This window comes from Tursiops truncatus, chromosome X (assembly GCF_011762595.2).
Source record: "Tursiops truncatus isolate mTurTru1 chromosome X, mTurTru1.mat.Y, whole genome shotgun sequence".
NCBI lineage: Eukaryota > Metazoa > Chordata > Mammalia > Artiodactyla > Delphinidae > Tursiops > Tursiops truncatus.
This window is the reverse complement of record NC_047055.1, coordinates 88,412,271-88,700,628: the sequence shown is the minus strand read 5'-3', so window position 1 is coordinate 88,700,628 and position 288,358 is coordinate 88,412,271. Positions and strand designations below refer to the sequence as shown.

General features: G+C 41.2%; 4 protein-coding genes across 20 annotated transcripts in view; 2 read left to right on the top strand and 2 right to left on the bottom strand.

Moving 5' to 3' along the window:
- KRBOX4 (KRAB box domain containing 4) overlaps positions 1-18,676 on the top strand; it is a 22,901-nt gene extending 4,225 nt beyond the window's left edge. For 2 of the 10 annotated variants that reach the window (XM_073798941.1, XM_033850107.2), the window contains exons 4-10: positions 12,603-12,765; positions 13,083-13,181; positions 14,586-14,654; positions 15,249-15,292; positions 16,807-16,929; positions 17,251-17,349; positions 18,540-18,676. In XM_073798941.1, coding sequence (XP_073655042.1) covers positions 12,603-12,765; positions 13,083-13,181; positions 14,586-14,654; positions 15,249-15,292; positions 16,807-16,929; positions 17,251-17,349; positions 18,540-18,644 — 702 coding nt within the window. In that variant the 3' untranslated portion in view covers positions 18,645-18,676. Of the gene's footprint in view, positions 1-12,602; positions 12,766-13,082; positions 14,655-15,248; positions 15,293-16,778; positions 16,934-17,250; positions 17,350-18,539 lie in introns of those variants that run through there. The other 8 variants (XR_012329187.1, XM_073798944.1, XM_073798943.1 and 5 more) reach the window with 8 other exon arrangements.
- Positions 18,677-20,756: 2,080 nt separating this feature from the next.
- ZNF674 (zinc finger protein 674) lies at positions 20,757-56,956 on the bottom strand. Its single transcript, XM_033850113.2, has 4 exons — positions 54,222-56,956; positions 52,578-52,704; positions 52,147-52,260; positions 20,757-22,249 (listed from the first exon to the last, which is right to left on the bottom strand). Exons 1-4 carry the CDS (start codon positions 54,309-54,311, stop codon positions 20,757-20,759), a joined length of 1,824 nt encoding a protein of 607 aa, XP_033706004.1. The 5' UTR covers positions 54,312-56,956.
- Positions 56,957-100,746: 43,790 nt separating this feature from the next.
- Positions 100,747-172,329, top strand: CHST7 (carbohydrate sulfotransferase 7). Of its 5 annotated transcripts, none has more exons than XM_073798939.1 (2): positions 100,747-102,419; positions 171,036-172,195. In XM_073798939.1, exon 1 carries the CDS (start codon positions 100,925-100,927, stop codon positions 102,386-102,388), a length of 1,464 nt encoding a protein of 487 aa, XP_073655040.1. In that variant the 5' UTR covers positions 100,747-100,924; the 3' UTR covers positions 102,389-102,419; positions 171,036-172,195. The 5 variants fall into 5 exon arrangements, 4 of the variants coding, with proteins under 4 accessions (XP_073655040.1, XP_073655041.1, XP_019799019.2 ...); XM_073798940.1 differs by lacking the exon at positions 171,036-172,195 and adding an exon at positions 138,166-141,480; XM_019943460.3 differs by lacking the exon at positions 171,036-172,195 and adding an exon at positions 103,964-108,032.
- On the bottom strand, positions 123,387-275,259 carry SLC9A7 (solute carrier family 9 member A7). Of its 4 annotated transcripts, XM_019943449.3 has the most exons (18): positions 274,611-275,257; positions 202,463-202,662; positions 200,439-200,516; positions 194,550-194,626; positions 191,543-191,655; positions 175,386-175,491; positions 174,912-175,053; positions 173,850-173,955; positions 172,504-172,592; positions 172,298-172,411; positions 169,970-170,081; positions 166,919-167,072; positions 158,838-158,897; positions 151,870-151,933; positions 142,783-142,865; positions 134,651-134,756; positions 130,673-130,922; positions 123,387-123,920 (listed from the first exon to the last, which is right to left on the bottom strand). In XM_019943449.3, exons 1-17 carry the CDS (start codon positions 274,936-274,938, stop codon positions 130,701-130,703), a joined length of 2,154 nt encoding a protein of 717 aa, XP_019799008.1. In that variant the 5' UTR covers positions 274,939-275,257; the 3' UTR covers positions 123,387-123,920; positions 130,673-130,700. The 4 variants fall into 4 exon arrangements, with proteins under 4 accessions (XP_019799008.1, XP_073655034.1, XP_073655033.1 ...); XM_073798933.1 differs by lacking the exon at positions 174,912-175,053 and having other exon boundaries at positions 130,656-130,922; positions 173,850-173,974; positions 274,611-275,258; XM_073798932.1 differs by lacking the exon at positions 174,912-175,053 and having other exon boundaries at positions 173,850-173,974; positions 274,611-275,258.
- Between the last annotated feature and the right edge of the window lie 13,099 nt (positions 275,260-288,358).

Sequence of the window (288,358 nt, the reverse complement as noted above, 5' to 3'; positions counted from 1 at the left end):
ATTTTTTGATGATGGCCATTCTGACCGGTGTGAGATGATATCTCATTGTAGTTTTGATTTCAGTTTCTCTAATGATTAATGAAGTTCAGCATTCTTTCATGTGTTTGTTGGCAGTCTGTATATCTTCTTTGGAGAAATGTCTATTTAGGTCTTCTGCCCATTTTTGGATTGGGTTGTTTGTTTTTTTGTTATTGAGCTGCATGAGCTGCTTATAAATTTTGGAGATCAATCCTTTGTCAGTTGCTTCATTTGCAAATATTTTCTCCCATTCTGAGGGTTGTCTTTTGGTCTTGTTTATGGTTTCCTTTGCTGTGCAAAAGCTTTGAAGTTTCATTAGGTCCCATTTGTTTATTTTTGTTTTCATTTCCATTCCTCTGGGAGGTGGGTCAGAAAGGATCTTGCTGTGATTTATGTCCTAGAGTGTTCTGCCTATGTTTTCCTCTAAGAGTTTGATAGTTTCTGGCCTTACATTTAGGTCTTTAATCCATTTTGAGCTTATTTTTGTGTATGGTGTTAGGGAGTGATCTAATCTCATACTTTTACATGTACCTGTCCAGTTTTCCCAGCACCACTTATTGAAGAGGCTGTCCTTTCTCCACTGTACATTCCTGCCTCCTTTATCAAATCTAAGGTGACCATATGTGCGTGGGTTTATCTCTGGGCTTTCTATCCTGTTCCATTGATCTATCTTTCTGTTTTTGTGCCAGTACCATACTGTCTTGATTACTGTAGCTTTGTAGTATAGTCTGAATTCAGGAAGCCTGATTCCTCCAGCTCCGTTTTTCGTTCTCAAAATTGCTTTGGCTATTCGGGGTCTTTTGTGTTTCCATACAAGTTGTGAAATTTTTTGTTCTACTTCTGTGAAAAATGCCAGTGGTAGTTTGATAGGGATTGCATTGAATCTGTAGATTGCTTTGGGTAGTAGAGTCATTTTCACAATGTTGATTCTTCCAATCCAAGAACATGGTATATCTCTCCATCTCTTTGTATCATCTTTAATTTCTTTCATCAGTGTCTTATAATTTTCTGCATACAGGTCTTTTGTCTCCTTAGGTAGGTTTATTCCTAGCTATTGTATTCTTTTCCTTGCAGTGGTAAATGGGAGTATTTTCTTGATTTCATTTTCAGATTTTTCATCATTAGTGTATAGGAATGCCAGAGATTTCTGTGCATTAATTTTGTATCCTGCTAGTTTACCAAATTCATTGATTAGCTCTAGTAGTTTTCTGGTAGCATCTTTAGGATTCTCTATGTATAGTATTATGTCATCTGCAAAGAGTGACAGCTTTACTTCTTTTCCGATTTGGATTCCTTTTATTTCCTTTTCTTCTCTGATTGCTGTGGCTAAAACTTCCAAAACTATGTTGAATAACAGTGGTGAGCATGGGAAACCTTGTCTTGTTCCTGATCTTAGTGGAAATGCTTTCAGTTTTTCACAATTGAGGACGATGTTGGCTGTGGGTTTGTCATATATGGCCTTTCTTTTGTTGAGAAGAGTTCCCTCTATGCCTACTTTCTGGAGGGTTTTTATCGTAAATGGGTGTTGAATTTCGTCAAAAGCTTTTTCTGCATCTGTTGAGATGATCATATGGTTTTACTCCTTCAATTTGTTAATATGGTTTATCACATTAATTGTTTTGCGTATATTAAAGAATACTTGCATTCCTGGAATAAACCCCACTTGATCATGGTGTATAATCCTTTTAATGTGCTGTTAGATTCTGTTTGCTAGTATTTTGTTGAGGATTTTTGCATCTATGTTCATCAGTGATATTGGCCTGTAGTTTTCTTTCTTTGTGACATCCTTGTCTGATTTTGGTATCAAGGTGATGGTGGCCTTGTAGAATGAGTTTGAGAGTGTTCCTCCCTCTGCTATATTTTGGACGAGTTTGAGAAGGATATGTGTTAGCTCTTCTCTAAATGCTTGATAGAATTCGCCTGTGAAGCCATCTGGTCCTGGGCTTTTGTTTGTTGGAAGATTTTTAATCACAGTTTCAATTTCAGTGCTTGTGATTGGTCTGTTCATATTTTCTATTTCTTCCTGGTTCAGTCTCGGCAGGTTGTGCATTTCTAAGAATTTGTCCATTTCCTCCAGGTTGTCCATTTTATTGGCATAGAGTTGCTTGTAGTAATCTCTCATGATCTCTTTTATTTCTGCAGTGTCAGTTGTTACTTCTCCTTTTTCATTTCTAATTCTATTGATTTGAGTCTTCTCCCTTTTTTTCTTGATGAGTCTGGCTAATGGTTTATCAATTTTGTTTATCTTCACGAAGAACCAGCTTTTAGTTTTATTGATCCTTTCTATTGTATCCTTCATTTCTTTTTCATTTATTTCTGATCTGATTTTTATGATTTCTTTCCTTCTGCTAACTTTGGGGTTTTTTTGTTCTTCTTTCTCTAATTGCTTTAGGTGCAAGGTTAGGTTGTTTATTCGAGATGTTTCCTGTTTCTTAAGGTAGGATTGTATTGCTATAAACTTCCCTCTAAGAACTGCTTTTGCTGCATCCCGTATATTTTGGGTCGTTGTGTCTCCATTGTCATTTGTTTCTAGGTATTTTTTTATTTCCTCTTTGATTTCTTCAGTGATCACTTCATTATTAAGTAGTGTATTGTTTAGCCTCCATGTGTTTGTATTTTTTATAGATCTTTTCCTGTAATTGGTATCTAGTTTCATAGCGTTGTGGTCGGAAAAGATACTTGAAACAATTTCAGTTTTCTTAAATTTACCAAGGCTTGACTTGTGACCCAAGATATGATCTATCCTGGAGAATGTTCCATGAGCACTTGAGAAAAATGTGTATTCTGTTGTTTTTGGATGGAGTGTCCTATAAATATCAATTAAGTCCATCTTGTTTAATGTATCATTTAAAGCTTGTGTTTCCTTATTTATTTTCATTTTGGATGATCTGTCCATTGGTGAAAGTGGGGTGTTAAAGTTCCCTAGTATGAATGTGTTACTGTTGATTTCCCCTTTTATGGCTGTTAGTATTTGCCTTATGTATTGAGCTGCTCCTATGTTGGGTGCATAAATAGTTACAATTGTTATATCTTCTTCTTGGATCGATCCCTTGATCATTATGTAGTGTCCTTCTTTGTCTCTTCTAATACTCTTTATTTTAAAGTCTATTTTGTCGCATATGAGAATTGCTACTCCAGCTTTCTTTTGGTTTCCGTTTGCATGGAATATCTTTTTCCATCCCCTTACTTTCAGTCTGTATGTGTCTCTAGGTCTGAAGTCGGTGTCTTGTAGACAGCAAATATATGCGCCTTGTTTTTGCATCCGTTCAGCCAATCTGTGTCTTTTGGTGGGAGCATTTAGTCCATTTACATTTAAGGTAATTATCAATGTGTATGTTCCTATTCCCATTTTCTTAATTGTTTTGGGTTCGTTATTGTAGGTCTTTTCCTTCTCTTGTGTTTCTTGCCTACATAAGTTCCTTTAGCAGTTGTTGTAAAGCTGGTTTGGTGGTGCTAAACTCTCAGCTTTTGCTTGTCTGTTAAGGTTTTAATTTCTCCATCACATCTGAATGAGATCCTTGCTGGGTAGAGTAATCTTGGTTGCAGGTTTTCTCCTTCATCACTTTAAATATGTCCTGCCAGTTCCTTCTGGCTTGCAGAGTTTCTGCTGAAAGGTCAGCTGTTAACCTTATGGGGATTCCCTTGTGTGTTATTTGTTGTTTTTCCCTTGCTGCTTTTAATATGTTTTCTTTGTATTTAATTTTTGACAGTTTCATTAATATGTGTCTTGGCATATTTCTCCTTAGATTTATCCTGTATGGGAGTCTCTGTGCTTCCTGGACTTGATTAACTCTTTCCTTTCCCATATTAGGGAAGTTTTCAACTATAATCTCTTCAAATATTTTCTCAGTCCCTTTCTTTTTCTCTTCTTCTTCTGGAACCCCATAATTCGAATGTTGGTGCGTTTAATGTTGTCCCAGAGGTCTCTGAGACTGTCCTCAGTTCTTTTTATTCTTTTTTCTTTATTCTGCTCTGCAGTAGTTATTTCCACTATTTTATCTTCCAGGTCACTTATCCGTTCTTCTGCCTCAGTTATTCTGCTATTGATCCCATCTAGAGTATTTTTCATTTCATTTATTGTGTTGTTCATCATTGTTTGTTTCTTCTTTAGTTCTTCTAGGTCTTTGTTAAATGTTTCCTGCATTTTGTCCATTCTATTTCCAAGATTTTGGATCATCTTTACTATCATTATTCTGAATTCTTTTTCAGGTAGACTGCCTATTTCCTCTTCATTTGTTACATCATGTGGGTTTTTATCTTGCTCCTTCATGTGCTGTGTGTTTTTCTGTCTTCTCATTTTGCTTATCTTACTGTGTTTGGGGTCTCCTTTTTGCAGGCTGCATGTTCGTAGTTCCCGTTGTTTTTGGTGTCTGTCCCCAGTGGCTAAGGTTGGTTCAGTGGGTTGTGTAGGCTTCCTGGTGGAGGGGACTAGTGCCTGTGTTCTGGTGGATGAAGCTGGATCTTGTCTTCTGGTGGGCAGGTCCACATCTGGTGGTGTGTTTTGGGGTGTCTGTGGACTTATTATTTTAGGCAGCCTCTCTGCTAATGGGTGGGGTTGTGTTCCTGTCTTGCTAGTTGTTTGGCATAGGATGTCCAGCACTGTAACTTGCTGGTCATTGAGTGAAGCTGAGTGCTGGTGTTGAGATGGAGATCTTTGGGAGATTTTCGCCGTTTGATATTATGTGGAGCTGGGAGGTCTCTTGTGGACCAGTGACCTGAAGTTGGCTCTCCCAACTCAGAGGCACAGCACTGACTCCTGACTGCAGCACCAAGAGCCTTTCATCCACCCGGCTCAGAATAAAAGGGAGTAAAAGTAGAAGGAAAGAATTAGTAGAAGAAGAAAGAAAGAAAGAAAGGAGGGAGGGAGGGAGGGAGGAAGGAAGGGAGGAAGGAGGGAAGGAAGGAAAAAAAGAAAAAAAGAAAGAAGATAAAGTAAAATAAAAGTAAGATAAAATATAATAAAGTTATTAAAATAAAATAATTGTTAAAAAAAAATGGACGGATAGAACCCTAGGACAAATGGTGGAAGCAGAGCTATACAGACATAATCTCACACAGAAGCATACACATACACACTCACAAAAAGAGGAAAAGGGGAAAAAATCATAAATCTTGCTCTCAAAGTCCACCTCCTCAATTTGGGATGATTCGTTGTGTATTCATGTATTCCACAGATGCAGGGTATATCAAGTTGATTGTGGAGCTTTAATCCGCTGCTTCTGAGGCTGCTGGGAGAGATTTCCCTTTCTCTTCTTTGTTCTCACAGCTCCCAGGGGCTCAGCTTTGGATTTGGCCCTGCCTCTGCGTGTAGGTCGCTGGAGGGCATCTGTTCTTCGCTCAGACAGGATGGGGTTAAAGGAGACGCTGATTCGGGGGCTCTGGCTCACTCAGGCCGGGGGGGAGGAAGGGGCACGGAGTGTGGGGCGAGCCTGCGACAGCAGAGGCCGGCATGACATTGCACCAGCTTGAGGCGAGCTGTGCGTTCTCCCGGGGGAGTTGTCCCTGGATCCCGGGACCCTGGCAGTGGCGGGCTGCACAGGCTCCCCCGAAAGGGGGTGTGGATAGTAACCTGAGCCCGCACACAGGCTTTGTGGTGGCGGCAGCAGCAGCCTTAGCGTCTCATGCCCGTCCCTGGGGTCCGCGCTTTTAGCCGCGGCTCGCTCCCGTCTCTGGAGTTCCTTTAAGCAGTGCTCTTAATCCCCTCTCCTGGCGCACCAGGAAACAAAGAGGGAAGAAAAAGTCTCTTGCCTCTTCGGCAGCTCCAGACTTTTCCCTGGACTCCCTCCCGGCTAGCCGTGGTGCACTAACCCCCTGCAGGCTGTGTTCATGCCGCCAACCCCAGCCCTCTCCCTGCGCTCCGACCGAAGCCCGAGCCTCAACTCCCAGCCCCACCTGCCCCGGCGGGTGAGTAGACAAGCCTCTCGGGCTGATGAGTGCCGGTGGGCCCTGATCCTCTGTGCGGAAATCTCTCTGCTTTGCCCTCCGCACCCCTGTGGCTGCGCTCTCCACCACGGCTCCGAAGCCTTCCCCCTCCGCCACCCACAGTCTCCGCCCGCGAAGGGGCTTCCTAGTGTGTGGAAAGCCTTCCTCCTTCACAGCTCCCTCCCACTGGTCCAGGGCCCGTCCCTATCCTTTTGTCTCTGTTTATTCTTTTTCTTTTGCCCTACCCAGGTACGTGGGGGGTTTCCTGACTTTTGGGAGGTCTGAGGTCTTCTGCAGCGTTCAGTAGGTGTTCTGTAGGAGATGTTCCACGTGTAGATGTATTTCTGGTGTATCTGTGGGGAGGAAGGTGATCTCCGCGTCTTACTCTTCCGCCATCTTCCCAGAAGCCCCAACTACTTCCCTTTTGGAACTGCACTTCATCTTTTCCTCTTTTCCTTCTAAGAGAAGATTGTTTACATACATAGACTTACCTTTCTTCCAGTTCACTTTTTTCTTTTTAATTAGGGAAAATAATGAAAGTAAATTGATGCTTAATGTTTTAAAATGCATATAAAAATAATAGCCCAATCATCCGTATTTCTTCTCCCCCCAGTACCTCAATTTTCCTCATAGATGCCCACTGTTAACATTTTGGTGATAAGGCACTGTAGATGCATTTACATCAGTGTAATTAAGTGAAAATAGACGTATGTGTAACATGTTTTTGCACAAATGCCATCACATTCCCATACCCATCTTGCTTTCCCCACATGATTATATCCTGGGTGTTGTTTCTCATCAATACATAAAGATTATTTCAGTTCCTATTTCGTGGTATGGATGTATCATTTAACTATTTCTCTATTCGTAGATATTGGGGTTTTTATTCATTTTTTTTTACTATTATAAACAGTGCCTCATGAACAGCTTTCTATATACCTATAAGCTCAGTAGTATAAGTGTTGTGGAGTGTTCACATGGAAATCAGATTGCTGAATAAAAGCCTGGAAAATTGGATCACAGAAATTATCTGGTCTTCGAAAATTAATGAAAGTAGTAATTATGAAGGATTTGGGAGTACAAATTTAAATGTAAGATGAAAAGGCACCCAATTCATTTTATGAAGCCACTTAAATTTGATGAAGAGGGCTTCCCTGGTGGCGCAGTGGTTGAGAGTCTGCCTGCCGATGCAGGGGACACGGGTTCGTGCCCCGGTCCGGGAAGATCCCACATGCCGCGGAGCAGCTGGGCCCGTGAGCCATGGCCACTGAGCCTGCGCGTCCGGAGCCTGTGCTCCACAACAGGAGAGGCCACAACAGTGAGAGGCCCGCATACTGCCAAAAAAAAAAATTTGATGAAGATACTACAAAAAAGAAAATTATAGACCAGCTTTGCTTAAGAATATGAATTCCCAAAATTTAAAAATATTCTGCATAGAACAGTAATAAATTGAATTACACATTTTTTAAAGTAATGCATGCACAGGGTAAAAATTTCAAGCAAAAGCTTTGTTCAAGAAAAGGTAAAAAGTAATTCTCCCTCTCACTCTGTCCCCATGTCTCCTTCAGTGTTTCATACATTCTTCCAGAGATAATGTATGCATCTCTATCTAGATATATGAATCTCTTAAAAAATTTGTTTTGCAAATTAAACATTGTGGTCCTTGTCTTAATGATCATTCCATTGCAGTTGTACATAGCTTATCCCAGGGATTCTGAACTGTGGCACTCTTGCCATTTTGGGCCAGATTATTCTTTGTTGTTTGGGACGGTCCTGTGCATTTTACCATGTATAGCAGCATCCCTGGCCTCTATCCGCTAGATGCCAGTAGCACTCCCTCCCCCAGTTTTGACAACCAGAATGTCTCCCGACATTGCCAAGTGTCTCCTGGGGGACAAAATTACACAAGGTTTCAAACCAGTGGTCTACCTTATTTACAAAAATAGCCACTTGATATTCTACTGGATGGAAATGCCATTTATTATTTACCTTTCTACTAGTGATGTATATTTAGGATATTTCTAGGCTTTTGCTACCATAAACAACATAGCAGTGAATATCCATGTACATTCCAGTTGTATGCATATGAGTATATCTTTCTAGAAGTGACATTTCTAGGTCAGTGGTTACAGACATTTTGAATTTTGATTTAAGATTGTCAAATTGCCCTCCAAATAGCACGTAGCAGTTTGTACTCCTAGCAGCAGTATGATGCCTTTTCCCATAAACAGGCAATCACAGTGATTTTTGCCATTGTGAGGGGAAAAAAGAGTGGTGCATTTTAATTTGCATTTCTTGAATTGAGTGTCTGTTCATATTTTTAAATGTCATTTGCACTTTTTCCTTTCAGATGATTATTCTAAGTTGTTTGCACATTTTTCTCTTGGGTGTGGAATTACTTTGATTGCTGATTGCTAGCTCTTTATGTTAACTTAATAAGTAAATTAGACCTCTATCATGTATGTTGTAAATATTTTTTCATGGTTTCTCATTTGACTGGGTTTACATATCTTGGAGAGTAGACACTTAAATTTTTAAAATGTGATCTAATTTCACAATCTTTAGTGGCTTCCAGATTTCATGTATTGCTTCAAAAGGCTTTTGTGAGTCAAGATTATAAAAATGTCATTTCAGTTATGGGAAAAGGAGTGGTTAATGAATGCTGGTGGCACAACTGAGTTTCCATCTGGATGGAAACAAAGCTAGACTCTTCTACATCATAGGAAAGTAAAATGCCAGATTGATTAAAGAACTACATATATATTTGAGAAATTAGATGAAAATTTAAGAGGATATTTCTGTAACCTTGCTCAATGCAAGAAATATTTTTAATGAAATACAAAACCCAGAAACCATACAGAGAAAGACTGTCAGATTAGACTGCATTAAAATGTTAAAATCTGTACAGTCAAAAGACATTTGAGGCTGAAAGGCGGTGCATATGGTACACAGAGGATTTATATACAGAAAATGCAAACTGATGATACAAAAAAGACCAAAAATGTGATAGAAAAATAGAAAGATAGTACAGACAATCCAAAAAAAAAAGTGGGTGATGCCATAAGGGAAGATGTTTACCTTTTCCTTATGGCTCATTTTTATTCCTCCTTTTCTGTTGCATTCCAACAAATGAAACCAGTCTTGGCCCTTCTACTAACTGTTTGCCTTCCAGGTGGAAGTGTGTGTGTGTGTGTGTGTGTGTGTGTGTGTGTGTACAAAAAAACCCAAAATTTTTGCACGGGTTATTTTTAATGAAAATATGCTACTACTATGCATACTTTGCTTTTTTTCATTTAACAAAAATATATCAGACATCCTTTCATGTCAGCCAATTTTTATAATGGCCGTTTTAGAGTATAGCCATAACAATTTATTTAACCACTCTGTCATCCACCAGTCCAGATGCAGCTTGTTGACTATCAGGGTTCATTCTTATCAGAATCAATGTTGCCTGGTGATATAGCTGTCATGCCACCATTATTAGATTCCCAGGAACACAGGACATTGAGGGTCATCTCCCCTTATTTTTTGCTAATACAAATAATGCTGCCTTGACCATCCTTATGCCCATATAAATATTTCAGTAGGATAGAGTCCTGGTTAAAATATGAGAAAAAATGTAATAGGTACTGTCAAACTACCTGTCAACCAGCCTTCTATGAGAGTATTCATGTTCCTATATGAGGAACAGTAGCTCATGAACAGTGAGCCGCTCGTGAACAGTGGCTCTTCTCTATCATTTGAATGTTTACCAACCTTATAGGTAAAAGACAGTATCTTACTGTTTAATTAGCATGTATTTGAACTTTAATGAGGTTTATAATCTATTTGTATGTTTATGCTTATATTTTTGTTGCTATGAATCTTTTGTCTATTTTATTGAGTTGTCTTTTCTTAACTGACATCAAAAAGTCTAGGGTAACAATCCTAGAAAGGGCACTGCTGCATTAAAGAGTATTTGCAACATACATTTTGATGTATATTAACCTGTTGCTCCACCCCCTCCCCCCGAAGGCAATAAATAGTTTATAACTTCTTTGGTGTTTTTCTACACACTTGACTGCAGTAGGTATTATCAACCTGTTGAATGTTTAAGAAGCTGAAGGGTATAAATAAATCCTGGAGATCTAATGCCCAGCATAGTGATTATAGTCAACAGTACTGTATTATAAACTTCAAAGTTGCCGAGAGACTAGATCTTAATTGTTCTCACTACAAAAAAGAAATGATAATTGTGTGACGTGATAGAGGTGTTAGCTAATGCTACTGGACTGTTGGTAATCATACTGCAAAATATAAATGTATCAAATCAACACATTGTACATCTTAAACTTACACAATGTTATATGTTAATTATATCTCAAGAAGAAAAAGAATCTGAAGGGTGATAAATGGTATACTATTATAAATTTATTCCACATTCCTCCAGTTATACTGTATTAGGTTGTGGTCTCTTTCTTAAAGATTTGTTAGAATTTTAGTGTATGAAGGAAATTAGATCATTGTTATGTAGCTTACAAATATTTTTACCACTTTGATACTGATGTTTGAGAATTTAAAAAATTATTTTCTTTCTGCTATTTAGAAATTTCTAATGTCTAGGTAATCAAGTTTGCCAGTCTTTAGCTATATGTCTTCTGAATTTGGGGATGGCTTAGAAAGACTTTCGCCACTCTAGAATTATAAAAACTTTCAACTAGTAATTTTATGGTCATCCTGCACACATTTAAATCTCTGACATATCTGTAATTTATTTTGGAGTTCGGAGTGAGATAGCTAATGCAGCTTTATGGTATGCTTTTTCCCTGCATAAATACCTAGCCAGATTTTGCTAATGACTTCTTTTCTACAGCGATTTGAGATACTTTCATTCTGAACTAAATTCTGACCCTGTGTGTGTAGGATCTGTTAGGGGTTTTTAACTTTCTTCATTGTCATTACTGAAGCATAACACTAAGTATAGCATGAATAAAATTCTTCCTCCTCATTAGGGAAATCTGACCTTGAGTTAACCTGGTTTTAGCTTTGTGTCCCTGGAAACCCAATAATGGTGGAATGACAGCTGTATTACCAGGCGTTGTTACTTAGGATCAAAATGACTCTTTTCTTTTTAATCTGTACAAATCAAGCATTTTATTTATATAGCAAGGAAGCACTCATTTATTCTCCATTTAAATACCACACTTGAGATTTAAGATCACGTTTAGCAGTGTACTGCAGGATGCTAAATAAGACTTCACTCATATCGCTTTGGATTTCTTGATACCTTGTTACAGTTTCCATCATCCACTGGAACAATTAGTTCAGCTTCCTTAACCTAAACTCGAAGCTTCCCGGATGTAAAAGCCACAATGACTCTTGATTGGTAAACAAACTGCACCTGGACTGGGAGGACTGTGAATAACTGAAAATTGCTGATAGGAAGCCACCGATTTGGGTTTTCCTGAGTCCAGTGTAACTCTCATAACTGGGCATGTCCTTTGCCAGGACCTTGGAAGATGTGCTCAGGGGCCTGTTACAAGAGATACTGGTACATGGAGCAGCTTCTGGCTTCCAAGCCAGATACTGCCTGCACTTGCCAGTGTGGCCCTGTTCCCGGGCGCCTCAGGTGGGCAGGGGCAGGTTGAGCTACTGGATTGTACTGAGAACTCCTCTTGCTGGCGTCACTGCCCTTTGGCCCACTGTTTCCTGTCTCCCTCTGCAAAGCTGAGTAAACTGGTGCCACATATGGCCCATGGGGGCCTTGTGGGTGCAAAATGTCTCCTTGAATTTAAGGCCACCAAGTGTGGGTGGGACAGGATGGAATCCAGAATGTAAATAGGTGGATTATTGCTCTCTGATAGGAATCCAGGCACTTAGAGAAGTAAATTCTTATTTGGTGGTGATAAGATCAAGTACAGACCTTTCCTTTTTTACCTCAATCTGCTGACCAGGCCAGATATAGTCCTGTTCTTTGACTCATGATTGATTGGATAATCAGCACTGTTGGTCATGATTGAGTAGCTGTGTTTCGAACTGTTTCTTCTAGATCTACATCCCCTTCAAAGCCTTCTCTGTCAGCCCTAAGCAGAACTGACTTCTTCCTCTTCTGGGTTCCCTGCCCTACCTCTGCCATTGCCTCCTTCCTTTCCTCCCACCCTTTCATGTATGAGTTTGTAAGTGTTGTTTTTCTCCCTCTACTAGACTGTATGTAGCTCCTTCAGTTCAGGAGGTGTTTGTTTTTATTAACCTTTACATCCTTAGAACTTATCAGCTTGCTCTCCAGTCAATAAATATGTGTTGGAAGAATGAATTTCCAGGGTAAAATATTTCTAACACTCGATCTCTTTCCCCATAGAGTTTAAAATAATTTTAGTTACATAAGCACCCTATATACTATACTGTGTCAAATTGTGGATGGTGAATAGCATAAGAACAATTACGTAGAGAAAGGCAATGCAGTGTCTAAAAAGTGCATGCGGAAACCAGACTGAATGGACTTTAATCCTTAATTCCTACCTGTGTGATCCTGAGCAGGTGACCTCACACTCTGTGAGCCTTCCTGTCCTCATCTGTCAGGGTTCTCCTGGGTGGTGGGGAGGACTGAAATCTTTCTACGTGTGAAGGACATAGGATGGGCACACAGTGGGCACTTGATGTAACATACTGTCTCCGTCTGCAAGCCCATCACTAGGCTAAAGAAGAGTGTGCTGTTGCAGGAAACGTTGACCTTCAGGGATGTGTTTGTGGACTTCACCCTGGAGGAGTGGCAGCAGCTGGACGCCACTCAGAGGAACCTCTGCAAGGATGTCATGCTGGAGAACTACAGCCACCTTGTCTCCGTGGGTGAGGGACCCTTCACAGGGTGACTGGAACGCACCCCCCGGGGCTCCCTCTCTGTTGGCTGCTGCAGCTCAGGGGCGTCTGGGCCCTGAATGAATCGGGCCTCAGGCTCAGGGTCAAGAATCCATAATGGCGTTTGCACCCTGCACGGGATGTCTGTGCTCTCACCTTCTCTGTGGATGGTCTTCACTGAGGGCCCACTAGCTGGGCTCACGGGGCAGTCACTGAGGCCAGACCATCTCTGCCCTGCAAGGATGGGCCTCGGTTCCGGAATGCCTCATGTGTCAATTAGAAAGTCCTCTGTCATTTCCCCTTAACAGGATTCCTCGTGGCCCAACCAGGTAGGACCTTCAGGTTGGGACAAGGAGAAGAGGAGGCCAGGATGGCAGCTGGAGAAAGCCCAACACAGAGGTGTCCAGGTGAGCCCGTGCCGGGCCAGTTGGGCCAGGGCAAGGGGACCTGGTGGGTCAGGGAGAGCTTGGCCTCGGGGGCGCGCCCAGGAGTTCTTCTCAGAAACCCCAGACTTGGGGACACAATTCGGGTCTGATGGAACGAGCTGCTGTGATAGCCACACGATGCCCCACCTGCTGCCCCTCTGCAGCCCCTTGTTCTTGGGGTTCAGACAGAGGCAGCCACTGCTGTTCTGTAGATCCCGTCTCCACCGTCCAGCATCTGGGTGGCTAGGGAGACGTGCCCAGCCTTGTCTCCTTCCTCCTCCCTCTCCTTTCTGGAAGCTGTTGGGACTTTCCCATCTCTTGGGCATTTGTGTGTTCATCAGAAGACAAGCAGATGGAGGGGTGATGTTTCCTCTTTACTTGGCATACTGTGGGCCCTCGAAGTCTGAAACGCAGAGTCTTTAACCTCAGGGAAATTATCCTACCTGGTTTACTGGAGTTGGGATGGACAAAAAAAAAAGGCTTTGCTAGTGGCCTTCAGCTCCACCAGGCCAAGTACCACCATGCCCTTGTCTGCCCTCACTTTGTGGTTAAACAGTGTCCATTTCACACAGGTTTCTGTTTTCTTATTTCTCTGAGGCTCTTCCAAATCTGACTTTTTCCGCCTGTTGTTAGATTCCTCCTCTTGTCAATACTTCCCGCCCACTCAATTATTTTGTCTTTTGTGTTATCTCTATGTATTAAAAAAATAAATAAACTTCAGAGCATATTACTCGCACGATGGCATGTTCTGGATAGAGCTGCTTCTTTCCTTTTCTGTTGAATCTCCTCTACCCTGACTAGATGACCCAAGAGGTGTCTTTGGTTTCTGTGTGTCTGTGACCTTTCAGCGTGGTCTCTAGGTAGGCCATCACCTAGCTCTGCTGCCTCTCATTTTGATGCTAGTAACTGGGTCTGGGAAGTGACTCATTAAGCTGCATCTTGCTGAGCCCTGTTGTCCTGATCCTAAGGCAAGGATTGCTACAGTAGCAATGGTTAACAAAAGCTCCTTGCTGAAACTGTGTTTTGAACACCGCCAAATAAGGGAGAGCATGGCGATCAAATGGACATAATGGGAAATAAGGAAGTATTGGGGCGGGAACAGGGTGGCGGTGGCCCACTGTAGGTCCGAAGGAGCCTGGCGCAAGGTCAGTGGTTTCCAGCTCCATGTGGAAGTGACCAATGCCTGGCCCTTAACCTCCCTCTACCCCCCGCCTCTCCTCCCTCCTCGCCCCTCCCTTCTGCCCTGCGCTCAGCTCTGGTTTGTCTCCTTCCTCCAAACCACAGCAAGCTGTCCCTGTCCTCCAGACTTTGCTCAGGGTCTATCACCTCCAGGGCTCAGTGTGATAAGAGGTGATTTGTAATAATTTCTCCTTTCTATTTTACTAGTAAATGATATTGTGAAAAATGAAAAAATGCAAGTAAATAAAAGAGGAAAGGTGGAATTACCACTGGAATGTAAGCACTCTCAACGTTTTCATAAATGCTCTTCTGGACTGCTCTTCCTCAATAAATACATATTGCTTAACAAAGGGGATCGCACTACACTTGCTTTCTGGTAACCTACTTTTAAATACGTTAAGAAATGAGAACAGGATTGCATTGCATTTTTAAAGCCCATGCGGTATTTCCCATGTTGTGTGTCTAATTTTTGATCTGAGTCCCCTTTGCTGGAGGTTTAGTTGCTTCCAAATTGTTGAATGGTGGAAACACCTACAGTTAACATCCTTGTAGCCTGTGCTTATTTATGATTGCCTTTTTACGATAAATTTCCAGGCATAGAATTCCTGAGAGAAAGGAGATGTCAGGTTGTTAATGGCTTCCGAGGAGATGTCTTTAAACACAAGTCATAAATCTGTCCAGGAAGAGAAAATAAATTGACGTGGAAAACCCACAGGATCTTAGCCGTGTCCCAGGGGAACAGGCTGGAGCTACCAGGCCACGTGTCCAGATCATCCCCGCTATGGGGCAAGAGTGATTGTTATTAAGCTGGTGATGGTGGTCTCATGGCTGTATGCACTGATCTCGACCCTCCTAATTCTGCCTTCCTAGATCTCCATCCTTTGTCAGGGCAGAGCCAGATGGCCGTGTCCCAGGTGAGTTCCTAATTTACCCCCTACTTTGTTTCCAGTGAATTTGAGGCAGCAATTAGGAAATTATATTGCAGCCTTGAAAAATCTATTAGTCCACTTAGCTCTGGCTGTTTTCTGTTCAACCTGTCATCCACCTCAGATTCTCCAATCCTTCCCCTCCCCACCAAAAAAACAGAGAAAAAAAAAAAAAGGAACAAGATAGAAAGGAAAAGACTTTTAAAATCTACTTCTTACTCTTGGGACTGCTCTTCTTTTTTTTCTTTTCCTTCTCAGAGAAGATTGTTTAAATACATAGACTCATCTTGCTTTTTCTATTTCTTCACTTTCAGTTCACTTTTTGCTTTTTCATTATGTTTGAAATAATGAAAGTAAATCCATGTCTCATGTTCCAATATGCATAAAAACAGTATCCAAAAGATCCCTACTTCTTCTCTCCCCAGTACCACATCTTCCTCGCAGATGCCCACTGTTAACAATTTGGTGATAAGGTGCTGTAGATGCATTTACATCAATTTAACTAAAAATAGACATATGTGTAACATGTGTTTTTGCACAAGTGCCATCACACTCCCATACCCATCTTGCTTTTCCCACCTGATTATATTCTGGGTTTTGTTCCTCATCAGTACATAAAGATTATTTCAGTTCCTATTTCGTGGTATAGAAGTATCATTTAACTATTTCTCTACAAATGGACACTTAGATTTTTAATTTTCTTTTCTATTATATACAGTGCCTCATGAACAACTTTCTATGTATCTCTTGGCCCATTAGTACAGGTATTTATGGAGAATACACCTGGAAGTAGGATTTTTGAATCAAAGGTGTTCACACTTTAAATTTGCTCTTCCAAATCCTGGACTAATTGCTGCTTTCACAAAATTTTAAAGAGTAGATAATTTCTGTGTTCAACTTTTCCAGGCTGTTAAAAGGTGAAAAGGAATCCAGTACATGTTATGATGCCAGTTAACTTAAATTCAAGGAAGGTACTACAAGAAAGCAAAAAGTGAAAGACCACTTTCACTTAAGAATATGGATGCCAAAATTCTAAAAGCATGTTCTGAATAGAGCATTAATAAATTGAATTGAGTCTTTTAAAAAGTACTCTGTGCATATGGCAAAAAATTCAAACAAAACTTTGTTCATCAAAAGGTGAAAAATAATTTTCCCTCTCACCCTGTCTTTGTGTCTCCTTCATTTTTTCATGCATTCTTCCGAAAATCATGTGTGCCTATTTATCTATCTTGATATGAATCCCTTTTTCTTTTCTTCTTTTCACATATTACAGCACATTCTAGTCCTTTTCATGATCATTCCATTTCATTGCTCAACCCCGGGTTTTCTCACCCCTGCCCTCTTGACCTTTGGGCAAGATAATGCTGTGTTGTGGAGGGCTGCCATGTGCATTGGAGGATATTTAGCAACATCGATGGCCTCTACCCTCTAGATGCCAGTGCCCCCCCCCCCACTGCCCACCTTGTTTTGACAGTGGGCTAAGGAGGAGTGTGCTGTTGCAGGAAATGTTGACCTTCAGGGATGTGTTTGTGGACTTCACCCTGGAGGAGTGGCAGCAGCTGGACGCCACTCAGAAGAACCTCTGCAAGGATGTCATGCTGGAGAACTACAGCCACCTTGTCTCCGTGGGTGAGGGACCCTTCACAGGGTGACTGGAACGCACCCCCCGGGGCTCCCTCTCTGTCGGCTGCTGCAGCTCAGGGGTGTCTGGGCCCTGAATGAATCGGGCCTCAGGCTCAGGGTCAAGAATCCATAATGGCGTTTGCACCCTGCACGGGATGTCTGTGCTCTCACCTTCTTTGTAGATGGTCTGCACTGAGGGCCCACTAGCTGGGCTCACGGGGCAGTCACCGAGGCAAGACCATCTCTGCCCTGCAAGGATGGGCCTCGGTTCCGGAATGCCTCATGTGTCAATTAGAAAGTCCTCTGTCATTTCCCCTTAACAGGATTCCTCGTGGCCCAACCAGGTAGGACCTTCAGGTTGGGACAAGGAGAAGAGGAGGCCAGGATGGCAGCTGGAGAAAGCCCAACACGGAGGTGTCCAGGTGAGCCCGTGCCGGGCCAGTTGGGCCAGGGCAAGGGGACCTGGTGGGTCAGGGAGAGCTTGGCCTCGGGGGCGCACCCAGGAGTTCTTCTCAGAAACCCCAGACTTGGGGACACAATTCGGGTCTGATGGAACGAGCTGCTGTGATAGCCACATGATGCCCCACCTGCTGCCCCTCTGCAGCCCCTTGTCCTTGGGGTTTAGACAGAGGCAGCCACTGCTGTTCTGTAGATCCCGTCTCCACCGTCCAGCATCTGGGTGGCTAGGGAGACGTGCCCAGCCTTGTCTCCTTCCTCCTCCCTCTCCTTTCTGGAAGCTGTTGGGACTTTCCCCATCTCTTGGGCATTTGTGTGTTCATCAGAAGACAAGCAGATGGAGGGGTGATGTTTCCTCTTTACTTGGCATACTGTGGGCCCTCGAAGTCTGAAACGCAGAGTCTTTAACCTCAGGGAAGTTATCCTACCTGGTTTACTGGAGTTGGGATGGACAAAAAAAAAAGCTTGCTAGTGGCCTTCAGCTCTACCAGGCAAGTGAGAATGGTCTCATGGAGATTGTCCTCCAATATTTATAATGATATAATATCAATCCTATACAAACCCTTTAGGAAAATAAGGAGGAAATAATTCCCAGCAAGTTTTTTAGACCAGCATTACCCTGACACCTGACCAAGAAATTAAAGGGAAAGAAAAGTACAGACCAATAAATCTCATGAATATTGATGTACAAACCCTTGACAAAATATTTAGCCAATGGAATCCAATAATATTTGAAAATGAATGCAAGGTTAACATTCAGAATTCAATTTAATTAAATATATTAACAGAATAAAGGCAAAAGCATATGATCATCTCAATGGTTACAGGAAAATAATATGGCAAAATTAATATATGTTCATGATTTTAAAAAATCCCTTAATAAACTAGGAATAGAAAGGAACTTCCTCAGTCTGTTAAAGGGCATTTATAAAACGCCAACACCATATTGAATGGTACAAGCCTAAACACTTTCTCTCAAGCTCATTAATTCTTTCCTTGGTTGTAATGAATCTATGATGAGCCTGGCATCCCTAGGAGTAAGATTGATGGGCACCAACAGAATTGCAGTTTAATATTACAATCAGAAAAGGGCAAGATTTGGGAATTCCCTGGCCTAACCAGGGACTAACCACTGGACTCCGCGTTTCCATTGCAGGGGGCTCGAGTTCGATCCCTGGTCAGAGAACTAAGATCCTGCAAGCCAGCTGGTACGGCGAAAAATAAAAAAAAAAAAAGGCAAGATTCAAAGAGAGAAGTCTGAGGGCAAATGCTTCATTAAAAAGTGAGGGTCCCTTGCTGAGTTCCCAGACCTGAGCCAAATTTTAGATCTGGAACCAATTGTCTAGAGAGGTGCCCATGTCCCTTATAGGAAGAACCCTACAACATTGTAGCAAACATAAAATACTTACCTTAGTCCCTTTCCGAGGGAACCTATGGCCATTTATCTGGGTGACTATGGTCATTGGGGAAAAGGGAATATTTTTAGGACTATTGGACACAGCTTTCTGAGTTGACATTAATACCCAGATATGCAAAGCATCACCATGGCCCTCCTGTTAAGAGTGGGGGCTTACTGGGTACAGGTGTTACACTGAGTCCTCGCTTAAACCTGATTCACAGTGGCCCACTGCACATGCAGACCCATCCAGTGGTGATTTCCTCAGTCTTCTAGTGTATAATTGGAATTCATATACTTATCAGTTGGACCATTTACTACCTCTCTCCTCACCTGTAATGTTTGTTAGCTGATAATTTATGTAACAGTATTCAGTGGTTACAGTGTAAAGAACTATGGAGATAACTTATTTTTACCCAAAAAAATCACACACAGATATTACAATCACAGGATACCCATTTTTAAGATGCAAAACATATACTCAAAACCATACACTCAGACAACCACATGGAAAAGGAATAGGGAATATATAGACATATGTGAAAATGGGGTCATTTTAAGAAGAGAATTGTGTCACATATTAAAGACAAAGCTGAATGGGAAAATGGATTGGAAGACAGAATCTACTATGCACAAGATCATTTTATGGGTAGTTTCTGCAGACGACATTTAAAAAATTAAAAACTCAATAATCCTACCACCCAAACGATAATCTGGATAATCTGCTTAATAATTTGTTGTATTTCCTTCCGAGCTTTTTGTTCTGTGTCTACCTATACACACACACCTACAACAGATACAAATATAAAACAAATATATTTGTATACATATATATGTGCAAATAATTTTACTCAGCATAAAACTGCTACTTTTCTGCCATCCAGAGTCACTGATATAATGGTGCATTATCCATCCTTGATGTATTTTTTTATAATGTAAACTATGTGGTACATTGTTTTATGTTTTTTCACTTAGCCAGTTACCATGAACATTTCCCCAAATCCTCAAACATGAAAAAATTTTTCATTAGTGCATACTATTCTATCTTATTGATATGTCAGTTTTTAATCAATTGACTATTGGATATTCAATTTATTTTTTTTCTATTTTAAATAGTATTATGTTAAGGTAGATAAGCTGAAAATTAAAGAACTTTTACTGACTAATAAAATGAGGCATAAATGTAACCATAAAATGATTACCCTTAAATATTAAGTTATAAGCACTGTTCCTAAGTGAGGTGTGTCAAAGCTTAATATATGCCTTTTCTGTAAGGGGTTTGCATTTCTGCACTGAAAGTGTTGATGAATATGTGTGAGATCTCCTGTTTGAGCTCCTTTGTTTCAGGGATCATGATGACTCATCCTCTGTCACACCACTTAAGGAAGCAATTTTTCTATTTTGTTTAAGAAGTAAACTGGGAGTTTGCCCTAGCTAGGATTAACAATTTTTGCTTTATATTTTTCTTTCAAAAATGTCATCCTCTACTCCACAGTGAACATATCTTAATTATTGAGTGCTTGTTTGCAACCTCTGCACCTTTCACACAAAATGTGTGGTATAGACTATGGAACATATTTCTCTCATAATTTCTAACACAGTTTTCTAAACTCATTAAATTCTTTGTTTTTCCTCAGCATAAATACTCTGATAGGTCAGCATAAATACTCTGATAGGCAAGGATATTTAAATTCTTTCTAAAGTCTTTTCCACATCAATATATTCACAGTTTTGCCACTTTTGAATTCTCTGGTATACAGTTCTCCACTTGTGTAAGAATTCTGCGTGAAAAATTGATCACATTTATTATATCCTTCTGGAATTATACTTTTGTGCCTTTTATTAAGTTAAATGAACATTAAATAATATATGAAGAGTTTTTGACATTTTTTGATATTTATAAGGTTACTCCCCAGGATGAATTGATATATAATATAATGAGGTGTAACTAGTGAAATTATCTCACAGTAAAGTATCTTAATAGGTTTTCTCTCCTGTATGACTTTTCTGATGTTTAATGAGTGTTGACTTCCCACTGAAGGCTTTGCCACATTCTCTGCATTCATAAGGTTTCTCTCCTGTATGAGTTCTGTGATGTACAATGAGAGTTGATTTCACACTGAAGGCTTTGCCACATTCACTACATTCATAGGGTTTTTCTCCTGTATGAATTCTCTGATATTTAATGAGAGTTGATTTCCTACTGAATGCTTTCCTACAGTCACTGCATTCATAGGGTCTCTCTCCTGTATGAATTCTCTGATGTTTAGTCAGTGGTGACTTTTCACTGAAGGCTTTCCCACATTCGTTGCATTTATAGGGTTTTTCTCCTGTATGAGTTCTCTGATGTACAATAAGGGTTGACTTCTCACCAAATGCTTTCCCACATCTTCTGCATTCATAAGGTTTCTCTCCTGTATGAGTTCTCTGATGGACAGAGAGGTGTGATTTTCCACTGAAAGTCTTCCCACATATGCTGCATTCATAGGGTTTCTCTCCTGTATGAACTCTCTGATGAACAGAAAGGTGTGACTTTCCCCTGAAGACTTTTCCGCATTTACTGCACTCATAAGGTTTCTCTTTTGTATGAGTTCCTTGATGTTTAATGGGGGTGGGCGTCTCATCAAAGGCTTTCCCATGTTCATTGCACTCAGGTTTCTCACCTGTATGAGTCCTTTGGTGTGTAAGGCTGGACTTCCCACATTTGATAGCTTCATAAAATGCTTGTCTAATGTGTGTTTTTTCATGTCTAATAAGGTGATATGAACTCTTAAAAGCTTTTGCACATTCACCACATACAAATGGTTTCTCTCCTGTATGAGTTCGCTGATGTTTAATCAGAGTTGACTTCTGGATAAATGTTTTCCCACATTCACTGCATTCATACGGCTTCTCCCCTGTATGAGTTCTCTGGTGTGCAATGAGGGTTGACTTTTGGCTGAAGGTTTTTGCACATTCACAGCATTCGTAAGGTTTCTCTCTGGTGTGAGTTCTCTGATGTACAACAAGGTTTGCTTTCTGGATAAATACTTTTCCACATTCAGAACATTTATAGAGTTTCTCCCCAGTTTGAATTCTTGGACTTTTATTAAGGGATTGCTTATGGTGGAAGGCTTTTCCATGTTCATTAAGCTCAAAGAATTTCTCTCCAGGTTGAGCTTTATCAAGATTAGAATGGAAGCATAATTTCCAATATGCCTTACATTCATCATCTTTCTTTCTTACATAGCTTCTACTTTGACTAAGAAAATTTAAATTATGTTTTGAACACTTTCCCCATGAATCATATTTAGGGAGTCTTTGTCTTATAGAAACAAAGTTTGTGCTTGGATAAATGATTTTTCTGTATGTTCTGAATTTTGGGCCACTTCCATCCTTCAGTGTTTCCTTATCAACGGATGCAGCTTGCCACAGAGGTTTGTCTTGGCTTTCCTTATGATTATCTGTTGGGTCACCAACTTGCCAGAATTCTAGGGGAAAAAATGCAATGAATCATCAAACTTGTAAATATTTCTACTATAATGTTATGGCATAAAATTCATTCATAAATGCCCTGCTGTTAACTCCTATTAATGGACCTGAGCTGACGTGGATGAAACCTCCCTATGCTCCACCACCACCACCTCCCTCAACTGTAAATACAAACAAATGCTGGCCCACATTTAACAGAAAATAATTTAATACCCAGTCAAGCTCAAAACCAAGAAAAGAAAGTTTTTAGGTGTCAAAACTGAAGTGAGAGTTTAAAGGGATGGGGTGAACAGAAACTGAAGGTTGAAGATTTGCAGGGGAATCCAGACCACAGGGCACAAATGTTCAGGAAACTAGAATATAATTTGCACTAAAAGTAGGAGCCACAAAGGGCATCCATGTGTGTTAAACAGGAACTAGAAAGATTCCCCACTGGTCAAGGAAACTGGAAAGAAGGATGTTATATATAAGAAATCAAAAGCCTGATATGATACTATATATAGAAATCCCTAAAGACTCCACACAAAAACTACTAGAACTGATAAATTCAGCATGGTAGCAGGATACAAGATTAACATCCAGAAATCAGTTACATTTCTTTACACTAACAGTGAAATATCAGAAAGGGAAAGTAAATAAACAACCCCTTTTAAAATCACATCAAAGGGGAAGGCGGAAGATGGCGGAAGAGTAAGACGCGGAGATCACCTTCCTCCCCACAGATACACCAGAAATACATCTACACGTGGAACAACTCCTACAGAACACCTACTGAAGGCTGGCAGAAGACCTCAGACCTCCCAAAAGGCAAGAAACTCCCCACGTACCTGGGTAGGGCAAAAGTAAAAAAGAAAAAACAGAGACAAAAGAATAGGGACGGCACCTGCACCAGTGGGAGGGAGCTGTGAAGGAGGAAAAGTTTCCACACACTAGGAAGCCCCTTCGCGGGCGGAGACTGCGGGAGGCGGAGGGGGGAGCTTCGAAGCCGCGGAGGAGTGCACAGCAACGGGTGCGGAGGGCAAAGCGGGGAGATTCCCGCACAGAGGATCGGTGCCGACCGGCACTCACCAGCCCGAGAGGCTTGTCTGCTCACCCGCCGGGGTGGGCGGGGCTGCGAGCTGAGGCTCTGAGGCTCGGGTTCCGGTTTCGGACGGAGCGCAGGGAGAGGACTGGGGTTGGCGGCTTGAACATAGCCTGAAGGGGTTAGTGCACCACGGCTAGCCGGGAGGGAGTCCGGGGAAAAGTCTGCACCTGCCGAAGAGGCAGGAGACTTTTCCTTCCCTCTTTGTTTCCTGGGGCGTGAGGAGAGGGGTTTAAGAATGCTGCTTAAAGGAACTCCAGAGACTGGAGTGAGCCGCGGCTAAAAGCGCGAACCCCAGAGACGGGCGCGAGCCGCAGCTAAAAGCGCGGACCCCAGAGACGGGCGGGAGACGTTAAGGCTGCTGCTGCCGCCACCAAGGGGCCTGTGTGCGAGCACAGGTCACCCTCCACACCCCTCTTCTGCGGAGCCTGTGCAGCCCGCCACTGCCAGGTTCCCGGGATCCAGGGACAACTTCCCCGGGAGAACGCACAGCGCGCCTCAGGCTGGTGCAAAGTCATGCCGGCCTTTGCCACCGCAGGCCCGCCCCGCACTCCGTGCCCCTCCCTCCCCGCCGGCCTGAGTGCGCCAGAGCCCCCGAATCAGCGGCTCTTTTAACCCCATCCTGTCTGAGCAAAAAACAGACGCCCTCCAGCGACCTACACGCAGTGGCAGGGCCAAATCCAAAGCTGAGCCCTGGGAGCTGTGAGAACAAAGAAGAGAAAGGGAAATCTCTCCCAGCAGCCTCAGAAGCAGCGGATTAAAGCTCCACAATCAACTTGATATACCCTGCGTCTGTGGAATACCTGAATAGACAACCAAACATCCCAAATTAAGGAAGTGGACTTTAGGAGCAAGATCTATGATTTTTTCCCTTTTCCTCTTCTTGTGAATGTGTATGTGTATGCTTCTGTGTGAGATCTTGTCTGTATAGTCTTGCTTCCACCATTTGTCCTAGGGTTCTATCCGTCCATGTTTTTTTTTTTAATTTTTTTTCTTAATAATTAATTTTAATAACGTAATTATACTTTACCTTCGTTCTTTCTTTCTTTCTTTCTTTCTTTCCTTCCTTCCTTCCCTCCTTTAGACAACGAATCATCCCAAATTGAGGAGGTGGTCTCTGACAGCAAGATTTATGATTTTTCCCCATTTACCTCTTTTAGTGAGGGTGTATGTGTATGCTTCTGTGTAAGATTTTGTCTGTATAGCTTTGCTTACAACATTTGTCCTAAGGTTCTATCCGTCCCTTTTTTTTTTCTAAATAAGAATTTTTTAATTCAATAACTTTATTATACTTTATTTTATTTTTACTGTATCTTCTTTCTTTCTGTCTTTTTTCCTTCTTTCCCTCCTTCCTTCCTTCCTCCCTCCCTCCCTCCCTCCTTTCTTTCCTTCTTGCCTTCTTTGCTTCTTTCTTTCTTTCTTCCTTCCTTCCTACCCTCCTTTCCTTCTTTCTTTCCTCATACTTCTACTAATTCCCTCTACTTTTTCTCCCTTTTATCCTGAGCCGTGTGGATGAAAAGCTCTTGGTGCTCCAGTCAGGAGGCAGGGCTCTGCCTCTGAGGTAGGAGAGCCAACTTCAGGACACTGGTCCACAAGAGACCTCCCAGCTCCACATAATATCAAACGGCGAAAATCTCCCAGAGACCTCCATCTTAACACCAGCACCCAGCTTCACTCAATGACCAGCAAGCCACAGTGCTGGAAAACCTATGCCAAACAACTAGCAAAACAGGAACACAACCCCACCCATTAGCAGAGAGGCTGCCTAAAATCATAAGGCCACAGACACCCCAAAACACACCACCAGACGTGAACCTGCCCACTAGAGAGACAAGATCCAGCCTCATCCACCACAACACAGGCACTAGTCCCCTCCACCAGGAAGCCTACACAACCCACTGAACCAACCTTAGCCACTGGAGACAGACATCAAAAACAGGAGGAACTACAAACCTGCAGCCTGCAAAAAGGAGACCCCAAACACAGCAAGATAAGCAAAATGAGAAGACAGAAAAACACACAGCAGACAAAGGAGCAAGATAAAAATGCACAAGACCTAACAAATGAAGAGGAAATAGGCAGTCTACCTGAAAAAGAATTCAGAATAATGATAGTAAGGTTGATCCGAAATCTTGGAGATAGAATGGACAATAGAATGGACAAAATGCAAGAATCAGTTAACAAGGACCTAGAAGAACTAAAGATGAAACAAGCAACGATGAACAACACAATAGATGAAATTAAAAGTACTCTAGATGGGATCAATAGCAGAATAACTGAGGCAGAAGAACGGATAAGTGACCTGGAAGATAAAATAGTGGAAATAACTACTGCAGAGCAGAATAAAGAAAAAAGAATGAAAAGAACTGAGGACAGTCTCAGAGACCTCTGGGACAACATTAAATGCACCAATATTCGAATTATAGGGGTTCCAGAAGAAGAAGAGAAAAAGAAAGGGACTGAGAAAATATTTGAAGAGAATATAGTTGAAAACTTCCCTAATATGGGAAAGGAAATAGTTAATCAAGTCCAGGAAGCACGGAGAGTCCCATGCAGGATAAATACAAGGAGAAATACGCCAAGACACATATTAATCAAACTGTCAAAAATTAAATACAAAGAAAGCATATTAAAAGCAGCAAGGGAAAAACAACAAATAACACATAAGGGAATCCCCATAAGGTTAACAGCTGATCTCTCAGCAGAAACCCTACAAGCCAGAAGGGAGTGGCAGGACATACTGAAAGTGATGAAGGATAAAAACCTGTAGCCAAGACTACTCTACCCAGCAAGGATCTCATTCAGATTTGATGGAGAAATTAAAACCTTTACAGACAAGCAAAAGCTGAGAGAGTTCAGCACCACCAAACCAGCTTTACAACAAATGCTAAAGGATCTTCTCTAGGCAAGAAACACAAGAGAAGGAAAAGACCTATAATAACGAATCCAAAACAATTTAGAAAATGGGAATAGGAACATACACATTGATAATTACCTTAAATGTAAATGGACTAAATGCTCCCACCAAAAGACACAGATTAGCTGAATGGATACAAAAACAAGACCCTTATATATGCTGTCCACAAGACACCCACTTCAGACCTAGAGACACATACAGACTGAAAGTAAGGGGATGGAAAAAGATATTCCATGCAAACGGAATCCAAAAGAAAGCTGGAGTAGCAATTCTCATATGTGACAAAATAGACTTTAAAATAAAGAGTATTAGAAGAGACAAAGAAGGACACTACATAATGATCAAGGGATCGATCCAAGAAGAAGATATAACAATTGTAACTATTTATGCACCCAACATAGGAGCACCTCAATACATAAGGCAAATACTAACAGCCATAAAAGGGGAAATCGACAGTAACACATTCATAGTAGGGGACTTAAACACCCCACTTTCACCCATGGACAGATCATCCAAAATGAAAATAAATAAGGAAACACAAGCTTTAAATGATACATTAAACAAGATGGACTTAATCGATATTTATAGGACACTCCATCCAAAAACAACAGAATACACATTTTTCTCAAGTGCTCATGGAACATTCTCCAGGATAGATCATATCTTAGGTCACAAATCAAGCCTTGGTAAATTTAAGAAAATTGAAATTGTATCAAGTATCTTTTCTGACCACAACGCCATGAGACTACATATCAATTACAGGAAAAGATCTGTAAAAAATACAAACACATGGAGGCTAAACAATACACTACTTAATAATGAAGTGATCACTGAAGAAATCAAAGAGGAAATAAAAAAATACCTAGAAACAAATGACAATGGAGACACAACGACCCAAAACCTGTGGGATGCAGCAAAAGCAGTTCTAAGGGGGAAGTTTATAGCAACACAAGCCCACCTTAAGAAGCAGGAAACATCTCGAATAAACAACCTAACCTTGCACCTCAAGCAATTAGAGAAAGAAGAACAAAAAAACCCCAAAGCTAGCAGAAGGAAAGAAATCATAAAAATCAGATCAGAAATAAATGAAAAAGAAATGAAGGAAACAATAGCAAAGATCAATAAAACTAAAAGCTGGTTCTTTGAGAAGATAAAGAAAATAGATAAACCACTAGCCACACTCATCAAGAAAAAAAGGGAGAAGACTCAAATCAATAGAATTAGAAATGAAAAAGGAGAGGTAACAACTGACACTGCAGAAATAAAAGAGATCATGAGAGATTACTACAAGCAACCCTATGCCAATAAAATGGACAATCTGGAAGAAATGGACAAATTCTTAGAAATGCACAACCTGCCAAGACTGAATCAGGAAGAAATAGAAAATATGAACAGACCAATCACAAGCACTGAAATTGAAACTGTGATTAAAAATCTTCCAACAAACAAAAGCCCAGGACCAGATGGCTTCACAGGCGAATTCCATCAAACATTTAGAGAAGAGCTAACACCTATCCTTCTCAAACTCTTCCAAAATATATCAGAGGGAGAAACCCTCCCAAACTCCTTCTACGAGGCCACCATCACCTTGATACCAAAACCAGACAAGGATGTCACAAAGAAAGAAAACTACAGGCCAATATCACTGATGAACATAGATGCAAAAATCCTCAACAAATTACTAGCAAACAGAATCCAACAGCACATTAAAAGGATCATACACCATGATCAAGTGGGGTTTATTCCAGGAATGCAAGGATTCTTCAATATACGCAAATCTATCAATGTGATAAACCATATTAACAAACTGAAGGAGAAAAACCATATGATCATCTCAATAGATGCAGAGAAAGCTTTTGACAAAATTCAACACCCATTTATGATAAAAACCCTGCAGAAAGTAGGCACAGAGGGAACTTTCCTCAACATAATAAAGGCCATATATGACAAGCCCACAGCAAACATCATCCTCAATGGTGAAAAACTGAAAGCATTTCCACTAAGATCAGGAACAAGACAAGGTTGCCCACTCTCACCACTCTTATTCAACATAGTTTTGGAAGTTTTAGCCACAGCAATCAGAGAAGAAAAGGAAATAAAAGGAATCCAAATCGGAAAAGAAGAAGTAAAGCTGTCACTTTTTGCAGATGACATGATCCTATACATAGAGAATCCTAAAGATGCTACCAGAAAACTACTAGAGCTAATCAATGAATTTGGTAAACTAGCAGGATACAAAATTAATGCACAGAAATCTCTGGCATTCCTATATACTAATGATGAAAAATCTGAAAGTGAAATCAAGAAAACACCCCCTTTTACCATTGCAACAAAAAGAATAAAATATCTAGGAATAAACCTACACAAGGAGACAAAAGACCTGTATGCAGAAAATTATAAGACACTGATGAAAGAAATTAAAGATGATACAAATAGATGGAGAGATATACCATGTTCTTGGATTGGAAGAATCAACACTGTGAAAATGACTCTACTACCCAAAGCAATCTATAGATTCAATGCAATCCCTATCAAACTACCACTGGCATTTTTACAGAACTAGAACAAAAAATTTTGCAATTTGTACGGAAACACAAAAGACCCCGAATAGCCAAAGCAATCTTGAGAACGAAAAAAGGAACTGGAGGAATCAGGCTCCCTGACTTCAGACTATACTACAAAGCTACAGTTATCAAGACGGTATGGTACTGGCACAAAAACAGAAAGATAGATCAATGGAACAGGATAGAAAGCCCAGAGATAAACCCATGCACATATGGTCACCTTAGATTTGATAAAGGAGGCAGTAATGTACAGTGGAGAAAGGACAGCCTCTTCAATAAGTGGTGCTGGGAAAACTGGACAGGTACATGTAAAAGTATGAGATTAGATCACTCCCTAACACCATACACAAAAATAAGCTCAAAATGGATTAAAGACCTAAATGTAAGGCCAGAAACTATCAAACTCTTAGAGGAAAACATAGGCAGAACACTCTATGACATAAATCACAGCAAGATCCTTTCTGACCCACCTCCTAGAGTAATGGAAATAAAAACTAAAATAAACAAATGGGACCTAATGAAACTTCAAAGCTTTTGCACAGCAAAGGAAACCATAAACAAGACCAAAAGACAACCCTCAGAATGGGAGAAAATATTTGCAAATGAAGCAACCGACAAAGGATTAATCTCCAAAATTTACAAGCAGCTCATGCAGCTCAATAACAAGAAAACAAACAACCCAATCCAAAAATGAGCAGAAGACCTAAATAGACATTTCTCCAAAGAAGATATACAGACTGCCAACAAACACATGAAAGAATGCTCAACATCATTAATCATTAGAGAAATGCAAATCAAAACTACAATGAGATATCATCTCACACCAGTCAGAATGGCCATCATCAAAAAATCTAGAATCAATAAATGCTGGAGAGGGTGTGGAGAAAAGCGAACACTCTTCAACTGCTGGTGGGAATGTGAATTGGTTCAGCCACTATGGAGAACAGTATGGAGGTTCCTTAAAAAACTACAAATAGAACTACCATATGACCCAGCAATCCCACTACTGGGCATATACCCTGAGAAAACCATAATTCAAAAAGAGTCATGTACCAAAATGTTCATTGCAGCTCTATTTACAATAGCCCGGAGATGGAAACAACCTAAGTGCCCATCATCGGATGAATGGATAAAGAAGATGTGGCACATATATACAATGGAATATTACTCAGCCATAAAAAGAAACGAAATTGACCTATTTGTAATGAGGTGGATAGACCTAGAGTCTGTCATACAGAGTGAAGTAAGTCAGAAAGAGAAAGACAAATACTGTATCCTAACACATATATATGGAATTTAAGAAAAAATGTCATGAAGAACCTAGGGGTAAGACAGGAATAAAGACACAGACCTACTGGAGAATGGACTTAAGGATATGGGGAGGGGGAAGGGTGAGCCATGACAAAGCGAGAGAGAGGCATGGACATATATACACTAACAAACGTAAGGTAGATAGCTAGTGGGAAGCAGCCGCATAGCACAGGTATATCAGCTCCGTGCTTTGTGACCGCCTGGAGGGGTGGGATAGGGAGGGTGGGAGGGAGGGAGACGCAAGAGGGAAGAGATATGGGAACATATGTATATGTATAACTGATTCACTTTGTTATAAAGCAGAAACTAACACACCATTGTAAAGCAATTATACCCCAATAAAGATGTTAAAAAAAAAAGCATGATATTGGCACAAAAACAGATATATGAATCAATGGAACAGAATAGAGAGCCCAGAAATAAACCCACACACCTACAGTCAATTAATATTTGACAAAGCAGCCAAGAATATACAGTGGAGAAAAGACAGTCTCTTCAGCAAGGTGTTTTGGCAAAGTTGGGCAGCTGCATGTAAATCAATGAAGTTAGAACACACCCTCACACCACACACAAAAATAAACTCAAAATAGCTTGAAGACTTAAATATAAAACAGGACACCATAAAACTCCTAGAAGAGAACATTCTCTGACATAAATCCTACCAATGTTTTCTTAGGTCAGTCTACCAAGGCAATAGAAATGAAAGCAGAAATAAACAAATGGAACCTAATCAAACATTAGCTTTTGCACAGCAAAGGAAACCATAAACAAAATGAAAAGACAACCTATGAAATGGGAGAAAATATTTACAAGTGATGTGACCGACAAGGGCTTAATTTCCAAAATATACAAAGAGCTCATACAACTCAATAACAAAAAAACAAACGGCCTAATAAAAAAAATGGGCAGACCTAAATAGACATTTCTCCAAAGAAGACATACAGATGGCCAATAGGCACATGAAAAGATGCTCAACATCGCTAATTATTAGAGAAATGCAAATCAAAACTACAATGAGGTACCACCTCGCACCGGTCAGAATGGCCATCATTAAAAAGTCTACAAATAACAAAAGCTGCATTAGGATGTGGAAAAAAGGGAACCCTTCTATACTGTTGGTGGGAATGTAACTTGGTGCAGCCACTATGGAGAACAGTATGGAGGTTCCTCTAAAAACTAAAAATAGAGTTGCTATATGATCCAGCAATCCCACTCCTGGGCATATATCTGGACAAAACTATAATTCGAAAAGATATATGCACACCTATGTTCATAGCAGCACTATTAATAATAGCTAAGATATGGAAGCAACCTAAATGTCCATTGACAGATGAATGGATAAAGAAGATGTTGCATACACACACACACACACACACACACACACACACACACACTGAAATATTACTCAGCCATAAAAAGAATGAAATAATGCCATTTGAAGCAACATGGATGGACCTAGAGATTATCATACTAAGTGAAGTCACAAAGAGAAAGACAAATGCCATATGATATCACTTATATGTGGAATCTAAAATATGACACAAATGAACCTATCTATGAAACAGAAACAGACTCACAGACATAGAGAACAGACTTGTGGTCTGTTCCAGGGTCTCTGTGCCAAGGTGGAGGGGGCACGGGGGAGGGATGGATTGGGAGTTTGGGACTAGCAGATGCAAACTATTATGTATAGAATGGATAAACAACAAGGTCCTACTGTATATCACAGGGAACTATATTCAATATCCTGTCATAAACCATAATGGAAAAGAATATATATGTATAACTGAGTTACTTTGCTGTACAGAAGAAATTAAACACAACATTGTAAATCACCTATACTTAAATAAAATTTAAAAAAATCAAAAGCCTAGTTCTATAACTCAATCCAAATGATTATAAGTGTAGTACAGAGCCCATAAGCTGAAAAATTAAACTAAAAATTGGTCCTGTATTAGTAGGTTCCTAGTAGTGGCAAGCTTTCCAAAAGGTATATTATGTTTTTATAGCTTAGGAATCACAGGATATCTATGGAATACCAATTTTCACTGAAGAGTTCACAGTAAAAAATTAACAACTTCACAAGGAAATGACCCGTCATGAAAGAGAATCAGCAGATACATTTAAAGATACTCACATTCCTAGAACTGTAGCTAGTAGAACCATGTGAACTTCAAAATAAATATATTTCAACTATTCAAAGAAATAAGGTAAGAACTAGACTATGGGGGAAAAAAACTAGGAAAATTATATACAGGCATTATTTTAAAAACTCTAAATAAAGAGGTTGAACAGTAGATAGAAGTTGAACTTCTAACTACTACTTCTATCTAGTCACAGATAAAGACAGATTTAACAAATTAGATGACAGATCTTGAGAAATCACCCAAAATGCAGCATGAAGAGCTAACAATGGAAATATGGTAAGAGAAATAGAGAAATGATAAGTTCCAAAATAGGTTTAATACCAAATCCAAATGGAAGACTAGAGAAAAAGGGAGAGGGGGCAATATGCCAAGAAACGGGTTAACAGAGCAACCCTGAGACTGCTATACTTAGACAGGGAAGCTTGCAAGGTTGGCCCTTGGCTGCCATCTGGGAATCTGGAGTTCAGGAATGTCCCCACCACTGCCTAACGGATATGGCTGCTTGTACAAACAATGTGATTTAAGCAGAACATTTCCTTTCCTTCTGGGGGTCTGGAATTTTGGTATGTGCTAGGCAGTCTGTGATGTGAGGACGCTGACCGAGTCTCTAATGGGCTTCCCTGGGCATAAACATCACACACATGTTGCTGCACTTTCACTGCTGGGAGAAGTGTGCCCTGTGTGACCCTAGGTGGGAGGGATAGAGCATAAGGAACCCTGTACATGGAGTCCTCCAGATTCTGCTAATGTCTTTTTCCCTTATGCTCTAGTTGTATATCCTTACTATATCACTGTAATAAATTTTAGCTGTAAATACAACTAGATGCCAAGTCCTGGGAGTCCCTCTCGAGAATCTCTGAATGTGGTAGTGGTCTTGGGGGATCCCCAATCTAGGCAATATTTGAAGAAACAATGACTGGCAGTTTTCTGGTATGGAAGAAAGGCATGTATCCTACTCTTAAATGTCCAGAGTCCTGAGTGTGGTAAATAAAAGCAAATCTGTACCTAGACACAGTTCTGTGTAACTGTAAGACTTTAAGAAAGTACGTATTGAAAGCTACCATGAAGAAATTTTAAAAATCACCTATAAAGAAACAATTAGGTCAGCAATAGATTTCATCAGATAAAAAAGAAGCCAAAAGATTACATATTTTCAAAGTCCTAAGAGAAGATGTCACCTTAGAACTCTATCCCCAGATAAATTATTGCAATGAAAGATGACAAAATAAAGATGTTTTTGGACAAGAAAAGACAGAGAATTTGCCACAAACAAAGCCTGCTAAGAATAATGCTTAATATTGAATTATTCAGGAGGAAAATGACCAAAGGGGAAAAAGGCAGGGGGGAAGGTAAAGAAAATCCAGCAAAGGCAGGAAAAAAGAGGTAAAGGAAAAGCAGGATATCTAGAAAATACAATAAAATAAGAAATACAAATAAAGTAGTAGCACAATAAATATTAATCCCATTAATTATAGGCCAACCATATTAAATTGTACTTTTAAAAATCAGCTATAAGTTTTCAAAAGACAATTAGAGCAAAAAGAAAGAAATGTTGAAAATAAAATCATAGAAATATACTTGGCACTTAACCAAAGGAAAATTGGTAAAACAATGCTTATGTTATACAAAACAGAATGACCTGGATGCCAAAAGCAAGTAAGGACAGAATATGACAATATTATAAAGCAATTTCACTTACATAGATGCAAAACTCTTAAACATACAAGGCAAATTGATTCTATTTATGACAGAAAAAAAGGTTATACATCTAGTAATGTTGAAAATGTATATACCCTACTATGTATTCCACTTATAGTTATACCAGAGAGAAATTCTGCAAATATGTACATGTACAAGAATGGCAACAAGATATTAGAAACAACCAAATGTCCAGCAATAGAGGCTTGGATTGATGGACTGTGATACTCAGATGTTGGAATGCTATGCAGGAGTGAAAAATGAATGAACTAAATCTAACATATCAGCATAGCTAAACTCAAAGGGTAACACTGAATACTGAAAGAAAGCTGTAGAAAGACCCCTATGGTTCTAGAGCACTAATCTGGTAAATTTACAAAAAAGAATGCTATATTGATTACAGATGCAAATTTATGTAGTAAAAGTTTAAAAACATGGGTTAGAAAGATAATGCACCAAATTCACGATATTGTTTGCCTGGGGTGGGAATGAAGGGAGCAGGATTCAGGAGAGGAAAAGGGAGGCTTCACCTTTAACTGTAAACCTCTATTTCTTTTATAAACACAAAACCACCGCCACCAAATGACAAAATCTTAGCACTTGCTAATTCTGGGAGGTAACTACAAGGGTATTTGTTATGACTATGATTTTCTATACTTTTCTGCAGTTTTAAGAGAAATGCCTTAAGGCAGGGCTTCTGGAACAGTGGAGTGAGGACCTTAGTAAATCCTCTTCCCCATAAAAGCAATGAAAATACTGGCAAAATTATCAAAATCTGTCATTTCAGGACTTTGGAAATTAACCAAAGGCACACAACAGATTAAAAATCATTTATTCAAGAAGAACCAGTGAACCTCACTAAGAGCAGCCAAGTGTGTGGTTTTCCACTTGGTGCTACTTTCCCCCACCCCCACCTCCACCCCAAACCCCTGGCTCCTCAGCTCTGTGGTCCGGAAGCAGTGAAAACTGGCATTGTTACAGCAACTGAAGGGAGTTCCACCAAAAGCCTCATCTCCAGAGTGCTGTCATTACTTGACCTAACTTGGAGCTCAGCTCCAAGAAAGAAGGGAGAGTATATGGTAACACCAATCCCCATGAAGAAATAAACAGCACCAGTAAAGGTAATGTGCAGCAAAGTGTTAACATGTCAGGCCTGGCTCCTGCCTGAAGTTTGGGAATGCAGATTGTGGAATGTTCCCTATGATGATAAGATGATTTTTTGCCTGCCTGGGGTACTGAACACCTGATTTTCTTCTGGGTGACTAGATGCCTGGCGGTGCCTATTTTTAGTGGGTCAATTTGGAATCTCCCACAGACAAAGTGAAAAGGGCTTTCTATAAAGCCTTACTTGCCGCTTGGACTTGAATTGCAGCTGTCTAGCCCTGTAGCATCTTGGCTTTGCACGAGAAAGGAGCAACTATCCCTGCGGGGATTTGTCTCCTCTACCAAGTGCCCGGCAATGCTGGTGAAAATGAACCCCTATTAGGACACATGAAGAAATGTCAGCAAGCATTGAAATAAAGGGGAAAAAATCTTACAAGCTTACAGATAGAAAAAAAATGATACCAAGTATCAATAATCAGAATAGGCTTCAGAGTTCTCAAAAGGAAAATTACAATCAGAAGACAATGGAACAATGCCTTCAAAAGTCTAAGGGAAAGAAATGTCCATCCTAGAACTCTACCCCAACCAAGCTCAACTCTCCATCTTGGATGAGGATTCAACACTTTCAGATATTCAAAAATCTCAAAAAATTTACCTCCCATGGACCTACATTCTTTCTTAGGAAAGTACTGGAAGAATGTGCTCCAGTGAAATGTGGAAAAAGGCATGGCATAAAGCAAACGAAGGAATCCAACAATGCAGAAAGTGGAGGGAATTACCAGAATGATGGTGAAGAGATGTCAGGATAGTAGCTGAGCAAACAGGAATGAGGATAATCCACCCAGAAGGAAGTGATCAGAGGCCTCCAGAGAAACTCAGGGGTATGACATTGATGGGACACTTGAAGCTCTGAAAGCATTCAGAATCACTCTAGACAACTGGTCATGTTTAAGTTAAACTGGTGATAAGTACATAGCGAAAGAAGCAAATGAAAGAAACAAGACAATTTTTAACCAAAGGAAACTAAAAGTTATGCAGAAAAGGTAAATTAATCATAGATGACTACATGGCTAAGCTGTCTATAGTGTTTATATGGTCATTATATTATAAACAGTAGTACTGATGTAAACCAAATTTATGGTATAATCATATTGGGAACATGGGAGAACAAGAAGTTTTTGTGTTCCAAAGAAGACATAGAGATGGCCAACAGGCACGTGAAAAGATATTCAACATCACTAATCATCAGGGAAATGCAAATCAAAATCACAATGAGATACCACCTCACACCTGTCAGAATGGCTACCATCAGAAAGAACACAAATAACAAATGTTGGTGAGGATGTGGAGAAAAGGGGACCCTTGTACACTGTTGGCAGGAATGCAAACTGGTGCAGCCACTATGGAAGACACTATGGAGGTTCCTCAAAAAGTCAAAAATAGAAACTACCATATGATCCAGTAATTCCACTCCTGGGTATACATCTGAAGAAAACGAAAACACTAATTTGAAAAGATACATGCATGTCAATGTTCATAACAGCATTATTTACAATAGCCAAGACATGGAAGCAACCTAAGTGTCCATCAAGAGATGAATGGATAAGGAAGATACACACACACACACATACATACATACACACACACACATATACATGCAATGGAATATTACTTAGCTATAAAAAGGAATGAAATTTTGCCATCTGTAAGAACATGGATGGGCCTGGAGGGTATTATGCTTAGTGAAATAAGTCAGACAGGGAAAGACAAATACCGTGTTTTTGCTTAAATGTGGAATCTAAAAACTAAAACAAATGAATATAACAAAACAGAAACAGACTGACAGATACTGAGAACAATTTAGTTGTTACCAATTGGGAGAGGGAATGGGGAGGGGCCAGATAGGAGCAGGGGATTAAGAGATAAAAACTACAAGGTATAAAATAAATACGACACAAGGATGTAATGTACACACAGGGAATATAGTCAATATTTTATAATAACTTTAAATGGAGTATTCTATAAAAATATCAAATCACTGTGTTGTACACCTAAAACTAATATAATATTGTAAATCAACTATACTTCAATAAAAAAGAAAAAAAAACATCCAAAAAAGAAGTCTTTGTGTGTTTGTATGTGTATGAGTGGCAAAAACAATGAAGTGAGCTAAATCTTCATCTTCCATAGCAGAAAATTTTAAATAATTTTTGTAAGATATATGTAAATTATAAAGAACAGAGATACCAAAAAGTATCTGCACATCCACCACTCATTAAAAAACAAATTATTTTTACCTTTGAAGTTCTTCATATGCCCATTTCATTCTCTTCTCAGATAATCACTATTCTGAATTTTTATGTTTGTCATGCCCTGACTGCTTCTCAGCCTTTTGGCTAAGACCAAGTACACTATCATGCCCTTGACATTCATTATAGTTTTAGCACATTTATTTTATTCTTTAAACCTCGGGCATGATTTAATTTGATAAAAATTAAACTTTTTTTTAATCAAAAGAGACTACTGCCTTGGGTCAGTAAATTTGAAATCTCAGATGAAACATAATTGTCTAAAAAAATGACCAGAATTGACAGAAGATACAGAAAACATGAATAAATCAGTAATTATTTTAAATAACTATACAATTCACTAGGTAATCAAAAGTCTTGCCCTAAAATGGGGCCTCTTATCCAGATGTTGTTGTAGATGACTGCTATCAAACTCTTAAGAACAGGTATACTTCAGTCAGTGCAGTTTCAGAAACTAGGAAAAAAAAAAAAAGGGAAGATTACGCAGTCTCTTTTATGCAGCTAGGATAACCATAGACCAGAGTAAGAGTAGAGTACAAGAAAAGAAAATCTAAGATCTGTCTCACTTCTGAACATTAACGGAAAACTCTGAAATTAAATATGAGTAAACTGAATTCAATTTATTAAAAAAATGTTTTACAACTAAGTAGAGTTTAGTGCAGGAATGCAAGAACAGTTCAACATGAGAAAATCTATTAATATAATCCACCACATTAATAGATTAAAGGACAAAAAAATTATCTTCCCAATAGATGCAGAAAATAAGCATTTGAGAAAATATAACACACACTCATGATTTTTTTTCTTATTTATTTTTAATTGTGGTAAAATAAATATAACATTTATCATTTTAATCATTTTTAAGTGTATATAGTTCAGTGGCATTAAATACACTTACATTGTTGTGCAACAATCACCACTATCCATCACCATAGCTTTTTTTATCTTATAAAACCAAAACTCTGTACCCATTAAACAACAACTCTTCATTCCTTGCTTCCCCTAACCCCTGGAAACCACCATTCTACTTTCTGTCTCTATTAACTACTCCAGGTACCTCATATAAGTGGAATCATATAGCATTTACCCTCTCATGACTGTCTTATTTCACTTAGCATAATGTTTTCAAGGTTCACCCATGTTGTAGCTTGTGTCAGAATGTCCTTCCTTTTTAAAGCAGAAACATATTCCACTGTGCATATATGCCACATTTTGTTTATTCATCTGTTGACAAATACATGGTTGTATATCAATTATATCTCTATAAAGCTGAAAAAAAATTAAATAACCAGAAATAAGACAAAATAATTTAGACTTAATATAATTTTCATCTTCTAGATCTTTGGCAAAAACTTTGTGTATATTCATAGACATTCTTTCTCAGGAAAATCAATATTATATTACTCCTTATTTTAAGGTAATAAAATGAAACTCTGAATGAAAACTATTTTCTTACAGGAACTAATGTTTTTGTTTTTTGTTTTTTTACATCTTTATTGGAGTATAATTGCTTTACAATGGTGTGTTAGTTTCTGCTTTATAACAAAGTGAATCAGTTATACATATACATATGTTCCCACACCTCTTCCCTCTTGCATCTCCCTCCCTCCCACCCTCCCTATCCCACCCCTCCAGGTGGTCACAAAACACCAAGCTGATCTCCCTGTGCTATGCGGCTGCTTCCCACTAGCTATCTACCTTACGTTTGGTAGTGTATATATGTTCATGCCTCTCTCTTGCTTTGTCACAGCTTACCCTTCCCCCTCCCCACATCCTCAAGTCCATGCTCTAGTAGGTCTGTGTCTTTATTCCCGTCTTACCCCTAGGTTCTTCATGACCTTTTCTTTTTTCTTAGATTCCATATATATGTGTTAGCATATGGTATTTGTTTTTCTCTTTCTGACTTACTTCACTCTGTATGACAGACTCTAGGTCCATCTACCTCACTACAAATAACTCAATTTCATTTCTTTTTATGGCTGAGTAATATTCCATTGTCTACCAAATGTAAAATAGATAGCTAGTGGGAAGCAGCCGCATAGCACACGTATATCAGCTCGGTGCTTTGTGACCGCCTGGAGGGGTGGGATAGGGAGGGTGGGAGGGAGGGAGACGCAAGAGGGAAGAGATATGGGAACATATGTATATGTATAACTGATTCACTTTGTTATAAAGCAGAAACTAACACACCATTGTAAAGCAATTATACTCCAATAAAGATGTTAAAAAAAAAAGTCTTAGTCAACTAGGGATATAAAAGGAGCTTTTGATGAAAGGTATCTTTCAAAAAACCACAGCAAATATACTTAATGGTGAAAGTTTTAGAAGTTACATTTTCTCTCTGTGCCTCAGTTTCTCATCTATAAAATAAGGATAACAACCAGTCTCCTTTACAGGGTCATTTGGAGGATTAAACTCTGTAATGTGTACAAAGCACACAGAATGCTGCACTTGTGGCACACAGCAAGTGCTCACACATTGACTATCATTACATTTCTAGCATTGTCCTCATCATTATTTCCATTAGAATCAGAAACAAACAAGGAATTCGCTATCACCGTATCTAAAACACTGTAATACAGGCCCTGACTAATAGAATGGGAGAAGAAAAAGAAAATGTATAATTGGACAGGAAAATACAAAATTTTTTTTATGAAGATAATTGTTTACACAGAAGACCCAAGAGAATCTAAAAACTATTAGTATTAATAAAAGCATTCAGAGAGGTTTCTGTACACAAGTTGAATATATAAATATCACTGCATTGTCATACATTAGTATTAACTAATTAGGAACCATAATAGGAAAAAAGATCCCAAACACAATTGCAATCATACCTAAGAGGTATCTAGGAATAAATTTAATAAAACATGTGCAAGCACTTCCTGAAGACAAGTTCAAACCATTACTAAATGGCAGAAAACACAGGCTGAATAAGAGTTCACTGATGGTAAAATTCAATAGAGTAAAGATACCAAACCCCAACGTACTTCCAACTCATCTCCAAACACAGTGCAATTGCAATTGAAATTCCTACTAGTTTTCCATGGAACTTCACAAGTGAATCCTATGATTCCTATTTGAAGACCAAAGAGTCCAAAGAGATAAGGAGAATCATCCTACCAACTATTTACAACATCAGTAACAGTAAGAATGGTGTGTGTAACAGTTGACATTTATATAGCATTCACTCAGTATCAGGCACTTGTAAGTGCTTTACATACTTTAACTCATTAGAATAAAGTTATAAAAACATGCAAATGGAAAAGGGACAAACAGACCAATGGAACAACATAGCCTGGGAACAGACCCACATGGATATGGAATTTGACCTGTAGCTGAAGGGGCATCGCAACTCACTGTTGAAAGGGTTCAGTATGCAGCATGATACAAGTGTATGTCCACGTGGGGAAATAAGGTGATGTAATAGTTTCCTTCCTCACGAGTTATATAAAAATAAATTCCAGGCAGATTTTAAGAAAATAAAAAGCAAAATTTGAAACTTTTAGAAGAAAATTATATGACATCTTTATGAGCTCAGTCAGAAAAAAGTTACATAAAATTATACAAAAAGCACAGAGTAAAAAGTTGATCGATCTAATTACAATGAAAACTTCTATTAAAAAGACACCAGCAAAAAAAAAAAAAAGACACCAGCACACCAGCAATAACCAAGATAAAGAAAAGATATTGACTACACACGAACACTCTATGACATAAATCACAGCAAGATCCTTTTTGACCCACCTCCTAGAGAAAGGGAAATAAAAACAAAAATAAACAAATGGGACCTAATGAAACTTCAAAGCTTTTGCACGGCAAAGGAAACCATAAACAAGACCAAAAGACAACCCTCAGAATGAGAGAAAATATTTGCAAATGAAGCAACTGACAAAGGATTACTCTCCAAAATTTGCAAGCAGCTCATGCAGCTCAATAACAAAAGAACAAACAACCCAATCCAAAAATGGGCAGAAGACCTAAATAGACATTTCTCCAAAGAAGATATATAGACTGCCAACAAACACATGAAAGAATGCTCAACATCATTAATCATTAGAGAAATGCAAATCAAAACTACAATGAGATATCATGTCACACCGGTCAGAATGGCCATCATCAAAAAATCTAGAAACAATAAATGCTGGAGAGGGTGTGGAGAAAAGGGAACCCTCTTGCACTGTTGGTGGGAATGTAAATTGATACAGCCACTATGGAGAACAGTATGGAGGTTTCTTAAAAAACTACGAATAGAACTACCATATGACCCAGCAATCCCACTACTGGGCATATACCCTGAGAAAACCATAATTCAAAGAGTCATATACCCAAAATGTTCATTGCAGCTCTATTTACAATAGCCAGGACATGGAAGCAACCTAAGTGTCCATCAACAGATGAATGGATAAAGAAGATGTGGCACATATATACAATGGAATATTACTTAGCCATAAAAAGAAACGAAATTGAGTTATTTGTGGTGAGGTGGATGGACCTAGAGTCTGTCATACAGAGCGAAGTAAGTCAGAAAGAGAAAAACAAATACCGTATGCTAACACATATATATGGAATCTAAGAAAGAAAGAATAAAAAAGGTCATGAAGAACCTAGGGGTAAGACGGGAATGAAGACACAGACCTACTAGAGCATGGACTTGAGGATATGCGGAGGGGGAGGGGGAGGCTATGACGAGGTGAGAGAGTGGCATGGACATATATACACTACCAAGCATGAAGTGGATAGCTGGTGGGAAACAGCCGCGTAGCACAGGGAGATCAGCTAGGTGGTTTGTGACCGCCTAGAGACGTGGGATAGGGAGGGTGGGAGGGAGGGAGATGCAGGAGGGAAGAGATATGGGAACATGTGTTATGTATAACTGATTCACTTTGTTATAAAGCAGAAACTAACACACCATTGTAAAGCAATTATACTCTAATAAAGATGTTAAAAAAAGAATCTATATAAATCCAAAAAGACAAACACCCCAAGAAAAACACAAATATAGGGTATGCACAGGTTAAGTCACAGAAGAGGAAATCCAAACAGTCAACACCAAATATGAAATGACAAATACTTTTACTCATAATCAGGGAAACGAAAATTATAATAAGATACCAACTCATACTTAGCAGATTACCAAAATGTAAAGAGTGTGCCCATACTACAATTCTAGAGAGAAAGAACAGTGCCATCACTGCAGAATGTTCTATTGGGTAGCACTGGTCTGAGTCATACATTGTCTGTATCATCAGTATGGCTGCATAAGGTTACAGAGCTTTGCATTTTTACATTGACACTTCCTGTTCAAAAGCTGAAGTTTCAGATATTTGAGAAGCTACATCTGCCAACCCAGCTGCAATCCATGCTCTTAGGGAATTGGTTTAACATGATATTTATTAAAACCCATATAACATCATGGTGACTATAGTTAATAATACTGTATTGCATACCTGAAAGTTGCTAAGACAGTGAATCTCAAAAGTTCTCATCACATGGATAAAGAAGTATGTATATTGTACATACATACAATGGAATACTACTCAGCCATAAAAAAGAATGAAATAATGCCATTTGCAGCAACATGGATGGACCCAGAGATTATCATACTAAGTGAAGTAGGTTCAGAAAGAGAAAGACAAATACCATATGGTACCACGTATATGTGGAATCTCAAATATGACACAAATGAACCTATCTACGAAACAGAAGCAGACTCACAGACATAGAGGACAGACCTGTGGTTGCCAAGGGGGAAGCGGGGTGAGGGAGGGATGGAGTGGGAGTTTGGGGTTAGCGGATGCAAACCATTATATATAGAATGGATAAACAACAAGGTCCTACTGTATAGCACAGGGAACTATATTCAATATCCTGTGATAAACCATAATGGAAAAGAATATAAAAGAGGATGCGTATATGTATGTATATATGTACCTCTGAATCACAACATCGTAAATCAACTATACCTCAATTAAAAAATCTATTATGAAATTGTTTTATAAATAATTTTTTAAATGTTCTCATCACAAGAAAATAAAAACATTTTTAAAACCCCACTCTTTTTGTTTCAAAGGCTGGTAATAAAATACTACCAAGTGCTTCCCCAGTCCAGAGGCCTTTGCAGGACTTAAAATGAGTAGGCCAAAACCACTTAATGTCCCTCAGCAGTAACAGACACCTTAAAACTATGAGTATTAAGGTTGAAGAAGCTGAGGAAGAAACTTTCTTCAGAGAGAGCTGTTGGAAAGCTGTGGCGTTTTCTCTAACAATAGGGGCAGGAGGAGTACGTTCGCCTCAGCCCTAATCTAGTAAGAAAAACTTCAAGGAGACAACCTGCTTGATATACGCCCAGTAGAGTTTTGGGGATGCAGGGGACTTGGCACCCGATTTGCACCTAGAAAACCTCTACAGGTGACAGGCAGGGTTAGGCAGTCTGTGACCGCAGAAAAGAGGTTGCATGGGGGGTGAAGAGATCAAGGTGCAGATCCCACCACACACACATACTCCACAAGCCAGATGTGGACCCTCTGGATAGGAACAGGATTGGGTTACTTTGGAGAGAGAGCTTTCTGCTAGTATCAAGGTGACCTCAGCAAAAAGAGATTGGAAGTATACAATGGTGCTGCAGGGTGAGGGTGGGGAGGAGATATATTAAATAACTTGCTGGAAAAGAGGCACTGTCTATATTGAGGAAACTGCAGTCAAGGTTCCTAGCTGGGACGTCTCCAAGGAAACCATAAACATGCCAGGGACAGGAAGAATCAGTCTTTGGAAATCTGCCACATGCAGAGAGCATCGATATCAGATGACATCTTTATCAGTTAGGGCAAACTGTTTTTGTCCTTTGTATGTCCTTCCCTCCTCACTTGCTTCACCCAAGGAGCCAGAGATGGCCTAGTTGTTGCGTAGGGGAGTGAGGGGGAGTAAAGAAAGAAAAAGCTGAGCATGCTTCCTTTGCTACTAAAAACTCCAGCCTGAAGCACTGAAGCAGGCATTAGCTGGGGGAGAGATTTCCCTTTAAATGAAGTTCATAGTTTTCACTTCTACATGTGATTAGACTTTTTTTTTTTAACTAAAATGAGACTACCACACACCCTCAGAAATTAAAAGGATAATAAGGAAATATTGTAAACAAATTTATGCCAATAAATTTGACAACTTAGGTGAAATGGACAAACTCCTTGAAAGACAAGTTACCAAAGTTTTTGTTCATGAAGAAATAATCTGAATAACCCAATATCTATTAAAGAAATTGACCTTGTAGTTTAATGCTTTCCCACAAAGAAAACTCCAGGCCCAGATGAGTTCGCTGGGGAATTCTATCAAACTTTTAAGGAAGAAATAACACCAATTCCATACAAATTCTTCCAAAGAACTAAAGAGGGGATGGAATACTTCCTAGCTCACTCTATGACTTCACTGTCTTGATTGTGGTGATGGATTCTTGGGTGTGTGCATGTCAAAACTTATCCAGTTATGCACTTTAAATATATGCAGTTTGTTGTATGTCAGTTATACCACAAATACAGAGGCTAAAACAGCTAAATCAGTACTTAGAGGCAGTCATAGCATTCACAATGCTTACATTAGAAAGGGAAGCTATCAAATCAGTGATCTAAGCTTCTACCTTATGAAACTAGGAAAAGAGAAAATTAAATTCAAACTAGCAGAAGAACAGAAATAATAAAGATAAAAGCAAGAACGAATGAAATCAAGGTTTCCATTTCTAGCCACAGTGGAGTATGTCTACTACAGCCCCTGTCTCCTGCTGATTATTGCAGCTAAAAACTCTGGACAAAATATATAAAGCAGCTACTTAGGACTCTTGACAAGTTAAAAAAAAAAAAGCAGGTAGACTCTGAAGGTGAGTCAAAAAGTGGAGAAGCAGCCCATACACCAGTGAGTTTCTTTTTTGTCCCTGCTCTTTTTTCACAAGACTCTGTCCCAATGGCATACAAAACTCCAGAAGTCCTGAGCTCATCCAAGAGCTGTGTGTACAAGGGAAAGCAAAGCCTCACACCAAAGCTTTAAGAACTGAACAAAACTAAGATTTCAACCACAGCTCAAGTCTAACACCTGAGTGAGAAATGCATGGAGACAACCGTAAAACAGGAGAGCAAAGGCTCTGAAAACTGCACAAAGACTTAAACCACCACACAAGACTAAAGTCTCAAATTAACCCCCAAATGGTGCACACACAACACAGATGCAAACAAGCACAACAAAGGCTTTGAACACCGAACTAACCAGAATCAACACCCACAGAAGGCAAGACAAAACTAGTGGTTTGAATCTAACTAGGTTTATTACATGATAAACAAAGATTAAAAGGAACAAAACAATCACCCCTATCTAAGATAGAATCCAAAATCATTCAACATAACTAACAACTAGCAAAATGTGACCAATTCTCAAGGGAAAAGATAATCAACAGATGCCAGATGCTGGAAATACCAAAGACATTTAAGCAGCTGTTGAAACTAAGCTCTATGAGGCAAACACACTTGAAATGAATGGATAAACAGAAGTTCTCAACAGAGATACAGAAACTGTAAAAAAAAAAAAGAAATGGAAACTTTAGAACTAAAAAAGACAATATCTGAAATTAAAAACAAACAAACAAAAACAACACATGGGATGAACTGAGCAGAACAGAGATGACAGGGGCAAGAGTCAATGAACTTGGAGTTAAACTGACAGAAATGATCCAACCTGCCAAGGTGAGGAGTAGAGACAAAAAAATTGGGAAAAATAAAAGAAAGAAATACAGCATCAGGTATTCCTAGGACAATATCAAAAGGTCCAACATTCATGTCATTGGAGTCCTCAAAGGAAAAGAGACTAGTGCAGAAAAAAATGTCTGAAGAAATAATGGCCAAAAAACTTCCCAAATTTGGAGAAAGACGTAAATTGACAGATTCAAGAAGCTCAGCATACCAGAAACAACGTAAACTCAAAGAAACACCCAGAAGTATGACAATCAAATATCTGGAATGCAAAGTTAAAGAAAACATCTTGAATATAGCCAGGAAAAAAAAAAGCACACTGCATATGAGGAAACAATGATTCAAATGACTGTGAGGTTCTCATCAGAAACAATGGAGGCCAGAAGATAATGGAACACCTTAAAAATACTAAAGGAAAAGAAATGTCAACCCAGAATTCTACACTGATGCAAAAATATTCTTCAAGAACGAAGACAAAATTTTAAATTCTCAGGAGAACAAAAAGTAAGAGATCTTGTCACCAGCAGACCTGTTCTAAGAGAAATGATACAGGATCTTCTTCAGGGTGAAGGGAAATCATATCAGAAGGAAACGTGGAACTTCAGGAATAAATAAAGATCAACAGAAATGGTAAAATATCTGGTAAATATAGAGACTATTTTTCTCCTTTTGAATTCTTTAAGGTATGTATGACAGTTGAAAGCAAACATTATAACATCGTCTGAGGGGTTTAAAATATGAAAACCTATAACATAAAGGAGGGAAGGTAAGAGACCTATATTACTGTAAACCTTCTACATATGACTTGAAAAGTTAAAATATAACTACAGGTGGTGAAAGGGTTAAGTACGTATATCTTAATCCCCAGAGCAACCACTAAAGTAAAAAAAAAAAAAAGGAGATATTGACAAAAAGCAAATAGATACGTTTAAAATGAAATATTTAAATTGCAGTTGCATTCCCTATGCAAGACCTATGCATTCAAAACTACCAAATATTACTGAGATGAATTTTTATAGACCTAAATAAATTCAGAGATACACTATGTTTGTGAATCGGAACACTCAATATTGTTAGTATTTCAATGACCCACAGATTCAAAGTAATCCCAAACAAAATCCCTGTAGGCGTTTGTGCAGAAATTGGCAAGCTGATTCTAAAATTTATATGAAAATATCAAGGACCAAAACATTATGAAAAGGAAGAACAAAGTTGGAAGTCACAGTACCTGATGTGAACACTTAATGTAGGCTACAGTAATTAAGACACTGCGGTATTGGCAGGTAGACCAACGCTTATGTGCTCAACTGTTTTTGACAAGGGTGCCCAGGTAAATCAGTGGAGAAGAGACAGTCTTTACAAAAATGCTGCTTGAACAATTAAATATGCATATGCCAAAAAAAGAAGAAAAACAATGACCATTGCCTAATACCAGGTAAAAATATCCATCTCATTATTGGCCATAGGCCTAAATATAAGAGCTAAAATTATAAATCCTCTGAAATAAAACATATGAGAAAATCTTTGTTACCTTGGGTTACAGAATTATTATATAGGGCACAAAAAGCATGAACCATAAAAGAAAAACTTGATAAACTGGACTTTATCAAAATTAAAAATGTCTTTTTATGGAAAGACACTGTTAAGATAAAATCAAGCCACAGCATGGGGGTAAAAACCTGGAAAACACATAGCTGATAGAGGGCTTGCATCCGGAATATATAAAGAACTCTCACAACTTAATAATAACAAAAATGGCAACAGATTACAAGAAACAGTTCACCAAAGATGTAGAGATGGCAAATAAACACATGAAAAGATGCCGAACATCAGTTACTGGAGAAATGCAAATTAATATCACAATGAGATACTCTTATACAGCTACTAGAAAGAAAGACTAACAATATTAATAATACCAAGTGCCGGCAAAGTAGCAAAACACCAGAACTCTCATATGCTGCTGCTGGGCATCCAAAATGGTACAGTTACACTGGAAAGCAGTTTGGTAGCGTCTTGTGCAGTTGAACATACACTTACCACATGACCAAGCAATCCCACTCTAGATATTTACCTAAGAAATAAGAAAATATATGTCCACACAAAGACCTGAACATGAATGTTCATACCAGCTTCTTTCATAATAACCAAAAGTTGGAAAAAATTCAAAAGTGCATACCCTGGTCTATGGATAAGCAAATGGAGTATCATTCAGCTACAAATAGGAACAAACTGCTGATACATGTCACAACATGGATGAACCTAAAAAGCATTAAGGTAAATGAAAGAAGCAAGATACATAAGGCTGCATACTATAAGATTCATTTATATGACATTCTAGAAGAAACAAAACTAGAAGAAGAAACAAGATCAGGTGTGGGAGTAGGGGAGAAGTTTAATTGTAAAGGGGAACAAGGGAGTGTTTTAGGGGGAATGAAAATGTCCAATATCTTGATTGTGATGGTGTTTAAATGACTATATATTTGTTAAACCTATAGAACTGTACACTTGAGAGGTGAACTTCATGGTATATAAATTATACCTCAATAAACCTCATTTTAAAGAAAAGAATGCAGTTACATCAGAATAAATATATCATGACAATACATGGAAAATGCATATGGAAATTACGTTAAAACATTACCATATAGGGGCTTCCCTGGTGGTGCAGTGGTTGAGAGTCCACCTGCCGATGCAGGGGACATGGGTTCGTGCCCCAGTCCGGGAAGATCCCACATGCCGCGGAGTGGCTAGGCCCGTGAGCCAGGGCCGCTGAGCCTGCGCGTCCGGAGCCTGTGCTCCGCAATGGGAGAGGCCACAGCAGTGAGAGGCCTGCGTACCACAAAAAAAAAAAAAAAAAAAAAATTACCATATACAACCCACTATCATATTGTGCTATTTATGCATTTCCTTTTATTAAACTACATGTTAAGTATTAAGGATAGAAAAAATACTAACAAATATTTAATTCTAGTTAATGATATGCCTGTGGGAATATTTAGGTGTGAAGTGTACTGATCTCCACAACTTACTTTGAAATGCATCCCACACAAAAAATAAGGGAGACTGATGGAACAACAGAGGAATTAGTACACAAATAGGAGATAAAGAAAATATGGCAAAACATTCATTGTAGAATCTAGGTGGTATTATATGGATGTTCAAACCATAATTCTTTTGCTTGTTTTGTCTGAAAATTTTCATAATAAAATGTTGGGGGAAAAAGGAGCTGATAAAGAACAGCAAAGTAAGCTCAAAGAAGTAGAAGTAGAAATAAAAGTAAAAGGAAAATGGAAAACACACAATAGAGAAAATTAACAAAGGTAAAAGTTCTTTCTGTGAAAAGCTCAACAAACTTAAAATAATAAATACGACAGTGAGGCTACTCTTGATACTTGGATCTTGATAGAAGATTTTTATTATCTCAGAATGACCAGAGAATTTATGAGACCTGTCAGAGATTTCATCCAGGGGCCAGAGGAGAATACAGGCCCTGAAGTAGCTTAAAGAATGGAGGAATGGGGGAAGAGAACCAAGCTGTTGCGCTCCTGTTTTCCATCCCACCTGACCTGTGCTCCTAGGTGATGGCCTTGCTAAGTCTCCTAGTCCTTTGAACCCTTTGCAGCGGACATTTAAAGCAATGAATCTGAACTAGACATGGGCTTCACAACTATCTGGGGTGTTATTCACAACGTGCATAACTAGGCCTACCCCAGATTTCTGAAACAATTTCTAGAGGGTGGGGCCTACTCATGAGTATCCCAAGGGTTCCACAGGTCACTATGTGATACACCTCCAGTTGACGACCACTATGTTTAAAAAAATATTCCGTATGGCTAATAACAATAATAAAAAGCGTGATAATATATACTGAGAACTTCCCTTATTCCAAGCACCCTTTTTGGTGCTTTACATTCATCAACTCATTAAATTCCGACAATCCTGTAAATTCTAGCATTAGCCCCATTCTACAAACAGGCAGAGAAAGGCTAAGCCATGCGTGCAAAGCGACAGCTTGTGAGTGAAGAAGCCAGAATCTGAATCCAGGCTGTGAGCTCCAAAGCCCAAGCTCTTCACCACTGGGCTGTAGAAGAATAACAAACCTCCTTCCTCTGCTCCGGTCCAAAACAATGAAAGCAATATTTATCCAGTGCTTCTACCAGCCCCCCGCCTGGATGAATGAGAATAAGATGCAGGCTCTCGCCTCTAGGGGTTTGTGTTCCAGGCAGAGAAAAAAGCCACAGGCACTTGGCTAGGTTTTAAAAAAGTTACCAAATGGAATGCAAACCTAGAAGTTTAGCTATGTTATTTAAAGTTACAAATGTAGCTAACAAAACAACAAAAAATAAAAATTTAATAAACATTGAGAAGAACGGGAGCAGAAGGCCGTGTAATTGAGGTAAATCCTTATTTTTTCATAGAGGGGAGAGAAAACTGAGAGCTCCAGAAATGCAGGTGTGTAGGTATACGCTGGACCTACGGAGATGCACATGAGAGGAATTAAAAACAAAAACCTTGAAAACAAGCTGTGCTTGGAGGTGTGACTGGGAATGCACCGCCGAGATTACTTTGTACTCCATAATGTTCTGCAGACTTAGACTGAACATGCGCATGTGACACTTCTAATATAATACAGCTTGTAATATAAGTGAAATGTGACTCAAAGGGTGGAAGGTGCCTCTGAGTTTGCTTCCTCCTTCCTGTAAACACTGGAAGCATGTTAAGGCATGCCATTACCAGACAAGAAACCCTGATGAATCTCTACAGGGCAGCAGATATGGGATTGACGGAGCAATAAAGAGGGAATTGTAGCCCAAAAAGTCCCTGGGAGAAGGTACAGGGAGGTGGGTGCACACGCCAGCAAAACTGTGGAGGCTCTGAGCGAGAGGGTGCATCTGCCAGGCAGGAGTGGGCTCTGGGAAAGACAGCTGGGGAGTCACCTGGGATCAGCTGGGCCCGCGTCTGACTATAGCTGCAGCTGTGAAACTAAACTCTAAACAGCTGTTGAAAAGCAGATTCAGATTCAGTCAATCTGAGGTGGCTCCCAAGAGTCTTCACTTCTACTCTGAGGCCGGGCCATGCCCAGGCTGCTGGTCCACGAACCACAGTGAATAGTTACAGCGCTCCAGACAGACTTCTTCGGGAGGGGCCACTGAGTGGCCACTGTGAGTGGGAGAGAAAAGGAGGAAGACCAATGTCTGAAGACTTTCTGGATAAGGGGCCCTGAGAAAAAAAACAAAGAAACAACAGAAAAGGAAAGAAGCAGCTCTGTCCAGAACTGAGACACTGCTCACTGAAGCATGCCATCGTGGGAGTAATATGCTCTCAAGTTTATTTATTTTTTAATAAATAGAGATAACACAAAAGACAAAATAATTGAGTGGGAGGGAAGTATTGACAAGAGGAGGAATCTAACAACAGGCGGAATCAAGTCAGATTTGGAAGAGCCTCAGAGAAATAAGAAAACAGAAACCTGTGTGAACTGGACAGTTTAACCACAATGTGAGGGCAGACAAGGGCATGGTGGTACTTGGCCTGGTGGAGCTGAAGGCCACTAGCAAAGCTTTTTTGTCCATCCCAACACCAGTAAACCAGGTAGGATAATTTCCCTGAGGTTAAAGACTCTGCATTTCAGACTTCGAGGGCCCACAGTATGCCAAGTAAAGAGGAAACATCACCCCTCCATCTGCTTGTCTTCTGATGAACACACAAATGCCCAAGAGATGGGGAAAGTCCCAACAGCTTCCAGAAAGGAGAGGGAGGAGGAAGGAGACAAGGCTGGGCACGTCTCCCTAGCCACCCAGATGCTGGACGGTGGAGACGGGATCTACAGAACAGCAGTGGCTGCCTCTGTCTAAACCCCAAGGACAAGGGGCTGCAGAGGGGCAGCAGGTGGGGCATCATGTGGCTATCACAGCAGCTCGTTCCATCAGACCCGAATTGTGTCCCCAAGTCTGGGGTTTCTGAGAAGAACTCCTGGGCGTGCCCCCGAGGCCAAGCTCTCCCTGACCCACCAGGTCCCCTTGCCCTGGCCCAACTGGCCCGGCACGGGCTCACCTGGACACCTCCGTGTTGGGCTTTCTCCAGCTGCCATCCTGGCCTCCTCTTCTCCTTGTCCCAACCTGAAGGTCCTACCTGGTTGGGCCACGAGGAATCCTGTTAAGGGGAAATGACAGAGGACTTTCTAATTGACACATGAGGCATTCCGGAACCGAGGCCCATCCTTGCAGGGCAGAGATGGTCTGGCCTCGGTGACTGCCCCGTGAGCCCAGCTAGTGGGCCCTCAGTGCAGACCATCCACAGAGAAGGTGAGAGCACAGACATCCCGTGCAGGGTGCAAACGCCATTATGGATTCTTGACCCTGAGCCTGAGGCCCGATTCATTCAGGGCCCAGACGCCCCTGAGCTGCAGCAGCCGACAGAGAGGGAGCCCCGGGGGGTGCGTTCCAGTCACCCTGTGAAGGGTCCCTCACCCACGGAGACAAGGTGGCTGTAGTTCTCCAGCATGACATCCTTGCAGAGGTTCTTCTGAGTGGCGTCCAGCTGCTGCCACTCCTCCAGGGTGAAGTCCACAAACACATCCCTGAAGGTCAACATTTCCTGCAACAGCACACTCCTCCTTAGCCCACTGTCAAAACAAGGTGGGCAGTGGGGGGGGGCACTGGCATCTAGAGGGTAGAGGCCATCGATGTTGCTAAATATCCTCCAATGCACATGGCAGCCCTCCACAACACAGCATTATCTTGCCCAAAGGTCAAGAGGGCAGAGGTGAGAAAATCTGGGGTTGAGCAGTGAAATGGAATGATCATGAAAAGGACTAGAATGTGCTGTAATATGCGAAAAGAAGAACATAAAAATAAAAAGGGATTCATATCAAGATAGATAAATAGGCACACATGATTTTCGGAAGAATGCATGAAAAAATGAAGGAGACACAAAGACAGGGTGAGAGGGAAAATTATTTTTCACCTTTTGATGAACAAAGTTTTGTTTGAATTTTTTGCCATATGCACAGAGTACTTTTTAAAAGACTCAATTCAATTTATTAATGCTCTATTCAGAACATGCTTTTAGAATTTTGGCATCCATATTCTTAAGTGAAAGTGGTCTTTCACTTTTTGCTTTCTTGTAGTACCTTCCTTGAATTTAAGTTAACTGGCATCATAACATGTACTGGATCCCTTTTCACCTTTTAACAGCCTGGAAAAGTTGAACACAGAAATTATCTGCTCTTTAAAATTTTGTGAAAGCAGCAATTAGTCCAGGATTTGGCAGAGCAAATTTGAAGTGTGAACACCTTTGATTCAAAAATCCTACTTCCAGGTGTATTCTCCATAAATACCTGTACTAATGGGCCAAGAGATACATAGAAAGTTGTTCATGAGGCACTGTATATAATAGAAAAGAAAATTAAAAATCTAAGTGTCCATTCGTAGAGAAATAGTTAAATGATACCTCTATACCACGAAATAGGAACTGAAATAATCTTTATGTACTGATGAGGAACAAAACCCAGAATATAATCAGGTGGGAAAAGCAAGATGGGTATGGGAGTGTGATGGCACTTGTGCAAAAACACATGTTACACATATGTCTATTTTTAGTTAAATTGATGTAAATGCATCTACAGCACCTTATCACCAAATTGTTAACAGTGGGCATCTGCGAGGAAGATGTGGTACTGGGGAGAGAAGAAGTAGGGATCTTTTGGATACTGTTTTTATGCATATTGGAACATGAGACATGGATTTACTTTCATTATTTCAAACATAATGAAAAAGCAAAAAGTGAACTGAAAGTGAAGAAATAGAAAAAGCAAGATGAGTCTATGTATTTAAACAATCTTCTCTGAGAAGGAAAAGAAAAAAAAGAAGAGCAGTCCCAAGAGTAAGAAGTAGATTTTAAAAGTCTTTTCCTTTCTATCTTGTTCCTTTTTTTTTCTCTCTTTTTTTTTTGCTGGGGAGGGGAAGGATTGGAGAATCTGAGGTGGATGACAGGTTGAACAGAAAACAGCCAGAGCTAAGAGGACTAATAGATTTTTCAAGGCTGCAATGTAATTTCCTAATTGCTGCCTCAAATTCACTGGAAACAAAGTAGGGGGTAAATTAGGAACTCACCTGGGACACGGCCATCTGGCTCTGCCCTGACAAAGGATGGAGATCTAGGAAGGCAGAATTAGGAGGGTCGAGATCAGTGCATACAGCCATGAGACCACCATCACCAGCTTAATAACAATCACTCTTGCCGCACACAGGGGATGATCTGGACACGTGGCCTGGTAGCTCCAGCCTGTTCCCCTGGGACACGGCTAAGGTCCTGTGGGTTTTCCACGTCAATTTATTTTCTCTTCCTGGACACATTTATGACTTGTGTTTAAAGACATCTCCTCGGAAGCCATTAACAACCTGACATCTCCTTTCTCTCAGGAATTCTATGCCTGGAAATTTATCGTAAAAAGGCAATCATAAATAAGCACAGGCTACAAGGATGTTAACTGTAGGTGTTTCCACCATTCAACAATTTGGAAGCAACTAAACCTCCAGCAAAGGGGACTCAGATCAAAAATTAGACACACAACATGGGAAATACCACATGGGCTTTAAAAATGCAATGCAATCCTGTTCTCATTTCTTAACATATTTAAAAGTAGGTTACCAGAAAGCAAGTGTAGTGCGATCTCCTTTGTTAAGCAATATGTATTTATTGAGGAAGAGCAGTCCAGAAGAGCATTTATGAAAACGTTGACACTGCTTACATTCCAGTGGTAATTCCACCTTTCCTCTTTTATTTACTTGCATTTTTTCATTTTTCACAATATCATTTACTAGTAAAATAGAAAGGAGAAATTATTACAAATCACCTCTTATCACACTGAGCCCTGGAGGTGATAGACCCTGAGCAAAGTCTGGAGGACAGGGACAGCTTGCTGTGGTTTGGAGGAAGGAGACAAACCAGAGCTGAGTGCAGGGCAGAAGGGAGGGGCGAGGAGGGAGGAGAGGTGGGGGGTAGAGGGAGGTTAAGGGCCAGGCATTGGTCACTTCCACATGGAGCTGGAAACCACTGACCTTGCGCCAGGCTCCTTCGGACCTACAGTGGGCCACCGCCACCCTGTTCCCGCCCCAATACTTCCTTATTTCCCATTATGTCCATTTGATCGCCATGCTCTCCCTTATTTGGCGGTGTTCAAAACACAGTTTCAGCAAGGAGCTTTTGTTAACCATTGCTACTGTAGCAATCCCTGCCTTAGGATCAGGACAACAGGGCTCAGCAAGATGCAGCTTAATGAGTCACTTCCCAGACCCAGTTACTAGCATCAAAATGAGAGGCAGCAGAGCTAGGTGATGGCCTACCTAGAGACCACGCTGAAAGGTCACAGACACACAGAAACCAAAGACACCTCTTTGGTCATCTAGTCAGGGTAGAGGAGATTCAACATTTCTGCTACAGGTAAGTGGGTTGTGTATACTATGGGACTGACTCAAATCCAAAAATAGCCCAGGGGACTTCCCTGGCCGAACAGTGGGTAAGACTCTGTGCTTCCACCGCAGGGGGCGCGGGTTCCATCCCTGGTTGGGGAACTAAGATCCCGCATGCCGCGCGGGGCGGTCAAAAACAAAAAACAAACAAACAAAACAAAAATAGCCCATGGCACAAGAGGGAAATATAATGATGTGTGCACAAATGTGTCAGGAGTGGAGAAAGTCCCGTGAGGCAGGTGGTCAATCTTTCCAGCCTGATCCTGCCTTTGCAGGCACTACCGCAGGGCAGCGTCCCTCCATCCGTCTATAACTTTCATCCCTCTCCTCCAATAGGGGTTCAACTGACCACCATCACACAGCTCTTGATGGTGGCTAGAAGTTGAGTCACCGAGTCAGCCTTGCTCTCTCTCAGCTGAAGGAAGGGACAGAGGGCACTGCAGGTCCAGTTCTTCTAGGACCTGCTATCTTGTGAGCCCCCTCCCTCTAACCAGAGCATCTGGGTCTGTCCTGTGAGCCTTCCCCCTCTGCCCCTGGGGTCTGGGCTGGCGCTCCTCTTCCAACTCCCCTCAGAGGAGCTATTTTATTTCTAAGGAGGCAGGACCCAAGGATTCAAAGACAAAGGTACCTTTGCTGGGACCATCACTTCAGGACTATGTCTCTGCCTCTGACCCGAGGAGCTCACCTCCTTCTGAGGCCTCAGACTGGGTCTTCTGTAGTCTAACTAAGGAAGCCCATGGCAGATCAGCTGGTGTCTGAAGCTGCTGAGCCGTGGGCTCACTTATGAACCCTGACCCTGGAAAGGCAATGACCACACAGGCGATGCAATTAGCAACCTCCATGATGGAGCGAAGTTGAGGAAAACCCCAAAGTTTTCCTTGCCATCAGAAGGCACAGTGCCTCACTGTAGTTTTAAGAATTGACATTCAGTAAGAGCTCAATTACCGCCCGAAAAGGTCTGGGCTCTGGAACGAAACTGACTGCCTGCTCTGCCGCTTTTATTCGTTTCATAAGAGGTCAGGGCCTACTGTGTGCCTGTTCTACGGGTTCTACTGTTCTACGTGAACAAAACTTCAGAGTTCCGCCATCTTGCGGAGCCATACTCTTAGCAGGGGAGATACAGACAGTGAGCCAGCAAAGTGATAAATTTAGGGTGCGTTTGTCGGAAAGGCATAAGCGTTATGCCGAAAAAACGAAAAAAGAAAAAGGATCCCTCCACTTTACTGTGTGACTTTGGTTAGGTTTCCCAGCCTTTCTGTTCTTGCTTTCTCTCTGTAAAACAAAGAGCATCGTAGTACATACTCACAGGGCTATTGTGAACAGACTACTGTGAAACACAGGGGTGCCCGGCATTTACTAGGCACTGAGGAAATGGTCGCTGAATGAATCAAGCAATGAACCAATCACTCGCTGACCCCCGTAGCCCCCCCTCCCCTCACCACCGCGGCCCTGTCACTCAACCCCCCAGGGGCGCGACCTCATTGCCCAAGGCTCCTCCGACCTCCCCATCCAGCCCATCCCCAACTCCGCCTCCCCTTACTCCACCGCTAGGAACCTGAGGTCTCAGGGCAGGTAACAACCGGAAACGTCAACTGGCACCGCCCTCGGGGTCAGCAGGGCACTTCCGCTCGCCGTCGCCCCGGGAGCCCGAGCGCTGTGCACGCGCAGGAGCGGGCTTTGGGGGCGGGGGGAGGCAACACAGCCAATGGGCAACACGGCGCCTTTCGGGGACAAAGGATTCTGACGTGGTTCCCTCTGAGGTTAGATGGAGCGACGAGAGCGTGCGAGCATTTTCCGCGACGAGTCGTATGAGAGGCTGGGGAGGCGAGCGGGCTCCGCGCGGACTGTCGTGGCGATCCGAGTCCGCCGCCTCCGAGGCCGAGGCCCGCTCTCCCAGTCCGTTCTCCCGCGCGGCCGGGCCTCCTTGTTGCTGTGCTCCCTGGGGAGTTCCCGCCCCTCCATCTTCCAAAGCCACGCTCTCCTCTTTCTTTAGATCCTCAGAATAAAAAACCGGTAGTCGTGCCTGCTGCCTCCACTGCGGCACATGGGCGCGGCCATCTTGGGCGCGGGGTGGAACCGTCGGAGCCAGGCCCTGGTCTCAGGCCAGGGGTCGGGGAGTAGGGTTCAAGCTCAGTCGGGGAAGCAGCATGCAGGAGGGGCTGGGAGTTGTGCTGCAGGGCAGGCAGCATGCACAAATGAGGAAACCATGATGCCTGATTCTCCTGAAATAAATCGAGGAACTCCGATTTCTGGGACCTTGGGGATCCTTGGAGAATCTGGGCTTTGCCGGTTGGAAAGCACAGCATAAAGTGGAGGGAGAGCTGTTTCTCTGACGATGTCAGCCAGTGGCAACGTGGCCTGCTAAAAGTCCTGTAGTGCCCTAGAGGAACGTTTTCTGTTCCCTGTCGGGGTCTGGGGAAAGAGACCAAGGGTGTGCCGTGTGCTTGTGGTACCTGCCTGGTCACCAAGCAGAACTCCTTGGGCTGGTCAAGGCAGGATCTGGGCTCAGTACACCCAATTCCTTCTGTGCTACAGCCAACAGGTGCCAGGCACTGTTGAGAGAAGCAAGTGACGAAAGCAGTCATGGAAGCCAACATACACTTATTTACTCTTCCATCTGAACATACTGCTTTCTCCCTGTCTTTCCCTTTCGCCTCTGAGGAGGTGGTGGCATGTGTGATATTCCCAGGTTGGTTGGATGAATCATTGCCCAGATCTACAACCTGGAGGTCTCCTGGGAAGTGACTCTGTCCCAGTCTTGTGTAGAAGTCCCGGGAGAAGAGTGTGTTTTCTGTCAGGCACGTGACTGGGGACTTGCCCCCCACTGTGATTCTTTGTACCTTTTTAAATGTTGGCCAGGTTTAGGGATGCTAACCTATTTATTTCCAGAAGAGAGGTGACCTGATAAGTTTTTCTGACACCACTGTCAGGAGGCAGGAGAAAGTTAATAGAATTAGTATGACAGTGTCCTGAGGACAGTAGAGAAACCCCCAGCCTCAGAAAGACCTGGTCATTGGCCCTGGTCAGACGCTCCCCATATCCTGACTGCAGGAATGAGTGCTTTCTCAGAAAGAGAAGGGGCTGGCGAAGGGCGTGCAGTTGTTGCTCATGCCGTGCCAGCATGTCCTAGTGTGACTTGGGCATCCAGGAACCAAGAAACATGCCAAGGTGTTCTTCCAGCCCACACTCTGCCCAGCTGTTGGGATCTACCGATCCGTAGAAGAGAAGGCTTGCCTCCACCACCTACCGGCCCTTTGGGCCTCTTGTACATCATAGCTAAAGACCGCACATCCCAACGGGCTGTCAGGATTGTTTAAAGGAACATCTCTAGCGCCCCCAGCCCAGAATGTGTCCTAAGGCAGGCACCTGGTAAGTGGTGGTATTACCAAAGCAAGCTTGGGTCCACTCACCCACACCCCATAAAACTTATGTACTGACACCAGGTCGTGGTGAAGGAAAGTACAGCGTGTACTGCAGGGCACCAAGCAAGGAGTCCAGGCAACTAGTGCTCAAAAGGCCTGAACTCCCCGATGGCTTTCAGGGAAGGGTTTTTAAAGACAGAGTGAGGCAGGAGGTTGTGGGATGTGTGATCAGCTGATGGCCATTCTTCTGATTGGTTGCTGGTGAGGTAATCGGGGAGTCAACCTCATCAACCTTCTGCTTCCAACCAGTCTGGGGTCTAAGTGCTTGTGGTCAGCATGCAGTTAAGGTCTTCCACCTGATGGGGATTTCAGTATCTGCAAAACAGCTCACAGGGTATGGCTCCGGATATTATCTATAGCCCTTGGGGAGGAACTAAAGGTCCTTGACTTTGTTTAATGGCTAAACTATTATTTTGTCTTGCTTGACTGTTTTCCTTTGTTTCTGCATTTTCTCACTTCTCTGATTAAATTATTCTTTGAAACTTGGGGAAGACCAAGGAGGCTAGAGTTTTTCTACAGATGAGAAGCAGGTGGAGGACATGGGAGGGGTCTGTCCCGGGAAGGCCTCTAGGGTCCTGCTTGGTTACCGTGGCAGTTTCTGCTGTCCTCTCCCCAACACTAGGGGGCGTGCTGGTGCCAATGCTGCTCCTTCCTGCCCTGTGTGCTTCCCTCCCCTTCGCCACCAACCTTGCCCAGGGTCACCACTGAAAACGTCTTTTTTTTTTTTTTTTTTTTTTTTTTGCCCAGGGCCCAGGAGTGAACTCGGGCCCTTGGCGGTGAGAGCACAGAGTCCTAACCACTGGACCTCCAGGAATTCCCTGAAAACATGTTTTTAAATGGCAATTAGGCCTCTAAGTTAAAATTCATTGTAAAGTGTAACCCCAGCAGGCCCAGGTTACTCAAGCCCTTACGTTCCAGGAAAAGCCTGTCTCGGGAAGACTGGTCCTTGCCCCACTCCTGGGAGAGCACCACAAAGAGCCTGGCGTGTTCTGCCTAGTAGGGTATTTCTGTAATCCAGGCACCTCTGTTCCATCTGACCAGGTGCTTCATGCTAATGGTGTGACGTATGGTGAGGGTCTGTTTTGTATGTCTGAGGCCCTCGGCTGTGCTGTATTAGTTTGACATCTGGGGGCTGTAGACCGAGTAGCTAAAGTGAGTGACGTGGAAGCTGCATGCCTGCACGACTGACCTCCAGTCAAATCTCTGGACCCCTAGGCATGGGTGAGCTTCCCTGACTGGCAACACTTTGCATGTGTTGTCACACATCATTTCTGGGAGAATTAAGCATTGTCCATGTGACTCCTTTGGGAGAGGACAACTGGATCTCACCACTGGTTTCCACTGGACTTCACCCCTGCACCTTTTGCCTTTGCTGATTTTACTTTCACTGTCATAAATCCTAACTATGTGTATGGGACTTCCCTGGTGGTCCAGTGCTTAAGACTCCATGCTCCGAATGCAGGGGGCCTGGGTTCGATCCCTGGTCAGGGAACTAGAGCCCGCATGCCACAACTAAAGAGCCCGCATGCCGCAACTGAGACCTGGTGCAGCCAAATAAATAAATTTCTTTTAAAAATAATAATAATTCTGTATATAACAGCTCAGCTGGACTCACAGACTCTGAAAAGAACTAACAGCTTTTCTGAGTTCCGAGTCCTTCTAGGGAATCTTCAAGCCTGAGGGTGGTCCTGGGGAACCCGAACATACTGTTCCTGTAGATTCTGAGGTTGGTTAGTTTCAACCATCCCAGTGGGTGGACCTCATGAACACAGTGTGACTCCGCCCCCAGCAGTACACTTGCTTGGTGTTTGTGCGGAGGTTGCAGACCTGAGGAGCAGCAGCCGGAGGGCACTGCTGTGATTTTCCCGCCTCCGAGGAGCAGAGGTCCTGAGCACTTGCAGTGGGCGGCAGCTGAGGGAGCTTGCTGTCTTGCTGTGGTGCAGGGTTCTGCTGAGGGTCCCTGGTACCTGCCTCTTCCTGGAAGTCTTCCCTGCAGTGACTGAGGTGACAGGTCCATCAAGCAATGTCTTGATGGCGTTCTGCTCTTTGAACTGCGTGAGTTCCTGTAGGAAAGGGAAGGCCAGTTGCAAGTGTTCATCTCCTGCTGCACTGCATCGCTGTGTGTGCCACTGCCTCTGCAGATTTCCCACAGGCAGGAGAGTGTGCAGAGTGAATGGGGCTGGAATAGACAAAATGGGAATCCACCCCAGGGAACTGGTTGATGGCTCCAATATGTTGGCATGAAGCCAATCACATGACTGTCAGGTGGCACAGAGTTTAGAGCATTAGTCTTTGGATGACTGTGTCTGTTAGTTGAGAAGTGTGTGTACCACAATAAACCCCAAAGGAGGAAGACTTCAGCTAGCTGATGACGATTCTACTTTCAAGGTCTCTTTCTGTTATTGAAAGATGTTGTAATAAGCCAGTGTGTAATAATATGTACTGTGGGAAACAGGCAGGAGAGTATGTAGAATGTGTAGAGCTGCTGTTTTCAGAAGTGAAGGCCCTTTCCTCTTGTGCCCCTCTCTTCAGTCATTTTGCTGTACTCGTCATGTCCTATGTTGATGTCACTATCTCATCTGAATTTAACAGTGGTTTTTGCCAGATGTCTTACCACTGGTTAATATATTAAAATTATTGCCTGTAGCCAAATGTATTTTTATACTTCTGCTTGCTTCAGTTATTTTTGTACGAGTTTCCTGTTGATCTGTAATGTAGTAGCACAAAACTAATTCTTAATGTCCATCTCCAGTGTGAATTTCACATGCTAAACCAAGAAAAACCTATAGGGCTTCCCTGGTAGTGCAGTGGTTAAGAATCCCCCTGCCAATGCAGGGGACATGAGTTCGAGCCCTGGTCCGGGAAGATCCCACATGCCGCGGAGCAACTAAGCCTGTGCTCTAGAGCCTGCGAGTCACAACTACTGAGTCCGTGTGCCACAACTACTGAAGCCTGCACGCCTAGAGCCCGTGCTCCACAACAGGAGAAGCCACCGCAATGAGAAGCCTGTGCACCGCAACGAAGAGTAGCCCCCACTCACTGCAACTAGAGAAAGCCTGTGTGCAACAACAACAGCCCAACGCAGCCAAAATTAAAATAATTTTTTAAAATAATAATAATAAGATGGGGGAGTTCCCTTAAAAATGCTTGATTCTTTAAGAAAAAAAAGGACAACCTATGAATTACAATTATTTAGATTTTATTAAATTATCTGTTGGTGAATAAAGTATGAGGTATGCTTAAAAGAGTATAGAGGAGATTCATATTTTATTTTATATGAGTTTTCTAAGAACACATCCCTCCCATCCACGTTCACTATATTCACAGGGTTTCTGAAGTATGAATTCTCTCATGCTTGGTAATGGCAACAGTGCAGCCACATCTAAAGGATTTCCCAGATTTAATACATTTGTAGGATTCTCTCCTGCAAGAATTCTCATATCTCAGCAACACAGAGGTCATATCTGTAGGCCTTCCCTCATTCATGTCATTTAGAGTTTCACTTCAGTATGAATGCTACGATGTTGAGTAAGATATGAGGATTGGCTAATTCAACACATTTGCAGGATTTCTCTCTGATATGAATTCTCTAATGTTGAGTAAGAAGTGAGTATTGGCTAAGGTCTTTCCATGTTCCTTACTTTAATAAGTTTTCTATTCAGTAGAAAGTTTATAATGCTGAATAAGTTGTGATCCAGAACTAAATGCATTTGCAAATTGCTTTGAATCGTACGTTTTCTCTACACCATGTTTTCTCTGATGTTTACGCTGAGCATTAACTAAAAGTCTTTGCCATTTCTCAAGCTTATAGGATTTTACTCAAAATAAATCTTTGTCCTTGAGCACAAGAGTAGAATTCTCTCTTTTTTTAAAACATGCTGGGTTCTTTTTTAAAATTATTCATTTATTTATTTTTGGCCACACCACGTGGGCATGTGAGATCTTAGTTCCCTGACTGGAGATGGAAGCCAGGCCCATAGCTGTGGAAATGCAGAGCCCTAACCATTGGACTGCCAGGGAATTCCCAAGAGTAGAATTCTCTTCACGCTCATTATATTTCAAGGGTTTTTCTTTAGCATAAGCAACTTTGTTTTATTGGGAGTAAATTTATTTGGGTATAAATTAATACAGTGTTAATATATAATACTGATATATATCATATATATCACATATATAATATTGTTTAATTGGGAGTAAATTTATATGGGAATTTTTTATCATATATATAATACTGAGTTTCTCTAATTCCTTTTGTGAAAATGCTCTTGAACCACTGGCTTCAAATGGAAACCTTTACCAGGTTTGTTACATTTGCCTCTTTTTTCCCCAGTTTTTTCTTTAGCATAGATAACTTTTACCTGAAATGCCTCCCATTTCCCCTCTGCATCTCAAATTAACCTTTGCATTGTCACTTTTTTCTGAAATGAAAATTGTATCATTGTTAATATGCACAGATATCCTAGCTAGATGCCAACTAGGGACTCTGTAGAATCAAGATTAGCCATCATGTACATGTCAATGATAACTAGTAAAATATATATACTAGGAAGAATAATGCACATCAAAAAGCAAGAATTCAACTATAAATAAACCTAAGAAGATTGTATGTCATCTATATAAAAGAGAATAAATAAACTGTATTCATGAATGAAGACTCAATACTGTAAAACCCCAGTTGTCCATAAACCTAATCCATGAATTTCAGGCAATTTGAATCAATATTCTAAATAGGATCAGGGGCCTTTGGTACAATTCTTCATTTTAATTGGCAGGAAAAAACATATATGAAAACAGCCAAGGGTATTTTGAGGATAGTTATAATAAGGGAAGACATATAAGATATTATACTCCATTATAAACTACAGTAAATAAAACACGTGGCATAGAGCAGAATTAAAGAAATCACTGAAACAGAATAAAAAATCCAGAATCAGTGTCAAGTATACGAAATACTAAATGAAGTTTAGCTAACAATAGTGTGAAAAAACTAAGAAATTGAGAGGGGAATTTGCCTTACTGTATATAAAGTTATAAATCTACTTAAACTAGGTTATGATGGTTGATGAAAAAGTCAGTGGAAGGCAGAGGTCCAATGCATAGCCATGCATATATGGAAAATAACATGACAAATGTGTTGTTCCAAGTTTGTGGAAACTGATAGTGCTGATATGATGTAAATCTTTTTGTAAGGGAAAAAAATTCTGGACCTCTAAATCATATCGTATACAATGACAAACTCCAGATGGATTAAAATTAAATATGACAAAATAATAAAATGTCATAATGAAATATAGGAAAATATCATATAACATTGTGATGGAGGATAAATAAGAACAACTCAGAAGCCATGAAGTAAATCCTAGACCTCATTAAAACATCTTTAAAATAAAAACAAAATCAAAAGGTAAGATGTACATTGGGGGGACTTCCCTCATGGCGCAGTGGTTAAGAATCTGCCTACCAATGCAGGGGACACGGCCCTGGCCTGGGAAGATCCTACATGCCGCAGGGCAACTAAGCCCGTGTGGCGCAACTACTGAGCCTGCGCTCTAAAGCCAGTGAGCCACAACTACTGAAGCCCACACGCCTAAAGCCTGTGCTCTGCAACAAGAGAAGCCACCACAATGAGAAGCCCCCGCTTGCCACAACTAGAGAAACCCCAGGTGCAGCAACGAACACCCAATGCACCCAAAAATAATAAATAAATAAATAAATAATAAATTAAAAAAAAAGATGTACATTGGGGAAAATATTTGCAACACTTACAACAGAGCTACTATTCCTAATAAAAATATCCCCACAAACTGCTGTAAGAGAGAATAGAAAAATGGACAAAGAATACGAAGAAGCTAGTCACAGAATAAGAAAAAGTTGTAACTATTTTGAACTGGTTTTTCTTTTGGATGGTATACCATGTGGATATAGTCTTCAAAGGAATAAAGGAAGTTCATATTTATGAGGGGGAGGTGTGCTCAATCTCATATTTGCATCTCTGACTCTGAATTTTTTCTAAACTATAATCTTACATTTCCATACACTACCAAACGTAAAATAGATAGCTAGTGGGAAGCAGCCGCATAACACAGGGAGATCAGCTCGGTGCTTTGTGACCACCTAGAGGGGTGGGATAGGGAGGGTGGGAGGGAGGGAGACGCAAGAGGGAAGAGATATGGGAACATATGTATATGTATAACTGATTCACTTTGTTATAAAGCAGAAACTAACACACCATTGTAAAGCAATTATACTCCAATAAAGATGTAAAAAAAAAATCTTACATTTCCTACTGCACATAATGCTTGGGAATCTAATTCACACCTCAAACCTATTAAAAGCCAAACAAACTCATCATATTTTTAACCAGAGTAACATGCAATCATTGTATTAAAATTAATGAGAAGAAACTGGAGCTCTCCTACTTTTCTGGTGGGAATGTATTGAATAAAAAGATACAGCCACTTGGGAAGACAGTTTGGCAGTCCCTCAAAAGATTAAACAGTTACCATATGGCCCAGCAATTTCACTCCTAGGTGTATACCCAAGGAAATTGAAAAACATGTTCACCAAAAAAACTTGTTGTACATAAATGTTCAGAGCAACATCATTCCTAATAACTAAAAAGTGGAAACAAACCAAATGTCAATCAACTGATAAATGGATAAAAAAATGTGTATCTATACAATGAAATATTACTTAACCATAAAAAGGAATGAAGTACTGATACAATGTGCAATGTGTATGAACCATTATAAGTTAAAGAAGTCAAATACTACTCAGCCATGAAAAAGAATGAAATTTTGCCATTTGCAACAACATGGATGGACTTGGAGGGTATTATGCTAAGTGCAATAAATCAGAGAAAGATAAATACTATATGAAATCACTTATATGTGGATTCTAAAAAATTAATGACTATAACAAAACAGAAACAGATATAGACAACAAAATACCAGTGGGGAAAGCGAATGGGGTAGGGGCAAGATAAGGGTAGAGGATTAAGAGGTATAAGCTACTATGTATAAAATCAATAAGCTACAAGGATGTATGGTACATCACAGGAAATATAGCCAACATTTTATAATAACTATACATGAAATATAACCTTTAAAAATCGAATCACTATGTTGTATACCTGAAACATATACTATTGTACATCAACTATACCTCAGTTAAAAAAAGAAAGAAGCCAGACACAAAAAGCCACCTATTCTATGATTCCATTGATATGAAATATCCAGAATAGACAAATACCTAGAAACAAAAGTAGATTAGTTTCCAGTGGCTGAGGGGAGGGGGAAGTGGAGAGTGGCTATTAATGGTTTATTAATTTACTAGGGCTGCCATAACAAAGTACCACAACTGGGTGGCTTAAACAACAGAAATTCATTGTCTCATAATTCTGGAAACTAAAGGTCTGAGATCAAGGTGTTAGCAGTGCCCATGTTCCCCCTGGAGGCACTAGAGAAGTGTCTGCCCCAGGCCTTTCTCCCAGCTTCTGGTAGTTCCTTGGCTTGTGGCAGCATAATACTAATCTTCACATGGTGTTCTCCCTGTGTGTGTGTGTCTGTTTTTGTGTCCAAATTTCCCCTTTTTATAAGGACATCAGTCACATTGGATTAGGGACCCACCCTACTCCAGTATGATTTCATATTAACTAATTCCATCTGCAATTACCCTATTTCCAAATAAGGACACTTTCTGAAGTAGGGCTTCAACATGAAATTTGGGGAACAAACACAATTCAACCTGTAACAAATGGGTATGGAGTTTCTTTTGGGGGTGATGGAACTGTTCTGGGAATTAGTGAGTGGTGGTGGGTGCACAACATTGTGAATATACTATAAACCACTGAATTGAACATTGTAATGGTGAATTTTGTGTTATGTGAATTAAATTTCAATTAAAAATTACCCCCCCAAAAAACCTTAACCCTCTGGCAAGGTTGTCTTTTTCAAGCCTGGGTGCAATGTTATTCCTCACAATTTACGTAGAATATAAGCTCCCATGAGGACAAGGATTTTTGTGTAATCTGTATCTTAGTGCCTAGTATACTGCTGGAAACATCATAGATGATGAATAAATATTTGTTGAATTAATAGATAAATAAATGAGAGTTTTATACCATGTCTTAAAATTGTGCATCCGAGAGGTAAAATATCTTAAATATGTAACCTTTAAAATTAATCTGGTTTTAAATACTACAGTCAAACAGTGCCTTAATAGTCTTCTCATTGCAGAAATCTTGTTGCAGCCTTAGTAGAGAGGGATGGCAAAGTCTAATTCAGGGTCATCACTGCTCAAAGAGCTCTTTAGCTGAAAATAGAGAAAAGTAGCAAAACTCATCATCTCTAAAAAATTTCTCTCAAATGGATCATCTCCCATGTTCCTACTCTGTTAATACTTGCTTTGTGGGACTTCCCTGGTGGTGCAGTGGATAAGACTCCACGCTCCCAGTGCAGAGGGCTCAGGTTCAATCCCTGGTCAGGGAACTAGACCCCACATGCATGCCGCAACTAAGAGTTCACATGCCACTACTAAGGAGCCCACATACTGCAACTAAGGAGCCCACAAGCCACAACTAAGGAGCCCGCCTGCCGCAACTAAGACCCTAGATAAAATATTTTTTAAAAAGACTTGCTTTGTGATTCCCATTTTCTCAGCTAGAAGCCAGAAGGCTAGGGAGCCTGGTGGATGCAGAGGAGAGGCTCCTAAGACACACAAAGCAGGGTAGAGAAGGTTGGTGAGTGAAACTGTAGAAGAAAAGGGGATTATTCAGCACAGACATGATTTGGTAGAGTTGTTAACATTTGGAACCCTATGTTGATTGGTGAATTGTAATAAGTCTTCATGGAGTTGGAAAGGCCCTTCAGTGTTATCCCTAATTGAAGCAAAGGTGCCAGGCATTGAAACAGTTGTTGGATGTGGAGATGGGGCATGACTTTCCATTAGATGACTTTCTTGAGCCAAGGGCAAGTCCTGAGAGAGACTCAGCTGAGAGTTATTGGCTGCCGGATCTCTAAGCAGCTGAGAGAATGAATAACTTAGTCCTAAAGGGGGAGACATCTGAGAGGCACACTACTGCATACACTACAGTTTATTACATTTCCTATCAAGGCCATGTGATTCTTCTGAAATGGAGGGAGTAAATGATGGTTGGAAGTAATGAAACTGGAGCCCGAATGAGAGCCAAGGAATGATAGAAAGGGAAGGCAAGGATAATTAAAGACTGAAGAACAAGTGATTGGTTCTTTAGATTTTCAGTGATTGATGAGATCTTTCCCTTACAGTGGCCTCCTATGAGTGAAAATGGGTGACTTCGTATCCTCCATCGGAGTTCTGCTGTGAGCCCAGATAGGCAGACAAGAAGAAAAGCCTGTCAAAAGAATCTGGAGGAGGAAAATTTTCCTAAGGCAGATTTTGTTTGGTTTGGTTTTGTTCTCATCAGTCCCTATTATGCCATTGTCAAATGCCTACTTCGTCTAACACAAGTCAAACCCTGGTCAAAAGGATGAATTCCTAGTTTGCTAAGGATTTTTGTTGTGAATGGGTGTCAAATATTTTTCAAATTGTTTTTCTTCAATTGATCTTATCAGGTCATCTTTTTGTTTAAATTGTTAATATGACACATTACATTGATTTTCAAATGTCAAACCTTCCTTGCATACCTGGAATAAACCCATACAGTCATGGTAATTATTTTTTTTTTATATATTGCTGGATTCAATTTGTTAGTATTATGTTGGGGATTTTTGCATCCCTTGCTCATGAGAGGTATTGGTATATACTTTATTTATAATTGATTCAGTTGCCTGGGTTAGAGCACTCAAGTCCTATATTTCCTTTCCAGGAGCTTCCAACATCCTTGCGGTCTAACCTTAAAGTGACTGCGTATCTCTTGCCCTATTCCAAAGCTCTTACATCAACACACTGTACCTATCACTAGATTTACATAGCAGCTAGACTCTTGAAAAGGGAATACTAATCAAATGCTTTACTCAAAATGAATTTTTTTCAAAACCAATACATAAGAAGTAATAAACACTTTCGACTGTATAAAAAAGAGCTAAGTGACCTACACCCTGTTTTCTCCCCATCACATTTATATAATCAGTAAATAAAGCATTTATAAGGAAATGTGAACATATTAACAATGCTTAGTCATGACACTGACAATGCCTAGTCCAACTATCAGCCTCACAGGCATATAGCCTATGGTTGTATTCATCTTCTTCTCCTTGGCATCACAATCTCTGTATTTCTCAGACCCGGGGCCATTCTTCCATCTTGGTGACCTGGTCCTGTCTTGGTCAGACTGCAGTGAGTCCCTTGTCTTCCCAAGAGTCACCATGGAACAGTGATTGAAAGCATGTTCTGTGGAGCCAAACTGCCTGAGTTTGAAGCCTGGCTCGGCCACTTACTAGCAACATGGTCTTAGGCAGGTTACTTAAACTCTCTGTGCCTCAGTTTTCTCATCTATATTATTATGACAATAATAAGTGTACCTACTTCTTAGGGCTATTGTGGAAACTAAATGGAGTTAATATCCATAAAGTATTTAGAACAGTGTCTGATATACAGCAAACACCATTATAAGTGTTAGCTATTAATGTCATTATTTCAGTGTATCTGAGATCCTCTTGAATTCAGTGTTGATGGCCCTTGCCAGCCTCTTCACATGCTTGTGATGTTTGCTGACATTTTCTAGTCCTGGTTTCTCTTCATAGTAAACCTTTCTTCTGCCTTCCCAGGCCCTATCAAAAACAAAAGTTTGGGGGACAGGCAATATTATCAGGCAGTCTTTTGACCCCCATTTGGCCATATAAGAATGGGCCTTGGGCTTGGAACACTTCCTGACCAAGAGATAAAGAGCCCACACAACCTCTGCTTGAGTGAATATCTTTCCCTGTTGCCAGCTCAATGTATGCTCCTTTGTGCCACTTAAGCATGTGTGTCATATGGCACCTGGCCAACCCCACTGCTGTATCTGTCCAATGAGGGGAGGGGACAGGGCCTTTTACTAAGGTACAAGAGAGGTGTGCAAAGGCAAACTGCCCTGAGTCAGCTGTGGAGAGAGACCCAGTGGCCACGGGGGACCAACACACACTACTGAAGCTGATCTTGCTGTCTCTTCTCTATGTAAGTAAAGTACTGTTGCATTCAGTACTTGACTGCATTGTATTTTCCTTGGTGACTCCAATATCAAGATGCAATGGGCAGAAGTGTTTGGAATCCTCACCTAGGACTGGCAACCAGTACACAGTGTTCCGCTCGACAAAACAAAACAAAACAAAAAATTCTACTCAGGGGAATTCCCTGGTGATCCAATGGTTAGGTCTCTGTGCTTTCACTGCCGAGGGTGCGGGTTCAATCCCTGGTCAGGGAACTAAGATCCCACAAGCCAGGGCGGCCAAAAAAAAAATTCCACTCAGGAAGTCCATTTGCAAGAATGACAGGTAAGCCTGGGAGGCTCTAGTGTCATGAACTCCTGGCTTCAGTTCTAGCTCAAGCCAGTAAGAACTAAGTCACCCTGACTCGGCCACTGACTCCTCACAAGGTGTCTCCCCAGCATGAGAAAACGAAATGAGCAAGGGTATGAATGCATGTCTCAAGGCCTGAACAAATGTTAACTCAAAAAACAAGCAAAGAGCCTCACACCCATGTCCTTTCTGAGAATGTTCCTTTGGTAATGAGGCTTTTCTGCAGAGTTGTTGAGAGTCCCCTGTCTGGTATCTTGAATCCAGCCAGAGTCCTAGTAGGATTGACACTCACAAGTGCAGTAGGAAGAGGGGAATTTTGCTGTATTTTTTTGGTGGGTAGTTCAGGGTAATGAATTAATATTTGTTGAGTGAGCATCCACCTCTACTACACTACTGTGTGAGGTCCTATAACAGGTATAAAACAGACAATGAGTTGTTAAACATAAGATAATTGAGCATAAGACAAAGCTCTTGGCATGGAGAGTCTTCCAGTAGGGCTGAAACCTGTCTAACAATGCTACATCTATAGGAGAATAATAAATGCATTAAGGGGGACTTTGGAAGAACAAAAGAGCTTCAACAGAAAATTGGGGAAGCCTCCATAGAAGAAGTGACATTTGAGCAGGGCCTTGAAGAATGGCCAGGGTTTAGCATGCAGAGATGTGAATGGGAGTGAGAGGAAAGAAGGGTATTGCAGGCAAAGGAAAGATTGGGTTGGCCAAGAAGTTCGTTCAGGTTTTTCCATACCATGTTATGGAAAAACAAGAACTTGTTGGCCAACCCAATAGCTTGAATAAACTACAGAGGTGAAAATGAGTAAAGGGCATTTGTGTAGGAAACCCAGATTTGGTATGAAAGGAATGGGGAGAGTTAGGCTGAAAAGATGGCTTTGACCAGACTTGATAGTACTTAAATGCTGGACTAAGTTAGATTTGGGGTTTTAGACATTGGATACAACTGAAGGATTAAGAGAGATGGCAGGCCTGGATGAGAGTTACACTTTAAAAAGTTAACCTGCTGAGGGGGACCTTCAAGATGGCAGAGGAGTAAGACATGGAGACAACCTTCCTCCCCACAAATACATCAAAAATACATCTACGTGTGGAACAACTTCTACAGAACACCTACTGAATGCTAGCAAAAGACCTCAGACTTCCCCAAAGACAAGAAAATCACGACACCCCGGGTAGAGCAAAAGAAAAAAGAAAAAACAAAGACAAAAGAATAGGGATGGGACCTGCACCTTTGGGAGGGAGCTGTGAGGGAGGAAAAGTTTCCACACTCTAGGAAGACTCTTCACTGGTGGAGATGGGGGGTGGGTAGGGGGGAAACTTCAGAGCCACAGAGGAGAGCACAGCAATAGGGGTGCAGAGGGCAAAGCGGAGAGATTCCCACAGAGAGGATCTGTGCCAACCAGCACTCACCAGCTTCGGAGGTCAGATCCCAGGGAGAGGACTGGGGTTGGCTGCGTGAACACAGCCTGAAGGGGGCTAGTGTACCACAGCTAGCTGGGAGGGAGTCCAGGAAAAAGTCTGGAACTGCCTAAGAGGCAAGAGACCATTGTTTTGGGGTGCATGAGGAGAGGGGATTCCTTCCCTGTGTGCCCACAGAAGGCAGAGCACCACTTAAGCAAGCTCCAGAGATGGTGGCGAGCCACGGCTATCACCTCAGACCCCAGAGACAGGCACGAAGTGCTATGGCTGCTGCTGCAGCCACCAAGAAGGCTGTGCACAAGCACAGGTCAGTATCCACACCAACCCCCTAGAAGCCTGCTCAGCCTGCCACTGCCAGGGTCCTGAGGTACAGGGACAACTGCCCCAGGAGAACCCATGGCACGCCTCGGGCTGTTGCAATGTCATGCTGGCCTCTGCTGCTGCACGCTTGCCCTGCATTCAAATTATGACTACCATACCCCTTCCTCTCCCTGGCCTGAGAGAGCAACAGAGCCCTAATCAGCCACTGCTTTAACCCCGTCCTGTCTGGGCAGGGAACAGACACCTGAGGGCACCTACACAGAGAGGCAGGGCCAAAACCAAAGCTGAACCCCAGGAGGCGTGCAAACAAAAAAGAGAAAGGGCAAGTGCTCCATGAAGCCTCAGGAGCAGTGGATGAAATCCCCAAAATCAAGTTGATGAACCCGGCATCTGTGGAATACCTGATTAGACAACAAATGTTCCCAAAACTGAGGCAGTGGAGTTTGGGAGCAACTGTAGATTTGGGGTTTGTTATCTGTGACTGATTTGTTTCTGATTTTTATGTTTCTCTTAGTTTAGTTTTTAGTGCTTGTTATCAATGATGGATTTGTTTATTGGTTTGGTTGCTCTCTTCCTTTTTTATTTTATTTCTTTATTTTTATTTTATTATTATTTTTATTTTATTAATTAAACATTTTTTAATTTAATTTTAGTTTTTTTTCTTTTGAGCTGTGTGGCTAATGGGGTCTTGGTGCTCCAGCCAGGTGTCAGGCCTGAGCATCCAAGGTGGGAGAGCCGAGTCCAGGACACGCGACAAACAGAGACCTCCCGGCCCCATGTAATATCAATCAGCAAGAGCTCTCCCAGAGATCTCCGTCTCAACACTAAGACCCAGGTCCACCCAATGGCCAGCAAGTTCCAGTGCTGGACGCCCCATGCCAAACAACTAGCAACACAGGAACATGACACCACCATTAGCAGAGAGGCTGCCTAAAATCATAATAAGGTCACAGACACCCCAAAACACACCACCAGAGAAGGTCCTGCTCACCAGAAAGACAAGATCCGGTCCAAATCACCAGAACACCGGCACCTGTCCCCTCCATCAGGAAGCTTACACAAGCCACTAAACCAACCTCACCCACTGGGGGCAGACACAAAACAATGGGAACTACGAACCTGCAGCCTGTGAAAAGGAGACCCCAAACACAGCAAGATAAGCAAAATGAGAAGACAGAAAAACACAGCAGATGAAGGAGAAAGATAAAAACCCACCAGACCTAACAAATGAAGAGGAAATAGGCAGTCTACCTGAAAAAGAATTCAAAATAATGATAGTAAAGATGATCCAAAATCTTGGAAATAGAATAGACAAAATGCAAGAAACATTTAACAAGGACCTAGAAGAACTAAAGATGAAACAAGCAACGATGAACAACACAATAAATGAAATTAAAAATTCTCTAGAAGGAATCAATAGGGGAATAACTGAGGCAGAGAAACGGATAAGTGACCTGGAAGATAAAAGACTGGAAATAACTACTGCAGAGAAGAATAAAGAAAAAACAATAAAAAGACTTGAGGACAGTCTCAGAGACCTCTGGGACAACATTAAACACACCAACATTCAAATTATAGGGGTCCCAGAAGAAGGAGAGAAAAAGAAAGGCACTGAAAAAATATTTGAAGAGATTATAGTTGAAAACTTCCCTAATATGGGAAAGGAAATAGTCACTCAAGTCCAGGAAGCGCAGAGAGTCCCATACAGGATAAATCCAAGGAGAAACATGCCAAGACACATATTAATCAAACTATCAAAAATTAAATACAAAGAAAAAACATTAAAAGCAGCAAGAGAAAAACAACAAATAACACACAAGGGAATCCCCATAATGTTAACAGCTGATCTTTCAGCAGAAACTCTGCAAGCCAGAAGGGAGTGACAGGACATATTTAAAATGATGAAAGGGAAAAACCTACAACCAAGATTACTCTACCCAGCAAGGATCTCATTCAGATTCGATGGAGAAATTAAAACCTTTACAGACAACCAAAGCTAAGAGAATTCAGCACCACCAAACCAGCTTTACAACAAATGCTAAAGGAACTTCTCTAGGCAGGAAACACAAGAGAAGGAAAACACCTACAATAACAAACCCACAACAATTAAGAAAATGGTAATAGGAACATACATATCGATTTATCTTAAATGTAAATGGATTAAATATTCCAACCAAAAGAAACAGACTGGCTGAATGGATACAAAAACAAGACGCGTATATATGCTGTCTACAAGAGACCGACCTCAGACCTAGGGACACATACAGACTGAAAGTGAGGGGATGGAAAAAGATATTCCATGCAAATGGAAATCAAAAGAAAGCTGGAGTAACAATTCTCATATCAGACAAAATAGAGTTTAAAATAAAGACTAGTACAAGAGACAAAGAAGGACACTACATAATGATCAAGGGATCAATCCAAGAAGATATAACAGTTGTAAATATTTATGCAGCCGATATACAAGCACCTTGATACATAAAGCAAATGCTAACGGCCATAAAAAGGGAAATCAACAGTAACACAATCATAGTAGAGGACTTTAACACCCCATTTTCAGCAATGGACAGATCATCCAAGATGAAAATAAATATGGCAACAGAAGTTTTAAATGATACATTAAACAAGATGGACTTAATTGATATTTATAGGACATTCCATCCAAAAACAACAGAATACACTTTCATGTCAAGTGCTCATGGAACATTCTCCAGGATAGATCATATCTTGGGTCACAAACCAAGCCTTGGTAAATTTAAGAAAATTGAAATCATGTCAAGTACCTTCTCCAACCACGACGCTATGAGATTAGATATCAATTACAGGAAAAATTCTGTAAAAAATACAAAAACATGGAAGCTAAACAATACACTACTCAATAACCAAGTGATCACTGAAGAAATCAAAGCGGACATCACAAAATATCTAGAAACAAATGACAAAGAAAACATGATGACCCAAAACCTATGGGATGCAGCAAAAGCAGTTCTAACAGGGAAGTTTATAGCAATACAATCCTACCTCAAGAAACAAGAAATATCTCAAATAAACAACCTAACCTTACACCTAAAACAATTAGAGAAATAAGAACAAAAAAAAACCCCTAGGTTAGCAGAAGGAAAGAAATCATAAAGATCAGATCAGAAATAAATGAAAAAGAAATGAAGAAAACAATAGCAAAGATCAATAAAACTAAAAGCTGGTTCTTTGAGAAGATAAACAAAATTGAGAAAACATTAGCCAGACTCATCAAGAAAAAAAGGGAGAAGACTCAAATCAATAAAATTAGCAATGAAAAAGGAGAAGTAACAACTGACACTGCAGAAATACAAAGGATCATAAGAGATTACTACAAGCAACTATATGCCAATAAACTGGAAACCTGGAAGAAATGGAAAAATTCTTTAAAAGCACAACATTCCAAGACTGAACCAGGAAGAAATAGAAAATATAAACAGACCAAACACAAGCACTGAAATTGAGACTGTGATTAAAATCTTCCAACCAACAAAAGCCCAGGACCAGATGGCTTCACAGGCAAATTCTATCAAACATTTAGAGAAGAGCTAACACCTTTCCTTCTTAAACTCTTCCAAAATATAGCATAGGGAGGAACACTCCCAAACTCATTCTACAAGGTTACCATCACCCTGACACCAAAACCAAAGAAAAATGTCATAAAGAAAGATAACTACAGGCAAATATTACTGATGAACATAGATGCAAAAATCCTCAACAAAATACTAGCAAACAGAATCCAACAGCACATTAAAAGGATCATACACCATGATCAAGTGGGGTTTATCCCAGGAATGCAAGGATTCTTCAAAAGACACAAAGCAAGCAATGTGATACACCATATTAACAAATTGAAGGAGAAAAACCATATGATCATGTCAATAGATGCAGAAAAAGCTTTTGACAAAATTCAACACCCATTTATGATAAAAACCCTCCAGAAAGTAGGCATAGAGGGAACTTACCTCAACATAATAAAGGCCATATATGACAAACCCACAGCCGACATTATTCTCAACGGTGAAAAACTGAAACCATTTCCTCTAAGATCAGGAACAAGAGAAGGTTGTCCACTCTCACCACTATTATTCAAAATTGTTTTGTAAGTTTTAGCCACAGCAATCAGAGAAGAAAAAGAAATAAAAGGAATCCAAATCGGAAAAGAAGAAGTAAAGCTGTCACTGTTTGCAGATGACATGATACTATACGTACAGAATCCTAAAGATGCTACCAGAAAACTACTAGAGCTAATCAATGAATTTGGTAAAGTAGCAGGATACAAAATTAATGCACAGAAATCTTTTGCATCCCTATACACTGATGAAAAATCTGAAAGAGAAATTAAGGAAACACTTCCCTTTACCATTGCAACAAAAAGAATAAAATACCTAGGAACAAACCTACCTAAGGAGACAAAAGACCTGTATGCAGAAAACTAAGACACTGATGAAAGAAATTAAAGACCATACAAACAGATGGAGATATATACCATGTTCTTGGATTAGAAGAATCAACACTGTGAAAATGACTACACTACACAAAGCAAACTACAGATTCATTGCAGTCCCTATCAAACTACCACTGACATTTTTCACAGAACTGGAACAAAGAATTTCACAGTTTGTATGGAAACACAAAAGACCCTGAATAGCCAAAGCAACCTTGAGAAAGAAAAACGGAGCTGGGGAAATCAGGCTCCCTGACTTCAGACTATAGTACAAAGCTACAGTAATCAAGGCAATAATGTACTGACACAAAAACAGAAATATAGATCATGGGAACAGGATAGAAAGCCCAGAGATAAGCCCAAGCACATATGGTCTCCTTATCTTTGATAAAGGAGGCAAGAATATACAATGGAGAAAAGACAGCCTCTTTAATAAGTGGTGCTGGAAAAACTGGACAGCTACATGTAAAAGAATGAAATTAGAACACTTCCAAATACCATACACAAAAATAAACTCAAAATGGCTTAAATACCTAAATGTAAGGCCAGACACTATAAAACTCTTGGAGGAAAATATAGGCAGAACACTCTATGACATACATCACAGCAAGATCCTTTTTGACCCACCTCCTAGAGAAATGGAAATAAAAACAAAAATAAACAAATGGGACGTAATGAAACTTAACAGCTTTTGCACAGCAAAGGAAACCATAAACAAGATGAAAAGATAACCCTCAGAATGGGAGAAAATATTTGCAAATGAAGCAACTGACAAAGGATTAATCTCCAAATTATACAAGCAGCTCATGCAGCTCAATATCAAAAAACCAAAAAACCCAGTCCAAAAATGGGCAGAAGACCTAAACAAACATTTCTCCAAAGAAGATATACAGATCTGCCCCTTTCTTTCTTCTCCTTCTGGCCAACTTCCAGAGTCCTGAAGAAGTTGGTGGGTTTTATCGTTTGTTTGTTTTTGTTTTTGTTTTTCTGCAGTTTTGTCAGTTTTATCATCTCTTTTTGAGGAACGGATTTGTTGAGCTTCTCACTAACCTATTTTGGAAGTCCCACCTCTACAGTAGCTTATTTTAATACCTAATACTTCCATGTCAAGTGGAAGTCAAACAGCTGAAAACAGAAGGCAAGTGGTCCTGAGAAATAGCTGCTTGTTAAAACATTTTAAAGGATACTTGAATTGAATTGCCCATTGAAGAAAACCTATCTTCAAACAAACCAGAGTGTTGAGTAATATTTATTAATACTTGTGTGATTTGGTAATTATTCACCAGCTGAACTAGTGTAATCATCTTACTAAAAGTTCTATAGTTCAAAGTAATCATGTTGACTAGAAATAACACTTCACACAACAAAGTTGAATTGACATATTTTCTTCCTCCAGCAGATGGTGACATTTTATAGATTATGGATAAATTGTCCAGAAGGACCAGCAAGCTAAGTGACTAAAATAGACTTGTATGTTTCATTTCTTCTTTATCTACATCCTGAATTCATTTACAAAAAAGCATTCATCAAGAAGCTACATCTATCAAAGTAGTCTAAGAACAATAAAAAATCATGACTAATATATACAGTAAAAATTTCAACTTCTTCAGTGCTGAGTTACATTGTGTTTTTAATCAGCTATTTTCTCCTTTGGCATCAGGGCACATCAGCCTGCCCATATACAAAAATAGAACAGCAAGGACAAGTGGGTAAATTTGTCTTTAAATAATGTCCACCTCTGATTTATCTTTGTTTCTTTCTTCCATGGAGGTCCCTCATTCCTCTCAGTCTCCCAAATTAGTTCTTTAGAATCAATTCTCCCTTCCTTTAAACTCAACACATTAATGTTTACTTCCCTAGTTTCTAACCTACAGTATAGAATCTAATTAAAATTCATTCTTAGGTGTATGTAATTAGTTGTCACAGCTTAATGTGCTAACTATACCGAGGATATTAAATACACTAGTTCAAACCAAACATCAATTGAACATATATTTCAAGGTTTCTTGTGGAGTTCAGAGTCCATCTAGTAAGGGAAACAAACTCAAACAGTAGGTAAGAGGTATTTTAATGCACGTGTGCACAAGATTCTATGGGAACCCAGAATGTGAATCGTTAATTCTGTTGAAGGAACTTTATATGTGAGTTTCAAACCTCAGTGCCATATCATAGACTGAGATGGGCAAAGGTCATTTCAGGCAGAGGGAACAACTTGAGCTCAGATTTAGAAGCATCAAACTACTCGGCATTTTTGCTAAACCCAGAACAGTCTTGTTCGAATACACAGCATAAAACACAGTGTGCCAACAGAACTGGAATGGTGGATGGGAGAGGAAGAGGAAGGAAATGGAAGAAAGTGAGACTGTAGAGGTAGGTTGGTGCCAGACTGTGAAACCCTTAGAAGGCATGCTAAAGAGTAACGACAGCTCTATGAAAAACCTTATGAGGTGTACTAAGGAGTGTGGACTTGATCTTGTGAGCCTCAAAGAGCTGTATTTTAAAAGCAGTGAGGGATGGAAACAGAGAGACCAATTGAAAGGTGACAAATCGCACAAAGCCTGAGAGAAATAACACAGTGTGGATTGATGAGTGGTGACGTCTTGCAGGGAAAAGTGTCAATGATGAAGGCAAGTGTAAGAGACATTAACATGGTAGACTTCTGGGCTGAGGCAAATGGCTGGATGTGGTGCCTGAGAAAAGGGGAGGCACGCCCAAAGATGACTGTGAGGTTTCTAATTCTGCCATCTTGGTGTCTAATGATAGCATTATTCAAAACAGGAAATTCATGAAGAGTAGCAGATTCGTAGAGGGCTGCAGAGGATTTGGTTGGGGACAAAATGAATTTGAGATGCTTGCAGGCATCCAGGTGGAGGTGCTGAGACAGAAGCAGAAATATGAGTCTCATTGGAGTTCAAGAGAGAAACCTGGAAATGGCATTTGAGTGAACACTGTAAATTTGCTGGGAGAGGCCATGGTAATGGAGTCTCAGGTGGTTGAGTGCAATGAGAAGAGGGGTCCAAGGATGGGATTCCCAGTATTTTAGGTTAGGTGGAGACTATGAAGGAGATTAAGAAGGAGGAGCTTGAGTGGTAGCAAGGAATAGAGTCGTGTTTGAAGAGGAAAGATGGTAACTAACCTTCCTCTCACAGTGTAACCTCCATATTTGTGGGAGATGGAGTGGTATACAATGATATCCTAACAATATTTCTAGAATAATCCCTGCCTCACTTTGGCCAGAGCTTGGAAGACTGTCCATGCCAGAAAGTCAACATCATAAGAATGTGAAGTGAGAGTATTATGAAAGATGCCCTGACCTACACTGTGTACTTAATTAATTTTTCTTTTCTGATGAGAAAAAAATTAACAAACTTAACTAAGTTCCATTAAAATCTGTTTTCATCCTCACAAGATAAATTATACATATTACAACAAGGAAGGAAAATGTGTAAAATTGGAAAAATTCCTGTGAGAAGACACTCTTTGCCCAGAAAATACATTTATTTGCTGATTTAAGTTTCTATCAGAACATACAGAGGGACCTCGGAAATGAGTTGTAATTGGATTTCAACAGGAATCCACCCTTTCTGCCTTTGTCGATGACAGAGCGTGTGGTGGATGCTGTCCAGATTCTCCTTCGGGAATAAAGAAAATATTCCCCAGCTGCTGGGAGTGGTGCCCATGGAGAGCCCTCAGCCGCCGGCCTCTTCAGAGATTGCCTTGGCTGAAGAGAGCTGCCTCACCCAAAGTCACAGCCTTCTATGGATTGGCCTGAAACTAATAACCGAATGACAGGGGGCCTGTCCCCTCAACTTGGGACAACTCTCAATAGCCATTCCATCTTCAAAGGTCACCACGTGGTACGCCAAAAGAGCCGTTGGGCTCCTATTGTAAGCCAGCTTCTCCCTGTTTCCAATCCTGCACCCTTCCATTCCCTTCAATAGACGTTGATGCCTCTGATAAATCTCCTGCATGCTAATCTCTATCTCAGAGTCTGCTTCAACAGAAGACTCAACCTATAACAGGGGTGAACTCATAGAGCATAGACATGGGTTGCACGCAAACCCTAGGCCCACCTTTTCATCCATTTGAGCTTGGTCATTGGAAGAATGCAGGGCTAGAAATATCTGGATTTCTTAATTTTATTTTTAAATTAACCTACAGTAAAACTCACTCTTTGGGGCATACAGTTTTATGAGTTTTCACAAATGCACCAAGTCATGTAACCACAACCACAGGCAAGATACAGAATAGTTATAATTACCACCACTCCCCAAACTCCCTCATTCTGTCACTTTATAATCAGTTCCTCTACTCTGTCCTTAATCCCTGACAACCACTAATCTCTTCTATCAATATACTTATGCATATTCCAGAATGTAATATAAATGGAATCATACAGAATGTAGACTTTTGAGCCTGGTTTCTTTCACATAGAATAATGCATTTGAGATTCATCCATGTTGCGTATTATCAACAGTGTGTTCTTTTTTATTGTTGAGTAGTATTTCATTGTATAGATAACCAGTTTGTTTCTCCATTCACCAACTGAAGGACATTTATGTTGTTTCCAATTTTTAGCAATTATTTTAAAAACTGCTATATTCACATAGAGGGTTTGGTTTGAACATCAGTTTTCATTTCTTTTGGGTAAATATGTTGCCATGGAATTGATGGGTCATGTAGTAAGTGTATTTTTAACTTTATAAGAAACTGCCAAACTGTTTTTCCAAACTGTTTGAACCACTTTTACACTCCTGCCAGCAATGTGTTAGAGTTCTAATTGTGCTACAACCTTGCCAGCTGCCGTTATTGCCAGGTTTTTTAAAGCCATTATAATAGGCGTTCAGTGGTATCTCATTGTGGTTTTAATTTGCATTTTACTATTGATGTTGAGCATCTTTTCTCACAGGAAATGCAGTGGAATATCTTCCTTGGTGTAGTGTCTGTTCAAATCTTTTGTGCATTTTCATATTGGGCTTTCTGTTTCCTTATCGTTGAATTTTGAGAGTTCTTTCTATATTCTAGTTATGTCTTTTGTCAAACATGTTATTTATAAATATTTTCTCCCAATATATAGCTTTTAGTTTTACCCTCTTAACAGCATCTTTTGTTGAGCAAAAATTTTTACTTTTCATGAAGTCCAACTTATCAAATTTTAATTTTATAGATGGTGCTTTTGGTGTCATATCTAAGAATTCTTGTGCCCAGGGCACAAAGATTTTTTTCTATGTTTTCTTCTAAAAGTTTTACATCTTACATTTAGGTCTATGATTGATTTTGAGTGAATTTTTGTAAAAAGTGTGAGGTATGTGTTGAGGTTCATTTATTACATATGGATGCCCAATTGTTCCAGTACCATTTTTTAAAAAGTTTTATTGAAGTATAGTTGAGTTACAATGTTTTGTTAATCTCTTCTGTACAGCAAAGTGACTCAGTTATATATATATATATATTTCTTTTTCATATTTTTTTCATATTCTTTTCCATTATGGTTTGTCAAAGGATATTGAATATAGTTCCCTGTGCTATACAGTAGGACCTTGTTTTTTATTCATCCTATATATAATAGTTTTTCTCTGGTAATCCCAAACTCCCAATCCTTCCCTCCCCTACCGGCCCTCCCCCTTGGCAACCACAAGTCTATTCTCTATATCTGTGAGTCTGTTTTTGTTTTGTAGATATGTTGTTTTGTATCATATTTTAGATTCCACATATAAGTGATATCATATGGTATTTGTCTTTCCCTTTCTGACTTACTTCTCTTAGTATGATAATCTCTAGGTCCATCCATGTTGCTGAAAATGACATTATTTCATTCTTTTTATGCCTGAGTAATATTCCATTGTATATATATACCACATCTTCTTTATCCATTCATCTGTCAATGGACATTTAGGTTGTTTCCATATCTTGGCTATTGTAAGGAGTGCTGCTATGAACATGGGGGTGCACATATCTTTTCGAATTATAGTTTTGTCTAGGTATATGCCCAGGAGTGGGATTGTAGGATCATATGGTAACTCTATTTTTAGTTTTTTGAGGAACCTCCAAACTGTTTTCCATAGTGGATGCACCAATTTACATTCCCACCAACAGTATAGAAGGGTTCCCTTTTCTCCACACCCTCTGCAGCATTTATTATTTGTAGGCTTTTTAATGATGGCCATTCTGACTTGTGTGAGGTGGTACCTCATTATAGTTTTGATTTGCATTTCTCTAATAATTAGTGATGTTCAGCATCTTTTCATGTGCCTATTGGCCATCTGTATGTCTTCTTTCGGAAAATATCTATTTAGGTCTTCTGCCCGTTTTTCAATTGGGTTGTTTGTTTTTTTATTATTGATTTGTATGAGCTGATTGTATATTTTGGAAATTAAGCCCTTGTCAGTTGCATTGTTTGCAAATATTTTCTCCCATTTCATAGGTTGTCTTTTCGTTTTGTTTATGGTTTCCTTTACTGTGCAAAAGCTTGTAAGTTTGATTGGGTCCCATTTGTTTATTTTTGTTTTTATTTCTAGTGCCTTGGGAGACTGACCTAAGAAAACATTGGTACAATTTATGTCAGAGAATATTTTACCTATGATCTCTTCTAGGAGTTTTATGGTGTGATAGCTTATGTTTAAGTCTTTAAGCCATTTTGAGTTTATTTTTGTACATGGTGTGAGGGTGTGTTCTAACTTCATTGATTTATATGCAGCTGTCCAACTTTCCCAGCACCACTTGCTGAAGAGACTTTTCCCCATTTTATATTCTTGCCTCTTTTATCAAAGATTAATTGTATGTGTATGGGTATTTTCCTGGGCTCTTTATTCTGTTCCACTGATCCGTATGTTTTTATGCCAATACCACACTGTTTTGATTACTGTAGCTTTGTAGTATTGTCTGAAGTCTGGGAGGGTTATGCTTCCTGCTTTGTTCTTTTTCCTCAAGATTGCTTTGGCAATTCTGGGTCTTTTATGTTTTCATGTAAATTTTATGATTCTCTGGCTTTGCTAACCAGAAATTCTACCTGGAAATTTTTAAATGTTCTATTAAATAATTCTTGAGAGGAAGGGAAATAAAAAAATGAAATAATAGAACTAATTTAAAAATAATGCTAATAAAAACACTACATATCAGAAATTATTGGATATAATTTTTTAAATGATTGGATGAAACTCCATACCCTTAAACAATATCAATAAATAACAACAAATGAATAATATCCATATTAATAACATGAAAAAATGAAAACATGAAAATATATGAATTAAATTCCCAACTCGGGGACTTACCTGGTGGTCCAGTGGTTAAGACTCCACACTTCCAGTGAAGAGGGCATGGGTCTGATCCCTGGTCACAGAACTAAGATCCCACATGCTGCGTGGCCAAAAAAAAGAAAAAAAAAAGAATATATATACATATATATATATATATATATATATATATATATATACACACACATATATATAAATTCCCAACTCGAAACACTAGAAAAAGAGCAACAAAGTAAACAAAGTAAAAGCACAGGGAGGAAAGAATAAAGATAAAAGCAGAAATTAATGAGATTAAAAAACAGAAAAACTATATTTTTACATCTAATTAGTAAATCAAAAGCCTTTTTTTCTTGAATAAATTAGTAAAATAGACAAACCACTATTGTACTGATAGTTCCAGTTTAATGTTAAATATTTGTGGAGATAATGGGTATCCTTACCTTGTTCCTGATCTTAGCAGAAATTTCTCTAGTGTTCCAAGGAAAAAAAAAAGAGGTGGCAGACGTATACAAGGTTAGAAATGACATGAGGGAAATAATCATTGAAATAGAAGAAATTTTTTTTAATCATGAGGACTTTCATAGACCTCTATGCAAATAAATTTGAAAACAGATGAAATAGATAAGTTTTTAGGAAAATACAGTTGCTAAAATCGACCCCTTTAGAGAGACAAAGCTTAAACATATCAATTTCTTTAAAGTTATAAAAGAACTCTTCCACAAAAGAGCAGTTGGCCCAGATGGTTTCACAGTAGAATTCTGCCAAACATCCATAGACAAGATTGCTCAAATAGTACATAGATTATTCCATAGCATGGAAAATGAAGGAGAAACTTTACTTTCTTTTTATGAAGCAAGTATAATCTTGATACCTAAACCTTATAAAGACAGCATAAAAAAATCACAAATTAAATCACTTTTATGAATATTGGTGCAAAAATACTAAATAAAAAATAAGCAAACATGATCCAACATGACATTAGTAAGTAATACTCCATGTCTAACTGGGATTTAATCCTGAAGTGAAAGGTTGGTTCAATATTATGAAATTCATTAATATAACATATTAACACATCTGAGAAGAAAAATTATTTGATTATCTCCATTGATGTGAAAAAGCCTTTGACAGAATTTAACTTTATTTCCTAATTTTAAAAACACTCAAGAAAATAGAAATTTATGGATACTTCCTTTACATACTTCCTAGCATCTCAGGAATTTCTGTTAAGATCAGGAACAAGGTAAGGATACCCATTATCTCCACGACTATTTAACACTAAAGTGAAGGAATTAGCCAATAGAATTAGACAAGAGAAATTAATTAGAGGCATAAGAGTTTGAAAAACAGAAATAATTTTCTATTTGCAGATGACATGATAGTAAACCTGGAGGCCCCTACAGAATCAATAATAAAAACTAACTCAAACAATGAAAGAATTCAGTAAGTTAGCAGGATATAAAATTAACATAAAGGAATCAGCTGCTTCATGTGCACAATAACCTGTTAGTAAATGTAATCTTAGAGAAAAATCCATTTACAATAGCAACAAAGAAGGTAAAATACTTGAGAATAAGTTGAACAGGGAATATGCTAATCTATACAATGAAAACCTTAAAACATTCCTGAATGACACAAAAGTAGTCTTGAGCAAATGGAAAGACATTCCTTTATCTTGGATAGGACAAGTAAATATCATAAAGACAATTCTCCTCCCTAAGTTATTTGAAAAATTTACCACACTCTCAATAAAAATACCAATAAGTTTTATTCTGGACCTAGACAAGTTGACCCTAAAATGTATATGGAAAAACAAATTTGTGAGAATAGCAAAATGGTCTAAGTTTTTTGAACTGACCAGGTTCTCTTCTGCTACTCCATTGCCACCTCATTTAATTGGGCTCTTCTGCATCTTCAGATCTCAGCTCGAGTGTCCCTTCTGGGAAGCCTTTACTGCACACACACACACACACACACACACACACACACACACATACACACACAGTCTAAGGCAGGCATTTTGTTATACCCTGTCACAGAACTGTGTTACTCTCCTTCATAGCACCTTGGCTCAATTTGGAGTTATTTACACACTGGGGGATTTATTTGGTTAAAGCTGGTCTCCTCTCCTAGGCTGGAAAGGACAAGAGAGGAGAGACAGGGACTGTTTTCCTCACCATGTATCTCCTCAGCCCAGCACAAACCCAGGTGTAAATGCATGATTGCATTTGGTAAATATTTTTGAATAAATATCAAGACATGAAAAAAATACAAAGGAAAGTTCCAGCCATTTTTGAGGAGGCTTGGTCTCCAGTCCAGGGTTTTTAAAGGATTAAAGATGTGATTTTAGCACCCCTGTTTATAATGTTTGGAACCTCATGAAAAAGAGAAAAGGTAACAGAATAAATGAATCAAAAGGAATCATTTTTTTTCTTTTTCCCACCTCAACCATTGGCCTCATTTTTCCTCAGCCAGGCCTGCGGATTCTGCTTTCCCAGGCTCTCTCCATCCTTTCCTTTCCTACTGCCATCTACTTCAAATCCTCCTCCCCTTCCCGCCCAGTACATCTTCTTGCCTCCATCTCAATCCACTGGACTCCAGCAAGACTATTTTTGGAAAGTCATTTCTGCTAATATTACTTACTCCCTCAATAAAAATAGTCAGTGATTTGCTTTCAAAGACCAAATGCAAAAGCGCTTCCTGCAGCAGTCACCTATGTGCTTGACACCATGATAAGCTCTGGTATTCAACACCCCTAACCACACAATTTACAAGCTTTAATGATTTGAGTCTTTATCCAAAGGCCCATTGGAAGCCATGACAGACTCCAAGCCCAGGAGTGACAGGACTGGAATAAATCACTGATTCAAAATCAGAGGGGACTTCCCTGGCGGCCCAGTGGTTAAGACTGCGCTTCCACTGCAGGGGTCGCGGGTTCCATCCCTGGTTGGGGAACTAAGATCCCGCATGCTGCAAGGCTCGGCCAAACTACGATTCAAAAAAAAAAACAGGGCTTCCCTGTTGGCGCAGTGGTTGAGAGTCCGCCTGCCGATGCAGGGGACACGGGTTCGTGCCCAGGTCCGGGAGGATCCCACATGCCGCGGAGCAGCTGGGCCCGTGAGCCATGGCCACTGAGCCTGCGCGTCCGGAGCCTGTGCTCTGCAACGGGAGAGGCCACAACAGCGAGAGGCCCGAGTACCGCAAAAAAAAAAAAAGGAGGAGAGCAGAGTGGAGACAGAGACCAGCTAAGCAGTTTTTACAGTGCTCCAGGGGACAGAGGTGCTCACCTGGGCTAGGCTGGTGGTAGTGGCAATGAAGAGACGTAAACAAATTAAAGGGATATGAGGAGGTAAAACCAACCTGCCTTGGTGATGGATTGGATTGAAGAAGGTGGGGCTGAGAAAGAGGGAGGTGCCAAGACCAACTCCTACATTTCTGACTGCATAATAAAATAGATGGTTTTCCCATTCACATATTAAACTTGAGATGACCAAGAGGGATTGTCAAGTAGGCAACTAGATTTCTAGGTCTGGAGCTCCAAGGAGGAATCTGGGCCAGAAATGTCGATCTGGGGTTATTGAAGAAACCACAGAGAAGAAAAAGGGCCTAGGGCTGAGCCTGAAGGAATTCTAAACATTCTAACATTGAATGACCAGGCAGAGGAGGGTGAGCTTCTCACAACAACGACAGTAACATAATCCTTGAATCTCACTCCACGTCATGCTCTGGGGTTCTATTTATATCTAGCTAGCTAGCTATCTGTATTATAAGATTTAATTCTTACAATAACCCTACAGGGTAGATACTATTAGGGTCACTATTTTACAGAGCCCGGTCTCCCAAGCACTGTGCTGTGAAGGTGCAGCTATGAAACGGGAGGAGAGCTGAGCAAAGGGCATGTTGCCAAAGTTGAAAGAAGAGAGAGTTTGTAGGTGGGAGCTGTCAACAGTGTAAATGCTACTGCAAGGTCAAATAGGCGAGGCATTGAAAATGTCCTCTGGATTCAATAACACAGAAGCTATTAATAAGCTTAGAAAGAGCTGTTTGGGTAGCAATATGGGGTCAGAATCCAGACTGGACTGTGCTGAGAATGAGTAGGAGATGACAGCAGGGAGGGAACAAGTATAGACAACTCCACCGAGAAGCTGGGCTGTAAGGAGCGGGCAGAGAAACTGGTGACAGCAGGTCGAGGGTGTGGCGAGGATGCCGGGCAGGAGGATGCAAGTGCAGGCTGGAATCCAGCCAGGCTCTGCATCCAGCTGTCAACTTGGACCTGGGGCTGTGGCCTGAAGGCAGGGGTGCTTTTCTCACTGTGGTCAGTCCTCCTTTCTGCAATTCCTCTGTCTGGAGGGGGCACCTTCTGATCCCCATAAAGGTGCTGAATGTGTTAGCAGCAGCTGTGCTACATGAAACCGTGAATCAATGGGATTTTAAAAAGAAAAAGAAAGACATTTAACTATGTTGCATTCTCACATTGGTGAGAATAATCTGGTTGAGAGAATGTGGTTGAATTAACAGGAGGGAGAAGTGTTGACTCATGGGGAGAGGGGCCTACTCTATTATACCAGAAAGAAGAAAAAAGGGGTGGCAGGTTCACTAACTTAGGTGTGATAGAAGTCACTTTGTAGAAAACAACTTTATGGGTTTGTTAATTGACTGTTGGGGTGACAGACAAGTGACCTTGATGATTCCTAGTGTTTCTCTACTCTTAGGGCTGTACAGTTAATCTGGGGTCTTAGGATCACTGGGTTTTGGTTCACATGATTGCCCCTGAGATGTCACCATCACTCTCTCTGTGACCCTTCTGCTGCCTCCCATCTGTAGCTGTCAAGATGAACCATGCAGCCACTCCTCCTTGAGTACTGCTCTTCCCTGATGCGTGGCCAGGAAGAAGAGCTCAGGTACTCTCTGCTCTGGGGGCGTAGACTTTCCTCTCTCCCTTCCCCCACCCCCAGCCTAGGGGAGGGGCCCATGGAGCGCTGCTCTTTCCTCTGCTTCTCCAAGATATTTTATCTAAGCCCTCACACCTTCTCTGTATCAGCTAGTTTTTGCTGTGTAACAACCCCCTAAAACTTAGTATCTTAAAATCCACAGCTGTTATTTCTCACAACTCTGTGGGTCAGCTTGGTGATTCTCCTGGTTTGGTTCAACTTGAATGGGGCTGGACAGTGTCACATCTTTTCAAAGCATGCTTCTCAGACCAGCAGTACCCAGGAGCTTATTAGAAATGTAGACTCTCTAGCCCCACCCTAGGCCTAATGAATCAGTTTTGGCATTTGGCAAAATCCCCAGGTGGGTTACGTATAAAGTTTGAGAAGCACTGATCTAAGATATCCTCCCTCACTTGTCAGGTGGTTGGCATGCTGGTTTGTCTGGGGGCCTCAGCTCGGATGGCTTACTCTTTGATCCATGCGGCTACCCAGGCTTCTTCACACGGTAATCTCAGGGTTCCCAAGAGCAGCAAGAGGGCAACCCCCAAAGTGGAAGCATTTTTCAAGCCTCTGCTCGTTTCATGTTTGCTACTGTCCTATTGGCCAATGCAAGTCACAAGGCAATCCTAGAGTCAGTGGAGGAAGGCACTACCAAAGGACATGGAGAGAGGAGGGGAAAACTTTGTGGTTATTTTAAAAACCTACCTACCACACTCTCTAGTACTGGAGTTTACGCTTTTGGAAAGAAACACCAGCGACCTTCTGCATTCTGCCCAGCCACATCCCTCCCTACAGGTGAGCACAGAGTCACTTACTTGCTTAAAAAAGGAGAGAAGGGAAAAGTGAAAACATAAGGAAGGAAAAAGTTATAGATTAATATTGGAAAATAATATCCTTGCAAAGGAGAAGATGGGTACAGAAGTAAGTGGATATATGGATCTGATAGTGGACAAGTGAGATTCTCCAACCATTTCATATTCTCTATGAAGTAAGAGGTAAGGTCACCTGTTGAGAATGGGGGGGGGTGGAGGGCAAAGAGGGAAAACAGAGTAGACCTCTCCTCAGAGAAGAGGTTTGAAATAGTCACAGTTGAACTTGAGACTAGGAACTGACGTGAAAAGCACAGGACTGGGACTTCCCTGGTGGTGCAGTGGTTAAGAATCCACCTGCAAATGCAGGGGACATGGGTTTGATCCCTGGTCTAGGAAGATCCCACATGCTGCGGGGCCACTAAGGCCATGCGCCACAACTACTGAGCCTGTACTCTAGGGCCTGTGAGCCACAACTACTGAACCTGCGTGCCACAACTACTGAAGCCCACACGCCAAGAGCCCATGCTCCGCAACAAAGAGAAGCCACCGCAATGAGAAGCCCTCGCACCGCAACAAAGAGTAGCCCCCCCTTGTCACAACTAGAGAAAGCTCCCACTCACCGCAACTAGAGAAAGCCCCCGCGCAGCAATGAAGACCCAATGAGGCCAAAAATAAATAAATTTATTTATTAAAAAAAGAAAGAAAAGCACAGGATTTCAGGGACCATTTAGGTTGATGCTTATGACTTTATCTTGATGCCAATCTGTCCTGTGGGGAAACTTTTTGCAACAGCGTTGGCAGGCACAGAGAAAGCCAAAAGCAGGGATTGGGGGATGTTGCTAAGTGAGTAATAAAAAGACAGAGGGTCAGGGAGCTCAGGTTATTGGTAGAAGCGTTACTAAAAATAATGGTCTGGAGCATGGGAGACCTTCAAGATGGCAGAGGAGTAAGACGCGGAGATCACCTTCCTCCCCACAAATACATCATTAATACATCTACATGTGGAACAACAACTACAGAACACCCACTGAACGCTGGCAGAAGACCTCAGACCTCCCAAAAGGCAAGAAACTCCCCACGTACCTGGGGAAAGCAAAAGAAAAAAGAAACAACAGAGACAAAAGAATAGGGACGGGACCTGCACCAGTGGGAGGGAACTGTGAAGGAGGAAAGGTTTCCACACACTAGGAAGCCCCTTCGTGGGCGGAGACTGTGGGTGGCGGAGGGGGGAAGCTTCAGAGCCACGGAGGAGAGCGCAGCCACAGGGGTGTAGAGGGCAAAGCAGAGAGATTCCCGCACACAGGATCGGGGCCGACCAGCACTCACCAGTCCGAGAGGCTTGTCTGCTCACCCGCCGGCGTGGGTGGGGCTGGGAGTTGAGGCTCGGGCTTCGGTCGGAGCAGCGGGAGAGGACTGGCGTGGAGAACACAGCCTGAAGGGGTTAGTGCACCACGGCTAGCCGGGAGGGAGTCCGGGGAAAAGTCTGGAGCTGCCGAAGAGGCAAGAGACTTTTTCTTCCCTCTTTGCTTCCTGGTGCATGAGGAGAGGTGATTAAGAGCGCTGCTTAAAGGGGCTCCAGAGACGGGCGCAAGCCGCGGGTAACAGCGCAGACCCCAGAGATGGGCATGAGACGCTAAGGCTGCTGCTGCCGCCACCAAGAAGCCTGTGTGCAAGCACAGCTCACTATCCACACCTCCCCTCCAGGGAGCCTGTGCAGCCCGCCACTGCCAGGGTCCCGGGATCCAGGGACAACTTGCCCAGGAGAACACATGGTGCGCCTCAGGCTGGTGCAACGTCACACCAGCCTCTGCCGCCGTAGGCTCGTCCCGCATCCGCACCCCTCCCTCCCCCTGGCCTGAGTGAGCCAGAGCCCCCGAATCAGCTGCTCCTTTAATCCCGACCTGTCTGAGCGAAGAACAGACGCCCTCAGGCGACGTACACGCAGAGGCGGGGCCAATCCAAAGCTGAACCCCAGGAGCTGTGCGAACAAAGAAGACAAAGGGAAATCCCTCCCAGGAGCCTCAGGAGCAGAGGATTAAATCTCCACAATCAATTTGATGTACCCTGCAACTGTGGAATACCTGAATAGACAACGAACCATCCCAAAATTGAGGCAGTAGAGTTTGGGAGCAACTTTTGCTATATGCGACTGACTAGTTTCTGGTTTTATGTTTATCTCAGTTTAGTATTTAGTTTATTATCATTGGTAGATTTGTTTATTGATTTGGTTGATCTCTTCCTTATTTATATATATATATATATTTTCCTTTTTCTCTTTTTGTGAGGGTGTATGTGTATGCTTCTTTGTGTGATTTTGTCTACATAGCTTTGCTTTTACCATTTGTCCTAGGGTTTGTCTGTCCGTTTTTTTTTGTTTTTTTTTTTAAGTATACTTTTTAGCGCTTGTTATCATTGGTGGATTTGTTTTTTGGTTTGGTTGTTCTCTTCTTTCTTTCTTTCTTTTTTCTTGATTACTTTTTAATTTTTTTATTTTTAATAATTTTTTAAATTTTTTATTTTAATAACTATTTCTTTTTATTTTCTTTCTTTCTTTCTTTCTTTCTTTCTTTCTTTCTTTCTTTCTTTCTTTCTTCCTTCCTTCCTTTCTTCCTTGCTTTCTTTCTCCCTCCCTTTTCTTCTGAGCTGTGTGGCTGACAGGGTCTTGGTGCTCCATCCAGGTGTCAGACCTGTGCCTCTGAGGTGGGAGAGCAGAATTCAGGACACTGGTCCACCAGAGACCTCCCAGCTCCACATAATATCAAACAGTGAAAGCTTTCGCAGAGATCTCCATCTCAACGCTAAGACCCAGCTCCACTCAACAGCCAGCAAGCTACAATGCTGGACACCCGATGCCAAACAACTAGGAAGACAGGAACACAAGACAGGAACACAATACCACCCATTAGCAGAGAGGCTGCCTAAAATCAAAAGGTCACAGACACCCCAAAACACACCACCGGACATGGTCCTGCCCAGAAGAAAGACAAGATCCAGCCTCATCCACCAGAACACAGGCATGAGTCCCTTCCACCAGGAAGCCTACACAACCCACTAAACCAACCTTAGCCACTGGGGGCAGAAACCAAAAACAACAGGAGCTACGAACCTGCAGCCTGTAAAAAGGAGACCCCAAACACAGTAAGATAAGCAAAATGAGAAGACAGAGAAACACACAGCAGATGAAGGAGCAAAGTAAAAACCCACCAAACCAAACAAATGAAGAGGAAATAGGCAGTCTACCTGAAAAAGATTTCAGAGTAATGATAGTAAAGATGATACAAAATCTTGGAAATAGAATGGAGAAAATACAAGAAACATTTAACAAGGACCTAGAAGAACTAAAGAGCAAACAAACAATGATGAACAACACAATAAATGAAATTATAAATTCTCTAGAGGGAATCAATTGTAGAATAACTGAGGCAGAAGAATGGATAAGTGACCTGAAAGATAAAATAGTGGAAATAACTACTGCAGAGCAAAATAAAGAAAAAACAATGAAAAGAATTGAGGACAGTCTCAGAGACCTCTGGGACAACATTAAACAAACCAACATTCAAATTATAGGGGTCCCACAGAAGAAGAGAAACAGAAAGGGACTGAGAAAATATTTGAAGAGATTATAGTTGAAAACTTCCCTAATATGGGAAAGGAAATAGTTGATAAAGTCCAGGAAGCACAGAGAGTCCCATACAGGATAAATCCAAAGAGAAACATGCGACGACACATACTAATCAAACTATCAATAATTGAATACAAAGAAAACATATTAAAAGCAGCAAGGGAAAAACAACAAATAACGTACAAGAGAATCCCCATCAGGTTAAGAGCTGAAATGTCAGCAGAAACTCTGCAAGCGAGAAAGGAGTGGCAGGACATATTTAAAGTGAGGAAAGGGAAAAACCTACAACCAAAATTACTCTACCTAGCAAGGATCTCATTCAGATTCAATGGAGAAATTAAAACCTTTACAGACAAGCAAAAGCTAAGAGAATTCAGCACCACCAAACCAGATTTACAACAAATGCTAAAGGAACTTCTCTAGGCAGGAAACACAGAGAAGGAAAAGACCTATAATAACGAACCCAAAACAATTAAGAAAATGGGAATAGGAACATACATATTGATAATTACCTTAAATGTAAATGGATTAAAAGCTCCAACCAAAAGACATAGACTGGCTGAATGGATACAAAAACAAGACCCGTATATATGCTGTCTACAAGAGACCCACTTCAGAAATAGGGACACATACAGACAGAAAGTGAGGGGATGGAAAAAGGTATTCCATGCAAATGGAAATCAAAAGAAAGCTGGAGTAGCAATTCTCATATCAGATAAAATAGACCTTAACATAAAGGCTAGTACAAGAGACAAAGAAGGACACTACATAATGATCAACGGATCAAACCAAGAAAAAGATATAACAATTATAAATATTTATGCAACCAACAGAGGAGCATCTCGATACATAAGGCAAATGCTAACAGCCATAAAAGGGGAAATCGACAGTAACACAATCATAGTAGGGGACTTTAACACCCCACTTTCGCCAATGGACAGATCATCCAAAACGAAAATAAATAAGGAAACACAAGCTTTAAATGATAAATTAAACAAGATGGAGTTAATTGATATTTATAGGACATTCCATCGAAAAACAACAGAATACATATTTTTCTCAAGTGCTCATGGAATATTCTCCAGGATAGATCATATCTTGGGTCACAAATCAAGCCTTGGTAAATTTAAGAAAATTGAAATCATATCAAGTATCTTTTCTGACCACAATGCTATGAGACTACATATCAATTACAGGAAAAATTCTGTAAAAAATATAAAAACAAAGAGGCTAAACAATACTCTACTTAATAACCATGAGCTCACTGAAGAAATCAAAGGGGACATCAAAAAATATCTAGAAACAAATAACAATAAACACACGATGACCCAAAACCTATAGGATGCAGCAAAAGCAGTTCTAAGAGGGAAGTTTATAGCAATACAATCCTACCTCAAGAAACAAGAAACATCTCAAATAAACAACCTAACCTTATACCTAAAGCAATTAGAGAAAGAAGAACAAAAAAACCCCAAAGTTAGAAGAAGGAAAGAAATCATAAAGATCAGATCAGAAATAAATGAAAAAGAAATGAAGCAAACAATAGCAAAGATAAACAAAACTAAAAGCTGGTTCTTTGAGAAGATAAACAAAATTGAGAAAAAATTAGCCAGACTCATCAAGAAAAAAGGGAGAAGACTCAAATCAATAAAATTAGAAATGAAAAAGGAGAGGTAACAACTGACACTGCAGAAATACAAAGGATCATGAGAGATTACTACAAGCAACTATATGCCAATAAAATGGAAACCTGGAAGAAATGGAAAAATTCTTTAAAAGCACAACATTCCAAGACCGAACGAGGAAGAAATAGAAAACATAAACATACCAATCACAAGCACTGAAATTGAGACTGTGATTAAAAATCTGCCAAGAAACAGAAGCCCAGGACCAGATGGCTTCTCGGGAAAATTCTATCAAACATTTAGAGAAGAGCTAACACCTATCCTTCTCAAACTCTTCCAAAATATAGCAGAGGGAGGAACACTCCCAAACTTGTTCTACAAGGTCACCATCACCATGACACCAAAACCAAAGGAAGATGTCACAAAGAAAGATAACTACAGGCCAAAATCACTGATGAATATAGATGCAAAAATCCTCAACAAAATACTAGCAAACAGACTCCAACAGCACATTAGAAGGATCATACACCATGATCAAGTGGGGTTTATCCCAGGAATGCAAGGATTCTTCAATATACGCAAAGCAAGCAATGTGATACACCATATTAACAAATTGAAGGAGAAAAACCACATAATCATCTCAATAGATGCAGAAAAAGCTTTTGACAAAATTCAACACCCATTTATGATAAAAACCCTCCAGAAAGTAGGCATAGAGGGAACTTACCTCAACATAATAAAGGCCATATATGACAAACCCACAGCCAACATTATTCTCAACGGTGAAAAACTGAAACCATTTCCTCTAAGATCAGGAACAAGAGAAGGTTGTCCACTCTCACCACGATTATTCAACATAGTTTTGGAAGTTTTAGCCACAGTAATCAGAGAAGAAAAGGAAATGAAAGGAATCCAAATCGGAAAAGAAGTAAAGCTGTCACTGTTTGCAGATGACCTGATACTATACGTACAGAATCCTAAAGATGCTACCAGAAAACTACTAGAGCTAATCAATGAATTTGGTAAACTAGCAGGATACAAAATTAATGCACAGAAATCTCTTGCATTCCTATACACTAATGATGAAAAATCTGAAAGAGAAATTAAGGAAACACTCCCATTTACCACTGCAACAAAAAGAATGAAATACCTAGGAATAAACCTACCTAAGGAGACAAAAGACCTGTATGCAGAAAACTATAAGACACTAATGAAAGAAATTAAAGATGAAACAAACAGATGGAGATATATACCATGTTGTTGGATTGGAAGAATCAACATTCTGAAAATTACTATACTACCCAAAGCAATCTACAGATTCAATGCAATCCCTATCAAACTACCACTGGCATTTTTCACAGAACTAGAACAGAAAAATTCACAATTTGTATGGAAACACAAAAGACCCCGAGTAGCCAAAGCAACCTTGAGAAAGAAAAACGGAGCTGGAGGAATCAGGCTCCCAGACTTCAGACTATACTACAAACTATAGTAATCAAGACAGTATGGTACTGGCACAGAAACAGAAATATAGATCAATGTAACAGGACAGAAAGCCCAGAGATAAACCCACGTACATATGGTCACCTTACTTCTGATAAAGGGGGCAAGAATATACAATGGAGAAAAGACAGCCTCTTCAGTAAGTGGTGCTGGGAAAACTGGACAGCTACATGTAAAAGAATGAAATTAGAAGACTCCAAAACACCATACAAAAAATAAACTCAAGGGCTTCCCTTGTGGCACAGTAGTTGAGAGTCTGCCTGCTGATGCAGGGGCACGGGTTTGTGCCCCAGTCCGGGACGATCCCACATGCCACGAAGCGGCTAGGCCTATGAGCCATGGCCACTGAGCCTGCGCGTACGGAGCCTGTGTTCCACAACGGGAGAGGCCACAACAGTGGGAGGCCCGTGTACCGCAAAAAAACAAAACAAAACATAATAATAATAAACTCAAAATGGCTTAAAGACCTTAATGTAAGGCCAGATACCATAAAACTCTTGGAGGAAAACATGGGCAGAACACTCTATGACATAAACCACAGGAAGATCCTCTTTGACCCACCTCCTACAGAAATGGAAATAAAAACAAAATAAACAAATGGGACCTAATGAAACTTAACAACTTTTGCACAGCAAAGGAAACCATAAACAAGATGAAAAGATAACCCTCAGAATGGGAGAAAATATTTGCAAATGAAGCAACTCACAGAGGATTAATCTCCAAAATTAACAAGCAGCTCATGCAGCTCAAAATGCAAAAAACAAACAACCCAATCCAAAAATGGGCAGAATACCCAAAGAGACATTTCTCCAAAGAAGATATACAGATTGCCAACAAACATGAAAGGATGCTCAACATCACTAATCATCAGAGGAATGCAAATCAAAACTACAGTGCAATACCATCTCACACCGGCCAGAATGGCCAGCATCAAAAAATCTACAAACAATAAATGCTGGAGAGGGTGTGGAGAAAAGGGAACCCTCATACACTGTTGGTGGGAATGTAGGATGGAGGTTCCTTAAAAAACTACAAATAGAACTACCATATGACCCAGCAATCCCACTACTGGGCATATACCCTGAGAAAACCATAATTCAAAAAGAGTCATGTACCCCAATGTGCATTGCAGCTCTACTTACAACATCCAGGACATGGAAGCAACCTAAGTGTCCATCAACAGATGAATGGATAAAGAAGATCTATACAGATATATATATCTTTATATATAAAGATATATACAATGGAATATTACTCAGCCATAAAAAGAAACGAAATTGAGTTATTTGTAGTGAGGTGGATGGACCTAGAGTCTGCCATACAGTGAAGTAAGTCAGAAAGAGGAAAACAAATACCGTATGCTAACACATATATATGGAAACTAAAAAAAAAAAAAAAGGTCATGAAGAACCTAGGGTCAAGACGGGAATAAAGACTCAGACTTAGTAGAGAATGGACTTGAGGATATGGGGAGGGGGAAAGGAAAGCTGGGACGAAGTGAGAGAGTGGCATGGACATATATACACTACCAAATGTAAACTAGATAGCTAGTGGGAAGCAGCCGCGTAGCACAGGGAGATCAGCTCGGTGCTTTGTGTCCACCTAGCGGGTGGGATAGGGAGGGTGGGAGGGAGACGCAAGAGGGAGGGGATATGGGGATATATGTATACGTATAGCTGATTCACTTTGTTACACAGCAGAAACTAACACAGCATTGTAAAGCAATTATACTCCAATAAAAACGTTAAAAAAAAACCCCACAAAACTAAAAATAGAACTACTGTACAACCCATCAATCCCCCTACTGGGCATACACCCTGAGAAAACCATAATTCAAAAAGAGTCATGTACCACAATGTTCACTGCAGTCTATTTACAATAGCCAGGACATGGAAGCAACCTAAGTGTCCATCGACAGATGAATTGCTAAAGATGATGTGGCACATATAAACAATGGAATATTACTCAGCCATAAAAGGAAACAAAATTGAGTTATTTGTAGTGAGGTGGATAGACCTAGAGACTGTCATACAGAGTGAAGTAAGTCAGAAAGAGAAAAATAAATACCGTATGCTAACACATATATATGGAATGTAAAAAAAAAGTTTGAAGAACCTAGGGGCAGGACTGGAATAAAGACGCAGACATAGAGAATGGACTCGAGGACACGGGGATGGGGCAGGGCAAGCTGGGACGAAGTGAGAGAGTGGCATGGACATATATACACTACCAAATATAAAATAGGTAGCTAGTGGGAAGCAGCCGCGTAGCACAGGGAGATCAGCTCAGTGCTTTGTGACCACCTAGAGGGGTGGGATAGGGAGGGTGGGAGGGAGATGCAAGAGGGAGGAGATATGGGGATATATGTATATGTATAGCTGATTCACTTTGTTATAAAGCAGAAACTAACACACCATTGTAAAGCAATTATATTCTAATAAAGGTGTTAAGAAAAATATAATGGTCTGGGGGCTTCCCTGGTGGCGCAGTGGTTAAGAATCTGCCTGCCAGTGCAGGAGACACGGGTTCAATCCCTGGTCCAGGAAATCCCCCATGCCGCAGAGCAACTAAGCCCATGTGCCACAACTACTGAGCCTGCACTCTAAAGCCTGGGAGCCACAACTACTGAAGCCTGTGCACCCTAGAGCCCACGTGCCACAACTACTGAGCACACGTGCCACAACTACTGAAGCCCACACTCTCTAGGGCCCACGTGCTGCAAGTACTGAGCTGCACGCTGCAACTACTGAAGCCCGCGCACCTAGAGCCGCCCTCTGCAGCAAAAGAAGCCACCACAATAAGCCTGTGCACCACAGCGAAGAGTAGCCCCTGCTCGCTGCAATTAGAGAAAAGCCCGTGCACAGCAACGAAAACCCAACGCAGCCAAAAAAATTAATTGATTAATAAAATAAAAGTAATGGTCTGGGGTTTCTTAGCTGAATATGAAAAATTGAGAAGTAAGTGGGGGTAGTGGTCAATGAGGTTGGAAAATAGAGAGGATTTGAACCAGTGGCTGAAAGGAGAGGGAACTGTGGACAAAAAGTAGAATGCCTGAGCTAGTGATTTCAGAGGTGGAGTCGTTGCTGTGATGAAAAAGACTAGAGGAGAAGATCTTTGGAGATATTTCCACTTTTGCAGTTTGAACACCTTCCCCTGGTGGAGATGAGTACATTTGCTTTCTATCGTCATTAACCTTACAACACCTTCCCCAAGGGGGTGTTCATTATCCTCCCGAAACAGAGCAAAAATTAGCGTTTTTAGTTCTCTTGGATTTCAGGCACTCTGATCTGCCTCTTGGACTTCCTGTCACTTTTTCATCCACCCTTGAGTACATGTTCCTCCTTATGGGTCCTTTTATTTTTTTTAACTTTTTATTTTATATTGGAGTATAGCCGATTAACTATGTTGTGATAGTTTCAGGTGCACAGCAGAGGGACTCAGCCATACATACACGTGTATCCATTCTCCTTATGGGTCCTTGTAAACACTGAGCTCCTGAGAAATTCCACCATCCTACCACTCTGAGTCTGTAAATGTCTTTTGCTCATGTGTGTCATAATAGGCTAGGTTATTCTGTGCTAACAAAGGACCCCAAAATCTCAGGCTGGAAGGTATGGAGGCACTAAAACTTATCTGCATTTTACAAATGAGTAAACTGATCTTCAGGGTGTCTGTAAAACGTGCATGGCCCTCAGCGGGCAAAATCCTAGGAAGACGACACTTATATTTCCGCAAAGGCTACACCTAAACAATTAAATGCTCTGAGTGAACGCAGTTGTGCTTCCAATTCCTCTGGACCACGATGCACTATGCAATCTGCGTCTTTATGCTAGTGGAGAAGTGCTCCCATCCAGAACTCAGTAACACCCACCCCGGGGCTGACGGGGGCGCTGGATGTAGATAGTGACCAGGGGCCCCATTCTAAATAGTGTGGAGGCGAGTCTGCTTACGACAGAGATGGCCAAGCAGGGGACATAAAACAGGAGAGACAGTGGAGTTCTCCGGGTGGGGTCCACGTTCTGTCACTGGGTACATTCTGTACACACGAGTCCCTCCCTTGCCTGCACTCAATTCATGAAGACTTGACTTCATCACGGAGGGGTTGGGGAAAGGTGGGGTCTGGCTCCGTGCGCCCCAGCCGGCGTCCCCCGCCCCGCGGCAACCCCTCCCAGATCAGGCAGAGCCCTGGACGAACCCCAGCGGGTAGAGAGGCGGGGAGAAGCTGCGGGGTGGAAGGCGGGGCGGGCCGCTGCCTAGCCGGCCAATAGGCGGCTCTCCAGCGCGGAGCCTGGAGAGGGCAGGGCATTCGCCACTAGCACCACCGCCTCCAGAGTTTCCCTTGTGGATGCACAGCCCTAGTGACTCCGCTCCTCCCGGCGCAGAGGGGCTCCAAGAGGCCGGAGGAGCGCACTCGGGACGGGATTTCCGAGGAAAGGGAGAGGAAGGGCGCCCCACCCGCTCTGGAGGGGTTCAGTGAACGATGAAGGGCCGGCGGCGGCGGCGCCGCCGAGAGTACTGCAAGTTCGCGCTGCTGTTGGTGCTGTACACGCTGGTGCTGCTGCTCGTCCCCTCTGTCCTGGACGGCGGCCGCGACGGGGACAAGGGCGCTGGGCACTGCCCGGGCCTGCAGCGCAGCCTGGGAGTGTGGAGCCTGGAGGCGGCGGCGGCGGGCGAGCGCGAGCAGGGCGCCGAGGAGCGGCCCGCCACGGAGGAGGACGCGGGCCGGTACCCCAGGTCCCGGGGCAACCTCAACGGCGCCGTCGGGGAGGCGGCGTCTCGCGAAAAGCAACACATCTATGTGCACGCCACCTGGCGCACGGGCTCGTCGTTCCTGGGCGAGCTCTTTAACCAGCACCCGGACGTTTTCTACTTGTATGAGCCCATGTGGCATCTGTGGCAGGCGCTGTATCCGGGAGACGCCGAGAGCCTGCAGGGCGCGCTGCGCGACATGCTGCGCTCGCTCTTCCGCTGCGACTTCTCGGTGCTGCAGCTGTACGCGCCGCCGGGGGATTCCGCCGCGCGCGCCCCAGACGCGGCCAATCTCACCACGGCCGCCCTCTTTCGCTGGCGGACCAACAAGGTCATCTGCTCGCCGCCGCTGTGCCCCGGCGCGCCCCGGGCCCGCGCCGAGGTCGGCCTCGTCGAGGACGCCGCCTGCGAGCGCAGCTGCCCACCCGTGGCTCTCCGCGCCCTAGAGGCCGAGTGCCGCAAGTATCCGGTGGTGGTCATCAAGGACGTGCGCCTCCTCGACCTGGGCGTGCTGGTGCCCCTGCTGCGCGACCCCGGCCTCAACCTGAAGGTGGTGCAGCTTTTCCGCGACCCGCGGGCCGTGCACAACTCGCGCCTCAAGTCTCGGCAGGGGCTGCTGCGCGAGAGCATCCAAGTGCTGCGCACCCGCCAGAGGGGCGACCGCTTCCACCGCGTGCTGCTGGCGCACGGCATGGGCGCTCGACCCGGGGGCCCGTCCCGCGCACTACCCGCCGCCCCGCGCGCCGACTTCTTCCTGACCGGCGCGCTCGAGGTAATCTGCGAAGCCTGGTTGCGCGACCTGCTGTTCGCGCGCGGCGCGCCAGCCTGGCTACGGCGCCGCTACCTGAGGCTGCGCTACGAGGACCTGGTGCGGCAGCCGCGCGCCCAGCTGCGCCGCCTGCAGCGCTTCGCCGGGCTGCGCGCGCTCGCCGCGCTCGACGCCTTCGCGCTCAACATGACGCGCGGCGCGGCCTACGGCGCGGACCGGCCCTTCCACCTGTCGGCGCGCGATGCCCGCGAGGCCGTGCACGCCTGGCGCGAGCGCCTGAGCCGAGAGCAGGTGCGCCAGGTGGAGGCCGCATGCGCCCCAGCCATGCGCCTGCTGGCTTACCCTCGCAGCTGGGAAGACGGCAACGCCGAGCCGTCCGAGGACGAGGAGACGCCGCCGGAGACGGGGGCCGAAGGCGCCACGTAGCCCCGCTCCCGCGCGCCCGGGACGGATCCGGGTAAGGTGGCCCCCGGCAGGGTAGGGTCAGGAAAGGGTCTTGGGGAACTTGGATCAGCCTTCAGGGGGAGGGGAGGGATGCCGTCTCAGATCGATCTCACCCGATGAAAATAGATCCGAGCGGAAGGGGAAGTCCAGCTGGGAGCATTTGGGAGAGTCATTGGGTCTCTAGCATAGCCCCCTGCCTTCTCAGAGGAAGACCCAGAGAAGCGAGAGGTTAATTATGGCTAAGGCGGAACGCAGGTCTCCACACTACCAGTTTCCCCTATGAAGTAAAAGGTAGGATCGTCTGTGGAGAATGAGGAATGGGGGAAGGAGAGGGAAGAGGGATATCACGGGTCTGAGCAGAGTAGAGAAGGTTTGAAAGTCACAATGAAACTTGAGACTGGGAATTGACATGAAAAGTACAGGATTTCGGGGACCATATGAGGTCCATGATTATGACTTTATCTTGATGCCACTAGGTCCTGTGGGGAAACCTTTTGCAGCAGTGTTTGCAGGCACAGGGAAAACCAAAAGCAAAATTTGGGGGAAAGTTATTGACTCTTATCCTACCTACCCCTAATCTGTTTCATATTTCTCTGCCTCTGCCTCTCTGACGTGTGCAGACTCCGAGGCGTTCTTTCAGATTTACCAAACATACAGTCATAGGCCTCTCTTGCAACAGCTTTTGCACATGTGTGTGCCTCAGGCTCTGGTATACTGGCGTGGAATGGACTTTGCTTTCCCCTGGCTCGAGGGGTGGCTCCCCCCACCTCCCACCTCCGCCCCCAATGGCTGGCGCTCCCAGGATATTTGACCATATTCCGTTCACATCAGGTCACAAAAGCTGCCTGGTCTGCTTCCTCTAGTGCAGACAGAACCTCAGGGCTGGGCTTCCCTCACTCTGCCCGATCCACTTGAGAGATGAAACCTTGGATCGGCAGTAGCAGCTTTGGCTGTGACTGCTGAAGGAGCTTTGTGAAAAGACATTCCCTTTCTGCCTCCCTCCCATTTTTTTCTTTCTCTGTAAAGCATATATCCTAAGGTATCCTAAGATGCCAAAATGGGGCTTAAATGATCTCAAAATGTGTTCAGTGTCTGGGTCGGTCTATGGCCTGTTCATTGGGATGAGGGAAGTTTGTTCTACGTGATGTTGACCTCAGGAGTCTAGTTAGTGGCATGGGAATGCGATTTCCCAAACTTTGTGTGAGCTGGAAGAGTGCAGCCCAGAGGAGGAAAAGCAGTGCCGGGTGGGCGGAAATGACTTAAGTTTCCATTCATTAGTTTATAGTGTAATTCAGTATTCCTCTGGGATGAAGCCCTGAGGACAATAGTCGAAGACGTTAATGAAGATGGATTTTGTTGTTGTGAATAGAGCCAGGGTTTCAGAGTGATTTCGGAAGCTGATTTTCCTCCTAGTGATCAAGTCGTTTTCTTAAGTTTCTGTAATTGCTTAGGAAGTCTGTGTTCTTTCCTGATTTCCAGAGTGAAGGTAAAAGGAACAGGGTGACTTGTCACATTTTAACAAAAACATCCTTTCATCTGCTAATCCTGTATTTACAGATGTAACATAATGGGTCTCCAATCCTCCTTCACCGGTCTGAGGGAACGCCTCTCGAGGACAAATGGCTGCAGCATTTTATGGTTTTAAGAATTGACAATCTCCCAGAAACTCTGACTCTTTTTTTTTTTCATTTTTACTAACATTTGGCACTGACTGGGGTGAGGTAAGAAAGTGAATAGAGAGGAGGGTTAGAGGACACAGTCTTCATCCTCTAGGAGGTTAGAGTCTGTGCACGTGACAGTGACTATGGGGCCAGACATCGGTGCTGCTGTTTGGAAGAGCCAATGGGGCTTCCTTTGCAGGGCTGCAGGGACATCTGGGAACAAGCTTTAGGCTCTTTCATACTCTGGTGACTGAGCTCTTCCTCCCACATTTCTGCTGGAATTATCGGCCATTTACCATGTCACCACCAACTAGTGGATTTATCAAAATGCTGGTTCTGAGAAAGGTAATGTTACCAACCAACTGATGAGTTTCCAAAAGTCTGTCACACTCCACTCTAGGAATGGGAAGGGGATGGATCCTCAGGTGCGATGTGTTGAGTTAGGCATTGTGGATATATCATTACTGTGACTGTCGATGAAAATAAGCAATAAACAATCTATAATAAGAATAGGAAAGAGTTTCATTTGAGCCAAACTGAAGACTATAGCCCCGAAGACCGGAAGACAGTCAGATAACTCTGAGGAACTGCTCCAGAGAAGCTTGGTTTTCAGACCAGTTTTACATCTTGTCAGAACAAAGAACACTAAGCAACTCAGGGATCCGTTCCTTCAAGGTTTCCAAAAACAAACAGACAAACAAAACAAAACAAAACAGATCAGCACATACACCGCGAGCCAGTATGTCCTCAGCACCTGGGAAGGGAGTCTTATCATTGAAGGAGTACCAGCATGAGCGTCCCAGGAAGGAAGGCATTTAATCTTTATTTTTAACACAGACATTCTTTACTTCTGGTCAATGCGCCCTTTTCTTTAATAATTAAAGTAGAAGTACCGTGTACGTTTGATAGGCCACAAACAGGCTGTTTTAGTTAGCATCACATTCGGGTTAAATCAGGTATAAGCCAGAATGACTTCCCCATACCTCCACATGTGAACATTTCTTTCATCATGACATACTATCAGTTTTACAGATGAGAAATCAGAGATTCAGAGAAGTCAGGTACCTTGCCCAAAGTCACACCTGGGCTGCTGGGCTGCTGAGCCGAGTGTTAGACCCCAGAGCTCAGAATCTCTCCATTATAACACACCCTCACCTGCCCCCCCCCCCCCTTTACCGTCCCCTGGCACCCTTTTGGCACTGCAGCCAGGCATAGTGGCTACTCTAGGGTGAGAACCACACTTAGCTTTATTACTAACAAACACTGAACAAACCAATAAAATATCTCTGAGCGCTGCCAACAGCACCTACACGGGAGAGCCCCTGACTCTATAGCCGTCCTCCTCATGGCTGTCCTTCGCTCGGGGCACCTGAGCACCCTTGGGGCACCCTTGGCTCAGCAGTGAAGAGGGACTGCACGTGAATTAACCTGAGCGACTTCTGGATGCTCCAGACCTGACAGCCAGGATTTGGCAGGGAGGGAGTCAGTGCGCTTTTTTCAGGGCTGGGTGGGGACCGCAGCACCAAACCAAGTCACCGAGGACCCCAGGCCCTTTCCATCTTCTTGGCTTTCGTTCACCAACTTATCTTCCCACTGTCACAAGATGGTAGCCTCAACAAGAAGCATCGCTTCCTCACCCAACCACACAGGGTTGTGAAAATGAAGAAAGGAAGGAAGGTGGTTACTAAGGGGTAGCGTTTTCCCTCATGTATCTCTCTTTCCTCCAATCTGGTTATAAAGCCATCCCCAGAAACCCCTACCCCAGTCGACTTCCTTTTATGTCTCACCGGCTAGAACTGGGTCACGTGTTCTGCCCTAGCCCAGTAATTGGTGAAAGGGAAGGGGGTTGTCATGATTGGCTTAGACCAGTGCGTTCTCGGCCCTGGCTGAACATTACAGTCACCTGAGGAGCTTTTTTTTTCTTATGTCAATATTAAAAATACTCCATCCTCAGAGATTCTGATTTAATTGGTCTGGGGTGGGATCCAGTTATATAATTACTGTATAATCCCCCAGTGCAGCCAAAGTTGAGAGCCACCTACCTGGACCCGTCATGCTTCATCCCCTGGGCTGAGCCCTTGCCACTGGAACAGGATGAGGATGCAGACTAAAGTTGATGAGCAGCGAACTGTCTGCCATAGTCATTTATGTGAAAGAACTTGGAGCTGTGAAATACCAAGCAGCTGTAGGGTGTTAATATGGAAACGTCTTAAATTATTCACGGCTCCATTTATCACCCTCTCACATTCCTTCAAATGCTTCGTTGTCTGTATCTCCTTATCTCTAATCCATCATGGTACACTATCCACTACCATTCTGAACAGACTCATGTGCTGTCCTATCCTTTTCAGCAGGTATCCGTTTGACCTCTGCCCTTGGTAGGACCCAAGATTTCATTTCATTAGGCATTTAAGACATCTTGGTCTTTGTTCTTCACAAGATAGATGGACCCTCTGATTGAAATTAGGAAGGGAGGTAAGTGCGTAACCGAAACCCCAACAATCAGAAAGTGTTCTTTCTAAGGAAACCATCCAAACAAAAAGAAATGAGCAGCCATCACCAAATCCCTAACAAAGCATTTTGAAAGTCATTCGATTTTAGTAAAGCCAAATGGCTTATGTATAAAAATCACTGAAAGGGAAATCTCTTGCTTAAACAGTAGTCTGTACTGCTAAAGAATAGGCATTTGTTAAACATTGTTCCTACCTAGAATTTCTCATTCAACAAAATTTGTTCAAATCCCTAATTGTAGTAAAAGAATGAAGCTAGAACACTCCCTAACACCATGCACAGAAATAAACTCCCAATGGATTAAAGACCTAAATGTAAGGCCAGACACTATCAAACTCTTGGAGGAAGACATAGGCAGAACACTCTATGACATAAATCACAGCAAGATCCTTTTTGACCCACCTCCTAGAGAAATGGAAATAAAAACAAAAATAAACAAATGGGACCTAATGAAACTTCAAAGCTTTTGCACTGCAAAGGAAACCATAAACAAGACGAAAAGACAACCCTCAGAATGGGAGAAAATATTTGCAAATGAAGCAACTGACAAAGGATTAATCTTCAAAATTTACAAGCAGCTTATGCAGCTCAATATCAAAAAACAAACAACCCAATCCAAAAATGGGCAGAAGACCTAAATAGACATTTCTCCAAAGAAGATATACAGATTGCCAAAAAACACATGAAAGAATGCTCAACATCATCATTAGAGAAATGCAAATCAAAACTACACTGAGGTATCACCTCACACCAGTCAGAATGGCCATCATCAAAAAATCTAGAAACAATAAATGCTGGAGAGGGTGTGGAGAAAAGGGAACCCTCTCGCACTGTTGGTGGGAATGTAAATTGATACAGCCACTATGGAGAACTGTATGGAGGTTCCTTAAAAAACTAAAAATAGAACTACCATATGACCCGGCAATCCCCCTACTGGGCATATACCCTGAGAAAACCATAATTCAAAAAGAGTCATGTACCAAAATGTTCATTGCAGCTCTATTTACAATAGCCTGGAGATGGAAACAACCTAAGTGCCCAGCATCGGATGAATGGATAAAGAAGATGTGGCACATATATACAATGGAATATTACTCAGCCATAAAAAGAAACGAAATTGAGTTATTTGTCGTGAGGTGGATGGACCTAGAGTCTGTCATACAGAGTGAAGTAAGTCAGAAAGAGAAAAACAAATACCATATGCTAACACATAATATATGGAATCTTAAAAAAAAAAAGGTTCTGAAGAACCTAGGGTAAGGACAGGAATAAAGACACAGACGTAGAGAATGGACTTGAGAACACGGGGAGGGGGAAGGGTAAGCTGGGACGAAGTGAGAGAGTGGCATGGACTTATATACACTACCAAATGTAAAATAGATAGCTAGTGGGAAGCAGCCGCATAGCACAGGGAGATCAGCCCGGTGCTTTGTGACCACCTAGAGGGGTGGAATAGGGAGGGTGGGAGGGAGACGCAAGAGGGAGGAGATATGGGGATGTATGTATATGTATAGTTGCTTCACTTTGTTATAAAGCAGAAACTAACACACCATTGTAAAGCAGTTATACTCCAATAAAGATGTTAAAAAAATTCCTAATTGTAAATTAATGTAGGTACTGTGTTCGAGCCAGAGGGCTAGAAGTTAGGATGGGGCGTGTGTGTGTGTGTGTGTGTGTGTGTGTGTGTGTGTGTGTGTGTGTGTGTGTGGCAGGGATGCAGTAAGGTGCGAGCAATTTTTAAAAACACATCCACATCCAAATTATTATTGCCCCCTTGTGAGGCTAGTGCTGCCTTTGACCAAGACATTCTTGGAGCTCCCCCTTGGGGCTGCCTTCCCAGGCAGGACCCCCTCAGTTGATGGTGGATTTAGTGTTTAGGAAAAATCACAGCTCATCAAATGTGGTGAGTGAAGCAGGGGAGGAGGCTGGTCCTGCGAACTGAGGTGTGGCCATAGAGTAGTAGCAGAGTCATTCCTTGGCTCATATGAAATCAGGTTTTATATTAGGGTACAGGAACCCAGGCATCAGAGCCTGGCTTTCCTGGTTACTGCATGATTGACCTTGGCAAGTCCCTAAACCATTTTGGCTTTAGTGTTCTACCAGTAAGAAGATGAGGTTGAATTAAGAGGATTTACGAGTTTTCTTGGCACTAAGTGGGGGTGTGTGTGACATTTATCGAGTGCCTATTTTGTGTACTGTGTTACTAGCTTAGTGCATGTTGTCTGAGTTAGTCCTCATCTTAGCTTTATGAGGTACGTAGTATCCCCATTGTATGGATGGTGAAACAAGCTCAGAGAGGTTGGGTAATTGCTAAGGATAACACAGCCAGAGGATTAAAATCAGGTGCTCTCTATTTTGAAACTAGTGTTAAAAAATTTTTAGGAATAATATAAGCACATGGCGAAAAAAGAGTTCAATAGTTTAGGAGGATATAAAATACCTGCCAGGCTCACTTCATAGAAGTAACCACTACGTTTCTTGTGATATATGTCTAGAAATACTTTATGCAAATTCAAACAGAAGTATGTAGGCTTTTGGTACTTAAATCTTTTTAATTCCTTAAAATTTAAAAATTGAGATCTGACATAACATTATATTAGTTTCAGGTGTACAACGTAATGGTTCACTCTTTGTATATATTGCAGTAGATCTCCACAGTTAGTCTAGTTACTATCCATCACCACACAAAGTTACGTAGTTGTTTTCCTTATGATGAGAAATTTTAAGATCCCCTTTCTTAATAACTTTAAAATATATGGGAATTCCCTGGCGGTCTAGTGGTTAGGACTCCGTGCTCTCACTGCTGAGGGCCCGGGTTTGATCCCTGGTTGAGGAACTGAGATTCCACAAGCCGTGCGGCACGGCCAAAAAAATAATAATAATACACACACACACACACAGCATTATTAACTGTAGTCACCATGCTGTATATTACATATCCCTGACGTATTTATTTTATACCTGGGATTTTATACCTTTTGACCCCTTCACCCAGTGCCTCTGGCAACTACCAGTCTGTTCTTTGCATCTGCAAGTTCATGGGCTTTGGGGTGGGAGGCGGAGGGCTAGATTCCACATATAAGTGACAGCATACAGTATTTGTCTTTCTCTTTCTGACTTATTTCACTTAGCATAATGTCCTCAAGGTCCATCCATGTTGTCACAAGTGGTGATATTTCATTCTTTTTTTATGGCTGAATAATAGTCCCTTGTACACGTATATACCACATTTGCTTTATCCATTCATCCACTGATGAACACATAGGGCATTTCCATATCTTGGCTATTGTAAATAATGCTGCAGTGACCATGGGGGTACAGGTATCTTTTTGAGTTAGTGTTTTCATTTCCGTTGGGTAAATACCCAGCAGTGGAATTGCTAGATCATATGATGGCTCTATGTTTAACTTTTTGAGGCGCTTCCATCCCATCTTCCATAGTGGCTGCACCAATTCACATTCCCACAATTCTTGGGTGACAGGGAGGGGCACTTTGTTGTACTGGATTTCTGCTGTCATCTACTTAAAGTCCAGAAACATGATGGCAAAGATGAAGTTATGAAAACTGTGCCTTTGAGGAAGATGGTGGAGAGAATTCGAATTCGCAAGTCCCAGATTCTAAATGATGAGGTAATCACTATCTTGGATAAGTACTTGAAGTTGTGCTATGGAGAGAACATGGCCATGGGGCACGTTCACCGCTCTCAGCCACCCATCTACCAGTCCCTGGCCAGCAGCTGGGGGCACGTATATCACCTGGTTTTTTTTAATAAGTAAATAAATAAATTTATTTATTTTTGGCTAAGTTGGGTCTTTGTTGCTGCGCGCGGGCTTTCTCTAGTTGCGGCGAGCGGGGGTCTACTCTTCATTAGGTGCGCGGGCTTCTTGTTGCGGTGGCTTCTCTTGTTGCGCAGCACAGGCTCTAGGCCCGCGGGCTTCAGTAGTTGTGGCTCGTGGGCTCGAGAACCCAGGCTCAGTAGTTGTGGTGCACGGGCTTCGTTGCTCCTCGGCATGTGGGATCTTCCCAGACCAGGGCTCGAACCCGTGTCCCCTACATTGGCAGGCGGACTCCCAAACACTGTGCCACCAGGGAAACCCTATCACCTGTTTTTGAAAAGTCCCAATACTGACTACATTTAATAACTAAGGGCATATTTTTTGTTCTATAAATTTAGTGAGAATTTTAGGGACTATTTTTCAGTATCTTTGTGCCAGTTAAAGTGGGATGCTTTTTTTTTTTTTTTGGCTGTATGGCTTGCGGAATCTTAGTTCCCCCACCGAGGATCGAACCTGGGCCCCCTGCAGTGGAAGCGCAGAGTCCTAACCACTGGACCACCGGGGAATTCCCTAAAGCGGCATGCTCTTCAATCTAAAAAGCTTAATTTTATAAAATTGACTTACTTTTCTAGACTAAAATTGTATATGCTTTTGGTAATTGGAAACTGAGAATATTGGCTGCTGATTGTTGCCGTCATGTTCTTACAAAATTATTTTCCATTTTTTATAGAATGTTCCCACAGCTAGCTGTGTCATAAGGTACTGCTCAGTTCATCCATTTATCCTTTGGCAAAGGGTCAGTAATGTTTAGAGAAAGATTTGTGGGCTTAAACAAGAAACTTAATGCCAGCGAATTGATTTAAAATCCTTTACCGATTAGCATTAAACTTAATGATTAAGTATTTCACTTTTGTTTAGGGATTTTTCTGAGGGTCTTTTGTGAAGAATCTTTTCTAAGTAATTCTTTCCTTTCCTTTTCTGTGTCAGTGTTTCAGAAAATAGTGAACTCGAGTCCTCTGCTTTCTCTAAATCCACTTGTGACAAAAGCTAATTTGTGAGGTATGATTTAAAGGTTACAGAGATGAAACTAATGAAACCTTAAAAAGACAAAAAGTTCCTATATCTTCTTTTCAGTGACTGTCTAGTATTTCATTGTAGGAATGTATTGTAACATATTTAACCAGTTCCTAGTCCCAACATTTCATTGCTGCATTTTTAATAGCATCTTTTGCATACATGTAAGTACATCTGTAAGAAAAATTTCTGTAGTAGGGTGATGGTATAGAGCAAAAGGTATACAGGCTTTTTTACGTTTTGAGAGGTTAAGTTGTTCAACGTTGCACCAACATCTGCCCCCACCGGCTGTTTCTTGGAGTGTCTGCTTCCTAGACTTTCAACAACAAGCATTTTATCTATTTATTTTTTCAGCATGGCTAGTGTGATAGGTGGAAAACCCTTTCTCCCAGTGCCCTGGCCCTCTCTGACCCTACAGTTCATCTCAGGCGGTGAATAAATGCCTCCCACCTCAGGTTGTGATAACCAGATGCCAAGATGAAATTCATTCCTTAGTCCTCGCACCTGGGTTTGCAAAGTGTCACTTCTGTGGTTCTTTTGAAGGACTGGACACATCTTGAAATCAAAGTGATCATCCCTTTATAAAACCACACTTACACAGGACATCAGATTGTAGCAAGCTTCTTATTAAGCTGAACTTCTCCTACTGCTGCTGCAGGGGATTGTACCTAGTGACTTGAACTTCAGCTATTTCGGGACACTATCAGTGGGGAACTGAGGCTGATTTTAAATGAGGTTGAACTCTATACATTTTCTCTCTAGTCCTGAGAGCCCTCTTTATTGGGGGCGGGTGGAGGGCAGAAGTGCCCATTTACAGTTGTTGAGGCAGGATTCAGAGGATTTTCAAAGAGGCTTTTTTAGTCTGGGCAGGGATTTGTTTCCCATGAATATTAATGTAATATAAATAATTGGGAGTGATGCTTTTAAAAAACATTTATAAGCAGCTGGCTTAAAATTCCTCAGTCCAAACAGTACAGAAAAGACTGAAACTGAAAAAAAGCCTGGCCCCTCATCCTCTCACTTCGTAATGGAACCTGAGGAACTTGCTCTATTGAAAGAACCATTTCTGCTCAGGTGCAGTATAAAATAAGAACAGTAGGGACTAAGAAACAGCCCTGGCCCAAGTTCAAGAACACAGGGAAGTGGAGAACTACTGGGGAGTTGAACAGGAAGCAGTTTCAGTCGGAGCAAAGTTGCTGAGCTCAGTGATGTCTGCATGGGAATGGGAAGACTTCAGCTCTGCCCCAGCCCACAGGCGCCAAGCCAGAGCCCGTCAGTCCACTGGATGCTGAGAAGACATTGGAACGGCAGCTAGCAGTGAATGTTTTGAAATCTGGGGGGTTAAGGGGTGGTGGAAGACGACCACCACGTTTGACTTCAATGATGACCGCAGTGAGCAAATTTCTCCTCCCCTGAAATGGGTGCAGCAGGGGGCTTGGCTATAGAGTCACATTCTAAAAATAGCCACTGAGGTAGTAGACTTGTGTTCTTCTTTTTTCTTTGTCATTATTTTTTTTACATCTTTATTAGAGTATAATTGCTTTACAATTGTGTGTTAGTTTCTGCATTATAACAAAGTGAATCAGTTATACATATACATATATCCCCATATCTCTTCCCTCTTGCGTCTCCCTCCCTCCCTCCCACCCTCCCTATCCCACCCCTCCAGGCGGTCACAAAGCACGGAGCTGATCTCCCTGTGCTATGCGGCTGCTTCCCACTAGCTATCTACCTTACGTTTGGTAGTGTATATATGTCCATGCCTCTCTCTCGCTTTGTCACAGCTCACCCTTCCCCCTCCCCGTGTCCTCAAGTCCATTCTCGTAGGTCTGTGTCTTTATTCCTGTCTTACCCCTAGGTTCTTCATGACATTTTTTTCCCTTAAATTCCATATATATGTGTTAGCATACGGTATTTGTCTTTCTCTTTCTGACTTAATTCACTCTGTATGACAGACTCTAGGTCTATCCACCTCATTACAAATAGCTCTTGTGTTTTTCACTCGTGGAATGGAAGCCCTTTCTTTTAAGTGTTACCTTCAGGCAGAGGTGTTAGAAGGAGCCCCGAAGGCACAGGGAGAGTTGTCAGAATGCGGGGCAGTCTCTGGGCCCTGCCAGCAAGAAGCCTCAAATGTGGCCTGAAATCCAAACGCTTAGAGGGCCAGCTTGGACAGATTAATCTTGTGTGATTAAGATGGTTTGGTCACAGTAACCAGCAGGCTGGAAACAGCAGCCTAACTGAAAGGCTGAAGTCGAACATTACAGAAGCGTTTGTAAGCTATGGGGAGCGGGTGGGGACTCGAGACTCTGAGTTCTTTTGTAAAGATGATGAACTGGGGAAAGTTAGGAACAGCACAACTGGGAGGCTGGCTGAAGCAGTCCTGACATACATACAGATCAAGTGAACATCAAGGAAAAAATGTCCCAGGGCTTTGAGGGTCACTTTCCCCATGACTGAGACCAGACATTACCAAAAAGGACTCATTACTGCCTCGGAGAGCTTATGGGAACAGTAAGCCAAAAATACTAAAACCAAGATAATGTTTTAAAAATAGGACTTCCTTTCAAACAGCCTAGAGCTGGCGTATGTTAAATATACAGATTTTAGAAGCAATAAAATAGATGCTGTCTCTTCCTGTTAAATAAAGGATATTGCTAACAGGGATGTGAGAAGGGAAAACAATACATTTTTCAGGTTCTGCAAACAACAAAAAAGTTAAACTTTGTTGCCTTTCTGTGCACTCCCCTCCCCCACCCCATCCCCCCAGCTGGGAATTGCCAAGGAGACTATTTTACAAAAAGGAGATGGTTGGCTAAAAATAAACACACAGCCCTACCAAAGACCAACAAAACTCCCAGCATTATGGAATGCCTTTTAGATTTATTTTTATTTCTCAGCAGTCAAAGAGAAGGAGAAATCATTCTGAGCTCAGGAAAAATCCATGTCCTGCTCCTAAGTATGGCAATCTCTGGCAATCCTACAGGCCCAGGAGAAGACTGGTGTACGGCTCGCCAGTGTCCTGTGAGAACGTGAACCTGCTGTTGGCCATGGGGCCATTTCATCCCTGCCAGACTGTGCACAGTGCTAGGAAAGGGTGGCACAGACACAGTGCCTCGCTCCGCAGGGAGAGAAAACCGGAAGTGATGGGCTAGACTTGGGGTGACACACAAACTCTGTAACCTGACTAGCCATCCTAACCTGTGAATCCTGAAGCTGATCGGGAGTGGCCCTAGTGCCCCCCACTCCATTTGGCCCCCTGTAGAGGCCAAAGGGCTGCCTGAATGGTAGGTCCAAGCTTCCCAACCCTGTGCCCTCACTAACCTCTGCCAACCCCACTTGGTAGTTGGCAAACATCTACAAGTGGGCGGTCAAATATATATTATAAAATACTGACTCCGTTCCTTTATTTGAGTTGGGAACGACTTTACTCACAAAAGCAAGTAGGTACACCAATTAAAATTGTATCTTGGAGCAGCTCAATGAAAGGAAAAAACAAAAGTCAACTAGCCAAACTCACGTCTTTCCAAGTTTTATTAACACTGGTTTGGAGCGCATTCCTTTTGTTCTGAAGTGAGCTCAAAAATTTAGGAAAGTTTTAGCTGGGCGTGGGTATGATAAAATTGGAAACGTGTTATTATTTTATTCTCTTCTATTGGGGAAATGTAATGGCCATTCCGTTTTTGCACTGGCTGACTCTGGGTCTTGACTAATGAGTCCCATGGAATGAGGTTTTATTCTGAATTCCGGAGCAGAGAAGTGAGTCCTCTTCTCCCACTGGAGGCAGGGAGGGATGGAGATGCAGCTCAGCTCTGGACATGGGCTGCCCAGGGTCAGGCAAGTGGCTTCTCCCCTAGTTTCCCCGTTTACCCCCCAGGCAAGAGTTTTGTTTGTTAGTGGGTTTTTTTTTAAAGATTTCTTTGAATGTGGACCATTTTTAAAGTCTTTATTAAATTTGTGACAATATTGCTTCTGTTTTATGTTTTCGTTTTTGGGCGGCAAGGCACGTGGGATCTTAGCTCCCGGACCAGGGATCGAACCCACATGCCCTGCATTGGAAGGCGAAGTCTTAACCACTGGACGGCCAGGGAAGTTCCTTATTTTTCTTTTAAACTCAGTCTCTGTTTTCACCTAAAGGGAGAGTTGTTTCATGTATTAAATAGGACTGAAACTAGTATTGACTAATGCAAAGATACTGGTGCCCCCTGCCACTGCTACTTAATTTTTCAGATTGAAAGTCTGGAAATGATTTATAACATGTATGCTGCTTCAAGTACATTTCTAGGCTGTTTGGGGTGTGTGGTTGTATTAGCAAACTCCATGTTTCCTGTTCCATTTTGCTTTAGAGTCACAGGGAGGGAACGCTTGCACTTTGACATTTCTGGTATTTCAAGTATTATTTTAACATTATCCCTAGGCAGCTCCCTTAAAAAAAAAAAAAGACAACTTAATGGCTCTATTGTCACAAACTTTGTCAGTTATTTCCGTTTTCCTTGGCACTGCATTTCACTAATTTGAGGTGAAAACAGGAAGGTGAAGAAAGCTTAACCAAGGTTAACATAAACTTAGATGGTAACATCACTCACAAGGGGGCTGTTCCAGAGTAGGATATTGGGAGATGACCCCCCGCCACACACACACAAAACACGTCGCCCTTGAAAAGGAGGCTAATGCCTGTCCTCGGCCCATTTGTTCTGCAGCGGGTCCGAGAGGAAGGCTGTTACAATAGGCTGGAAAGTAATTCCCCCATGATAACGGGACCCACTGAATACCCGGAAACCTCAGCTCCCGCAGCCAAGATGCCAGGTCCCTGCACCAACTTTTAGCATCTGTGAAGTGGCTTCTGGTGGAGAACCTGGGGCACCTCACCTGGCACAAGTGTGTGCGCAGGGACAGGTGAAACCAAGAAAACTGGAAGGAAAGAGGGTCTAGTAGAAATCTACAAGTGCAATTCAAGGAGGGGAGGGAGGTGCCCATGCCGGTTCGCAGAGCCACCGGGGACGCCCAGGGATCGGTATCTGACTTGAAACGGGCCAGGAAGGCCACTGAAAGAGGCAAGTTCATTTGGCCGAATCTTCTGTTCTCCACCTTGAAAGCCGGCAAGAAGTTGATTCTTCCTCGTCCCCCATCCCAGCTTCAAACGTTGAAAAAAGTTTGATTAAAATGCTAAGAGTGTGTCTTCCTGGGTTATTCCGCCCGGAGAGCCGCAGCCAAGCCAACTGCAGGCAATCACAGCCTGGAATGACGTTTCCCTTTGATGGCAATGAGGCTATTAGTAGGTCAACCAGCTGCAGTTAGGGCCCGGCTGGTCATTTAAGTACTCAGGGGAACTGTAGCAAAGGAGATAAAATACACCCAACTCATGGGAGTATGACTTTGAATCTTTAAGTAAACAATCCATTTTTTAAAAGTGCAAGTGAATTTGTGAATTAATTTGAGTATTAATTAAGCCATTAAGGAATGACTTCACACTTCAATGCCACATATTAAAAAAAAGCCTTTTATACATGCTTCACAAAACAATATACAGAAATCTCTGTAATTAATTGCACCAAGACAGTTTTTAAAATTATCTATTCTCTATTATCATACAGGATAGGTCTTGAAATAGTTTTGACTTCAGAATGACCAGAAGGGTCTACACCATTTCAGGTGGTTCAGGCAGTAGTAAACATTCTCCCCAGACGCTGGACAAGCGGAAACAATTTTAACCAAGAAGTTTAGTAGCTTAAAATTTACTTCTACATTGTTAAACATCTAGCAGTTGTAAAAGGGCAAAGCTGGCTACTTGGTAACTGTAGCTGGCTGATAACCTGAGCGTTCACTTTTAAACTATGCATGCAAACTTGAACACTTCATTGCTCCAAATGAATCAGGCCACATAGTATTAAGAAGAGTGGGGTCTGGAGTTAAATTCTTAATCCTATATCTAAGGAGCTTAAGAATTTGGGGGATCATCACACTAAGAATTCATGGACATGTTAGTGTTTTAAACACAACCAGAAGTAATTAAAATGGGAGGAAATTAACTGATAGTTTTTGTAGGGTCTACTTGGAGGTGAAGTGAGAACTGGAAGGTATTTGAGCATCCCTGCCCTGGTGCGGTGACATTCAGGAACTGAGACCAAACCAGAAGAACAGGAATCCATTTCTGATGTGAAGAAAGGGCCTTGTGGGGTTGCTGCCTGGGCCCAGCCTGGCTTAGCAGGACTTCAGAATTGTTCTTCAAATACCCCAGAAGCAGTAATAGATCTTTGAGGGCACCTGTTTCTCCTCTCCTCCCACCTTGTACTGCTGGGTGATTTGATAAAAAGAAAATTTGGACTTACAAAAAGCAGCTTTTCAGGTAGATTTTTAAAAATTTTTTAAAGAAGGTTTTTAATAAAAGGACTTAAAGAGTGCTTATGGGTCCACAGGTTGGGCTGATAGTATCTCCATAAACATCTGTCAGGACATAGGATATGATCAGGCAACATTTAGCACTTGGTTAGTTTTTGACAGAAAGCCACCCTGAGTTACTGCCAAGTGTTCTCAGTCTTTAAAATGACCCAAATGGAGAGCTGAATGCATTGTACAAAGAAAGAGTGACAGAGGAAAACTTTTTATTTTGAAATAACTATAGACTCATGGGAGGTTGCAAAAATAGTACAAAGAGGTCCAGTGTACCCTTCACCCAGCTTCTCCCAAAGGTAACATGTTACACATCTTACACATAGATCAATATCAACACCATGAAATTGACATTGGTACAATCTACAGGCCTTATTCAGTTTTTAACAGTTTTTACGTACACTCATTTTGTGTGTATGTGTGTGCATAGATCTGTGTGATTTTATCACATATACGTAAACATCACCACAATCGAGATACAGAACTGTTCCATCAGCAAAAAGAAACTCTTGTGCTATCCCTTTATAGTCGCATACCCTACCTCATCCCACCCCTTTCCCTGGCAAACACCAATCTGTACCCCATCTCTGTAACTGTGTTATTTCAAGATTGTTATACAAATGGAATCATACAATATATAACCTTTTGAGATTGTCTGTTTTCATTGAGCGTAATTCTCTGGATATCCATCCAGGTTGTTGCATGTATCAATAATTCATTCCTTTTCATTGCTGAGTAGTTTTCCATGGTATGGATGTACCACAGTTTGTTTAACCATTAACCCATTTGAAGGGCATTCGGATTGTTTCCAGTTTTGGACTATTACAAATAAAGCTGCAATGCATATTTGGGTATAGGTTTTTGTGTGGATGTAAACTTTCATTTCTCTGAGATGAATGCCCAGGAGTGGAATTGCTGGTTTGTGTGGTATATTATGTTTAGTTTTATAAGAAACTACCAAACTGTTTTTCAGGGTGGCTGTACCATTTTACATTCCCACCAGCAATGTATGAGAGAGAAATTTCTGTGCAGCCTCGCCAGCATTTGGTATTGTTGCTATGTTGTATCTTAGCTGTCCTAATAGGTATGAAGTGGTATGTTATTGTACTCACTTGCATTTTCCTAGTGGCTAGTGATGTTGAACATCTTTTTGTGCGCTTATTTGCCATCCATATCTCCTCTTTGGTGAAATGTTGGTTCAGGTGTTTTGCCCATTTACTAACTGGATTGGTTTTTACTCTTGAATTTTGAGAGTGATTGGTATATTCTAGATAAAAGCCCTTTGTCAGATATGTGGTTGCAGATATTTTCTCTCAGACTGTATCTTGTCTTTTCATCCTAACAAGATCTTTGGCAGAGCAGAAGTTTTAAAATTTTGATGAAATCCGATTTATCATTTTTTCTTTTGTAGATTGTGCATTTGATGTCATGTCTAAGAACTGCCTGTCCCTCACCAGTATCACACTGTTGTGATTAATGTCGTTAGATGTAGCTTAATATTGAATAGAGTGACTATTCCTACTCTATTCTTTTCCAGAAAGGTTTTAGCTATTCTAGTTTTTTTGCCTTTCCATATAAATTTTAGAATAAGCTTCTCTGTATGTATAAAAGGCATTGATAGAATTTGGTAGGAATATTGTTAAAACTATAAATCAATTTGGGGAAAAAATGACATCTTTACTTGAGTCTTCCAATCCATGAACATAGTTATATCTCTCTATTGATTTAGATTGTTTGATTTCTTTTATTGGTGTTTTGTAGTTTTTGGCATATGGGTCCTTTATTGTTTTGTTAGATTTATACCTAAGTATTTAATTTGAGCGATCATAAATAGCATGAGTTTTAAAATTTGGTTTTAAGATGTTCATTTCTAGTATATATAAAGTTGATTTTTAAATATTGATCTTGTACCTGCAAATCTGCTGAATTCACTTATTAGTTCTAGGAGTTTGTTTTGTATTCCTTGGGATTTTCTATGTACATAATCATATAAACACAAATAAGGACTGTTTTCTTTCTTTCCAATCAATATGGCTTTTCTTTTTCTTGCCTTATTTCATTGGCTAGAACCTCTAGCACTATGTTGAATAAGAATGGTAAGTGCAGACACCTTTGTGTTCTTCCTGATCTTAAGGGGGACGTATTCAGTCTTTCACCATAAATAATGAGGTTAGATGTCAGTTTACGTAGATTTTTTTAAACATCTTTATTGGAGTATAATTGCTTTACAATGGTGTGTTAGTTTCTGCTTTATAACAAAGTGAATCAGCTATATATATATATATATATATATATACATATATCCCCATATCTCCTCCCTCTTGCGTCTCCCTCCCACCCTCCCTATCCCACCCCTTTAAGTGGCCACAAAGCACCCAGCTGATCTCCCTGTGCTATGCGACTGCTTCCCAGTAGCTATTTTACATTTGGTAGTAAATATAAGTCCATGCCACTCTCTCACTTCGTCCCAGCTTACCCTTCCCCCTCCCCATGTCCTCAAGTCCATTCTCTACGTCTGTGTCTTTATTCCTGTCCTGCCCCTGTGTTCTTCAGAACCATTTTTTTTCCTTTTAGATTCCATATATACGTGTTAGCATACAGTATTTTGTTTTTCTCTTTCTGATTTACTTCACTCTGTACAGACTCTAGGTCCATCCACCTCACTACAAATAGCTCAAATTTCATTTCTTTTTATGGCTGAGTAATATTCCATTGTATATATGTACCACATCTTATTTATGCATTCCTCTGTCGATGGACATTTAGGTTGCTTCCATGTCCTGGCTATTGTAAATAGTGCTACAATGAACATTGGGGTGCATGTGTCTTTTTGAATTATGGTTTTCTCTGGGTATATGCCCAGTAGTGGAATTGCTGGGTCATATGGTAGTTCTATTTTTAGTTTTTTAAGGAACCTCCCTACTGTTCCACGTAGTGGCTGTACCAATTTACATTCCTACCAACAGGGTAGGAGGGTTCCTTTTCCTTGACACCCTCTCCAGCATTTATTATTTGTAGACTTTTTGATGATGGCCATTCTGACCAGAGTGAGGTGATGCCTCATTGTAGTTTTGATTTGCATTTCTCTAATAATTAGCAATGTTGAACATTTTTTCATGTGCCTGTTGGCCACTGTATGTCTTCTTTGGAGAAATGTCCATTAGATCTTCAGCCCCTTTTTTGATTGGGTTGTTTTTTTTGATATTGAGCTGTATGAGCTGTTTGTATATTTTGGAAATTAATCCCTTGTTGGTTGCATCATTAGCAAATATTTTCTCCCATTCTGTTGGCTGTCTTTTCGTTTTGTTTATGGTTTTCTTTGCTGCACAAAAAAGTGGCTTCTTTAGGTTACACGTATGTAACTAATCACAACCTACTGGTCTCAACATTTTACTACCACCTCAAGTGAAGTGTAGAAACTTTATGTCCATTTAGGTTCCATTATCCTGTGCCCTTTATAATTCTCTTATAATATTTTCTCTCTGTATATTGAGAACTACATCATACAATGTTATAATTTTTGCCTCAACTGTCAAACATAATTTTTTAAACTCAAGAGAATAGTCTATTAAATTTACTTCTATTTTATCCTTTCTGTTCATTCTTCATGATGTTTCAAGTTTCCTTCTTTTATCCTTTCTTTTCTGCTGGAAAAACTTCCTTTAGCAGTTCTTTTACAGCAGTTCTATTGGCAATAAATTCTCTTAGCTTCCTTCATCTGAGAATGTCTTTATTTCACATTCATTCCTGAAGGATATTATCATGGAATATAGAAGTCTGAGTTGACAGTTATTTTCTTTCAGCTCTTGAAAAATGTCATGCCACTTCCTTCTGGCCTCCATGGTTTCAGATATGAAATCCACTGGCATTCAAATCATTGTTTCCATAAGTAGTGCATCATTTCTCTCTAGTTGCTTTCAAGATTTTTTCTTTGTCTTTACTTTCCCGAAATTTGATTATGCTGTATCTTGGTGTAGATTTCTTTGGGGTTTTGTTGGGGTTCACCCAACCTCTTGAATCTGTAGTTCTTTTGCCGAATGTGGGAAATTTTTAGCCGTATTTATTCAAGTACTTTTTCAGCCTCAATCGCTATCCCCTCTTTCTGGAACTCTGATTTTAAAAAAATGAACACTAGATCATTTATTGTAGTACCACAGGTCCCTGATGCCCTGTTCATCTTTTTTCACTCTACTTTCTCTCTTTTGTTCAGATTGGGTAATTTCTATAGTTATATTTTCAGACTCACTAATTCTTTACTGTCATCTGTAGTCTGCAATTTGGCCCATCCAGTGAGCTTTTAAAATTTTGGTTATTGTATTTTACAGTTCTAAATTTTCCATTTGGTTCCTCTTTCGTTTTTATATTATATTTCTTTGCCAGGAATTTTTTTTTTTGCTTCAAGTGTGTAACTGCTAATTGAAGTATTTTTACGATGGTAGCTTAAAATCCCTCTTGGATAATTTCAGTATCTGTGTTGTTTCAGTGTTGGCATCTGTCAGGTGTCTTCTCTCATTCAAGTCAAAAATCTCCCTGGTTCTTGGTTTGACAAGTGATTTTTTTTTTATTGTATCCTAAACATTTGGCATACATTTGAACATATATTATGAATCTCTGAATTTTATTTATTTTAGCAGGCCTCCACTGACAATGTGCTGGTAGAAGAAGGGGTGCATCACCTGGTTATTGCCAGATGGGGGTGGTAGTCCAGAAGCCCTGGCTTCCCCTAGGCCTCTGCTGACAGGAGGGGGGATTTTTTTTTTTGAGGTGCTTGGGTTCTTTCTAGGCTGACACTTTCCCTGCCCTTTGGCTAGAGATAACAGGCTTTTCATGGGGCTTTTATGGTCTATGGCCATTGGTATTTCTGGCCTGCTGGTTCTTCAGCATCCATCCTAGGATATTGAGGAGGCAAAAAGAAAACCCAGGCAACTCACACCTGTGTTGTTCCTCAACTCCCAAGGTCCCTAGTCAGTCCAGCTTGTTTTTCCTATCCTTCAGAGTCTTATCTTCATCTTATAAATATATTTGGGAATTTTAGTTACACTTTGTGGGAGGAATAAGGAGCAATGCATCTATTCTACCTTACCTGGAACCACAGTCAGCCTGTCTGGAAATTGGTTTTTATTAAACTAAATTCAACTGAAATTTGACATGCTGGCTCTTTCTTTATGTAAATAACCAGTACTAACAGAATGCTAAAGGTCATGAGACAGGCCTCAAGGCATTTATGAAATCAGTTCTTGTCTAATGCTTAATGTGAATCTTTATTGCACATTTTTAATCACCTTGAAAGTGCTCCTTACCCAAACTCTGCTGCATCAGTAGTTCTATCAAGTTTTACTACATTAGAAAATGATGTCAAATTTGGCACATATCCGGGGTCAGAGGAAGGATCACAAGAAAGCCAGAAACCGGTGGCAGAACTAGCATGAACATCGTCAGTTCACCCTTTGCCGCTCCCATAAAGTGATGCAGCAATGTGTTTTAATGGAAGATGGAAAAAGCCCAGATCCCACAGAGGTAGGAAGCTGGACTCGTTGCTTATATACAGCCTCAGTTTTACAGAACAGCTGATCGTTGTTGGCATGATTTATTTCGCACATACGAACCAGTACACAAGTGAAAGGTGGATGGTTACATGGTCGGTGCCTAAAGGTACAGCTTCAGTCCCAGCCCTTACCCCACTCTACCCAGCAGGTCTCAGAAAGTTTTCTTCTCAACAGGCGCCCCACAGCAGCAGCTGCAGAAAGCACAGTCACACTAAGAGAGGTGCCCCCATCTTTATCCTCACCAAACACCTCTTGGGTCACAAGCAGAAATGATAGATACTGATTCTGTATGCGTCTACAGCATTGGATAATGCAGCTTAGGTAGGGAAGATTATAGGTTTCATATTTAAGAGGCCTTATGTCATCAAGGTTCAACAGGCTTTCCGTGGATTTCTGTGTTCTGAAGTTCAAACATCCTTTGTTCCTTCCCTTCCAGGTCAGTCACCACGAACCAGGCCACTCAGCACGTTGTCCCAGCATTGGAGAAGCCATGCTGTGGAGGCAGTCTATCACACTGTCAGAGACTGGGGCTTGACTTGGTACCAACTGCTGTGCTATTCTGCGGAGCAGGAATATTATGAGCTGTTAAATAATGACTGACACATTGGTTGAAATGAAGTTTCCAGTAAGGAAGTGACAGTGCAATGTGGATAATTATGGCAATAAAATAGGAAGCGCTTTAGTTCCCAGCCTGACCCTGCCTCTGCTGGAGCCATGTCAACAAGGCGTTCTCAGAACAAAGAAGAGACGTGATTTGGTACCATTTCCCATCAGCAGGTGTCTGGACAAAACATCAATGTGAATAAGGTTCAAGTGCAGTCCTGTGTATCTTGATTAAATTACTTAATATTAAATAAAAGGTCTGGGTGGTATTTTTTAAAATCTGACTCATCCAGCTCTAATTCAAATAGCTCCCCTCACCCCGACCCTTGAATGGATTTTTAAAAAGTAATTTCTCTCCCTGGGGTGGGAGAACCCTAATGAACTGAAAGAAATTTTTGCTTTTATATTGTTCTATCTGATGTTTTTGTAAATTATATTATTAAATGACTCTGGAGTCACTGTTAATGACAAGATTTGGTTTTGCTCTGTTATGGTGTAGTTCAATTGCATGGTTTAGGGAAAAGCTAGTCTACATACAAAAGAACACAAAGACTATGAAGGAAACCATAGCGAGCTCAATAATCTTAGCAACTAGCCAACACTCAAAGCCTGTTAAAGATGATTGCAGGCCAGGAGAAGTCACAGGCAGAGACCAGGTTTAAAGTGTTTCTTTTAATCCTAAGGCACATTTTTAACATCTAAAAAAAAATCTGTTGCTGTGATTTTTAGATCTAATTTTAAAACTAAAAATTTTCAAGCATCTCAATTAGGGGTCAGCAAAAAACTTTTCTGTAAAGACCCTGATAGTAAATAGTTCAGGCTTTATGAGCAGCTAGTTGTTCACTGCTGTTACAACTCCTCAGCTCTGCGTGAAAGCAGTCACAGACAGTATGCAAATGAGTGAGTGGAGTGTGTGCCAATAAAACTTTATTTACAAAAACAAGCAGTAGGCTGGATTTGGTCCAGGGGCTGCCGTAATTTGTCAATCTCTGTTCTAAATGAAGTTGGAGAGGAATAGCTTCCACCCAGAACAGAACCTCTCTGTGAGGGAAAGAAACAGACTAAGAACAGGATCATACTGCATTCTTCTACTAACGGACAATACTTTTAGAAATACAAAGCAAGATGAGCTCACCCAGTTAATCTTTTTATTTTGAGTTTTGTTAAAAAAAAGCTTTGAGAAAAATGTGTTAAATATCAGTAAAGGCAGGAAAACATGTAGCTAGCTTTATAATATCAATCTAAACATATACACAAAGGCAAACATTAAGTAAAATGCTAGGGAAAGGGAGCACTTTGGGGGCCTAACTCCAGTTTTTCTTATTGCACATAAATAAAGGTTGCCGATAACTCCAAGTCTTCACTTTTTCACAGTTAGACATACTTTAATATTATTTTATATAACATGTTTATATAACATCCTATGTTAATTTTATAAAGCCACCAGTTTGCTACTGTTGAATGGAAGTAAAAGACAAAAATTTCCCCAATTACAGTATGTAAGTAAGCTCTCTATAAAAAAATTCCCCAGAAGGTCACATCAGCCCATATTAAATTCATCCTATTCTATTTAAAAAACTGCTTTTCAGCTATTAAATGAATCTTGGTGGCCTTCCCATTTAATCATTTTAATAGACATAGTAAAACTTCCTAAGTAAGAAGTACCAGATGTATTTTATGTAAAAAATAAAAAACCTAGGAGGTGACCCTACCATGAAGTCATACTTCGAATGAGTGATTTCAGGGACAAATTCCAAATCCATAGACTTAACACCCGCATGACTGAAAATCATCCCACTGCTTCTCCAAAGCCCAAAGCTGGAATAATCACAACTAAAGTCAACCCCCAAATGTCCATGCAGCTAGATACTCACCCAGTAACACTGGGATCTTAACTTTTTTGAAGTGCTTTAGACAGCAGATGTAGAGTTCTTCACGCTGTTTCCAAGTCCTTTTCCACCTGAGTTCCCCCAACACATACAGGCCCAGATAATTTTCCACTGGCCAAGAGTTGAGCTGACCATGACATGTGGCAGTTCTGTGAACCCATTTGAAAAGGTGGCCATCAGGATGAGAAGGTAACCTCTCCCTCTCCCGAGCACTCTCATGTCTGGTACACACCTTTACAAAGGGCAGCAGAACAGGCAGCCCTTCCTTCTCATCTTTTCCAAGGTTCATGTAGCAGAAAACTGGCTGCCTGTGTGTGCCATGTGGGCCATGGTTAGACTATACCCTGCTTACAAAAATAAAACTGACATCAAAAACTTTGGTTTTGCTCTTTACAATTTCTGCTAGCACTGGCTGACAAGATGGGTTTGTTAATTTATAAAAACTCTGCTTATGAAACTTGGAACTGGAAAAAAATGGTTTCTTTCTAGGTCTCGTTTTGAAAGGCTTATCAAAGAGCCTACTTGCTTTTCCTCGTTAGACATTAGCATTGGTTTCCAGAATATTTCTCTGTAGATTGTTCTTATTAGGTTTTAGAAAGAGGGAAGGTCTTTTGAGGTATCCACATGGTGAAAGCAGCATTCAGGTGGGTCGTTTCTAAACTCTAACTCTTGGCCACTAGATGCCCTCAATTTACTGTATCAGAACGCAGCAATTGACACTGGTGAGCCAGATTCTCATTTAAAAAAACAACAGAAGAGATCAGAATTCAATGATACCAATCTACTGTATTTGACAGACTAGCTCCTACACTAATTCACCTACAGAAGCAACATCAAAAAGCAGGCACGAAACCTGTCAAGTGTCCCATTTCTGAAGTGGAATAAGGAGTCATATACTTACTGAATCAGAAAGCTGACTTTCCAGATGCTCTCAGTCCAGATTGCATTTTATAGCAGATGGGAAAATCAGCTTTCTGATCTACCTCTTAGAACTCGCAATGGGTACCAAGGTAGGTTTCCAAGCAGATGATTTTCCCCTCTGATGAGCTGCTTGTTTGCCCTGCCAGCAACCTCCCCTGAGCGCATCAGCGGTGTTTCTACATTTAGCAATCATTTTGTTCACATTAAATAGCTGACATGATAACATTAACTTCCACTCTGGACATAGAAAGGGAGAGCTATGATGGGGGGTGGGAGGTGTGTGCGTGAAACAGACTTCTGTTTTGGAAAGAACCATTACTTCTTTGCCCGAGACTGAAATGTTCGCGGATAGCTGAGATAACATTTTTTCAGGTTTTCTAAAGAGATTTTGTCAACTGAACCATGAAGGACATTTTCAGGTCTAGAGAACACGGCGTAAAGAGCGCCTTGCTGTTTGCTTGATGAAACATTTGATGTCGCAGCGTGATTTTGGGCTGCAGGGCATCAATGCTTTGTCTGGTCACTCTGAGTCCTGATGGTCAGAGTCCACTTAATCACATATGCCCTTCCTATACCTGTTTCCTAGGAAGAAATACCAAATTTCTTTAAATTCCAAATTTCCTTCTTTAGTTCAGTTCTCCTTGTAGTCCCCAAAAAGAGTATGAAAAGGAATTGCAGGCGTTTTTGTCTTTCCTGTGTCGGTGCTATACAAAAGTTTGTATCTCCTTAATTACCTGCTACCGACACCACCCCCACGTGACAGCAAAGTGATCACAACTTTCCACTTAATACGGGGCCTCTGCTCAGGCAATAAATGGGCCCATCCTTACCCTGAGGAGTCCATCGTGGATGCAGGCATGGGGACAAGCAAAGTGTGAAGAGAAAGAAAGTTCACTTGACTGCAATGGGGACTATTAATATAATCTCAGGTTAAACTGCAAAGATACCATCTCAGAAACCTTCACATTTGATTAGTCTGCAGCTCAGTTAAGACAAAACCCCTTTTTTCCCACAGATGGGGTCAAACATGACAGGTTTTTAATCCCCCCCGCCAAACATACACTCAAGTCGCCCATCTCTCCTTCTCACGCTCTAAGGTTTTCAAAAGTGACCTTTTAGGTTGCACTTTTTTGTGTGTGTGTGTGGTATGCGGGCCTCTCACTGTTGTGGCCTCTCCCGTTGTGGAGCACAGGCTCCAGACGCGCAGGCTCAGCGGCCATGGCTCACGGGCCCAGCCGCTCCGCGGCATGTGGGATCTTCCCGGACCGGGACATGAACCCGTGTCCCCTGCATCGGCAGGCGGACTCTCAACCACTGCACCACCAGGGAAGCCCTAGGTTGCACTTTAAGAGGTACATTCCTGACTTCTGCAAAGATTAGCATGAAACTCTCACAGCTGCCCAGTCTGTATTACCGATCAACAACTGTTTGTTCCACAAGACTAACAACTAAAATAAAACGTTCATTGCTAGGCCATTCTTTAAGGTTCCAAATAGGGTCCACTGCAAGTTCTAGACTAGAGGCTCTCAACCCTAGCTGTGTATTAGAATCCTTGAGGATCTAGAACAAAGCATGGCAGCCAGGCCCCACCCCAAACCTACTGAATCTGAATCTCTGAGGGTAGGGCCCTAGCATCAATAGTTTTAAAAACTGGCCAGGTAATCCTAATGTGCAGCCAGGGTTGAGAACCTGTGCTCTAGAGCATTCGACTACTGAACTGTCATCCCCCTAACCCAGAACAAACATGTTTATAAGATGACTTGGGATTACTCTCTCAGGGGAACTTTCTTCAGCTGGATGCACCATTACTTAGCAGTTTCGATCTGATTTCTGCCAGACTGGCAACAGACACTCAGCCTTGAGTGAGGTGATTTCAGGCCTACTTTTTTGCCACTCAGCACAGGCATGATGCTTCTGAGAGGTGGAAGCATGTTGATGAGTGGACTCACTTCCCATGACCCCTGGTAAGGTCAGGATTAATCTCCACATCTTGCAAACCAAAATTAGGACGACAGGTCAGTGATTCACTCTGATCCACTGAATAAAAAATCCAACCACATAATTACAAACCTAGCTAACTTTTAGCCTTAGCAAATCTCCATTTACTTATATTTAAGTAGGTTAGAATAAAATGTTTGCAGTGAAGAGGACAAAGCCCATGGATGACCATAAAATCAAAATGGACTTTAGTGTAGATACGAAGGAAAGAGGGGAATAAAAATGATTCAATTATATTATATTGAACCATATGAAATTGCCCTATTTTTTTTAAATGGTTGAATGTCAGCAATTTCATCTGGCTTAACCTAATAATAAAATTTTCCTGGTTTGCATAAATTATCAATTCAAAAACAAAGTATCAAGTAATGTCTTATTTAAAAATTAACCATTAAAAATGCGAGTCAAGAAGATTAAATGACTGACTTCATTATGGGTGTCCTAGACTGAACTGGGCCACTATTTTGTCTGCCATAATAAGAAAAATGCCCACATTTTATGAAAGCATGTTTTAGAAATTGGGTTTTCAAATATACTAGGACTGAAGCATAGAGACATGGGGAGAATCTCAAACTTGGTTTCCAAGAGTTCTCTCAGTATTTCACCTACTGCAGGTGCGGGCAGGTGGAACAGCTCATCCACAAAGAACCCAAGCTAAAAACCTAAATTTTAAAGCACACTTACACATTAAGCTGGTGCAAGGCTCCCCAGATACCAAGAAAATGGCCCTTCTCTACATGGCATTCAATGTCAAGACATCTGGATTCTTAATCTGTCTATAGTAGACAGAACCTTCCATCAAGGTGAATAATGCTGAACTTTTCATTGACTTGCCTCTGATTCCCCATGTGGCCACAGAAATCTCATGTATTTATTAGCTCAAAGTTTGGAATTCTACTCAGTCGTAAGAATACTATCTTGTATTTTCTTTGCAGTTAGTTTTGTTTGCAGTGAGATTTCTTCCCTCCGAATACTAGCTTGTTCCCTCTTAGGCTTCTTACTGCCTTCTCTTCCCTAGATAAAATTGCACCCCACAAATTGTGGTGTTATTTCTAAATCCACAATAGAACCCAGTCCTATTAATCGTTTTCCAGGCAGTCAGCTCATATGGGAGCCTTCAAGAACTGACTGATTTTTGCAGTGATATCACCATCAGTTTCTAAACAGTTTCTCCTGTCCTCAGATTAATTAAAAACAACAGTATAACACTATTTTGCCTTTGGTTTCAAACATTTCAGTAACTTCTTCTTTACGGAGATTTCCAGAGAAGGAATTGGAATTCGTTCCCCCATGTTGAAATGTTCATGGACATATTTTCCAACCTTCAGTCTAGAGGAAACACAGGTAGCCAAAAAGGGCAGGAATCCTGATAGGAGGGTGCAGTCACGCAGCCTCGCTGCTGGAGCCTCCACTCAAATTGCTTTTTCATGTTTTCTGGCCCGTTTAACACCAGCTTCTCACAATCCTTGGAGGTCCAATCTCCACTGCCTTCCTTCACGGTCATTTTCTAGCCTGTTCCCCCCCTTGCTATTCCTACAACCAGCTAGACCTGCATCTCTGTGTCTGGATATGAAGCCTCTCCTGGGAAGAACCCCCAGGAGTTCTTCAACCTGCCACATCTTGTTCAGATCTGCAGGTGAATGAATGAAGAGAGCATTAAAGCATGCTATTAGTTTGTTTGTTTGTTTAACTCTGAACAGCGCACTACTATGTGAACAAAGTGGGAATAGGTCTGCATTTGTCTTGATTTAGAGACACTTTAGCCCCACTAGCTGCGTCTTGGGTTAAATTTTAAATGTGAAGATATCTTCAGACCCCAATAAAATAGAAGTGTTTAGTTCCATTCAGTCAAGGCCCCACGTCAAGCTCGCAGCCATCCTCACCCCGCCAGTGGGCCTACCCCGTCACTCAGGGCTCAGGGCGGGGAGTCACGCGTTATCCTCCAGGGGAAACACCAGGCGGGTGCCCCGGCTGGAAACCTTCTGCTCTCCCATTCCCAGGTCTCGTTCCAGCACCTCCTCGGCGCTCGTGGGGGCTGCGTGGGAGCTTGAGGAGCCGTTCGCAGTCACTGTGCTGTCCCCGTAGGTCAAGGTGAGGTCGCCCTCGGTCAGGATGAAATCAGAGTCTTCCTCTCTCAGCGGCTCTTGGTTCTGAAACGTGCAACAAACACCACGAACATCAACAACAAATGGAAGACCACTATTTTCCTGGGCTGAAGCCAACCCCAACCTCAGCTCCTCATCTGAAAAGAGGGATCATAAAACTTGCCTGCCTTGAGCCTCTAGCATGATAACTGGATGCAAACTGTAGAGTGCTAGGCAATGTAAGGCTGTTGCTGAACCAGCACTTCAAACACCAGAAAGCAGTTCTGATTTTAAATGCCTGACAGCTTGGGGACAAAAAGTGACAAAAGGGAAGAAAGGGAGATCAGCTCCAATTTTCGGCTTCCCAACCCACAAAGGTAGGAAGGAGTAAGGTCCCTGGGCAAACCTACAAATAGGTTTCAGGTCCTCTCTTCTTTGGGAAGGTCTTCCGGGGGTGGAGGCGGCCTCCTGCCCTGTACAAACCACCGTAAACCCACCTGGTTTACAGTTGAACTACTCTTTGTCCTAGTCAGCAATTCAGGGAAGAGGATAAGCCATAATTAGGATTTCCTTCCTGTCCCCACAGAAACACCCTGATGGGAAGGAAGCCCTCAGGTGGATGAAGCAAGGGACAGAGAGGGAGGGGACGTTTTCTCGAGCATCTATTATACGTCTGCCAGGAACGTCACAGAAGGTCTCGTTTGATCCTCACCCCTTCCCTATGAAGGGCACAGACACTCGGGTCACAGAGAAGAAAACCTGAGAGAACCCATGGAATTTGCCTGTGGCTGTCCAGCTGCTTGGAAGCAGAGTTAGGATTTATGCTGTCCCTAGACTGGTTCTACCCACATAAAAAATGTGAAAAATCACCCCGTCGGGAAGAGGACTGGTGGGGCATCTCATGCTAGGCAGCGGTGGTAGCAGAACAGACAAGGCTGAGCAAAGCAGGCTAAGTGGCAGCCACTTGAAACTATGAGACTCTACGGGGAGAGTGTCAGGAAGCAGCGTAAAGTCAGGCACAACCTTTCACCCTCCGATGGTTTAACAAGCAAAGCAAGGGGCCCCCGCTGCATGGCTGTCAAACACGGGGAGCTTCTTCCTTGAATGGCAAACATATGCTTCCAAGCCGCTCCACGTAAACGGTTCTTTCTCTCCTACTTCCCATCTCCCTTCAAAGTGCATTTGCGGTCCTTCAGCCTCTACACGACAGGGTCTCCTTGGTGTGGGATGCTGAGCCTACCTCCCTGACAGCCATGTGGCCCCCACTCAGTCTCGCTGCCCGAGTTTGGGGTAGATTCTCCCGTGTCCGGGCCGGGGATCCCCATCTACGTGAGAAACCACCGAAGAGCAGTGATCTCCTCCTCTTCCTGGCGCCCTTGCTTGCGCTGCTGACCTCTTAGGAGGTGCTAGACCAACGCCTGTTAAATGCACTGACCTAGGGAGGACCCGTGGGTTCTGGCCCATCTCTGGGCACGTAAGAGTGACAAGCACATGCTTGTTTTCTGCATTGTTTCTCAGTGACGTCGGCTTCTCCACTCTCCACAGTGTGACTCCACTTAATCAGGGCTCCGACTTTTTTAACAGGCAAGCACGCAAGTCCTCTTGCTTGCTGCCTCCATCCCTCACCGGAATGAGGCAGGGAGCAAACGTACAGTTCAATTAACATCCTTGACTCAGGCAGAGCATAATTCTAAAGCTCAGTCCAAACTCCCCAATTTCCTCCTCCCCATTAGTAGTTCTGAAAGTCCTGAAACTCCATCTGCTCCATGATGGTTTTCTTAACAACAGATGACATCATGTTCCCTGTTTTAGCACGTTCCATTTCTCCTGTTCATACATGTGCTAAGTAATGTTTTTGTTCATCTCTGTCAAAATCTCTCTCCCAGGGCTCCTTAGCTCCCAATGTTCAGGAGAAGACTCTCCTGGCACGTATTTTGCTGTTTCGAGGTTAGGAGCCACATGGGGACACAGAGGAATACAGAACAACTGCATGTGCGGGGAATTCTGCAAATGGAGCCAAGCCCCTCCCTCCCCAGCAGCACAGAGGAACCCCCAGATGGAAGCTCCGGCGTGGCCCACTCTGACGCCTCGCAGTGGGAAGCAGGGCCACGATTCACTGACAGGAGAAAACAAGACTGGATATTGTCCCATTCCATGATGAAACTCACAAGCCCAGACAAATAGTACCCCAGGAAAGGTCACTCAGAAACAAGGACGTAGTAAAACCCAGTGGAGAGGGATTTCCAGATGGAAGCTTAAGGAATGTTCTACGCTGACGACAAAACTATCCCACACCCTTGAATTCCAGATGACAGGATTGACAAAAGTTTTGTTCAGCTGAAGGTTTGTGTAATTACATAACTAGCTGTCCAGTGAGGGCTGCTATGGAAATGGAGTGAAATAACCCTGCAAACACCTGCAAGCAAGAGTGTCGTGGGAATGTGTGCATTTAAATAGCCACAGATCATTTTCGTTAGGTGGAAGAACAGTGTTTTCTAGGTGGTTCTCAAACCTAAATTTCATTTACAGTTAGTGGAAATGAGGAATAACGAACATCTTCCATATCTCCCAAAGAATCCTGGTGAAGTATAAAACGCCCTCCAGGTGATGGGAGGGCCCACCCAAAAGTGTGTCAAACAGCCCAGAGAATGGCTCATCTGATGCCCTCACCCGGCACTAGACTCCACATGGATCCCCCTCCATTCTCTCACCTCTGGCTTCCTCAGTTAAACTTCCAAAGACTCTCTGCTCTCACTCTCTCAGCAGCAGGCCTCTCCGTGTCTGGAGGTGGCTGGGACCCCAGTCAGGACCCCAGCCCAAGGCAGTAACGGCAGAATAGAGGGTGGTTCTTGCCTGTAGCCCAAGTCACCGCATCTTGGGTTGGCTGTGGGGAGTCCACAGCCCAAACATTACCCCAGGAAGCAAACCTTGGGCAGGCTCTGGAAGTGGTCAGGGGAGCACTTTCAATTTAAGTCCCTGGAAGTATATTGAGTTTATGCTGAGTTCAAAGTAGGCCAGATACCCCTAACTGATGTGTGAGGAATAGTTGGTAAGCTTCCGATTAGGTAAGGTTTTTATAAAGTTTTCATAGTGGGTTAGTTACTTTACTATTACAGAGACATGAAAAGTGACCCTTGTAAAACCTAAGTAAGAAGGAAGGCTTTAGAAATTGGTTAAAGGAGACTAGAGCTAGAAGGCAAAGAAACACGTAAGCCCAGTGAAACAAAATCAAACAGTGTAATCAGTTGGAGCTTCTTTAGCGGGAGAAGTGAGGATGCCGAGTCACTACCCTTTGTTTCTGATGATAAAACACATCCAAATGGCCCACACTGTCACTTTACACAGAGGTCCAAACTAAGCAAACTATTTAGCATTCAAAATAAGACAGATTTATTAAATAAAATGGGTTGGGAAATTATAAAAGTAACTTTTTAATCTATTGGTCTGTATCCTTCCAACATAAAAGGAAAGGTAATTAGCATTATTACCTAGGCTCATATTCCACTAAAAACTCACCATAAGCATTAAAAATCACTTTACAAAACTGGGAGCAGTTCTAAGGAAATGGTGTTCTTGGCATCTGACCCATTTTTTGTAATTTAAAAACAGTTTGTCAGAGGTGGCACGGGAATTCCATTTGTATATGGGGAGGGGCTGGGGAGGCTGGAAGCCTCAACTATCTTTAAGAGAAGGAGACATTGATGCTGTTCTCTGTCACGTTTGGTAGAAATTCAAAGCAAAGGCCATAGCAGAACTGCAGTGTTACCATAGCAACCTGGCCATGCTGTACTTACGTCGTACACCTGGGGACTGGTCAGACATCGAGCGAGCAAGCCACACCAGGCTGGGAGAGTGGTGGTTAATGGGGGGCCACTGTGTGTGAGGATGGGCTTCAAGTAACTTTAAAAAGAGAATTAAGGAAAAGTGCCTGCAAAGAAAACACACACCCAACAAAATGTGTTTAGAAATCCCAAAGAGTAAATCATCTGGCATTCTACCCCCAAAAAAGCCTCTTTCCCCCCATTTTACCAGTACAATACAGAAAGTACCTGTAGTCTGCAACAGTCTGAATCCAAGATTAAACTATGCCCCAACAGCCTTAAATGTTACCTGTTAACTTTCAGGTTGGCGGTTCCTCATTTTCAGTTAAAAAGAATATCTGATTAATTAGAACACCCTTCTGCCTTCTTTGTTATGCTGAATGAGAATTTTGGTTTTGATCAGCCTTCCAGCTTTTGACACACAACCAGCTCATGTTTTGGAAACAGGAAATCGTGTAGCGGGAGTGGAGATGTTACAGCCCCTGGGTCCCCTCCCCCCAGAGGTCACATGGTGGAAAAGTTCGAGGTGGACAGGACCTGAAAGGACTCGGCAAAAGGCAAAACGGTTTCACGAAGGTCACTCAGACCTCAACCTCCCACCTTCCCATACAGGACTACTCTTCACTCTACCTGCTGCCTCTCTCCCAGACTCTCCAGCACAGTTTCTCCACCTCGACACTAGTGGCATTGTGGGCCAGATCACCCTTTGTCGTAGGGGGCTGTCCTGCGTTGTAGGATGCCTAGCAGCATCTCTGGCCTCTGCCCACTAGAGTACCCCCAACACTTCCCTCAGGTGTGACAACAAAAATGTCTCCTGACATGGCCCAGTGTCCCCTGAGAAGCAAACCTGCCCTCAATTGAGCCCCCTGTTCTAACATGAAGGTCAACTGTTCTGTGGAGACCGGCTCAGGGTTTGCCAATCTACGATATTTGTGCTGGCAAATGTGCAGCCCTGTGTCACATTACGATGGAGCTGGGACCATTTCTGATACCCAGAGCCAAAGCAATGTGGAAAAGGTGGAGACCTACAGGGCCACCTCAAATGCAGGAAAGGCCAAGAGACTTTAAAGGCAGGTGAGAAGGAGTCACAGCTGTCTGTACCCAAGCTGATGACTGCTCCGAGCACCATCACTTCCTGTCTTCATTCAGAGCAGCATGAGAGAGAAAAGGCTTCTCTACAGGAGGAGATGGAAGGGTGAGCCCTGGGTAAAATTCTGACTGGGAATTACTCATCAAAGGAGGATGTGCGGGCTCTGCTGGGCCTCTATAAGCAGAACAAGCCCCCTCTGACTGCTGTCCTCATTCCTAGAAACAGCCCCTACAGGCCTATCAGTTTCCTTGTGTCTTCAGCTCAGAAGCTGACAGCAGCTGGATTTGCAGAATGACTAATACAAAAGAGTTCCGGTGAACCCAGAGGCTACCTTTTAGTTCCCTGTCTTGGGCAGTTCAAAGACAAGCTCGCTCTTCCCAAATACAGAAGGCCGTCTAACAACTTCTTTAAAAGAGAAAAAATATTTACAGATAGATTTTAAATATTCAGATTGTTGGAAGGGCAAAATTGAAATATCAAGCCTCCCTCCCACCCAGTCTTTCTGGTAATTTACCATTACAACTTTATAGAATACAGTTTTTTTCGCCTATTTCCTGATTTATAAACTGTAGTCAGCTTTTAGCTCCCTCTTATGAAGGATGGTAAATTTAATTCATTTACATTCCTGCCTCTTTTCAATTTTTTTCCTTTCTAATTTTTATTTATAATTAATTTTATACTGTAGATATATAACATTTGCATTCTGTAACTAATAAGCAAATATCTGCTTTGTCTATGGACTGAGCCTAATGTTAAAGACCAATAAGCAGCACTTGTAATAATGTAATTTATGAATATTATTCACTGTAACCAAGCAGAGTGGTTGGAATACTATTAAAGGAAATGTAATACAATGTCATTTAAACTTTGTTAGAAAAGAACATTTGAGTATCTTGCAAAAAAAAAAAAGATCTTCTTTTAATTTCTTTTTGATCTTGTTCACTTCTTCTGGGTTATAACAAATCACTGTCCCCTTAGTTGGATTTTGTTTTGTTTAATCCTTATGTTATTTTCCCCCCTTCTTATAGAGTCTGCACGGTGCTAAACTTTCTGAATTCTTGCATGTCTGAAAGCCACCCTCCTTTTTTTTACTCTTTTTTTTTTTTGCGGAGCACAGGCTCCGGACACATAGGCTCAGCAGCCATGGCTCACGGGCCCAGCCACTCTGCGGCACGTGGGATCCTCCCGGACCGGGGCACGAACCCGCGCCGCCTGCATCGGCAGGCGGACTCGCAACCACTGCGCCACCAGGGAAGCCCTGCTCATTTTTGATTAACAGTTTGGGTATAGAATTCTAAGCTCAGAAAAAATTTTTTCATCCTAGGACTTTCATTTTGTTGATGGTTTCCTTTGCTTTGCAGAAATTTTTTAGTTTGATGTAAAAAATTTTACACGTGTTTACTTTTGCTTTTGTTGCCTGCACTTTTGGTGTCAAACACAACAACAACAACAAAAAATCAGGGCCAAGACCAATGTCAAGGAGCTTTTCCCCTCTGTTTTCATCTAGGAGTTTTATGGTTTCAGGTCTTACATTTAAGTTTTTTTTTTTTTTAATTTTTTTTTTATTTTTAATTTTTTTTTAACATCTTTATTGGAGTATAATTGCTTTACAATGGTATGTTAGTTTCAGCTTCACAACAAAATGAATCAGTTATATATATACATATATTCCCATATCTCTTCCCGCTTGCATCTCCCTCCCTCCCACCCTCCCTATCCCACCCCTCCAGGCGGTCACAAAGCACCGATCTCCTGGAGGGGTGGGATACATTTAAGTTTTTAATCCATTTTGAGTTGATTTTTATGAGTGGTATAAGATGAGGTCCAGTTTCATTCTTTTACATGTGGCTGTCCAGTTTTCCTAACACCATTTATTAAAGAGACTTCCCTTTTCCAATTGTGTTTCCTTGGCATGTTGGTCTTGACTCTATATGCAAGGGTTTATTTCTGGACTTCTTATTCTGTTCCTTTGATCTGTGTGTCTGTTTTTATGCCAATGCCATACTTTTTTGATTACAGTACCTTTGTAATATAATTTGAAATCAGGAAGTGTGATGCCTCCAACTCTGTTCTTCTCCCTCAAGATGGCTTTAGCTATTTAGGTTCTTTTGTGGTTCCATACAAATTTTAGGATGGTTTTTTTTTTTCTGTGAAAAATACCATCAGAGTTTTGATAGAGATTGTACTGAACCTGTAGGTCGCTTTCGGCAGTGTGGACATTTTAACAATATTAATTCTTCCAATCCATGAACACAGGTATCTTTCCGTTTACTTGTGTCTTCTTCAATTTCTTTTGTCAATGTTCTTTAATTTTCAGTATATAGATCTTCACTCCTTGGTTAAATTTATTCCTAAGTATTTTATTGTGTTTTTTTTTTTGCTTTTTTTTTTTTTGCAGTACACGGGCCTCTCACTGTTGTGGCCTCTCCCGTTGCAGAGCACAGGCTCCGGATGCACAGGCTCAGCGGCCATGGCTCACGGGCCCAGCCGCTCCGTGGCATGTGGGATCTTCCCGGATCGGGGCACGAACCCGTGTCCCCTGCATCGGCAGGCGGACTCTCAACCACTGCACCACCAGGGAAGCCATATTTTATTGTTTTTGATGCTACTGTAATGGATTTGTTTTCTTAATTTCTTTTTTGGATAGTTCATTGTTAGTATATAGAAATGCAACTGATTTTTGTATGCTGATATTATCTCCTGTAACTTTAGTGATTTAGTTTAAAAGCTTCAAGCAATTTCTTGGTAGAATCTTTAGGGTTTTCTATATGTGAGATCATGTCATCTGCAGAGACAATTTTACTTCTACCTTTCTGATTTGTATGCCTTTTATTTCTTTTTCTTGCCTAACCGCTCTGGTTAGGATTTCCAGTAGTGTGTTGAATAGACGTGGCAAGAGTGTACACCCTTGCCTTGCTCCAGATCTGACAGGAAAAGCTTTCAGCTTTTCACCATTGAGTATCATGTTAGCTGTGGGTTTGTCATATGTGGCATTTATTATGTTGAGGTACATTCCATCTATACCTAATTTGTTGAGAGTTTTTATCATAAAAGAATGCTGGATTTTGTCAAATGCTTTTTCTGCATCTATTGAGACGATCACATGATTTTTATTTTGTTACTGTGGTGTTCACATTGATTATGTGGCATCCCCCAGGGATAAATCCCACTTGATTACGATGTCTGATCCTTTTAATGTGCTATAGAATTCAGATTTTTAGTATTTTGTTGAAGATTTTTACATCTATGTTCACCAGGGATACTGGCTTGTAATTTTCTTTTCTTGTAGTGTCCTTGGTGGGCTTTAATATCAGGGCCATGCTGGCCTCAAAAAATGAATTTGGGAGTATTCCCCCATCTTCAATTTTTTGGAAGAGTTTGAGAAGGGTTAATTCTTTTTTTCTTTTTTCTTTTTTTTGGCTGCACTGCACGGCTTGTGGGATCTTAGTTCCCCCACCAGGGATTGAACCTGGGCCCTCGGCAGTGAGAGCCCAGAGTCCTAACCACTGGACCTCCAGGGAATTCCTGGATTAATTCTTCTTTAAATGGTTGGTAGAATTCACCAGTGAAGCCATATAGTCCTGGGCTTTTCTTTGCTGTGAGGTTTTTAATTACTAATTCAATGTCCTTGCTTGTATTGGTCTGTTCAGATTTTCTATTTCTTCATGATCCAGTCTTGGTAAGTTGCATGTTTCTAGGAATTTATCCATTTCTTTTAGGTTATACGATTTTTGGTGAATAATTGTTCACAGTAGTCTCTTAGCCTATATATTTCTGTGGTATTAGTTGTAATGTCTCCTCTTTCATTTGATGTTATTTATTTGAGTCTTCTCTTTTTCTTAGTCTAACTAAACGCTTATCAATTTTGTTCATCTTTTCAAAAAACCAACTCTTAGTTTTGTTGATCTTTCCTATTGTTTTCTGAGTCTCTATTTTATTTATTTCTGCTCTGGCCTTTGTTATTTCCTTCCTTCTACTAATTTTGGGCTTCGTTCTTCTTTTTCTAGTTCCTTGAGGAGTAAAGTTAGGTTGTTTGAGATCTTTCTTTTTTCTTAACGTATCACTTAATGTATCACTTATCACTATGAACTTCCCTCTCAAAACTGCTTTTGTTGCATCCCATAAGTTTTCCTGTGTTGTGTTTCCATTTTCATTAGTCTCAAGATAATTTTAAAATTTCTCTTCTGATTTCTCCATTGACCCACTGATTGTTTAGGAGTGTGTTGTTTAGTGTCCACATATTTGTGAACTTTCCAGTTTTTCTCCTGTTACTGATTTCTAGTTTCATACTATTGTGGTCGGAAAAGATACTTGGTATGATTTCAATTTTCATAAATTTGCTAAGACTTGTTTTGTGACCCAACATATGATCTATCCTGGAGAATGTTCCATGTGCACTTGAGGAGAATGTATATTCTCTTGTTGGATGGAATGTTATGTATATGCCTAAATGTCATTTAGTCTAAAATGTAGTTCAAGCTCAATGTTTCCTTATTCATTTACTGTCCAAATGATCTATCACTTTAGCATTTTGTCACTCTCCTGTGAACTCTCTCCAATTTTCTCTACATCTTTTCCAAGCCCAGTGAGTAACATGCATTCTGAATTACAATGTAGACAAAGTTCATATAACTTAAAAAAATCCCTGGGGGTTCTATTTTAGTTAATAGCAAACAAGGTAATTTGAACCATCTTTTCAACTGAGGCTAACTAGAAAAGCTGGGAAAATAAAACACAACAAAATTTTCTGCTTAATGGCATCAGAAAGCTACCATGGCAGTGAAGAGGGCCAGAGTCTGGAAAAGGAAATCCAAGAGGTGAGCCCTGCACACGGTGAGCCACGTTTTCCCTAAAAGCACCTGAGAAGCTAAGCAGAGCATCTGGCAGACTCACAAAAACAGAGTGAATCTGACAAAAACTGGAGTCCAGGGTCTTCTGAGGAAGTCTACATAAATACTCTAGGCTCTAGGTTGGAACCCTAGAAGAAAGGGCACACAGAAAACAGACTAACCCTCACAGGAACTGAAGCCCAGGTTCATATCACCTTTATTCCCGATTGGATTAAAGTGATCTGGAATTGCTCATTCCCCTAACCTTGCCACTGACCAGATGTAAGGTAAATCACCTCTGAAAGATGAAAGATGATAACCTCATCTAGAGCATCTCAAATTTTCTCTATACTTTTTCATTGCTCATGTCTGTCACTTATTTAAAAAAAAAAAACAAACACAGAAGTACAGAAGGTAAACAATAAAGCTCCTAGAAGATATCATAGGAAATTGGCTTTATGACTTTGGAGTAGACAAAGATTTCTAAAACAGAACACAAACAATAATAACCAGAACAGATAAGATCAAGAAATTGGATTGGACCTTTTGTTCATCAAAAGATTCTATCTAAAAGTGAAAAGGCAAGTCACAAGTAGAGAAGATATTTTTTATCACATATAACTAGCAAAATACTAATATCTAGAATACAAAGGAACTCTTAAAATTGGTAATAAAAAGGCCAATGACCCAAGAGAAAAATGGGTAAGAGACTTGAACAGGCACTTCACAAAGGAACATACCAAAGGGCCAGTAAATATATGGTAAGGTGCTCAACCTCATTAGTCACTAGGTAAATGCAAATTAAAACCACAAAGGAGTATCATCTATAAAAATATTGAATCACTGTGTTGTACACCTGAAACTAATATAATATGTAAATCAACTATACTACCATTTAAAAAAACCACAATGAAATACCACTATAAATCCACTAGAAGGGCTAAAATTAACAAGACTGGCAATACCAACCGTCAGTGAGGATGTGGAGCAAATGGAACTCTCATATGCTAGAGGTAAGTGTGAAAAGTGGTACCACCATTTTATAAAACTGTTCGACACCATCTTCTAAAGTTGAACCTTTGCATGTCCTATGACTCAGCAATTTCACTCCTGGGTATACTCCCAACAAAAATGTATGTAAACATGCGCCAAAAGACATGTATAAGAATGTTCATGGTGGTATTTTTCATTGTAGCTCCAAATTAGAAACAATCTACATGTTCATCAACAGGATGATAAATAAATTATGATATAGTCATACAATGAAATACTATACAGCAATGAAAATAGATGAACATGGATGAATCGCACAAATAATGTCAAGCCAAACAAACCAGATACTAAAATATAAACACTCTATAATCACATTTATACAAAGTTCAGAAACAGGTAATATTATTAAGTGTTGCTAGAAGTCAGGAGAGTGGTTATGTTTGGGGAGGAGAAAGGGGCAGTAATTGGGTTACGGCATGAGGGGAATTGGTAATTTTGTGTTTCGTGACCCGTTTGGTATTGAGTGTACTTATTTTGCAATAACTCGCAGAGCAATTATGATTTATGTACTTTCCTATACGTATTCTTTATGTCAATAAAAAAATTTTAAACACTTTCAAAGTCTCCAAAGACCATATATAAGCTACCTACCCATTTGACCGCTATGTCAACCTAAGAAACCATGGAAGTATAACTTTTTGGTTTTTAATTTTTCACCTGGGGCCAAGTGAATCTACTAGAACAGAGTCTGCCTTGCATGTGGTCCAGTTAAGGCCAGGATCAGACTTGGCCAGACCTGGTTCAGCCAATAGGAATCATCCTCTCCACATAGATTAACTGGCCAACCTCCACTTCCCTTCCTGACCACAGCATGGTTCAAGTGGAATTTTAACTAATTCACCTACACAGGCATATTTCCCTTGGACACAAAGCTCTGAAGTGCCACGTGAGTCTACCAGGCTGTGGACTGGCTACCCTAATGATGTGCAAACATTCTTCTTGGCCAGAGAGATGCTAGTTATGACTGCCTGTGGTTGAATGATCATTGCATGTGTCCCAAGAGAGGACTGACTACACCTGTAGCAGCAAGCACACATCTTTCCTTGCTCATCAGAAGTCATTCACTGACAACTCAACAAGAGGATTTCATCATTGATGTTGCACAAATACAGGGAATCCTCTTAAAAGGATACTTGTGGTCAAAGCTGTACCACAACCTGAATAGCCATGCACTCTCCTGCTTTGTCCGGTTTCCTCTGGCAGTATCTGGACCATCCTAGGAACAAACAAGAAGAAAGATACTTAGTTGCAGAAAAGGGATTGAAATACGGGGAAAAGCTTCCCTTTTAACCATAACCTTTAGAGATTTTGAGTTCAGGGTCAAACATCCTGTATCACCAAAATTTCAAGGATTTATAGGGAGGTAATATTTTAAAAGAAATCAAATAAGTCCAAAAGGCAGACAAATCCATCCCCAAAGAAACAGGCTTGGTTATGTCTGAGAGTAGACCAACTCAATGTAGTACAAAATTTCTTTTGGCATTTTTACTGTAATTTTCCTCAGAGTGCCTTTTAGCAGGTTAATTACCCTAAAGTAGTCTAGATCCTAACAGGCCAAAATTGATTTATAGAGAAGATTAAAGAAAGCATCTGTAAAACCAACTTTCCAGGTCCCCCACAGCTGGCCTGGGGAAATCACGCTTGGTTGAGTTTCCTGACAAACCAGCCAAGGGCTCTTTGTGGTCCTTACCCAGGCACCTGCATTGTGTTCCAGGCAGTTAGTAACTTGCCCTCCCAGCTTTAGGAAGGGGGGGTGGTGGGCAGGGGAAAGGGAGCCAGAATCAGCATCTCTGTTATTTTCTCTGCCCTCAAGTAGTACGTTCCTTTACTACTCTTCTCATGCCTTTCCAACTCAAACATCCCCATCATTTCATTTTCAAAGTAACTGGCACAATCAAACATTCATTTGTGGTTTAGGAAATCTGTTCTGTGTGAGTAGGATAAGCAGCACAATTAATATTAAAAAGTGGACTGATGGCAGCAGTCTGAGGGCAGTGCTGGGGTTCTATGTTGCTGGATGACAAGCTCTGAAAGTACAGGCTGCTTGTGAAGTGCAGCCATTTTTATCATCCTCCTCTTGAATGTTCTAGGGAGAGGCAGCTCTACAAGTAAGGGGCAATCAAGAATAGCCAAATAGGGCTTCCCTGGTGGCGCAGTGGTTGAGAGTCCGCCTGCCGATGCAGGGGACACGGGTTCGTGCCCCGGTCCGGGAAGATCCCACATGCGTGGAGCGGCTAGGCCCGTGAGCCATGGCCGCTGAGCATGCGCGTCCCGAGCCTGTGCTCCGCAGCGGGAGAGGCCACAACAGTGAGAGGCCCGTGTACCGCAAAAAAAAAAAAAAAAAAGAATAACCAAATAAAAGTTGAGTCAACGATTACAAGTATGTAGTTCCAAATCTCAGTGGGTGTAAATGCTACCTGTAGTAGAGATGCCAAGAATGAGTCAGAAATCTCCGAGAAGGTAAGATACAGACAAGCTTAGGGAGGGAAGTTAGCAAGCACTATTTAAATTCCTAATATTTCCAACGGCAAAGATGACTTTTAAAAACAGGGTCCCCCACGGTATTTGAGGAATGTTTAGTGACATATATGCAAATGGCTTAGTTAAATGGGCCCTTCTGTGGATGAGGAAATAAAAAGGAGAGACCCCAGAGACCAACTTTATTTCACATTTTAATAAATCACATAGGGAAAAGGGGGCACAGAAATGTCTCTATTTGCAGATAACAATCATTCCTTCAGGTAATTAATTGCTAGCCCAATGACAACTCTAGGGAGATTTCAAAATGCCACACGACTGAGTGGAAAAGCGGTAGATGACTTTTTTGAGAGATGACCGTTTTACGAAAAAAATTAAACGCTTCTTTATAAAGTGATAGGCTCTAAGCTCTTGGTTCTAAGTGTCTGTAGAATCTTACTAAAGAAAAAACTAGCAAGATGATAAACATCTTCTGGAAGGATGCTATAAACCATTGGGCATAAGACAAGTTCCCCAAAGTCACTTGTCTGCTCTTCCACTAAAATAACAATAAAAATGGCAAACCCCTATTCTGTCATCCTAACCTCTGCATTATCAAATCACAGTGCATTCTCATCACCTGCAACACTTAAGTTCTTGCCATCCCACCTTAAGGAAGCTACAGGAGACTGACCTATATAAGCCCCAAGAGGGACAATGAAAATGAGTAAAGCAAGGGAAAGGCTGTTTTCTGAAGGCAAATTAAGAAAAGGTCTTCTCAGGCTACAAAGAGATATGCCTACAGTCCACAAATAAGATAAAGCGACCTTAGAAATGTAAGACACTAAGAGCCAACCCTGAAGGGTTACAAATTCAGGGCAAATAAAAAGTGCAACTCTGTAACGAGGGTGTTAAACAACTTCTTATTCTAAGAGATGGGGCCAGAAGCATGATTACGTACAGGAAGAACTTGGATAAATCCACATATAGAGGCTTTGGGGAAATCGGGGAGGGTCTGTGGAACAGGACTGATTTTTTTAAGCTGACCCAGAAGACAACCAACAACTGCTTCCTAGCATGATTTGGGCGGCTACCACTCACAAGCCAGCCAGCCATTCCTGCAGGCTCCAAGCAGGGGTCAGTGTGGGTGCAGGTGATCCTACAGTAGGTGGGCCGCCTGCCTGGGCTGCCCAGAGAAAAAGCGGGGACTTGGCTCTCCCACCATGCCCTCCTCAAAACCTCCATCCCCACCAGGACGGTTCACACCCCCATGTCTTTAGTTCAGGCTGCTTCTAGAATCCAGAACACCCTTGCATATTCTCACCTTCTTCCACCCACAACACCTACCTGGCTGATCCCTATTCATCTTTCAAGGCTGTGCACAAGGATGGCATCTCTGAGAAATGTTTCAAAGGCAATGGAGTGCTCCAAGAGGCGTAGGTGTAACCATCACAGGCTTTCTCAACAGACTACCTGGGCCCAAGTCCTAGCTCTACTCCTGACTGTGCCTTTGCCCTGCTGTGTGACTCTGGGCAAGTTTAAATTGAGACATAATCGACATATAACATTGCGTATGTTTAAGGTGTACACCAGTGTTGGTTTGATGTTTATATATTGCAGTTTGATTACCACCGTAGGTTAGCTAATGCCTCTATCCTGTCACATAATTACCATTTCTATCTTGTGGTGAGCACAATTAAGATCTAGTCTCTTAGCAACTTTATAGTTTATAATATAGTATTGTTGACTACATTCACTATGCTGTACATTAGCTCTCCAGAACTTGCTTATCTACTAGTTGCAAGTTTGTACCCTTAAACATCTCCCCAAATCTCCCCCTCCCCCATCCCCCAGCCCCTGGTAACGACCATTCTGCTCTCTGTCCTTATGAGTTACACAAGGGATTTTAAAACATTTTACTGAAATTGTTAATAGAGAAGCCCCTTCAGGAAAATAAATACCACTAGCTCTGCTTATCACCAATTTTTGAGCATGAAACAATGAACGGCTATTTCTCCTGCATTCATTAAGCACCTACTGTGTGCCAGGTACCATGCTGGGTGCTGGAAACACAAAGAGGAATGAGACCCAGCACCTGCCACTTGAGGAGCACATTTCCAGAGGGGGAGACAGACAGACAGATACATATGGGGTGAAGAAAAAGAAAGCAGATTGAAGACCTGGGGAGTGGCAAAAAGGTCCTATTTTGAAATAATTTTTCTAGAACTAATGAATAATGATTTCTGGGTAGAGTTATATTTCATTCCATTCTTACTGTTAAGAGATGTATTTTTTATGTTAAGGTCATTACAATAATGAGAACAGCTTATTTTTTTTTTCAGAGATGGAGCAGAATACTGCCCCTGCCCCCCAAAGATTTCTACATCCTAATCCCTGGAGCCTGAGTCTGTTAACGTTACATGGCTAAAGGGGCTTTGTGGGTGGACTTAAGGTTTTCCAGGTAGGCCCAGTATAATCACATGGGCCCTGAAAAGTGGACAAGGCGGGCAAGAGAGTCAGAGAGATGTGGTGGGAGAAGAGGCAGGAGAGATTCAGAGCATGAAGTTTTCATAGTTGGAAGTGGAGGGGGTCAAGAGCCAGGAAACGCGGGTGCTTCTAGGACCTGAGCTTGACTCCCAGCCAATGGCCAGCAAGGAAACAGGACCTCAGTCCTACAAGCACATGGAAGGGAATTCTACCAACAACCTGAAGGAGACTGGAAGTGGCTTCTCCCCCAGAGTCCAACCCCACTGACACCTTGATTTTGGCCTTAAGAGACCTAAAAGAGAGAAACCAGTAGAACCCACCAGACTTCTGACCTACAGAACTATAAGACTGTGCTGTTTTAAGCCACTGAGTTTGTGGTAATTTGTTACAGCAACGATATGAAACTAATGCAGAGCAACAGAGTACATAATTGATGCAACCCGATTTGGGTCTTTTTCATGTCCCTGGGATGATGGGGCCAAGATTTCTCAGAAGCGGGTAACACAGGGTTTAAAAACAGGGAATTAAGAGCTCCACACTGTCTCCTCCAGGGTTTCTCAAATTGTAAAGTGCACACAACCCTCCTGGGCACCCTGTTAAAGTGAACATTCTGATTCTGTGATTCTCTCAGGTGGGGCCTGAGAGTCTGCATTTCTAACGAGCTCTCTGGTGATGCCCAGGCTGCTGTCCACGGGGACACTCGGAACAGCAGGGGGGAGGTTCACGGTCCCTCTTGGAGAAGCAGACAAGGCCCTCCGCCATCTCACCTCTGCCACTCTCCACCCTTATCCTTCATCACATTGTCACCAAACCCTTAAGGACAGAGATTCATCTGTCATGTTTGCAAATGTATTCCCAGAGCCTGCAAGAATGTTTGAAATATAACAGATGCTCCACAAATATTTGTCAAATGAATGAATAAATGTTGATTTTGAACTTCTAAGACAAAAAAAAAAAGAATAGCAGAAAGGGAAATCAGGGGCCAAGGGAGGCCATCAGAAAAACAAAAAAGTGTGGTGGGGAAGGCAGTCAGAGAGTAGTAATCTGAGGAAAGGCACTTCAGCAACTGTTTGAAGTTAAAGATTTAAGGGACTGGATGTCAGATTTTAGCCTGGAAGGAAACTGGGGGAGGACCCAGGAACAAACAAATCCAACTTGCTCAGAAAGGTATATGTGAATGCAACTATAAACGGCTGAGTTTCTGCAGTTTTCAGGTACACACACACACACACACACACACACACACACACACACACACACACCACGAGCACAGTGGTTCCCTTCCCCCACATTCCACTAATATCCTGCTTGTGACCTTGTCCTGCTGAGATGACAGAGGCGGGATACATTCAGATTCGTGTTCCTGCCTACTCCAAAGCGGTCTCATCAATGAGCGCGCTTCTGTAAACTTGGGGAAGGAAGTGCATGATGTGTCTGCGTGTCCGGCCAACATAAATCTCAGCTGCATCTGGCATGAAAAATGCCCCCTTGAATGGGTTGGGAGGCCACCCCCAGGCCCAGGCAGCTTGCCTCCAGCTGGGCTTGTTTTTGTTTTGGTTGCAAAGTCACCAAGACCTCCACAGAAACAAAGCAGCTGAGTCTTTTGTTTTGTTTTGTTGTAATGAGTCAAACTTGCCAGGGACATGAAGCTTAAGTCTATCCACAATATTCTTATGCTTCCCTCACATAGAGCCAAAAGTTCTGGCCAACAGCTCCCTTCTTTCGCCCACATGAGCTAATATTCTGTGGCTCTGTAGCCATGACTCTGTTTATAACCTTGGGCTTCTAGGACCGGTGAGGAAAATCGTGCTCCTTGTAAATTGTGCTTTCCCATCAAATATCACTTTTTTGTTTGTTTGTTTGCTTTTAGCAAGATGGGGAACAAACATCTGGACTTCCCCCACCTCTGATTTCAGTTTCATGGCAACATTGAGCATGTGATCTGGATCCATTTCAGCGGAAGCTGCGAGGAACCCAGGGTTTCACCCAAAACTGAGAAGCCCATTTAGTTCTCTGTTTTACTGGTTTCTCATGACCACTGAGTGCTCCCAGCCCTGTTGTTAATGGCTTACTGGATCAAGAAGTCAGGCCAGAAGGACTTGGAAAAATGAGGCCCTTTCTGCATGAGGGCATGAGTCATTTTTCAGAAGGTGTCCCGAAGAACTGAACCTGAAGTTCGCCTTTTTTTTTCCAGTCTGACAGCAATCTTTTTTTTTTAACATCTTTATTGGAGTATAATTGCTTTACAGTGGTGTGTTAGTTTCTCCTTTATAACAAAGTGAATCAGTTATACATATACATATGTTCCCATATCTCTTCCCTCTGACAGCAATCTTGAAAGATTTTCAAAATGCCAACAGAACTGCCTTTGAGGGCCCTCTGCACGACTGCGTATGAGGTTTGGAAGGAGGGCGGTTAAAGCAAAGGTGTGACACAGCTCCTGACCAGGGCCGGCCAAAGGGGCGCCACTGGGAGTGCAGCGGAAGTGGCTACCACCTGCCTGGTCAAAACTGGCCCAAAGGGCGGTTTCCAATGTTTGCCCTGCCTGAGGCTGGGGGCGCTACCTTAACTATCACTGCATGGACTAAATGTACCGCCAGAACCCATAGCATTTAGGACCCACTGCTTTTCAAACATTTCCACAGCAAGTTTGTTACTAAGTCTAGTTACAAGCCCACTGTCTCTGAGACATAGTAAGTTCAGCTACATGAAACCAACCAAACCATTTCATGTATTTCCTTTCACAGATGCTTGAGTCCAGAGGCAGGAGCAATGGAAAACAGCAAAATGGCCGGGGGGAGGGGGTCGGTATTGACCAACTTGGAACCGTCAAGATGAAATTGCCCCAAACCCTTGATATCCACCTGGCAGTGACCTGTTTTTCTTACAAAATTAACTTGACAGGCCACAGGTCTATGGAGGATGTGTATCCTACCAGAGCCATTATTTTCCCTTCGGTGAAATGAGGATGTCCATCATGAATTTCACCCAGGTTTCCTCAGATCCCAGTTTGGGGGAACCCAAACTGTCAGACTCTAAATTGGCTGCCAGGTGCACAGTTCCTGAACCCCTGTTTTCTAAAGTCCTTAATCAAAGCTCAAGTCAAAGAGCAACTTTTCAAAAAGAGCTTCTCATTGAAGCCACATGTCCCCACTGGCACAATGGCCGATTCTAATATAGCCGCAAAGGTCTTCTGGAGCACCGTTAAAGTGGGCACCAAATCTCCAAGTGAAGCTCACTGAAAGCTCTTCCCAAAATGCCTAGAACTTTCAGAGGTCATGGCTTTGTGTCCCTTAAGGGGCATCAACCCAAGAATGGCTCATCAGGCTGTAGCCACCCTCAGAGAAGGCTGTGGTGGCAGCCCTGGGCCCCACACGGCCCCACATTTTGCAAGATGTGTTAAATCAGATTCGGTAGCTGGAGTCATTTAGAAGATCCTAGGGAATCTAAGACGTGCAAACTGGATTTGGGATTAAGTGCAATGATGAGTGTGATGCAAAGCGGACTGAAAGAAAAAGAAACACTCAACATGGCTTTGTGGACAACACATGCACGTGGTGAGTGAAGCTTCCCATGCCCTCTGCTGCTCTCGCTCCCCCATCTTCCCATCAAATACCGATCAGGCCCCCCCATGGACCAGGCACTGTGCTCAGCACTGGGTATTCTATGCTGAACAAAACAGTTCTTCACTCCCAAGGCCAAATAATAACATTTTGGAAACACATCTCTGCTCCTGTTGTGCCTTTCCCTTCCCCCACCTTGCCTGCCCAGGAAATGCTGGTCTGGGGAAGGAGCAAAACCTGGAGGCAGGGCTTCCCTGGTGGTGCAGTGGTTGAGAGTCTGCCTGCCGATGCAGGGGACACGGGTTCGTGCCCCGGTCCAGGAGGATCCCACGTGCCGTGGAGCAGCTGGGCCCGTAAGCTGTGGCCGCTGGGCCTGCACGTCCGGAGACTGTGCTCCACTCCGCAGCTGGAGGGGCCACAGCAGTGAGAGGTCCGCGTACAGCAAAAAGAAAAAAAAAAAAACCTGGAGGCAGAATGAGCCCACCAGCCCCACAACAGGGCTGATACAGCAGCTTTAGAACATGGCTGCCACTTCGCTTATGCTCCTCCCATCCAGAGGTGATGGTCTCTATCTCCTCCCACTGAATCTGGGCTGGCCCTAGCAACTTGTTGTAACCAAGAGCAAGTCACGGAAGTGATGCTGTGTGACTCCCAAGGTTAGGCCAGAAAGGGCCACATAGTCTCCACCCTGCTTGCTGGGACACGGGCTTTTGGAAGCCTGAGCCATCACATAAGAAGTCCCATACCCTGAGGCCATGGAGAAGCCATCACAGGCATTCTAGTCGCCGGTCCTAGTCTGAGTCCTCCCAGCCCAGGCGCCAGACATATGAGCGAATGAGCCTTTGGATGATTCCAGCTCCCAGCTGTTGAGTTTCCCCCAGGTTTCTTCATGGAGCAAAGGCAAGCTGTCCCGACTATGCCCTTTCCAAACCTAGAGAATGCATGTGGATACGAAATTGTTGTTCACTTTCCTTCCTATGTTTGGGGCAGTGCATTATGCTGCAAGAGTGACCGGAGCAGATGGCAAAACCAAGGACCAGCACGCGCCTCTTCCCCCACCATCCCCACCCCCGCCCCACCCCGGTCTCCATCAGAATTCTCTGTGGCAGCAGGAACTCTTCCCTGCTGTCACACGAGATGCGGCCATAGCGCTCTTGCCCTCACCTGCTTCTACAGCTTCCACTCCAGGCTGTCACTGCCACCACGATCCTGCCCAAACCTTAACCGTTAGCCTTGCTGTGACCTTCATCGCCTATGGGGCTGAGGGCTGCTGCTCTGCTACTGCCGCGCCGTCACCCAGCGTCCCTCCTCTCTTGCTCAGATTCCCTGGGCTGCAGAGTTGATCACATCCCTCTCCTTCCCAGAACCAGTTACCGTGAGCCAATCACCGATGTATCCATATATCCATTCTTGGAAGGTAGGGAGTCAGCTTAAACACACTTTTTGGCCCCTTAATATGTTAAGAACAGGGACTTTGGACTCAAATCCTGCCTCCATCATTTTCAAATTCTCTGACCTTAGATGACTCACTTCAACTCTCAAACTTCAGCTTCTAATCTGTAAACTGGGGATAACAGTTCCTACTTCATAAGGTTGTTGTCAAGACCACAATGAGGGAATCCACGTAAACTGCTTGGCGTGTAGTAAACGTTCAATAAATTTTAGCTATTTTTAATAACACCTCCCTGGGAAGAAGCATCTCTTGTGACTTACCCCTTGTAAGACTTGGAAGCTGTCATTGTTGGGTGGTGGGTCTTGATCTGGATCAACACCAACTCTATAAGTCATCAGAGAGAAAGACAAGGAGAAAAACAGAGAGTATTAGCTTGGACCATAGCGGCCAGGCTGGCTCAAAGTAGCCAAGAGGCTGACCATCTTCCCAAGGTGGAAGGAGTGGTTAGCTAAAAGAAGGGAAAGGCTGTCATGCAAAAGTCGTGCGAAAGAGGTCATACACCACATCAGATCCCAGGGGTAGGCCGGGCAATCAACCTGTGTGCTGACACCTTAAGCAAGACCTCTGGAGAACGGCAGCAGCGGGCAAACTGTCCGCCTGCCCTCCTGCACCAGATGGCCCCAGGTAGCAAAAGGTGGGGTCCTGCCGTCCCAGGCCTCTTCCTCTCTGCTGCTTCCTTACTCCCCTCTGACCTGCTTTTATTTCCTAACCTTTTGTTATGGAATTTTTCATATATCCAGGTAAGTTTTGAAAGAATTTATAGTGAATACCGGTATACCCCTCACCCAGATTCTACCATTAACATTTTGCTGTATTTTCTTTATTACATACCTAGCCCTCTCTCTATCATCCACCTTATTTTTTGGATGAATTCAAATAAAGTCGCAGACATCCATACACTCCCCCTAAATATTTCAGCATGCATATCATTAACTTTCTATCGTGGTGGCCCCACATCCCCCTGCAGCACAGATGACCTGAGAACTCACACGTTTGAGATCAGCAACTGAAGACAGAAAGAAAAAGCAAGGTGGCACAATCCACTTATAACGAAATCCATGAAAGCACTAGGGTAAGCTGACTTGGCTTAGCAACATACCAACTGTTGCCCTATGTATCTGTTAATTCTTTATCCTTGAACCTTCCTCATTGTAAGGCAGAGAACCGTGGCACTGATGACACGGAAAACATGGGGCAGCGGAGGAGGAGACAAAGATGCCAGGAAAATTCTCTACTTTCCTTGTTCCCTCCAATATTGCAAAGAGTGGCTGGGATCATAAAAGCCAAATAGAAAACACAGCTTTCAGCAGGTCTGATTTGAGCTTGAAGAGAGGTGCTGAATGGCCTTGACCACGTGTGTTATTTGCTGTCTGGCACCAGGGCGCTGACTCTGATGAGCAGACAGTGGATGTGCAAAGCCCCACGTGTGCCTTATTTTTCCTCCTCTCCCTCCCGCTTCTCCACCTGTGATGCCCAGGATATATCTTGAGAAAAGAGACTAATGGAAAGGAAGAATAGAAGACAACACAGACATACTGGCAGCCTCCACTCTGTTTTACTCCAGGCTTGCCGAGCACTAAGCCAAGGTGTGTGCCCCCTGGATGGGGGTGAGGAGATACAGAAGGAAAGGGAACCGTCACACCATATTTTGCTGAAGGCAAAGTTTAAAAACCATGAGATGAATTCATGCATTCAGCAAATATTTACTGAGTGCCTACCAAGCCAGGCCCTGTTCTGAGCACTCTGTTAAAACCTATGGTGTACCTGGCACCAGATTTCCTCCCCACAGGCCTGAGGTTTGATGGAATCTTTGTAGTGAATTAGATTGGCTTTGCTGTGTCTAGAGGTCAATTTCTGGCAGGAGTTTCTGAGGCCTGGAGGCTTGATCTCATAGCTGGACATTATCCAGGGACTTTTTTTTTTTTTTTTTGCGGTACGCGGACCTCTCACCATTGTGGCCTCTCCCGTTGCGGAGCACAGTCTCCGGACGCGCAGGCTCAGCGGCCATGGCTCATGGGTCCAGCCGCTCCACGGCACGTGGGACCTTCCCGGACCAGGGCACAAACCCGCGTCCCCTGCATCAGCAGGCGGACTCTCTCAACCACTGCACCACCAGGGAAGCCCCTATCCAGGAACTTTTGAGCAACAAACCTCACAGAGATTTTTTTGGAAATGAAATATTCTGGGGTCCCAGGACTACCCACAGAGGTCACACGAGAGCCTCAGTGCTTCCAAAGTGTCTAACATACTGAAGTGGTAGAGGAGAGGTCACACTGAATTCCTAGCTGTTCATCTTTAACTCTCACCTGATTTGAGAGTCTCTAATGTACGTTCCATAGAGAAATGTCCTCTATATGGTGTCAGATATGTAAGACCAACAGCTATAGGAATCCAACATTAGGTCTTGTTCTGTGGATTCTACAGCCGCATGGAGCCACTTCATGGCAGACTAATTTGCATAGATGAGCTCCCCAGTAAAGCCTCAGAGAGAGGAGCAGAGCACTGGTTACCAGTCTGTCTCCCAGACAGCCTACCGGAAAGCCTGGTGACACAGCAGCCTTCTGCCTAACCACAGAGAGGCTATTGTGGGGCAGGAGCAACGAGATGATGTGATCTGAAGGGCATGGCGGGCAGGATGGCGAAGAGCACAGCAGCTCATACCTGCCACGGACAGTCTCTCCTTTCTCTACTGTGAATTTTGAAACAGGTGTATTGCCTTTGTAAGTGGCTTCCACGCAGTAAAGATAAAACATATGGATTTTATCAGCCTAGGTGAAATAGGAACCCTATGGGTAAGAGAAAAGGCTTAAGTGTGCCTTGTCCTACAATGAAGAAAATGAAGCCAAACATAATAAAAGCTTCCAAATGAAGTCTAGCCCCCTCTATTCTTTCAACTAACCTCTGCTAGGAGAAAAAAAAATTGTTTAACAAGAATTAAAATAAATTCTGTTTAACAAGAACTGCTTATAAAGACTAGGTTTTGACTATTTTCATTCAAGTCCTGGAAACATAAGAGGAATTCATCTATTATCCTCGGTCCACATGGCCAGGCCAGAATTCAAACAATGGAGTACGAAACACTGGAATAACCTGATAAACTCACAAAATCAGGGCCACCCTAACCTCATCCCAAACTGGTTCGACATTTTGCTTGGGGGAACTTGAGGATGATTCTAGATGCACATCATCCAACAGAACTTCCCGCAGTGATGGCGGTATTCTAGATCTGCACTGTCCAATGTGGTAGCCACCAGCCACATGTGGCCACTGTGCACTTGAAATGTAGTTAATATGACTGAGGAACTGCATTTTAAGTTTTATTTCATTTTAGTTAATTTAAATTTAAACAGCCACATGTGTCTAGTGGCTACCAAATTGCACAGTGCAGATTCTAGAAAGTACTAATTCCAGCCATGTCTCTCTAGCATCACTTTTTTCTCTGCCAAAAAAAATGACAACTATCTGCTTCCTTCTGCCTTCTCAGTGATAATACCCAAGATTCCTGCTGGGATCCTGTGGAGACGCAACTCTGTAGTCCCACACATATTAAGTAAAAATTTGCTTGAACTGATTACTTAGACAATGGAGAGATTTCTCACTTCCTCGGTATAGAAAATAAGATTGAAAACCCGCTGAAAGCTCCTCTATACAGATACTTGTCATAAACATGAAAGGAATGACAGGATTAGAAAATCACCACTTGCCCCTCACAGTGTAATAATTGTTCTGAGACAATTTTACCAGTGGGTAAAAGGTTGTTGGGAATCTGACTATTCATATGATGTTAAAGGATCACTCTACAGGTAACTTCTTAGTTACAAAGGGAAAACAGTGCTTTTATGGAGAGACCTGGCGTCTAAAGTGATCAAATTTAACATCACTAATAAAAGGACAGCCTGACAACATGCACCAGCTGATATGATGCAACAAGAAAGTATAACATCACTTTTACATTATTTTTGCGCCCCCCAAAATGATTATCTATCTCTACTCAAGAGGAAAACAAATTTAAAAAATCCACTTTGTAGGGCATTATGCAAGACAATTATCCTGAAAATCCTGACTCCTTAAAAAAATAATAACCCTCAATGTCATGAGACAAAAAGAAGGAGGGGAGGATTGTTCTAGATTAAAAGAGACTAAAGGGGCTTCCCTGGTGGCACAGAGGTTAAGAGTCCGCCTGCCAATGCAGGGGACACGGGTTCGAGCCCTGGTCCTGGAAGATCCCACATGCCGCGGAGCAACTAAGCCCACGTGCCACAACCACTGAGCCTGCGCTCTAGAACCTGTGAGCCACAGCTGCTGAGCCTGAGCGCCTAGAGCCCGTGTTCCGCAACAAGAGATGCCACCGCAATGAGCAATGAAGACCCAAGGCAACCAAAAATAAATTAATTTAAAAAAAGAAAAAAGAGACTACAGAGGTGACAACCAGGTCAGTCAGAGCACACAGTGACAAGGAGCGGGGGGAGGGGCACGGAGCCACCACGGGCCTGAATTTAAAAAAAGATGACAGCCAAAGGAAACTTTGATTGGATCCTGGATCCTGTGTGTGTGTATAAAATTCATGTTGCTTTCTCAGGTGTGATAAATATACTGTGATTATGTAGAAGACTAGATTCCTAGGGGATACATGCTGAAGTATTTAGGGGTAGAAAGTCATGATGTTTATAACGTACTCTGAGGCACTCAGAAATGGTTGAGAGAGAGAGAGAAAGAGAAAATGACGCAAAAATGTATGACAAAATGTTAATAATTGGCACATCCAGGTTAGAACTTGGATATTCATTGCTCCATTCTTTCAGCTTCTTTTACAGATTTAAAATTTTTCACAACTTAAAAACAATATTTAATTATATCTTTGGTGAAAATGTTTCACAAATACGTGAGTACAATTTCCTGTCTCTATAATTTAATCTAATTTACTAATAATGATGATTCGGGATCCTCATATTACTCCAGGGTCTGAAAAATCACAAATTGTGAAGATTCATGGACATAGGGTGCTATAATAGGTAAATAGGTAGATACAGTCTAATAATTACACGGGTTTTTTAATCCCAGATAAATCTTAGAATATTCTGTTGAGGCTTTCCTCCTAAAAGTGAAGGGCAAGGAGAAAAATGCTAGTTAACTGAAACATATGGTTAACTAAATTCCAACCAAGACAGCCATCCTCAGAGCTGGTTGTGCACATCCCCTGGAAACCCGCAGTTCTGAGCACAGGCCTACCCAGAGTAACTTGGGAGGGCCCCTTGGAGGGTCTCGGAGGTCCCTGCTACTGACATAAGTGCTGAATAGGAGAAAGTAAACCTGCTTCCCAGCTTGCTACTGGGTTTTAAATGCCAAAAGAAAACAGACCAGGGGACTTGCGACACAGACCGTGTTCTGCGATTTCTTTCCCCATTCAAGGCTGTTTACTTCAGGACAACTGAATGATTACTTTTCTGGCAGAGTTGAGGGTCTCTTGGACCAATTCGCAAGGATGATAATGGACCCCTACAAAGGGCCTCACCCTTGGGGCAGGGTGTGTGGTGGTGTGCTGGGCAGCAAGAAATACCAGGTACAGTATTTTAAGTACAGTGCTTCAGAAGACTTAGGGTTCGTTAACTTTCTGAAATTCCTGGTTTTAGGAAACTGTCCACAATATATATTTCCCTCCTGACCTGTTATAACGCTTTTGATCTAGGCTACCATATAAATCTAAAACTTCTGTGCTGTTTCATTACATCATATTTTAGCACTCCCCTGATACATCAGGGTTGAGCTCATCTAAGCACATACAACAGTCTTTTCTTCCAGAATGAACTGAATTATCCTTACTTTCATTAAGAATAAGACAAATGTGGTAATCCCATACCAAATGAGAAAATAAAGCTATCACACTGATGTGCTCATTCTGGAATGAATACAAAAAGTGAATCATTTCCCTTTTGATATAGTATGTACATTCTGATTAACCACCATATAAAATGCCATGAAATCTCAGAAATTTTAGAAGCTAGATTTAATCAACAGGTTTTTACTTTTTAATTGGAATGGCTGAGGTCCTAAATTATTTGGGGAATATGAGACACACATGTTCACATAAAACATTGAACAACAAACAGATCATTATCAGAATTCTCTCATGTCCCAAGTGTAATAACTTGCACTTTGCCTGAGGGACCTTCCTTCTTGAAGGTTGGATATTTCAAAGGAAAGGATTTCCCCTGCTACTTAACTGGTAGTTACAGTCAGGTCTCTGAAAATGAAATTGTGAGTGTGTGTGTGTGTGTGTGTGTGTGTGTGTGTGTGTGTATTTTAAGCAGGAGAAAAAAGTGTGAATCCAGGGAACTTAAATGCTTCAATTAACTGTATGCATGTCATTATAGTTTACATTGGGGCCTGGCAATATCCCAAGATTCATGCTCCATGACAGGTACTGCTGCTTTTACCACTGTCCTCAGAGAGTGAAACACTTTCACAATGAGAGAAGAACAGAGTTCAAGCCTGTTTTGTGTCTGATTTATCTACCAGCACCCAGAATCAGATCAGGAAGAAAGCATGCCAGTTAAAGATATGGAAAGGAAAGAAGAAACACTAAAGTCTTTACTCTGATAGCCCCAAATCACCACCCTTAGGCATAATCAAATGATAAACTTGGATGGACACTGAGAAACAAATTGCATTAGAAGAGTCTTTCATTATCTTCTGATTTAAAGAAAAATCTGTGTTTTGTATCTTCTGATTCACCATGATAAGGTACAAGTACACAAATTCATACTTAAAAAGTAAAACGGCATTGGTGCTTAATTAAAATGGTATAAACCATACCCCAGTCATGGCTGAAATAGAAAATTCGAGTTCTCTTTATGACTTAAAAGCCTTGTTTACTAGATCACAAGCAGAATTTTGTGGGGAAAGCATTTGTGGCTCTGAAAATGGGCTGCTCTTAACACTAAGCTCAGCTGTACACGGAGAGACTCGCCAACTCCAGCTTTGGTGCCACACACTGTCCAAAATGGGGCGAGGGGGGACAGACTCTCAAGAACACCAACACATTAATCAGCCCAGAGGAGGGTAGAATAATGATTAATCGGACCTCCTGCCCCTTTTCGAAAAGGGGCAGACGGTTGGCGCACACGGGGAAGGAAGAAAGACACAAACAGCATAAAGAGAAACATCTCAGGTTAGAAAGAGGAGAAAAGCCAGGCCCAGTTAATTTGTTTCTGAGGACGCCCTGTGTCACCTGAAGTACTGCCAGCGGTGTTCATTCTGGTCCTCTTCGGAGGGCTCCTCGACGCCAACTCTGGGCAGCAGAAGAAGGGAACGTGAGTGTGACGGGGACAACAGGGGAACTAGGAGCTCTGGGTACATGACCTGGACCACGTCCATCAAAGAATAAAATCCGCACCCCCTCTTAAACTGTCCCCCTGTTCTCTAAAACCCAGAGAGGCTGCTAAATTTACATCAAAAGCAACAATGTTAGCAGCCACGTCAAATGAGGATTGATTAGGAATGAAGACAAGCCTCTCAAAATATAACGTAATGAAATCAGAGTAATAAATGCAACTCATAGAAAATGACTTCATACAATTTTTCAGGAATTCATCTGTTTTATAAAGCAAGACACATCCATACAAAAACTAGAAAACAGAAAGTTGTTATTAAACATATATTTGAAGTGTTTACACGCAGTTTTACACATATTTGACAGAAAGAACACTGTATCACTGAAAACAGCAAAAACAGAAGATAAAATGGCCTTTTTTTCTAGACAAGTAATCACACTGTCCATGGGTTGTACCCGAAGGTCAGGAACCCAACTTCTGCTATTCTCTTTACCTTATGGCTTCAAGAGTTGACACGGTCTATTTTCACCTCCCTTAATAACTGCTGGGTTATTCAGACTACAATTTGAATTACACCATCATACTAAGAGCAGGGTTTCACAACCTCAGCACTACTGACTGACATTTTGGGCCCTGGCCTCTACCTGCAATATACCACCAGTAGCACCCCGCTCCAGCTGGAGCAACCAAAAATGTCTCCTGACATTGCCAATGTCCCGAGAGGGCAAAACTGCCCATAGTTGAGAACCTCTACTCTTAAGTCCTGCATTCTCAGTGGGGGGTGAAATTTGGTTCTTATGGGACAAAAAATTGTTTTAGATATTACAGTGGTTTGTAGCCCTCTAAAGCACCACAGTACATAAACAGATACATAGATCTGTGGTATGAAAATTTCAGTGGAAGAGGTAGATAAAAAGAACATTTTTAAAGGCTCTTATTCAGAGGGGCAGTGATGGAAAAAAAAGGTTGAGAAACACTGCGCTAGATAATGCCCAAATACTCATGCTAATAATATGCCCTGAAAAAAGCAAGTGAGAACATGATGCTTCTTAAGGTGGTACTTTTAATTAGGTATATGTTCAGAATGTGACTTAAACCAGACTACAGTATTGAAAAATTGTAACAAATTCCAGAAAAGCAAGCTGGATTCCATTAATGTAAGATTCATTAGTAATAATAATAGTAATAGCAGCAGTATTAAGGTTATGATTGGCAATGATAATGTCATAGCTAAAATACACTAAATGCTTTCCATGTGCCAGATGGTACATTTAATGGCAGAATTCTTTATCATGTTTATTTGGTATCACATTTTATCTTCACACTGTTGTCATCCCCATTTACCCAGACAGGAAACTGAGAGCAAGAGAGGTTAAATAAGTTGCCCAAGGTCACAAAGGTAGAAAATGATGGAACCAAGATTGCAACTGAAGCTGTTAGATCCCAGAGCCCTAGCTCTACCCCTTACAGGATATTGCCTTTGACTACAAGGTGGCGTCTTTAAATTCTTTTAAAATATCCAGTAACAAATGCTATTACATAAAGATCTCAGAGCTTCTCCCTGCCTTTATTCCTTAATTTATCTTTAAAGAGCTTTATCTTAAACTCTCAATGTGACAGGATTATACCTAGCAGAGTGACCTTACTTGTCCTTGAGTGATTGTATTGCTGCACTCTGGAGTATGACGGTTACCCTGTTCATTTGGCTGCCTGGGTGTATGCCATTAACCCTCCACAATCACCACCACTTCATTGGTGTGTCACTTGAAGCTGGGCCTTCCAAGAGGACAGCCACCATGCCACCAAAATGTGCTCAGGACATAGATGAGGCTCATCTGCTGAATCTGCTCATCTGCTGAATCTGCGCATCTGATGGTTTTTTCAAGTTGCCAAAATTACAACCTTTGTGAATAACAACAACTTGCTCAAGAGACTAAGAAAAATAGTATGTAGTTTGTATATTACCAGAAGGCAATTTGAAGTTTGTATATTACCAGAAAGCAATTTGAGCATTTTGCCATTACGTTTTAAAATAGCAATCACATGCTCAACATCACTAATTATTAGAGAAATGCAAATCAAAACTACAATGAGGTATTACCTCATGCCAGCCAGAATGGCCATCATTAAAAAGTCTACAAATAATAAATGCTGGAGAGGGTGTGGAGAAAAGGGAACCCTCCTCCACTGTTGGTGGGAATGTAAATTGGTGCAGCCACTATGGAGAACAGTATGGAAGTTCCTTAAAAACTAAAAGTAGAATTACCGTATGATCTAGCAGTCCCACTCCTGGGCATATATCAGGAGAAAACTATAATTCGAAAAGATACATGTGGGAGTTCCCTGGTGGCCCCCGCGGTTAGGATTCCGGGCTTTCACTGCTGTGACCCCGGTTCAATCCCTGGTTGGGAAACTGAGATCCCACAAGCCGTGTGGTGTGGCCAAAAAACAAAACAAACAACAAAAATACACATGCACCCCAATGTTCATTGCAGCACTATTTACAATAGCCAAGACATGGAAGCAACCTAAATGTCCATCAACAGAGGAATGGATAAAGAAGATGTGATATACGAACACACACACACACACACACACACACACACACACACACACACGAGATGCAATATTACTCAGCCATGAAAAAGAATGAAATAATGACATTTGCAGCTACATGGATGGTGAATCACTTTGCTGTACTCCTGAAACTAACACAACATTGTAATAAATTAACTATATTTCAGTTTTTTTAATGGTTAAAGAAATAATAAAAAAACAAAATAGCTATCACAAAATTTCGATTTAAAAAGATAAGTTGGATTTCTGGAAAGCAGTGACCTGGCTTTGGATTTGTGGTTATATTCATTTTATATTATACACAGACTAGAAATTAGCCATGGTTAAAAGTCATAGCTGGGCTTCCCTGGTGGCGCAGTGGTTGGGAGTCCGCCTGCCGATGCAGGGGACTCGGGTTCGTGCCCCGGTCCGGGAAGATCCCACATGCTGCTGAGCGGCTGGGCCCGTGAGCCATGGCCACTGAGCCCGCGCGTCCGGAGCCTGTGCTCCGCGACGGGAGAGGCCACAACAGTGAGAGGCCCACGTACCGCAAAAAAAAAAAAAAAAAAAAAAAGTCATAGCTAACTCCTAATTATTTATGGAGGAACTCCAAGTCCTACCCTGGGCTTCTGACTTCTGGGCAGCCACTTAGCAGCTGATCAGGACCTCTGTCAGCAGCCTGGAGAAGTAAGAAACAACTAGGTACTGATCTTACTGAGGTCACAGATGTCAAAACACCACACTGAACTTCAGGGGGTTTCCGAATCATTTTAGAATAAGAACCTGGTCCACATAAATGATCCGTGGCCATTAAGTAACACCATAAGCCCAAGCCACAAAAACCAATCAGTCTCATTACCTTATTTCTGAGGGAATTTCTTTTAATGTAATCTCCGTAAATGTCAGTTTCTACCTCTAACATATCACTATTTATACACATCTGAAAAAAACGCAATGAACTGACACCATATGTATTTTTCACCAATGGCACACTTTGCTTCATTACACTATCTGGGTAGAGTTGGACAGAAAGAAGGAACTAATATAGAAGCAGATTGAAATTGAAAACAGAGAAACAATACAGAAAATCAATGAAATAAAAAGCTAGTTCTTTGAAAAGATCATTAAAATTGACAAACCTCTAGTAAGAGTGAAAGAAAAAAAAAGAGAGAAGATGCAAATTACCAATACTGTGTCACGAATGAAACATGGGATATCACTACAGATCTCACAGACATAAAAACAATAATAAGGTTATGCTATGAACAACATAAACATGACAATTAGATGAAAATGACCAATTTCACAAACTGCCACAACTCACCAATATGAGATATAGCTGTTAAAGAAACTGGCTTCATAATTTATACAATAAAACTCCTGGAAAAGAAGACTCCAGGACCAGTCGGTTTCACTGGAGGATTCCATAAAACCTTCAGGAAGAATTAACACCAATTCTAAACAACCTCTTCCAGAAAACAGAAGAGTAGGAAACATGTCCCAACTCATTTTGAGAGGCCAGATTACCCTGATACCAAATCAAAGGCAGTATGAAAAAAGAACACTACAGACCGGTATCCCAAATCCTTAACAACATATTAGTTAATAGAATTCAGCAGTATGTAAAACATTTATTTATACACCACAACCAAGTGGGGTTTAACAAGCAAGGGTGGTTCCGTATTTGAAAATTACTCAATGTAACCTATCATATTAACAGGCTAAACAAGAAAAATCATATGATCATATCAATTGATGCAGAAAAGCATTTGATAAAATTCAACATCTGTTCATGATAAAACTCTCAGAAAACTAGCAATAGATGGGAACTTCCTCAACTTGATGATGAACATCAACAAAAACCCTACAGCTAACATCACACTTACTGGCGAAAGACTGAATGCTTTCCCCTTTAAGATCGGGAACAAAGCAAGGATGTCTGCTCACATCACTCTTATTTAACATAGTACTGATGGTCCTAGCCAGAGCAATAAGTTAAGAGAAGGAAATAGCACACTGGTTGGAAAGGAAAAAATGAAACTGTCTCTATTTGCAAATGATCTGATGGTCTACACAGAAAGTCCCAAAGAATTTATAAAAACAAAAACAAACTCTCCTAGAACTAATAAGTGAAATTGGCAAGGTGTCAGGATACAAGGTCAACCTACAAAAACCAGCCTTATTTCTATATCCTGGCAATGAACGCACAGAAAGTGAAACTGAAGATAGAATAACATTTAAAATAGCTCAAAACTAAGAAGAAATACTCAAGACGTAACTCTAACATACACAGGCATTCTATGCTGAAAACTATAAAATACTGCTAAAAGAAATCAAAGAAGACATAAATAAATGGAGAAACGTGCCATTTTCATGGATTGGAAGACTGAATGAGGTAAAGATGTCAATTCTCCCCAAGTTGATATACAGGTTTAACACAATTCCTATGAAAATCCCAGCACAAGTTTTTTTTTAAGATGTAGTCAAGCTTATTTTAAAATGTATATAGAAAGGCATTAGAAGAGCTATGACAATTTTGAAAAAGAATAAAGTGGGAGGACCCACTCTGCCTGATGCTCAAGCTTATTATATAACCACAGTTATCAAAAGTGTGGTACTGGTGGAGGTACAGACACATAAATCAACAGAGCAGAATAGAAACAGACCCGAATGCATACAGCGAACCGATTTCTGGCAAAGGAGAAAAAGTAATTCAAAGGACAGTCTCTCTTACAAATTGTGCTGGAACAACTGAATAGCCATAGTCAAAAAAAATAAAATAAAACCTCAACCTAAACCTCATGTCTAATATAAAAATTAACTTAAGATGGATCACAGAGTTAAATGTAAAGCATAAAACTAAAAAACTTTTAGAAGATAACACAGAAGAAAATCTTTGGGACCTAGGGCTTGATGAAGAGTCCTTAGACATAACACCAAAACCATGATGTTAAAAATAAATAAGTTGCATTTCATTAAAATTAAAAGTTCTGCTCTATGACAGACTGTTAAAAGGGTTAAAAGACAAGCTACAGACTAGGAGAAAATATTTGCAAACCACATATCTGATAACAGACTAGTATCTAGAACAAATAAAGAATTGACAAAACTCAATTAAAAAAACAAATAATCCAATTAGAAAATGGACAAAAACCTTGAACAGATATTTCACCATTGCTTATTTGAATGGCAAATAAGCACATGAAGAGATATTCAACATCATCAGCCATGAGAAATGCAAATTAAGACCACAATGAGGTAGCCCCACATACCTATTAGAACAACTAAAATAAAAAAGTGTCAACACCAAATGCTGGCAAGGATATGGGAGAAACTGGATCCCTCATGCGCAGTCATTTCCTGACCTCTCACCATGTGCTAGCTGTTACGTTCTAAGTGCTATATATATCCCATTAATATTTTCACAATCCAATTATTATATGTGTACATATACAGCTTGCACACATCAGGGAAAGTAGCCCCCACTCCCGGCTCTGGGTAGGACTACTTCAATGGCCCATTTTTTGAAAAGGGTTATGAGAAGTGCAAAATGTCACAAGTCAACTGTCTACTCTCAGTGGAAAGTTATTTGGTCCTGTATGTGTTGTGGGGCGGGGGGGCGGTCAGAAAAGAACTTATGAAATAGCCTGAAAAACAAACACGATTTAACCAGGCTCTGAGCATCCAGGGTACCTACTGGGTAACCAGATAAATAGGAGCAGGAAGTAATCTCAGAGAGGTCACCAAATGCAAAGGTTCTCAACTCTGTGCAGGGTAAACCTCCTTTCTTGCTCTTATTCTGCTACACAGAACAAAGATGATACCATCTTATGTCTCAAGTTTAAAGCCAAAAATCTGTACATTTTCTTCTTCAGATTTCTACTTCCACAGATGAATTATTTTCCTTAATATGACTCGAAATTCACGCCAGGAAACTGAAATTTTAATCATCCTGAATTTTACAACATGAAAACGGTCCCTAACACAGTAAGCCTTTCGGGCAGTATAGCACAGTAGCTAAGAGTGTGCCTGGGTTCAAATCCCAGCTTGCCCACTTAAAGCTTTGTGACCTTGGGCAAGTTATTGCTCTGTCCCTCAGTTTCCTCAGCTCTAAAATGAAAATAATAGTAGTAGCTCCCTTATAGGAATGCTATGAGGATTATCTTAATGTACGTGTTGGCATCTCAACCAACAACTGCGCACAAACGTTAGCTACTGTAAGACTCTTACTGATAAGCCCACCCAGGTTCTGCAGACCCACTCAGATCTGAGGCTGAGACCCACTAACCCAGAAATGGTGCAGCCGGCAGTGGCCACGCCCAGGAATCCCTGCCTCCCATCAATATAAAAGTTCCAGAAGAGGGAGACTATTCTCTCAAATCCCAGTTTTCTCCCTGACCCCAAGGATGACTGCAAGATCCTTGTCGGTTTCTCCCTCCTTCATGCTAGGTGTACTCCGCAGTTGTCAGCCCTGAGCAAACTAACAGCCAGCAGAGAAAGAACAAAAAACATTGCCATCTTGTGGCTTTTCAGAGAATTCTTCACACCTATGCGCCACCCAAGTCTTCTCATTCCCAGCATGTTCACCCTTTGCAGATCTGAAACTGAGGCAAGTGGCAAGAGCACTTTCGATGACGCAGAGGACACACTTAGAGCTGCAGGGACCTGGAGAAAAGGTGACAGCACGCTTTTATTTAACGTGAAGGAATACAGAGGCTGAAAAGACATGAGGAGCTTGTCTTAAACCAGGGTCAGAGTTAGGCTGTGGGTTTCCTGACCCCTGTTCCAATGTCCTCTTTACTGTAAGGTGCTGGAGCTCACAAGCACAGTTTGCAATTCAAATGCTCTTAAAAAAAATCAAACTTGGGTCAATGACCTTCCATGCTGACACAGCTACAAAACCACAGGCCAGGGATGTCCATGAGGCTGCAAGAAGCGAGGGTTATGCAGGAAATGTCACCTCTTCTGTGCACTAAAGCAAGAAGAGAAGGCGGCATACAGTTTCCTCCTAAAACAAAACTCTAATGGCCTCCCTTTATTTCCAGCTGATGAGCTTATTTTTCAAGGCCTTAGGTTTGATTTCAAAGGAATGTGAAATGCCAGACATTGCCAGCAGCTATGTCTATTCTCTCTCCTGCAGCTTTAAGACTTTTTGAATTCTTGCCCTAATGTCGCGGCACTAGCAAGGTCCAGGTGTTTCTAATTCCTTGTGTTTTTGTACCCACAAACAGTTTAATGATTTTTTTTTCTCGTGGAAAATTCAATACTCTGAATTTTTATTTATTGTTTTAAAATTTTTAATCTTTCCCCAAACAAAACAAGAAACTATAAAAGCCTTCCATGCACTAAGCTATATGTAGCACCCCCTGCACGGGAATAGTGACATAGTTAGACACGAAACTGGCCTTGGTTTCAAACCAACCTTATATTAAGCCATGACAACATGGGCGTCGTGCCTCCACCAATGATCCAGACGGTGAAGAAGACAATGAGGAGGGTGGTTGTGAACATCATCTGGCGTGCGTAAGATGCCGTGTCTCGAATAGCCAGTGCAAATGCCATCGCTCCCCTGAGGCCTGCAGGGACCAAAGAGGAAGCTGTCCTGTCATAAGGATAAATAACAATGTGTCCTCAAATCCACTGCTGCCACCTGGGGCTAATAAATTGTGTCTGCTTATGCTTCAGAAGTCGAGTTGTTTTATACAGAAAATAACTTTAAAGGAATAGGATTTCCTCCTATTTGAAGTTTTCTTTTGCAAAATGCCCAAATGCAATGAGAAAAACACTGCACCGCTTTGTATAGCACATTTTAGAATAATACTCTTTTATTACTGAAATAATTCTCCTGCTAATAACATGAACCAAAAAGAAATATAAATAAGAAATAATCATATAAGCTCTCTAAGTCTGTGATCCAAGTACTACCCCAGCACTATACAGTCATTATAAACTTAAGAAGCAGGCTAGGTATGAGTATGTGAAATGCACAAAACAGCTCAGCATTTCCTGAGCAAAGCGAAGCAGAGAAGTAACAGTATAACCTGATCTATATCAGGAGTTGGTGAGTTTTCTGTAAAGTGTCAGGTAATATTTTAGGCTTTGTGGGCCAAGAGGAAAAACCAAGGATGTTATGTAGGTACTTACATAAAAGAGAGAAAACAAATTTCCACAAAATTTTATTGACAAAAACCAAGAGCATAATACTATAAGTATAATATATAAGTGCCATGTTATAAAACTATAATAAGTAATTATAATAAGTAATAATAATTATTATAATAATGAGTTCAATTTATTGTAATCCAGGTCTACTAGTGAAAAGAATGGAATTCTTCTGGGGGTGGGAGATTTCAGTTAATTGCGTTTCAAAGTTAGTGTCCCCTATCATCAAATAGGTTGCAAATATTCATCTGTAAAAGCCATTCTTAGCCCGTGGGGTAGATGAAAACAGGCAGCAACCAAATTTGCTGACCCCTGGTCTACAGCCACATTTTTATGTTCTACAGCTTCTCTTTCTAAGCTCTTTTGTTCCTTCCCCATACCATGCTCCTAATTTGTTCTATAGTAAAGACTTAATCCATGGTCTTTAATAGCTATCTAGTATAAATTCCTATTCACCATGCGTAAGACTGTGTGTATATTATGAGAATGAAAAATTAACACTCATTATATTTCTTCACATATTTTCCCACCTTTTCCAATAATTTCACAATTTCATTAACCTGAGAACTTCACAATTCACTAAAGAAGAGTGATTCAGCAAAATATACATTAAAAAATAGAGCAAAGTTGATGTTCTCTATTAATCTGTCCTAGTCAAATATTGACACACATCTAGACCATCCTACAGCCAGCTACGACACCACTTAATATTTAAACCTTTAAATGGATGTTGTCTCAAAGAAGAAAACTTGAGGGCCAGAGAGAGACAACGCATGCTCCATTTTTCTTTATTAGGTAAACACTGTAAGCAATATGAAGGTGAAACCTCAGGTATTTCTTTCATAGCCTTGAAGAATGAGTTCCTTTTGAAAGCCAGATTTCTCCCAGCAGGAAATAATTTTGATAGGAGATATCTTTAACAGCACTGTGTACTTCTCAGTCTTTCAGCACAGAAGATAATGAACACACTTAAAAGTTTGTCTAGGTGATAGAGCTATCTCCAATTAATCTTTCTCTTTCCACTGGCATTTTTCTAATATGTATGGACGATCTGGTCTGTCATTGCCCTCCTCAGAAACCTCTAACGTTTCCCAGCTGCTCTTGGATAAAAGCCCAACTCTTTGGCATAGCACTGGAGCTTCTCCGTGGTCTAGACTCCAGCAATGATTCTTGAAGTGTGGTCCTCAAACCAGCTGCAGCAGCAGCAGCAGCTGAGAAGATGTTAGAGATGCAAATTCTCGGGGCTCACCCCATACCCTCAGAATCACACTCTGGTGGTGGGGCCCAGCAATCTGCTATTAACCGGCCCAACAGGTGATTCAGATGCAACCTGAAGGCTTGCACTGGTTTACATGCAATTTCCCTTTCCAACCTCACTCTCGTTCTGCATTATCCCATGTGTCTCACATTTAAACCAGACTGCTACCCTTCCCTGAAAAAGCCACACACAGCAATGCTTTCCTGCCCTTCCAACCTGCCACCTCCTGAAATGCCACTGCATCCAAGTCCAGTTCGAAGGCTACCCCTTGGCGAAGGTGGCCCTGGGCCCTGCTTTTCTTTTGTGCAATTCACTAGCCTCTCTTGTGCAATTCACCAGCCTCTCTTGGGAGAAACTTAGCTCTTTGTACACCTGTCTCCCCCCAGTGGACTGTGAGCTCCTGGAAGGAGGTGGGTTTCTGTATCCTCCACAACCTTGAAGTGTGACTTATATAACAAGGATGCTCAACAAATGTGTGTCAGAGTGAAAGGAAATCATTAAGGCGGGCTGTGTACTTAAGTGCAGATGCAAGCAAGGACTAGACAAAGCAACTGCTTTGCTGAGCAGTGCCTGCTGGTGTGATTTCAGTATGACTCTCTGAGGCCTCCAAGAACTACTGTGTGGCAGTAAAGGGCTGCTACTCACGTTGCCTCTTGTACAGCCTCTCCCCCTTCCCGGACAGAGGCACCTTTAGGGGTCACGGTGGCCTTTTGCCTATCTCCTCCCTCTGCTCTACAGAGATGCTCTTACGTGGGTCTCGTCTATAAAGTCGGATGCTTTCCACTCTCACTGCACCATCTACCTCATGCCAATTGCTCTCTCCTTTCTTTATCTCCACATATTTCTTTATTGTCCTTTGTCCCCTCAGTGGCTTCTCCACTCTTCTCAGCTTTGTAGTGAAGAGGAAGCATTTGGGAGACAGTGTAAGTCAAGCAGAACTATCACAGCTGTTATCTTCCAGTTTGGGGCTCATCTTGCTAATGTGAGTATATTTTATTTCTTTTACTCCATAGAAAGTTAATAAAACTCATTTTATTTACATTTTTTTTTTACCTGAAAACATCATCATGTGTTGAAAATTCCAGCCAATCTTGTGCCTTCTGCCCAAGTTGAGGAAGAAGGAGAGCGGGTAGATGTGTGCAGCTCTTCCCAGGAAGATGGCAACCTGGCCGCCAGGTGGAGGTTAAGGGCCCAACAGGTTTCCAGGATAGCACTTTCACACAACCTGTGACTGAGCAGAGAGTTTTAGGAATGCCATGACACCTTGCTGTGATCAGGAGAGTTGCACAGAGAAGGCAGGCTGTCTCATTTCCCACCAAACAAGTCTCAGCAGCAAGTGGGATTCCACTGGCCAATTTTCCCAACCTCCTGGCTCACAGAGACAATTTTTGGCCTGTTAAACACACTGTTGTAACTTCTTGATTTGATTAAACTGATATGGACCAAGTCTCCGACCTACCTAAAAATGAGTCCAGAAATAAGCTAAGGTGCCGTGGCTGGGGTGGGGAGTTAAGAGAAGCAAACAGCGTGCTGGACTCTATTGGAAGAAAAAAAATCACAAGAAGAAAAAATTACTAACCCCCGAGTCAAACTATAAAGAGAAAGCTTGGTGGGTGAGCTTGTAAGCTTTGGTTGGAAGTAAACATCAGGGGTTTGTATGACCAGGAAGATACTACAAATAAGAGGTGGGGAAACTTACAGTATTCCTACCATGAAGACATATTCATATTCCTCACAAGGATCACCCTGGGGAGATTTATCTGCCTAAGTGGCTAACATATCTTTGGGGAGGTAAGAGATGGAAACGGAGGAGTGTGGAAGAGGAACTCTTACTGTGCAAACCAAAGAATTCAGGGAAACCGGTCATTCGTCACTTGCTGAGTTTAGAACAGAGCCCAGCAGAGAGATGCACACTGCCCTGGTCATAGGAGGAAACCACTGTGGGAGCCAGAGGAACAGGGAGCTTCCGTTTCGACCAGCCGGAGCTGCAGCTGTTTCAGACAGAAGCGAGGGCGGGACTGTCTTCTGCCTTCTCTAGGATAAAATACTAACTACTTTTCTTCTTTTCTCGCTCTCTTTTTTTCCCCTTTTTGCTATTGTTTTGTTTTCTTTTTCACAGAAGGAAAGAGGTCGTGCTTATAACATTCTATCCCAGGAGCCACGCATAAGTCCGCAAGTGGAAGCGGCCTTCAGGATTCACAGAGGCCCCGGCTCCCCCTTGAACAAGGCCCCCTCGCTGTAAACAAGGCAGCACTCTCACTATCTCTCACAGGATGCCGCGCTAAGAATGCAAATCAAAATGACATGCCAGGTCTTTCTTAAGAATAAAAACACTGATCCGCTGGATCTTTAGCTCGTGGTCTGTTGAGTGTGTAAATCTAAGAAATGAGCCCCAGTTGAAGCAGATAACACTCTAACTGGCAGGACTCTGGCATGGCATTAGGCCACTGTCGCTCTCTAGCTGCTTGGTGAGTATCATTTATACCTGCACAATAAATGAGAAGCCCAGAAGAGAAAAATACTCCTTTTTGGGGGGGCCAGCATCCCAAGATCTAAGGATACCCATGAGACCTCAGAAAAGGCAATAGTGGACTCCTGCTATAGTTCCAAGGCCCAGAAGAGTTCACTTTAACGAAAACAATAAGGATCTGAGGCCAACTGAGCAAAGCCCTCAGCTGTCCACGTACTGCTGGGCATCTGTATCTCTCCTCACTTGAGAGGAGCCAACCCCCAAACCTGTGTCTCTCTTCCAAAAACTGCTCTCACGATGGGACTAAATCAAAGAACCCAGTATTTCTCCATTTCATCTGCCCTTCCTCTCCATTTCTTTTTTCTTTTTTTTTTTTTTTTTTTTTTGCGTTAAAGAAAAGGGTCACCATACGGAAGCTTGGGTGAAAGCGTGCACACTGCCTGTGGGCTGCCCTGGGCGGCGAGAGGAAGGGCTGCTTGCAACCACGTGCAGCTGAGAGCAAGAGACACAGAACCTTCAGGTCTTCCAAACGGGGAAGCTCCTGGATTGGAATTCACGTGGCGATGAGAAAAAAACAATTTGGGGGACTGATACTGGTTGCTGATTTTTAGCTCTGCTAGGAAGGGTGCTTTAAAAAACAAACTACCACCTGCCAATCACCAGTGTAACAGAAAGGCCACCTTACACAGAAAATGCAGAAAGTGTAACCCTAGAATCAACACCGGTCCTTGAAATCAAATACACTTAGCTTTATATTTACCACTTAAGCCTTCTTTTTCTCATCATAAAAATACCACGAACCAGTGCTGGCTCAGTCACCTCCCCGCCAAACTAGAAATTATTGTTGTTACAGCTTCCGCAGCAGTGGTCGTCTTTCCGTGTAGAAAATGGGGGAACCAAAAGAAGGATACAAAAGCTCCAATGATGAAAACGGGGCTGAAAACGTGCTTCTGGAAGGTAAACAGCGCCAGGCCCATGTAGGAGAAGATGAAGTTCTCTGCCAGGAAGTGTAACACCTCAAAGAGCTGCACAAAAAGGGAAAAGGAAGCCGTAAACCCTGTGGGTCCCCTCCCTTGTATTCGCAGGTCACTTGTGGGGACACAGGCCTCTCCCTCACCTGCTTCGTTCGACTTCTTGATTCCACCGACAGATTGTTGTAGGTGTAATGAGCTTGTGTGATTCCACAGAAAAGGACAGCTACAACGCCTGGCAAGAGAGTTTAAAAAAAAAATCAATGGAGGGAAAAAAAGAAGCAGAAAAAAATCCTACCTGAAACAAAAAGTTAAGGTAGTCAAGCCCAGCATATCCAACTTCCTGAAAGTTTTTGAAAATTTCCTATTACTGAAAGCTCCCTCTGCCCACACTTCTCGTATCAACCTTTGCTTCTCCCAACCCTGCCCTCCTTCAAAGACAAGGCCACTGATTTACCTCTTGTTCCAGATTTAAGAGTATTCTCTCCCCTCTTCTAAACTCCTACTGAATTGGCCATCTCTATATGGCATGGCATTTAGCATTCATTCCCTCAAAGAGACTGTGAAGTGTGCGCCCATCACACACTTTTGTCATATTCCTCTCTGTTCACTGAATGAATGCATTTAATTTCAAACCAATGCTTTATATTTTTGCATGGTCTAGGGCTTCAGACAAAATGGATCCAGAGTACTAGTCCAATTATCCTGGCCCTGATAATCTAGATTTCTGGTTAACGGTGACTATTTTATTGTGTAAGACAATTAACACACCTGGGACTTTGCCTATATATTTACAGATGATTGTCAAGTTTTAAAGGAAGTGGGGCATATAAAGATATGCTGCAATATTTTGAAAAGACGATAAAAAGGACTTCCGAATTACCTGGATTATGTATATATAGTAACTGTACTTGAGTTTTCTAATAGAAAAATCCAATGATTTATTTTTTTTAATGAGGGAATGTGAGGAACTAAAACCACATGATCACTCCCACTAATAATCTATGAAACGGGCACCATAAAAACACAGTATTGAAAAGCAATGATTAAACAGACCAAAAACAAAACAAGGAAAAATTGTGCTCACACTCATCTGAGTAAAAGCAAAATTACCTTTAAAAGGATATATATTTTGCTTGTTATTGCTACTGTTTGTAAAATAACGAAGCAATCCAGGGGAGGATACAAATGAGGTGTTAATATATTCAGTAACTTTTGCAGCTAAGTATCTACTTATAGTTAGAACGAGTACTCAAGGATGTAACTGAGTTTGAAACAATAAAGCTTATCCTTTAAAAAATATGTAGCTCTGGGAAACTAAATTATTCATAAGGCAGAACACCAGCCTTGCTCAGCAGTCCTCCATATGGACACTCCGTGAGTGGTTTATCAACTCTGGGCAGCAGCTATTTAAGAATTCTTCGCTCCCCTCAAGCTCCCACAGCCTCTGCCACAGTGAGGGGAAGGGTGGCCAAGGGCAGAGGAAACCCACCGGTAAACCCACAGGCTTCTGCCAAAAGGAAGGTGCTCCACGACATCAGGAAGAAGAGCGCCGTCTCCAGCAGGGGGAAGCAGTGCAGCTTGGTAAACTTGGTCACGTCAGCTCCTGTCAAGGAACTGTCTCCAGCAACAAGCATCAGGGTCACCGAGAACCACGCTCTCTTAGCCCAGGACCCCTCCCTAAGGGCTACCCTTTCCCTTCGGCTCTTCCTTTGGGGCCCCAGAGCTGCTGCTTGGTTTTGAAAGTAAAGAAAATGAAGCTTCCCAGTAGAATAGAGGTTTCCAAGGGCTGGGAGAGGGGAGGATATAGGGATCATATTGTTTAATGGGCACACACTTTCTGTTGGGGATGACGAAGAAGGTTCGGGAAATAGCGGGGATGGTTACACAACACTGTGGATGCACCTAAGGCCACTGAATTGTACACTTAAAATGATTAAATCTTAACCTGTGGAAGGCTTGCCTGCTCATTCTGCACTTTGCTTTTATGTTGGTTGGTTTGTTGGTTGGTTGGTTTTTAAGGCAATATTGTGCAGTCCTCGGCTTAAGGAAGGCCACCTTGCTGTAATTCCCCCAGATAGTCCCTGGCTACTTACGGCCACATTAGTCCCATATGGCCTGGAACAGTGGACAACAGCAGTCAGGCTGCGGCTAAAGTACTTCACAGCCTGCTTCCTCCCAGCCTCCTGAGAGGTGGTCCCTGATTCCCAGCCTCCTCCTGGCTCTTCCACTCTTTCAGCCCCACCCCACCCCCCAAAAAAACTGACACTTCCCCCAAGCTCCTATCTCCGACAGGTTTATAGGGAGGACAGAAAACACAAAGGTGAGGACAGAGCTAAGCCAAGAGCTACACTCTCAAACATTTTCTCAAACTCTTAGCTAGGCCATCGACTGTCATGTTTCACCAAAGGGTGACATTTCAGGAGCCCCCAGCCCCCAGTGGGACAATTAATTTAAGATTCATTTCGGAAAGGAAGAACTGAGAACTTTCTTTTCCCAAGTGCAATGCCACATAGTCATACTTAGGCAGGGGCAGAAACTACAAAAAGGATATTAGAGCAGTCACAACACCAGTCACAGCTCCCATGGTAAAAGAGCCACTAAATATACCTAGAAAAATGCCAACTGACTTAAAAAAGGCAGCAGCATCAAAGGCGTGAGTGTTCAGCCCCGCTGGCTGGTAGGCAACAATAGACCTGGAGTTTAAAGAGAGAGTTAAAAAACACTAAGCTGGTTTTACACCATGGTACTTACAAATATCGACAAACATAGGCATCTACACTCTGCAGAGCACTCCCCATGGTATATTCATTTAATTTAATCTGCAGTCACCATGTTATGATGGTATCAGCATTCCAACCGCTGCCAACTGGACAAAGCAACGTAACTTTATCAACTAAGTCGATAAACCTCATTTAGAAGAGCACCCAATTCAAAATTTAACACTTTTAAGATGGGCCTCTGATTTTAGCCCAGAGCATTCAGGAAGCCAGAGTCTCTCTTCCCAGGCAGAAATATTGTTACTTACGAGGACAGTACAATGGCAACAGCATCATTTAGGACACTTTCTCCAAACAGAAGTGCGTAAAGGTCCACATCTGCATGCAATTCATTAAATATCGCCAGGACAGTCACTAAAACATGGGACAAAAGCATACAAGTTAGTTTCGGTTTCTGACTTTAAGCCATTGATAACAAATTCATAGAAGCAATTCTTATCTTTGGTGGGACAGGGTGGTTTGGGAGACAGGAAGGGAGTCAAAGATGGGTCGTCTGTCTATGGCAGAAATGAAAATGGCAATCTTCCTAATCTTAATGAGGAGTGATATGATGCTTGATTCTAATAACACTGTGCTCTCAACTGTAATCTCATCACACTTTGAAAACACTTCTATTACAGAACGTAAAAAATAATCACAATTAATGTGACTTGGCTCTACTGGTGGGGTGAAATCTCTTTGAAGGCAGAAACCCTATTTTATTTTTTATTTTATTGAAGTATAGTTGATTTACAAAGTTGTGTTAGTTTCAGGTTACAGCAAAGTGATATCTGAATACACACACACACACTCTTTTTCGTAGTCTTTTCCATTACGGTTTATCACAGATACTGAATATAGTTCCCTGTGCTAGTTTATCCATTCTACTGATATATATAACAGTTTGCATCTGCTAATCCAAATCTCCCATTCCATCCCTCCCCCACCCTCCTCTCCTTTGGCAACCACAAGTCTGTTCTCTATGTCTGTGAGTCTCTTTCTGTTTCATAGATAGGTTCGTTCACGTCATATTTTAGATTCCAAATTAAGTGATATCATATGGTATTTGTCTTTCTCTTTCTGACTTACTTCACTTAGTATGATAGTCTCTAGGTCCATCCATGTTGCTGCAAAGAAACCCTATTTTATTTTATTTTATTTTTCGTTTTATTTTTTAAATTAATTAACTAATTTATTTTTGGCTGTGTTGGGTCTTTGCTGCTGCGTGTGGGCTTTCTCTAGTTGTGGGGAGCTGGGACTACTCTTCGTTGCGGTGCGCAGGCTTCTCATTGCGGTAGCTTCTCTTGTTGTGGAGCACAGGCTCTCGGCACGCGGGCTCAGTAGTTGTGGCGCACAGGCTTAGTTGCTCCACGGCATGGGGGATCCTCCCGGACCAGGGATCGAACCCATGTCCCCTGCATTGGCAGGTGGATGCTTAACCACTGCGCCATCAGGGAAGTCCCATAAGCACCATTTTAATCTCAAAATCTTAGTGGTAAAGCATTGGAAAAAGGACTCCGCACATGGAAAGATCATAAACCTGGGCTCGCTGGGGATCTGAAGAGCATGTAAACTTGGTGCTAGCTGGCTCTGCCATGCTCCCAAACTAGAAGATAAAAGTGCAGGTTCAATTTCCTGGTAATTTGTCATCGGCCCAGACTTACACCTTTTAAGATCCAAAAGATACAACAAAAAGTTTATTCAAAAATTTGTAATATAAGAGAATGGACTGGAGGATATGGGGAGGGGGAAGGGTAAGCTGTGACAAAGCGAGAGAGTGGCATGGACATATATACACTACCAAACGTAAAATAGATAGCTAGTGGGAAGCAGCCGCATAGCACAGGGAGATCAGCTCGGTGCTTTGTGACCACCTAGAGGGGTGGGATAGGGAGAGTGGGAGGGACGTAGACGCAAGAGGGAAGAGATATGGGAACATATGTATATGTATAACTGATTCACTTTGTTATAAAGCAGAAACTAACACACCACTGTAAAGCAATTATACTCCAATAAAGATGTTAAAAAAAAGAATATAATCTGGAAAAAAATAACGTAATACTTTGCTGTACACCTAGAACTAATGTAACATTACATATTAACTACAATAATTTAAAAATTTTAAATTAAAAATAAAAAAAACATAATGGGGGCAAAATGCCTATTTCTGGTCATTCAAGTTTGAGTTTAGAGCTAACAAAATCAATTTTTCTTTAAATGTCTGTTAATGACCACCAGGAATAAAAAGAAAGAACATGGAAATAGAAACCCTATTTTATTGATCACTGTGCTCCAGCATAGGGTCGGGGCACAGTGAAGGTTTAATAAAGGATTACGAAATAATGAAAGTCTTCATTTATAACAGAGTATACATAATTACACTTCTCACAGTTTTCACATTTCATAGACATTTAAAAATCAGCTATTTTCCATTATGAACCAAGATGGCAGAGTAGAAGGACGTGCTCTCACTCCCTCTTGTGAGAACACCAGAACCACAACTAGCTGTTGGACAATCATCCACAGGAAGACACCAGAACTTACCAAAAAAGATACCCCACATCCAAAGACAAAGGAGAAGCCACAATGAGATGGTAGGAGGGGCGCAATCACAGTAAAATCAAATCCCATAACTGCTGGGTGGCTGACTCACAGACTGGAGAACACTTATACCACAGATGTGCACCCACTGGAGTGAAGGTTCTGAGCCCCACGTCAGGCTTCCCATCCTGGGGGTCCAGCAACGGGAGGAGGAATTCCTAGAGAATAAGACTTTGAAGGCTAGTGGGATTTGATTGCAGGACTTTGACAGGACTGGGGGAGACAGAGACTCCACTCTTGGAGGGTGCACACAAAGTAGTGTGCACATCGGGACCCAGGGGAAGGAGCAGTGACCCCATAGGAGACTGAACCAGACCTACCTCCTAGTGTTGGAGGGTCTCCTGCAGAGGCGGGGGGTGGCTGTGGCTCACCATGAGGACAAGGACACTGGCAGCAGAAGTTCTGGGAGGTACTCCTTGGCGTGAACCCTCCCAGAGTCTGCCATTAGCCCCACCAAAGAGCCCAGGTAGGCTCCAGTGTTGGGTTGCCTCAGGACAAACAACTAACAGGGAGGGAACCCAGCCCCACCCATCAGCAGACAAGCAGATTAAAGATTTACTGAGCTCTGCCCACCAGAGCAACACCCAGCTCTACCCACCACCAGTCCCTCCCATCAGGAAACTTGCACAAGCATCTTAGATAGCCTCATCCACCAGAGGGCAGACAGCAGAAGCAAGAAGAACTACAGTCCTGCAGCCTGGGGAACAAAAACCACATTCACAGAAAGAGAGACAAGATGAAAAGGCAGAGGGCTATGTACCAGATGAAGGAAGAAGATAAAACCCCAGAAAAACAACTAAATGAAGTGGAGATAGGCAATCTTCCAGAAAAAGAATTCAGAGTAATGATAGTGAAGATGATCCAGGACGTCGGAAAAAGAATGGAGGCAAAGATCAAGAAGATGCAAGAAATGTTTAACAAAGACCTAGAAGAATGAAATAACAAACAGAGATGAACAACACAATAACTGAAATGAAAACTACACTAGAAGGAATCAATAGCGGAATAACTGAGGCAGAAGAACGGATAAGTGACCGCAAGACAGAATGGTGGAATTCACTGCTGCAGAACAGAATAAAGATAAAAGAATGAAAAGAAATGAAGACAGCCTAAGAGACCTCTGGGACAACATTAAACGCAACAACATTCGCATTATAGGGGTCCCAGAAGTAGAAGAGAAAGAGAAAGGACCCAAGAAAATATTAGAAGAGATTATAGTCGAAATCTTCCCTAACATGGGAAAGGAAGTAGCCACCCAAGTCCAGGAAGCACAGAGAGTCCCACACAGGATAAACCCAAGGAGAAACACACGGAGACACATAGTAACCAAATTGGCAAAAATTAAAGACAAAGAAAAATTATTGAAAGCAGCAAAGGAAAAACGACAAATAACATACAAGGGAACTCCCATAAGGTTAACAGCTGATTTCTCAGCAGAAACTCTACAAGCCAGAAGGGAGTAGCATGATATACTTAAAGTGATGAAAGGGAAGAACCTACAACCAAGATTACTCTACCCAGCAAGGATCTCATTCAGCTTCCATGGAGAAATCAAAAGCTTTACAGACAAGCAAAAGCTAAGAGAATTCAGCATCACCAAACCAGCTCTACAGCAAATGCTAAAGGGGAAATGCTAAGTGGGAAACACAAGAGAAGAAAAGGACCTACAAAAACAAACCCAAAACAATTAAGAAAATGGTAATAGGAACATACATATCGATAATTACCTTAAACGTGAATGGATTAAATGCTCCAAGCAAAAGACACACCCTTGCTGAATGGATACAAAAACAAGACTCCTATATATGCTGTCTACAAGGGACCCACTTCAGACCTAGGGACACATACAGACTGAAAGTGAGGGGATGGAAAAAGATATTCCATGCAAATGGAAATCAAAAGAAAGCTGGAGTAGCAATATTCATATCAGATAAAATAGACTTTAAAATAAAGAATGTTACAAGAGACAAGGATGGACACCACATAATCATCAAGGGATCAATCCAGGAAGAAGATATACAATTATAAATATATATGCACCCAACATAGGAACACCTCAATACATAAGGTAACTGCTAACAGCTATAAAAGAGGAAGTCGACAGTAACACAATAATAGTGGGTGACTTTAACACCTCACTTATACCTATGGACAGATCATACAAAAAGAAAACAAATAAGGAAACAGAAGCTTTAAATGACACAATAGACTAGATAGATTTAATTGATATTTATACGACATTCCATCCAAAAACAGCAGATTACACTTTCTTCTCAAGTGCGCACGGAACATTCTCCAGGATAAATCATATCTTGGGTCACAAATCAAGCCACAGTAAATTTAAGAAAATTGAAATCGTATCAAGCATCTTTTCTGACCACAACGCTATGAGATTAGAAATGAATTACAGGGGAAAAAACGTAAAAAACACAAACACATGGAGGCTAAACAATACGTTACTAAATAACCAAGAGATCGCTGAAGAAATCAAAGAGGAAATCAAAAAATACCTGGAGACAAACGACAATGAAAACACGACAATCCAAAACCTATGGGATGCAGCAAAAGCAGTTCTAAGAGGGAAGCTTATAGCTATAAAAGCCTACCTAAAGCAACAAGAAAAATCTCAAATAAACAATCTAATCTTACACCTAAAGGAACTAGAGAAAGAAGGAAAAACAAAACCCAAAGTTAGCAGAAGGAAAGAAATCATAAAGATCAGAGCAGAAATAAATGAAATAGAGACAAAGAAAACAATAGCAAAGATCAATAAAACTAAAAGCTGGTTCTTTGACAAGATAAACAAAATTGATAAACCATTAGCCAGACTCATCAAGAAAAAGAGGGAGAGGACTCAAATCAATAAAATTAGACATGAAAAAGGAGAAGTTACAAGAGACACCACAGAAATACATAGCATCCTAAGAGACTACTACAAGCAACTCTATGCCAATAAAATGGACAACCTGGAAGAAATGGACAATTTCTTAGAAAGGTATAGCCTTCCAAGACTAAACCAGGAAGAAACAGAAAATATGAACAGAACAATCACAAGTAATGAACATGAAACTGTGATTAAAAATCTTCCAACAAACAAAAGTCCAGGACCGGATGGCTTCACAGGTGAATTCTATCAAACATTTAGAGAAGAACTAACACCCATTCTTCTCAAACTCTTCCAAAAAATTGAGGAGGAAGGAACACTCGCAAACTCATTCTATGAGGCCACCATCACCCTGATACCAAAACCAGACAAAGATGCTACAAAAAAAGAAAATTACAGACCAATATCACTGATGAATACAGATGCAAAAAGCCTCAGCAAAATACTAGCAAACAGAATCCAACAACACATTAAAAGGATCATACACCACGATCAAGTGGGATTTATCCCAGGGATGCAAGGTTTCTTCAATATATGCAAATCAATGAATGTGATACACCATATTAACAAACTGAAGAATAAAAACCATATGATCATCTCAATAGATGCAGAAAAAGCTTTTGACAAAATTCAACACTCATTTATGATAAAAACTCTCTAGAAAGTGGGCATAGAGGGAACCTACCTCAACATAATAAAGGCCATATACGACAAACCCACAGCAAACATCATTCTCAATGGTGAAAAACTGAAAGCATTTCCTCTAAGATCAGGAGCAAGACAAGGATGTCCACTCTGGCCACTATTATTCAACATAGTTTTGGAAGTCCTAGCCACGGCAATCAGAGAAGAAAAAGAAATAAAAGGAATACAAATTGGAAAAGAAGAAGTAAAACTGTCACTGTTTGCGGATGACATGATACTGTACATAGGGAATCCTAAAGATGCCACCAGAAAACTACTAGAGCTAATCAATGAATTTGGAAAAGTTGCAGGATACAAAATTAATGCACAGAAATCTCTTGAATTCCTATACACTAATGATGAAAAATCTGAAAGAGAAATTAAGGAAACACTCCCCTTTACCACTGCAACAATAAGAATAAAATACCTAGGAATAAACCTACCTAGGGAGACAAAAGACCTGTATGCAGAAAACTATAAGAAACTGATGAAAAAAATTAAAGATGATACCAACAGATGGAGAGGTATACCATGTTCTTGGATTGGAAGAATCAATATTGTTAAAATGACTATACTACCCAAAGCAATCTACAGATTCAGTGCAATCCCTATCAAATTACCAATGGCACTTTTTATGGAACTAGAACAAAAAATCTTAAAATTTGTATGGAGACACAAAAGACGCCGAATAGCCAAAGCAGTCTAGAGGGAAAAAAACGGAGCTGGAGGAATCAGGCTCCCTGACTTCAGACTATACTACAAAGCTACAGTAATCAAGACAGTATGGTACTGGCACAAAAACAGAAACGTAGATCAATGGAACAAGATAGAAGGCCCAGAGATAAACCCATGCACCTATGGTCAACTAATCTATGACAAAGGAGGCAAGGATACACAATGGAGAAAAGACAGTCTCTTCAATAAGTGGTGCTGGGAAAACTGGACAGGTACATGTAAAAGAATGAAATCAGAACATTCCCTAACACCATACACAAAAATAAACTCAAAATGGATTAGAGACCTAAATGTAAGACCACACACTATAAAACTCTTAGAGGAAAACATAGGAAGGACACTCTTTGACATAAATCACAGCAAGATCTTTTTTGATCCACCTCCTAGAGTAATGGAAATAAAAACGCAATAAACAAATGGGACCTAATGAAACTTCAAAGCTTTTGCACAGCAAAGGATACCATAAACAAGACCAAAAGACAACCCTCAGAATGGGAGAAAATATTTGCAGACGGATCAACGGACAAAGGATTAATCTTCAAAATATATAAACAGCTCATGCAGCTCAATATGAAAGCAACAAACAATCCAATCCAAAAATGGGGAGAAGACCAAAACAGACATTTCTCCGAAGAAGACATACAGATGGCCAAGAAGCACATGAGAAGCTGCTCAACATCAGTAATTATTAGAGAAATCAAATCTACAATGAGGTATCACCTCACACCAGGTAGAATGGGCATCATCAGAAAATCTACAAACAACAAATGCTGGAGAGGGTGTGGAGAAAAGGGAACCCTCTTGCACTGTTGGTGGGAATGTAAATTGATACAGCCACTATGGAGAACAGTATGGAGGTTCCTTAAAAAACTAAAAATAGAATTACCATATGATCCAGCAATCCCACTACTGGGCATATACCCAGAGAAAACCATAATTCAAAAAGACACACGCACCCCAATATTCATTGCAGCACTATTTACAATAGCCAGGTCATGGAAGCAACCTAAATGCCCATCGACAGACGAATGGATAAGGAAGATGTGGTACATATATACAATGGAATATTACTCAGCCACAAAAAGGAACGAAATTGGGTCATTTGTTGAGACGTGGATGGACCTAGAGACTGTCATACAGATTGAAGTAAGTCAGAAAGAGAAAAACAAATATCATACGTTAACGTATATATGTGGAACCTAGAAAATCGTACAGGTGAACCGGTTTGCAGCGCAGAAATTGAGACACAGATGTAAAGAACAAATGTATGGACACCAAGGGGGGAAAGCGGCAGGGGGGTGGGGATGGTGGTGTGATGAATTGGGCAATTGGGATTGACATGTATACACTGATGTGTATAAAATTGATGACTAATAAGAATCTGCTATATAAAAAGATAAAATGATATTAAAATTTTTTTTAAAAAATCAGCTATTTTCCAGACCAGCAGCTCTCATACTTTTGATCTCAGGACTTCTTTACACCCTTAGAAAATTTTGAGGCCCCAAAGAGCTTTAGTTTTGTGGGCTATAGGTATCAATATTTACTGTATTGAATAAAACAAAAAATTAAATATTTATTCATTTAAATTACTAGTAAAACCATTATATGTTAACATATTTTTAATGAAAAATAATTATATTTTCCAAAACAAACAAAAAAAATTGTGAGAAGAGAGCCACTGTTTTACATTTTCTCAGATCTCTTTAACATGTGAAGTAATGGAAGATAGATGGTTCTCATATCTGTTTCTGCATTCGATCAACAGAGAGTCAGTATCACACATTATATAGCCCCTGGAAAACTCCACTCAATGGTACACTTGTGAAAGAACATAAGTAAAAAAGACAAATGATGTACTACTATTATTATTAAATCAGTTTTGACTTTATGGACCCACCCGAAAGGGCTTTGGAGTTTCTCAACTTCAGTTCTACTGATATTCGGGGCCATATAACTCTGTCGTGGGGGCTGTCCTGTGCCTCATAAGACAGTTTAGCAGCATCCCTGACCTCTACCCACAAGATACCAGTAGCACTGCACATTCTCCCCTGCCAAGTTGTGACAACTAAAAATGTCTCCAGACATTGCCAAATGTCTGCTGGGCAGGGGGGTGGGGGGAGGGGTGTGGCGCAGAATCATCCCCGGTTGAGAACCACTGCTCTAAATGTACACATGCAGGCGGGGTTCTCTTTCAACACTCACACCCAACTACCTCCTGTTTTGTTAGTTTCTGCCATAAGGACCTGAAAAACTAAACTCACTTCTTCAGCTTCCCTTGTGGTGAGTGCCACTTTTGCTGCCTGGAAGAGGGAGGAGACTGGACGCAGTGCAGTCATCCTGCCTCCATGGGGCAACTAAGGTGTGTCTGAAACCCAAGGGTAATGACCTAGAAAGACTGAGTGCCTGGATGCCTGACTGTAGTGGCAGCCATGGCACCAGCTCGGAGCCGTTAGCCAAGTCAAATAGCTCTCTGTTTAAGCTAGTATTAGCCAGATTTTTCTGTTATTTGCAGCCAAGTGCATTACTAACTGATACTATTAGAAAACAAAACGAAACAAATATTTAGCACTATTATAAGCCAACCACTCTTGTAACCATCATCCAGTTCAAGAAATGGAACTTTGCCAACCCCCACAGAAGCCCCCCACAATATGTTCCATCCCACTCTCAAGCCCCTTCCTTCACTCAAAAGTAACCAGTAACATGATTTATAGGAATCATTTCCTTGCATTTCCTTATAGTTTGACCACTGATGTATATTCCTTGACACTATCATTCGGGGTTTACCCATTTTCAAATTTATTGTTTTAATACTTTACATCTCTTTTTCTCCATGGGTTCCCCCTCCATTCCTTTCTGTCAGCTCTCTTTTCATAACGCCCTATTGTGTAGTCCTCTCATTTCTGAATTTTCCAATCCTGATGTATACAGTTCTTTTATAACTTCTATCATTTTCTTAACTTACTTTAGCTTCTGTTGGAATGTTAATAAAGTTTCATCTGCTTTGGGACCCTCTTCTTCTGGTATGACTTCATTATCTGTAACTTTATTATTCATAGGGGTTATCCCCATTTTTTCTTATATTTACATGAAGTTCAACCTCAATCCATTTCTGCTGCCCATATTAAGTGAGGTGGGTGGGGGGTAGAAGGCCCAGAACAGCTTTTCCAGTTTCATGGCTCTAGGGCTCCCTCTTCTGGTTTTACATTGAAGTATTAAAAATATGGTCCAGAGGTGTAGCCACCCAGAGGTGTAGCCAATACTCAGATCGACTTCCTCTGGCCTTCTCCACCATTACTATCTGAGCTTTCTTTCTCCTTTAATGCCCAATCAATCAAGGTCTGTGCTCCGAGCAGGTCATTTTTAGGCAGTGGCTCTGTCCTTGCAGAGAGATCTTCTACAAGGAACTTCCTGAGAGGTCTGAGGGCCCAGGTCACTCCAGCAGCCTCACGCCTCCTCCAGTCTCCTTGCCCTCCCCCACAAATTAGAGCCTGAAAAGCCTCCTCCCAATATTCACTGATGTTATCCAATACAACCATAAAATTCTTTGCTCCCAGTGGGGATCCCTCCTTTTGACTGTGAATACTTGTGGGAAATTTCTAGGTTCCCTGACAATCAAAATGACCAGCAGCCCCTCTTTCCTTTGCTTCCTCCAGCACAGTTGCTGTTCTTATCCCTAAGTCTCACTGCTACAGGTAGTTTGACCCCCCTAGTTGATAACTGGGGATTCATGGAGATACTCTGTCACCTAGTAGAGTCTGTGTTTTCTTTTTTGCTTGTCTCGCTTTCTCTATTTTTGTTAGGGATTAAGGGAGATTCTGAAACCACTTCCCATCACGCCTTTCTCTTCGAAAAGTTCAACTCATTTATTGAGAGTAAACAAAAAATAATTTGGAGTTGAAAAATGTCAGCTATATCATGAGGCTGCTCCAGATAATCGTAAATCTAGGCACTAAAACCACTACTCTAAGCTTTCAGATGCTAACCAGACATCAACAGGGGGCATCACCAGCAGGCATACTTCCTAAAGGACAGACATGTCATCTGCATAAAACAAGACACAAACAAGGTCAATCTCTTTCTTCCACCCTTGAAAACAGTTTGTCAAGTTACACAACAGGAAAAATCTTCAGGGATTAGGCTAAAAAAAGTTCTTGTTTTCTGGATTATTTATTACATTAACGATATGTGTGGCTCCTTACATAAAACCTGTGATGGTTAATTTTACTTGTCAACTTGACTGGACCATGGGGTGCCCAGATTTTCGATTAAACATTATTCTGGATGTGTCTGTGAGGTTCTGGATGAGATTAACATTTGAGTCAGTAGACTGAGTAAAGCAGATGGCCCCCCTCAATGAGGGTGGGACTCATGTGGTCTGTTGAAGGTTTCACTAGAACAAAAAAGGCAGAGTAAGGGAGAATTCACTTTCTCTGCCTGTCTTTGGACCCAGACTGGAACTACAGCATTGGATCTCCTGGTTCTCAAGCCTTTGCACTGCAGATCTTGAGACTTCTTAGCCTCCATAATCACATAAGCCAATTCGTTACAATCAAGCAGTCAATCAATATGTCTCTTTCCCTCTCCCCCTCACACACACATATGTCTCCTATTTATTCTGTTTCTTTGAAGAAATCTGACTAATATAAAACCTCTACTCTTAGTTTATCGTTATATGACACAAGAATTGTCTTGTTTTGAACCCAATGTTGAAGAAAAATTAACAATGATAATAACAACAATGGTTAAGGTCTTACCGGGAAGCAGGCACTATGCTAAATATTTTACAATCTCATTTAGTCCTCATAAAAACCCTAGGAAGGTAGTAGTATCATATCTCCCAATTTAGAGATGAGAAAACAGGCCCTGTGTGGTGGGCTACTTTCTGCTGCCGTAACAAACTTTCCAAAATCCCAGTGGTCAAACCCGAGAGAAATTTTATCTATTACTCATACAGTACGTCCACTGGGGGTTGGCACCAGAGGCCTCTGTTCACATCAGTCAGTCAGTCAGTCAGGGACTCAAGACTGGTGGAGGCTAATCTCAACGAACAGAGCACAGGGCTGGCAGCCCAGGACACCTGGGTCCCAGGACTTTATCAGCGAGCGTTCTGGCAGGAAACAGATGAGTAATTTGAGAAGTGTTTATAAAGGCATTATTTATAGAAGTGTGTAGAGAGCACGGGAGAGGGGGAGGGCAGTACCTGTGGCTGAAAACAGGGAGCTTTTATACCATCCCTAGGCTCAAAGAGTCCAGGGAAGGAGTGGTTGCCAGAACCAGGAGCTGTGTGGAGAGGGTCACCCAACAGGAGCTGTGACCTTTGTTCAAGGGACACAGCCAGCCCACAGGAACCCTGCATGTCGAGCCTCCTCCCAGTCTCCCACTGGTGCTCTCCCCGCGGACAAATCCAATGGGAAAGTAGAAGGCAAAGGAACCTTTGCAATCTTCCATACCAGTCAGCCTCCCAGTGCCAAGAAGAGAGTGGGGAAGGGTAGTGTGGAAATGTGGAGGGGCAAACGGAAGCCATCCAATAGTGCACAGCAAAGTCCAAAGACAGAGTAAAGCGAAGCCTTGAGTACATGATTTTCAAAAGCCCCTTTGACTTTTAAACACTATTTTCCTAAAATACTACTGTACCAGTAGTAAAAAAAAAAAATAATAATGTGTAGTTAACTCATTTATTTATGACAATAAACACTAGCTCTGCATAATTAATAATGAACACTTTGTACTGGTCTGAATTTGGCTGTTCTGAATTTCAATTTCTCATTCTCCCTGCCCATCACCTTAGAAAGCAGGGCAGGAAGTCGGCCATGTCCCTCCTGGGCAAGCCTGTGCCCAACCAAGATGAGGACTACGGGTGTGGACAACCAGAAGATGATGCAGGGGTGGGGGTAGGAAGGGGATGACAGACTGGGTGAGTGGCTCCCCCCACAGCTGGACCCTTGCAATCAGAGAGAACAAGGTCACAGCAGCTGTTTCCAACCGGACATGGACTGAGAAATTACAATTCACTGACTGAAGACTGCTGGTACAGGTATCTAAAAAGCAGTGGGAAAAATGAAAGAACGGTGGAAAGAGAAAGAAGGAAAAATCAAGAACCTGACTTTGTTCCTTCAACTAACTTTCCCTGAACACTCCATCTGTGTACTAAAGAGTACTTAGCACTTGCGAACGCTCAGCACAAAGCGGCAAGTAATGTTATGTAGAAAATAGACCCGACTCAAGAGCTGTGGGAGCTACTGACTGAAGCAGTAAAGGAAGAATAACCAGTCAGGTGGCAGATTTGAACTCAGTCTCAAAGACTAAGCAAAAGACTGACCAGCCTGGGTGGTGCAACTAGAGAATTACTCTCTGACAGCACAGATCACAGCTTTTGAAACCTGTGAGTGGGTCTGACTGACTCGAGGGGTATAGAAGTGACAGGATTCCAGTGAGAGGAATCACTGCATAATGGCTCACAAGAAGGAATGGCGCTCATTTTCTCTGGTAGCTGCTTATGAATGTAGCAATACTACAGGTTGGAAACTTATATTTTCTTTCCTGAATTGTGGATCCATTTAAGTAACAGTCCACAAAGATGGCACGTGGCACCCATGACACATAACCACGGAATGGAGAGGGCTCCTGGTCACAGAGCAGCCTATAGCATACCACGCACAGGCTGCCCCCATCAATGGAAAGACCAAACACAAGAGCCAAGTACAGTGAAATCAGGGACAAGGACTCTTACTCTTTCATATCCATCAATACCACTACATATCCCAATACCAGAATTTCTGTTTGATGCACCAGGCACAAGAAGTCAATTTGGTCTTATGGTTCCCCTCTAACTCTGCACTTAAAGTTTTTATTTCTTTTATGGCCCAAGTTCTCAAACAACAGATTTTTAGGAAGCTGGTAAAACACTTTTAATTTACAAAAACACTTTACATTTCAGAAAGATTTCCATTAAAAAGCAGTTAAAGTTAATGTCCTGATGTTTAACAAGTTTAAAGTTTCTATTTTCTAGAACTTTCATTTCTATAAAACCTTTACTGTGCCAATCTTCACAGGACAAATAAGAATGGTGTGTCATGGTAATGCCTTCCATTATTTTCTACCACAGCATGGACACATTAAAGTGAAGTAAACAATTACAAAGATAATCTGGAAAAATAAGCCTTTCTATCCAATTAAATGAAGCGACACTATGGCTCAGAAAACAGTATCAGTAATCTTTATGTTACACTAACCTCCCTTTGCTTATTGGTGGTACTAATAAGATTTTAGTAGTAAAGTTATAGATGAGTATAGTTAGTAATATATTTTCAGCGACACTAAACACCTTTCTTAAACTTATATAGAATCATTTCTCAACAGACACACATTTGGAGATGTCACAGACATTGTAGTGTTAGAATAATAAAGCTACTTTTCACAGTGCTTAGATTAAGTGCTAACCTATTACACACACACACACACACACACACACACACACACACACACACAGAGGTAAAACAGAGAAATCTCTGCCTGAGTCAGAAGATGTTGATAGAGACCAACATAATCAGCCGATGCTATGCTCAACACTTTACATGCATTATCTCATTTAATCTTCACAGTAGCCCTTCACAATAGGAAACAGGTACCATTATTCCTACTTCATAAATGAGGAAACTGATGCTCAGGAGATAAAGTGTGCCCAGGCCACCCGCTTACTGACTGGCAGGGCTAGAACTCAAACCACCACCTGCAACTCCACATCCCACATTCTTCTCACAAACAAGGGTGATTCAACCAGCCAAGTCTTCAGTATCAATTTACTTAGAGTGTTTGTAAGAAAACAGGGGGGTGAGAGGGACCTCCCTGGTGGCCCAGTGGTTAGGACTTCACACTTCCACTGCAGGGGGCATGGGTTCGATCCCTGGTCAGGGAACTAAGATCCCACATGCCTCGTGGTGCGGCCAAAAAAAAAAAAAAAAAAGGAAAAAAATTTTTTCAAAACATAAAAAAAAAAAAATAGGGGGGTGGTGAGAGAGATCAACGGTTTTTGGATCATCAAGATTTTTCAGAACTACACAACTGTCTAGAGCTGTGCTATCCAATGCGGTAGCCACTAGCCACATGTAGCCATTTAAACTTAAATTACTGAGCATAAAGTTCAAAAATCAGTTCTTCTTGCACTATCCCACATTTCAAGTGCTCAATAGCCACAAGTAGCTACTGGCTACCATAAAGGATTGGGAAGACTATAGAACATTTCTATCATCACAGAAAGGTCTACTGGGTAGCGTTGATCTAGAGGACCCCCCAAGAGGCACGGTGAAGTGGAGGTGGGGCATGGTGGGAATCTGTATATCTTAGAGATCATTACTGCCCAGAATGTTAGAGGACATCATAGACAATGAAAAGACCTTTCCATCTGTACTGTAAGAACAAGATCAGCTCTTTCTCCATAAATTCTTTCCCTGCAATGGCACTCTCAGTAGTTAACACTAGAGGAAAGAATAGCCATAACTACTTTATGTGAACTGATTCAATTATGGGTTCCAACTTGGAGAGGAGAGCTTGTTTGTTTGTTTTGAGCTGCAGGGGAGGAAGGGTATATAATAATTCCACTTTTAAGAACTGGTTCAACTAACACTTGAAAAATACAAGGTAAGAGATTTATGAATAGGAACCACATCACAGTGTGCAGGAACATTGCACAAAAGGACTTTACAAATTAAATTACATTCACTACAGGTACTGGTGTGCATTTCTACTAAGCAAAGGTATTATTTAAACCAAATGATAGGTTTCCTAAAAGAATGAAAAAGCACAACACTGAGAAAAAAGACAGTCTAAGTGTAAAAATTATGACTAAATTAGACATTCTAAAATGAAAGACAAAAGGGAAATACAGGTGGAAGCAACCCAAGGGCTTGTTGGCAGATGGATGGATAAACAAGATGCGGTATATTCATACAATGGAATATTATTCAGGTTTAAAAGGAAGGAAATTCTGACACATGTTATAACATAGATGAATCTTAAGGACATTATGCTAATGAAATAAGCCAGACACAAAAAGACAACTTCTGATGATTCCACTTATATGAGGTATCTACAGTAGTCAAACTCATAGAGACAGAAAGTAGAATGGTGGTTGCCCAGGACTTGGGGGTGGGGTGGGGGGAGGATGGGGAGATGTTGCTTAATGGGTATAGAGTTTCAGTTTTGCAAGATGAAAAAATTCTGGAGATTGGTTGCACAACAATGTGAATATACTCAACACTGCTGAACTATACACCTGAAGATGATTAAGATGGTAAATTTTATGTTTTTTTTTTTACAATAATAATAAGAAGAAGAAAAGGGAAATGCAGGCCCTTAGAAAAGCCATCTAAGTCTGTTAGACCACTTACTGGTCTCTTCCTCCACTGTTCCATGTTAATACTACAGTCTCCCTACTGTAATGAAAGTTAATGATTGCTCTGAACTTTTTAAGATTTAAATAATAAAACATCATAATGATAAGGCCAAATATGCAAATACCTGGGTCAGTAGCAGAGATAACTGCTCCAAAAAAGAGACAATCTGTGTAGTAAAATTTATCCGAGAGCTGCCCCACAATCTTCATGAGCTTCACCACACCATACATGAGATTTCTGTAAGAAGGGAAGGTAAACTATGTCAGAAGGAAAAAAAAAGGAAAAGAAACCCATCTAATCGAGTAACCTGGCAAATGAGCAAGCAGAGGAGTACTAGAATACTGTACTTCCAGAGAGGTTTGTGAAAACATCGGGCAGCTGCCGTGCTTGGACACTTACCAGGAACATGTGCAAATAAGACTTTGGCACCAAGTAATGGTCTGCAGTTAATGTCATCTTGCTGAAATATCTGAACACTCCATTTTAAAAAACTGTGCTTATGTACAACTATAAAGTATGATCCTTAATTAGCAACAGTTAGGGCATTTTAAGCAACTGTGTAGTAGGGAAGAAAGGAAGAGAAAGAACCCTGCAAAATGGGTAATGAATTGCTACAAAACTCCCAGGATTCTAAGACAATGCATTTAAAGTCATGGAAATGAGTGGACTGGATGAAGCTGGAGAGAAAAAAAATGGGTTGGCCACAAAGATTCAACTGGTCAACTTTCTCTGCCAATAATTATTTCAAAGAAGGGAAGAGAGGCAAAGCTCTTTGAACATCCCATTAAAATATCAGCATACTCATGGACATACCTGGCTTCTCACTCCTTGCATGGGTTAGGCATGCCAGCAGCAGCCCTCCTTATACTGTACAGAATGTGATATGGCCCAAGAAGGACCACCAAGTTAATATTTCAACTTGGCCAGAGCACATTTCCTACAGGACAGCTGACAAATTGGGAGGAGTGAAGAGTGTTAAAAGGCCTAGTACATGTTATTAAGGGTGTGTGTGTGTGTGTGTGTGTGTGTGTGTGTGTGTTGGTAACTGCTGTAGGGATTAGGGGAATAAAAACAACCACAGAATAAAGAGAAATTAAGAAAATCCCGTTTACAACGACATTGAAAAGAATAAAATGCCAAAAATAAATAGCCACAGAATAGACTCATTGTACCCTACAGCCAACCCCCAATAATAAGATTCTTAAAGGTCAAGACCGTATCGTTGCTCATCTTTGTACCTTAGGTGTCTAGAACAGTAGATTGACGAAGCTAGAAGTTCAAGAACTATTTGCAGAATTGAATCCTTTTGAGAATAAATAGCTATAACTTAGTGTTTGCCTACTGTGTGCCAGACATTGACACTGTTCCAGACACCTAAACAGTTATACTTCAATTCACAGGAATTCTATGATACAGAGTTGATTTGCTCTTTGTTGCTTATCAAAGGCTTCTTTCACCTACTTTTTAAATATTTCTTGAAACTTGGACCTTCCTCTCCATTTCCTTCTATCATAAGCTTAGACTTCTGAGCAATAGACTTCTCCGTGGTAGCGTTTTCCCTATAGTCACCGATACCAGTTATCTAACCTCTCACTCTTCAGTGGCTTGTCTCTCTTAAAGGACGAAGTCCAAGCCCCTCCTGTTTTAGTGGCATAAAAGCCTCCTGCTTTTATCTCCAGCTTTCCAGCTAATTTTTTTTAATTAACTAAAGTTCACATTTCAGTCAGATTTCCTTAGTTTTTACCTAATATCCCTTTTCTGTTCCAGGATTCCATCCAGGATACCACATTACATTTAGCCATCATATCTCTTTTGTCTCCTCTTGGCTGTGACAGTTTCTCAGACTTTGCTTGTTTTTGATGACCTTGGCAGTTGGGGAGGAGTACTGGTCAGGTATTTTGCAGAATGTGGGACTTGTCTGATTTTTTTTTCTCATGATTAGACTGAGGTAATGTGATTTTGGGAGGAAGACATAGCAGTAAGCGCCATTCTCATCACAGATATCAAAGGTACAGCGTATCAACATGATTTACCAATTTTGGTGTTAACCTTGATCATCTGGCTGAGGCAATGTTTGCCTGGTTTCTCCTCTGTAAAGCTACTCTTTCTTCTTCCTTTGCATGATGTACTCTTTGGAAGGAAGTCACTATGGACAGCCCACAATCAAAGGGGGGAAGGCCCAAGCTTCATCTCCTTGAGGGGGGTTGTATCTGCATAAATTATTTGGAATTCTTCTGCACAGATTTGTCACTTCTCCCCCATTTATTTATTCATCCAATCATTTATTTATATCAGTATAGACTCAAATATATTTGTTTTATGCTTTGGGTGATGATCCAAAACAATGTTATTTCTTTTGTTGTTCTTTAGCCATTAGGGAGGGGGGGTTTTCAGGCTGGCTCTGTGTCCCTTTGACATGCTCCATATCCTTTTTGTTTGTTTTCTGAGCACTTCCTTACTCTCTGACATTATAAGATGCTCCATTGTCATTTTGTATATTTGCTGCCCCAGCCCTAGAATCAGCCATTTCTGCAAGGGGTCCTGGTTCTTTTCATTGAAGAATGCTATTAGAAACTAAGATCTGGGGACTAGGTTTTATTTTATTTCAGTGTTAATGAATCTTAATTTCAATTTAAATAGCCACATGTGGCTCATAGCTACCACACTGGACAATGTAACTCTAGATCTTAATTACAATCATCATAAACATCAAAATACTGGAATCTGGCCCTTGCCAGGGGCTGGGGGGGTGGGGGAAATGGGGAGGTGTTGCTCAAAGGGTACAAACTTCCAGTAACAAGATTAATAAGTTTGGGGATCTAATGTACAACATAGTGATTATAGCTAATGATACTTTACCACATACTTGAATGTTGCTAACATGTTCTTACCACAAAAAAAGAAATGGTAACCATGTGACCGGATGAAGGTGGTAGCTAATACTATGGTGGTAATCATTTTGCAATTTATAAATGTGTCAAATCAACACACTGTATACCCTACACTTTCACAATGTTATGTGTCAATTATATCTCAGTAAAGCTGGGGAAAATATTGGATTCTGTGGACCCATGTGGATCTCATCTCTTTGGAAGTGTGGTAATTTGGTTATATGACAAAGAGTCACTTACCCGATAATGAAGCAGGAAACGGCAGTCCCCAAGAAGGCATAGGCCAGAATAGACCCAAGGTTTCTGAAAAAGTGTCTCTGAATAAAACAAAAAAGCAGGAATCACATTGTGAATTTTGCCAGTGAACATTAGAAACACTACAAGTCTCTAAAAAGTGAAACTTTACTTACTGCTTCCATTATATTAATTAACAACTGAAGTTACTCCTGAATAATGCTATTTAGCCTTAGAAAATCATGGTTTTAAGATATCCTTTGTCCTACCAATCAGTAAACAAGCAAGCAAGGCCTTAGTAAATTTCAGAAAAAACTACTCTGGCTGATTATATTAAATTACATTTTGTGTGGTTTTTTTTTTTTTTTGTGTGTGTGTGTGAGAGAGAGAGAGAGTATTATGTGTGTGTAAGTAGACCAATCATTTTCACAGATTTAACCCAAACTATTTTACCCTAGTGATTCAACTAGTCACTTCCAGTTCTGGTGGTACTTTAGAAGAACATTACAGATATAAGTTTGAAACTAATAAGCTATGAACGTGCTAAGGAGCTTTCTGGTTAACTCAGCATCGGAGGCGTCTTCTGATATTCATCTGAATTAATCTTTGGAGCCTGGGAAAGAGGAAAAATAGAGATAGGTGTGGAGAAACAAGAAACAGGTAGTTCATCTAAGATGGGCAAATTTAAAAGTATGTGTACACACACACACACACACACACACACACACACACACACACACACGAATTTACTTCTCATAAATCACTGGGCCTGTGGATATTCTGATGGGGAAAATCCATGTTCTTGGGACCCTGAGACATGATCCTTACTTCTCAAGGCATAAAGCTGTTCACACTGGACAATCATAACTATTTAACAAAAACAGACAAACAAAATCCCCTAAACACCCTAATTAAACAGGAACCAGGAACACTTTATCTAGAAATTTTAAAAGGCAGGAGAGCCCCAGCATGTGAGCTAAGCACCATCAGGGAAAGAGAGGGCACAGAAGAAGCACTCAGCCTGGATCAAGCAGCCTTCACGAAGTCTGATCAGACACAGGGCTGCAGGCGACCACTGGCCTGCATTCCAGACAGAAGACCTAAGACCTTGGCTTCAGCCTTCCCCAATGCCTGCCCCTCTCTGAGGCTGTGAAGAAGGCATCAAAGAACCCCTAGTGGCCCTAAACCACCTGCTCAGAACAGAATCCTTCAAGGGCTTCCCACACTGACAGTCATCAAATGAAGGTACTGCCTGTACATATTATAGACACATTATGTTTGCTTCCTAAATCAGTCACTGTCCTCAGTCTTTTTTAATGCTAATGCATTTATATGCCACTGTTTTGAAAAAAAAATTAGGCTTCAAAAAAAAACCAACAACTGTGACCTACCTGCCTTTAAAAGCTCCATCAAGTGCTTAAACCAGGGAGGGAGTGCATCAAGGACAAGACATGAGACCAATGAAACCCATGCGAAGTATCCAGGAGCAAAATTTTAACCCTAGATGTGCTTTCCCTTGCCACTTGGCTTTCTTTTGGGTAATCATTCGTATGGTTGGTTTGAATATATTAAGTAAATTTGTATTTATGATATTAGCCAAAGCATAAAATTAGAAATGTAAATCTACCACCAAAAATGCATTCATGATATATTCTAAAATCACACACACACACACACACACAAATTACCCATCCCATTCATATCTGTTGATATGAACTGGAATTTTATTGCACCTTGAAAAGGTATAACATGCCACTTATTTGTATATTATTATACCTAGTATTTCATTATATACTTCATAGTTTACAGAGTACTTTCGCATATTAGCTCATTCAATTCTCACAACAACCTCATCGTGAAGGTGTTTTTTGGACCATTTTATATGAGAGACAACTAAGGCTCAAAAGTGTGATGTGAGCTGCCTGAAGTCACATGTCTACCAAACCGCAGCACCAGAACTGGAAAGCAGGTCTTCTGACCCCAAGGCATTGCACTCTCACCGCACAAGATGCCCTTCTTGATTCCCACCACATCCTTTTAGGGAAGAAGGACAGGAGGTGTCTAGTGGAATCCTGTATCTTTCATCATCTTCTTATTTGGCCTTAACAGTTCACAGTCACGTGTGGTTCACATGGCCATGACTGGTTCAGTCTCTCCCTTCTTTTCCCTTTCCATTATAGAATGGCAAAAAGAAACAAAAGGAGATGGCATGCCCTGGTAAAGCCTTTGAGAATATTAACCTAAAACAGATCAGGATGAGAAGGTTTGCATTCAATGAAAATTCACCCGGCATCCCAATTCCTAGTTGTACCATTCTAAGCCTTACATTCCTACTCCTTGGGAAACCTCATCATCGCCCATTCCCCTGACAAATTTGAACATGGTGTGTGTGTGTATGTGTGTGTGTATTGGGGGAAATGCACAAAACATGAAAGCTTCTATAGGTGAATTCTTTCCCTGCCAATGCCCTCTAAGCAAACTGAGTGGTAGCACAAAATCAGAGCTAAGACCATGGTACTTTTTTCAAGTTAGAAAAAAGAAGGCCCATGTCTGAATGACAACTACATGTACATAGGTCAAAGGGTATGAATCTGTTTACATACCAGAGGTTAAATGGTGAAACACTTATTACACATTTAATTGGGAACATTTAATCAGAGATGGCAACCACATAAGTACCAACTATTTAGGTGCCTGATTAAAAAGGAAAGAGACTAAACTAAGAGCTAATAATAACCTTTAAGACTAGCATTTCAAAAACAACTTAAGTTGGTAACTGGCAAAGCCTGTTATTTGTTTTTCTTCTGAGAAAATGAAGCTGACAAAGGGAAGGCTCTGCAAACACTAAGGGTTTTTTTAGCCATTAGAGTGGCTTTCACAACCAATGGTTTAGTTTCATTTTTTTTTTTTTTTTGTGGTATGCGGGCCTTTCACTGTTGTGGCCTCTCCCGTTGCGGAGCACAGGCTCCGGACGCGCAGGCTCAGCGGCCAGGGCTCACGGGCCTAGCCGCTCTGCGGCATGTGGGATCTTCCCAGACCGGGGCACGAACCCGTGTCCCCTGCATCGGCAGGCGGACCCTCAACCACTTGCGCCACCAGGGAAGCCCGGTTTGGTTTCATTTTAAAGCAACTATGACCTTGATTATACATTAAGTTTAGTTATTTAAAATACCAAATTATTCATCACCCATTTGATCTTAAGAGCAGCTCCCAAACTCTTTATTCAGATAAAGAATAACATTATTTATACCTGTAAGATCATCTACCATTTTTTACATGTCAATAGCTGACATATAGATTCAGATTACTCTGGCAACCTCATAAATAAGTCTGAAAAAGGATACTTTTTCGGTACAGAAAACCTATATCTGGAAAGAATGTTAACACAGAGGAACAAATCTAGGCCCTCCAGTCAGACAGACAGGCATAACCTTGACTCAGTCCTGCACCACCTATATAACCTCAAATGTCACTTAATCGTTCTCAATTTGGCTTCATCATCAGTAAAATGCAGGACATTCTCTACATGTCTGTGAGTGTCCAGATGTGCGTTGGGCTGGTGTGCAGAAACACAGCCTCCTGCTCCTCAAGCATCCATTGTGGAGAGGGGACTTAAGTTCCATCCCTCCTCCCTTGAAGGTGATGCAGTAAGAAGGGGCCATGTGATCTCTGAAGGGTGAGATTGGCTTGACCCTGACTTGTAGCCTTGACTCTCTTACGGAAAGTGGGGGAGTGCTCTTGCTCCTATGGCCTCCATGCTACGAGCAAAAGAGGCAGCCTTTGGAAGGCCCAACAATTTCTAAGATCTCTCCATTTCAGCCTCCGTATCTGTGACTGTGACCGACTTGGTGGCTAAAGGGCATCTGTCTTCAATTCATGAGGTCGGCAGTAAGGAGCCCCATTACCAAGGGCTAAACTATATCATCCAAGATGCGTCACCAGGGACTTTGGGTCATAAATGGATCATTCAGTTGCCAGTTAGCTCCTTGTGTCTGTTTATAAATGAGTTGGAAACCTGGGGGAGAAGGGGTGTGAGGTAATCTACCACGCTCACATTCTTACAGAGTTTCTGTGATGATCAGAAATAATGTATATAAAAACCGAAATAAAGGATACATGCAAAATTCTTTATATCATATGCTCCATAAGTAACTATATTTGTGTGGGTTGGGAAGAGTTTAAAAACCTTCTGAAAACTGCAGATTTGCTTTGACAGAAGAACCAGCCTGATGGGCAGGCACCCTCTCATAAAATGAGTTGTAACTGTTCCCTCCTCTATGTTCTGAAAGATTTTGTGTAGGACTCATTATTTCTTCCTTAAATGCTAGATAGAATTCACCAGTGAAGCCATCTGGGCTTACATAAAGGTTTTTAACTATGAACTCAGTTTATTTCATTAATATAGGGCTGTTGAAGTTTTCCTTCTCTTCTTGGGTCAGTTTTGGTAATTTGTGCCTTTTGAGAAATTTGTCCATTTCACCTGGGTTGTCAAATTTATTGGTACAAAGTTGTTCATATTATTCTCTTATTGTCCTTTTAATGTATGAAGGGTCTATACTGATGTCCCCTCTTTCATTCCTAATATAGGTAATTTGTTTCTTTCCTCTTTTTTTTTTACCTTGATTGATCTATCTAGAGGTTTATCAACTTTGAAGGCATTCTCTACTTCCTAAGGATGTTACTGAGTTTTATTGGCAGCCAAGATCTCTCTTCTCTAGGCTCACTGAAAAGGTTTCCTTTAGTCCCCTTTCAGAAAGACAGCTGAAACAAGGTCCTTGGCTGTTATCTGAAGCAGGCCCTTTTGAAGGCTAAATTTTCACAGAATAGTCCCACAATGGGGAGGAAGGGAGCCACTCACACTATTTATAAAGGTATTTGGTATTTTAAATATCTAGGGGCTTAGGCCCAACCTTGCTGCTGAACACAATGACCCTCCCTCAATAATGATATTTTTTAAACTTTTTACTTTGGAGTAATTATAGATTCACAGAAGTTGCAAGAATAGTGCAGAGAGGTCCCGTGGTACCTTCACACATTTTCCTCCACTAGTTATATCTCACATAATTGTAGTGCAATATCAAAACCAGGAAACTGAAATTGGTACAATGTGTGTGCATAGTTCTATGTCATTTTATCACACGTGTAGATTCTTATAACCACCACTGCAATCAAGATGCAGAACTGTTCCACTGCCATGAAGATTTCTCTCATGCTACCCACTTTATAGTCACAGCCACCCCCTCCCCTTCTCATCCCCACCATCCCTAACCCCTGGCAACCAATAATTTGTTCTCCATCCCTATAATTTTGTCATTTCTAGAATGCTATATAAATGAAACCATATAGTATTTGACCTTTTGAGATTGGATTTTTTTTTCACTTAGCATAATGCCTTTGAGATCCATCCAGGCTGTTTTGTGTGTCAATAGTTTGTTCCATTTTATTGCTGAGTAGTATCCATGGTATGGATGCTTGTTTAACTATTCACCTATTGTAGGACATTTTGTTTGTTTCCAGTTTGGGGCTATTACAAATAAAGTTATTATGAACAACCATGTACAGTTTTTTGTGTAAACAGTAGTTTTCATTTCTCTGGGATAAATCCTCAGAAATAAAATCGCTGGGTCATATGGTAATTTCAACTTTAGTTTTATAAGAAACTGCAAACATGTTTTCCAGAGTGGCCATACCATTTTACATTCCCACCAACAATGGATAAGAGTTCTAGACTTTAAAACAGAAATGAGTCACTGATGATGAGTCAACTGTAGTCTCTGAGTGGGTATAGAACACAGTAATAAGCAATCTGAGAGAAGGAAAAAAACTAGAATATTGTACAGGAAAATTAAAGCAGAGATTCCCATGCTTTAAGAAATACTGGCAAAAATTCCTTACCTTCTTTAAACTGTATCCAGCATGGAAAATAATTGGAGGCAGCAGAATGTTGAAAAAGACCTCTGGATCAAATGTTACCTAAAAGTTTAAAAAGAAAAAAAGCCAATTTTTTTGTTGAATACCAATTGGTGCCATAATATTTGCTTAATATTTTAAGCCACTGACTAAAGTTTGAATATTTAAAACAAATGACATAAATGTGAAAAATCACAGACTCAGCACAGTAGAGAAGCCACAGCTCCCATGAGCACTGGCCTGTTCTTCTCCACACAGTACTTCTGCCTTCTACTCTTGGTGTGTTGTTGAATATGTATTAAGACACAACAATTCAATGCAATTTTGAGAACTCACAGAAAGCTTCTGGTCAATGTTCTTAAACAAGAAATGAAAACATCTTGATTTTTATCAAACCTTTATAAAGGTTCAACTACAATAAAAGATGCAGTCGTGAGTCTTTATTAATTTCCTGTATCCTACCACATAATGATTTATAGACATAATCTTACTGAATTTAAGTCTCTTGAGTGACCAGCCATTTGTGATACGTAATGTGGACTAGATCGAAGTCTCCAGTGGTGCTAGTGACTTCCTGAATATCAACATAAACTCATCAACTCTAAGGGGACTAAAACTACCTGTAGGCAATCAGGGAAATCACTCTGGAACTATGAGCAAAGCCTTATCACATCCAGAAAAGAATTAAACATTGTATAAAGCCTCCTAACCTTTTTTTTTTTTTTGCGGTATGCGGGCCTCTTACTGTTGTGCCCTCTCTCGTTGCGCAGCACAGGCTCCGGACGCGCAGGCTCAGCGGCCATGGCTCACGGGCCCAGCCGCTCTGCGGCATGCGGGATCTTCCTGGACCGGGGCACGAACCCATGTCCCCTGCATCGGCAGGCGGACTCTCAACCACTGCGCCACCAGGGAAGCCCCCTCCTAACCTTTTTAAAGAATTTGTTCACGTTGGTAGATTAACTGGCTCTTATTTCAATTAATTATTTTAAATCTCCATTCTAATTATTAAATGTAAACAGCCATTAGTGTGGTATTACACTGGGTATCTTTCTCAGTTGCATTTAATTTCACAAATGTTTATGGAAATCCCATGCATTCTTATGAAGGGTTGAGAGCAAAGAGCTCACTAGGACCGCCCTTAGGGACAGAGAGAAGATGGGCATGTTGAACGCTCCAGGTTGAGAATAATTTTCTTTAAGGATTATGGCAGATCCTGAGAACAACAATAATTTAATTTTGGAGCACAGGCTACAGTCTTTGACTGCAAGCTTTCACGTATTAAAGGGGTCTCACACAACTTGGATCCCCAGACTTTATACGGAAGCCCTCCTGCTGATAAGCCCGGGTCTATAAGGTACTAGAATGTATGTGGATAAATACAGATCTTGTGCTTATCCTGGAAATCACCCAAGTGAAATGAAGAGATATATAATCCCTTTTCCTGTGGAGTATTTTAGCTACCCCCAACATTAAATGAAAAACAACATGTGGACTCAAATTCTAAGACAACAAGACATTTTTCCTCTGAAGATTCATTAAGCCTTTGGCATCAATCACCAATGAGAGTGGGAAACTCAATAAATGTTTGTAGAATATGGTAAAATAACCACGAAGAAGTAAGAATAACACTTCTGAACACTGATTATAACAAGCTAAAAAAAAATAAGAAACCAATCTTAATTTAAGAAAGAAACAATCTCATCCCTAAACCATAACAAGAGTAAGAGACATAATCAAAAAGAGATGGGAGTTGGACAGAGGAGCTGAGTGGGATGTACAAACCCACTGCACCATTGGTGGCCCACATCAGTCTGACAAAGCTAAAAGGCTCAAGTTCAAATATGGTTCCTTCTCCTCATCACAGTCCAAAAGCTTTCTAGCCAAACTGACAGCCAGGAATGTTACTGATGTTCCAGGAGTGTCAAAAGATTTCTGTTCACAAAGTTGAGAGAGAATCGGAAAATCAAAAACCACGTCAGGACCAAAGTGGCTGAGTGGCCCGAGCTCACCTTCCTCAGCATGTCATTCTGCTCTACACTGTTGACCTTGCCAGGGCTGATTTCTCCTTTCAGGGTGTATTCGAAGAACTTCCCACTGACATTCACTAATAAGGTGCTGAAGGCCCTGTCTTCCTGAGTGCAGCTGAGTGACTTGTCATGACCACTGGTGGCAGTGGTGCCGTACCTCAGGATCACCCCGACGATGAGCCCTGAAACAGAGTGGAAGAAAACATCAGGCCTGTGGAAGGACACAGAGAGCATGGGAATAATGGCAACAACTAAGAAACTCTGAAGTAATCTTAGAGACCAGGTAGATGATGTGTATTTTAGGGACAACTACACAGTCCTTCAAAAGGGTTAAGAATCCATCTATTCTGGTTTGAGTCCCTCAGCCACCAAGAGGACAAGGTAGGACAGTACCTTTTGGGATTATGACAGTACTCCGAGTACTATGAACCACTGATCATGTCTCATTTCTCAGGTTTCTGCTGGAGGAAGATGGGGTGATAAGAGGCAAAGTTTTTTTCTGCCTAGCACAGCACAAAGCAGAACCACTGAGCTCTTTGATTTGCACCAGCAGCATCCCTCAGGCCATCCGCCAGTGAGGACAAGGCCTCGGGAATTTCTAGTTGTTACAAATGCAATTTGTTTTGCCACACACTAGAGGAAGGGAAAAAAAAGAAAAGAAATGCTTTTGCTGAGGTCATTTCAAGTATTGGGTATCATGGAGAAAATAATTACATCCCTTAGGGAGCTAAACAGCACAGTGCCAATTTTCGCAGTCATGATTCAGGGACTGGAGAGCTGGCTTCTTGGGGCTATGCCATTGACACAGCTAGCATAATTAGCTGCAAGTCTTTCCGTCTCTTTCTGTTCTTAGCAGGGTTTTCCCTTTAGGAGGAAAAAACAGCAAAATTGTGTGTAAGCATTTAATTCCGTGAGTTATGAAGAAATGTTGCTCCCCTGGTCCTGGACATGAGTCACACATGCCCAAGTAAAAGTGAGGGAAATGTGAAAAAAAAGAAAACATAAATAACAACCAGACACTTTCCACAATTCTCTCTTAGGTGGAAAACTTCAGACCTCTCTCTATATTCAGTTCTTTGCTAGCAATATTAAGAGAGAGAATGGTAAAATGCTCCCCCATCTCATTTTGCCATTAATGGAGAAAGTTATATGAGAAAAAGAAAGAAAATGCTTATTATATCCTATGTATAATGTTCTACAATGTCTCTTATCACCAAGACATATGAGAACTCACAAGACATTGCTGAAGAACAAATAATATATAAAATCCAGAAAGATACAGTTTTTTAAGCCAAACTCTGTGCTCTGTGTCTGTATTGCTTTATTATTGTTGTTGTGGTTGTTGTTGTTAAAGACCTGTACTAACATACTTGAACTTTGTTGACTTTTGTGAACAAATAAAGTTGTAAAATTTTACTACAGATTAAAAATGAGGTTCTTAATAATCTCAATTTGAGAGCTTGGTCTCCGCGCTCTGGAAGGTACACACATGGTTTACATTTGGCAGCCAATCAAATAGACTGGGGTCCTGAGCAGTCTCTTTTTCTGGCTTGGCTGTGCCAGCTCTAAGGGAAATTTGTCATACGAGGTGCCCATAAGGGGCCTTTGTCATCCTCACCTTCGTTGTGTCAACCTGTACAACGAAGGTCCTTTACTCTCTTAAGACTATTTTGGGGAGTAAACTTTCTAGATCTTGTGAAGGCTGCATCCTTTGCACTCTCTTGTGGGGACGCCTCTAGCGTGTTATTGATTTGTGTCACTATTAACATATCTCATCAATGGCCAGACGATGGATCCTTTAAATTGGGGAAACGTCTAAATTGGTGAATTTTTAGAGCGCTCTCATAAACAGCCATTTTACTGGTACCTATGAAAAAACAAATTAGAAGGTGGTAAAAAAAAATAGCTAACCTAAGAACTCCCTCAGTTTAAAACAAAACAAAACAAAAAAACCAGTTTGGGAAGCCTCATTTGTGGTCTCAACTTACCCTCAATGGGTCTTACAGATGCTAATGAACAGGAGATTAATTGTTAATTAGGTTGATTAACAGGAAAATAAGAACCTGAGAGAAAGTCTATAGATTTCTTTCCAAAAAGGTGAAAAATTTAAAGGGACTCGTCCCAAAAGGATAAAAATCTTCAGATGGTTATTAAGAAATGGGATAAATAAAACAGATGTTAATGGGATTAAAACAAAAGGTTTTGATACAACACTACCTAAGGTTGGATGGGCCAAAGGGACCCCCTATGGTCCCCAACATTAAAGGGCCCCAAACAAGTCCACTCTATTTACCCCAGTTAAATATATATATGCTTTTTACCCAATTGTAACCCAATTTTTACCCAATGTGTAACCAGGCCTCTTGATGGCTAAACATCTTGAGATAGTAGATAGTAGATCATACATTTAACTCTATATAGAATTAACTGTAATAGTGCAACTCTAGATGTGGGAAGAAGCAACAAGGGAAAACATCCCCTGGATCATAACAGACGAGTAAAACAGAAGATCCAGAGAATTTTAGGTTACTAACAGGGCCTAATCCAAAATTTAGCACATTGAGTGGCCTATCAACACAATCCTCATCTGATCTAGGAATGAGCCTTCTTAGCACCTTGGGACAAATTGGTCAAGAAATGCCTCCCAAACCTTGGTCTAATTTACGACCAAGAGGGGGTGCTGTGGAAAAAAAAATGTTGCCTGCCATTCCAGTAAACAAAGAATATTGCCGGCCATAAGCTGCCAATGTAACCGCGCCCCCCACAACCCAAGGTGTGCCCTGGGGAGAATTCAGATGGAGAAAAACATGATGTGAACATAGATAGTTAAAATGCATATCAAAGAAATAATTTCAATGAGCCAGACTCTTGCATCTTCGCAGACATAGAAAAGTGCTAAATTCATTAACTTGACAGGTCTGGTTTTTGTGATTAGTGGTAATCTTTTGATGTTCGACTACACATTTCGGGTTTTTTTTCCTGCAAAAACTCCTATATATCCTGGCTCCTCCCTTACCTCTTTGGAACAGATCCTCCGAGCTATCTGAGAGGCTGTTTCCTGGGCTGTATAGTACTCAGTAAGGTCCCTGAATAAAACACGTTTCGCTTCAGTTAACAGTGTCTTCATCAGGAAACCAAAGTAAGTCATTTACAAAAGGCTATCCTTCTCCCAAATCAATAGCTGCTTTACATAACTCACTGTTTCTTTTCAGTACTAGCTTCAATATTTGCAGAGCTAACTAAAAAAATAAACCACAATAGCACAGGGTCTTCACAATGACAACTATTCTAACAAAAGAGGAGTTGTGATACTGTGATTTATAATAAGATATATTTGGTCTTTGTCCCAGTTTCCTGGTACAGAGCTCCTAACCCCCCCCCCCCGCCCCCCCAATCTCTGAAGTGCTAAGTGTCTTTTTGTATGCTAATGAGGTGGCTGGTGGCTGGGGGTTCCCGGATTAGCCTCCGAATGAGGGCTGGTTGCCAGGGGAACCAACCAGGTGATTAGAGAGTTGGAACTTATTTATTTATTTATTTAGGCTGCGCACAGTCTTCATTGTGGCATGCGGGATCTTTTTAGTTGCGGCATGAGGACTTCTTAGTTGCGGCATGCATGCGCGATCTAGTTCCCCAACCAGGGATTGAACCTGGGCCCCCAGCACTGGGAGCACGGAGTCTTACCCACTGGATGACCAGGGAAGTCCCCAGAGTTGGAACTTTTAATTCCACCCCACCCCCTGACCTCCATGCAGGGAAGAGGAGCTAGAGGTTAAGTGGATCACTAATGGCCAATGATTTAATTAATTACACCTATGTAATGAAGCCTCAATAAAAAGTCCCAAAGTACACAGGTTCAGAGAGGTTCTGGGTTGCTGCACACGTGGAGCGCCAGAGAGGGTAGCTTACCCGAAGAGGGCATGGAAGCTCCATGTCCCTTTCCACATACCTTACCTTATACATCTCTTCCATCTGGTGGTTCCTGAGTTATATCCTTTGATAATAAACCAGCAATATAGTAAGTAAATGGGCTTCCTGAGTTCTTTGAGCTATTTTAGCAAATGATCAAAGCTAAGGAGGGGAACATGAGAACCTCTTATTTATAGCCAGTTGGTCAGAAGTTCAGGTGATAACCTGGACTTGTGACTAACCTCTGAAGTGAGAGGGGCAGGGGTCTTATGAGGCCTGTGGGATCTGATGCTATTTCCAAGTAGACAGTGTCAGAGTTGAGTTAAATTGTGGGATACTCAGTTGGTATCCACTAGAGAGCTGGAGAACTGCTTAGGTGTGAGAAAACTCCCACACATGTGGTCACAGAAATGTCCAGTAAGAGTATTGAGAGAAGGGAAACAGGAGATTTTTCCTTACAGGAGGCTTTTATTTGCAGACAAATTCCTCAACTACAGGAAATACCCTCGCAGTCTCTGTCCGTAATCATCACCATCATACCTAGAAGCATTATTAGATGACGAATATTAAAAATAATAATACATACTTATAAAATCTTTCCCTCCCTACCCGGGTCCAATGTGCCCATGCTAAAGATGTGATGGAGACAGTGAAGGTGATGATGCTGCCCCGTTGTGTTAAAATATGGCAACAAAGCCCCCTCACAGCAAAGATACAGGTTAAAACGTCCTGATTGATAGTTTTGACCAAAAATATACCAAGCAACAGGATTTGCTGCTAATTCAAGGTAGAGTTTGAGTAGCTCCTCAGACATTTAGATTCATATTTATTACCACTGGAGTCCATGGCACAAAAGGACAGTCATTGCTATATTAAGTTCACGTGTGGCATCTTCCACTTCAAGAAAGAATAAGACATTAGGACTGCAGAGGGGTATTTTAGTGAGAATATAACGAAGACTTGGAAAAAACATGAATGGCATATTTCCATCTTCTAGATATGGAAGACATCCTCTGACAGGGAACTATAAAGAGGTCTTAACTACAAGGAATTAGAATTTGACATTAGATATTTTGCAAAGCTCAGAAACTTCAGTATTCCCAAAAAAATGATGGAGAACAATAGAGGCATTAATGACTTTACTGGATCAACATCATAGTGTTCCAGATTACAAAGAGCAATAATCTACTGTGTGTGGGCCAGAAAAATATCACATGTCAACTGATGAAAAGAGACTCACTGATTTCACAGGTATATGACTAATGCTAGGAAAGAATTTAGTTTTGAACTTTTACAGAAAGCAAATATACATGAAATTCCTTTGACATCTGATGTGGCTTAAAGCAACATGGTGAACTCCAAAGGTGCAAAAATTCAAGACTTTTTCAGCAGAAAAAACTCAAGACTGTTGCAACTTTTGAGTATGAAAAAACTCCTGTATTTGCGTATTGTGCTGATGGTATACAACTGCCAACTTTTCTAATGTTTAAAAGAAACACATAACCAAAAAAAGAACCCTATATACAATTTATGCATGTGCCCATTGGTGGTATGAGGAAGGAACTTAATTATGGACAAAGCATTGTTCAAAAATGCTATGAGGCCATTAAAGGAACTAGCCCCACTAGTCTGGTGCCAGTTTCCGCTTTTGTGACTCAGGTTGTTGGGAAGACAGTTGAACAAATTGACACTCAGCTGTAATTCTAGACAGCTATCCACCTGCTGCAATATTTAAATGTCTCTATTAATAAGCCTTTGTTAAGGAGTTGGGAACAGGTGCATGGATGCACTGTTCTCTAACGAGACTCCACCTTCCCTTATATGAGCTACTGGGAGCAGATGATCATCAGTTCGGTTTGGCCACCGCTATGGGGATTTTTACAGCACTGTAGGAGTTGTTCTGAGTTCTAAAGCTTCATCTGAAATTCTGAGAAAAGAAAGCGTCCCATTCCACATCCCGTTACACAGTGTTTGAAGAGAGTGATAACTATTTCTAATTGAGCAAATAAAGAGGATGCAATGGGTGCCAGCAGTGACAATGATTTTTCAGGTTTGAGGGTCATTTAAGCGACTCTTGTATTAAGAATGTATGTTACAGCCTTTTCAATATCCTTTTCTACTTGTTCTATTACTTATTATGCAGCTGTGCTATTCATTGATATATTCGTTTCAAGGAGAATTCATTTAAAATATTTTTGTTACTTGTTTTGAATATGTAGTGAAATACTTTTTAAAAACAATTTTTGTGTGTGTATGTGGTACGCGGGCCTGTCACTGTTGTGGCCTCTCCGGTTGCGGAGCACAGGCTCCGGACGCGCAGGCTCAGCGGCCATGGCTCACGGGCCCAGCCGCTCCGCGGCATGTGGGATCTTCCCGGACCGGGGCACGAACCCATGTCCTCTGCATCGGCAGGCGGACTCTCAACCACTGCGCCACCAGGGAAGCCCTAAAAACAATTTTACTGAGGTACAATTCACATACCATAAAATTCCCCATTTTAAGTGTACAATTCAATCATTTTATTATATTCGCAGAGTTGTGCAATTATCACAATCTAATTTGGACCATTTCCTTTTGCAGTCACTCTCTGTTTCCCACTCCCAGCCCCAGGCAACTGATCTATTTTCTGTCTCTATAGATTTGCCTTTTCTGGACATTTCATATAAATGGAATCATACAATATGTACTCTTTTGTGTCTGGCTTCTTTGTCTTAGCATACTGTTTTCAAGGCTCACCCATTGTGGAAGAAAGGTATTAGTACTTCATTACTTTTTATTGTTGAATAGTATTCCATTGTATGGATATACCATATTTTGTTTATCCATTCACCAGTTGATGAGCATTTGCGTTGGTTCCACTTTTCTGCTATTATGAATAATGCTACTATGAACATTTGCATACAAGTCTGTATGGACATATGTTTTCATTTCTCTAGGGTTGAAACCTAGGAGCAGAACTGCTGTGTCATATGGTAAATCTATCTTTACTACTTTAAGAAACTGTTGAACTGTTTTCCATTTGGGAAACTGTATACCATTTTATACAATTTATACCCCCACCAGCAAAGTATGAGAGTTAAAGGTTGTTTACATGCTCTACAACACTTGTTATTGTCTTTTGATTGTATCTATTTCAGAGAGTGTTAAGTGATATCTCACTGTGGTTTTAATTTGCATTTCCCTAATGCCTAATGATGTCAAGCATACTTTTGGCTATCACAAATAAGGCTGCTATGAACATCCATAAAACCGGGTTTTATGTGAACATGTTTTCAATTCTCTAGGGCAAGTACCCAGCGTGGGATTGCTCAGTCATTGGGCAAGTGTATGTTTAACTTTATAAGAATTGGTCAAATCATTTCCCAGTTACTATACCATTTTGCAACAATCTACCCAGTGCCAAGCAATGTATGAGAGTTCTAGCTGCTTCAAATCTGATAACTCTTGACAATACAACAGAAAATCTGTGAATCACCAATCAGCCAGCCAATGCTATTCTGATAAAGGTTGACTTTAATTGAAGAAATAAACGGAGTCTGTAGCCCTTCAAGACAAATGTTCTGTCTTGCTTCCATCAGTATATGAGATACTAAAATAGTGAAAATCAGGCCCATCAGCCAAGAGTTCAACCTCCAATCCAATGTTCCTCTTCTTCAACAGCTAAAATTCCAAAGATTTGATTAAAACCAACATGGAACAAGTTTATGTGAGTCAAAAAACACCATAATTGCTAAGTAGTTTCCCTAAATATGGAATGTCACAGTTAAGAATAAGAGGAAGAAAATGACTTTAAGTCTTAGATATCTACTTGGGAAAACAAGATATGGAAAAATCATTATATTGTCCCATGAAGTTCTTGGGACACCAGGAACATCTTCTCATCATTGCTGTGCTGCACAGCATTTCTCTATGGGTGACCAGATACCACATACCTTCTGACAGTCTTTACAAAATGGAGATGCCCATTCTAGTATATAATGGAAGAGTGGGAGAGTCTTTCATTGAAAACTAGGAACCAAGGAGGCAGACTTGGACTCGATGACTGAACTTTTTTAAAAATAGATCTTTATTGGATTATAATTGCTTCACAATACTGTCTTAGTTTCTGTTGTACAACAAAGTGAATCAGCCATATGCATATATATATCCCCACATCCTCTCCCTCTTGAGCCTCCTCCCACCCTCCCTATCCCACCCCTCTAGGTCATCGCAAAGCACCGAGTTGATTTCCCTGTGCTATACTGCTGCTTCCCACTAGCTAACTATTTTACATTTGGTAGTGTAATGCATGTCGATGCTATTCTCAGTTCACCCCAGCATCTCCCCCACCCCGCCCCCGTGTCCTCAAGTCCATTCTCTATGTCTACGTCTATATTCCTGCCTGCCACTAGGTTCATCAGTACCATTTTTTTTTAGAGTCCATATATATGCGTTAGCATATGGTATTTGTTTTTCTCTTTCTGATTTACTTTACTCTGTATGACAGACTCTAGATCCATCCACCTCACTACAAATAACTCAAGTTCGTTTCTTTTTATGGGTCAGTAATATTCCATTGTATATACGTGCCACATCTTCTTCATCCATTCATCTGGATGACTGAACTTTTAACTAGAGTCCAATATGGTACCCAAGTATAAACTGATTACACTTGCCTCCTTCTAGGAGGGGCCTCTGCTGGCTCAACACCTCCAGGGCCCGGAGAGATTATTTCTGTCTAATCCAGGGCTACAGTCTCAGGAAGCCATTGTTGCCACACACCCAAACCACACTCTCCAAGCTCTATCTACCTGGCTCCTTTATCTCCCAGTTGGTTCCAAATTTTGATAACAGAGAGAGTATCACTAATTCAACCCCTCAAATCCCAAGCAATATGGATGACCACTCAAATTCTTAAACATATTTTCTTTAAAATGCTTTTAAAATAAAATTCACAGATTTTGAGAAGATAATGGGGGGGCTAGCAGATTCCTGGATAATGTCTAAGGACCTTAAGTCAGGTATTTGAATATTTGATTCTGCCTCACACTCTGACATTTCCCAAAATCAAGGACAGTGTACTTGTGGCTGAAGCATCACTCAACACATTTTAATTGCTGTTTTGTGTATTCCCCCTTTAATTAAAACACACTAATCAAGTTCAAGTCAACTGCCAAAGGACTACAAATGTTACTACAGCAGATTATCACACATTTTCCTGACCCATTTGCCACTCTTTAAAGGTCCAGGACAAGACTTTCAGCTAAACATCAGCTACCTTTTGAAATAAATTAATCAATCTTTCCTCTGAGCCTCTGCCTGGAACTCTCTTCCCACTCTCTGCTCCCTAACCATCTTCAATGGGTTAACTCCTACTCGTCCTTCAAGTCACAATGTAGATATCACTTCTTCCAGGCAGGGAAGCCCTTCCTGATACCACAGGACCGGGTTGGATTCTCCACAATCAGGGCTGCCCTCACAGACTTCAACATGAAAGAGGCTCCCTGGAATTGTTCAGGACACAATGTACACAACCATATGTGGCAACCCATCTCATCATGCATTTCCGGAACAGTCTCTGATAGTGACTACGTTATCAGAACAATGATTGCACTGCACTGTGACTGCCACTTAAGTGCCTGTCCCTCATCCCCAGGGCTAATTTTCCTGAAGGCAATGCTCAGTGAGTACTCACCACCCATCCCTGCATCTGACTACCACAACCACTCAGTAAACGACAATAGACTACGGAGACATTAGCCAGTAGCCACGTGTTAACGAGGAATTACCCCATTTGAGTTATAAGAAAAGAGCCTTAGTTCTGATGCCTAAGGAAGCAACTACATATTTTCAGCCTCTTACCCGCCATTAAATTCAAGGATGCCCATCTTTATCAGCCTTTATAATTTGGCCTAAATTAATAAATAAAATTCAAGTACTCTCATAGGGTAAAAAACTTCCAATAATTTTGAGGCATATTACAGAATCTACTCCCTAGAAGCCCTGAATTTAAACAACACTGCAAATAAACAAATGCACTAATCACAGTTATCTTAGAGAGCCATGAAACTGGAACACACAATAGTAACTACATTTGCTGCTCTACTTACTCCAATTACTAAGGGATGGTTGAGTCTTAAACTGAAATACATGCAAATATACAGATATACACAACTGAAAAGGGCGGGTTTGGAGAACACATGGTAAAATAAATGAACAAAACAGAGCTTGTGTGTACTTACCTCAATTTCTGATGGTATATTTTTTAAAAAAACTATTTAAGAATTCACCTGAATTCAAAGACTATCAACCAAAATAAACTATCTGCAATGGACTGACTGTGTTCTCTCAAACTCAAACTCTCAAATATATGCTGAAGCCCTAACCCCCAAAGTGATTGTATTTGGAGATCAAGCTTTTAGGAGGTAATTAAGGTTAGAGGAGGTCATATGGGTGGGGTCTTAATCCAATAAAATTAGTGGCCTTATAAGAATAGGAAGAGAGATCTCTCTCTCTGTGCACATGCACAGAGGAAAGGCCAAGTGAGCACACAGTGAAAAGGTGGCTTATCCAACAAGCCAGGAAGAAAGGCCTCACCAGAACCCAACCCTGGTGGCACCCAGATCTCAGACTTCCAGCCTGTGAGAAAATAAATTTCTACTGTTTAAGCCATCTAGTCTGTGGTATTTTGTTATGGTAGGCCATACAGACTAGCATACTATCTTTTTGAGAAACTGCAGGTGGCTTCTCTGGACCATCAGCAATACCTCTACAGCTAATTTACATCCCACCTCCCAACCAGGAAACATTTCTTTTACAGATGAGAAGTTAAGCTCTCACTGCTGTAATACAGGGTCCCTAAACCCTACTCCAGAAATGTCTTTTGCTTATTTGTTTTGCTTTTCCCATACCACCATCATGAGTTTTCTTAATCTTCCAAAGGAGACTTACACCATGTTGACCTCCTGACATGAAGTCCCACTTTTGTAGAAAGTATTATCCTATGGCACTAACCAAGAAATTACCACACCTCTGTTCTCCCTGATCAAACCTGATAGGGCCAGACCCAAGTTTAATTTTCATTAATGCTTTTAAAACATCACACACTTGGGAAGATCCTGAAAATGTTTAGAAATTTAGTCATAGTCACACAACACATAATTTTTTACTTAGGTGACCAATACAACAATTCAGAAAAGGGGAACGGGACTTCCCTGTTGGCACGGTGGTTAAGAATCCGCCTGCCAACGCAGGGGACACGGATTCGATCCCTGGTCCAGGAAGATCCCACGTGCCACAGAGCAACTAAGCCTGTGCGCCACGACTACTGAGCCTGCGCTCTAGAGCCCACGAGCCACAACTACTGAAGCCCGCATGCTCTAGGGCCCACGTGCCGCAACTACTGAGCCCGTGAGCTGCAACTACTGAAACCTGTGCACCTAGAGCCCGTGTTCTGCAACAAGAGAAGCCACCACAATGAGAAGCCTGCGCACCGCAACGAAGAGTAGCCCCTGCTCGCCACAACTAGAGAAAGCCTATGAGCAGCAACAAAGACCCAATGAAGCTAAAAATAAATAAAGAAAAGGCTGGGGGGGGGGACAAAGGTTTAAGTTCAAATTGATTAATTACATATACTAGTAAGATAACTATAAGACTATAGGGCATCCTTTAAAAAATTTTATTATGAATTAGATACCTAAAAGTAGAGGTATAGTATATATAAGGGATAAAGAATAATATAATTGGGAAGGAATATACAAGGGGGTTCAAAGGTACAGGTAATTTTCTGTTTCATAAGCTGGACAGTAAACACAGGTGTTTATTCCATTTTTTATCTGTATATAAGTTATATATAGTATTTCAAATATTTACTATATTTCACAAGAATTTATTATGACAAGAATGGTCTGCCAGTCATCTACATAGCTTTCACTCAGCTTAATCAACGGTGCATTACCAAGAGAGCCTAGAACCCTTCGTACCCTTCCCAATCAATCCCCCCACTTTCTCCCACTCCACTGCCTGGAAACCACTAACCTCAATCTGGTGTTTATTATGACCTTAGAGTTTAAATTACGGATAAATATATTGTTTAATTTTGCCTGTCTTTGAATTATGTATGGTATGAGTTACCCTGGAACTTGCTTTTTTTCACCCCTTAGTATGCTTGTAAGCATCATCCATATTGACATGTGGCTCTGGTTCATGTGGTCTCGCTGCTGTGTAGTATTTCAGCATATGGGTACATTTTCCTTCTGCCTCTCTGTGCCCCTTCCTGGATAATGCTTCAGATACATTGTCTGGTTCACCAATTCTCTCTTCAGTTCTTTACCCTCTCCATTGCGTTTGTAGTTTCAATGACTATTTTCAATTTCTTGAAATTCTATTTGGTTCTTTACCAAATACACCTGACTTTCTGTGTGTTAACAGAATCTGGACTAAGAGTTGAAAACAGTATCTACAATCCTCAGCTCTGCACCCTGTGGCTGCTGCTCACTTATTCCAATCTACGTCATGGAATGGATAACAACACATTATTATAAAAGGCCTACATGTCTCCTCCAAAGGGTAATGGCTAAATAAAGTCTGACCCCCTCACAAAGTCGGGAACACGGTCATCACTCAATAAATGTTTGCTGAAAGAATGAGATAATGGGAATCAAAAACTATAATTTGACTACAAATAATATTAACAGATTATACACATAGGGAAGCATCAGTTCCCTAAATTATGAAGATAATGCCTTTTTCCCTTGTAATTTATGTCTGGGTTTTGGCAGGCAATGAAACAGTATCTGGAAAGATTAGATTTCTGTATTTTTGTTGCAATTTCTTGAGTCATGAAATTGGTGTCTGGGAAGTATCAAAGTCAACACTAATGACACAACAAGAAACACTTCACACCATATACCCAGCAAATTTCTTTATGTGTTTATGTGAGCAGAATAAAATGTAATTACTCACTGGGTTTAATTCAGTCCAGCTGAAAACTATACATTATTTAACAGCCTACTTGATAAAATTATTTTAAAACAAAACACAGAGTGGAGAAGAAAATCTGATTTTCTACCAGATTTTCTCTGATAGAAAATCTGTTGTTCATCCTTCTAAGAGTTGGTACCAAACAGATATACTCTGCATTCCAAGAGGGGAGGGCTCTGGGCTGGGTGCTGAGGAGACTGAGCTGGCTGGGACACAGCACCTCCCCCCTCAGCCCCCCACCAGCCCACCCTAGGGAACACATAATTAACAATGAATTCAGAGGCATAAAAAGGCGGCACAGTGAGGAACAGAATGAATAATTCTTTCAGGTGAAAAAATAGTTCAGGAAAACTTCACAGAAAAGGTGACTTCTCAGTTGGGCCTTTCAAGATGAGTCAGACTTATTTTGATGAAAGAAGAGGGGGGTGTGAACTATACTTCAGAGAAAGCCCTCAGCATGAGGTGGGAAAGTGAACACTGACTAGAACAGCAAGGCTGGGGAGAAGGGGGAAGGTGGAGACTGAGCATCAAGGAGTGAGGAAGATGGTGAGCCATCTCCTTAAGCCAAGCTCACAAGAGCAGACTTCAGCCCACAGGGCCACAGAGACTTCTGGGCTAAGAAGGGGCATGATCGGGCCTGACTTTTGGAAGATACCATAGTAGCAATACAGAGAATTAACTGCTGGAGAGAGAGGCTACAAGAACAAGAACTTCATCAGGCTTTCCTAAAAACATCTGCCTCTCAGGGGAAAAATATCAAAATCATTCCTCCAACTAAGAAGATCCCTACATTATCCCATCGGCCTCCACCTCTTTCTTTCATTCAAGTGCTGGTTATCATTCGGGTTCACACAAATAGGACCCAGAATGCTCTGAAAAGTTACCCACCCAAACCTACAGATTAAGACAGATTTAGGAGTTACAGAGACAAACCAACCAAATGTAGTTGTAGGGACCTTATTTGCATCTTAAATCAAATTGCAAAAAAAAAAAAAAAAGAGTCAATTGGGGAAATGTGAACTCACCAGACATTTGGCAAATATTATGAAATTACTGTTATTTTTGAAGGGTGATAATGTATTGTGGCTATGTTTTTTAAAGATTCCTTATCTTTTGGAGATAAATGCAAAAATATTTACAAATAAAATTTGGAATTTTGTGTCAGTGACGTGGGGAGGGGTAGCCGTGGGGGATATAGATGAAACATGATTGACTATGAGCTGGTAATTAACAATGCTGGGTAATGGGGACATGGGGTTTGGTTTATTATACTTCTCTGTATGTGTGTGTTTTGCATACCACCAAGCAATTCTCCAATACCAGCTGGGTTTCCTATAATTCAACTCAATTCTGACACTATCTACCTAGAGATAGTATCAGATACCACAGGTTAAGGGCTCAGTCCCACGATACTCCCCCAAACCCACTTCAGATACCAATCACAAGTCCAGGTTATTCACCTGTCCTTCTGACCAACTGGCTATAGATCAGTGGCCTCCACAACACCCTCTCTGGGTTGGATTAATTTGCTAGAGAGACTCACAGAACTCAGAGGAACATTTTACTTACTAAATTACTGGCTTATCATAAAAGGATATAACTTAGAAATAGCCAGATGGAAGGGATGCTTAGGGCAAGGTATGTGGGAAGGGTTGCAGAGCTTCCATGCCCTCTCTGAGCACGACACCCTCCCAGCACCTCCACATATTCACCAACCCAGAAGCCCTACAACCTTGTCCTTCTGTTTTTTTAATGGAAGCTTCGTTATATAGGCATGATTGACTAAATCATTGGCCATTGGTGACTGAACTTAATCTCCAGCCTCACTCCCCCTCCTCAGAAGTCAGGGGGTGGGACTGAAAGTCCCACCCCTATAATCACTAGCTGGTTTCCTTGGCAACCAGCACCCACCCTAAGGTGCTTTCCAAAAGTCACCTCATTAACATAAACTGAGGTGTGGTTGAAAGGGGCTTGTTATGAATATCAAGATGCCATTCTAGCTCTTATTACTTAGGAAATTCCAAGGCTTTTAGGCTCGGTGCCAGAAACAAAGAAACCAAATATATATTTCTTATTATAAATCACACTATCATAAGTTTTTGTTATATTGTGGTTTACTGTCTTGACATTTATGTGTGAAATTTTCCATAATAAAAACTGAAAAAAGTCATCCACCCAACTTGAAACTTTAAAGCAATGACTCTAGCAACTATAGTTGTAAGACAGTCTTCTCCCCCATGCTCCAGAACCTTATCCAAACTTCTGCTCCACATCTCCCTAACACCTCTAACTCAATAGGTCCGAGAGGTGATTCTCACTCCTCCCTGTAAACATCACTTCTCGCCCCCATTCCCTGTCCCTGTGAGACCAGATAACTTCAAGTCATCCTCATCTCATTCATTCACAAGGCAGTCATCTAGTTCTGCACAAGTAGCAACAATTCTTCTCACATAAACTTTTTTTTTGACAACCTCCTCACCTCCCTGCACCCATCTCATGCTCCTCAGCAGTCCACCTCAAAACCACTGCAAGGATGGCAATTCTAAAATAAACATCTCTGCCAAGCTTCGAGCCTTCTGATGGCTCCTTGCCATCTACAGCACAAAAGTCTCCACTTCTGAGCAAAGCACACTCTGTTGATTTCTTTGTGTTTACAAGGTCCTGAGGTTTTCCTGATACCATCTTAGTGAATCCAGTTCTCACAAAGGACACGAAACCCATTTTAGAGCTCATTATCTGACTAGTGAGTGGCACAGCCTGTTCACCTCTGACAGCCACAGTCACAACGAGGGATCTCCTGAGGCGGAGTGGCCAGACAGCCCTTACCAGAAAGCCAGTGTCACCATTCAGCCAGCAACCCCCCAGTTCTATATTCATGCTGTGGCCCCCCCAACTGCCCCCACGAGAGATGGGACCCAAGGCTCATATATTCACAGCGGCTGGCTGACTAGATAGGCAAAATGTGGCCACAAAACAGAATTTTGCTCTGTGTGACTAAAAGATCTATTTAAGGTGCAAACTCAAACCCAATCAACTGTCCTCCTCCTTAATATCAGAGTGACAGCTCCTAAGCAAAGGAATCCAGATATTAACCATAAAAGGAGGAGAAATTAAGCCACTAAAAAGGATATACTTTCTGGTAAGAATAACAAATAGGCGTATGAATCACCTTTATAAAAAGCACTCAAAATAGGTTAGCAAAATTCAAGTGGAGAGTGTTTGGAGAATATGCCAGCCACTGGAGAGCAGAGCCCAAGATGTCTTTTTCCAAGACCATCCACTATGTTGTCTATTTCTTCTTTCCATGTGCCTCTCAGTCACTCAGCCCCAAACTATAGCTTTTTTCTTTTTGTAGACAGATGAAAAATGTCTCCCTAGCCTCAAAGCATTGATACTAATGGACAATCTGGAAGAAATGGACAAATTCTTAGAAATGCACAACCTGCGAAGACTGAATCAGGAAGAAATAGAAAATATAAACAGACCAATCACAAGCACTGAAATTCAGACTGTGATTAAAAATCTTCCAACAAACAAAAGCCCAGGACCAGATGGCTTCACAGGCGAATTCTATCAAACATTCAGAGAAGAGCTAACACCTATCCTTCTCAAACTCTTCCAAAATATAGCAGGGGGAGGAACACTCCCAAACTCCTTCTACGAGGCCACCATCACCTTGATACCAAAACCAGACAAGGATGTCACAAAGAAAGAAAACTACAGGCCAATATCACTAATGAACATAGATGCAAAAATCCTCAACAAAATACTAGCAAACAGAATCCAACAGCACATTAAAAGGATCATACACCATGATCAAGTGGGGTTTATTCCAGGAATGCAAGGATTCTTCAATATACGCAAATCTATCAATGTGATAAACCATATTAACAAATTGAAGGAGAAAAACCATATGATCATCTCAATAGATGCAGAGAAAGCTTTTGACAAAATTCAACACCCATTTATGATAAAAACCCTGCAGAAAGTGGGCATAGAGGGAACCTACCTCAACATAATAAAGGCCATATATGACAAGCCCACAGCCAACATCATCCTCAATGGTGAAAAACTGAAAGCATTTCCACTAAGATCAGGAAAAAGACAAGGTTGCCCACTCTCACCACTTTTATTCAACATAGTTTTGGAAGTTTTAGCCACAGCAATCAGAGAAGAAAAGGAAACAAAATGAATCCAAATCAGAAAAGAAGAAGTAAAGCTGTCACTGTTTGCAGATGACATGATCCTATACATAGAGAATCCTAAAGATGCTACCAGAAAACTACTAGAGCTAATCAATGAATTCAGTAAAGTGGCAGGATATAAAATTAATGCACAGAAATCTCTGGCATTCCTATATACTAATGATGAAAAATCTGAAAGTGAAATCAAGAAAACACTCCCATTTACCACTGCAACAAAAAGAATAAAATATCTAGGAATAAACCTACCTAAGGAGACAAAAGACCTGTATGCAGAAAATTATAAGACACTGATGAAAGAAATTAAAGATGATACAAATAGATGGAGAGATATACCATGTTCTTGGATTGGAAGAATCAACATTGTGAAAATGACTCTACTACCCAAAGCAATCTACAGATTCAATGCAATCCCTATCAAACTATCACTGGCATTTTTCACAGAACTAGAACAAAAAATTTTGCAATTTGTATGGAAACACAAAAGACCCCGAATAGCCAAAGCAATCTTGAGAACGAAAAAAGGAACTGGAGGAATCAGGCTCCCTGACTTCAGACTATACTACAAAGCTACAGTTATCAAGACGGTATGGTACTGGCACAAAAACAGAAAGATAGACCAATGGAACAGGATAGAAAGCCCAGAGATAAACCCACGCACATATGGACACCTTATCTTTGATAAAGGTGGCAGGAATGTACAGTGGAGAAAGGACAGCCTCTTCAATAAGTGGTGCTGGGAAAACTGGACAGGTACATGTAAAAGTATGAGATTAGATCACTCCCTAACACCATACACAAAAATAAGCTCAAAATGGATTAAAGACCTAAATGTAAGGCCAGAAACTATCAAACTCTTAGAGGAAAACATAGGCAGAACACTCTATGACATAAATCACAGCAAGATCCTTTCTGACCCACCTCCTAGAGTAATGGAAATAAAAACACAAATAAACAAATGGGACCTAATGAAACTTAAAAGCTTCTGCACAGCAAAGGAAACCATAAACAAGACCAAAAGACAACCCTCAGAATGGGAGAAAATATTTGCAAAAGAAGCAACCGACAAAGGATTAATCTCCAAAATTTACAAGCAGCTCATGCAGCTCAATAACAAGAAAACAAACAACCCAATCCAAAAATGGGCAGAAGACCTAAATAGACATTTCTCCAAAGAAGATATACAGACTGCCAACAAACACATGAAAGAATGCTCAACATCATTAATCATTAGAGAAATGCAAATCAAAACTACAATGAGATATCATCTCACACCAGTCAGAATGGCCATCATCAAAAAATCTAGAAACAATAAATGCTGGAGAGGGTGTGGAGAAAAGGGAACACTCTTGCACTGCTGGTGGGAATGTGAATTGGTTCAGCCACTATGGAGAACAGTATGGAGGTTCCTTAAAAAACTACAAATAGAACTACCATATGACCCAGCAACCCCACTACTGGGCATATACCCTGAGAAAACCAAAATTCAAAAAGAGTCATGTACCAAAATGTTCATTGCAGCTCTATTTACAATAGCCCGGAGATGGAAACAACCTAAGTGCCCGTCATCGGATGAATGGATAAAGAAGATGTGGCACATATATACAATGGAATATTACTCAGCCATAAAAAGAAACGAAATTGAGCTATTTGTAATGAGGTGGATAGACCTAGAGTCTGTCATACAGAGTGAAGTAAGTCAGAAAGAAAAAGACAAATACCGTATGCTAACACATATATATGGAATTTAAGAAAAAAATGTCATGAAGAACCTAGGGGTAAAGCAGGAATAAAGACGCAGACCTCTTAGAGAACGGACTTGAGGTTATGGGGAGGGGGAAGGGGGAGCTGTGACAGGGCGAGAGAGAGTCATGGGCATATACACAGTAACAAACGCAGTAAGGTAGATAGCTAGTGGGAAGCAGCCGCATGGCACAGGGATATTGGCTCGGTGCTTTGTGACAGCCTGGAGGGGTGGGATGGGGAGGGTGGGAGGGAGGGAGACGCAACAGGGAAGACATATGGGAACATATGTTTATGTATGACTGATTCACTTTGTTATAAAGCAGAAACTAACACACCATTGTAAAGCAATTATACCCCAATAAAGATGTTAAAAAAAAAAAAAAAAAAAAACTACAATGAGATATCATCTCACACCAGTCAGAATGGCCATCATCAAAAAATCTAGAAACAATAAATGCTGGAGAGGGTGTGGAGAGAAGGGAACACTCTTGCACTGCTGGTGGGAATGTGAATTGGTTCAGCCACTATGGAGAACAGTATGGAGGTTCCTTAAAAAACTACATATAGAACTATCATATGACCCAGCAATCCCACTACTGGGCATATACCCTGAGAAAACCAAAATTCAAAAAGAGTCATGTACCAAAATGTTCATTGCAGCTCTATTTACAATAGCCCGGAGATAGAAACAACCTAAGTGCCCATCATCGGATGAATGGATAAAGAAGATGTGGCACATATATACAATGGAATATTACTCAGCCATAAAAAGAAACGAAATTGAGCTATTTGTAATGAGGTGGATAGACCTAGAGTCTGTCATACAGAGTGAAGTAAGTCAGAAAGAAAAAGACAAATACCGTACGCTAACACATATATATGGAATTAAAAAAAAATGTCATGAAGAACCTAGGGGTAAGGCAGGAATAAAGACGCAGACCTCCTAGAGAACGGACTTGAGGTTATGGGGAGGGAGAAGGGTGAGCTGTGACAGGGCGAGAGAGAGTCATGGACATATACACACTAACAAACGTAGTAAGGTAGATAGCTAGTGGGAAGCAGCTGCATGGCACAGGGATATTGGCTCGGTGCTTTGTGACAGCCTGGAGGGGTGGGACAGGGAGGGTGGGAGGGAGGGAGACACAAGAGGGAAGACATATGGGAATATATGTTTATGTATGACTGATTCACTTTGTTATAAAGCAGAAACTAACACACCATTGTAAAGCAATTATACCCCAAAATAGATGTTAAAAAAAAAAAAAAGCATTGATACTAAGTAACACTGAACAGAATGAAGTGAAATCTACGATTGGTGACAATAATCAATTTAATGACAACACACACAATGGTACCTCTCCGGATTATACATAAAACAAATATTCATTGAGTAGCTTACCACATGCCAGGCACTGGGAGTACAGCATTCAACAAGAGTGACAAAAATCCTGCCCTCATAGGGCTTACAGTCTACTAAGGGAAAGAATGTTTTAAAAACAAGATAAATAAGTTAAATAGTACATTGTAAGTACTGAGGAGGAAATAAAGGAGGGAAGGAGCACAGGTGGTGTTGTGGGTGGTCCTGGGGTAAGACAGTGATGCAATATTACAGAGCAAAGAAGAGGTGATAAACCGTCCTAAATACAAAAGGTTATCTGCTCTTCTCCTTGCCATTATATTCTCCACCAGTTATGTCTGTCCATGTTTTTAAAAACAAAATGCCCGCATCTTAATTACTGAAACTAACAAAAATAAAAGTGTTCATCTCATCATTTGACAAACACATATTGAGAACCCACTCTATGTATAAGACTGTGAAAAGCACTAAAAGGGACAGACCAGAAACAGTACACAATGACTCCTGCCCTCTCAGAGTCCATAATCCATTTGAAGGCAAAATGCAGAAAAGAAAAAAAGCACTAGAGAGACAATGCATCTATCATCCTTCTAGTTATATTCCAGCAGTGGACGCTCATGGTTCTCAGAAGAATCATGAAGCAGTCAAATGCTGTGTGAGCAGGGAGGTCACCTCACTGTCTATCGGGGTGCCGATGGCAGCCTAGTGTAACAGAAAGGAAAGGCCTGCTGCAAAATACACCGTGAAGAATAAGTCAAAGGAATATGATGATTAAGAAGATATAAATGAGGCAAAAGGACAAAAGAGAAATAAAAGAAAACACCAAGGCTTTGAGCTAAGGTGGCTGGTAAGATGTGGATACCATTTATAGAAATGAGAATGTACAGCGGGAAAGCTGGTATTAAAAAATGAAAGGTGTCCATCCTTCTCAAACTCTTCCAAAAGACTGTGGAGGAAGGAACACTCCCAAACTCATTCTATGAGGCCACCATCACCCTGATACCAAAACCAGACAAAGATACTACAAAAAAAGAAAATTACAGACCAATATCACTGATGAATACAGATGCAAAAAGCCTCAACAAAATACTAGCAAACAGAATCCAACAGCACATTAAAAGGATCATACACCATGATCAAGTGGGATTTATCCCAGGGATGTAAGGATTCTTCAAAATACGCAAATCAATCAATGTGATACATCATATTAACAAACTGAAGGATAAAAACCATATGATCAACTCAATAGATGCAGAAAAAGCTTTTGACAAAATTCAACACCGATTTATGATAAAAACTCTCCAGAAAGTGGGCATAGAGGGAACCTACCTCAACATAATAAAGGCCATATACGACAAAGCCACAGCAAACATCATTCTCAATGGTGAAAAATTGAAAGCAATTCCTCTAAGATCAGGAACAAGACAAGGAAGTCCACTCTGGCCACTATTATTCAACATAGTTTTGGAAGTCCTAGCCACGGCAATCAGAGAAGAAAAAGAAATAAAAGGAATACAAATTGGAAAAGAAGAACTAAAACCGTCACTGTTTGCAGATGACATGATACTGTACATAGGGAATCCTAAAGATGCCACCAGAAAGCTACTAGAGCTAATCAATGAATTTGGAAAAGTTGCAGGATACAAAATTAATGCACAGAAATCTCTTGCATTGCTATACACTAATGATGAAAAATCTGAAAGAGAAATCAAGAAAACACTCCCCTTTACCACTGCAACAATAAGAATAAAATACCTAGGAATAAACCTACCTAGGGAGACAAAAGACCTGTATGCAGAAAACTATAAGAAACTGATGAAAAAAATTAAAGATGATACCAACAGATGGAGAGGTATACCATGTTCTTGGATTGGAAGAATCAATATTGTTAAAATGACTATACTACCCAAAGCAATCTACAGATTCAATGCAATCCCTATCAAATTACCAATGGCACTTTTTACAGAACTAGAACAAAAAAAATCTTAAAATTTGTATGGAGACACAAAAGACGCCGAATAGCCAAAGCAGTCTAGAGGGAAAAAAACAGAGCTGGAGGAATCAGACTCCCTGACTTCAGACTATACTACAAAGGTACAGTAATCAAGACAATATGGTACTGGCACAAAAACAGAAACATAGATCAATGGAACAAGATAGAAGGCCCAGAGATAAACCCACGCACCTATGGTCAACTAATCTATGACAAAGGAGGCAAGGATACACAATGGAGAAAAGACAGTCTCTTCAATAAGTGATGCTGGGAAAACTGGACAGCTACAAGTCAAAGAATGAAATCAGAACATTCCCTAACACCATACAAATAAAATAAAATAAACCATACAAAAATAAACTCAAAATGGATTAAAGACCTAAATGTAACACCACACACTATAAAACTCTTAGAGGAAAATCTAGGAAGGACACTCTTTGACATAAATCACAGCAAGATCTTTTTTGACCCACCTCCTAGAGTAATGGAAATAAAAACACAAATAAACAAATGGGACCTTATGAAACTTCAAAGCTTTTGCACAGCAAAGGAAACCATAAACAAGACCAAAAGACAACCCTCAGAATGGGAGAAAATAATTGCAAACGAAGCAACGGACAAAGGATTAATCTCCAAAATATATAAACAGCTCCTGCAGTTCAATATTAAAAAAATGAACAACCCAATCCAAAAATGGGCAGAAGACCTAAATAGACATTTCTCCAAAGAAGACATACAGATGGCCAAGATGCACATGAAAAGCTGCTCAACATCAGTAATTATTAGAGAAATGCAAATCAAAACTACAATGAGGTATCACCTCACACCAGGTAGAATGGACATCATCAGAAAATCTACAAACAACAAATGCTAGAGAGGGTGTGGAGAAAAGGGAACCCTCTTGCACTGTTGGTGGGAATGTAAATTGATACAGCCACTATGGGGAACAGTATGGAGGTTCCTTAAAAACCTAAAAATAGAATTACCATATGATCCAGCAATCCCACTACTGAGCATATACCCAGAGAAAACCATAATTCAAAAAGACACATGCACCCCAATGTTCATTGCAGCACTATTTACAATAGCCAGGTCATGGAAGCAACCTAAATGGCTATCAACAGACGAATGGATATACAATGGAATATTACTCAGCCATAAAACGGAACGAAATTGGGTCATTTATTGAGACGTGGATGGATCTAGAGACTGTCATACTGAGTAAAGTAAGTCAGACAGAGAAAAACAAATAGCATATATTACCGCATATATGTGGAGCCTAGAAAAATGGTACAGATGAACCGGTTTGCAGGGCAGAAATTGAGACACAGATGTAGAGAACAAACGTATGGACACCAAGTGGGGAAAGCGGCGGGGTGTGGGGGTGGTGGTGCGATGAATTGAGCTATTGGGATTGACATGTATACAATGATGTGTATAAAACTGATGACTAATAAGGACCTGCTGTATAAAAAAATAAATTAAATAAAATTCAAAAATTAAAAAGAAAAAAGAAAGGTGCCAACTCTGTCATCACATACACTGATTTCAGAGCATGGCACATTCAGGGGGAAATGGCCCAAAAGATGAGAGCATTTGCTTCCAAGGAAGAGAATGGGATACATTTCTGTCCAGCAACAAAGGGAGGCCTAGTTTTCAGCTGTCTTCTCTTGGAACTTTTGAATTTTGTACTATGATATATATTACCTTATCAAAAATTAATTTTAAAAAGTGGTGAGTGGAAAAAAAAAGTGGTGAGTGGGACTCCCCTGGTGGCACAGTGGTTAAGAATCTGCCTGCCAATGCAGGGGACACGGGTTCGAGCCCTGGTCCGTGAAGATCCCACATGCCGCAGAGCAACTAAGCCCATGCACCACAACTACTGATCCTGCACTCTAGAGTCCACGAGCCACAACTACTGAGCCCACATGCTGCAACTACTGAAGCCCGCGTGCCTAGAGCCGTGCTCCACAACAAGAGGAGCCACCGCAGTGAGAAGCCCGCACACCACAACGAAGAGTAGCCCCCGCTCACCATAACTAGAGAAAGCCTGCACACAGCCACGAAGACCCAATGCAGCCAAAAAAAAAAAAAAAAAAAAAAAAAGTGGTGAGTTTCAGGACTGTATTGTAGAAATTACATTTTTTCCTGATTTATTATTATTATATAAATCAGTTTTCCTATATGTACGTGTAAAGTAATACACATACATACACACATTTTTAAAAGACAGCAATATAAAATCGTAAAAAACAGAAAGACAAATCCTATGTACTCCACCTTCCAAAATAACCTCTGTTAACATGTGGACTGAATACAAAGACCTGTAAGGCAGATATGCAAAAATGACATCTGAAGCCACAGATCAGAGAATGAAAGAAAGTTATCAGAACAAGGACTGGCCCTTGGGCACCTCCACATTTAGGCAAACAGAGTGAAAGGAGGGACAACTGGGCAGACAAAAGATCCTCCTCTGTGACGGGAAGAACCTCATTCGAAAATACTACTGAAAGCATCATGAATACCTGGAATAGGGGAGCAGAAGTGAAGGCCCCCACAGATGTAAAGGTAAGAGAATGAAGGCTTTCCTCTGAGTTAGCCAACAACTGCCATACATCGGATGTGACTAGCAAATTAGATGTTCATGTGCCCTGAAGAGCCTGGGAATCCCCAAACCACAAGGTGACCTAATCTGAGATTCACTGGAGGGAAATCCAGTCCATCATGTGGTATCTAGTATGGAAAAATAACATGGAAAAAAAAAGAAAAGCAAACCTCCAAAAGTCAGATGGTGAGACCATCCATGCAACCACTGGCTGATGGAAAGGATACAGTGCCTGCACTGGACTGGCAGCGGGGTCAGGGGGTAGGCGACAAGTCTATCCCTAGCAAGGCATGGGTTCATGAGCCTTTTCTAGTCTGCATATAAACATAGCATAATGCCTCTGTTCTTATTCTGTCCTAAACAACCTTCTGACGACAACCCAGGGTCCCCTGCTGCTGGTCTACGCAGAGAAAACGCTCCGCTCTGCCTGAATGTACATTCTGCTATGCTGCACAGTCAACTCCCTTACCATAAATTAATAAACTGGCACTCTGGTTTAGGTACAGGCTCTCTGAGCCTGACCAACATAAGCCTGGCCCTGAGAGACAGAGTCACTCAGGCTGCTGATGACTGCAGCTTTTGAGCAGGCAACGTCCTTATCCAGAGTCTGGACCAAGATACATGCTACCAGTGTGACTTCTTGCAGCCTGCCAGCCTTCTCCTAGCAACATCTGTGCCACAGGCCTTAACATCAAACTGCAAAAGCGTCTATTCTCCCAGTTATATTTCACAGCTCACTCCTCTCATGACAACGGCAGCTGTGTTCTCCATGTCTGTTTTAAGGGTGATTAGATAACACCAATATTTTCTGCTAACCCAGTCACTTTATACAGGGGTAAAAGTCACTGTTAAAAGCCATCAGAAAACAGCTTGGTATACAGCAATCGCAAAAATCTCAAATATACAGACTCTTCATCCTTCATTACTGAATTAACTGTCCTACTCGGACATGGCTGACTTAGCAGCACACACAAAAGAGAGAGAACCCCTTATGGCTTAGTGTATACAGAGCAAGCAGGATGTATTCCCCGCCCAAGTCCCATTCTCTCCTTTCTGCCTCCAAGACAACCATCGCTCATGTTAGTTTATGTCTCGTCCAAGGTTTACTAAATATCCATAAATATATAATATTCTTCTGCTTCTTTTAACTTGTATAAATAGTATCATATAGAATTAGGAAACAGGTTCAGCTGCTGGAACAAAGACCCAAATAATAGTGGCTTAATTGAGACAAGAGTTTATTTTTCTCTCACATAAGAGTCAGAGTATAAATATTTCTGGGATAAAATAGTGGCTCCCCAGTCTTACTGCTCTACCATCCACAGGGTATTGTCCTCACCATCAGGCCCACATTTCAGGGAGAGAGAACTGAGACCAGGACAAGGAAAGGTTCTCCCCTTCTCTTTATGGGGACAGCCTCTAAACTGCACACACTACTTCCACTCACACCCTTACACCCCGCTGGCCAGGACCTGGTCACGTGGTCACATCTGGCTGTAAGAGAGGTTAGAAAACAAAGTCTTCTTTCTGGGAAGCCATTTCTCCTTCTAAAATTCCATGTATATGGAAGAAACAGAAAGCAGATACTTGGGGACAAGTAGCATTCTCTACCATAGTTACTGGATGGATTCTGCTGCATCTCCCTTTTTTCGCTCAAATATGACGTTTTTTTGATGTTTTTGAGAGTTACCCATGTTCGAAACATGTAAGTTCACGCACATTCACTGCTGTTCAGTTGTATGTCGCGCACCTTATAAGGGCTCACGTGACAGATCTGCTTTACAATTTAGGATCTATGAATCCTAAATTAGGATTTATGAATACACCACGTTTATTAAACTTTTCCCCTATTGCTAAGCACCTGGGTCTTTTAAACACTTAAATTACAGTGTTTGGATCACATCAGGGGAAATGTTATGTCAGTTAAATGCTAAACTATATGGAGTATAGTAGTTGAGTATGTACTCAAGTACACTCTGATTGCTTCTAAAGCCTTTAAGGTACCCTACAGCAAGCCAATTAAAATAGAAACCGATAATATTAACTACACTGTACATAAAAGGAAGAATTAAATGAATGGTCTTCCTTGACTTTCTGTTGCTGTAGTCAAGCATTACATGGTTTCTGGGTTTCTTGACAATTGAAATAAAAAGGAAACTTGTGTTCTGTTTGATTCCCATCATCTGATAAAAGGAAATAAACCAGTTAAGTAAAACAGATGTTTGCTTAATCCTAATTCTAAAACAAATCTGTCACAAGAGCCCTTATCCAAGGCTCAAATAGCACGAAAGGATAATGTCTTTCACAACCAGTTATACAAAAAAAAAATGCACAAGGCTTCTCCAGGAGAATGTTTCCTTGGTTGACCCTTAACAGAAGACTTAACATCAAAATTTTTTCCGCAGAGGGTCAGGGTAGTGCCTCAGGTTCAACATGAGATTCCTGCCTGGAGGGGGACATCCATGAGGACCTGACCACTCAGGAAAGGCCAATTCTCCCCCAGAGCCTGGTGGCTTCCCTGTGGTTTGGTACTTTTGGAGATCATACTATTAGTGACTCTGGTATAATTAGGGGATTTTCTCTCTCCTGTAATTTACTCAAGGTTTCAAACCATTTTGGAGAAGTGAAAGGATACTGGTTACTTCTGTGTGTTTTTTTCATGACTGTAAAACACCCAAATATAGTATCTTTCTTTTCATTTTTACTCATATTAAGTAGTTACTTTTTCTAAACCACAGTTACAACACACTACCCCAACGTTGTTTGCTTCTCCTTATTACTCTAATTTGCCCCAAACAGAAAAGGTACATTTTAGTATGTTAAAACAGTTTCAAATCAATTAGTGCAGGATAAGAAATACTTATTGAATACCCACTTTGTACTAAGGATTTTACTTAACATTCTCTCTTAATTTTCACCATAACTTTATGAAGTAGGGATCATTAACACTACTTTACAGTTAAGAAAACTAGATCTTCAAGAGTAAATAATTTGCCTAAGGTCACAAAGCTGGTCTGGTCACAAAAATTATAGAACTAGGATTCAAACTCATATACTTCAATTCCAAAGCCAGAATTCTTTCTGCTATTTCCTGATGCCTCCAAGATGACAAATGAATTGTATGAAAAATTTTGCTCAACTTTATAAATAATATATTACCTATTTTATTGAACCCCTAAACCTCCCCTCAACACAGGCTACTCTCCATAATCTGGCCATAATGACTGTCCCCCCCCCAATCTTATTTCCTACTATGCTCTACACAGATCTCTTCCCTCAATCTGACCTGACAGGTTTCATCATTGCCTCCGCATTTACAGACCACACATTCATTCAGCAAATATTTTTTGAGCTTCTACTATGTCCTATGCACTGTTCTAGTCTTTGGGGACACGTATCAGTGAACAAAACAAAGAGAAAGTCCTGCTCTCATGGAACGTTACTTCTAGTAGAGGGAGAAACACAAGAAACAAACTTAGTAAATTACATAAGTAAAGAACGTGGTAAGTGCTATGGCAAAAAATAAAGCAGAGAAAGGGTTAAAGAGAGTAGTGTGGGGTGGAAGATTGTAATTTTAGAAAGAACCAAGAGAAACTTCAGAAGAGAAAAACATAATCTTAGAATTTTTGTTTCATTTTCAAGTTCAACAGCAGACTAGACACAGTGGCAGAGAGAACTGGCAAACTGGAAGATAAATGTGTTGAAAGAGATTCATTCATCAAGCAAATTAATATTTATTGAACATCTACCATATATCAGACATTGTGCTAGATGCAATTACTCTACCTTTATACCTTCACAAACTTTCTTTTCACCTGGATTACATTCCCAGGTTAAACCTCAACTTTCTAAAGTCTACTCAAGTTTCTTGTTCATGTTGATATTTTATTTCTCTAAACAATTACTCTACTTATCATTTTAAAATAATAAATATTTGGGAATTCCCTGGCGGTCCAGTGGGTAGGACTCCGTGCTTCCACTGCAGGGGGTATGGATGGGTTCGATCCCTGCTCGGGAAACTAATATCCTCCGCAAGCTGCACGATGCAGCCAAAACAAAAAAAATTTATTTGTATGACAGATCAGACCAGTTCTTAAATTATTCCATATCCCTAACTAGACTGTAAACTCCTTAAGGATTAGTTCTATAGATAAGATTTCTTTTACATCTCCCACATGGAACAGCTCAGTACATACAGTAGGCATTCAATAAACACTTGACTGTCCAATCACTACTAATTAGCTAGTTAACCTTGGGCATATTGCTTGAACCCTCCTGGGCCTCAATTTTCCCTCCTGTCAGCCAAGGTTAAGTGAGCTCTATTTGCAAAGCCAGAACTGACAGGCAGCTCTGCTTAAGCAAGGTTAAGTAGGTGAATTTTGGCCTCAACCTGACTGAGTTCAAATCTCTGCTTCTCAATTACTTCTCAATTACGTCTCAACTGATGGTTTTGGGTAAACTACTTATCATACCTTGGCTTCCTCATTTGTAAAGTAGATGTGTTAATAACAGTACCTGCCTCATAATGTTGAGGTAATATTTGTAACCAAGGACACTGTCTGTGACTGGAAAATGTAAGAATTGTGCTCAGAATACACTCATATCAAGGAAACAACACCAGAAACTCTGAGATAAGTGTGGACAATAAAGAATCAATGGGATCAGGGCTTCCCTGGTGGCGCAGTGGTTGAGAGTCCTCCTAACGATGCAGGGGACACGGGTTCGTGCCCCGGCCTGGGAAGATCCCACGTGCCGCGGAGCGGCTGGGCCCGTGAGCCATGGCCGCTGAGCCTGCGCGTCCGGAGCCTGTGCTCCGCAACGGGAGGGGCCGCACAGTGAGAGGCCCGCGTACCGCGGAAAAAAAAGAACCAATGGGATCAAATGTCCGAGAGCCCGCGCACTCTGGAACCTGCGTGCCACAACTAGAGAGAAGCCTGCACGCCATAAGTAAGAGCCCGCGTGCCTCAACAACCCGATGCAGCCAAAAAAAAAAAAAAAAAAGTCAATTAAGATAAAATTCCTTAATATTATCTTTAAATTACTGTCATTACAACTGTCTAATTTTCTAAAGTTTAATTGTATATTCTATCAGCTACATCATGGACTAAATCTATTTGGATGATGGCTGGGGATTAACCACAGTATATATTATTTCTAGGTTCTCATTTTTGTCAAAGTATGAACTTCAAAGAGTTAAAAACAAGATTCTCATTAAAATGCATAGTGAACAAATGTCAAAAATATTTAACTACTTAATTAGGGAACAGGCAGAATGGTAAAAAGCTGGTTTCGAGGAGGAAAGGAAAGATCAGTATATTCAGAGTCAATGGAAGAAAGAATACAGAAAAAAAGATTGGTAAACTAGATTTTAAAATACTGATTTCTATGGTCTGAATGTGTGTGTCCCTCTCCTTTGCTCCCACAATTCATATGTTGAAATCCTAACCCCCAAACGTGATATAGTAGATGAGGGTTTTGGAAGGTGCTTAAGTCATAAGGGTAGAACCCTCATGAATCAGATTAGTGTTTTCTAAAAGAGGTTCCAGAGAGATCCCTGCCACCGTGTGACTTGACTGAACAGCTTCTTCTCTATAATGGCTCAAGTGCAGTTAGCTCCTGGAAATGGCCGCAATATTGTTAATAACTATACTGTGGTTCATTGATCCTAAAATTAAAATATGAGTCCATTAATATAAGTTGTGGATCTAATCAAATTTCTGTGAGGGCACCATCATCCCTGGTTAGTTAAGAATGACAAATGCCACATATGGTCTATTTTTCAGTTTTGAGAAGTCTTTACATATACATTACTTAATATTATTCCTGGCAAAAGCACTCCAAGGTAGGCAGTGCACATATTAGCCTTATTTTGTAAATCAAGATGCTGGAATCTACAAATAGTAAGTGGTCTGCTCAAGTACAGGTGGGTATTGAAGAGTGAAGCAATGACTCAGACCCAGGACTTCTGACTCCTAAGCCAGTGCTCATATGTATAGAAGTGGATGCACGATACATCTCCAAGTGGCTAACTGGTTAAGTGAACATTTGCAGGGCCTTAAAGGGCTCTGCCTTCCAGTAACTTCTGGTAACATATGCTTATTTTTAGAGTACTTAAGCTCATAACAAATGGAAATCAGTCAAGAAAGGACTCCCTGTTGCCTGCATTACTCAGCCACTAGATGCTGAAAGCCCTGAGATGACTAAGGCTGGATCCTACTCAGTAAGACAAGAAGCCTAGCACAGAGCAGGAGTGCGGCAGTACAGGCAAGTGCTAAGGAAGCACAGAGGAGGGGAAGTAAATACCTTTCCCAAATCTGCTCTCAAACTCCCCAGTGACTCACCCTGAAAAACACTTGAAATATTGAACTGTAAGAGATCTAAGCCTATTGTGAAGGCACTAATTCTTCTCATTCAAAATAGCAGCAGGAAATTGGAGGTCTAACTGACTTACACCCAAACAGGAAGGGTTGACTCTGATATCAATAAGCAAATAATTCCCAAATGACTTTCAAACCCTATTTGAAGCTGTTTTGATCATGCTTTAGTTTTTCTTAATTTTTTTCTTTTGTTTTTCTGTTTCTCATTCCAGTTCCTTGCTGTTTGGGAAAGGGAGGACCACCCTGTCCTGAAGTCAGTTGGCTTCCAGATAAAGCCAGAACTCTGACCAAAAAGATATGGGCTGCCCAGGACAAAAACAAAACAAAAACCCTAGGTCTGTATTCCCTACACTGTACATTTCATCCGTGTGGCTCATTTATTTTGCAAATGGAAATCTGTACCTCTTAATCTCCCTCACCTATTTCTCTTCTCCCCTCACCCTCATACATATACCACATCTTCTCTATCCATCAGTAATTATACAATATCTCCATAGGGTGACAGATGGTAACTAGATTTATCCTGGTGATCATTTTGAAATGTACAAAAATATCAAATCGCTACACTGTATAACAAGAACTAACATAGTGGTGTAGGTCAATTACACTTCAAAAACAAACAAACTCATAGAGAAAGAGATCAGATTTGTGGTTACCAGAGGAGGGCGTGGTCAGGAGGGACGAGGAGGAACTGGATGAAAGTAGTCAGAAGGTACAAATTTCCAGGTATAAGATAAATAAGTACTAGGGATATAATGTACAACATGATAAATGTAATTAACACTGCTGTATGTTATATATGAACGTTAGTAAGGGAGTAAATCCCAAGAGTTCTCATTACAAGGAAAAAAAAGTTTTTCTATTTCTCCAATTTTGTATCTGTATGAGATGACGAATGTTCACTAATCATTTCATGATGTATATAAGTCAAATCATTAAGCTGTACACCTTAAACTTATACAGCATTGTGTATCAATTTTCTCTCAATAAAACTGGAAGAAAAAAGAGCTTAAAGCAACAAAAAAAGAGAATAAACTTTAAAGACACTTAATGTGGATGTAATATTTAACTCTTTATGTAATTATAAAATAAACAAATGATAACTTAAAAAAACCTAGTCCTGGTTCTTCATCCTGGACATTTGGTCACATGAGTTATGCCAAAGCAGTCACTAGAATAATCTAATTGCATTTCCCCCCCAAATAATGAAATAATTGGGAAGGGGGTGTCACATTCTTGAGCATTGCAGACAGGAGCTATGTCATAAAAAGCAAAGTTGCAGCTACAGTCTATATTCCTGGAAAATACTCCAAAGGTGCTCCAAGTAATATAAAATGGTCATATATAGTATAGACATTAATTATACAAAGGGTCAAGTGACAAGAAATCCCACTTAGTACCACAAAAATTGCCCTAATATTTCTCTTGTTAATTTATATTATGTTTGGGTAATAAAGTGTTAAAGTCACTGAGAAAAAAATTCTGTTCAAGGAAGTCTAAGCAGTCCTCTTCTTAAATATCCTAATAAATACTGACGTAGGGTATTCAAAATCTTAATTCTCCTTAGAAACATACTTTAATATATATCCAACTGATTAAAATGACTTAAAGTAAAAACACAAATCTAGTTAAAAGATTAATGAATACAGTAAGAAAAAGAACAGAAAAAAATCCATAATCGAAAAAAAGAAAAAAGTTATCTGAGGAAAACCATAGAAAATAAGCTTAAAATTCTGTACTTTTTGCTGACAAGAGCAAAGTGAAAACACAAGAATAAACATGAGTTTCGTTTTCTAGCCTAAGGGTTAATAAATTTTTAAACTGTTGTTATAGTTACTAACTTTTTTTATTTTTTAGATTCCACATATAAGTGATATCATACAGTATTTGTCTTTCTGTGCCTGACTTGTTTCACTAAACATTATACCCTCCAAGTCCACACATGTTGTTGCTAATGTCAGTGTTGATGGACACCTAGGTTGCTTCCATATCTTGGCTATTGTAAATAATGCTGCCATGAATGTTGGGGTGCACGTATCTTTTTGAATTAGTGTTTTCGTTTTCTTCAGATATATACCCAGGAATGGAACTGCTGGATCATATGGTAGTTCTAGTTTTCGTTTCTTTTCTTTTTTAACTTTTTATTTTATATTGGAGTATAGCCGATTAACAATGTTGTGATAGTTTCAGGTGCACAGTAAAGCAACTCAGCCATAGATACTAAGGGTTGATTAAATTAAAAAATTATTTTGTTGGTCCTGTGCTCTAAGAAGAATCTGTCTCAGGGTCTTTGTGGAAATTGAGGGAAAGAGGACCACTAAGGTCAATAGCCTTAATAACATTTTTCTCCAAAACGCAAAGGTATTCCATATATACATAGCCCTCAGAGAAAACTAAAGACATGATGTCAGTTTGATTCTATAAGGACAACTCTGGGGGTGGAACACTGGAGGGCAAAATACTATGGTCCAATCTTTCATTTCCTGGTGTTGTAGGCTGAAATTATTTTTTAAAGAATTAATAAGTAATATATTCCTTAAGAACATTCTCAAATTCTAAAATTTTCAGCCAGGCTTCTGACACAAGCAGGATGAATGACCAACATGACTAAGATCATTACTGAGGACCTCAATAGCTGTTTATTTAAAAGCTCTATAAGCTACAGTTTCCAAGTGTATCTTCTTGCCTGCTAAAGAAAGGTTCTAAAATCACAAAAAAGATTTCCTCAGACAGCAACTCTGGTTCAAGCACTTGAGCAATTACTTGATTCAAGCACAAAAGCTTGGTACCACTGAGGGGCACCGCATCACCTCCACATCCTATCATTTCCCAGTCCTGCCAACCCTGCTTCTTAAGTACTCACTCTTCCTGCTCATCATAGCGAGTTAGTAGTTCAACTTACTAACATTACTTTGGTTCAGTCTCCTGCCTGGACTTTACATAATAATTTCTTAACTTTCCTCTCCGCTTCTAACCTGGTTCCCTAATCATCCATTCTCCAACCACCACCAGACTAACTTCTCTGAATCACAAATAAGGCTAGTCATGCCATAGCCCTGCTTAAAATTCTTCAGTGACTTCACTGCCCCTGGAAAAGAAACCCAAGCTTCTTAACATGGCATTCAAGGCCCACAAAGACCTGGCATCTGCCACCTCTCCAGTTTCACTTTCTACCACCATCTGGCCCTCACACATAAACACTCGTCCTATTCAACACCTCAGAGACGGACTTCCCTGGCTGTCCAGTGGTTAAGACTCTGCACCTTCCAATGCAGGGGATGCAGGTTTGATCCCTGGTCGGGGAACTAAGATCCCACATGCCACGAAGCGTGGCTAAAAAATAAAATAAAATAAAAAAACAAAATACACCTCAGAGTGCCCCTCACTCACCTTGCTATCATCCTGACAATGATATCCTCCAAGACCTTCCTCACAGCACTGGCAGAGAGGAGAAAAGGAAAAAAAAAGAGAGAGAGAGAAAAAGGAAGACAAGAAAAATAGAGAAGAAGGGAATCTCAGCTAAGGGGGCCTCTCATCCAAATAAACCCTGGGGATCTCTGAGATGATGTATCAAAGCAAAACCACCTACACATACAGACTGCCAAGACTATATCCTGAATTCCCAGAGCAAAATCTCTCCAAAAAGCGATAAAGCATCATATGAGTGGATGTTAAAGATGAAGTCTCTTGATACACGAAAACCCAAACTTAGGAACAAACAGATTGAAGAAAGGACTTCAAATCGCATTCCCACAAGATGATTAGCTCTGGTCCAAATACATATGATGATGTTAATAGTGCTTTTAAAATATATTTCCTGTGTTGGTTATCTTACTGATCCTATTTGAAGATATAATTTGATTTAACTGTGAGTTGATCTTACAAAATTCTAGTAAATATTTTTATTCTTAAATGAGTTTAATATAACAGCCTGCTTAGGTTCATGTGTTCCAACAGATAATGTTCTTTTCACTTCTAAAATTAAATTACTCAATGAGAACTGCCAGAAAGAGACTTTATTAATAATTCTCCAGAATGATAGAGAACACACAAGATATGTTTCCATTTTACCACTCTAATCAGCTAGCAGAAGAGTGGAATTTTCAAAGATGCAAATAGTTCACCTAGGTCATGTTACCCTGGATAGAAATCAGAGCTGCAAGAGAATAGGAGACTGAGGGAAAAGAGCACATCCCTCAGCCTCTGGTTTCTCTGGCTTACAAATCTAGAGCAAATGGTCCTCTTCCTTTAAATTCATCCATTCTGCTTCCAAGAAATAAGTAAGTTAGCTGTGAAATTCAGTTTCCTGTAAAGTCATCTTCAGATGCTTCACAGTTTTAAATTATTATAAGTATCACAACACAGCTTGGATTCCAAAGTGAAGGGCCAGGATTGAGAAAAGACCCTCCCCTCCATGCATCACCATCCAACCCACTGCAGACTATGGAGATTCTCAGTCAGCCAGTATTGGAGCCATCACGAAGAAGGCCATCATGGGCCTTGCCTTTATGGACCTTGTGGTCTAGTGCAGGTAGGGAGGAGTAGCCAATAAAAAAGTAAATCAAGGGCTTCCCTGGTGGTGCAGTGGTTGAGAGTCCGCCTGCCGATGCAGGGGACACGGGTTCGTGCCCCGGTCCGGGAAGATCCCACGTGCCACGGAGCGGCTGGGCCCGCGAGCCATGGCCGCTGAGCCTGTGCGTCCGGAGCCTGTGCTCTGCAACGGGAGATGCCACAACAGTGAGAGGCCCGCGTACCGCAAAAAAAAATAAAATAAAAAAGTAAATCAAGAGAAGAGATGATTATGTATTGTGCTAAGTGCTGTCAGTGAAAGCAGTTGGTGACATGCACCAACAAGGGGCACTTTTTTTCCATTTTGCTTCCTACATTCTCAATAAACGTATAACTTCATGGTTTGGACTATTAATTGCACAAACACTAGAACAAACATGGATTTTCTATTCTAGTCTAAGGGTTGATAAACCAAAAATCTATTTTGATGATCCTGTGCTCTATGAAAAATTGCCTCTGGTTTTTTGTGGAGGGGTGGGTGACTGGGTACCAGGATCAGCAACGGTCTTAGTGGTACTTCGTTACAAAATGCAAAGGTGTTCCACACATGAGTAGCCTATGAACACAGGTTTCAAAATAAGCATAAAGCCTTAACTTAGAGTTTAATTATACTTTAGAGTCATCACTACCTTAATGTTTAAACATCTGTTTAAGTCCTCCTAATAAGGGAGAAATGCCTGTTTGTTTATGGCTTTTCTAAATATAAATGCAGTGATCTATGGCTTTAAAAAAACACTTTGTTACAATGTTAGTTAATCTAGCTAATAAGAGTTATTTGCAGAAAATGGAACATAAGAGAGAGTAATAGAGGTTTTTCATGTACAAGTAAAAACTGTTTCCTTCCCAAATCTTAGTTACCCGAATTATTCTCAGATTATTTGTAAAAACTAAAGTTCAGTGAGGCAATAAAAGAGTTTTATCAACCCCACTTATGATATTTAATTTAAGCATTTCACACAAAGAATTGGAGTATTAAAGAAAGTAACCAAAAAAGAGATAGATGCTGATCACAAAGTCTTTTCACAGGCACATATACCAATAAAACCATGAAAAAGAGGATTAAATAAGTGATCTGAGTGCTCCAAAACTTTATATACAAAGTTACTCCTTTGTGTCTGTGGGTCATTGTAACAATGAGACTGCAATTTACTAGATGCCATTCACAAGTTCTGCTGTGGGCTCAAAGCAGAGGTATGGGGGGGGGGAACCTCCAGAAGATTCTTCCACAGTAAGCAGTAACCTTCTGTCATTTTAGGCCACCACACAGAAATAACTGTCACTCACAGCTTCAGTCACAGAGTGGGATGTATCATGCTTCATTCGGTACAAAATAGGACAATGAAAATACCAATAACTTGATCAATACTATGGACAAAAAAATTGTTGCCTGCCATTTCAGTAAACAAAGAATGTTGCCTGCCATTCAGGTACCCAAATGTTGCCGGCCACCCTGAGGGGAATTCAGGATGGGGGAAAAACAGGATACTGGCTCTAAATAGTTAAGACGCATATCAAAGGAATAATTTGATATTATCAATATTATCAATAAGCATAGACTCCGACATCTTTCCACACATAGAAAAGCACACTAAAACCTCAAGTTAAAACATAACTTGAGGGCTTCCCTGGTGGCGCAGTGGTTCAGAGTCCGCCTGCCGCTGCAGGGGACACGGGTTCGTGCCCTGGTCTGGGAAGATCCCACATGCCGCGGAGCGGCTGGGCCCGTGAGCCATGGCCGCTGAGCCTGCACATCCGGAGCCTGTGCTCCGCAAAGGGAGAGGCCACAACAGTGAGAGGTCTGCGTACCGGAAAAAAAAAAAACAAACATAACTTGAGGTGTCTGTTTTTTGTGATCAGCAGTAATCTTTTGATGTTCGACTACATGGTTTTTTTTGGTTGGTTTGTTTGGGTTTTGTTTTTTGTTTTTTTAGCAAAAACTCCTATATATATATATCCTGGCTCCTCCCTTACCTCTTTGTATCAGTTCTTCAGAGAGCCTGTGAGAGGCTGTCTCCCAGTAAGGTCTCGCAATAAAACATAACTCTCAATTCTTAGGTTCTGTGGGTTTTTTTCAGTTGATAATATATTTCAGCAACCCCTGGTCAGCCAGCAGTGAGAGGAAGCTGAAGTGCTGTGATAAAACATCAGGCTGCTTGCAATGTCGACCTAGAAACCAAATCACTGCTTTGTAGCAAAGAATAAAAATCATGATACAAAAGCCACATTCAATCTACCCACCTAGCAAAAGAAAGATGAATAAAATATATAAATCACTACCACACGTAACTGGAGGACTTGATATGAGAAGTAATATATTACATTGGGTTGGCCAAAAAGTTCGTTCAGGTTTTTGGTAGCATCTTACAGAAAAACCCAAACGAACTTTTTGGCCAACCCAATAAAATAATATAATGTGGTATTATAAGGCTCATCTTGGAAAAGGAACAATTTGCTTTCTTTGCTGTGACTAAAGGGCCTGGGTTGGGCAGTCCATATATTAACAATGAGATTTCTCATAAGAAAAGGCAAAAAACCTCAACAGAGCAATGTCTGAAGCCCTGAGCCAGCCCCAAGTGCACACCCATTGCTCAGACCTTGCCTGGGTTTCCTCCCAAAGCAAACTCCCTCGCTCTCCTATGAAGAGGCGAAGCAGGAGACTGCAAAAGCATCACAGCCGTGAGCCCTGAAAAAGATGCCAAGAGGAACTTTGAGGAATGGGCTGCCTCAATAGCAGAGGGCGTCAACAGATGCGAAGTGAGGCCCTATAACTGTAGCATAAGCCTTCCCTTGGCTTGTACAGGGGTACAATCCAAGGGGTAGGTGCTCTCCTCACCCATGTAAGGAATCTGTGCTCCCCAGAAACTGCCCAATGACATAACTGTACAGCTGTAAACTGCATGAGCATTCTGACTCAGTCATCAACAATAACCTTAAAAAAAACAACTACTAATTCCATTCTTTTGCTATGATGAAGAATGCAGAAGAGAAGCTAGAGGAATTGGAATGGTTCAAAGCAGGGATTCTGGAGCCAGACTGCCCGGGTTCAAATCTCAGCTTAAGGGACTTCCCTGGTGGTCCAGTGGTTAAGAATCTGCCTTCTAATGCAGGGGACGCGGGTTCAATCCCTGGTCAGGGAACTGGAATACCACATGCCTTGGGGCAACTAAGCCTATGCGCTGTAACTACTGAGCCCACGAGCCACAACTAGAGAAAGAAGCCCGTGCACCACAACGAAAGATCCCGCATGCTGCAAAGAAGATCCTGTGTGCTGCAACTAAGACCCGATGCAGCCAAATTAATTAATTAATTAAATATTTTTTAAAATCTCAGCTTCACCGTTTACTAAGCTGGATGACCTCAGCCAAGTTACTTCTTTTTGCCTCAATTTTCTCATCAGTAAATGGTAAATGGCATTGCGTTGTTATGAGGAACTGAGTTCATATTTATAAAGTGCCCGGAATAGTACTTGGCACATATTGAGAGCACTGTTTATTAAATTTTTAATTAAATTTTAAAAAATAAAATAAAATAATGAAATAAAATAGTTTACACAGCTAGGAAGAACCCCTGACCCCATTCAGACCTCTCATCAGAGCTGTAGTTGGAGTTCTGTTCTCTCTTCTGCCCCAGACCACTTAACAGAACTGCTAACGGGAGTCTCAGTGCCATGATGGGTACAGATATTCACTATTCTCACCTTCTCGTTGCTATAACCCTGATTCAGGTCCTCCTCATCCCCAACACAACCAACTCTCAAGGCATCTCCCCAGCTGGTATCACTAACCTCTCATTCCCAGGCAGCAGTGCAGTTGCAGTGATGGGTTCAAGCTTGCAATCAGACTCCCAAGACCCAAACAGGTTTTCAGTTAATATAACATTTACTTCGCTTTAGAGTAGGACACGGACAGGAAATACATCAGGGACAGCAGCTTCATCTCCATGGGAAGCCCAGAAGCCATCCCAGTACACAGTTCTTCTGTCCCCTCACCCACACCGGTGGTGAATGACTGCCACAGTGGGAGCCAAGATGTTCAGGGGTCTTGTTGAGACACCACAGTCCCTTTTCCCATCAGTCTTTTATACCATCCTCTGCAGGCTAAAGGTCCACACTCCAACTGACACCTCCCCAAGCCAGGTGCAGCTCCATACAACAACCGAGGCAGACACAATATCCCCTAATTATCTTAACTCGACTGTTTCCAAAGACACAGAGTATGGGAGACCAAGATCATTCTTAAGGCAGGTCTAAATCAACCCAAACCTTTGCTCACAAATGCCAACCCATCCTTTAACAGAACACAGCCTCAAAACTCCAAAAGGGCAAATGAGGTCCACAAAGGATTCTGTTCCCTGAATCCTACGTTTCCTGTGTTATGCCCTACAGTGATCCCCACATGCCCTAACCTCGGCCACACAGCCTGACCTGGCTTTCGGTGCACCATAGACAGTTGTGTTCAATTCAGTGTCAACTCCTTGGGTGCAGAACCTTTTCTTTATTTCCTCTTCCCACCACTCGGCACTGCAGCATAGTCTCTTAAACCTGAAAAACTCAGCAAAACATTAACTGCATTTAAGCAACTAATAAAGCTGGGTCATCCAAAGAAGACATACAGATGACCAAGAGGCACACGAAAAGCTGCTCAACATCACTAATTATTAGAGAAATGCAAATCAAAACTACAATGAGGTATCACCTCATACCGGTTAGAATGGGCATCATCAGGAAACCTACAAACAACAAATGAGGGAGAGGGTGTGGAGAAAAGGGAACCCTCTTGCACTGTTGGTGGGAATGTAAATTGATACAGCCACTATCTGTATCAACTGAAGAACAGTATGGAGGTTCCTTAAAAAACTAAAAATAGAACTACCATATGACCCAGCAGTCCCACTACTGGGCATATACCCAGAGAAAACCATAATTCAAAAAGACACATGCAAAAAAAAAATAAGACACATGCACCCCAATGTTCATTGCAGCACTATTTAAAAGCCAGGACATGGAAGCAACCTAAATGCCCATCGACAGACGAATGGATAAAGAAGATGTAGTACATATATACAGTGGAATATTACTCAGCCATATAAAGGAATGACATTGGGTCATTTGTAGAGACGTGGATGGACCTAGAGACTGTCATACATAGTGAAGTAAGTCAGAAAGAGAAAAACAAATATCGTATGTTAACGCATATTTGTGGAATCTAGAAAAATGGTACAGATGAACCAGTTTGCAAGGCAGAAATAGAGACACAGATGTAGAGAACAAACGTATGGACACCAAGGGGGGAAAGTGAGGGTGGGGTGGTGGTGGTGGGATGAATTGGGAGATTGGGATTGACATTTATATACCAATATGTATAAAATAGATAACTAATAAGAACCTGCTGTATAAAATAAAACTCAAATAAATAAAATAAAGCTGGGTCACAATTATTCTGCTACAGTGAAGGAATGCTACGTCATTTTCTCAGTGTCTGAATGACAGTGAGGACACACATGAAATGTTAAAGACCGAAAGCCTAATCCAAACCACTCTCTCGATTTTTCTGTTTCTCTTGCTGGAAGAAGCAGCTCCAGAGGGATCATAAAGCTAATTTCTTAATAACCTCCTCCACATAGCACTCCCATAGCAGTCCTTGTGAGAAGGGTCTGTGTCCCTGTACAATAAATAGCCACAAATACTTGGGTAGTCAACATACGACTTAATTTTGTGAAAATCATGGTTGGGCTTACTTGGGTCTCTTTATGGAAAGATTGAAATCTGTAATTAATAAACAATACGAAAATAAACACAAAGAACTAATCAATATAAATGAGGGATGTCCCAAAGTTTGACTCAGGCACAAATCAGCTTCAGTCTTCAGAAGTAACTGAACGTCTCCCTCAATGGCATTTTGGGTATTCCTTAACTGTTAGTGATCAACAACCATGTGATAGCAAGATATAGAATGTCATCACATGTGACCAGCATATCAACATGAGTAATATAAACAAGGCATGCCTTTTGTATTTATTATAAAGTCTATTTGTAATTTGGAGTACAGATTGCCTTATGTGTTTTACATGTAGAAATTCTACCAGTCTCTTGAGTGATATATTCATCTTTATTATTGTAAAAATAAATGTTGATAAATGACTAGGAGAGCTGTTGATTTTATATACAAAACAGTTAACTTATTAATAATGCATTAAGGGGACGCGGGTTCGTGCCCCGGTCCGGAAGGATCCCACATGCCGTAGAGCGGCTGGGCCCGTGAGACATGGCCGCTGAGCCTGCACGTCCGGAGCCTGTGCTCCGCAACGGGAGAGGCCACAACAGTGAGAGGCCTGCGTACCGCAAAAAAAAAAAAAAAAAGCATTAAGATGGACACAAAAAGTACAAACCATAAAGGGAAAAACTGACAAATTGGACTTTATCAAAACCTAAAACTTCTACTCTTCAAAAGGCACTGCTAAGGAAATGAAAAAAACAAGCCACAGACAGGGAGAAAATACTGCAAACCCCTTATCTGATAAAGAATTTGCACCGAAAAAATATAAAAGCACAACTCAAGAAGACCAAAAGAAAAAAGAAGATTAAAAATGGGCCAAAAAATATGAACAGAGCACAACAAGGTATACAGACTGCAAATAAGCACAAGAAAAGAAGTTCCACATCATTGATCATTAGGAAGATGCAAATTAAAACAACAATAAGATACCACTTCACACTAGAATGGCTAAAATTAAAAATTCCTAAATAAGAAAAATTGGTAAGGCTGTGGAGCAATCTTCCACACTGCTGCTGGGAATGCAAAATGTTCAGTCCCTTTGAAAAAGGTTGCCAGGTTTTTCTAAAGTTAAACATACACTTACCATACAACCCAGAAATCTCACTCTTGGGTGTTTATCCAACAGAAATGAAAACACATGCCCACACAAAGACGTGTAGGCAAATGTTCAGAGCAGCTTTATTTATAATACCCAGAACTGAAAACAACCCAAATGTTCAACGAATGGTGAATGTGCAAGTAAACCATGATGCATCCATGCAATGGAATACTGCTCAGTAATAACAAAGAAACAGACTACTGATACACACAACAACATGGATGAATTGCAGAAGTATTTTGCTAGGTGAAAGAAGCTAGACACAAAAGGGTACCTAATATATGACTTCATTCACTTGAAGTTTTAGAAAAGGCTAAACTATAGGGACAGAAAACAGACCAGTAGTTGCCAAGGGCTCTGCAAAGATGCACAAGGACTTTCTGGGGGGATAGATGTTCTACATATTGATTTTGGTGGTGGTCACACAAGTGTATGTGTATGGGAAGACTCACCAAACTCTATACATAAAAAGAACGAATCTTATCGTATGAAAGTGTATCTCAATAAACCTGACTTTTAAAAAGGAATACATTAAGAAATAAACAGGTAAACAGTGAAGGTTGAATGAACAGTGCAATCACTAAATAACTTAAGGAAAAACAATATATCTGGTTAAGTCAAAAAATATCTAAAAGTTTAAGTAACAACACAAGATACAATAATAGACATTAGGTTATAATTCTAATCTTTGTAGAATTGTTTGGTACCATTAACATCACAAAACAACCTTCTAGAGTTGCATTTAATTTCTAGCTATCTCTTCGGTATCACACAAATAGGACCTAATGAACTCCCCCATGCAATCTAGCAGCTGACAGTGCTGAGAAATTACACTCTGTAATGTCAAACTTTGAAAACATGACAACTGACATTTTTAATAAAATTGCAATAATAACGCATCCCTGAGTAAAATATAGATTTAGTAAACTCAGAGATTCATTTTAAGTTGGTGATACTTTGGTTTGGTGTTGGCCAAATACGAATTTTCAACACTTGCCATTCAACAATTAGCCAAAATAGTTATTCAGTGTTATGTCTAATACAAGTGATCAATCTGTTAACTTTAAGGATGCCAAGTTTTTGGTTCATGACAAGCCAGCCTCCACCAAACCGATATCAAAATACACTCTGGGTTTTGCCTTCTCTGCCTTCAAGCACTTATGCTAACATCTACACTAGAAACCCTAAGCCACTTTCAGTACTTTGATTTGTTTACATTAATTTTCAAGATACTTCATTTCAAGGTAGAAATGTAGTAAAAAGCATTTGACAATTTTCAGGAAATATCCTGGGCTGTGAAAATGAGAGTAAAGAAAATGAAAAATAATGTGGCTAAGCCAATTTAAATGAAAAGTATTCCAGAACAACAATACAATTTAAAGATATAATGGACAAGAAGACCTCATTTATAATATTAACAAAAACATAAAATATCTAGGTTTAATGTTAACAAGAAAGGTGCAAAACTTAAGAGGAAAACGCAAAAATACTCCTGAAGAACACAAGAGTCTTGAAAAATAGAAAGGCATAGGAGGTCCTTGAATAGGAAGAATCAACATGGTAAAAATTATTCTTCCCACACTGATTCATAAATTCAATGCTATCCCAATAAAAATACCAATAGGCATTTGGGAACTAGAGAATTCTAGAGTCATATGCAAAACTAAACAGACAAGAACCGGGATAACTCAAGGGGAAAAATGAGCAATGAGGGATATTAGCCCTAACATATTTTAAAATATTCTAAGGGCTGAAACCATTGGAACTATTTAATACTGGTACAGTAATAATATTGATGGCATTAATTCATGAATAGAATCATACCAATGGAAAAGAATAGAAATTTAGGATATGATAGAGAAGGCATCTCAAATCAGCAGGGTCGATATGAACTTTTTAGTAACTGGTGATGGTACAACTAAGTAGATATTTGGGGAGCATCTTTCTAACGATGAAGTCCAGACATCTTAAGAGTAAAAACTGAAAACATTGACTACTTGATAGCAAAAACAACAAACTTCTAAGAGGAGGAAAACACATAATCAAGGTTTTTTAAAAAAAAAGATAAACTGAAAAAAATAGTTGCAACCCATCACAGATAAGGGGGCTAATCTCCCTAATATATTAAAAAGGTCCTACATGGAAGCAACCTAAGTGTCCATTGACAGATGAATGGATAAAGAAGATGTGGCACATATATACAATGGAATATTACTCAGCCATAAAAAGAAATGAAATTGAGTTATCTGTAGTGAGGTAGATGGACCTAGAGTCTGTCATACAGAGTGAAGTAAGTCAAAAAGAGAAAAACAAATACGGTATGCTAACACATATACATGGAATCTGAAAAATAAAAAAGGTCTGAAGAACCTAGGGGCAGGACAGGAATAAAGACACAGACATAGAGAATGGACTTGAGGACATGGGGAGTCAGAAGGGTAAGCTGGGACAAAGTGAGAGAGTGGCATGGACATATATATACTACCAAATGTAAAATAGCTAGCTAGTGGGAAGCAGCTGCATAGCACACGGTAGACCAGCTCGGTGCTTTGTGACCACCTAGAGGGGCAGGATAGGGAGGGTGGGAGGGAGACGTGAGAGGGAGGAGATATGGGGTTATATGTATATGTATAGTTGATTCAGTTTGTTATAAAGCAGAAACGCACCATTATAAAGCAATTATACTCCAATAAAGATGTTAAAAAAAAGTCCTAGAATCAAGAAAGAGACAAGTCCATAAGGAAAAAGTATGCAAAGAATATAAATAGGCAATTCACAAGAAAAAAATATAAATGGCTCTTAACCTTTTGAAAAGATATTCATCATTATTTATAAGAGAAATGCAAATTAAATGACACTGAGATACCATTCTTATCTCTCAAATTGACAAAAATCCAGAAGTTTGACAACACATTCTTTTGGCAAGACTGGGAAAATGGGCACTTTCATTGCTGGCAAGAGTGAAAAATAGTACAACTTCTAATGAAAAGAATCTGGCAAAATCACCCAAAATTGCAAATGTATTTACCTTTTGAGCCAGCAATCTTACTTCTAGGAATCTATCCCACAGATACAACCACACGTGTACAAGATGTTCAAGGTTATCCAGTGCAGTATTGCTTGGTGACAGTAAGCCTGGAAACCATCCTAGCGTCCAACACCAAAGGACTAAATTATGGTACATCCACACAATAGAATACCTTGCAGCTATAAAAGAAACGAATGGGGAAGACTTCTTTGTTCTAATATGGCAACATCTCTAGGATAACTTAAATGAAAAACACAAGATGCACTACAGGACACATGGTATATACTACCTTTTATGGAGGAAGGGTGGAAATCAGAACATATGTTATTTGCTTATATTTACGTGAAGAAATACAGGAAAGACAAACAAAAGTGGTTACTACAATGTCAAGGAGAAATGAATATAGAGGGACGCAGCATACATTTTCTTTTTTTTTTAACATCTTTATTGGAGCATAACTGCTTTACAATGTTGTATTGGTTTCTGCTGTATAACAAAGTGAATCAGCTATACATATACATATATCCCCATAACTCCTCCCTCTTGCATCTCCCTCCCAGTTTCACAATCCCACCCCTCTAAGTGGTCACAAAGCACCAAGCTGATCTCCCTGTGCTATGTGGCTGCTTCCCACTAGCTATCTATTTTACATTTGGTAGTATATATAAGTCCATGCCACTCTCTCACTTCGTCCCAGTTTACCCTTCCCCCTCCCCATGTCCTCAAGTCCCTTCTCTAAGTCTGTGTCTTTATTCTTGTCCTGCCCCTAGGTTTATCAGAACCAACTTTTTTTTTTTTTAGATTCCATATATATGTGTTAGCATATGCTATTTGTTTTTCTATTTCTGACTTACTTCATTCTGTATGACAGACTCTAGGTCCATGGACCTCACTACAAATAACTCAGTTTCATTTCCTTTTATGGCTGAGTAATATTCCATTGTATGTATGTGCCACATCTTTATCCATTCATCTGTCGATGGACACTTACGTTGCTTCCATGTCCTGGCGATTGTAAATGGTGCTGCAATGAATATTGTGGTACATGACTCTTTTTGAATTATGGTTTTCTCAGGGTATATGCCCAGTAGTGGGATTGCTGGGTCATATGGTAGTTCTATTTTTAGTTTTCTAAGGAACTTCCACACTGTTCTCCATAGCGGCTGTATCAATTTACATTCCCACCAACAGTGAAAGAGGGTTACCTTTTCTCCACGCCCTCTCCAGCATTTACTGTTTCTAGATTTTTTGATGATGGCCATTCTAACCGGTGTGAGGTGATATCTCATTGTAGTTTTGATTTCATTTCTCTAATGATTAGTGATGTTCAGCATCCTTTCATGTGTTTGTTGGCAATCTGTATATCTTCCTTGCAGAAATGTCTATTTAGGTCTTCTGCCCATTTTTTGATTGGGTTGTTTGTTTTTTGCTACTGAGCTGCTTGTAAATTTTGGAGAGTAATCCTTTGTCAGTTGCTTCGTTTGCAAATATCTTCTCCCATTCTGAGAGTTGTATTTTGGTCTTGTTTATGGATTCCTTTGCTATGCAAAAGCTTTTAAGTTTCATTAGGTCCCATTTGTTTATTTTTGCTTTTACTTCCATTTCTCTAGGAGGTGGGTCAAAAAGGATCTTGCTGTGATTTATGTCATAGAGTGTTCTATGTTTTCCTCTAAGAGTTTTACAGTGTCTGCCGTTACATATAGGCCTTAATCCATTTTGAGTTTATTTTTGTGTATGGCGTCAGGAGGTGTTCTAATTTCATTCTTTTACATGTAGCTGTCCAGTGCTCCCAGCACCACTTACTGAAGAGGCTGTCATTTCTCCCTTGTATATTCTTGCCTCCATTAGCAAAGATAAGGTGACCATATGTGCGTGGGTTTATCTTTGGGCTTTCTATCCTGTTCCATTGATCTATATTTCTGTTTTGTGCCAGTACCACACTGTCTTGATTACTGCAGCTTTGTATTATAGTCTGAAGTCAGGGAGCCTGATTCCTCCAGCTCCATTTTCCTTTCTCAAGATTGCTTTGGCTATTTGGGGTCTTTTGTGTTTCCATACAAATTGTGAATTTTTTTGTTCTAGTTCTGTGAAAAATGCCACTGAATCTATAGATAGCTTTGGGTACTATAGTCATTTTCACAATGTTGATTCTTCCAATCCAAGAACACGGTATATCTCTCCATCTGTTTGTATCATCTTTAATTTCTTTCATCAGTGTCTTATAGTTTTCTGTGTACAAGTCTTTTGTCTCCTTAGGTCGGTTTATTCCTAGTATTTTATTCTTTTTGTTGCAATGGTAAATGGGAGTACTTCCTTAATTTCTCTTTCAGATATTATATCATTAGTGTATGGGAATCCAAGGGATTTCTGTGCATTAATTTTGTATCCTTCAACTTTACCAAATTCATTGATTAGCTCTAATAGTTTTCTGGTAGCATCTTTAGGATTCTCTATGTACGTATCATGTCATCTGCAAACAGTGACAGTTTTACTTCTTCTTTTCTGATTTGGATTCCTTTTATTTCTTTTCTTCTCTGATTGCTGTGGCTAAAACTTCCAAAACTATGTTGAATAATAGCAGTGAAAGTGGGCAACCTTGTCTTGTTCCTGATCTTAGAGAAAATGGTTTCAGTTTTTCACCACTGAGAACAATGTTGGCTGTGGGTTTGTCATATATGGCCTTTAATATGTTGAGGAAAGTTCCTTCTATGCCTACTTTCTGGAGGGTTTCTATCATAAATGGGTGTTGAATTTTGTCGAAATCTTTCTCTGCATCTATTGAGATGATCATATGGTTTTTCTCCTTCAATTTGTTAATATGGTTTATCACATTGATTGATTTGCAGATATTGAAGAATCCTTGCATTCCTGGGATAAGCCCCACTTGATCATGGTGTATGATCCTTTTAATGTGCTGTTGGATTCTGTTTGCTAGTGTTTTGTTGAGGATTTTTGCATCTATGTTCATCAGTGATATTGGCCTGTAGTTTTCTTTCTTTGCAACATCTTTGCCTGGTTGTGGTATCAGGGTGATGGTGGCCTCGTAGAATGAGTTTGGGAGTGTTTCTCCCTCTGCTATATTTTGAAAGAGTTTGAGAAGGATAGGTGTTAGCTCTTCTCTAAATGTTTGATAGAATTCGCCTGTGAAGCCATCTGGTCCTGGGCTTTTGTTTGTTGGAAGATTTTTAGTCACAGTCTCAATTTCAGTGCTTGTGATTGGTCTGTTTATATTTTCTATTTCTTCCTGACTCAGTCTTGGAAGGTTGTGCTTTTCTAAGAATTTGTCCATTTCTTCCAGGTTGTCCATTTTATTGGCATATAGTTGCTTGTAGTAATCTCTCATGATCGTTTGTATTTCTGCGGTGTCAGTTGTTACTTCTTTTTCATTTCTAATTCTGTTGATTTGAGGCTTCTCTCTTTTTTTCTTGATGAGGCTAATGCTTTATCAATTTTGTTTACCTTTTCAAAGAACCAGCTTTTAGTTTTATTGATATTTGCTATTGTTTCCTTCATTTCTTTTTCATTTATTTCTGATCTGATCTTTAAGATTTCTTTCCTTCTCCTAACCTCGGGGTTATTTTTGTTCTTCTTTCTCTAATTGCTTTAGGTATAAGGTTAGGTATCTGTTCCCCACCCAGACAGCAGGGGGTTAAAACAGTGGCTGATTAGGGGGCTCTTGCTCATTCAGGCCTGGGGGAGGGAGGGGTATTGTGGTTATAATTGGAATGCAGGGTGGGCCTGCAGTGGCAGAGACCAGCATGATGTTGCAACAGCCTGAGGCGCGCTGTGTGTTCTCCCAGGGAAGTTGTCCCTGGATCACGGGACCCTGGCAGTGGCGGGCTGCACAGGCTCCCGGGAGGGAAGGTGTGGATAGTGACCTGCGCTTGCACACAGGCTTCTTGGTGGCTGCAGCAGCAGCCTTAGCGTCCCATGCCCGTCTCTGGGGTCCACGCTGATAGCCGTATCTCACGCCCATCTCTGGAGCTCATTTAGGCAGTGCTCTGAATCCTCTCTCCTCACGCACCCCGAAACAACAGTCTCTTGCCTCTTTGGCAGGTCCAGACTCTTTCCCAGTCTCCCTCACGGCTAGCTGTGGCGCACTAGCCCCCTTCAGGCTGTGTTCATGCAGCCAACCCCAGTCCTCTCCCTGGGATCTGACCTCCGAAGCCTGAGCCTCAGCTCCCAACCCTCGCCCATCCCAGCGGGTGAGCAAACAAGCTCCTCAGGCTGGTGAGTGCTAGTCGGCACGGATCCTTTGTGCAAGAATGTCTCTGCTTTGCCCTCTGCACTCCTGTTGCTGCGCTCTCCTTCGTGGCTCCGAAGCTTCCACCTGCCCATCCCCCGTCTCCACCAGTGAAGGGGCTTCCTAACGTGTGGAAACTTTTCCTCCTTCACAGCTCCCTCCCAGAGGTGCAGTCCCCATCCCTATTCTTTTGTCTGTTTTTTCTTTTTTCTTTTGCCCTACCCAGGTACATGGGAATTTTCTTGCCTTTTGGGAAGTCTGCAGTCTTCTACCAGCATTCAGCAGGTGTTCTGTAGGAGTTGTTCTACATGTAGATTTATTTTTGATGTATTTGTGGGGAGGAAGGTGATCTCCACGTCTTACTCCTCTGCCATCTTGAAGGTCCCACTGGGGCATACATTTTCAATGTGTCCCCTTTAAGTTTCTTTTCTATTTGGACCGTGTAAATGTATTACCTATTCAAACTTTTTTTAATATTTGCAAAAGAGAGTCAGGAAGGGCAAAAAATAACAATAAAATTATTAAGAGCTACATATACTTGTTATAAAACTATATAGACTATTTAAATTATAACTAAATTTCTTTTGCTGTTGTTGAGTCCAACTTCAATTACTTTTTGGTCAGAGAACATTCTTTATGATTTCAATCTTGTAAAATTTAATAAGACTTGTTTTATGGCCAAGCATATGACCTATTCTGTAGAATGTTCCATGTCTGCTTAAAAAGGATGTGTGTTTTACTGTTGCTGGGTAGACTGTTCTATAAATGCCAGTTAGGTCAAGTAGGTTGATGGTGTTGTTTAAATCTTCTGTAACCTTGCTAACTTTTTATGCAGGTGCTCTTTCAATTATTGAAAGGTATAGAAGTCCCTACCCATTATTGTTGAATTGCATCTCTCTTTTCAAGTCTGTCAATTTTTGCTTCATGTGTTTTGGAACTGTTTTTAGGTGTGGACACATTCATAATTTTTTATATCTTCCTGAGGGCATTATGAAGTGTTGTTCTTTATCTACAATAATATTTCTTATCTTTTTTTTTATATTTCTTATCTTAAAGTCTATCTTGTCTGATAACATAGCTACTCCACTGCTTTTATGATTAGCGTTAGCTGGAATGTATTTTTTCCATCCTTTTACTTTCAACCTTTGTGTGCATGTGCGTGTGTGTGTGTGAATCTAAAGCGTAGTTCTCAGCAGGGAGCAATTTTGTCCCCTGAATGACATCTGGCAATAGCTGGAGAAATTTATGTTTATCACAACTGCATGGCTACTACTGACATGTAATGGATAAAGACCAGGGATGCTACTAAATATCCTACAATGCACAGGATAGCCCCCATAACCAAGAATTATCCAGTCCAAAATTTCAATGGTACAAGGTTGATAAACCTCATCTAAAGTATGTCTTTTAGACAGCATAGAGTTGAATCTCAGTTTTTTTTCCCTAGTGTGACAATGTCTGCCTTTTGATTGCAGTGTTTAGTCATCACATTTAATGGTTGGGTTTATGACTGCCACATTTGCTATTTATTTTCTATGTTTCATGCCATTTTGGTTCTTTCTTACTTTCTCACTGCTTTCTTGTGTGCATGCGCATGTTTCTCTGTCTGTCTGTCTGTTTGTCTCTCTCTCTCTATATATATATATATAATTTGTGTGTATGTGGAATTTCAATTCCTTTTTTTTAACTATATTTTTGAATTATTTTTTATTTCCATAGTGGGTGTTCCAGGGATTACAATAGTCATCTTGATCGCAATCTACTTCAGTGTGATGCTAATTTAATTCCAGTAAAATATTGAAACTTTCTTTGATTGTAGCTCCATTTCCATGTGATTCTCTACTGAAACGTAATGAAAACATTCCATTTTTAAAACGAATTGTGATGGGCAATGAAAAGTGGATACTGTACAATAATGTGGAACGGAAGAGATCATGGGGCAAGCGAAATGAACCACCATCAACCACACCAAATGCTGGTCTTCATCCAAAGAAGGTAAGGTGTATATGGTGGGATTGGAAGGGAGTCCTCTATTATAAGTTCCTTCCGGAAAACCAAATGATTAATTTTACAAGTACTGCTCCCATTCAGACCAACTGAAAGCAGCACTCGACAAAAAGCATCCAGAATTAGTCAAAAGAAAATGTATAATCTTCCATCAGGATAACACAAGGCTGCATGTTTCTTTGATGACCAGGCAAAAACTGTTACAGCTTAGCTGGGAAGTCCTGATTCATCTGCCGTATTCACCAGACATTGTACCTTCAGATTTCCATTTATTTCAGTCTTTACAAAATTCTCTTAATGGGAAAAATTTCAATTCCCTGGAAGATTATAAAAGGCACCTGGACCAGTTCTTTACTCAAAAAGATAAAAAGTTTTGGGAAGATGGAATTATGAAGTTGCCTGAAAAACGGCAGAAGGTAGTGGAACAAAATGGTGAATACATTGTTCAATAAAGTTCTTGGTGAAAATGAAAAATGTCTTTTATTTTTACTTAAAAACCGAAGGAACTTTTTGGCCACCCCAGTATTTTCTGTTTCTATACATTTGCCTTTTCTAAACATTTCATGTAAATGGAATCACACAGTAGGCAACCTTTGTGCATGACTTCTTCCATTTAGCATAATGTTGAGGTTCATTCATGTTTTAGCATGAATCACTACTTCATTCTTTTTAATCTCTAAATAGTATAAACAGTCCTGCATGGTAGTCGGAACTGCAAAAATGACTATGCAAGCTAAAAGCAAGAAAAGCAATCTTAATAATCAATGGGGAAAATATAATCATTCAATGATCTTTAAAAAATGTCATCAAAACATTAAGGACTCTTACTTTTGGCTATAAATGTAAAGAGAAATGAAAAGATAGTAAAACTTATATTTATTTAGTACCCTGTAAGTTAAAACACCAAAAATATTAAGAATTAAAGGGTTTTTTCTTGGGACTTCCCTGGTGGACCAGTGGGTAGGACTCCATGCTCCCAATGCAGGGGGCCCAGGTTCGATCCCTGGTTGGGAAACTAGATCCCACATGCATGCCACAACTAAGAGTCCGCATGCCGCAACTAAGGGTCTGCATGCCGCAACTAAGACCTGGTGTAGCCAAAATAAATAAATAAAAATTTTTAAAGGGGTTATTTCTTTGTAGAAAACTTATCAAAAGTAGTTTGAACAGTGCTTGCTTTCTTTCTCTCACTGTATAACTGACTGTACAACACAGAGGGATACAGAGCAAGCGTCTTCTCTATGCCTTGGTGACCTGTCACACTCCTTTCTAGGTTAGGATCAGTTTTCACATTATAGCCTTAGCACTTTCCATGTCTTGAAATCTCTCCAACAGCTCCTTCAATATGAAGATTTTTTGCTGGCATCACTTCCTCTGGATCGTCATCCTTTTCATCACAACCACTTTGCTCATTTACATCAGTAAGTTCTTCACTAAGTTCATCTGGCTGTACATTTAGAGTTTCTCGAATGGTGGCAGTGTCGACATTTCTGCTATCAGCCCTTTCTTCTATTATTCCACTTACGTTTGATACAAATTTCAGTGTTGTTACTTTTCATTTCTCTGCTGCACTTTCATCTTTCTTGGCCAATTCCCTCTTTCAGCTACCCATTTTTGTAAAATGTCACATGGATTTATCACTGGCAGACAAGGAGGCAACCCAACTGCATGCTTTGCTGTCTGTGTGTGAACTGAATAACAGGTGGGCAGTGAGCACGGACAGACTTTGAAAGACTGGTCACTCATCTCGATGTCCATTTGTTATTTATGTAATACAAAGAGCTAGCAGGAAAGTCTGAACTTTATGCAGTTACTCACAGTTAATATACCATGGTACCAGAAATTTGAACTGTGTTGTTAGGGACTGATGTTATTTAACTAAACCATGGTAACTGAAATTCATACATATCAGACTGATGCAAAGTGAGGACTACCTATGTTTTGGGTGGGTAGGACTTCTACGTTGCTTCTAACCAAAAGAATATGGCAAAGGTGATGGGATATCATTCCTGCAATTACGTTACATTATATGAAAAAGGTGAAATGATTTTTCAGATAAAATTCAAGTCCCTAATCTTCCTTGTTACGAAGTCTACTTTATTTGAGATTAACCTAGCTACTTCAGCTTTCTTTTGTTTAGCATTTGCATGGTGTATCTTTATCCTTCCTTTTACTTTGAATCTATGTCTTTATATTTAAAGTGGGTTTCAGGACTTCCCTAGTGGTCCAGTGGGTAAAACTCCAAGCTCCCAATGCAGGGGGAGCCTGGGTTCGATCCCTAGTCGGGGAACTAGATCCTGCATGCATGCAGCAACTAAGGAGTCTGCATGCTGCAACTAAAAAAAGATCCCGCGTGCCACAACAAAGATCCTGAGTGCCGCAACTAAGACCCTGTGCAGCCATAATTAATTAATTAGTTAGTTAGTTAAAGTGGGTTTCTTGTAAACAGCATACATGTTATGTCTTTTTTTTTAAATCCGATCTGACAATCTCTTTTAGACCATTCACATTTAAAGTGATTACTGATATGGTGGGGTTAAAATCTATCTTGTTAGCTGTTTTCTATTTGTTCCGTTTGTTCTTCATTTCTTTTTTTCCTCTCTTTCTTCTTTCTCTAGGCCTTATTTAGTATTTTTTATGATTCCATTTTATCAGTTCTATTGCTATGTTTACTTAATGCTTGTTAGCTTGGTAGTGGGGAGGTGGGAGATGGGGGCAGTCTCTTCTGTTCCGGTCAATCATCAATATTAGATAGGTACTGTGGCCCCAGGTCTTGGGGTTGCGGCCTCCATAAGCATGTGATCCTCTTCCAAGCAAAATTCTGTGCCCAGAATTATGGTATTCCTTTCCTTCCCTAAGAGTAGAGCTTCTTTGTTTTTCCTGTTCTTTCTCAGCTGCAGTGGGTTTCTACCAGTTTTTGTTCCCCTTCTTCCTGCAGATTAAGACTTTTGTTCCTTTAGGAGATGAGGAGACATGTCTAGGCAGATTTTGGCAGTGGCTGTTGTTCTGCTATCCTAGCCAGCACATGGGGGACACTTTCTCAGGAGTCTCCCTGATCCTCCCTGTGAGCACCTGGTGGGGATCCTGAAGGAAAAGTCTGCAAGACAGAACCTTCTATACCTATGGCCCCCAACCTTTAGTAACTCATTAACAATTTAATATTATTGGCTTATATGACATTGGCAGTGTCTATCCCAGGTAAGCAAATGCTCATGTGCTATTTCTCCCTGCAGTGCCACCTGCATCACTCCTGATTTGGGGTTAGGTGTAAGCCCGGAAACCTTAGTTTTCCATTGGGTTCAAGAAAAGTCATTAATTTGCAATTTGTCCAGCTTTTTTCTTGTTGTAAGGATGGGAACTCTACACTCCACATCTCTGAACTGAAACCAGAAGGCTGTTGATTAGTTTTTCAAGCGTAGTTATATCTTGTATGCAGCCTTTTCTCACAGTCTAGATATTTGAAATATTAAAAGACTGTGTCAAGCAAAGTATAATGTACTAACAATTCGCTGAACATTTTGTTAATCCAACAGACTGGATATTCTTATAGTGTTAATACCTAATCAAGGATTCTGATCAGTTTGAAATAACTAATATTCTTGCCTGGGTTGCAATAATTTCAATTAAAAAAAGAACTGGGCTTCCCTGGTGGTGCAGTGGTTGAGAGTCCACCTGCCGATGCAGGGGACACGGGTTCGTGCCCCGGTCTGGGAAGATCCCACATGCCGCAGAGTGGCTGGGCCCGTGAGCCATGGCCGCTGAGCCTGCATGTCCGGAGCCTGTGCTCTGCAAAGGGAGAGGCCACAACAGTGAGAGGCCCACGTATCGCAAAAAAAAAAAAAAAAACTTATTGGGAATTCCCTGGTAGTTCAGTGGTTAGGACTTGGCACTTTCACTGCCGTGGCCCAGGTTCAGTCCCTGGTCAGGGAACTAAGATCCTGCAAGCCGTGTGGCACGGCCAAATAAAAAATAAAAATAAAAAAAAAATAAAAAGGGTCCTCCCGTCTCTCCTCATATCTACCACCACCTCCTCTCCCTAAATAATATATAATAACTCAATCAAACAGCATCAGTAGATAAGCTTGAAAAATAGCTGATGTGGGGTTTGTTAATGCATAAACTTAACATTTCAAATGTGAACAACTGTTTATCATAATTACCTCATCTCATCCTTTAAGCAGATATTAAATGGCTTTGAGCAGATATTAAATGGCTTTTAAGCAGATATTACATGGCTTTAAAAGGTGTTGTGCCTCAACACCTAGCTTCCTTTCCCCCAGACTGCTGATAGGAATACTGGCTCTTTTGATCCTGACCATGCAGCTTTCCTCTTCCCTTCTGGACCATATCTAGGTATTGGACATACTGTATATCAGAATAGGCATTCGATTTGAGGAAGGACCTTCACACCAGTCCTGGGCTGATGTGCCCTCAGATCCACTTTCTGCCCTTTGCTGCTCTGCTATGTGTTGCAGGGGACGGGAAAAGAGGGGGGACTCCTGTAAACTACTTTTCCAGGCCCCCTTGCAAGTGGCTTCCAGTTAAATTAATCCAATGGGTGGCACTGATAAGAGACTAGAGGGTGAGAGGAATGAAGTCAGGGTATCTCAGGCGACCTCACTCCCGGGCTCTGGTAACACCACCTTCTCCCTATGTCCGCCCCTGGGGTGACAGTGGCTTCCTGCTGTTCCTTATCTCTAGGTCGCTTCAATGCACGCTGGTTGGCTTCTCAGCTCTTCCAATGCCTTGGTTCACAGTTGTCTCCTACTGTACTACTTGCCTCTTTTTTCCTGAGTGGACTGGGATTGGGACTTCATCTGCCACATCAGAGCTTCACTCTTTACCAGATTTCCCCACAATGAATAAAAATCACTACTGCAAAGAAAAAAAAAATGTTGCCTGCCATTCCAATTCTGCAAGGATCAAGCCATTAGCCACTGCTGTCACCCACCAGTTCATACATATTCTAGCTCCTCCATTACCTCTTAGGAGCAGTTCCTCAGAGCTATCTGAGAGGCTGTCTCTCAGGCTAAAGTCCCCGAATAAAACTTAACTCACAACTTTCACGTCGTGCATTTTTCTTTCAGGCAACACTACAGTATTACCATCTTGTCTGTGTCTCTCTCCAGTGCCATCATAAACACTCTGCACAACACTGCCATTGAAAAGAGACAATTCTCTCATTCATGTCACTGAAGAGAATCACTCTGGCCCATTCATAGCCTACTCTGTTAATGAATGCAATTGTTTCCTTCCCCAGTTCTCTCAACAGCAAAAATGTACAGTAGCCAACAGATTCCTAGACTAGAATAAGATCATCCACAGTAGGCTTGTTTTAAATGTGTGTCTATGTGTACATAAAAATGCATAACTGCATAAAAACACAGACACACACATGAAGTCCACAGTTCAAGAAAAATAAAACAAAAAGAGTCTGTATGGGGGTTACCATGACAAAAAAGAAAGACCAAAACTCCTTCATGGAATTAAGGCTTCCACTTCCAGACAAGAAAGAGAAAGAGGGACTGGAATTATCTTCATGCCTGAAACAAACACAAACATAAATACATGAAATAATGGTTTTCAAGGCACTGGACATCAGGCAATGAAGAAAAGTGATCCCTGAGAGATGCGGGGAAATGAGGTAAGCCCTTGATTGCTCCAGCTTACTGCCTTAAGAGCGTTTCCAAGCCACAAAACAGGGAGGGGAAACAGAGACAAAGTCTAGCCAACTCCTGAAACTGAAAAAGCTGGGATTCTGGATACAAAAGCAGCTAAGGTTCCCAGGACTGAGCACCAGAAAGGAGACCTAAACAGAGAAAGAATCCTGGAGATCCACAGGGGGTCTCTACCTCAGGTATTCAGAAGAGATCAACATATGCATATGAGGGGAAAGAATAACCTGAAAGGATTATGGATACAGGGTTCCTTTGCGGGGGGAGTGATAAAAATGCCCTAAAATTGTGGTGAATAATGGATAGATCTACATAGGAAATCATTAAGAATATAGAGGTAAAACAATTTTGTAAAAGAATAAAATTGGAGGACTCACACTACCCAATTTTAAGATGTACTACAGAGCTGCAGCAAGCAAGACAGTATGGAACTGGCACAAAGCTAGACACAGGTATCAGTGGAACACAGGAGAAAGTCCAGAAAAACATCCATACAGATATGGGCAATTGAGGGAATTCCCTGGTAGTCCAGTGGTTAGAACTCTGCACTTTCACTACCAAGGGCCCGGGTTCAATCCCTGGTCAGGGAACTAAGATCCTGCAAGCTGCGTGGCATGGCCCCCCCCAAATATATATGTATTTCATATTACATATCCAACAAAAAACTTGATTCCAGAATATATAAAAAACTCTCAAAAATTCAAAGAAAACAATACAATTAGAAAATGGGCAAAAGACTTGAACAGTCACTTCACCAAAAAGAATATGTGAATGGCAAATAAGCAGATGAAAAGATGTTCAGCATCAGGGAAATGCAAATTAAAACCACGATGAGATACCACTACACATTTATTAGAATGGCTAAAATTAAAAATATTAACAATACTAAGTGCTGAAGAGAATGTGGAGCAACTGGAACACTTACATATTGCTAGTTGGAACGTACAGCTACTCCAGAAAACAGTTTGGCAGTTTCCTTATAAAGTTAAACATATGCTTACCTATGACCCATCAATCCCACTCCTGGGTATTTACCATAGAAAAATGGAAACTTATATTCACACAAAAACCTGTATGCTAATATTTATAGTAGCTCTATTCATAATCACAAAAAAACTGGAAACAACCTAAATGTCCCTCAACTTGCAAACAAATAAACTATGGTATACCCATAAAATGGAAGCAATAAAAATAAACTAATTATAGACACATGCAACAACATGGATAAATCTCAAAGGCCTTATGCTGAGTAAAAAAGCTAATCCCAGAAGGTTACATACTGAAAGATTCCATTTATGTTGACATTTGAAAAGACAAAACAAGAGTGATGGAGAACAGATCAGTGGTTGTCAGAGTAGGGTGGTAACATGGGTTTTTTAGGGTGAAGGAACTAATATTCACCTCAATTGTGGTGATGGCTATACATATCTATATATATTGTAAAATTCATAAAACTGTATGTCAAAAGTCAATATTACTTATGAAATTTTTTTAAATAAAATTAATAAATCTAAAAAAGTAATGATTTTTAAAATAAAAGTGGGACTTCCCTGGTGGTCCAGTGATTAAGACTCCACGCTTCCAGTGCAGGGGGCACGGGTTTGATTCCTGGTCAGGAAACTAAGATCCTACATGCTGTGAGGCACGGCCAAAAAACAAAAAAAGTGTCTTGAAACCAAAGAACCCCCAGGAACCCAAAAAGCTAACAGTCAATTGATAACACAGGAAAAAGTTAACATAATAGGCCTGATGTTGCTATTTCTAGGAGGCCCTGCTTGTATGACTGATCCGTGCAATAGCTCCTGGGAACTTGGCCTGTAAAATATCCCCTATGCTACTAATTGATAAGGTTGTTTTATGTGCCTGGAATGCTGAATATGGCCATACAAGCCCTGCTAGATAGTTTCTGCAAATGTAATTCATAGAGAACTCCTGCTTTCTTCTGGGAATCAGAAATTTCAGTAACAGTACCTAATCAGTCCCCAATTAAAAAAAAAAAAAAAACTCCGAGTCTTGAGCAAGCTTCCCTAGGCAGAAACACTGTGCAGGCACTGCTGTATTTAATTGCTGGAGGAAGCAGCTTGTTCTGTGAAACCCCACCCCTTTGGAAGCCCACATCTAGACTCTTCCAGACTCCACCCATTATGTCTTTTTCCCTTGCTGATCCTGCTGTGTATCCTTTCGCTGCAACAAACCATAGTGGTGACTACAAATGTCTCTAAATCCCATGAGTCTTTCTAGCAAATCACCAAATGTGTGGGTGATCGTCAAATGCCCAAAACAGTTCCAAAATATAAGTGGTACTTTAAATCTTAACCCTTTCCTCAAACCTTTTTTTTGGATCTGTACTGCCTACTCTTTAGCCTCTCCTAGAATCCCAAGCAGTGCCATATCCACTGTAGTCTTGAACATCTGCATTAGGCCCTTGAAAGAGCCTCATATGTGACACCCAAGTTCCAAGTGGAACTCAGAGCCTGGTGTAAATGTTACAATTAGGTTCAGCAGCAAATAACAAAGATCCATTTCTCTCTCACTTACAAGGAGTCCAAAAGTATGTAGTCCAAGCCTGGCATGGCAGCTCTATGCTATCAGAGACCTCAGCTCCATCTAACTGTATTGCCAGAAATGCCTTCCATTCCCAAGGTTACCTCTTGATCCAACATGGCTGCTGGAGATCTAGCCATAACATCCACATTCAAGATGACAGAAGTCATGGCAGAAGAAGGGCATGCTCCCTTCCTTTTAAGGACACTTTGCACTAACCCCAAACAACACTTCTTCTAGTCTTTAAGCCAGAACTTGGTCATATGACCATACCTAACTGCAAGAGAGGCCAGGAAATGCAGTGCTTTCATTACACAAAAATATGCTGAGCTAAAAATCAGGGTTCCATTAGAAAGATGAAAGGGAGAATGGATATTGGGAGGTAACTGGAGTCTCTGCTACACCTAGTTAGTTCTACACTCAACACAAAGTAATCTGTGAATCAACTGTTTTAATAACCTAAGATAATTTGAGGTCAACGTGTCTTTACCTAAAATGTGTTACAGAGGTAGACATGGAGAAGAGTGATAAGAAAAGATTTGTTGAGTATAAACCTAAACTGCTACTTCTTTCTTCTGCCTGCTCAAATATACTGTTGATCCCCTCAGGAGGAAATGAACACATTCCTAGAAAGACACAAACTGTCAAAAACTGACTCAAAAAGAAACAGAAAATCTGAATAGATCTATAACAAGGAGATTGAATCAATAATCAAAAACCTCCCCCAAAAGAAAAGCTCAGAACCACATGGCTTCACTGTTGAATTCTACCAAACATTTAAAGAAAAACTAACACCAATCCTTCTCATACTTCCCAAAAGTTGAAAAAGAGTGAACATTTCCTGACTCTAGGAGGCCAGCATTACCCTGATACCAAAGCCAGACAAACACATGACAAGGACAGCTACAGACCAACAGTCCCTACGAATATAGATGCAAAAATCCTCAACAGAATACTAGCAAACAGAATTCAGCAGCATATTAAAAGAATTATACACCATGACCCAATGTAATTTATCCCAGGAATGCAAAGGTGGCTCAATATATGAAAGTAAATCAATGTAATATACCATATTAATAGAATGAAGGGAAAAACCCACATCATCACCTCAACTGATGCAGAAAAAGCATCTGACAAATCTAACACCTTTTCATTATAAAACACCCAATAAACTAGAAATAAAAAGGAATTTTCAATATGATAAAGGTCATATGTGAAAAAAACACATCTAACATCATACTCAATGATGAAAGACTGAAACCTTTTCCCCTAAAATCAAGAACAAGACAAAGATGCCTGCTTTCACCACTTCTATTCAACATAGTACTGGATGTTCTAACCAGAGCAATTAGGCGAGAAAGGGAAATAAAAGGCATCCAAATTGGAAAGGAAGAAGTAAAACTATCTCCATTGGCAGATGACATGATCTTACACACATAAAACCCTAAAGAATAGACACACACACACACACTGTTAGAGATAATAAACAAATTCAACAAAGCTGCAGGATATAAAATCAATACCAAAAAAAAAGCAGTCATACTTCTATATATTAGTAATGAACAATCCAAAAAGGAAATTAAGAAAATAACACCATATATAAAAATTAACTAAAAACAGATCAAAGATCTAAATTTAAAAGCTAAAACAGGGAATTCCCTGGCTGTCCAGTGGTTAGGGCTCGGCGCTTCCACTGCCAGGGCCAGGTTTGATCCCTGGTCGGGGAACTAAGATCTTGTAAGCCGCGTGGTATGGCCAAAATAAATAAATAAAAGCTAAAACTATAAAACTCTTGGAAGAAAATATAGGAGGAAAGCTTCATGGCACTGGATTTTGCAATGAATATGATACCAAAAGCACAAGGAACAAAAGAAAAAATAGATAAACTGAACTTCATCAAAATTAAAACTTTTGCACATCAAAGGACACTATCATAGAGTGAAAAGGTAACCCAATGGATAGGAGAAAATATTTACAAATCATATATCTGATAAGAGAACAATATCCAGAATATGTAGAGAACTACAACTCAACAACAAAAAATAATCAAATTTTTAAAATAGAGGCTTGAATGAACATTTCTCCAAAGAAGATATACAAATAGCCAACGAGCACAGGAAAAGATGCTCAACATTATTAGTCCTTAGGGAAGCATCAATCAAACCCATAATAAACTACCACTTCACAACTACTAGGGTGACTATTAAAAAAACAAACAGAAAATAAGTAGGAAAGGATGTGGCAATATTGGAACCCTTGTGCATTGTGGTGGGAATGTAAAATACTGCAGCCACTTTGGAAAACAGTTCAGTGGTTCCTCAAAAATTTAAACACAGACTTACCCTACGACCCAGGAATTCCACTTCTAGGTATATACTCAAAAGAACCGAAAATAGAAACTCAGACACTTATATGCAAATGTTCATAGCAGTATTATACCACCAATAGGCAAAAGGTGGAAACAACCCAAGTGTCCCTGAACTGATGGATGGATACACAAAATGTAGCGTATATATACAATGGGATACTATTCAGCCACAGAAAGGAATGAAGTTCATGTACCTGCTACAACATGGATGAACCTTGAAAATATTATTTTAAGTGAAACAGATAAAATATTGTATGAATACACTTATATGAAATCTCTAAAATAAGCAAATTCATAGAGACAGAAAGTAGATTAAAGGTTATCAGGGGCTAGGGTGAGGGAAGAATGGGGCATTATTATTTAATGAGTACAAGGTTTCTATTTGGGGTGATGAAAAAATTTTGGAAATAGTGGTGATGGTCACACAATTTTATGAATGTTATTAATGCTAGTGAATTATACAGTTAAAATAATTTAAATGACATTTTATGTTATATATATTTTACCACAATAAAAAAGAAAGAAAAACCCACCACGTGGCTTATTAGCTAAATATACAATTTTCTGCAAACACATACTCACCTATCCCTTCATTCTCCTTTCTTAAACAGTTCGCTGTGATTCAAGCAGATGTTTTCACAAAGGTTTCCTTCTCAGAAACTTCACTCTCAGTGTAAATCCGGGGCACAACAACTTGAAGGAAGGACCTTTAATGCTAAGCAGTATTACAGCATCTCATTTTTTGTTAGACAAAGTAGAATCCATTAAACAAATATTCCCATAGCACCTACTATGGGTTAGGCACTGTTCTAGGGGCAGAGACAGAGCAAACAAAAGAGATATTCCTGCCTGCACCAGGCTTCTTTCTCACGTATTGTGTTTTGGAAAATCTCTCCAGGAGACTATGATATGCCTGTGACAACTAGCACAGTAAGAGCAGAGAGACCCGAGCGCTTGACAGACCCAGTTCTACCCGCTTCCCCACCTCTGTGATAGCGATGTCTAGAGATGAGAAAACTTTTAAGCAACTGCTCCCACCTGAGAAGGCCTAGTGCAGCCACTCTGATCACCATTTGACTACATTCCTCCATAACACTGGGAGACTTCCGTCATACTGTCTTAGTTCGGGCTGCTATAACAAAGTACCATAGACTGTGCAGCCTACAAACCAGAGAAATTTATTTCTCCCAGTTCTGGAGGCTGAAGTCCAAGATCAGGGCACCAGTATGTTCGGGTTCTGGTGAGAGTCCTCTTCTGGGTTGTACACTGGCGACTTCTCGTTGTATCCTCACATGGTGGAGAGTTCTCTGGGGCCTCTTTTTAAGGGCACTAATCCCATTCATGAGGGCTCCACCTTCATGACCTAATTACTTCCCAAATGCCAAATGTCCCAATACCATCATCACCCTGGGAGTTAGGACTTCAACATATGATTTTTGAGAGGCCGCAAATGTTCAGTCCATAACACATATCAATGGAGTAACACCTGGAATGTGGCCTTTGGGGTACAAATGAGCAGGTATCTTGGCTTTACTTGGATTCAAGGGCCCCAGACAGATCTAGCACAGGAAAATTGATTCTTCCGAACTGGCCAGCCTCACCCCTTGCAGCTGTACACTGGAGTTTGGAGACAAAGTCCCAGCTAATAATAAAGGGTCACTTTGCTTTGTTTTATACTCTGGGCGTGGATTTCCCTCAAAGACCTCCTGGAACCAGGTAATCAGGGCACGATTCAGGTTCTGCTCTATCCTGGCTAAACACATCCTCAACCTATTGATCTCATCCTTTAATAGATCCCCATTTACCAATCTCAAACATGTGACTCTAAACAAATGAGGTACTAAGCCTAACTTCCAATTTCTTCATCTCGCAGAATGGGGCCAATAATACGGTCTTCATACATTTGATGTGACGGTTAAATGGCTTAAAGTATGCAAAATACTTAATATGGTGCTTGACTATTATAGCAGGTGCTCAATAAACAGCTGCTATTCTTTTCCTTCATTTATTTAATTACAAGCAACATAGTGTATGTATTTAAGGGGTGAAAACTTAAATATTCTATAGCAGTGAGTTTCAAACTTCAGTATTTAAAAGAAAAAAACCTTGGTAGTGTATTGAATCACAGATTTCTGGGCCCCACTGAGACATTCTCAGTCAGTCTGGGGCCAGACATGCTATTTTTAACAAGCTCCCAGGTAATGCTGATAGGTCTATTGAAACAACTTCATAAACTGAAGATGAATGCCCTCTTCAAACTGGATCACTTAAAATACAAAATTTAGTTTATCAACAGCTGACAACAACAAGAAATATGCATGCAAATCCTACTACTTCTCTTTTCTGGATTATGTATTACAAAGTACTCATCAAATACTTCAGAGATTGGCTAGCTGCTTTCCAAACCTGTTCCTCTTACTCCAACTAGACGATATTTCCCTGCCTCCCTTCCAGTTAGATGTGGCCTCGTGACCAAATTCTGTCCAACAGAAGCTGCGAAGCAATGTGCAACACTTCCAGGCTTAGTGTCTAAGCCTTCCCCATATGATCTTCTTTTTCTTGCCTCATTCGTTGGCTGGAGGGAGAGGATTCCAAAGCCCCAAGGGATGGGGAAGCCACAAGATGGAAGACACCTGGTCCCTGAATCACCACATGGAGAGCCACCTGCCAGACCCTTGCACTGGCCCATTACATGAGTAAAAAATGAACTTTTCTCTGGTTAGGCCAGAAATTTGGGGTTGGTCTATTATAACAGCTAGCATTACCCTAATACAAATATCCACATTGATTAAAAGAGAGGGATCATGGGCTTCCCTGGTGGCGCAGTGGTTGAGAGTCCACCTGCCGATGCAGGGGACACGGGTTCGTGCCCCGGTCTGGGAAGATCCCACATGCCGCGGAGCGGCTGGGCCCCGTGAGCCATGGCCACTGAGCCTGAGCGTCCGGAGCCTGTGCTCTGCAACGGGAGAGGCCACAACAGTGAGAGGCCCGCGTACCGCAAAAAAAAAAAAAAGAGAGGGAGCATGATTTAACCAAAGGAGAAAAGTCTCCTAATATATACTCTCTTCTAAGTGGAACAGAGGCAGTTTTTCAAAAAACATGTGAACCTAAAAATCAAACCAAAAAACTGAAATGAAAAAGAAGTTACTGATTCTTAAGTCACGTAAGCCTAACATCACCTCATGCAACCTAAAGTCAGTGTTACACAGTGTCAGAAAGAGTTTAATGAGAGTAACAGATGGGTTGTAGACAGCCTCACCTGTACAACATTTTAGACAGAACAGTTAACAAAGTTACCAGCTAAGAAGTTACAGGGAGGTTAACATCTCCCCCAATCTTCTATTTTAATGAAAATTTCAAAACAGACAAAAAGTTGACAGAATATAAAGCACACCTTTTCATCCACCACCTAGATTTAACAATTGCTAGTATTTTGCCATATTTTTCCTCTACGTATGTGGTGAATTTTTTTCGACTGAACTTTTTGAAAGTTGCATACATTAGGACTCATATACTTCACCCCTAAATACTTCAGCCTACATCTCCAAATAAGTACATTCTCCTATATAAATAACCTTAATTATCACACCTAAGAAAATAACAGTAATTTCCTAATCATCTAATACCAAGTCCACATTCAAATATCCCCAACTGTCCCCCAAACATTTTTATAGCTCATTTTCATAAACCAGGAGCCAATCAACTGTCCTGTGCTACATTTGGTTATGTCTCTTTGGTCTCCATTAACTCAGAACACTGTCTTAGTCTGCTCAGGCTGCTAGAACAAAATACCACAGACTGGATGGCTTAAACAGTATTTCTCACAGTTCTGGAGGCTGAGAAGTCCAAGATCAAGGTGCTGGCAGATTCGGTGTCTGGTTAGGATGCTCTTCCTGGCTTGTGGGTTGCTGCCTTCTTGCTGTATCCTCACATGGCAGAAGAGAGAGGGCACTGATCCCATCATGGAGAGTCCACCCTCATGACCCCCATCTAAACCTAATCTCCTCCCAAAGGCCCCACTTTCAAAGACCATCACATTGGGGATTGGGACTTCAACATATGAATTTTGAGAGGACACAATTCAGTCACTTATCTTGCCTTTCTGTTTCCCTTGACATAGACTTTTTGAAGAAACCAGGACCAACTGTCTTGCAGACTGTCCCATATTTTGGATATGCCCGTTTTCACATGGTATTTTATAACTTATTTCTCTATCCCCTATATTTCCTATAAACTGGAATATGTGCCTAAACCTCGATTAGATTCAGATGAAACATTCTGAGGACGAATACTACATAGGTAAAGCTGCATGCTTCCTCTTGCAACACATCAGGAGGCATATAATACCAGATAGTTCCACAAGGACCAAGGATAAATTTGATGACTTGAGTATAAGATGGTGACTGCCAGACCTCTCCACTGTAAAGGTACCTTCTTTCCTTTGTGATAGGTAAGTAATCTGTGGGGTGATACTCGGCACCATGCAAGTACCATGTTCCCCAACAACCTCTCACCTATGGCTCTGGAATTCACTGAAAATCCTTGTCTAAATCAACTGTCCTTGCGAGCTGTGAAATGGTGATTTCTAATTACATCATGCCAAAAAGGTTCTAAGAAATGCTTTCAGGAAATGTCATTTTTCTAATTTTAAGACACATTTTACTTCCATTTCTAATTTTTAAATAACTAATGTTATCGAACCACACAACTTATAATCTATTTCTAATGCATTTTTGCTACAAAAAAAGGTGTTTGCTTTATTTTTTAATTTTTATTTTATATTGGAGTATAGTTGATTAACAATGTTGTGTTAGTTTTGGGTGTACAGCAAAGTGATTCAGTTATACATATACATGTATCTATTCTTTGTTTGCTTTATTTTTAAATGTTTCAATTGCAAAAGTAATGTGTAAGTGTTATAGAAATTTCAGGCCATTCAGAAGAGTACAAAAGGAAAAGTAACATCTCCCCTCTCTCCCTCCCAACAACAGGTCCCACTGTCAAAGGATAACCACTGCTAAGTTTGTGCATCCTTCCAGAGCACACATATCATATATAAATGTATATGCATCATGTTTATGTATATACATCATATGGCTTTCAAAAAAATAAATGAGATACTATACATACTGCTCTGTGCCTTGTTTTTTCCCACAAAACTATGTGTGGGCAGCTGCCCTAAAAGGACATCTCAAAACACCTCTTTTTCCCAGCTGCATAGTATTCCTTAGTGGGAATGTGCTGTAGTTTAACCAGTTCCTTCTTAATGAGTATTGCAACTTGTTTCTGCTGCAACAAATATTGCCATCTATATAACGTAACATGCTAGTGCATGTATTTCTGAAAAATAAAGTCCAAGAATGGAGACTGCTGGATAAAAGAGTAGAATAGCTACCCTGTAAATTTTTTTCTAAGTATTAACAAATAGCCCACCAAAAATTACGATTCTCATCACTCCCACTAACTGTATCCTAATGCATTTTAAAATTACAGCAGGTCTCTGCTCAAGTAGCAATGCTGGCCAAAGAATCACAAATCTAAGTTGAAAATGAGAACTAATATTTACCAAGTAAGTACCAGACACTGCACTTGACCTTTACAATATCACAATAATACAAAAATTCTGTGAGGTGAGTGGCATTGTCTCCATTTCTGAAAAGAGGAATCTAAGGCTCAGAGAGCTTGCCCAATGTTACACAGCTTTATAAGTAACAGGGCCAACATTTGAACCCAGGGGATCTGGTACCCCACGGAGACTATACAGAGCTTCCCCAAACTAGGGCCAAAGTGAAGGGCTCTTAAAAATAAATAAATAAATAAGGGCTCCGGATTAACCAGGAAGAGGGTGGTTCTGAAATGTTTGCTCACAGGCTCAAATGTTAATTTCATGCTACTGCAAAAAGCCATATTTCCTCTTTCAGACTTTGGCTTTGAACCCACCCTCAGCCTGTGCTTAGGAATTCAGCTTCAACAAAACAACAATGAGCCCACCGTCCACAGAACCTGGAGGGGCTGACCAACATGTACTTGGAAAGTTGACAGGCGTGGAGGAGGGGGAAGCCAGAAGCAGGCGGTGGGCTAGCATGGCAAAGTTAGATATTCTGGACCCATATCAGTTGTCACACAAACATTATGGGGGAAGTGGAACCACTGTACACACGAGAGAGAACCACAATTAACTGACACAATCTGTTTATGACACCTTTCCCTGCCTCAAACACTCGCTGTTTCTGCTGCACAGACATGCGGGGCTTGGTAACTTCAGGACGGCACTCAATCATGTACCGAGCCAGACAGCTGGGAGCTCCCTGCCCTGAGAAAGCAGGTTAGACTGGTGCCAGGCAAGCACCTTACCCACTGCCCTGCAGCTCCCATCGCAGGGTCTGGGGGCTGCCTTCAACGTCCCTGGAGAGTCTAGTCTTTGGTCACCTTCCCTTGTAGCTGCCTGGACCAGTGGCCAGGGAGGAGGAGTGCTTCTAACTGTCCCTTGGTGAGTAGGGGAATTCCTTTCAATTTAAATGCTAAGCATTCACAGCATGTCTCTTCTTGTCCTTAGGTCCTTTGGGATCTATCTGTACACACCGCTCCTAAAGTAACATCAACTCTTTTGGGGAGATAGTGGGATAAAAGGAGCGAGGAAGAGGAGGGAAAATCGCTTCCCCTTTCCCTGTCTTGTCTCCCTTCCAAACACAGGGTTCCAAAAGTTTCATGGGTAGTCAACAATTGAAAGATCACAGAAAATTGATAACAATGTGATTTGAATAGGGAGAAGCGGGCATCAAACTGGGTGATTTGAGGAGCATCTTAAAATGCCACAACAATGCCACAGAATGGAGGCATGGACATGCTATTAGGTGATTCCACTTCCAAAGTTAAAAAGAAAGCACAAAAGGGTATAAAGTGATGTCTCCCTCCCACCCCTATGTCCCACCCACCTAGTTCCTCCCCCACAAGGAAACCAATGGTACTAGTCTATTGCATGTCCTTCCAGAGATATTTTACAACTACACCAGCAAATACATATATTATCACATTTTAATATATTACTATATATTAATACATTGTATCATATATGTATGTATCACAACTTATTTTAAATATTAAAGCCTTCCCTCTCAAAGTACCACTTAAATATTTTTAAAGTGGCAGGAATTAGATTTTTTAAATTTCAAAGTAAAGAATTGAAATTCGCAGCTGAACTCTTTTCACTCATGAAAACTTACCAACATTTAAAAGTTAAATTGGTCACCTCCATAAATTAAGTTGGGCACCCAGCACACAGCTGATACTTAACAAATGTTTCCTTAGATCTTTTTTTCCTTTATTACTCAGAGGCAACAGGACAGTTACTCATTTCCTCTATTGATATCAAGAAATGAAATCTGATTTCTTACTATTAAGAAAGAGAAGTCCTGAAATTTGCACTGCATTCACATAAGTATTCAAAGATTTTCATACCGAATTTTAATCAGAATCCCTATCCCAATAGTCTAAGTATACATTGGCTAGTTAGCTTATCAAATGACATTAGAATTCAGAATTGGGGGCGGGGGAGACTTGAAACAGTAGACTAAATATCCCTGAGAAAAAGAGAAATATTTTCTCTCAATTATAGGCAACCCACACCAAAATATTAATATTTGGCAGAACCTAGGACATCTCACATTGACAAACAAATTTCTTAATGCATTTCAAAGGAAGATTAAAAAACCCAAAGACACAGAACAAAATTACAGAGAATGCTATGAGAGGATGTTGCCTTTTCTGAACATCATCAATTAAACCAGATTTCCGCAAGACAAAATGAAACAGTACACTGGTAGCACAATCCCAATGACTAAAAGATTGAGATGAGTTTAAAAAGTACATATCCACAAAGGAAAATTCCACTGTTGTTTTCAAGCCTTAAGATAAAGGTGACTGAGCTGCTAAGAACATGGAGTACTCCTCAGAAAATCCATTTTTAAATCCCATTTCCATGCACTTGAGCATGTATTTATGAGCCTGTCAAATCTACCTTCTAAAAGTATTTCACACTGTACTTTAATGAATTGGATCTAAGGGCTATAAAATAAAAATATTTTCATGGCTATCTATATACATATAAAGGCAACGTTCATTTGCACTATGGCAGAGTCAATCGCCTGAAATGACAACATGCTTCAACTCCCCACTCTGCTACCTGCTCAGGAAACCTTCGAGCTTACCTGCAGCCTGGGCATCAGTCGTCACCGACTGACACAAACCACAGAGCTAAAGAATGGCCAGGTTTGTGTTCACACCTATAATTTGCAATAACCAAACTCAGTTTTAGATCTGGTCCTGTTTCAACTCAAGTCCTGTTTAGGCCACTACCTCTTTAAAACTAGAGGGCTCCCTGACAGCACTTCATAACCTTGGTGGCCATGAGCCTGGGCTGTCAACAGTCAAGAACCATGAGAAGCAAGGCCCAGGGCCAAGGGTAATTGTCACATTAAAGATTAAGGTGTCTGCTTTCCATTCTCTATCAGGGAATCCTGAATGGAAATTGAGTGGAGAGATCCCTCCAGTATAAGTGATGAAGTCAAATGTTCCCTACTGAGAACAGTCGTGAAGTGGGCTCATCTATTTCACATGAGGATGCCAACCCGGGCCTTAACTCCACTGAATTAAATTCAAAAAGAGAATACTTGGTTCCAGTTTGGAGTCATGTCATGGTGGGCGGGGGTGGGGGCGGAGTGGGGGCATGGCGGGGGGTGGGGAAGAGGGATGATTCAGATTGTGGCTGACATCCATGTAGTAACGGAAGATTTGTGCTGACCACTGTGCATGTAAAACACCGTGTGCCATTAAATCCAGAAAAAGATGGTGGCATTAGCCCACCTTTCACAACAAAAGAAGGCTGACCCCAGAATTAAAACCACTACTTTTCCTCTTCATACACCCTTAAATGTATCTTCGAAGTCGTGTCCTTCTTACAATCTGAGGAATAGGAAAGCTCCTCTTAGCTTAGAGAAGGCAAGTAACTGGGTAAAACTTCCCACCTGGACATAAGAGTGGGAGGCGTGCCCATCTCCCCGACTAGGCCCGCCATGGCGGTGCACCACTCTTAAGTCCTGGACCACGCTCACCTTTCACAGTGCTTCAAGCTTCGACTTTATTCACAAGAGATCCGGGAACACAGATGTCAGAAGTGGGCGCCCACCCAGGTTGACCATGGACGCGGCGGCATCCACCAAGCCCCGTCAGCCGCAACCCAAGCCGAGGAACGCTCAGTCCTCGCCCCACCCTCACGGTGGCCTGCTTCCTGGGGCGGTGCGGTTCCTGGGAGGTCACCCACCTCCCGCCACCGCACACACCCTGTGGAGCTGAACTGGGGCGGGGGCGCGAGAGGGGGCAAAGCTGAGACAGAACCGATCGGACAGAACCAGGCCACCCCGGTGCCTTTCATTTTCCCGGTTCCCCTTGAAGAAACGTCGAAATGGAGTGGAATTCTCTTTCATGGTAGTAGGGAGCCCGAAAATGCAGACAGTTGACCTTGGGAACCAAGACCGTCGCAGCGGGAAACGGAAAAGAAACGAAACACGTCGGCAAGTGAAGGGGGAGCACAAGGCGACGACGGGGGGCGGGGGGGAGCGCAGCAGCCCGGGCGGCCGAGGGGAGTCGGGGACGGTGGGCGCGGGTGCAGGGTGCTCACCGTAGATCATGGCCAGCCCGGTCTCGTGCAGGAAGCGCACCCGGCGGTGCTTGAAGAGCCAGATGGTGAGGATGGTGAGCGTGAGCAGCAGGATGAAGGTGAGCAGGCTCACGCTGTCCTGCCGGTGGCTCTCCTCCGCCTCCTTCTCCGTGGCGAGCTCCTCCATGGCGCTGCTGTCCTCGGCCGCCGCCCCAGAGGAGGAGGCCGAGGCCGCCGCGCGCAGCCCCCGACCCAGCAGCAGCGGGAGCAGCGGCAGCAGCAGCAGCCGCGGTGGCAGCGCCCGAACCACCCGCTCCGGGCCGAGGCGTGCCGCGTCACCAGGCTCCATGGCCCCAGCGCCGCCCGCGCGCCTCCTGCGCGCTGGGACAGGCAGCCCGCGCCGTCGGCGGCTTCCCGTGGCGCCGCCGACCTGCCCGAGTGGCCGCTGAAGCCGCAGCTCCTCCTCCCGCTCGCGCCGGGGCCGGGGCCGCGCCGGGAGCCGCGCTGGGGGAGGGGCGCGCGCAGTGCGCAGGATCCCCAAGCACCGCCCCCCGCCCGCGCACCTGTCCGGCCCCCTGCCGCGCCGCGGGCCCGCCCCGTCGCCTCCCCAGCGGGGTCGCCGGTCGCCTTCCAGCCTGCGGGAGGGACCGCTGGCCCTCGCCTTCTGCGCTCCTCGCCTGGTCCCGGCGTACCTGGCCAGGCCGTCTGGGCTCGCGGGGCCACTTCCTGGGCACTCGCCGCCGCGCTTCGTAAACGGGACGCCAGAGGTCGCCCGTGCCTGGCAGGAGCATCCTCTTGGATGTGCGGTCTCGAGTCCTGTGTCTGGGACCACTCGAAGTATTTGATCTCCGGCCAGTGTGTAGCCGCCCTGGGCCCAGTAAAGTGGGGACTCTGGAGAAGCCGAGGAGCCTCGAAGCCACGTTACCCCCTACACCTCTCTTCCCACGTCTCTCAGAGTGCCTTCCAGCATTCATGGCTTCCCAGAATCCGCCAGGCTTCATTCAAACCTCGGCTTTAGCCTGACCCAAAGTGAGAACCGATAAGGGATTGAAATGAGGGAAGAGCGTTAAAATAGCACCTTTACCACTTGGCAAGTAGACTGACTTCTTATTCTAGACTGTGTAACTAACCCTCAGGGGGAAGCGGGTTGAACCAGAAGGAACTGGACACTTGCCATTCCAGGTAGATAAGCAGCAGGTGGTTGGGGAGGGGCAATTACCCTAGTGGCCCTTTTATGTTGACCTGTTGGTAGCCCAGGGAGTTTTTGGTGATTCTTAAGACCGGGCCCAGGTCTGGAAAAAAATCGTAAAGTGGACTCTAAATGATAAAGCCTCTTGGAACAAATCCTCAGGAACAAGAATTTTCAATCGACCTTGTTCCTCTGGTCAAGGAAGAAAAGAGAGATTGAGTTAATCACTGAATTCCCAGCGCCTAGCACTGTGCTCATAAGCGTTTACTGAACCACTCTGAAATCCGTACCAACTGTCCAAGTTTTGTCTCCCAGAGGAGTCTGCATTTTTAAGAGGATTCATTGAAGAGAGCAATGCTTAACTAAAAGGAGTAGTAATAGGGTAGAGATGGTATTAGGTAGGAAAGATATGTGAACCAGACTTCCTGGTTCCCCTCTAGGTGAGCACGCTGCCAAGGCTGCCCAGTACCTTCTTTGCAGCAGGGGAATCTCTTCATCTAGATTTTAGCTAGCATCTCTCCCTGTTCTTCCAGACTGTCACACAGCCCCTACAAAATCAATATACCTTGAAGTTCCATGCAGCTCCCCAATGAAACTGCAAACACTAAAAATGTGGATAGTCACAGAGAAAGTTAACCAATGGGAAAACTTGATCTAAGTTCTGGAGACTCACTAAAAGCCATGTTTGCTGAAAATCTAATTTCTGGAGAGTCACTAAAAGCCATGTTCACTGAGCATAATATTTAATATCACAGCCTCTTAGATTCCCAAAAGTCAAGGGAAAAGCTTCTCTCTATAGGTAACACTGAGGACAACTCAAGAGCTACCTTAAAAGTACAGATTTCTGGACTTCCCTGGTGGCGCAGTGGTTGAGAGTCCGCCTGCCGAAAAAGTACAGATTTCTTAGTACTTACGGCAGATCGTGTTTTCCAAAAGCGCCAGAAACCGGGTTTCCAATCCCACATGCTCTTCCATAACTTTGCCACTCCTGCATTAAGAGGTGGCAGCTATGTTCACCCCCCCCCTTGAACCTCGGTAGACCCTTACTGCCTCAAAGAATAGAATGTGGTAACTTGTAAAGCTACGTTGTAAAAGGCAATCGGGTTCCTGCCTGGCTCACTCTTTTTTTTTTTTTTTTTTTTTTTTTGTGGTACGCGGGCCTCTCACTGTTGTGGCCTCTCCCGTTGCAGAGCACAGGCTCCGGACGTACAGGCTCAGCGGCCATGGCTCACGGGCCCAGCCGCTCCGCGGCATGTGGGGTCTTCCCGGACCGGGGCACGAACCCGTGTCCCCTGCATCGGCAGGCGGACTCTCAACCACTGCGCCACCAGAGAAGCCCCTGGCTCACTCTTAATGCTCTTGCTCTCCACTCACTTTGGAGCCCTGAGCTTCCATGTAAGAAATCTAGACCATAATGAGATATCACCTCACACCTGTCAGAATGGCTATTATCAAAAAGACAAGAGATAATTATTGCTGGTGAGGATGTGGAGAAAAGGGAACCCTTGTGCACTGTTGGTGGGAATGTAAATTGGTGCTGCTACTATGAAAAACAGTACTGAGGGTCCTCAAAAAACTAAAAATAGGACTATCATATGATCCAGCAATCCCACTCCTGGGTATATATCCAAAGAAATTGAAATCAGGATCTCATCGAGATATCTGTGCTCCCATGTTCATTGCAGCATTACTCACAATAGCCAAGATATAAAACAACTTAGGTGTCTGTCAACAGATGAATGGATAAAGAAGACGTGGTATATACATACACCGTGGAATATTATTCAGCCATGAGAAAGAAGGAAATCCTGCCATTTGCAACAGCATGGATGGACCTTGAGGGTGTTATGCTAACTGAAATAAGTCAGACAGAAAAACAAATACTGTATGATCTTACTTATATGTAGTATCTAAAAAACCAAATTGATAGAAACAGAGAGTAGAGTGGTAGTTACCAGGGGCTGGGGGTGGAAGAGATGGAGAGATGTTGGTCAAAGAGTACATACTTCCAGTTATAAGATAAACAAGTTCTGGGAATCTAATGTACAGCATGGTGATTATAGATAATAATACTGTACTATATACTTGAAAGTTGCTAAAAGGGTAGAGCTTAAGTGTTCTCACCACAAAAAAAGAAATGGTAATTATGTGACAGTATGGAGGCATTAGCTAATGCTATGGTGGTAATCATATTGCAATATATATGTGTATCAAATCAACATGTTGTATTCGTTAAACTAACACAATGTTATATGTCAATCATACCTCAATAAAGCTGGGAAAAAAAGAAATCTTGAAGGTTCCATGCTGGAGAAACCATGGAGAGACCACATAGCAGTAGAGACAGACACCACAGAAGCCAAACTTTTTGAATGTTCCCAGACCAAATGCCACACACATGAATGAGTGAGCCTTCAGATATTTCATTCCCAGATACCATTTTACTGTAAACATATGAGAGACTGCCCCCACAAGGAAGAACCACCTAGCTGAGCCTAATCAATACCTGAATCTATGAGATAATAATAACATAATTTATGTTATTTTAAGCTACTAAGTTTGAGGGTGATTTCTCCCATAGCAATAGATAACCAGAAGAGTATTTATAGTATAAAGTGGTTGCCTCAGGTAGAGTATGAAAAGATTAGTCCCAGCTATTCACAAATATACACCAAAGAAAACACTCCATTATCTATATATATTTATATATGAAAACTAATGTATATGATACAAGGGTTCTGATTCCAGTTAACACAGAATAATCACACTCAACCCATTCTCTCCCACTGAATGCAACTATAAAACCTGAACAGAATGCATGGAGCAGCTATTTGAGGACTCTAAAAAATACATTGTACCAGGTGATTTGAGGAAAAACACCCAAATTTGAAGTAAAACAACTGGCAGCGAGTTTACAATTTTTTTCCCTCCAGTAGCCACCGGACTGGACTCAAGGCAGCCCAAAACCCAGTAGGGGGCATTGACATGGACAGAAAGCACAACAGGACGAGCAAGAAATAGATCTCCTAATGTTCAGAGAAAATAGGGAAGTACCATTTTTTCTTTTCTCCAATCTCTCACACCCTAGCCAATAGGCAATCCCCCTATGACAGCTGAGTCAACCATGACAATGGAGGGAGCAGTGCTCTCAAGTGCCTAAAATGACAAGGGAGGGGAGATCTTTCCTCTGATTGGAGTAGCTATGGTCCCAAACCAGTGGGGCAACACCCTATTTATATATATTTTTTCTCTCTCTGCCCTCCTACTACTTGGCCCCAGACATGAGTGAAGTTGCAGGAAGTGCACGGCAGAGAGGAGTAAATAAAGACTCAGATTTCTTGCCAAAGAATTGAAAAGGGGGACTCCAAGGAGTAGCAAAGTAACAGGGAGATTATGCAGAGGGAGTTGCTTAGGAAAACAACCCTATCACATTGTTTTATGAGCTCCTAGATTCACCCCAACCTGCATGTGGATCTGATCTTACATAGCATACCAAAGACTGTGGTAACTGAACTAAGAAACAGATCGCCACCCAGATCCTAGACTAGCCACTGGTTAAAACACATGTGGGACAGATCTAAATAGCACTGTAAAACTTTTGAAAACTGAATTGACTCTGGAGCCATGATCCACAAAAGGCAGGTCAGAACTTACGATCTGGACCCTACCAAGTTGACTATAAGCTAAAACAAAAATATGAATATTCCTCCATGCGATTAAAACAAGATATAAAGCCCCATAACATAATATTTTAAATGTCCAGACTACAGCCCAAAATTATTTGGCACATGAAGAACCTTAAGAATCTCAACTATTGATTGCCTATTGAAAAGGCGTTCAATAGACACCAGTGCTGAGATGACACATGACATAGCTATTGGAATTATCTAAAAAAGACTTTAAAGCAGCTATTATAAAAATACTCCAACAATCGCTTCTCCACTTTTTGGCTAAGATCAGGTGTAAAAACGCTCCAACAATTTAAAGCAAACAGTCTTGAAATGAATATAAAGACAGAAAATCTCAGCAAAGGAGTAAACAATAAGGGAAGAACCAAACTGAAATGTTATAACTAAAAAATATAATAACTGAAATTTTAAAGGTGACTAAATGGGCTCAGTAGCAGAATGAAGATGAGTCAGTAAATTTGAAGACAGATCAATAGAAATTATCCAAATTGAACAACAGAGGAAAAATTGAGAAATAAATTAATATAGCCACAAAAACCTGGAGGATAATAACAAAAGGTCTAATATTCACGTGTTTGGAGTCCCAGGACAGGAAAAAGAGTGTGATACAGAAAAAAAAAATATGTAAGCATATAATAACTAAAAACATTCCAAAGTTAGCAAAAGAAATAAACCTGCAGATTCAAGAACCCCAGCAAAGTCCAAACAGGGAAAACTCAAAAGAACCAATGTCCACACATATTATATTCAAACTGTTGAAAAGAAAGACAAAGAAAATACATTGAAAGCAGAAAAATAACAAATTACATTTAGAATAATGACAATTCAAATGATTATGGATTTCTCATCAGAAACCAAGGTGGTCATAAGGAAGTGCACAACATTTTTAAAGTGCCAAAAGAACTGTCAACCCCAAATAATATATCCAGCAAAAATAGCTTTCAGGAATAACAGTGAAATAAAGACATTCTCCAAAGCAGGAAAACTGAGAGAATCCATTGACAGCAGACCTGCTATAAAAGGATGGCTAAGAGAAGTTCTTCTCTTTATAATAGTTCTTTAAAATAGGCTTTTTGAAAACAAAAATTATAACATGATCTAATGGGATTTTCAATATATGTAGATGTAATACACAAACAACCATAACATAAAGGGCTAGGGGGATAAAGGTACCTATATGTTAGTATGGTTTCTATATTCCACTTGAATTGGTAAAATATTGATTCTAGGTAGACTGTAAAAACTTAAGTATGTATGTTGTATTCCCTAGAATATACAAAGAGATAAAAATTTTAATAACACAATAGGTGAATTAAATGGAATACTAAAACGTGTTCAAAGGAATCTAAAAATAGGCAGAAAAGGGGAAATGGAGGAACAAAAATCAGACAGAACAAAAGAAAACAAATAATAAAATGGTAGACATAAATCCAAACATATCAATAACTACATTAAATGTAAATGGTCTATACAAATCAATTAAGAGAGAATGTCATAATGGATAAAAAACAAGACCCCAAAACAAGTGCCTAGAAACTCACTTCAAGTGCAGAAGCCAGCAAAGAGCAAGACAGTGGCAGCCTTGGAGTGGAATCGGGCCCGAGGAAGGGCCATTGGTTTATCACACCCAAGAAGGCAAGCATGGTGCAGCAGCAAAAGCTTGAGTAAAACCTAGCGGTCAGGATCTGGAAGAACATCAAACATGATGTGATGAAAGCCAGCACCAGCCTACCCGAGAACCTGGCACTGCTGAAGACCCTCACCAAGAAGGTGGCAGCCTTCTCCTCCACCAAGACACCTTCCTAAGGATGCTGCCCCAGTAGAGGCCATCACCACAGCCCCCTCCTCTGTGCTCAGACTTATGCAGGTAACTCCATACGGAGGAGGGGGCTTGCTAGGCAGAGCCTTGGGTTGCGCCTTGAACTTTAGTGGGGGCCTGGCCCATTAGCAAGTGATCAGCAGGTCCGAAGTACACTGGTTGGCTTCCCAGAGTGCTGAGGACTCCACACAGGCCAAGGCCATGAGGATGCCTTCAGCCACTTCCTGTGTCCACCCTCCCCCTCCCCACATCCTTTCTCCACTGGTTTAACCCAGGGCAATAAACCTGACTTTGTCATTCAAAAAAGAAAGGAAGAAGTTCACTTCAAATATCCTGACATAGGTAGGTTTAAAGTAAAAGGATAGAAACATGTATACCATGTAAACATGAATAACAGAAAGCTGGAGTGACTTTATTAATATCAGACTTAGACTTCCCAGCAAAGAAAATTACTCGGAATGAAGAGGGACATTACATAACAATAACTGATCTATGCACCAAGAAGACATTACAATCTGCACTAGTTTTCTATTGCTGTGTAACAAATTACCCACAAACTGAGTGACTTAAAACAATGCACATCTGTTATCTGACAGTTTTTGTAGGTCAGAAATCAGGGCACAGCTTAACTAGGTTCTCTGCTTCAGGTGCCTGCAATCTAGGTATCAGTTAAGGATACAGTCTTATCATAAGCTTGACTGGGGAAAAATCCCCTTCCAAACTCATCCAGGTTTGGGGAAGAATTCATTTCCTTGCAGCAGTATAACTAACTAAGGGCCCTAGATTTTTCTTGGCTGTCCTTTGGAAGCCACCCTCAGATATGAGAGGCCACCTGCAGTTCCTAGAGGCTAGCTGAAGCTCCTTGCCATGTGGGTTTCCTCAACATGGCTGCTTACTTCATCAGTCCAACAAAGATAATCTCTCACTCCAGTTTGCTAAAATGGAGTCTTACATAATGTGAAATAATTATGGAGTGACATTTCATCATCTTTGCCATATAACATGACAATCAAGAGAGTGACATACCATAACCTTTGCCATATTCTACCCATTAGAAGCAAGTCCCTGGTCCTGCCCCTGCTCAATGGGAGGATATTACAAAGGCATGAACATCAACAGGTTAGTTCATTTGGACGCACCTTCTTAGGGACTGCCTACCACACAGTTCTAGCTATGTGTGTGCATCAAATACCAGAGCTTTAAAATACATGAGGCAAAAGATGACAGAACTGAAAGGAGAAATAAACATGTCCACAATTAGAGTTGGAGATTTCAATACTCCTCTTTCTGTAATAGATAGAACTAATAGACAGAAAATCTGCAAGGATACAGAAGATCTGACCAACAGAATCAACCAACTGGATGTAATTGACATTTATGGAATGCTCCACCCAACAACAGCAGAATATACATTATCTCTAAGTGCACATGGAACAAAAGTCTGCAATCAGTTTCACTGGGCTAAATTCACTGGGCGAAATTCAGCAAGGCTGGTTCCTTTTGGAGGCTCAAGGGGAAAATCCATTTCCTTGCCTCTTCCAGCTAATGGAGCTTCATTACCTGCCTCATGGTCTTTTCCTCCGTCTTCAAAATGAGCAGTGTAGCATCTTACTTCCATTGCCACATCTCCTAATTCCTCCTTTGACTTTCTTGTCTCCCTTTTTATTTTTTTAAACATCTTTATTGGGGTATAATTGTTTTACAATGGTGTGTAAGTTTCTGCTTTATAACAAAGTGAATAAGTTATACATATACACATGTTCCCATATCTCTTCCCTCTTGCGTCTCCCTCCCTCCCACCCTCCATATCCCACCCCTCCAGGCGGTCATAAAGCAACGAGCTGATCTCCCTGTGCTATGCGGCTGCTTCCCAGCAGCTACCTACCTTAGGTTTGGTAGTGTATATATGTCCATGGCTCTCTCTCGCTTTGTCACAACTCACCCTTCCCCCTCCCCATATCCTCAAGTCCATTCTCTAGTAGGTCTGTGTCTTTATTCCCGTCTTACCCCTAGGTTCTTCATGACATTTTTTCCCTTAAATTCCATATATATGTGTTAGCATACGGTATTTGTCTTTCTCTTTCTGACTTACTTCACTCTGTATGACACTCTAGGTCTACCCACCTCATAACAAATAGCTCAATTTCGTTTCTTTTTATGGCTGAGTAATATTCCATTGTATACATGTGCCACATCTTCTTTATCCATTCATCCTATGATGGCACTTAGGTTGTTTCCATCTCCGGGCTATTGTAAATAGAGCTGCAATGAACATTTTGGTACATGACTCTTTTTGAATTACGGTTTTCTCGGGGTATATGCCCAGTAGTGGGATTGCTGGGTCATATGGTAGTTCTATTTGTAGTTTTTTAAGGAACCTCCATACTGTTCTCCATAGTGGCTGTACCAATTCACATTCCCACCAGCAGTGCAAGAGTGTTCCCTTTTCTCCACACCCTCTCCAGCATTTATTGTTTCTAGATTTTTTGATGATGGCCATTCTGACTGGTGTGGGATGATATCTCATTGTAGTTTTGATTCGCATTTCTCTAATGATTAATGATGTTGAGCATTCTTTCATGTGTTTGTTGGCAGTCTATATAACTTCTTTGGAGAAATGTCTATTTAGGTCTTCTGCTCATTTTTTGATTGGTTTTTTTGTTTTTTTGATATTGAGCTTCATGAGCTGCTTGCAAATTTTGGAGATTAATCCTTTGTCAGTTGCTTCATTTGCAAATATTTTCTCCCATTCTGAGGGTTGTCTTTTCGTCCTGTTTATGGTTTCCTTTGCTGTGCAAAAGCTTTGAAGTTTCATTAGGTCCCATTTCTTTATTTTTGTTTTTATTTCCATTTCTCTAGGAGGTGGGCCAAAAAGGACCTTGCTGTGATTTATGTCATAGAGTGTTCTGCCTAAGTTTTCCTCTAAGAGTTTGATGGTTTCTGGCCTTACATTTAGGTCTTTAATCCATTTTGAGCTTATTTTTGTGTATGGTGTTAGGGAGTGATCTACTCTCATACTTTTACATGTACCTGTCCAGTTTTCCCAGCACCACTTACTGAAGAGGCTGTCCTTTCTCCACTGTACATTCCTGCCTCCTATATAAAATACAAGGTGACCATATGTGTGTGGGTTTATCTTTGGGCTTTCTATCCTGTTCTGTTGATCTATATTTCTGTTTTTGTGCCAGTACCATACTGTCTTGATTACTGTAGCTCTGTAGTATAGCCTGAAGTCAGGGAGCCTGATTCTTCCAGTTTCGCTTTTCGTTCTCAAGATTGCTTTGGCTATTCGGGGTCTTTTGTGTTTCCATACAAATTGGGAAATTTTTTGTTCTACTTCTGTGAAAAATGCCAGTGGTAGTTTGATAGGGATTGCATTGAATCTGTAGATTGCTTTGGGTAGTAGAGTCATTTTCACAATGTTGATTCTTCCAATCCAAGAACATGGTATATCTCTCCATCTATTTGTATCACCTTTAATTTCTTTCATCAGTGTCTTATAATTTTCTGCATACAGGTTTTTGTCTCCTTAGGTAGGTTTATCCCTAGATATTTTATTCTTTTTGTTGCAAAGGTAAATAGGAGTGGTTTCTTGATTTCACTTTCAGATTTTTCATCATTAGTGTATAGGAATGCCAGAGATTTCTGTGCATGAATTTTGTATCCTGCTACTTTACCAAATTCATTGATTAGTTCTAGTAGTTTTCTGGTAGCAGCTTTAGGATTCTCTATGTATAGTATCATGTCATCTGCAAACAGTGACAGCTTTACTTCTTCTTTTCTGATTGGGATTCCTTTTATTTCCTTTTCTTCTCTGATTGATGTGGCTAACACTTCTAAAACTATGTTTAGTAAGAGTGGTGAGAGTGGACAACCTTGTCTTGTTGCTGATCTTAGTGGAAATGCTTTCAGTTTTTCAACATTGAGGATGGTGTTAGATGTGGGTTTGTCATATATGGGCTTTATTATGTTGAGGAAAGTTCCCTCTATGCCTACTTTCTGCAGGGCTTTTATCATAAATGGGTATTGAATTTTGTCAAAAGCTTTCTCTGCATCTATTGAGATGATCATATGGCTTTTCTCCTTCAGTGTGTTAAGATGGTGTATCATGTTGATTGATTTGCGTATATTGAAGAATCCTTGAATTCCGGGAATAAACCCCACTTGATCATGGTGTATGATCCTTTTAATGTGCTGTTGGATTGTGTTTGCTAGTATTTTGTTGAGGATTTTGCATCTCTGTTCATCAGTGATATTGGCCTGTAGTTTTATATCTTTTTGACATCTTTTTCTGGTTTTGGTATCAAGGTGATGGTGGCCTCGTAGAAGGAATTTGGGAGTGTTCCTCCCTCTGCTATATTTTGGAAGAGTTTGAGAAGTATAGGTGTTAGCTCTTCCCTAATTGTTTTATAGAATTCGCCTGTGAAGCCACCTGGTCCTGGGCTTTTGTTTGTTGGAAGATTTTTAATTACAGTTTCAATTTCAGTGCTTGTGATTGGTCTGTTCATATTTTCTATTTCTTCCTGATTCAATCTTGGCAGGTTGTGCATTTCTAAGAATTTGTCCATTTCTTCCAGGTTGTCCATTTTATTGGCATAGAGTTGCTTGTAGTAATCTCTCATGATCTTTTGTATTTCTGCAGTGTCAGTTGTTACTTCTCCTTTTTCATTTCTAATTCTATTGATTTGAGTCTTCTCCCTTTTTTTCTTGATGAGTCTGGCTAATGGTTTTTCTATTTTGTTTATCTTCTCAAAGATCCAGCTTTTAGTTTTATTGATCTTTGCTATCGTTTCCTTCATTTCTTTTTCATTTATTTCTGATCTGATTTTTATGATTTCTTTCCTTCTGCTAACTTTGGGGTTTTTTTGTTCTTCTTTCTCTAAGTGCTTTAGGTGCAAGGTTAGGTTGTTTATTCGAGATATTTCCTGTTTCTTAAAGTGGGCTTGTATTGCTATAAACTTCCCTCTTAGAACTGTTTTTGCTGCATCCCATAAGTTTTGGGTCGTCGTGTCTCCATTGTCATTTGTTTCTAGGTACTTTTTGATTTCCTCTTTCATTTCTTCAGTGATCACTTCGTTATTAACTAGTGTATTGTTTAGCCTCCATATGTTTGTATTTTTTACAGATCTTTTCCTGTAATTGATATCTAGTCTCATAGCATTGTGGTCAGAAAACATACTTGATATAATTTCAATTTTCTTAAATTTTCCAAGGCTTGATTTGTGACCCAAGATATGATCTATCCTGGAGAATAGTCCATGAGCACTTGAAAAAAATGTGTATTCTGTTGTTTTTGGATGGAATGTCCTATAAACATCAATTAAGTCCATCTTGTTTAATGTATCATTTAAAGCTTGTGTTTCCTTATTTATTTTCATTTTGGATGATCTCTCCATTGGTGAAAATGGGGTGTTAAAATCCCCTACTATGAATGTGTTACTGTCGATTTCCGTTTTTATGGCTGTTAGTATTTGCCTTATGTATTGAGGTGCTCCTATGTTGGGTGCATAAATATTTACAATTGTTATATCTTCTTCTTGGATCAATCCCTTGAGCATTACGTAGTGTCCTTCTTGGTCTCTTCTCATAGTCTTTATTTTAAAGTCTATTTTGTCTGATATGAGAATTGCTACTCCAGCTTTTTTTTCATTTCTATTTGCATGGAATATCTTTTTCCATCCCCTTACTTTCAGTCTGTATGTGTCTCTAGGTCTGAAGTGGGTCTCTTGCAGACAGCAAATATATGGGTCTTGTTTTTGTATCCATTCAGCCAATCTGTGTCTTTTGGTGGGAGCATTTAATCCATTTACATTTAAGGTAATTATCGATATGTATGTTCTTATTCCCATTTTCTAAATTGTTTTGTGTTTGTTATTGTAGGTCTTTTCCTTCTCTTGTTGTTCTTGCCTAGAGAAGTTCCTTTAGTATTTGTTGTAAAGCTGGTTTGGTGGTGCTGAACTCTCTCAGCTTTTGCTTGTCTGTAAAGGTTTTAATTTCTGCATCAAATCTGAATGAGATCCTTGCTGGGTAGAGTAATCTTGGTTGCACGTTTTTCTCCTTCATCACTTTAAATATGTCCTGCCACTCCCTTCTGGCTTGCACAGTTTCTGCTGAAAGATCAGCTGTTAACCTTATGGGGATTCCCTTGTGTGTTATTTGTTGTTTTTCCCTTGCTGCTTTTAATATGTTTTCTTTGTATTTAATTTTTGACAGTTTGATTAATATGTGTCTTGGCGTATTTCTCCCTGGATTTATCCTGTATGGGACTCTCTGTGCTTCCTGGACTTGATTAACTATTTCCTTTCCCATATTAGGGAAGTTTTCAACTATAATCTCTTCAAATATTATCTCAGTCCCTTCCTTTTTCTCTTCTTCTTCTGGAATCCCTATAATTCGAATGTTGGTCCATTTCATGTTGTCCCAGAGGTCTCTGAGACTGTCCTCAGTTCTTTTCATCTTTTTTTAATTCTGCTCTGCAGTAGTTATTTCCACTGTTTTATCTTCCAGGTCACTTATCCGTTCTTCTGCCTCAGTTATTCTGCTATTGTTCCCATCTAGAGTATTTTTCATTTCATTTATTGTGTTGTTCATTGTTGTTTGTTTCATCTTCAGTTCTTCGAGGTCCTTGTTAAATGTTTCTTGCATTTTGTCTATTCTGTTTCCAAGATTTTGGATATCTTTATTATCATTATTCTGAATTCTTTTTCAGGTAGACTGCCCATTTCCTCTTCATTTGATAGGTCTGGTGGGTTTTTATCTTGCTCCTTCATCTGCTGTGTGTTTTCTGTGTTCTCATTTTGTTTATCTTACTGTGTTTGGAGTCTCTTTGAAGGCTGCAGGTTCGTAATTCCCATTGTTTTTGGTGTCTGTCCCCAGTGGCTAAGGTTGGTTCAGTGGGTTGTGTAGGCTTCCTGGTGGAGGGGATTAGTGTCTGTGTTCTTGTGGATGAGGCTGGATCTTGTCTCTTTGGTGGGCAGGTCCACGTCTGGTGATGTGTTTTGGGGTGTCTGTGGACTTATTATGATTTTAGGCAGCCTCTCTGCTAATAGGTGGGGTTGTGTTCCTGTTTTGC

Excerpts from the sequence above, each read along its gene's own strand:
- ZNF674 (XM_033850113.2), bottom strand. The coding sequence starts at position 54,311 with ATGGCTGTATGCACTGATCTCGACCCTCCTAATTCTGCCTTCCTAGAT. Across the intron at positions 52,705-54,221 it reads GCCAGATGGCCGTGTCCCAG|GAAATGTTGACCTTCAGGGA; the intron begins GTGAGTTCCTAA and ends GTGCTGTTGCAG. Across the intron at positions 52,261-52,577 it reads CAGCCACCTTGTCTCCGTGG|GATTCCTCGTGGCCCAACCA; the intron begins GTGAGGGACCCT and ends TCCCCTTAACAG.
- CHST7 (XM_073798939.1), top strand. The coding sequence starts at position 100,925 with ATGAAGGGCCGGCGGCGGCGGCGCCGCCGAGAGTACTGCAAGTTCGCG.
- SLC9A7 (XM_019943449.3), bottom strand. The coding sequence starts at position 274,938 with ATGGAGCCTGGTGACGCGGCACGCCTCGGCCCGGAGCGGGTGGTTCGG. Across the intron at positions 194,627-200,438 it reads CTGGATACAGTTTAAAGAAG|AGACACTTTTTCAGAAACCT; the intron begins GTAAGGAATTTT and ends TGTTTTATTCAG. Across the intron at positions 158,898-166,918 it reads TTGTCATGGCTTAATATAAG|AGTTGGCGTCGAGGAGCCCT; the intron begins GTTGGTTTGAAA and ends TCTGCTGCCCAG.